This window comes from Paramisgurnus dabryanus, chromosome 17 (genome assembly GCF_030506205.2).
Source record: "Paramisgurnus dabryanus chromosome 17, PD_genome_1.1, whole genome shotgun sequence".
Classification (NCBI taxonomy): domain Eukaryota; kingdom Metazoa; phylum Chordata; class Actinopteri; order Cypriniformes; family Cobitidae; genus Paramisgurnus; species Paramisgurnus dabryanus.
Window position 1 is genome coordinate 27,643,416 of NC_133353.1, and position 260,617 is coordinate 27,904,032.

The following is a 260,617-nucleotide window of genomic DNA, read 5'->3' on the forward strand; positions in this document are numbered from 1 at the left end:
TCCTTGTACCTAACGCTACATTCACACGGAGTGTCAGCGATGCCATGAATCATAGTGGCCGCAGCACATGCTCCCCTGTTCTCCGGTCTTGCATAAACGTTATTGGCTGGTTCTGCACTAGGTTATTTGCACAAGGCAATCTGATTGGCTGATGCCTGCATTGTCTTTTGAAAAATTAAGAAATGTTCAACTTTTGCAGCGAGCGAGGCCAGTGAGGTAACCTTGTCAAAGAAAATGAGAAGCATTAACGCTGACGTCTTGTTTGAATGTACCTTAAAAGGTTCGTATAAGTACCTCTCATACCGGTACCTTAAAAGTACAAATCTGTAGACAAATGGTACATATTCAGACTTTTCTTTAAAGATACCATCCCAATGACAGGTTTGCAGGGGCTTTTATGATATTTTGACTACCAATGGGGTGAGAAAATTTTAATTGAATTAAGTGTTTAAGAAAAAAGAAATCTTATTTCAATTATCATTATTTAAGTCATTTTTTGCAGTGTTGAACAATTAACTAAAACTGTGTATTGTTATTTTTTCCAGCGTTTTCTTGACCTTACATGGGGAGAAAATTGAGTTCCCTTATCATGCACTTTTAACACTAGAACGTCCACCAGTAGTCATTTTAACCGCAACATTTAAACTTATGCATTGCAAAAAATGATTTTCAAGAAAAAAATTCTTAGTATTTTTTTCTTTTTTCAGTAAAAATATCAAAAAATTCTGTAATTAAGATGATTTTTCTTGATGAGAAAAACGACCCAAGAAAATAAGTCTAGTTTTTAGACCAAAAATATAACATTTATGGGATTTTGTGCATAAAACAAGCAAAAAAATTGCCAATGGGGTAGGCAAATTTTTCTTGAATTTTTCTTGAATTTAGTGTTTAAGAAAAATGTTCAAGATTTTTTGCAGGCAAATTGGGTAACATAATGTCGCCTCTTTCACTTCTTTTTTCTCTTTCCGTTTTTGACTTCCAGATTTTTGAGGCATTTTCACTTCCTTGTCAGTCAAGTTGATATTCTGCCGGCGCTATAAGTGAAGTCAAGCTGTGTTGCCTGGATTATACAATTTGGGCGGACTGAACCATTTCATGATAATTGATAGGGGGGCGAGGGGCCCACGGACGTTTGTGTTTCCTAAACAAATACATTTTTTGATACCAGGAAACAGCAAATAGAATAATTTAAAGTTAATAATTTGTACTATTAAATATTTTTTTAGCACCACAATTTTGGGGGCTTCTCTGGGCCCCCTCTTACTCGTGGGCCTCTTACATTGTTTACCCCCCTTTACAGCACCCCTGCAGGTTTGTACCTTTATTTCTGACAGTGTATGGCAGGGGTAGGCAACGTCGGTCCTGGACTGCCGATGTCCTGCAGAGTTAGCTCCAGCTCTAATCAAGCACACCTGAACAACTAATCAAGGTCTAAAGTGTCACCTAAAAACTACAGGTAGATGAGGTTTTATCAATGTTGGAGCTAAAATCTGCAGGATGTCGGCACTCCAGGATCGACGTAGCCTACCCCTGGTGTATGGAAAGAAAGCAAAATCATGATTAGCTGCTTACATGTCAGTCAGATGCTTCTTTAGTGGCGTGTCAGAAAGCTACTACGGAGTCCAAAACATCTGCCGTCAGTCTGAAGCTCTGGCTTTGCAAGTTCTGATTTGGTTTTGCTAGGCTGATTCACCACCACACTGTTCAGCAGGAAAACAGCTTGAAAAGTTGCTCGATCAAGCTTGTTGGTTAAGTTTGTAAAAAATGTGGAACTTCAAAAAGTCTCTGGCCAAGAAGCTCCAGTCAGACAGAAAGAGTCCATCTGGTGACATGTAAACTTCTTTGTTTTGTTATTATAAGGGCTGTCAAAGATTAATCGCAATTAATCGCATACAAAATAAAAGTTTGTGTTTGCATTATTTGTTTGTGTGTACTGTGTAAATTATTATATTTATTTATTTCAAGGCACTCTAAAATGCTTGATTCTGATTGGCCAGTCGCGACATTCCAAAGTATGTTATTCCGAGATAACAAGCGCCTGAAACTAATAACATACGGCTGCATATCATTTTGACAGGTACAGTTAATATTAAACAAAAAATATATAAAAATGTCTTTTAATAAGATAAATGACATTATATTTATTGTGTTCGTGACATTTGAGCGTCTTGTCTTATCTTAACTATTTCCCCGCCATTGACAAGTTATCTCGTTAATAAGTAAAAACATTTGCATAAATAAACCGTGTTTCTGATGAATTTTTATGTTAATCTGCAATCCCCCGATTATCCACTAGATGGCTTACTAGATCCACTTACCCATTTTATGAAAAAACTGAAGCCAAAACATTACATAATTTTAGGCTCTCTCTGTGTATGTTTTGATAATCATTCTGAATCTGATCTCTAACAAAATTCCTCCACTAAAATGCAATTATTTCTGCTTTTTGCTACATAATTTGTATTTTTAAAGAAAAATACCCATATTTAAGAGTTTATAAGCAGAAAAAATATAAATATAAAAGTTTTTTTCTGGTTTTGTTTGTTCTTTCATTTGATATATTTGTATGTTTTTATAATTTTAGGAGAAAATTTTCCTGGAAGGCATTTTGTGAAACATTTGTGAAAATCACAAAAAAAACTTTTCAAAAAAATGGCTGGAGAGGAATGAGTTAAGTAAACGGGTTTTCCTCGCAGAAGGTCTTCATTCGTTAAAAATGAGTTAATAAAATATGACAAATCAATATTTAATATTTATAGTCATTTATACCACGGGTATGTTGAATGCTGTATTCTGATTGGCTGAGAAATGTTCCGTGGGTATGCATTCATTTCTGATAACCGCACACCTAACTTTTCAAATGTCTTAAAAATAGGCACCAGAGCAATGATTGTGGTAACCGTGGTATAAGAGGAATAATTGACTCCGGTCCTTTGAATTATTTGAAAATAATGCACACCCGCTGTGTAACGGCACTCCGCTTCGAGTCGTGCCGCATTGCACCTTGGGTGTGCATTATTTTCTTATAATTCAATGGTCCGTCATCAATTATTCCTTACGTAATAAGCAGGATAATGTACAGGCAGCAGGTTGTTATCGCTGTGTGTCGGGTCCCGATCACACTGTCGAGGCTTATTTCTGCCATAAAAACAACCTGCTGCCTATACATTATCCCTTACATATATAAATACACACATGCATGCATAAATGTAAGAAAAATTGTATTTAAATATAAATATATAATATAATGGTATATAAATATGTTTATATAATATATGTTTCTTAAATATATACATGAATTATTGTGTATTTATATTTACATAATAATTAAACACAGTACACATGCATACAGTATATTATGCAAACACAAACTTTTATTTTGTATGTGATTAATCGTTTGACATCCCTAGTTTATATGTGTGTTTTCTGGCGTTGTAATTTGAAGTTGATTATTTTACATTAATAGACCAGTGTGATGAAATGAATTAAACTGGTTGCATGACAGTCACACAGTTAAACAGTCAAATATGTATTTTGAAATGTATAAGCATTAAAACATATTATATCCTGTCTACATTGTCTCTTTGACTTAATGAATGTCCCAATACTCAAAAGTGTGTCCCCAAACTCGATTGTGAATCGTACATAACCAGAGATGATTGACTGGATAAAGGCTGGTTTAACAAGAAGGCAGGCCTGTTGGAGGATGTGTATATTACCCCAGTCCCAATTTCAGCACCACTCATATATTCCAGGAGGGTAAATGAGAAGGGCTGTGTGGTTACAGAGATGGAAATACATTCATTAACTTTTCCCTTTTTGCTAATATAAGCCTTTTAACGCTGGCGCATCTCTAAAAATTTACATTTAAATTAAATTGACTGGGGGCCAGATGAGAAGGCACCCCAGCCCCCGGGGTGACTGTTATTTACTGATCTTCCTTCCACATTGGTCAGTCTCCATTGCATGTCCCCCTCCCCGTCCCTATTTCTCTCTTCCCATTCCATGATGGAAAAAAGACATTGTCTATTGCCTTTCAAAACTTCCTGTCAAAGGAGCTGAGAGGGCTAAAGCTGATAGATGTACACAATGACAGCTCGTGAAAGAAGACCTCATGTCTGGAAGTAAAGTGGATGACTGTGATGAAGGATTGTGTGTGTGTGTGCATGTGTCGAGGTGAATACGATATTGGTGGGTCATTGGGTGCAGGAGGGATCAAACAGAAAGGTCACATCTTCATTACGGTCCTCTCTCTCTCTCACACACACATACAGACAGACCAAGGTAGCTTTTCAGTCCATCCGGCTAATTCCACACGACAGAAGCGAAGGTTTACTTCAATGAGAATCGATATCCTATTTATGCTAAAGTCAGTGTAATGTGCATTTCCAGCGAATATGCCGAGTTTGTACTCAAGAACAGCTCTAGTGGGTGAAATGCACTCTGGATCCATTTTTCATCTTAGCATGTTTTGGCTTAGCATCTTTCCACAATGGTTGCTTTGTAATTGGATTTCAGATGTATTACAGCCAGTGAGACAAACAGCCATCGCTGGACATTCTCTGACCGCAAAAAAGCAAGGTTTAGGATCATCTGAATTCATTTTGGTATCGATTTACCTTGGCGGAGAAATGTAAGGGGGGGGGCAGAAGAGATGGAACCAGTGGCCGTCATGATCCTGCTGAGTAACGACATATCATTTTCATACGTGCTGCAACAACGATCATCGCAATTTTAATCAGGCCACAGCAACTCAATAGCTAAATCAGCAGATCCTCTCAAAGTAGTTCCTCATCTATTTTTAAATTATACTGAATCTATATTACAGATGCAGTACTTTAAATCATTTTTGTTGAGTAACGTTTGTTAGAAACATGAATCCATATTAGTGGTGACCAGTATGGATTTTTCTTATTGGCGACCATTAAACATTTGGTTACAGATTGTTTTATTCTGACCTTGGCTTCATACCCTTGCAGAGGTCACTGTTTCCATTTGGGTCTGTGTTGTTGACTGATCAATATAAAGACACCCTGTTCATTTATATTTTGTGTCCCTAAAGACCCGTGGACTTCAGATGCCCCCAATGAGACACCTCAATTCAATAGATATAGTAAAACTTTTTTTCAATGCTTGACAATTCTTTATAAGCAACAGCTGAATGTTTCTTTTGGCTCACCTCTACCTAGAGCGCATTCATGCAAATGCACAATTAAACCGAGCCATTACCCTTTAAGATTGCAAAACTTTTATCCTGTTATTATGACTAATTGAGGCTTTATAACATATTGTTTGGGATTTGTTTGGACAGTGACTTCTGTCACAACAGAGGGAAATAAAAATAATAGACATATCAGGGTGGATTTATAGAGTAAATGAAGGGCATGCGCGTTTATAGAAGATACTCTTAATCGCTACGTGAATATTTTATAGCCTACGCTTTATGAATATACGAGTACGTCATGAATATTGATTATGCTTGATTACGTTGCACCGTCCAAAGGCGAAGCCTTCGTTCATGAATATTAAGTAGGCTATATGTTTCGCGGGCCGGGCTTTTCGTCAAAATGAACGGTTCGTTTTTGAATTTCCCTAACGAATATTAACTTTTTTTTTTGTGGTGTAGTAACCATGTTTTTTTTTTGGCGTATTGATTAGCAAAATAGTTTTACTACACTAACCATGGTTTAACTTTGGTTTTTGCCATTGTTGTCAAAACCATGGTTATTTTGTGGTTACCATGTTTTTACTACAGTAAGGTTTTTGTTTTAACTGTATGGTTTATTTTCGTAAGGGTTAGAGTCAACAATTTCAAAACATCACAAGTTTTTATTTTTTTATTTTTTTAAGTCAGTTAATATTCTTACAAAAAAAGATTTATGCTTTTCAATGTTACAAAAAAATCGATATGATAAAGCTTGTGATGTTTTGAAAACGGTAGTTGGCGCTCATTGACTCGAAACCCTTACGGGAATTAACAATGGTTTTACTACAGTTAAAAAACATGGTATATGTATAAAATGTATATAATATACATTTTATAATATATATATAATATAAATTATATCTAAAAATATTGTTTCTGTGGTTAAACCATTACACAGCAAACCATGGTTTAAAACAGTAATAACAAATAATAATCTTTACCCGCCAAAACATCGTTTGCATTACTTTTACTATTTAAAAAAAAAAAACATGGTTTATTTTCGTAAGGGTAGTACATTTAAGCATCATTGATTGATTTGCTCTGTTCTTCTCATTAAACTGAACTTGACTTGGTGACTTGAACAATAAAATTGGCCGGTAGATGGCAGCAGCATGCCGATAAAAGGTGCTGCTGGGTTTAAAACCTTATGGATTCATACTAGTTCATATCATCTATTTGTGTAGTTTTGGCAACAATTTTGACACAAGTTTAAAAATGAAAATGATCCCATAAACTTTCGGCTGTAAAAAAAGCAACTCATGAAAGCATATGGACCAGAACCGTACAGATTAAGCCAGTGCCAAATATAAATGAGATGATAACACACATTTAGATTTAGTATGAAATTGATAGAAACCATGTTATAAATAATAAAACACCTCTGGAGCCTCAGGACGTGGATCAGGTGTTTGTCATCTCCACCTAAACCCCATGAGCTCAAGCAGGTCCATATTTGACAGCAAAAGTGTCTGGATGGGTCCCAAAGGCTTGTACGCTTTCCTGTACTCTTGTATGAAATATTTTCAGTAAATCAAGCTGGCATTAAACAGACTTGTTAGACGGTGTCATGCAATACTTGGTACTTTACACACATCTTACGGCTTTCTTATAAGTACTGCCATTTAAAGGAATATTTCCCTTTTGAAAATAAAACCCTGGTCATCATGTACCTCAAGTTTTTTTTAAGGCTTTCTTAAGTGAGTTACTTATATAGCATAATGTTTCAACTTTCTATACAGTGTATCTGAATGGTGACCACAGCCAGAGGCGGCCTTAGCTATGTGTTGGTTTCAACCGTTTCAATTGAAACGGGCCCCGCCCTAAAGGAGGGCCCCAGCCCGGCGCAAGAATGTTTGAACGTGGGGCTATGATTCCTGCACGGGGGAGCTCACATTGTCAGTGCCAGTGGATGTTAAGCAATCACATATCTTTCATTTTAAATCAATTAAGTTCTGCTCTTTATTTTCTCTCGGACGTTCATACGCGCTTTAGCCTATAGAAATCGGATTATTAATATGAAATGAATGTATTTTATAAAAAAATATAGAACTGCATTAATATTTATTATATGTCATTTAAATTATTTTTAAAAGTCAATTCTTTCATTTTTATAAATCAATGTAGAATCGTTTACAGCAGCATCACAGTGCTTCATAAAAACTCTCAGAAAACGTGCACATGTGGATAATTCTAGAGGTTTAATTCTTCTTTAGCATCGGGATCACTAGACGAGAGCTTATAATAGCCTTCTTTTTGTGAAAACCGACATTTCTTAATTGTGTTACCTGTCGTAGTTAGTCCGTGCGCATTCATTCCGACAAATTGTCACAAATGGAGAGAATATCAATTGGAAGTACTCATCGCTATATGCCCTATTTATTCCCTTCAAATATCAGAGCTGTGCAGAGAGTTGCGCAATTGTGTCTCATTGCGTGACGGTGACCGCTAAAATACACTTGGAGAATAGAGCAATGAAAACATTGTCATTTTAATTTGATCTGGAGTGAAAGTTTAAGCGGCGTTCCCTTCCCGAAGTGCCCTTCAAGGCGCAAAAACGCAGTTTTGAATTCGACCATGCTCTCTCTCTTATCAGGCTTGGCTGTGTAAGTGCGATTCTAGGTTTTTAATACGTTTTTTAGGGGCTGATTTCAATGGGTTTTTTTTAAATAATATTATTGGATTTTATACTAACCTTAATGCAGTATTTAATTGTATTAAAAAATGTGTATAACATCTGTGAGCATTTACTGACTGCCTTTAATATATTTTGTGCATGACGGCATTTTCCTCTAACGCAACATCCACACAATGTTCCATTAAATGAACATAATGACCAAGAACTTTAGATAAATGAGGGGTGATATTATTTTACTGTGGCTTGGAAATCTTCTATTTTTGTTTTGCTCCCGCATCAAAGTATGTAAACTGTTTTTATAATAGCCTATTGAACATAGATGCCGTCAGCTCTCGTTCAGATTTTAATTGAGCACGAGGCGACACAATCGCTGGACAGAGATGAACTTATCAGGGCATTTTCAGCACTCAAACACAGAAGGGTGGATTTCTAATAAGGTTTAGGTGCGCTCGCCGCCAGGTGAGCTGTCTATGGTGCTGAAAAAACGCGGAGCCCATCCTTATTTATAAGTTCGGTTCAGTGTCAGTCAGACACTTTTTCTTCTTTGCTTTTGTTAAATAATTCAAGTTGAGGGGATGTTTGAGATGTTTTTTTTAAAGTCAGCCCAGACAGCTGAAAATATACTGCGCAAATCAATTAAGCAGAGAATTTAGCGTCCATGAAAGGGCGAGGCAACTATAATTGTATAGTTTTAATTAAATAAGGTTGGATCATTTCTGTTGAGCTGCCTGTTCGTGAAGCTGAAAGTGCACGTAATAAAATAATATATCATTGATGCAAACCAACAGGAATCCTTGCTTTTTGCTCTATTATGCTTATGTTTTATGTGGGTAGGGCCTCCTATTAGTAATTGAAACGGGCCACCAGATGCTTAAGGCCGGCTCTGACCACAGCTGGCAAGCATGATTTCCAGTGCATCACAAAATACATTTTATTCCTCACACAAAGGTATCATATTCATGTAATGTGGTGTTTGTATAGGCTGCTTTTATGATGTTTTCATGGGGCTTTTTGGAGCTTGACAATTCAATTCACTTTCATTGTATAGAGGGGAGAACACTTCATTTGTGTTCCACGGATGAAAGAAATTCACGTACGTTTGAAATGACATGCAACCCCTTGTGTGAACTATCCCTTTAAATGCATACACAGGCATACGGCATCACAACAGGATGGGAAGATAGTTCTGGGGAAAGGGAAGAGGAAAAAATGGAAGGAGGAAGAGAAAACAAGAAGGTCAAATAAAGGATTCCACCAGCTTAGCAGGGAAAAGTGCTTGTCAGGCAAAGGGGGTGCTGGAGAGAAACTAAAATTGTAGTAAAGGCAGATAAGAGACCTATGTTTTGATATGTGAGCGGTGAAAACCGTCTAACCCCAACCCCCAACTAGCCAAGAGCTATTCCTCAGCTGTACATGAATTTGGTGCAATATTCTTCTGGGGCCATAAAATAAAGGTGGATTAGAAGTGAAAAAGGGTCTCATAATGCACACACGCTATAGCCAGTTAAAAACACCCTTCTCATTGTTATTATTACATTACTTAGAAAATGTGAGTGCAACCTGCTGTACTGAAGTAAGCACTGCAATTATGAACACTGTATCTCTGTGTGACTCCAATTATTCCTCAACATGTAATCTCTCTTACTCGCTCGCTGAATTTATGTGACTTTCAACAAGAAAGAGCTGAGGGGTGAGATAATGATAAAAATGGCATTATTACATTTTCTGAAGAAAAACATTTTCTGCCTGGGTAGAAGTCACTGTCATGATGCTAAGGTGTTGGTGGTTATGCGTTTTTTGTTTGCGTAGGTTGTTGCTCACTGGCTGTGTAGGCTGTGGTTTGGGTTTCTCCTTCAGAGAAAATCAATGGGACTTTTTTCACTCATGTTATTGTGCACAAGTTTGATTTATGTCCGTACCACAAACAGTATGGAATGAGTTACGGCCCAAAATGTATTACATCGGGTCGGGGGTTGTTCGGAGGTATTAACAATCTGTCTGTTTATCCATTTATCCGTCCATCTACTGCATTCATTCATCTGTCTGTCTGTCTGTCTATCTGGCCATCCATCCATCCATCCATCCATTTATCCATTCATACATCCATTCATCCATTCATTCATCTATCCATCCATCCATCCATCCATATATTCATCTATGTATCTGTCTGCCTGTCTGTCCATCAACCCATCCATCCATCCATCCATCCATCCATCCATCCATTCATCCATCCATGTATCTATTCATTTATCTATCTATCTGTCTGTCTGTCCATTTTTTTATTTATGTATCAATCTATCCATATATCCATCCATCTACTCATTCATCTGTCCGGCTGTCTGTCTATGTGGCAATCTATCTATCCATCCATCTATCTATTCATTCATCTATCAATCCATCCATATATTCATCTATGTATCTGTCTGCCTGTTTGTCAATCAATCCATCCATCCATATATTCATCTATGTATCTGTCTGCCTGTCTGCCTGTCCGTCCATCCATCCATCCATCCATCCATCCATCCATCCATCCATCCATCCATCCATCCATCCATCCATCTATCTATCTATCTATCTATCTATCTATCTATCATCTATCTATCTATCTATCTATCTATCTATCTATCTATCTATCTATCTATCTATCTATCTATCTATTCATATATCAATCCATCCATCCATATATTCATCTATGTATCTGTCTGACTGTCTGTCCATCAACACATCCATCCATCCATCCATCCAACCAACCATCCATCCATCCATCTATCTATTCATTTATCTATCTATCAATCTGTCTGTCTGTCTGTCAGTCTGTCTGTCGATTTATTTATTTACGTATCAATCTATCCATATATCCATCCATCTACTGTATTCATTCATCTGTCTGTCAATCTGTCTATGTGGCAATCTATCTATCCATCCATCTAGCTATCCATTTATCTATCAATCCATCCATATATTCATCTATGTATCTGTCTGCCTGTCTGTCCATTAACCCATCCATCCATCCATCCATTCATCCATCCATTTATCCATTCATCCATCCATTCATCCATTCATTCATCTATCCATCCATCCATCCATATATTCATCTATGTATCTGTCTGCCCATCAACCGATCCATCCATCCATCCATCACCCATCCATCCATGTATCTATTCATTTATCTATCTATCTATATATCAGTCTGTTTGTCTGTCGATTTATTTATTTACATATCAATCTATCCATATATCAATCCATCTACTGTATTCATTCATCTATCTGTCTGTCTATGTGGCAATCTATCTATCCATCCATCACCCATCCATCCATGTATCTATTCATTTATCTATCTATCAGTCTGTCTGTCTGTCTGTCCATTTATTTATTTATGTATCAATCTATCCATATATCAATCCATCTAATTTATTCATTCATCTGTCTGTCTGTCTGTCTGTCCATTTATTTATTTATGTATCAATCTATCCATATATCAATCCATCTACTGTATTCATTCATCTGTCTCTCTGTCTGTCTATGTGGCTTTCTATCTATCCATCCATCCATCCATCCATCTATTCATTCATCTATCAATCCATCCATATATTCATCTATGTATCTGTCTGCCTGTTTGTCAATCAATCCATCCATCCATCTATCCATCCATTCATCCATTCATTTATCTTTCTATCAGTCTGTCTGTCTGTCTGTCTGTCCATTTATTTATTTATGTATCAATCTATCCATCTATCCGTCCATCTATTCATTCATCTATCTATCTGTCAGTCTATCCATCTATCCATTTATTCATCAATCCATTCATCCGTATGCCTGTCTGTTTATCCATCTATTCATTCTATCTATCTATCTGTCTGTCTGTCTATTTATTTATCTATCAATGCATCCATCTATCTGCCATCTTTTCATTCATCTGTCAATCTAGCCATCCATCCATTCATCCATCCATCAGTTTACCTGTCTGTCTGTCCATCTACCTATCTGTCTGTCTATTCATTTATCTATCAAGGCATCCATCTATCTGCCATCTTTTCACTCATCTATCGATCTAGCCATCCATCCATCCTTTGTTCGCCTGTCTGTCTGTCCATCTACCTGTCTGTCTGTCAGTTTTTTTCATGTATCTATCAATCCATCCATCTGTCAATCTATTCATTCATCTATCTATCTGTCTGTCCATCTTTCTGTCTGCATCTGTCATCCATGCGTTTGTCTGTGTCGTCTATCTATCTGTCTGTCTTTCCGTTAATCTTCTCATTAATCTATCGATCCATTGATTCATTCATTGATTCATCCATCCGCCCATTTGTCTACCGATCAATTCATTAATCTACCTAATTTTCTGTCTGTCTGTCTGTCTGTCCTTTTATATATTTATCTATTAATCCATCTATATATCTGTTCATCTATTCATTCATCTGTCTATCTGTATGTCCTTCTATCTGTCTATCTATCCATCTGTCATCCATGCATCTGTCTGTGTCGCCTATCTATCTGTCTGTCTTTCCACCCATCTTTTTATTCATCTCTCGATCTAGCTATCCATCCGTTTATCCATCCATCCATTTCATCCATCTATTCATTCATCTACCTAACTGTCTATCTGTCTGTCTATTTATTCATTTATCTATCAATGCATCCATCTATCTGGCCATCTTTTCATCTATCTGTCTGTCTGTCTGTCTGTCTGTCTATATATCCGTCATCCATGCATTTGTCTGTGTTGTCCATCTGTCTGTCTGGCTTTCCGTCCACCTTTTATTCATTTATTGATATATCCATCCATCCATCCATCCATCCATCCATCTATGTCCATCACATCTTCTTTGATCTTCAGTCTTCTGCAGGTCATTTAGAACCTAAGGGGACCTTCGGTTCCTGTGTGTGTGCAGAAAAGTGGGCAATTATTCATCAAAGCTGAAAGAAATCCACCTCCACAGGGTTCCTCCTGGCTATTTTCTATTTGTGTCATGTTTGTATGTCTTTTATCACATTTCCACTATTGTTTCCCCTCAGGTATACAGAATGTGGACGCATACTCAAATGCAAAAACAATTTCTTAATAATACCATCAAACGCTAACAAGACTGCAACATACTAAAGCCTGGACGCAACACAACAGGTGCCCGAATATTGAAACAAGCCCACTAAATCCTATTTCATACTACAGTATCTTTCAGGTAAAGATTTTTTGGCAAGCTTATGTGTACATTAACTATTAAAGCTCTGACTCTCTGTGGTCAACCACAGCATAGATTTATTTTCCCCAAGTAAACAAGCCAGTATGCAAACATGTGAAAGCGAGAAGGCATCAACACGGAGAGACCATACTGTAGAGGCCAACCCATATTTATCAGTTCATCAGAGGAGACAAATGAAAAAAGACAAGCTTTATTTCACTCTCATTATTTGATACTCGCAAATGGAGCGCTTCCCTCTCATTCTGTGCCTGTCATAGTGAAACAAAAAGCTTTTTAGTTGGGAGGAATTATTTGAGATAATGTGCGTTCTCCCTGTGAGACTCACAACTGATTTAACCTGGCTGCGAGTTGCCGTGGAGATGCGCGAGAAGGGTGTGCGCCACTGCGCCGCGTCTCTCTTGGTTGCTGATGGAAATAAACTGAAGAAATGAGGAACGCTGAGATTCTAATGAGTCTGTGCTACACCTTCACGCACCTAGTGAAAATAAAAAAATATATTTGCCCTTTGTTTGACATTGTTGCGATCACATGACCAATTTAAATGCAGCATGTTTTTATGGAGATGTGGAGGTAATGGTTTATATTTAAAGCTAAAGCTTTGCATGCATATGAGTATTTAAATGCATAGTAAAGACTTCATGTCAGCATCTTTAGTTTTTGCAAGCACACACAGAATCTGATCCAATAGAATATGGCAGAATCTGGAACAGACTCAATTCACTTTAATATCCACGTATAGGCCCATATTTTTCCCAGTCATAGTATTCTTTGAAGTTTTTTGTACTTTTTAGAGATAGCGCCTTATATATTTGTGTTATAATTTCATATATATAAATAATAATAATAAAGTCACCTTCTTGTCCCTTCAGCCTAAACTCTAGTATAATAGGGAATGCAGATCCAGCAACCTTGCAGATTTGTGACAAGATTACCTACTGTATACTGAAAGTATGGAGTACACAATACACTTAAGGGCTTTTCACCCTGCTTTCACACTTGTATTTTACAGTTTTTCTCAGTCGCTTTGGAGCATTTCTCAAATCATTCTGAAAATTTGCAAAATAATGTGTGCATTTCTCAGAACAATTCGTACAAACTGCAGAACATTATGGATGTCCTGCAAAAGTCTGTAACTTTCTGATAATAAAATATAAAAAAGCTCACAGATAAGTAATTTGTAAAAAAAGACCACAATATTTAAATAAATAGATAAATAAATAAATAAATATAGTTCTTAATTTCAATTTAATTTAACCCTTGACTTTAACACCGATTCTAAACCCAGGGTTTAGAATAATGGGTAACACTTTACTTGAAGGGGTGTTAAGACATGACACCTTCATAATCATGATATGACACATGCTATAAACATGAAGGAGATTTTATGCACGTTTATGACAACTGTCATATGGTTTCATTTGAAGAGTTTCGTTGCAAAACGAGATAACTCAGTTTTTAACATTTTTGTCAAAACATGTTTATTGTTATGTTATCATGTTATTATTTTGTTTTATGCTGCTACTTAGCTGTATTTTTTAAGTTATGAAGGTTTAAATCAAAACAAATCAACTGCAGTTGAATTGATATTACAGTAATTGGAATGCACAACCAAAAAACGAGATTTCTGAAAAATTAAAAAAACGGAGTTATCTCATTTTGCAACAAAACTCTTCACTTGTTCAATTTTGTCATTTTTAATGCATTTTTAGTGTTTGAGATGTCTTTGTTATGACAACTTGACATTACCAAGACAATATAACTGACCACTTTTTACCAGTGATACAAATTTAAGGTGTAGCGGAGGATTTTTTTGAATTTTAGAAAAGAACCGCCTTCTCCACTTTTTACAGTTTTTCTCAGTGGCTTTGGTACATTTCTCGAATCATACTCACAATTTGCAAAACAGTAAGTGCATTTCTAAAACAATTTGTACAAATAGCAAAACATCATGGATAACCTGCAAAAGCCACTCTTTTACTCAAAATACTTAGTTCATCTCTCAAAATTAAATATCTGTGTCAATGAACATGTCAGTGCCATCAGAATAACAAGTCATTGTGTCATTGTGTACGGATAAGACAGTCAAATTGTTTAGTCATGTTTTCAATATAACAGTTTACTCTGGAGGAATGTTCTGATGTAAACTATGGCTAAAGTTTTGACGACAAGTATTGTAAATTGTAAGTTACACCTTACAGTTTTTCTCAGTCGCTTTGGTACAATTCTCAGATCAGAATTGAAATTCTCAAAACTACTTGTTCATTTCTCACATCGTGTCACTTGTGCACATCAAAAAAGCAGTTTCTCATTTCTTTGAACAAGTTGCAAATGCTTTGGTACATCCATGCAAATGATTATGTACAATTCTCTGCTTTTTCCTACATTATCAGTTGCTTATGTCATGTTGATCAAAATGTATTATAATGGGTCTCTGTTGAATAGTCTCACCCCCCACAATATTTAGGCATTAGTTCATAGTATAAGTCTTTACATGCAAAATGGTTGAACATGTTGTCAAAATACAGGATATGGTCAAACATATTTCTATACATTTCCATTAGACATTTTTTATAAATCTGTCCTGAATTGGTAAATTGCTCCCAGGTGAATCTTGACTTTCTCTAACAGACAGAAACGTCCCCAGCAAGCAAAAAACCGAGACGTTGAAATGACTGCTAACTATTGACCCAATATAGTCCAGCTATGAGTAACCCACTTCTACCCTAAATAACCTTGAATATGGTAACATGCCATTTTTGCCAAAATAACTTGAAGATGTATGATATTCCAACATGTAAGCAAAGTGTGTTCAAGGTGTTTGCTTTCATTTCTTTTACATGTTCTAAAAGTATATGCATCATCTATTCTTGGGCTATGGTTAGACATCTTTTAGACATCTATCATGTTCACATTTCTACTTATGTTTTTTTTTCTCTTTACGCTATGCAGTGCTTGCAGTGCTGTCTTTATCTTTCTTATGACATGGTCTTTCAACGAATTACAGTACAAACAGTAAAAGCGTAAATGTAAATTTTGTCAAGTCTCTTGCAATCAAACTCACACATAACTTAAACTAAGTGTAACTTACAATTTACAATACTTGTCGTCAAAACTTTAGCCATAGTTTACATCAGAACATCACTTCAGAGTAAACTGTTATATTGACAACATGACTAAACAATTTGACTGTCTTATCCGTACACAATGACACAATGACTTGTTATTCTGATGGCACTGACATGTTCATTGACACAGATATTTAATTTTGAGAGATGAACTAAGTATTTTGAGTAAAAGAGTGGCTTTTGCAGGTTATCCATGATGTTTTGCTATTTGTACAAATTGTTTTAGAAATGCACTTACTGTTTTGCAAATTGTGAGTATGATTCGAGAAATGTACCAAAGCGACTGAGAAAAACTGTAAAAAAATGCAATTGCGCAACACTCCTGATTGACAACTAGGAGGACCAATAGTCTTGATGATCCACCCAAAAAAAGAAAAACCTTTAAATTTGTCATTAAATGTCATTAAGTGTTAATACTCTGTCATATAGCTTTATAACAGCGTCATGAATATTTTTCTTGACCTCAACTACAGTGGTACAAATTTGTCATTAAAATATCATTAAGTGTTAAAGTTTTATAACAGAATCATAAATATTCATCATAATGTTTTTATGTTTCCTCCAGGTGTTAGAGAAATAAATTCAATCATCCAATAATAATAATAATTAAAATGGATAAAATTATATTTTATTGCATTTGGAGAATGATTCACACAAAATTAAATGAAAACAACAGTACAATAATGGGTTAAGCCATGCAGCGTTGGGGCCATATGAATGAAAACAGTTTGCAAAAAAAAGAAATAATTTCATGTAAAAACAGTTAATTACATTAAATTATTTAAATGCTTTGTTATTTTTTGTTTCTATGTCAGAACATTTCAGAACCCTGTGTGTGAGGAATTACAAGTTCTGCTAGTTGTCAGTTTTTTATGTATTATGCATATAAATTAAGTATAATCTTTTGACGTGTTTGTTGCATTTTGTTATGGTATTTAAAATTATTTGACATAGTATTAACTCTTAATGACATTTTAATGGCAAGTTCTATGTGTACCACTTTAGTTGAGGTCAAGAAAAATATTCATGATGTTGTTATAAAACTATTTGACAGAGTACTAACACTTGATATTTAAATGACAATTTAATGTAATGCTAACCCATAAAGCTAGGTAGTTTCTTAAGTTTTAAATTATTATTCTACTATGTCATGTTTATGTCAGATTTATGACAAGTTATGTTGTATTGGTTTATGTTAAGTTGTCATAACAAAGACAACTCAAACAATGTCATCTTTGCATTAAAATGAAATAATTAAACAAATAACCCTTAATAACAGTTGATATAAACATGCATAAAATCTCCTCATGTTCATGGCACGTGTCATGTCATGATTATGAACACCCCTTAAGTAAAGTGTTCCCGAATAACCTATTTCAAGTGAAAGGCCATTTACTGCACAGAATGTAGAATATTCACAATGTACACACAATAATTCACAATATATTGGGTACTGTATGTGGCTCTGGAGTGTAATAGCAGGCATTACTATTCATAAGCTGTCAATGTGCTAGGCAGAGTCCAGCATGGACTAATAAAGAGTCCAGTGTAGACTAATAAAGTGCAAAGGGTATCAGAGTGCAGAAGACTTATCGCTCGGAGGAAAAAACGTCCCATAGCTGGCTGGCGAGAGACCGTCTCTCCCACCGGAGTCTATAATGATCCTCTGGGCTTTTCTCAAATAGGTGTAGATGTGGTATTGTACATTGTATTATGTTAGTAATAAATACAATTATTTTATTGAGAAAATCATATTGTAATAAAAGTAAAATTTTTCAAAGGAAAAACAACATATCTGTGCTAAACAGAAAATAAGTCTGCAATTTTAAATGAAAATGATTTATTTTTACTACCCTCAACCTGTATACATCAACACAATGAAAGATATTTTCAAAAACGTTTGTAAAATCAAGCAGTTTTGGAGCACCATTGATGTGCATAACAGGGAGAAATACTATGGGAGTCAATGGTGCTCCAGAAATTTTTGACTTTAAATATAATGATGATGAATGGAATTGCACAGGCAGATATTCTGATGAAAAACAAACATGTAAAGTGTGGTGAGGACACACATTGCATAAATGGCGCAGTTTCAGCTCCATTAATCACATTTTACCATCTTTAAATCCTTTCCACAGAATTATGCAAATCTTTTCCTGAAAATCCATCAGTGTTTAAAATGTAAAAAAGGAGCATTGATTTCATTTGTCCCTAGTTATCTGCACTTTCCATCTTTTCTCAGGGTGTTATATGTCCTTTACCTTGTTGTTATGGATGATGGTGGATCTGATTTTTCTCTTGTGAGGTTTAACAGAAGTGAATCTATTATTCCCTTTTGCATTCTCTTGTCCCACTTTTTCTTTTCTTCAGATAGACCCACCCGTTCATCCACACACAGCCTGTTCTTACCTTTCCGTCGTCTCCACCCCTCTTTTGTTACTTTGTCACTCTCCAGTTTCCTTTAAACTTCTTCTGTACCTCCAGACACCTTTCTTTGTATCCCTTTCACCTTCCCTCGTCCCTGATTTTCTTCTCTTCACCTGTCCTTCATCTGTTCTACTTTCTCCTTTGTTTTTCTCCTTCACGTCATTCCTGCATCACTAAGATGTGGAGTTAAAGGTGGAAATAAAGTTAATGCAAAAGGAGGCAAAAGTTAAACCCATTCAGCAGAACAATTCATCACTCTGTGCGGCACGGCCTCTCATCACGATTAATCATTACATTAACATTACAGAGGGAACGCTATGTGAAATGGGCCGAGGAAATTTTTAAATATTAAATTTAAGGCATCACTCCTCATCCAATTCCAATAAGCGGCATCATTGTGACTTTTGCTACTCACAATTTAAGAGAGTATACGCAGGGATCTTCCACCCATCCCATTTTAATTTGGCACCGGAGTGTGTGTTAAATTCACTTGCTTTCTGGTTGTAAATTTGGGTATGCATGAGTATTGAGAGTACTAAGGAAAGGCATACTATACACCACAGCATGGATAATTTGCACAGTATGGACATTTCTGTATGCATGGAGCAATCTAATGACCTGGAACGTTTGACTACATGTGCATGTGCAGTATACAGCGGAGCTCACTGTGTGGAAACTGAACCACAATGCAATACACTTGACTTCCTTTTCCAGTAAAAATAATAAATACAAACACAGCAAGCAATTTTGCATTTAAAAGACGTCTAATAGTCTTCCAAAAAACTTGGGCACGTATTCTTAAAGCTTCTTAGAATCCTCTCCGAGATCTCGTAATTTAGCTTAAAAACTTCTATGTAGGATTCTTAGATTAAGAGCAATATATATTAATTAATTATATATAATTTTTTCAACATGATCTCACACGAAAAGTCATGTTATAGTCACTAAAAAATGATTCATTTATTCGTGTCAATGGCACGTGCCTCGAGCACCAATTTCTATAAATTGTTTTTGTTGTACGTGACACGACTTTCTTTTTTGTGTCATTTTATTAATTGTTTTCTTATTTTAGGATGATCTTCATGTATTGGTTTCATGGTTTTCTTCTGCTTTTAAAACTTCTTGCCTGGAGTTGGGGTTAGAGTTGGGGTTTGGGTTAGGATGTCTGAAAATGTAACAGAAAGTAATTCTAACCCCAAACCCAAACGACAATGGTAAGAAAAAACAACGAGAAAACAATACATTAAATTAAACGAAAAAGAAAGTCGTGCAACGGATACGAAAAACTATCTATAAAACCGAAAAAGACATTCATGCTCAAGGCACGAAAAAAGCTGAATTTAGTGCCATGGACACAAATAAATTAATAAAATTTTCGTGACTATAACACGACTAACCGTGAGTTTTTTCATGTATCATGCTGTTAATGTCATACATAACGTATTTGAAAGGAAATAAACAACTACACGAGGTTCTGTAAGTTTGTGTGATCACTTCGCATATAGAAGTCCAGGGTTTCCCGCAGCACTTTTCAGTTCGGGCGGCCCACCTAAGCTGGGATACCCTACCACCTTAACTAGGTCGTCCAAAAAAAAATTCCACCAAACACCACATGGCCGAAATGAGAGAAAGACATGGTCCGTCACTGTCTGGAGGATAACTAGCCTGTTGATAAAACATTTAATTCATTACTAATCTAGTATGTGTTCATTTTCTGTCTCTTCAAAATTGAGTTTTATTTGAGTGTTTTAAATAAAAAAATTTCATCATGACGTGTACGCCCCGCCACTTTTATTGCCACGCCCCCGGCCTGCCCACCTGCACAACCCTACCACCTTAACTAACAAATTTTCTGCGGGCAACCCTGAAGTCTGTAACAGACCCAAATCATTTCTGCTGCATCTGCATTTTTTCCAGTTGCCGAATCTGTTACTGTATTTAATGTAGTGATTACTTCTATTTCTGGCGCTATGGCATTTCTGCGCTGTGTCAGAGATGTAAGCAAGTCTCTAATAAGATCGGTCACAAACAGGATTCCTGCACGATCTAAAGTGTTTGTCTTATTAACTCACTGTCATGCATTGTATGCAACACTTTTTGTCTCCCTCTTCACATTTTGTCCACTTTCCCTGCTGCTAAAGAAACTTTTAAAAGTCCTCATCCATACTCCTAACAAATTTGGACCTTAAGACCTCCTTTAAAGCCCCCCAACCTAAAAAATGCACTTTTAAATGTGTTATTAGCAGAAAATGAGTCGCCTATGTGTGCAGAAACATCCTGTTATTATACAAATCTATTTCTTCTTCTTCGTGTAATCTCCTTTAAACCACAACAGTCACACAAAACTGGCTGTTGGGGATCCCCTATCAATGTGATGTCACATTGATTACGCCCCAACCATAAACGCTCACAGACTCCACCTTATGAGTGCGTAGTTCAACCTTTTGGAAGAGATTCATGTTTTAATGTAGTCCAAAGCACATGTGTAAATGCTCTACACCCTACTTTGTATACGGGGAGGGGAACAGAAGCTTTTCTTGCATTTAAAGACACACACACAAATACAGCGCAGTTGTCATTGCAGCCACAAATGTCCATGTTCAACATAGTATAATAAAAGGGCTGCGTTCCACTCCAGTTTTAGACACGCACTCGCGAACTTCCCTAAACACTTCTCCTCTGGGGAATCCCTGTCGTGTGTTCCACTTCGTCAAGTGAGCGAGGGAAGTTTATATGGACGATTTTGACCGAGCAAGGGAGTCTACTTCATATGTACACTTCAGGCAGCTCCATATACCACAATGCAACATGATTGTGACGTTACTTCAGCAGCTTCAAAATGATGGAGGGGCGGTCTCCACTTTCCATGTGATGAAGGGCTTAGGGCGATCCATTTGATCCCACTTCAAGTGTTCCAGCAGTATTTGGCACTTGTAAAACGTGAGCAATGACGTACATCGGAGTGAACGAGACTGAGGGAAGTTAGCGAGGGAAGGTCATAAAAAATGAACTGGAACGCATGGCAAATCTGTGGTGGATTTTGAGCTGAAACTTTACAGACACTTTCTGGGGATACCAGAGACTATTTTTATATTGCTGAAAACACCTAGGTTAGCGGCCCCTTTAAGGGTTAACATGCTTTCTGAATGGCTTCTTTCTTTACTAGGATCTTTTCTTTAATTTTAAGCCCACATTTCTGTGAATTTTCTTAGAACTTCAAGCCGAAAGTATAGACGGTATGCTTTGATGTCACTTTTCCACATGGAGCTTGCCCTGTTGAGTGGCAAACATTTAGCAAAATGGCTGCCTGTTCTAGCGGCGGCCGGGAAAATCTGAGTATAACTGACAATTATCAGCAAAAAGCTAATTTAGTTGGACTTGATAGTGACCCTAGCAACTTGTCAACCCACCTGTGGTCAGTGGACGTTGGCATGGACGATCCATTTACTTCTCCTTTCTGTGTTTTTTGGCAGTCTGTTAAACGATAGCTCCGAATTCTTGTTAAATCTGTTACAGTCTATCTCACAACAACTTTTTCCCATTTAAACGTGTTTTCCCCATGTTTTCGCTGATTTCACACTGTACACGAATTCTGCCGCTCTGTCTTTTTCCACTCAGTGGGTGTTACCGCAGTCATTTTCGGCAAAGGTGATGTCACGTACATACCCTCTATACGAGGAGCAAATGTCTGTGCTACATTTTTTCATGAATATGGGCCCAAATGTCTAGACTAAAACAAGGCAAAATTTTGGTCTAGCCCTAAAACAAATGAAATAAAACTAAATAACTAAAAAAAATCTTGTTGTCACTTACATGATTGAATTATTGTCTCTCTAGTTATTTTGACTAAAACAACACGTAACCCAATTCATGCTTATTTTAACTCGAAGTGGGTTAACTTTAACCAGTGGCGGCCGGCGACTTTTTTCAAGGGCGCACAATGCGAAGTTCATGAAAACATGTATTTAGCCCGTCATCTGTGTGTCTCGTCATGTCAAAGTATGTGTCTGCTGCAAACACTTCGAAGGGGTTTATGATAAAAGAGATGCTCGCGTGTGCCAGATACTCACTTAAAGATGCAGTTTGTATTATTTTCGCCGCTAGATGGCGCCAGATCAAACAATAACAATGATGTTGTTTACTGACGCTCTGAAGCAGCGTGGAATTATGGGATTTGTAGTCTTTAACTCAACCACTGATGGCCATCAATCAGACGCGAACGAGAAATCACGTAAGGTAATCAAGTCTTATAAATGTTGCGTTTGATGACATCGTTTATTTCATCATGTAAGTTTATATGTGATGTTCAAAACGAAATTGTTAGTCATATTGATATTACAGTATTAGTCCAAATTCGATGGTAAACACAGCACAGAATTAAGTTTTCAACTTAAAATCTACAATGATTTTTCACATAATGTATTGACAGTACAAATCTTATTGTGAAGTGTCTTAAAATGACCATTTATATTGCTGTACAATACCTTTGATGTGCATATCGTCCGCGGGAAGACGCGCTGATTACAATCTACACACTAATGTTGTGATCAATATAATAGCATACGTTTTTTGAAGGGTTACGAATCAAAACAACTCACCCATCGCGTAAAACACAAGCAGGATCAGAATCTCGGTCTAGTTAAATGTTGTGGTGAAGCTCCCTCCATCCAGATAATGCAAAACCAAATTGATCCTCTCTCGTTTTCTTCCAAACTCTTCTTGGGTCGTTTGGTTGGCCCGTACGCTTACAGGAGCTGACACAACCAGTGGCAGACGGTACAGAGATATCCATAAGTTCATAAGCAAGCGCGTAGCCCGACAGGCGCTATCGCATAGTTCCGCATTTGTCCACAACACTGGCTCGCTGCGTCCGAAAACTCAAGGCAGTGAGGACTTGTTGCCTCGCTGCCTCTTGAGGAAATGACTTCGGCTTCGGAGGCCTGAAGGCCGCTCAGAGAAAGGCTTTCCGACGCACTTCAAAGGCAGCGTGTTTGAAATATAAACAGAGAGCGCCTTTGTGATAACTAATCACATATTTGAAAACTACAATACTAATTTCTCGCTAGAAATGCAATTAAAATGCTTAAAAAGTGAAAATATACGTTTATTTTCACTAAATTTGTGCTCCAGCTGCTTCCTTGGCCGCCATTTTATTTTTTCGAGCTCGACCACTGTTGTCATGTGGTTTACGTCAGTAAAGGCGGTGACAAAGGGTCACATGGATATTAACGTCATTGACAGGAGACTGCACTGCCCCGTGTCAATGTTTTGAATGGCAATTTTCTCATGATTTACAAGTAGTTGAAAACATTACAGATATTGATAGTAATCAGCTGGACAAAATATATAACACTGGCCTAGTGGTTTTTGGACATTTTACTGCAAATATCTTACAAATTGCACCTTTAAAGGGACATTCCACTTTTTTTGAAAATATGCTCATTTTCCATCTCCTCTAGAGTTAAACAATTGATTCTTAACGTTTTGGAATCTATTCAGCTGATCTCCAGGTCTGGCAGTACCACTTTTAGCATAGCTTAGCACAATCCATTGAATCTGATTAGACCATTAGCATCACGCTAAAAAATAACCAAAGAGTTTGGATATTTTTCCTATTTAAAACTTGACTCTTCTGTAGTTATATCGTGTACTAAGACCGACGGAAAATTAAAAGTTGCAATTTTCTTGGCAGATATGACTAAGAACTATACCCTCAAACTGGCGTACTAATAATTAAGGACTTTGCTGATGTAACATGGCTGCAGCAGGCGTAGTGATATTACGCAGTGCCCAAAAATAGTCCCCTGCTATAGAAAGTAACCAAGAGGACTATTTTCGGGCAGTGCGTAATATCAGCCATGTTACAGCAGCAAAGATCAGCTTCCAAAACGGTAAGAATCAAATGTTTAACTCTAGGGGAGCTGGAAAATGAGCATATTTTCAAAAAAAGTGGAATGTCCCTTTAATCGTATGTGTAATCAGAATTTAGTGTTTAGTGGTTGTCTTGTGAGTATTTTGGAAACGTGAGCGTCTCTTTTATCATAAACTCTTTCTACGCATATGCAGCAGGCACGTATTTTAACATGACGCATGATGCACATAGGTTCACATGACGCACCGAACACATACTTTGAAATGACGAGCCACACACATGACACTCCAAACACATATTTTGATATCGGAAGAGGAGTCACCGGCTGCCACTGCTTATAACAGAACATATCGTGCATCTTAGACAGTGAAATGATGACTGTTGCTTGCTGGGAAGTAATACATACACCAAATCTTTTCCAAACATAGTCCAAATGTGTTGCATTTGTGTTAGATTAAGTTGGATATAATCAACGATCCGTACAAGCAAAATAACTTGATGAACTAACCAAACTGTTTATGAAAATCTAAAAATGATGGGTGATGTTTAGAGGTAAGAGAAAAAAAATATATCATTAGCTAGTAAAATCAATAAAACTCAATTGAAAGTGATAAAAATACACACATACACCTGGAATAGGATGGAAAGAGACATCTTTATCATCTGCCTACAGTGTCTCTACGGCCATATGTTCACCACCACTACCGTAGTTTACTCCAGCAGGAATAAGACACTTGGAACAGCTGCTGAAATTGACAGTTTGTGCGTGCATGCGTGCGTGTGTGTCCTCATACATATGTCAACTTGGAGGAATTATTCATCAAAGTGAGAGCTGCTGCATGCTGAGCGTCACTATTGGTTCGGTGATTGGATTCCATCTCAACTTGGCAAAGAAGTTTCCCCTGCGGAGGAGAGAGAGGCACTTTGTTTGTACTTTCTCTCGATCGGCCGGGGACGTGATGGATTGCAGTGTTTGTGTCAGCTGAGTAAACAAGTCCATTTAAGCTGCTTCATCAACATTGTGTGAGCCACGTCCAGCCCGGTTGACAACAGAATCGACACAGACATGGAGACACTAAGTAACAATGCATTTTATGTATAATTGAGCAAGCGGTCATTTAGCGGACACTTTCCAATCCAAAGCGACGTCTATTACAGGGACAATAAATAGGGGATAAAAGGAAAGTACATCCAAAAATGGAGACAGAATGCTAGTGACGGATAGATTCAGTCAACATTCACTTTCATTCTGTGGAGAAAAGCAGCAGTGTCAGCATTATTTTATATCCTCCACTTGTGTTTCATTGAAAACAGTAATGCGGGTTTTGGAGCGTAAGTTAAAAATGGATTGCGCATTGGTAAACATAAAGCAATAAATGAATATATGAATGTTTATGTGTGAAATTTATAAATATTATTAAGATATGGCACTTATACTGTACAAATATTTCAAAATACTACAAAATTGGCAGATGTAAGAAAACACAGCATATATTATTTTGAATGACTCCTACTTTAAATAAATGTATAAACACTACACCGAAAAAAATTATTAATTCAATTTACTCAATTTTTTAAAGTTGGTTGCAATCTATTTATTTAAGCTACATTTAAACAAAAGTTTTTTAATTGTATTTAAATTTACAATTTTTTTGTTTAAAGGTGACATAGAATGATTGAACACGCTATTTATCCTTGTTCTGTGATGTGACTTGTAGACAAAAATTTTTTAGTTTGGGTCTGTAATGCCTTAGAAGCTTCCTAAAAACCTCTCTCAGATAGCTCTATTAGGGTGGGGGATTTTAAACAAGTTGTTTTGCACCTATTTGGCTCCCCCTACTGGCTTAACTTGCAATCTCATTACTGATTGGCTGACTTTGCTGCCACTCAAAAAATGCCTGTGATGTCATAAGCATCAGTTTTTCAGATTGGGCCGTTTTCTGGCTGACATTTCTAAAAGAGGAATTTCTATGAGACTGAGACTTTTAGCATGTCTAGCACTTTTTGTATGTTCGTGAATGCCGGTAGACTACCATTATGCAACAAAGACAAGGTAAAAATGGTTTTTCATTCTCTGTCCCCTTTAAATGTAGCTTAAATAAATCGATTGCAACCACTTACCTTAAAAAAATTTAGTAAATTGAATGAATCATTTTTTCAGTGATGGGTCAAAAAGGGATGAGCCCAGCCTGTTGGGTTAAAAACAACTCAGGTTTTTTAAAAAAATGCTGGGATGTTTTAACCCATTTTTGGGTCAAATATAACCATTTTCTGGGTTAATTTAACCCAACGACTGGGCTTATCCATTTTTGACCCAATGCTTGGTTAAAAAAGCTTTTTTTGGAGTTAGAAAAAACTGGTCAAAAAAATCCCAAGCTGTTACTGGGGCAGTACCTTGGAGATACTAATATGCACTCTTTAGGAATGTGTTTTTAAAGGGTGCCCCAGTGACAGCTACATTAAAAAAAGAAATGCTGTTATTTTTTAGAGTGGACAATTTCGTGACCATTTTTTCTGACAGTGTAAGATTTCATAAATAAAAAATTAAAACGTTGATATTTTATAATATTTCTGGAAATATATATATATAACCTTTGCAACATGATCTTACGGAAAGTTGTGTCTGTGGCATAACTTTCTTTTTTTGTGTCATTTTATGTATTGTTTTCTCATTTTGGGGTTGGGGTTAGGATGTACTTTTACGTATTGGTTTCTTCATGTTTTTCTTCTGCTTTTAAAACTATTCTTGCCTGGAGTTGGAGTTGGGGTTTGGGTTAGGATGTCTAAAAATGTAACACAAAGTGATTCTAACCCCAACCCCATGCGACAATGGTAAGAAAATAGGAGAAAAACCTGAGGAAACAATACATAAAATGAAACAAAAAAGAAAGTCGTGCCAGGGACACGAAAAACTATTTATAGAAATTCTACTGTATATGCTCAAGTCACAAATAAAAGCTGAATTTCGTGCCATGGACATGAATAAATTAATCAGATGTTGCGACTATAACACAACTTTCAATGAGATCAGTCCGAACCTTTTCTATCTTGACTTTTAATAGTCTAAAGAATCTGTATATACTACAAAGAACCGAAAGTTTTTTCAAATGTTTGACAAAAACAAAAAAATTCTACACTCTGAAAACAAGGTACAAAAATTGTCACTGGGGTGCTACCTTTTCAAAACTACACTTTTGTACCTAAAAGGTCGCTACTGGTACCACAGAACTACACCTTAGAGGTACATTCTGGTACTTACATATAAAGAGTTTGGTTCCAAAACGCAATAAACGCCATTTTAAAAAACGAGTTACCACCAAAATCAGTATTGTATCAGGTCAGTTTTAAAAAGTAAATTCTTAATTTAACGCAAAATCTGTTATTCGCCGTGTTATTCTGTCAGGGGGAGCCTAGGGGATCTTATGAAAAAAATTCAAATAGTCAATTAAATGAATATAACATGGCAAAGATGAATGCACATTTATATATTGATTCAATAGATCTACAGCAGGAGTGGGGAACCCTGGGTCCTGGAGGGCCACTGTCCTGCAGAGTTAGAGTTACACACCTGCATTTCTTTTCCAAGTAATCCTGAAGACTTCAATTAGATTTTTCAGTTGTGTTTAATTAGGGTTGGAACTAAACTCTGCAGGACAGTGGCCCTCCAGGACCAGGGTTCCCCACCCCTGATCCACAGTATTAAAAAAATTATAATAAATCTTTGAAAATCAAATTATGTTATTATAACCTAAAGATGCTATGTGAAAGTTTGTAACAGAAAATTGTGGTTTTCATCTTGTCACTTTCTTGGTATAGAAAATACATTTTTACCCAAATTAGTCAAAATGGATTTATTGCATTTTGGAACCAAACTCTTCATATGTACTTACATTAATACTCTGATTTTTCAGTGTTTTATCTTGTTTTTATTAACGTAAAGCTGCTTTGGAACAATTTAACAATTGTAAAAAGTGCTATATAAATAAAACTGAACTGAATACTGGTACCTCAAAGGTACATATGTGTAGCAAAATGGTACATACAGTATAGGACCTTTTTAAAAGGTACCATACCAGTGACAAATTTGTATCTTTTTTCTAAAGGAGATCATCAAGGCATCATTTAGCACTTTTTTAAGAGTGTAAGGCTCAAAATATATTATAAACATGTATGCAAACACAGTGTTACAGTACCTTCTGACTAATGGGATGGGAAAAAAAATCCGTGTTGCACAAGTATGTATGGCTGCTAATTACTTTTTGGACTACACTCCAAATTCCAAAAACCGTCAGCCTCTGTCACTGCTCACAAATAGGCATGTTTTTCACTACAGGAACGTGTCACATTGACATAGTGCAGGAAAATGACTACAGAGCTACACTCCGTGGCATTAAATCTATATTTAGTTATGAGAAATCGGTGACCTTCTTTGTGCACCTTTTAACTGGATGTATTGTACAAGATCTATTGTAATCAAATGTAAGTTTACAGTCTTACAGCAGCTGTGTTAATTAGAGTTAAAACCTCTTTTTCTCTCTCTATTTGCCCAAGCACAAATGAACAGCCACAAGTCAAATGATTTTATCCTGAAAAATGAAGCTTTGTGCTTGTTGAACATCTCTGTCTAACATCGCAGTTTAATTGGAAGACACAGTGCAGAATTTCACACCAGAGAGCCAGAGCTGGACACAGAAAAAATTTGAAGGGGTCAAATCGAAAACTATTTTTAATTATTATATTGTATTTTTATCCATGATATCTGTCCTGTTAGTCAAAGCTATTTGTATGGTGCTTTACCTTTAAGACCTGTACGTATATAAGTTTTGCATGTGATAAACAGCATTTTGCTCTGTTTACAAGGTTTCAAGGTTTGGGTGGCTAGAGCCTGGAGTATAGTCAATTTTTTTACGTGTACGTTTGCGGTCGAATGCACGGCCTTGCAAATTATAGTTTATTTGACTCGTACGTGTACAAAGACAGTCAACACATGTGCATTGCGTCAAAATTTAATGCATCTCCTGCGCAACATACTACATTCTCCTGTTGCACCTGCATGACCTATGCATACAATGTATGAGGATTTAAACAAAAAATTGGCGGTGCGCGTTCAGTATGCGTGCACTCTTCTGATGACAAACATTGCGTCACGCGCAATGTAAGCAGACCCTCGCGTACACATAAAAAATGGACCATATACTTCTGCTTAAAGGGGACATTTCACAAGACTTTTTTAAGATGTTAACTAAATCTTTGGTCTCCCCATTTGTGGCGGTATTATCCCCTTCTGACATCACAAGGGGAGCCAAATTTCAACTAGCTATTTTTTCACATGCTTGCAGAGAATGGTTTACCAAAACTAAGTTACTGGGTTGATCTTTTTCACTTTTTTAGGTTGATAGAAGCACTGGGGACCAAATTATAGCACTTAAACATGAAAAAAGTCTGTTTTTTATGATATGTCCCCTTTAAGAGGGTTCAGTGAACCTCTATTAATATAATATAGTTATGAATATTATATTGCATTTCTTGCATATCCTCCTAAAAGTTAGACAATGCACCATTTAAGATCCCTGAGCTGAACACACATACACACACACACACGCACGCACGCACGCACGCACGCACGCACGCACGCACGCACGCACACACACACACACACACACACACACACACACACACACAAAAGAGTTCTGCAAGCTGAGCAACTGCCTTTGAGATGCGCGGAAATGCTTAAAGATAGATTTGGTTTTACAGTAGACCTCATTTATGCTCAAACATCAGTAAAACAGTATGCTTTTACAGAACATCAAGCACCTTAATTTCTTAAGATCTATAAAAATGTTTTTTTCCTAGACTATAAATGTGCCCAACTTCCACACAAAAGCCATACTGTGCCTGCAGTCTTTTCCCGCACTGTAATAGGGTTTCCCATTGGGGTCCGCAGGGGCCTTGGCATTGCGGAGTCAGCACATTTGATCCCATTAAAGCTGTCACCACGAGGGCAGCCCACTCCTCCTTTATAACCATTTCAAACATGGCGTCACACAGGACAGAAGACTCTGACAGCTCCGCAGCTGCGGCTCTCATTCCTTTCAGTCAGGAGCCATTACCTCTTCATGCTCAGACAGCAAGATCTGGGCACTGACCCAAAGAGCAACTTCAGGAGTTTCACCCGAGAGTGAGTTTCTGCATCCATAGCGGGCCAGGAGATTGTCAGAGCACACGCCTCATCAAATATGCATCAGAGTGAGACGTAAGTCTCTCATCTCAGTGATCAGCGGGGAAAAGAGCGAGAAGTTTGTCTTTTCACACTCAAAGTGAGCAGAAATGAAACATTTTACTCCAGGATCTTCAATCGGAGACAAGGCATCTACAGTACTGTCATAAAATGTCATTGTCCTGGTTTAAAGTCCAAAAATATTTTATCAAAATGTATAGTTTTTATTAAAGAATATCCGTCATGTTTATTGTGCACATCAAGTTTAAAAAATACAAAAGTAGTCTGTGCACCTGTATAATCAAACAGTAGCTTTATGTGAGATGCACAAACCCACTGTATAACTTTAGAGACCTTGCAATATACAGTAATGTATATTGTAAACAAACTTTAAACTTTTGTTCCACAGAGAAAAGAAGGTCAAAAGGATTGAAATGATGTAAGAGTGACGGAAATTGCATTTTTGCACGCTCTTTTTCTTCAAAGGTCGTTCAAGGAGAAACACATTTTTTTATTTTTTCCTTCTACACAATCACAAATCCACACAGGCTGCACCCACAGCATATGTCCTTAAAGCTTGTGTCAGTCTTCAGAGTAAACCGTATGGACTAAGGCTCTATGTTCCTCTAAATTATTCAGCCTGAAAGACTTCTTCAGCTTAGCTTAACTTGAAAACATCTCCACACACAGCCAACTTCTGCATGAACTCACAAGCATCTTATCATATCAATGGCCCATTTTTACAGACATTGTCGAGCTACAATATATACAGCATCACTGTAAGACTCACATGTTTCTCCTAAAATGTCTTTGAAAAACAGACAATAGAATGAGATACAAATGAGATATTAAATAAATCATTCAACAGCCCCGTGGTATAAATAAGGAATAATTGACGATGGGCATTGAATTATAAGAAAATAATGCACACCCAAGGTGGTAATGCGGCACCACGCGAAGCGGAAAGCATTCAACAGCCCTTTGGTTTAAATACAGGTGCTGGTCATATAATTAGAATATCAATAAAAAGTTGATTTATTTTACTATTTACATTCAAAAAGTGAAACGTGTATATTATTGTTATTCATTACTCACAGACTGATATATTTCAAATGCTTAGGAAAATTCCAAATTCAGTATCTCAGAAAATTTGAATATTGTGAAAAGGTTCAATATTGAAGACACCTGGTGCCACACTCTAATCAGCTAATTAACTCAAAACACCCGCAAAGGCCTTTAAATGTTCTCTCAGTCTAGTTCTGTAAGCTACATAATCAAAAGACGACCACTGACACCTTGCACAAGGAGGGCAAGACACAAAAGGACATTGCAAAACGGCTGGCTGTTCACAGAGCTCTGTGTCCAAGCATTAATAGATGATGCGAAGGGAAGGAAAAGATATGGTAGAAAAAAAGTGTACAAGCAATAGGAATAACTGCACCCTGGAGAGGATTGTGAAACAAAACGCATTAAAAAATGTGGGGGAGATTCACAAAGAGTGGACTGCAGCTGGAGTCAGTGCTTCAAGAACCACAAGAACAACAGACAGCGTCAGAAGCCTCTCGCTTCTGAACTGCTGCTGAGTGGTGCAAAGTTATGTTCTCTGATGAAAGTACATTTTGCATTTCCTTTGGAAATCAGGGTCCCAGAGTCTTGAGGAAGAGAGGAGAGGCACACAATCCATGTTACTTGAGGTCTAGTGTAAAGTTTTCACAGTCAGTGATGGTTTGGAGTGCTGGATCTGCTGGTGTTGGTCTACTGTGTTTTCTGGGGTCCAAGGTCAACGCAGCCGTATACAAGGACGTTTTAGAGCACTTCATGCTTCCTGCTGCTGACCAACTTTATGGAGATGCAGATTTCATTTTCCAACACAACTTGGCATCTGCAGTGCCAAATCTACCAGTACCTGGTTTAAGGACCATGGTGTTCCTGTTCTTAATTGGCCAGCAAACTCGCCTGACCTTAACCCCATAGAAAATTTATGGGGTATTATGAGGAGGAATATGCAATATATGCCAGACCCAACAATGCAGAAGAGCTGAAGGCCACTATCAGAGTAACATGGGCTCTTATAACACCTGAGCAGTGCCACAGATTGATCGGCAAAAGGAGCCCCAACTAAGTATTGAGTGCTGTACATGCTCATACTTTTCATGCTCATACTTTTCATGTTCATACATTTCATACTTTTCAGTTGGCCAAGATTTTAAAAATCCTTTCTTTGTATTGGTCTTAAGTAATATTTAAATTTTCTGAGATACTGAATTAGGGATTTTCATTAGTTGTCAGTTATAATCATCAAAATTAAAGGGACTAGAATATTTGAAATATATCAGTCTTGGTGTAATAAATCAATATGATATACAAGTTTCACTTTTTTAATTGCTGAAATAAATCAAAATTTTGAAGATATTCTAATTTCATGAACAGCACCTGCATGTATATATATATATTATTTGTGATACACATGGTCTTTAATTATATTTTTAGGGGGGACAACGCTCAGATAGGGGACTTAAAAAAGTCCACTGTAAAAATGATTTTTCGATTCAATTAAAAAAAGTTTTTGTGCTGCCCTAAAATTTTAAGTTAAATAAACATACAAATATTACATCTTTTAGTTAACTATAAAGTTGGTCAGCACATACATTTACTTTTTTGAATTTAACTGACAAATCTTTTTTTTACTTTTTTAAGTCCCCCATCTGAGGGTTGCCCCCGCCTAAAAATATAATTAAAGACCACGTGTATCATAAACAAAATATAGATATATATTTTAAACAATTGTGTCAGTAGTAAAACAATACGAATAAAATGTAGCAGAAAATTTTTTGAGTCCCCCTTCCCTTAACTGTCAGTGATTTGGTCTATGGGCCGGTGAGAGAGAACCAGGTTGTTCAGTAGTGTTGAAACTCCAGTCGGCCATCAAAGTTATTTAATTCACTTTGAACATCAAATGAAATGATTATTTTCTCTTTAATACCGATGATGATAACCAATGTACTTTTTTATGAGTCCGCTCTGTTAGCCATTATAATGTTAGCTAGCTAACACATTATGTTTGAAATTAAGTTCAAATTTCATTGGTGGATTGATTGTAAACAATTGAATAAACATTGCAATAAATAAATGGTTTTGAAGAAGAATATTGGGTACACATTTCCTTACAATTTTGGCTGGATTATTTGTATCCCCTTCCAAACTTGCTTCAAATCATTATGTTCATGGCAACACCAACAATTTAATCAAGACTCAAAAGAAAAAAACAACAGTAAGAAATTTGAAATTCTCAAAATCATGAAAAATTAAGAGTGGTCAACAATGATTGAGTTCAACTAGAAAGTGGTACAGTTAATTAAAGTCAGCAGCGACTCACTATTGAGTACTGCCGCCCCAGTTGCATTATAAAGGCTTCTATTGGAACATTTATCATATTTATGTGCATACAATTCTTTAATGATTTCCATTTGATTAACTGTCATGGACACAACTGATTTAATATTTAATGAAGGAGGTAAAAACAACTGAATTAAGTTGTATACTCCTCCATTGTTTCCTTTGATTTTACAAGAGAATATAAATATAAAAAACAGACGTAACATTCTCTCATTGGAGGCGAGGAAATCGGCTTGCACTAGGATTTTTCGGAAAGGGAATGGACAATGAAATGATAATAAAAGCCTCTCATTTAGCACACCTAACAGCCAGCTGCCCACCGAACCATTCACACGGGCACACACAGGAGTGTTTTTAACAGACTCATTATTCAGCTCTAACCAGGCGGCAGTCACGGCAGCTGAACCAGAGAGAACTCTGGGAAATCAAGCTTTCAAGGGACTCCATCGCTCCATCATTCTTTCACAATCTCACTTCTCCACCAAGGACTAATCTTTCACAAAGACATTTTTATATGGTACACATACACACAGGTGGAGATGTCTCCAGGTCTGGCCAGATGTGGTAGATAGCCATTGTTCAAAATGAATAGAAACTAGAGAAAGAAAGGGTACAGGGCATGTTGAGGGATTGGTATTCTTCAAAAGTGGATTTAAAGCAAAAGGTAAATTAGTTGAAATGTGCAATTTCAAATCAGTGTTCCTGTAGGAAAGGGTGGCTACCAAATGCTTAAAATAGTGAGCATCCCTGTGCCCAGTCTGAATTCACCCTTCTGTCCTTTCAAAGCAGTGCATTTACTGCACATTTATATTTAAGTATCTCAGATTGACAACTTAATTACAGCGGATGGGCCACAGTCTTGGGATCTGGCAACCCTTTTCTCTCTCTCTGGCTTTCTCACTAACTGCCGGACAGGGTCACGGCCAGTGCTCAACAGTTAATAGTGTTTGTTTATTCTTTAGTAGTGTTAATTAAAATGTCTCCTGCTCAGAGGACTAAAGCAGCATTGCTGGTACGATAAAAGAGCTCACGAGGGAGGAATATTGGCCGTACATCGATGTGCGCACTGCATGCTCTCACATGCATACACAGTCCACTTAATGACGGTCCAAATGACAGACAATTACTTCTTTTCGATGCAAAATCCACCCAAAAAGCTTTTAAAGTAACGGATTCCATCTGCTGTCTGATGCGGTTCAGCGATTTCTCATTTAAAGCGCTGACGAAGTCATTTGTCATTTCAAAGCATCCATACGACTCGGCTGAGTGAAAACGTAAGGAGCAGTTTTTGCATTTAAAAGCTTCGGGGGTCATTGGCATAATTTCTAGAAGAGTCTGTGAAACCGCTTCATATACAGAGTGGAGGTCACTTTAAGCACCCAGCTGCTTTGCATTTATTGTATTCAGACATATATGCATCACTTAAAGCCTATATGAGCTCATAAAAAATTGCTGTATAGTACTTTGAAGATTCAATTAATTGACAAATTCATGGTAATTATTGCAAGCAAAGTGACAAATTATCAGCTAACAAGTTTCATTAGAAGTAATATATTGTGGCTCATATAATTCTGCCCGCTTTATCATACAGCGCTCCGAAATGCTTGACTCTGATTGGCCAGTGACAATGTTCTGCGGTTTTATATTCCCAGATAGCAACTGTTACAACTGATAACAAAGCCTCATTCTGATACTAGTTAGTCATCTTGACAGGTGCTGTTTAATAAATTCAATATAAATATGCAGAATTAATAACATAGGAGAATTCATTTTCAAATGAATAAATCAAATACATATTCATCTTGTTTGAACTTCGTGTCTTGGCTTGCATTTAAAAAAAAAGAGCTATTAAAATAAATCAATTCAATATTTGGTGTCCATATATTTACAGGTGGCAAGAAGCCATGTCATAAACAGGATAATGTACATTCACCCTAAATCAAGTCCTGATTACCCTGTCAAGATGTATTCTGCAAAATCCAGCTGGCTATACATTATCCCTATTTTTATTGAGATTTATACATCATCTGAATGAATAAGTTTCCATTGGTGTAAAGTTATAGTATAAGTTATTTGGTCAAGATCTGGAATCAGAATCTGAGGGTGCAAAAAAATCTATATGACGCGAAAATAGGCTTTATGCCCAGCTGCACTACTTCCTGAACTTCAGCCACCTCCTTGTTTCCTATCTTCCATTATTGGACAAACTGATTAATCCAGGTGTGTCTGATTATTGTTGTTGTGACTACTGAGGTCAGGCACACCTGGATTAATCAGTTTGTCCAATAATGGCAGACAGGAAACAAGGAGCTGGCTGAAGTTCAGGAAGTAGTGCAGCTGGGCATAAAGCCTATGGGCTTTAAAATTGTTGTTGTTCAACAACTTAGCAACACACATTATATTTTACTTTTAATATTTACAGTAGGAAATTTACAATACATACATACATAGATAATTTTTTTTTTAAGTTTTAATGTCCATCCATATTTATGTGGACCCTGTATATATGAAAAATATACAGAATAAAATATTAATATTTATATTAAATATATAAAATATTCCTTTAATTTTTAATGGTCTGTCATGGACCATGTACCACGTGATACTGTTTTAAATCTTAGAATATCTACTTTCTGCAGATATGCATCACTTTGACATATATTTTACTCTAAGAAAGTTATTTACATTTGATGTACACTATCACCCCCCAAATTTGCATATTATTTAATATTCATATATTTAATCATTTTCACATATTACAAACATGGGAAAGTTTTATACCAAATGAAAGCTCTCATTCCCAGGAATAAGGTTGCATCGTTATTTTTGTTATTTTATTATCATCACATCCAACAATTGTTGAATGGATAATGAGGTAAGAAATGGTCTTTTTAAACTTACAAGTGAAACTTGAGCATGAACTGCCTCAGATAGCACATATAGCCACAAATGCTACATCATCTTTTACCTTAGGTTCTCTACAAAATTAGCCCATTTACAGTGTTTTCTTTGGTTGTGTGCATGCATAATCCCTTGCTATTTATTGTATGTGCAAAACATAACAAAGTACTTTTATGATATTCAAAAAAAAAAAAAAGTATTTTCCCACCCTTCAGGTGAATTAGAATAAATAAGAATATTTTTGAGTGATTCCTGCCATTGGCTGGTAATAATCAGAACTGTCTGCAGTCTGCTAGAGCAGTGGTTTTCAAACTGGGGGCCGGGGCCCTCAGGGGGGCCGCGAGATGGTGCCAGGGGGGCCCCAGTTTTATGACATTTTATAAAATACATTCATTTATCATGAATTCTGTGTAATTAAACATAAAAAAATAAGCCAACTAACCAACAGCACTACTAGGTATAATTTTATATGTTTTGTTTAATTCAAATATTACATTTTAAAACTGTTTTTGTCATAAATTTTCTTTCGGGGGGCCGCGAAAAAATGCACTGTACAAAAATGCACTGCCACACGCTGAAAAAGTTTGGGAACCACTGTGCTAGAGCACAGAGAGCCTGAGATATACACTTTCAAACACAGTGTTTACAACACAACTTTTTTGAGGTTGTTTATCATATGAAAAACAACATAAATCATTTAGTCACAAACAACTGCTTTTTATATAACTTCAAATAGTTTTCTCTAAAATTATATAAAGATATTCCATTTATTCCACTGTATGTGGTTATGGGGACACTTCAAATGTTTAAAGGTGGAAATTGAATACAAAAATGATATTATTCCTCCCTTCAGTTGGAATAACTTTTGCATAGATTATGATAGAGACAAATTTCCTTTTTCTTCTACAAGCTGACATTAGCTGGTATCAAACAAAGGGGCCAGAGTTATACACTTTTAAATACAGAGACTTTAGAAAAAAAATCAAAAAGTACCTATTTATTTTTGTGTTTATTAGAGGACTGACAACACATACAACTATGTTAAGCTCTTTTAATAGTGTTTTATAAAATTTGGAGGGGTTTTCTGTAAAATGACATTAAAATGTTACATTTACTCCACTGTATGTGGTTATGAGGGGCTTTTAAATTTCGGCTTGCCACATTCAGGCAGAAATAAAAAAAATGGCTCAGAGGTTAAGATACAAACAGAAAATACAGGAAACATGTACACAAAATTAAAAACAAAACAATTTTCAGAGCTAAATGCCTTCTTCAGGCATCAGTCAGTGTATTTAGTGTGATGTCTCTTGGCACGAAACACATCTTGAGCTTTTTTGAGGAGAATGAAGTCCTGAAGTTATTCGATTAGAATTAGAAATTAGGATTTAAATTCATTTAGGTTCAAGAGATCCTGCAGTTGCCTGCTATTGCTCAAGTGGAAGTGGAGTTACCATAAATACTTGACACTTCAGCTTATACTTTTATACTGCTATTTCCTGTATTTTCTGGTTGTATTCTAATAAAGAGATTGTATATGGGCACTATAACATTACAAAAACAACAAATCTAATGGTAGCATTGTGGCGTTTGCACAGTACTGGATATGTAAGGGATAATGTAGAGGCAGCCGGTAGTTATTGGGAAATAAGCCCCGACAGTGTGATCAGGACCCGACGCGAAGCGGAGGGTCTTGTATCACACTGAAGGGGCTTATTTCCCAATAACTACCGGCTGCCTCTACATTATCCCGCTTATTACACGGCTACTTGCCATATAAGAAAAAAAACTGGACATGAATATGAATTTGAAACATTTTATTGGCATATTTGTTTTAAATTAACATTTTTATCCTTCCGCGAAACTTTGCACAGATGCATAAAATTATCGTAATACCTTATTAAGATCCTCTGCTTCATACTTGTCTCCTTTTTTTCTCTTTTAGCCAGTCTTTGAGAAGTTTTAATGCCCATTCTGTATTTTTTTGTGTGTTGGCTTCGTAGCTGTCATGCTCTATTTTGTCAAGTTCAGTCTCAGTAAGCTCTCTGTGTCTTGTCGTGGTTGTCGAGTGTTTGTCACAAGATGGCGCCAAACAGACAGTAATCTTTATTGATCTTTATTGGCGCGGAGCGATTTTACTCGTGCAAGTAGTCCGGCTATGCGTTATTATTTTGGAGCGGTTATTATTTGAAAAGAACGAACCTGCAAATGTCTCAACTGACCAATCAGAATCAAGCATTCCAGAGAGCCGTGTAATAAATATAGATAGATAATCCTAATGATTTTTGCCATTTAAAGCCTATGAAGGAAGTCTCGCCTTTCATTAGAAACAACCAATAATCAATCACTAAAGACTGGCGATTCTCTGAGGGTGCGGCTCTATAGAAAGTGCTGTTTCATTGTAATCTTAGCAAGCAATTAAAAACATATCAGTATTCCCCTTATAGACTGATCTATAGAGTGAAATCTAACTTTGAAAAATTTAAATTGAGATGAAACTATAATTCTAAATAGATGAACAAATGTTTTATGTGTCACTAGTTTAAATCTATTAAATGGAAATGTAACTTTATATGAAAAATATACATTCAGACAATAGTATGAGTTACAAAACAAAAACAAAATGTCCTGGTTTAACCTGTAGTTTTCCAACTCATCATAAGTATCATTTCAATCAAACAGTAGATAACAGATTAAAGTCTACAGAGCGCATGACTGACTCTTGACGCTTTCAGGTCTAGAAAGGCTTACCTTAAGTACACCTTGACTTTCAGTAACAGAGGGGAGATTAATTTTAAAAGAATTATACTGAACCCCATTCCCTTCAAATCTCTGTTCTAAAGTTTTGCATCTAGAGCAGAAAAAGACAGATGAAGCAATGCAGATGAGAACCGGTTGAAAAAGTAAAGACATTTAACGTGTGAAGTGATAAGAGCCATGCTGCAATTTCTCGGTGTGTCATTGTGGAGACTCAAACTCTTAATTACCTGTGCTATCAGATCAACACAGCTGCTAACAGCTCTAAAAGCCCAGACACTAGAGGACCAGAAACATACAGCTGAAGCCAACATGCAAACCAATGACAATGAGAGAAAGAGAGAGAGAGAGTGAGAGAGCGAGAGAGAATAATAGAGAGAGAGAGTGATGTGGGGGTCTTTGGCAGTTAATTGAGGTTGCTGCCAGACTGAGCGGTAATCGTTTTGGAAAACTTATTTGTGAGGCAATCTTCCAATTACTAGCTGTAGTTTTTTATTGAAGCACTTAGTCTTAGTCTCCTAAAGAAGTGCAGATGTTGCACTGTCAGATAAAGAGAATTCAAATGTACCATTTCGGTTATTCAGGTATACAAAACACAATAAAATGTTGTACCTTTTGGGGTACATTACTGTACCTTTCAGACCTATTCCGTACCTGTTAAGGTACAGTTAAAGGAATATTCCATTTTCTTAAAAGAAAAATCCAGATAATTAACTCACCACCATGTCATCCAAAATGTTGATGTCTTTCTTTGTTCAGTCGAGACGAAATTATGTTTTTTGAGGAAAACATTGCAGGATTTTTCTCATTTTAATGGACTTAAATAGAGCCCAACATTTAATACTTAACTCAACACTTAACAGTTTTTTTCAACTGGGTTTCAAAGGACTCTAAATGATCTCAAACGAGGCATAAGGGTCTTATCTAGCAAAACGATTGTCATTTTTGACAATAAAAATAACAAATATACACTTTTATAGCACAACTTCTCGTTTAAATCCGGTCGTGATGCGCCAACGTGACCCCACGCAATACGTCATGATGTCAAGAGGTCACAGAGGACGAACGCGAAACTCCGCCCCAGTGTTTGCAAGTGTTGAGAACGAGGACCGTTCCTACGTTGTTGTATGTCAACTGATACTAATTAATGTCTTTGTGTCAGTTTATTGTTTACAATGGTCCGCAAATGTGCGTTTTATATATGTAACACGTGACCTCCCTACGTCACTACGCATTTACGTTAGGTCGCGCTGGACCCGATTTAGACGAGAAGTTGTGCTTTAAAAGTGTATATTTGTTATTTTTATTGTCAAAAATGACAATCGTTTTGCTAGATAAGACCCTTATGCCTCGTTTGGGATCGTTTAGAGTCCTTTGAAACTCTGTTGAAAAAAACTGTTAAGTGTTGAGTTAAAGGTGCTCTAAGCGAATTGAAGCGTTTTAGACCATAAAACATTTTTTGTTACATACCGGAAACATCTCCTCACTATCTGCTTGCTGCCTGTCTCCTGATCAAACTGTAAAAAAACGCGATCTCTGTAGACAGCCCAGGCTTCACAAACGGCAATATCAACAAATGGCCAAACCTAGCCAGCACAAAACAAAACAAAGTATTCCAGCCAATAAACGACAAGAAGGATTTGGGGGTGGGGGTTGGGCGCGTTCATGAAAGCACGGAAGGGAGGGGGAGGGGGAGGAGTTAGCTACGCTCTGTCTGTTTGAAAACAGTTCAAACATCAACAGGAAGTGACGTCGCACATTATTCGCTTAGAGCGCCTTTAAGTATTAAATGTTGGGCTCTATTAAAGTCCATTAAAATGAGAAAAATCCTGAAATGTTTTCCTCAAAAAACATAATTTCTTCTCGACTAACAAAGAAAGACATCAACATTTTGGATGACATGGTGGTGAGTAAATTATCTGGATTTTTCTTTTAAGAAAATTGACTATTCCTTTAACTGTCACTGGGGTGAAACGTTTTAAAAGAATCTCTTTGAAATTAAAGAAAAACAGCACAGTTTTTTAATATTTTACTATGTTCTTACCTCAACTTAGACAAATGAATACATACCTATCTTTTTTCAATGCATGCACTTAATCTTTGTACAGCGCGTCATGAATGTGTTAGCATGTACTGTAGCCTAGCCCCATTCATTCCTTAGGATCCAAACAGGGATGAATTTAAAAGCCACAAAACATTTTCATGTTTTCCCTATTTAAAGACGATACATGAGTAGGTACACGAGTAAGTATGGTGGCGGCGCAAAATAAAACGTGGCAATTTATTAAAAGGATAAAAATGGGAACTATATTGTATGGCGGAAGAGCACTTAGTTTGAAGCACTTTGACCTGGGGTGCAGTAATATTGATGGAAGTTTGAGTGAGAGGGGGAGTAGTCAGGAGTGATGATGTTACTGCACGCCGAGGTCGAAGTGCTGCAAACTAAGTGCTTTTCCACCATGTTTTATTTTGTGCCACCATACTTACTTGTGTAACTACTCTTGTAACAGTTTTTAAAGGCACACCGCGGAACTTTTGGCCACTAGGGGGCGCTAGACATGTATTTTTCACGCCTAGCGCCCTAGAGGCCACAAGCGCGGCATCACTGTCGCAAAGGAAAAGAACTGGCCAAACTTAAAACTTAAAACTAAACTAAAAACTAAACCTTTAAAAACTAAACGCTTAAACGATCAACATTTCCTTGCCTTTTTCGAAACAAATATTGTTGCATCATCCCTCTCTCCCTCGCCACCAGGATTTTCCGCAATGGTGCTCGTTTTTCCTCTCTTTTGTGTGAAAATTGTCGCTCCAAATCCAAGTAAACCGATGTGTTTAGGTCTGCCGCTTTGTAATACATCACGCGAGTGACAGCGGAACGCAGCAAATGAGGAAGAGAGAAACGCTCGGATCTGATTGGTGAATGAATAGGGTTTGGTTTTACACTGTGTGAGTTTGAGCAAGTTTGACTGCTATAGCATCCTGGATTGTAATGTAAATACCATAGACAGTTAAAGAAAGGTAAATACGTGAACACGTGAATGCAGCATCTGAATACAGGGAACTATATGCAAGATAATCGCCGTCATTTATAAAGAAAATCGCATTTATGTATGAATCAAGATCGTGAGTTTATATAAAAAATTGCCTTAAAGGAGAATCGAACCCGGGTCGCCCGTGACATTAACACGGTGCCACAGAGTCACACAATAGAAGTTGCTCTTTACACTCCTGAAGTAGCCTCCAGCAAATTTCACGTTAAAAAAATAGTGTGGAGGAAGTGACGTATGCCATAAAGCAGTCAAATTTTTGTAGGTTTTTTTGTGCTATCGGCACCAAGGTGATCCTATAAGTTTAAAACACAAAAGACTTGAAATGTCCTGTATGGATTTTGAGGATTTGCAAGGCTCTACATTAGTTGCACTGTAAAAAATGTCTGTAGAGATTACAGTATTACAGGGTATTACTGGCAACTAGCTGCCAGTAACTTACTGTAGATTTTACATTTATGTTATTTACTGGCAACAGTTTGTTCAAAGTTAAATAAACATGAAACATTTTCGGTCTTTATCTTCTACAGTAAGTTACTGGCAACCAGCGGCATAATTACAGCTAATTTTTGCTCACACGGTAGGTTACTTTTTTGTTCTTTTTCAGAGATGATGAACAGCCCCTGCTCAAAATAAGCTTTCATTGAAAATGCAGCATTAACATACTGCCGTGAACATTTTGATCTTTTTAGCATACTACAGAGGAAAAAAAAGTGCATTCTACAAGTCTGGAACAATACAGAGAACAAAAAACAGAAAACATCACAAGGATGTTTCGAGTGAGAATCTAATTTATCGCAACTGAAATCAGGCCATAGTCCAACACTGAGCAACCCAAGATCACCAGATAACAGATGAAATCCTCTGATAGCATTAATTCTTTTGACATTCTTCAAGTACAACATGACATTCTGCTGGGAGTTATTATTATGATTAATGAATTATTCAAAATTTCGTGCAAATATCTGCTCAAATTGTGTTATAGTTTGAGACCAGCATGTCATCTTTGTGTTCAGAATCACCTGAGAGGAATCAAACTTCATCTGGCAGCACTACTCAGGACTATTAGGCTATGACACATACGCTCACACTCACATATGATTTGTAATTAGTTGTTGACAGGACTGAACACCTCTCCGAGCTCTGCACTCTCAGAAAAAAGGTAAAAAACTGGAACGTTACCTTTTAATAAGGTCCCAGATATGTACATTTGAAGTACCTATATGCATCTTTTATAACAAATGTGTACTTTTAAGTATTATGAGGAAAACTTTACAGGATTTTTTTCAATTAAATAGACTTTATTGGACCTCAACAATTCACAGTTTCAAATTTGCAGTTTCAAATTGTAGTTTCAAAGGGCTCTAAACGATCACAAACAAGACATAAGGGTCTTATATAGGGAAACAATTGTCATTATTGGCACTTTTAAACCACAAAATTGCGTATTCACTTCGAAAGGTCACTCGCTACCCACTGAGCATGCGACGTCTGTGGACATACAGAACAGGTTGATATCACGTCGGCCCGTCCAGGCCATGATCCGAACGTCCATTGACAGCCAGAATTAGTTGATTAATGACACTGAGAAATGACGTCCAAACTGGCCACAATCTAAACGTCCACTGACAGCCAGAATAAGTAGAGAACAGACGTCCATACTGGCTGTAATCTGTACGTCCATTGACATCCATAATTAGTCGATAAATTACGTGTATAATGATGTCCAAACTGGCCACAATCTATACGTCCACTGACAGCCAGAATAAGTCGAGAAAAGACGTCCATACTGGCTCTAATCTGTACGTCCATTGACATCCATAATTAGTCGATAAATGACGTGAATAATGATGTCCAAACTGGCCACAATCTATACGTCCACTGACAGCCAGAATAAGTCGAGAAAAGACGTCCATACTGGCTCTAATCAGTACGTCCATTGACATCCATAATTAGTCGATAAATGACGTGTATAATGATGTCCAAACTGGCAACAATCTATACGTCCACTGACAGCCAGAATAAGTCGAGAAAAGACGTCCATACTGGCTCTAATCTGTACGTCCATTGACATCCATAATTAGTCGATAAATGACGTGAATAATGATGTCCAAACTGGCCACAATCTATACGTCCACTGACAGCCAGAATAAGTCGAGAAAAGACGTCCATACTGGCTCTAATCAGTACGTCCATTGACATCCATAATTAGTCGATAAATGACGTGAATAATGATGTCCAAACTGGCCACAATCTATACGTCCACTGACAGCCAGAATAAGTCGAGAAAAGACGTCCATACTGGCTCTAATCTGTACGTCCATTGACATCCATAATTAGTCGATAAATGACGTGTATAATGATGCCCAAACTGGCCACAATCTATACGTCCACTGACAGCCAGAATAAGTCGAGAAAAGACGTCCATACTGGCTCTAATCTGTACGTCCATTGACATCCATAATTAGTCGATAAATGACGTGAATAATGATGTCCAAACTGGCCACAATCTATACGTCCACTGACAGCCAGAATAAGTCGAGAAAAGACGTCCATACTGGCTCTAATCTGTACGTCCATTGACATCCATAATTAGTCGATAAATGACGTGTATAATGATGCCCAAACTGGCCACAATCTATACGTCCACTGACAGCCAGAATAAGTCGAGAAAAGACGTCCATACTGGCTCTAATCTGTACGTCCATTGACATCCATAATTAGTCGATAAATGACGTGAATAATGATGTCCAAACTGGCCACAATCTATACGTCCACTGACAGCCAGAATAAGTCGAGAAAAGACGTCCATACTGGCTCTAATCTGTAAGTCCATTGACATCCATAATTAGTCGATAAATGACGTGAATAATGATGTCCAAACTGGCCACAATCTATACGTCCACTGACAGCCAGAATAAGTCGAGAAAAGACGTCCATACTGGCTCTAATCTGTACGTCCATTGACATCCATAATTAGTCGATAAATGACGTGAATAATGATGCCCAAACTGGCCACAATCTATACGTCCACTGACAGCCAGAATAAGTCGAGAAAAGACGTCCATACTGGCTCTAATCTGTACGTCCATTGACATCCATAATTAGTCGATAAATGACGTGAATAATGATGTCCAAACTGGCCACAATCTATACGTCCACTGACAGCCAGAATAAGTCGAGAAAAGACGTCCATACTGGCTCTAATCTGTACGTCCATTGACATCCATAATTAGTCGATAAATGACGTGTATAATGATGTCCAAACTGGCCACAATCTATACGTCCACTGACAGCCAGAATAAGTCGAGAAAAGACGTCCATACTGGCTCTAATCTGTACGTCCATTGACATCCATAATTAGTCGATAAATGACGTGTATAATGATGCCCAAACTGGCCACAATCTATACGTCCACTGACAGCCAGAATAAGTCGAGAAAAGACGTCCATACTGGCTCTAATCTGTACGTCCATTGACATCCATAATTAGTCGATAAATGACGTGAATAATGATGTCCAAACTGGCCACAATCTATACGTCCACTGACAGCCAGAATAAGTCGAGAAAAGACGTCCATACTGGCTCTAATCTGTAAGTCCATTGACATCCATAATTAGTCGATAAATGACGTGAATAATGATGTCCAAACTGGCCACAATCTATACGTCCACTGACAGCCAGAATAAGTCGAGAAAAGACGTCCATACTGGCTCTAATCTGTACGTCCATTGACATCCATAATTAGTCGATAAATGACGTGAATAATGATGCCCAAACTGGCCACAATCTATACGTCCACTGACAGCCAGAATAAGTCGAGAAAAGACGTCCATACTGGCTCTAATCTGTACGTCCATTGACATCCATAATTAGTCGATAAATGACGTGAATAATGATGTCCAAACTGGCCACAATCTATACGTCCACTGACAGCCAGAATAAGTCGAGAAAAGACGTCCATACTGGCTCTAATCTGTACGTCCATTGACATCCATAATTAGTCGATAAATGACGTGTATAATGATGTCCAAACTGGCCACAATCTATACGTCCACTGACAGCCAGAATAAGTCGAGAAAAGACGTCCATACTGGCTCTAATCTGTACGTCCATTGACATCCATAATTAGTCGATAAATGACGTCCATTCTGTACGTCCGTTAACTTAACATCCAGATTTAGTCAATGACATGCTATCGATGGCTATACAACCAGTACCAAAACTCAATATTTTGGTTACAATAACGTATTTGTTTGCAATGTCTTGATGGAGCAATTCGCCAGCAAGCAGGCAGTTGTTAAAGTTTCCTTGCCAACGGCTGGCAGACACTTTGCATAAACCTCATCATCCGAAAGAGTCACAACGACTGGGTATATTAGCGGTAATGTGTTAATGTATGCATCATGGCTATAGCGGTTTTTGTATCCCTGTCAGAATCACGATTGTGTACTTCCTTCTCTTATTTAATTATTTTGTCACTTCTTGTAAACACAGTCAGCTGGGGAAGGCGATACTTTTAAGATCTCTAAAAGATACAGCGAGGATGGCACAAATAGATCTAGATGACGTAGTCCCTCAAATTAAAATGTGTGTCAATACATAGATTTTGCTTACGTGAAACTGATTTTTGGGAACTGATGGCTAGAGGACAAAGGCGGTGTCACATTAGTCCATATTGGACTATTCTAAACGTTTCTTTTAAGTTTATATATATATTAAATATATATTACATAAATATTTTTCTTCTAGTAAAAAGTGAGTCAGTCAAATGTCTGCCTTTTTGATTTTAGGTAAATTTGTCAATTTACTTTATAGCTTATACATATTGTTTGGTTTACTACCTTGTTAATTATTGTATGCTGCTTAGTAAAATGTTATTAAAAACTGAAGAATAGATGTTTTTGGGATAATAGTTGTTTTAATTTTATTATAGGCTATCTTTCGTGGAAAGGGTGTTATTTGGTACCCGTTCCTGTTTCAGATATCCCTCCCCTGTGAAAAAGTTTGATCTTAATGGTGAAAAAATAATCGGGAGTAGACGTTGTGTTGATTAATTTTTAACACTTTTATAATATGCTACAGAGATTTTTTTCTTGAACATGCGCGCCAACTGTTTATCCTGTTCTGTGGGGGAGAGATAAAGGCTGCGTCCAAATAACCACACTTGCGGTCTTTGCACTTGACCACTTGAATACTTGCATGACGTATTGCCTGTATTTTGCCCAAGTGTTATTGGGCGTGAAGATCCCAAGCGTGCATGTAAAAATTATTCACCTGATGGGACACACTTAGCAAGTGTTAAAATGTTAATCCAGGTACAGTGGCAGCAATTTGCACCAAAACGTATTCATTATTTATTTAGGCATTACGGTATATATCTTAAGTGTGTCTTTAAATAAAATGAACACAGAAACAATTTTATAAATGAACATTTACAGATTATCTACACTTATCTGGAACATTGTGAAGCAGAATTCTTTGCACCTATAACACACTTTTCATTGTGTGCATGCAGCTTTATTAAAGTTGATTGTTCATTCAGTTGTCCCTGAATAAACGACACCATTACTGTTGTTTCTAAGTATGTGATGAAAGCAGTTGCACATATTTCACAAAATACATGGCACCAATGCAATGTGCAACATGGGCAAAAGTCTCATGACTTACATCCAGAACATGATACATGATATGCTTAGCCTTGAATACCGCTTCGAAGCAGTATTCGAGAAAGTGTTTGTTTAGTGTGCGTAAAGGGCACTGCTCTTTGTCAGTTTGAAGATATGGGACAGTCTTGCGCACTTACTTCCTGTCGCGTGCACGCGCTCTCAAGTGGCCACTGCAAGTGGGGGTATGGCCGCAGCCAAAGTTATGTGCAGTCCGCATGCTCCGCAGTCCGCACCTGAATGCTGTTTCGCGTGATGATGGGCAGTCCGGCTCTTTCCATAGATTCGGCTCTTTCGGCTCGTCTCCCGTAGAAGAGCCGGCTCTTACGGTCCCACCCCTGCCTGCGTCTGAAGATTTGGCTCTCTTGCTGACGGGAGTCGGCTCTGCTCGTTCGCTATAAAGAGTCGGCTCTGCTCGTTCGCTATAAAGAGTCGGCTCTTCACGACCCATCAGTCGTGTTGCACTTGTAATCCCTATCAAGAACTTTGTAAGTAAGTATGTTGTTATATTGGTAATACTAAAAGTGAGTGATTTCCGAAATGTCATCATAAAGTTTTTACGTTAGTCCTAGTTGGTCAAGCTAACCATTCAAATGTTTTTTCCTCCAAATGTAACTTGACGTGTTTGGTAGCCAGGTATGTTAACGTGAGCTAACTAATGTTACGATACATTAGATGCTTGCAAATCGGCCCGGGGTGCGTTTCCCAAAAGCATTGTTGTTACCTGTTAGCAACTTAGTTGGTTGGCAATGGGAAATTGCATGGCAACCAACAGAGTTGCTAACTTTAGCAACGATGCTTTCGGGAAATGCACCCCAGATTGGTTCAAACGCAGAAAATTAAAGATCAGGCTATACTGTATGTTTTTACATGAAATTAAATATATGACCCATGCTAATTAATTCCCCATTCCTCTCTTTTATCTTTCTGTGGCAGGAACATTTATCAGAGCAGTTGCGTTACCAAATGCAGTGAGTATTCATCATCCTCTACCTGCTTTGTCTAAATGTTATTTCAACATAATTGATCTCCGAAGTGGTGTGTGTGTGTGCGCAAAATATTTTGTTCGACACTTTAAACTTTGTACAGATGGCATATTTAAGAATGTGGAGAAAACGTAAAGCAGACATCAATGAACTTCTGCAGTCTGACGACGACAACAACGATGTGACAATCGAAAACGCAGTGATGACAAATGCTAGGGAGGACACAACCAATGATGATGGTGGAAGCAGTACTGATGACCAGAGCACCAGTGTGACCACTGATGGTTCATGCTTTGATACCGACATTGGATTGTGTGACTCCGATGTGGAGATTTTGAATCCCGAACCAGAGGCCCAAGTTAGCAACCTAGGCAAGGACTTGCAAGAGTGGAGTACAAGACATCAAATTAGTAATAGGTCCCTAAATGAATTACTGCAGATTCTAAGAGATCATGGACATGTTCTCCCCAAAGATGCACGCACATTACTAGCCACTCCTCAAGTCATTGACAGCCATTCAAAATGCAATGGACAGTATATATACTATGGCTTGGAGGGGGGCATTTCCCGTGTACTGTGTCAAAATGATGCTTTCAGACAACAACACACTACGGTTAGTTTGGATGTCAACATTGATGGACTACCAATCTTTAAAAGTAGTAAAGTCCAGTTCTGGCCAATACTGGTGAAATTAAGCACTTTCAATCCATTTATTGTGGCACTATACTGCGGGGAAAGCAAGCCTGAGCCCCTTGAAGAGTATCTCCATGACTTTTTGAAGGAGTTAAAGAATCTCACACAGAATGGCCTGGTGATTCATGAGAAAAAGTTTGCAGTAAATATTCGTACCTTTCTTTGTGATGCACCGGCTAGAGCATATTTAAAATGCATTAAAGGTCATACTGCATATGACAGTTGTGAGAGGTGTGAAGTGAAAGGCCAGTATGTTGAAAGAAGAGTCGTCTTCAATCAGCTGACATCCACCTTGCGCACAGATGAAGCATTTAGTCAGATACAGTATTCTCACCATCAAAATGGTTGTAGCCCTTTAATAGCTGCTGGGATTCCCTGTGTCAGTGGCTTTGTGTTAGACTATATGCATATGATTTGCTTGGGTGTTGTTAGGCGGCTGTTGGTTTATCTGACTAGAGGCCCAAAACTGTGTAGGCTCTCTGTGAGACAGAAAATTGAAATTTCACAAAAACTGAACATGCTACGAGGCCAGATGCCCAGCGAGTTCGCACGACAGCCCCGTGGCCTTCAGGAGTTGGACAGGTGGAAAGCAACAGAGTTCCGTCAGTTTCTTCTTTACACAGGACCTATAGTACTCAAAAATACTGTCTCCTCACAGCTGTATGCTCATTTTGTGACATTGACCGTGGCAGTATCCATCATGCTGGACTCAGATGACCGGACAAGAGCTGCCTATTTGGAGTATGCCACTGAACTGATGAGGCACTTTGTGTCTAGCTGCCCTGCACTCTATGGAAAAACATTTACTGTGTACAATGTGCATGCCCTGTTACACATCCACGAAGATGTCTCTCATTTCAGGTGCTCTTTAAATGACATATGTTGCTTTCCATTTGAGAATTATTTGCAGCAGATCAAAAGATTGGTCAGGACTGGCCAAAATCCATTAGCGCAGGTGTCCAAACGCCTGGTCGAAATCGAACATGCCCAAGGAAATTCCAGTGCACAGCCTGAGGTGAAGCCCCAAATGTATATTTCAACAAAAAGGAGAGACAGCTGTTTCCTTCTGGAAGATGAGAGGTTTGCTTTTGTTCAAGAGAGGAGGGGAGATGGGACGGTTGTTTGCGATGTGATAAAACTGAGACACACTGTCGACCTGTTTGACAAACCATGTCTGTCAAAGCTATTGAACATTGCGTATATAGGGAATGGCCGTAGATTACAAAGACAAGAAATGAAGGAAAAAGACCTTGCAAGAAAAGTAGCCTGTCTAGCTTTCAACAATGGCTCTGTCATGATTCCTCTGCGGCATGGTATTGAACATTCATGGTGACAATTGGCCAGTCAAAAAGTAAGTTGGAAATGTAGTGTATGTGTTTATATATAAAAACAAATGTCTTTATATTAATTTTTGTTGCAGGTTATGCTTTTTGTCAGAGCCGTTTGGAATGAAAATGGGAAAGAAATGGAGGGGACCATCCCTGATGCCTGGGTTAATGTAGCTGAGAAAACCCTTCGGTGGCCAAAGAAGAGAGCAAAGTATTGTTTTGAGAACCATGTGGCCCCTAAGGAGGACTGGGAAACTTTCCCATTATTGAAAGTGAAATTTACTGCAGGTACCTTCTTATATTTTGATACAACAGTACAAAAAACTGAGATGTTGCGTGGACTATACATTAAGCTTTGATGACATGCATGCTGTCTTTTCAGAAAGTCTCCATGAGTGTGAGGAGTATGATCAAACCAGCCATGCTGAACAATGTGAAGATGAAGACGAAGAGGTTGTTGTGCAAAAGAGGAAGAAAAAAATGAACAATTCTGAAGATTTCGTTGAAGGTATGTCCCTATCATTGGTTGAGTAGTGAAAACATGCAAACTCATTTTACAATTGACCTCTTGCCGGCCCCTCCCACAAAACGGCCATTGTCCAATCACACATCATAGCAACCATTACTAGGCGCGTAGGTCCGACAAAAATTAACTCCAAGCAATATGTTGAAGCGGGGCGCCCTCTGCGTTTGTAAATAAGACACTGGAGGATTTGTGTTCTTTCCATTTCCAAACCTGAAAACACAACGTGAGCAGAGCCTACAATGGGTAAAACTATGTGGATGGGCCCACTCGCAGTTAAATGTGGAACTTTATGAAGCATAAATACTTCTGCTCTGAGGTAAGGCTAACAGCTAACTAGTTACGGTGTTGTGTAGATCTACTAAATTTATTAGTTATGTTATTAGTATTAGCTGATTTCAGAATCAGAATGTTTTATATACATTGTTGAAGATAATTCACAACTAGGAAATAGCGTTGGCTTAGTTAAAGGTGCATAACAGATAACATATTAAGAAATTGATATCTGAATGCCTTATATTTTGTTTTATCGATTTTATTATATTATTGGGCACCTTTAAGCCAAAGCAATTTCCTGTTTGTGATTTCTGTTCTTCACCAAATTCTCAAGATGGCTATTCTCAAAACAACAGAGAGATGTTATTTAGCTTTGAATGGCTTTGACGCACATGTAGGTTTAGCTACCTAACATAACCTTGTGTTTTACAAAAATAGCTACTCGCAATAGACAATAATAGACCATAACATATGTAAGAGAGCAGTACCTGAGCATGACTGGTCCACAAGGCTTTGGTTGCATTTGAGGTACAGGTCATTGGGTTCTCAGGTTTCGCTTGAGACCGGTAAGCATTAGCCTCAATAGTAGTTATGTCTCCTTCATTGCATAGTTTTATATTTTTAATATATCCCTCCACTGCATACTGTAACCCCTTTTTCCTCGATCTGATGAATATCGCGGAGGTATGGCTCCAAAAAAGGTCACTGACATGCATGGGTCCGTACGTCTTCCCGTCATGGAAATCTGTGGCGCTTGTTGTGTTTGACCATTTGTTTGATAGAAGTAGCAACAAAACCAAAGGGGGGGGGGGGGGGGATGGGTTGTTTCCGGTGAACGGCTAATTATAATGTGTTTTAATATTCAAAGGATCTGACTTGTCTGATGCGACTGCTGATGGGGAGGATAAAGAAGTGAGGAAAGGAGGTACAGAATCGTTTCTTGTGGCATTAATGGAATGTGTATTCAAATGTTGCCTGTGCACAGTACAAAATCAAGTAAAACTGTATATGATTTGTTTTATATACCCCTTATTTATCAGATGCCTGTCCTAAAATTCCAGCCTTTCCCACCCCACCAATGAAAATATCAAAGAATGGTGAGTTGTTGCTAAGATTACCATGCTCATTTTAACTGGATTCAAATTTTAAGAATGTTTTAAGAAATACTTTCTATACCGATTTGATTTGTTTAGGTTCGCCCAGGTCTGTTGGCCGTGACAGGTCAACTAGTGGTGACTTAACTTTTACTTTTTAAGAATATCAAATCAGCATGCATGTAACTAACACTTGATAATGACTGACTGAGGTTTTGCATCTGCGTTGCTTAGGTACATGTAGGTCTATGGGCCATGACAGGCCATCTAGTCGTGAGTATAGTCTTTCAATGCAAAATATTGCAGCCCAGGCAGGTCACTACTATTGTTCATGACTGACTGATGTTTCTGAATATGTGTCGCTTAGGTACATCTAGGTCTGTGGGCCGTGACAGGTCAACTAGTCGTGAGTATCTTTCATAGCAAAATATTGCAGCCAGGTCACTAGGAGTATTGTTCATGACTGACTGATGTTTCTGAATATGTGTCGCTTAGGTACATCTAGGTCTGTGGGCCGTGACAGGTCAACTAGTCGTGAGTATCTTTCATAGCAAAATATTGCAGCCAGGTCACTAGGAGTATTGTTCATGACTGACTGATGTTTCTGAATATGTGTCGCTTAGGTACATCTAGGTCTGTGGGCCGTGACAGGTCAACTAGTCGTGAGTATCTTTCATAGCAAAATATTGCAGCCAGGTCACTAGGAGTATTGTTCATGACTGACTGATGTTTCTGAATATGTGTCGCTTAGGTACATCTAGGTCTGTGGGCCGTGACAGGTCAACTAGTCGTGAGTATCTTTCATAGCAAAATATTGCAGCCCAGGGCCCCAGGCAGGTCAGTATTGTTCATGACTGACTGATGTTTCTAAATCTGCGTCGCTTAGGTACATCTAGGTCTGTGGGCCGTGACAAGTCAACTTGTGGTGAGTTTAACTTTTCAATTTTAGTTTATCAAATGAGCATGCAGTGAGCATGCAGATCTGTAGCACTATTGATCATGAAAAACTGATGTTAAAGTTTTGGGATGCACAGGTTTGTCAAGGTCCAGTTCTATGAGCCGGGACAGTTCAAGTAGTCGTAAGTATAGCCAGTCACAGTTGGCTTGTCTTATTGAATATCAAATCTGCATAGGTCAGTAGCAGCACTATTGATAATGGCTACATCTGGGTTGCACAGGTTCGTCCACGTCCGTGGGCCGGGACAGTTTAAGTAGTGAGTATTGCCAGTTACATTTGGCTTTTTTTATTGAATATAAATTTCTTAGAAAGAATACTACTGCTACTGAACTGCTTAATGTTGGTTGTTTGGGTTTCTCAGGTGTACCCAGGTCCCAGGCTGTGGAGAGCAAGTCCATAGATGGTGAATGCCATTGGTTGTATCACTCAATGAAGCACATTGTACATATGTTATAAATATATTGATCGCTTCACACTTTTTATTTTCTGCTTAGGTCTTACACATGAAAGTTCCAAATACAATAGGACTGTGCCAACCACATTCCCGATGTCAGAAGCGAGTGAGTACAAGATGATTTTCATGTGACACCCACACTACTTACTTCTGTATTATAACATTGCATTGTCTTTCTAACTGTTTGGTAAATCAGACTTCAGGTTTTCATCTGATTGCTTTGGCATTTATGACATTTAGTCTAGAACCATCTCGAAATGAAAGTTATTTAATGAAAAAGAGGGTTAAGGTTTCGCTGTTGAATATAGTGTTAAATAACTAATTGAATAGTCATTAAATGTTGGTTGGTTTCCCGGACATGGATTAGACTACTCGTAGACAAAAATAAATTTAAGAGCTGTCCAAACTGAAAACAATTTGCACGGACATATCTTAAAATGCATCAGTGCCCCTTGTTTTGCCTCAAAATGCACGCCAGTACTGTTTTTAGTAAGGCAAGTTTGTTAAAACTAGTTTTATTTCCTAATTAAACTAAGGCCTAGTCCTGGTTTAAGGTAATCCCTGTCCGGGAAACCACCCCTAAGTCTTTAGAAATCTTTATTTATATAGCGCTTTTTACAATGTCAATGTTTCAAAACAGCTTAGTGATAAACAGGAAAATAACGCAACAGATTTTGATTTGGCTGTACAGCCGCTATGGAGAAAATGGGGATGGCATCCAACCCATTTCAATTATTATATAGTGTCAAAGCGGCAGATCAGTAATGGTGGAAAATTTAGTGTTCCCAACTGAGCAAGTCAAGCTGTCTTTTACTGAAAGGCTGGAATGCTTGCTCTTATCAGAGATGATTATAGTGAGTGATTATTTTTTTCTTAATTCCGCTTTATTGGCAGAATTCCAAAAAATTGTACTCACAAAGCTGGTGACTCTGACTGATGAAGTCAAAAAACTGCAGAGGAGCATGCCTCACTCTGGAATTGAAATAACAAGGATGGACACCTTGGAAGAGTTCCAGAGGGAGGAGGCTTCTCTTCAGGAAACAACTAAATTTGAAACCTTGGTAAGACGATTTCAACCTCTAACAATTGATAGGTGATACAATGTGTGGGAAAATATGTGATATTTGAGTAAAACTAATCTTTCTTTTCTCAAGACTAGACCAGATGGATCAGGGGCGTCAGTTTGTGTTGAAAAGTGGTGGGGACAAAAGATCTGATGAAAAAACATTACAGCAGTATGGGAAAAATACTAAATAACGGCGCATCAAAAAATGGGCATAGCGTAGGCCAGTCAACAACACAAAAATACTCGGCATAAAACCCTTAACAATGTCGAATGCACATATAACAGTCCCTGCAACACCAGCTCAAACGAATAGTGCCAAAGCACCATACTGTAGAAAACAGCAGCGCATTAAGTCAATAATTACAATGAAATTCATTACATATGTAAAAGAAAACACACCATAAGCATACAACGCAACATATGTGACCCTGGACCACAAAACTAGTCGTAAGTCCCCAGGTGAAAAAGTAGTACACTTCCATAGTGTACTTAAGGTGCTTTATGTTCGCACACTAGTTTTTTACTTAATATAAAATTAATCTTTAGGGGGCGGTTTCCCGGACCAGGATTAGCTTAATCCAGGACTAGGCCTTAGTTTAATTAGGAAATATATCTAGTTTTAACAAACATGCCTTACTAAAAACATTACCTGTGTGCATTTTGAGGTAAAACAAAGGGCACTGATGTATTTTAAGATATGTCAGTGCAAGTTATTTTCAGTTGGGAAAGCTCTTAAAAGTGTTTAAGTCTAGGACTAGTCTAATCCCTGTCCGGGAAACCGCCCCTAGATGTTCTGTGCTATTTAGAGACACCATGAATATGAACTAAAATGCACTTTTAACATACTATCTCTGTATTAAAAAATGTATTTAGTTAACACTTGTATTAAACTTGAACTCAGCTTTCATACAAAGATGGGTTAAAGTTTACTAGTACAAGTGGTACCTAAATACATTTTTTAAATAAATTTTTAGCACATTTTTGTTCACATTTATGGTGCCTCAAAATAGCACAATTTAGATTATCTTAAGAACTTTTTATTATATTAAGTACAAAATTAGTGTGCGAAAATGGATTAAAGTGAAAAAAATTCTTCTGACTGATCAAATACAACTTTGTCATATCATATTATTCAGTACACATAAACGAATAATCCAGGGTCTGTTCTGTTCACACAACAGCTTACAGTCACAGCTCTAATACAGTAACGTTATGTATGAATATAAACCCTGAACGAGTAACTCGAGTTAAACTCGTGTAGAATTCGCACAGGATGTCTGTAACCACAGTGAAAGATGTAAATTGAATGACTGTACCTTTATCAACAAAATATTATGTTACAATAGAGGCAGCGCTGATGTGCTATTTTATGCGCAATGTTTCTGCTGTTTACTTTCTCCTAAGACCTAAATGGTTGTGTTTATATGAGGATACTTGGAAAGATGGGATTTTTGACGCATATTTGTATTTAAGGCCAATAAGTGGCAAAAATACTCACAACACAAGCTCAACGACAAGCGAATGCGCAACTTGCATACTCCTCTGACACAGCAGTGTTGTTTGTGTTTGAATTGCTTAAAATCACTTGTTTTTAAACTGCGGTGCTTAAATATATGTACAAATGTTACGTTTTTGTGACCACACGCAAATGGAACTGCAAGAACCGACAGGTGGATGACATCATAGTGCCGCGAGAGCATTTCGGAAGCAGTCTCCTCTTATGATTCTCGTCAATCGCTCTCACAGGATATGGATGTCATCTGCCTCTTGGTTCTTGTGGCACCACATTAAGTTTACCTACTAGTTTAACAAACCTGTTGTATCAGCCACTGGTTAGATCAGCATAGCAGTCAAAAACGGGATGCGGGTGATCACGTATGGGAGAAATCATTTACCCTCAAAATACAGGACCCCTATCATACTGTGCAAAGACACGCAAGGTACCTGCATTGGTTTTCTTATCCCGCGAACTGAAAGGCTTGCCAATCTTCATCATTTCGCCAAGCCAAGTCAATCTCCATTGGTCTTTTACGATCTTCAAAACATCGAAGCCTTCCTGCATTATAAGTTTGTCCATGCTAGCTGAAATAAAGTTTAACGTGATACAGCCACAAAACCCGGAGTGGATCTGGTACGTAGCGATTACAGAACGCTTACAGTGGAGAGAGGAACGTGATTGGGCTCCACTCCAGGCTTTGATCACATCCCACTTAATACACGTCGTCTTTATGAAAAGTGAATTTAATAATTTTGCAATTTTCTAGTGACAGAAAACTTAAATCCATGTGTACTACTTTTTCACCAGGGTCACAAAGGCATGACTTGATTTTTCAGAACATTTTAACCAAATGCTTTCAAAAAGTGGTGGGGACAAAATCAGCCATTTCAAAAAGTGGTGGGGACATGTCCCCAGTGTAAATGACGCCTATGAGATGGATGCATATAATTGTTAAAACTGGACCCCACTGGTTGAACTTTTTTCTCTGTGAAATGTTCTCACCTTTTGACACTTAATATTTTACCATGTATTTTTGTTTTAATTATAGGTTTGTCAGCTGGCAAGAGTGGGGGGTAAAGACATTAAAGACTGCACGTACAAAATGTTGGACAGGTATTTATTTACACATTTACTTAACAGACACCGGTCCCTAAGCATTTGACCAACACAGTTGATCATGTTAGTATAGCGCTGCTTTGGTTATCTTGTGTCCCAAATTTGTTTTCATTTGGTGGTTGGCAGAGTTTAGTTAAACTAAAATGCAGATGTTTACCTCCCTGTGGGTTGGATTAGGCTCCTCACCAATCAACTGATGACCCTTTTCAACATGAAGGGGAAGGGCAAAAAAGAGAAAATGCGATTTGAAGGCACAAAATTGTTTTCAGCAATAAAAGGTAAGCTTCATATTATGGTAATTTAAAGTGTGTGTGTGTGGGGGGGGGGGATTGTGGGTGGGCTGTGTGTGGAATGCTTAATATCAGGCTTGATGTAATTTTACTTGATTTGTGATGTAATAAGTCTTTCATTGAATTGATTCGCATACTCTATTTTCAACTATGTATGTCTGCTGCAAGCTAAACCACAACAGAGATGTTTGCATTTATGTACTATACATGTGGATTTTTTTTCCTTTTGATTGTAGCTGCTGTCATGAAATGGGATAAGGCAGCAACAGAGGCCCAAATAAAGTCTGCTGCAGCCGATCATCTTAAGCATGCCCCCGGGAGAGTCGGGGGTGGTGGCTATAAATGAGTTTTTTACCTTAGCAGCCACATTTAGTTAATTGTTACTTTAGTGATATGTTGTACTCCATAATTTATGTTAAAGTATTATAGTGGAAGTGTGTGAATTGATATTTTTACTTTTCTGCCTTTTTATGCTTTATTGTGTTAATTTATACTTTACTGTTCTCCCTGTTACGTTTTGGTCCAGCAGAACCACATGGTAATAAAAATATTGAGAATGTAGGTCGGTCTGTCTGTCTGCAGTTTAATGACACGAAAACCATTAACAATGTTTTTTCTCAGTGAGAACAAACTCACTGCCACGGTTTTTAAGTAAACATTTTTTAAAGCAGGATCTTTGGAAATATGCACAGTTGGGAGTTCAACTGTATTTATAAAAATAGAAATACTTAATATATCAATATATAATTTGCTTAAATTAAACATGCATTTGTGCACATTTATATATCCATAATTAACACACACACACACACACGGATGTAAACGAAAACCTTTATTGTGCTAATGATTAATCCTGATTAACGGTTATACAACCCTAGATTTTTCCCTCCGTATTATATAAACCTAAAGCAAATAAAACTATGTTCCATTATAGTGAGGTGAGATACACTGAAAAAAAAGAAATATTTACTTGGAAAAGAAAATCTAAGTTTTTTTACTCAGGTTTTTTATTTAACTTTAACACTTGCAAAACTAAGTAAAATGTACATAGAAAAGCTGAGTAAAATTAACAAAAACTATGGGGTGGTTGCCCGGACAGGGATTAGCTTAAGCCAGGACTAGGCCTCAGTTTAAGTAAGGAATAATTGACGATGGGCCGTTGAATTATAAGAAAATAATGCACACCAAGGTGGTAATGCGGCACGACGCGAAGCGGTTATCAGAAAATAATCCACACCCATAGAACATTTCTCAGCCAATCAGAATGCAGCATTCAACAGACCCGTGGTATAATTAGGAAATATAACTAGTTTTAACAAACATGCTTTACTAAAAGCATTACTTGTGTGCATTTCGAGGCAAAATAAAGGGCACTCATGTCTTTTAAGATATGTCAGTGCAAGTTGTTTTCAGTTTGGACAGCTCTTACATTTATTTTAGTCTAGGACTAGTCTAATCCCTGTCCGGGAAACCACCCCTATAAGTTTTAAGTAAAGTTAAATTGCACTTTAAACAAATATGTGATTTGTTACTTAAAAATTGTATGTATCATATTGTTACCAAAACAGTACAGGTTACTTCTTTAATGGAGTCTTTCTGATTTAATAACATAACATTTCGTCTTTATTACTATATGCCACATTATTTTGAGCAAGTAAGAAGAGAATCCGTATGTCTCAGTATTGGCATAAGCACAGTTATTGCTCATTGAGTGAATTAACACACATCATGATTTTCATTGTGTCAAAACAGAAGCTCTTCTAAATCTGTCATCTCAAAGATAATAACATGAAACACTAACAAGTCTTTATTTTTGTTAAAACACATAAAATAGTGTTTAATTTCCAAATGTACTCGCCAAATGCAGTCCCATGCAAAGCATGCTGGGAAGTACAAGTCCACTGCCTAGTTAGTGATATTTACTTGAATAATTCAAGTAATTTCAACTACGTGCCAGTTACTTTCAAGTAACATTTACTTGTCTGTTGGATGTGTAATATATGTACTAGTTTAAATTAAGTACAGATATAGATTTTACTTAGTATTATAACGTTTTAGCTTCAACGCAATTATTAGTTGTAAAATACCTAGATTTTCAAGGTCAAATAAACTCATTTTTTACAGTACATTGATTATAAATGGGTTTTAGATTGTAATATTTTTTGAACATATTTATGTAATTCATTCCACTAGATTTGTGAGCTGTGTAGCTTCTGTTACACACTTTGCAGTAGAATTATAAATAGTATGCAGAAAGTATGTTATGTGTCATGATTTCGGTCTTACTGGGGCCCGTTTCAGAAAGGTGGTTAAGGGAAAACTCTGAGTTTGTTAACCCTGAAAAGAGGGAAACTCTGAGTTTTCCATTTCAAAATGGGAGGTAGGTTGAACCTGAGACAGCAGGGTAAGTCAAGCTTGTTTCAGAAGGAGAGGTAACTTAAACTCAGAGTCTGTTTCCGGGGTAACTTACTCTATGAACCTAACCTGGTCGGGAGCAGGCTAGGTTCTGTAAACTCAGAGTTTATTGCGGTCTCCTCTCCTTTTTTAGAGGAGTAGCGGGTTTTAACTATCTTGTTAGTTCATTTAGTACATTCATTCATTGCACACATTTTTATTATGTAGCCTACACTGTAAAACATTTTTTTGCTGTCTTTAAGTTCAAATTTCCAGTGCAATTAATTTTAACTTATGTCTTTTATATATTACACTAAAACTAAAACAAAAAAATTAAACAGTACATTAAAATGACGTGTAAAGCTAATATGATATATTTAGGTGCAGAGACCGTCTAAGTGACTAAAATGTCATGTGCTTTTATAGAGGATCCTGTAGATAATGATGTTGCATTCATTTGTAGGGAGTTACATTTATGTCGCGAGAGGATTTTGAGATGCGGAATGGATTTTTCTCATCCACTTGCATGTATGTGAGCTGTATTATTTTTCTTGGCAGTCATTTAAAATATATAAATATCCTTACATGACTATATCAGCCTTTGTGGTTGTGCTCTTATATCCGAATAGTTTACATTTCTTCCAAATCCACTCATCCGAACCGCTGGTCTAGTGCTTAGTGCTGCGCGCAGTGGTCGTGGCAGACGTGCTATCGCGACCTGAGTTCGAATACCGGCTGGAGTATTTCAGTTGTATTCATGACACACATTTGTAACGTTTATAGCATTTTATACCAAAGTCTTATGCCTAATTTAATTATTAGCCGAGATGCTGTCATATTCTTTTTGTCCATGGGATTGCATTTACATGAAAATTAATATAAGATGTAATGTAGCAGTTCTCCTTAGTTTAATTACTTCTGATATGTAACCGTGATGAAAAATTAAATGTATGCATTTACTAGAGTAGCAATTTCCAACAACAACAATTTTCTTTAAAATATATGCTCGTAGTTGGTGTACACTTGTACACTTTCAGTTTTAGTAGTAAAAAGGATTTATACCTCTTTATTACGTGCTGTTGCCATAGTGAATCGTAATATCGGAGCTCCATTGATAATGGCTTTGTGCACGCGCTTTACTCAGAGTTGCTTAAATTAACTCATTTCAGCTGTTCTGAAGCCGAAAACTCAGAGTTTACAATCTCAGGGTAAATCTACTCAGAGTTTAAGTTTAAACTCAGAGTTGGTTGAACCTCCTTATTGAAACAGACCCCTGGTCTGCTGTGTATCTGCTCTGTTGTTTGTTTTGTTTTGACAGCTCCACGTGCGCGCCGTTCACAGGTGTCCTGTCTTTCGGTTGATTTCATCACCACGTCATCTCCACCTGAAGCTTGTTTTCATCCCAATCGTTATTAGTATAAATGCTCAGTTCCCCCTTTGTTTTGTGCGAGTTCGTCTTTGATGTTGTCGCCAAGTCTTGTCAGTAAACTATTATCTGTCTAGTTAATCTAAGACTGTGTTCTCTGCTGCCAATTGTAGGACCTCTGCTTCCGCTCACCTTGTTGTGGATTTCCTTCTCCCCGCTGTGGATATTTCCAGCCGGATTATTAAGACTCTGTTCTCCACCCTCAGAAGGACTGTTCCATCTGTCCCGGCTGTGAACAGCGAGGCTCCTTTGTCATCTGTGCCCGGCGGGCACTGCCGCCTCCGGGCGATTGAACTAACTCTGTTTTCTCTACCACCTATAGACTGCCAGTCTTCTCCCGTGGTTCTCTGCCAGGCGAGGTTCGGGCTCTCCATTTCCATCATCCTCCAGCGAACCGCTGCCACGGCAGAGGAGCCGTATTCCATCTCCGCAGTGCCCTGGGTAGAGAGTGCGCCCCATCCCCGTGCTTCCGTGTAGCGGCGCTCTCGGGAGTGGCCTACTGGTCTTCGCCCCGTATCGGGGCTCAGATTACCCCTGAGACCCCGGCTGGAGTTTAAGCCAGGGGTTTCCTACTCTCTCTCCGGCGGCAGACACCTCTCTTCTCTATCTTATTATTTTGTGAATAAACTTGCCTCTGCATTGGGATTCAGTCTCTGTCGTTCCTCACAGATATGAATTGAAAGAGCTTTTGCTATGTTTTTGGGGGGCCTTACCACTCTGAAGGTTATGAAGTTCTGGTGTAAACAAAGTCCAGTAAAGACGTAAATTATTAAAAACTTAATTCTGGCTCCTGTGTGGACGTCTTCTGCATGTCTAACAATTATGTCTGTTGCACGTCTTTTACTGACATCTAAACAATGTCCAGTAAAGACGTATAAAAAACTTTAAATCTGATTCCTGTGCGGACGTCTTCCTGAGGTCTAACAATTACGTCTGTAGCACGTCTTTAATTGACGTCTAAACAATGTCCATAAAAGACGTCTTAAAAACTTTAAATCTGGCTCCTGTGTGGACGTCTTCCTGAGGTCTAACAATTACGTCTGTAGCACGTCTTTAATTGACGTCTAAACAATGTCCAGTAAAGACGTCTTAAAAACTTTAAATCTGGCTCCTGTGTGGACGTCTACCTGAGGTCTAACAAATACGTCTGTAGCACGTCTGTAATTGACGTCTAAACAATGTCCTTAAAAGACGTCTTAAAAACTTTAAATCTGGCTCCTGTGTGGACGTCTTCCTGAGGTCTAACAATTACGTCTGTAGCACGTCTTTAATTGACGTCTAAACAATGTCCATAAAAGACGTCTTAAAAACTTTAAATCTGGCTCCTGTGTGGACGTCTTCCTGAGGTCTAACAATTACGTCTGTAGCACGTCTTTAATTGACGTCTAAACAATGTCCAGTAAAGACGTCTTAAAAACTTTAAATCTGGCTCCTGTGTGGACGTCTACCTGAGGTCTAACAAATACGTCTGTAGCACGTCTGTAATTGACGTCTAAACAATGTCCTTAAAAGACGTCTTAAAAACTTTAAATCTGGCTCCTGTGTGGACGTCTTCCTGAGGTCTAACAATTACGTCTGTAGCACGTCTTTAATTGACGTCTAAACAATGTCCAGTAAAGACGTCTTAAAAACTTTAAATCTGGCTCCTGTGTGGACGTCTACCTGAGGTCTAACAAATACGCCTGTAGCACGTCTTTAATTGACGTCTAAACAATGTCCAGTAAAGACGTATTAAAAACTTTAAATCTGGCTCCTGTGTGGACGTCCTCCTGAGGTCTAACAATTACGTCTGTAGCACGTCTTTTATTGACGTCTAAACAATGTCCAGTAAAGACGTATAAAAAACTATCATTCTGGCTCTTGTGAGGACGTCTTCTAGATGTCTAACAATTACGTCTGTAGCACGTCTTTTATTGACGTCTAAACAATGTCCAGTAAAGACGTATAAAAAACTATCATTCTGGCTCTTGTGAGGACGTCTTCTAGATGTCTAACAATTACGTCTGTAGCACGTCTTTTATTGACGTCTAAACAATGTCCAGAAAAGACGTATAAAAAACTTTCATTCTGGCTCCTGTGAGGACGTCTTCTAGATGTCTAACAATTACGTCTGTAGCACGTCTTTTATTGACGTCTAAACAATGTCCAGAAAAGACGTATAAAAAACTTTCATTCTGGCTCCTGTGAGGACGTCTTCTAGATGTCTAACAATTACGTCTGTAGCACGTCTTTTATTGACGTCTAAACAATGTCCAGAAAAGACGTATAAAAAACTTTCATTCTGGCTCCTGTGAGGACGTCTTCTGAATGTCTACGAATTACGTCTTTTAGACGTGTTCTAGACGACTTTTTGCTCGCTGGGTACATATGTGAAACGCACGCTTGCGGACCATTTCAAACAATAAATTGACACAAAGACATCAATTAGTATCATTCATTAGTATCACACTTGCAAACACTGAAGCGGTAGTCATGTGTGACCTTTCGATGTGATTACGTAATACCTAAGGTCATGCTGGCGCGTCACACAGCTAGTGCAAGATGAGAAACTTAAGATTGTTTCGCTAAATAAGACCTTTATGCCTCATTTGGGATCATTAAGAGCCCTTTGAAAATGCAATTTTAGCCACATTTTAAAGTCGCCATGAAACAGTAGCAGCGATCGTCTAATTTGACGTATATCTGAGGCTTCTAAAAGAAAAAAAAAACGAAACAATGTAGGCCTGGACTTGAGTTCGTTCATCGAGAACTGATTGGTTCATTTTAAGTTAGGTCATGTTGCTAATTGATAATCGCTGCAATCTGTTCCTGGACCCCGTCCACCTGCCATACCATATCACCAGGAATTAAAGAGAGATTGTTTCGAGGAGGGAAGGAGATTTGCGTTTCTGATTTAAGATTATGAGGGCACATGAATACAAAACAATGAAGCTCACAGATAAGTCATTTGTAAAAAAAAGCACAATATTCCAAAACAAATTACGAATTAGTTTTTAATTTTAATTTCATTTTGGTTTTAAGAATAGCGAACGTTAACTTCTCAGCAATGTTATGAAGTTTCTCCTACCTAATTGGGTGTTGTGGACACTGTTGCATGCGTTGCGTGTTATGTTGGCTGGTAGAGCAAAGAGACGTTAAGATGGCAGCGGCGCCCTCTAATTATGAGGCCAAGCGAAAACTTAATTATTTAACATCTTGTAAGCAGACATTTACTGTGTAAAACATGATGAAAGAAACAATGCAATGTTGTGCACAGTTTGCTGTCAGTTTCCAGGTAAAGCAGACAAGTTGGGAGCCATTTGCGTTGGAACAAGCAACAATTTTAAACAAATACAATAAAGCCGACCGGGCCAGTATAGAAAATTCTTTGCATTGAGCCCTGAAAATAATAAGCCTTTAAAATATCAATTAAGTGCTCAAGCGGCCCGACGATTTAAATAATAATATAATATATATAATTTAATATAATAATTTATAAATGCAAAGTATTACATCAGTTACAGCTTACGCCCTATTTGAACTGAATTAGTATAACCTGGTGACCTCTAGTCATTTGTTATAATTGCAGAGGTTGTCTATGATCCTAACCCTATATGCGAATAAGCCATGTCTGTAATTTGTCAAGTAAAAATTCCCCGCAAATTTCCTACCATATTTCGCTGAACAACAGGGTCATGATCATTTAAGTAGCCTACTGTGCGAATCGGCATCTCTGTAATTTGGCGGGTTTGCAACTTTGCATATAATTTTTTAAAATTCTTTACTTGCTGCTTTTGATCTCTTTTCATTTTTCTATGTTTGTGCACTGTATGATCTGAAGCTTGAGGGATTTGTTATATTTTTCAGATTTTAAACATTTAATCAGTCTCTTCTTGTCCATGTTTCATAATTAATATATTCATAATGTGCAACCTTTATTAAATAAGATCTCTGAGGCGGAGCTGTCAGCTGCAATGTTTCTAAAATAGCGTGACATTTAAACAAAATTGTGGATATGTTTGTTAAATTGAGGATATAGAGTATAAATCTAAATAAATATGCAGCAAATTTAAACAACAGAATTATCATTAAATGAAAACTGAGGTTAGAACGCAAAAATTGCCTTTAATATAAATGTTCTTTTCTTAAAAAACAAACATTTAAATACATTTTAGGATAAATAAATTAGAAACGAATGAATAAATAAATGTACTGCATCTAATAAAAACTGTAGTCAGAATGCAAACAAACTAAATATTGTCTATGCATTAGCACATAAATAAAATATCAAGAAAACAAACACTAAAATAAAAAGGGTCTTATCTAGCAAAACAATTGTCATTTTTGACAATAAAAATAACAAATATACACTTTTAACGCACAACTTCTCGTCCAGATCCGGTCCAGCGCGACCTAACGTAAATGCGTAGTGACGTAGGGAGGTCACGTGTTACATATATAAAACGCACATTTGCGGATCATTGTAAACAATAAACTGACACAAATACATTAATTAGTATCAGTTGACATACAACAACGTAGGAACGGTCCGCTTTCAACACACTTGTAAACACTGGGGCGGAGTTTCGCGTTCGTCCTCTGGGAGCTCTTGACGTCATGACGTATTGCGTGGGGTCACGCTGACGCATCACCACCGGATCTGGACGAGAAGTTGTGCTTTAAAAGTATATATTTGTTATTTTTATTGTCAAAAATGACAATCGTTTTGCTAGATAAGACCCTTATGCCTCGTTTGGGATCGTTTAGAGTCCTTTGAAACTCAGTTGAAAAAAACTGTTAAGTGTTAAGTATTAAATATTGGGCTCTATTAAAGTCCATTAAAATGAGAAAAATCCTGCAATGTTTTCCTCAAAAAACATAATTTCTTCTCGACTGAACAAAGAAAGACATCAACATTTTGGATGACATGGTGATGAGTAAATTATCTGGATTTTTCTTTTAAGAAAATTTAATATTCCTTTAAGTCAATGTGAAGATACGTTGACGCGCATACGTTGAGGTCTCGCGGCACGGATGAAGCGTTTGGCGCGGCGCAAATTGAGCGTTGTGCACTGTACGCGCAAATGGTGTTTTTTGTGCATTTTGGGGTTCATGTGAATTTGCGGCTGACGCACGAGTTGAAAATTTTTTACTTTGGCGTAATTTCGCGCCGTGTTAACCAATCAGGAGCCTGCTTGCTGCTGTGGTGGCAGCCCCGCCCGGAGTCACTCATTCAACCTGAAGGAACACTTGATATTGTCCGTAAGCAGTCACCTGGAGCTATACGACACAAGTTCTTATTTCTATAGAGAAGACAGGAATAAAAAGGACCTTGCTTGGAAGAGTGTCAGTGAGGACATTGGGCAACCTGGTAAGTTGTAATACACATTTTACTTTTAAGTCACGTGATGTTTATCGACCCGCGCCATTTATTTTCCCCCTATAGTAAGGTTACCAAATACAAACCGGTAACTCTCTCGATAAATGCACAATCAACATCATTCATCTTGCAAACAGACAATCGCATAGGACTTGCCCCTTCCACAAGAAGCGGATTTTGTCTATGACGGGCGTCAAATGCTTGCTTTTTCTGCGCGTCTACTTCGCTCTACATGCGCAAATGCATTCAAACTGTTCAAGCGGCAAACTAGGCGCGGTAGATGCAATTTTTGACATTTGAAACGCGGTTGGTGTAAACGCAGCATTAGGGGAAAAGCCCTAATAAACATCATGGATGACATCGGGGGTGAGTAAATTATCTGGATTTGTTTTTTATGAAAGAGAAATATTCCTTTAAGCATTTTAAATATCCCAAATTTATGTCAGATTAAGCAAACTTCTAGGTATATAGCTAGATAAACACGCAGTATTTAAAAACACAGGGAGAAACTTACAGTAGTAGCCGATCAAGTTTATTTGATCTGCTTACCAAAGACAATGCCCGCAAACATAAAACAATGAACAATTCCTTCATGTTTCATTCAAATTTATGACATCAAGTGTCATTGTTACCATATTTACTCTTTCTCATATCATCATCATCATTAATAATATTAGTATCATCATCTTCATATGTCATTTTTTCTTATCTTATCTGTTTTATATTTTAAAACGCGACAACATAAAATGATCTCTTTAAAAACATGATGGAGGGGTGCGTGTGGATAAGACACCTTGTGGGAAAGGCGGTGGAGTGTAAATCTGCGTGGAAAGGTTGATCCGTAAGGCTCCAGAGTCAAATCTCTTGGAATTCCTAAACAGCATTCCGTAAAAGTCAGTCGTCCGCCCTTGTAGGCACCTTTTTCCACCTCGCACATACACACGAACACATGATAAGCCTTACAATTAAAATGAAAACAGCAATAAGTCACATTTAAAAGCACAATATGGCAGTGGAAATTAATAGCTCATGGGTGTGAAGAACAGTATAGCATCAGTTGGCATAGTGATGGCGTGAAGATCGGAGAGAAACAGGTGGAGTGTGGCCAAGTACAGAATGCCATCATTGTGCACGAGGAGGTATAAGAGCATAAGAGGAAAGAGTAACCGGGTTAATAATTCCTATTTTCGTGTTCAGTTCGGGGTTGCAGAGTCACTTCCAATCATGTTCTTAAATAAATGTATCCGTTCCCTTCATTTCCCGGAGATTAATTAGAAAGTACCTACAGTACAGTGCCTTCCATTGTTTTAAAGTTCATCCACTTTGTTTTTTCAAGTTCCTGTTGTCTTCCACAACTCTAGATTTCAATTCAAAGGGACTCGTGGTCCAAGCACCAGGGTTAGAAACGTCTCCGAAACCCTGTAAACAAGCCCTAGACAATACACACACACATACATACACACACAAACACATTCATACACATTCACACAAAGTGCATTTATGTCCGTGTGGTCCAGGGTTTTCTTATTTCAGTATGCAAGTATTTATACCATCTCATCTATTGTTTCTTCAGCTGTTTGTCCGCTTCTGGGTACGTGGGATACTTCACTAACTCGATTTTCTCTTTGACTTTATAAGAGGGGTAAAGGCCGGTGCGGCCCGTTTTGCGGTTTATGCCCTTGGAATAGCCGTCCCAATGGTTGCCCGCTACCCCGATCACATCTCCAGGCTCCAGCGGGATGTCTTCGTTGTTGCGCGCCTGGTGGGGGTAGATGGCGATCTGGTTGTGGGCGTTCTGGCCGCCGAAGTAGTAGATGTCATCGAGGGAGTAGAAGTAGGAAGAGGCATCCGGGTGGAGAGTTTGCATGATCTCATAGGCCACTCGACACACCTGCACAGATAACAAAAACATAGATGCGCGTTCAAAGCGGGACCTTTTCTGTTGAAAGTGGAGATGAGAGGACATGTAGGTGTACTTGACAAAGACAAACGTACTTTACAAAGATAAGTGCTCCTCATAAAAGACTGAGGGGAAGATTAAGGACTGTTTGAACAAAGTACCCACAGGCTGTTCACTGTCTGATGCATACTACATACCGGATGCAAAAGCAATACGCATTACTCAGCCTGCCGCCATTTTGATTTCAAACCGAGGCTGTGAGGGATGGACATCCAGAGCGTGTGCTTTAAGGGGCGGTTTACATTTCGCGTTTAAAAATGCGCGGAAAACGCGACCGTCGGTTGGTTCTTGTCACATGACCTGTGGTGCGCTTGCGGCATTCTTTAAAGTTGAGATGTTTTTAACTCGATGCGCTGTGAACGCGCCTGGAAAAAACGAGCGTGTCGCACCACGTGCGCGTCACTTCCATTATGAAATAACGAAATTGAGCACGCAAAAGACGCGAAATGTGAATCGCCCCTAAACTTATTGTCTGGTCATCAGCGCGGAAAACGCGACCGTCGGTTGGTTCTTGTCACATGACCTGCGGTGCGCTTGCGGCATTCTGAAAAGTTGAGATGTTTTTAACTCGATGCGGTGCGAACGCGCCTGGAAAAAACGAGCGTGTCGCACCGCGTGCGCGTCACTTCCATTATGAAATAACGAAATTGAGCGCGCAAAAGACGCGAAATGTGAATCGCCCCTAAACTTATTGTCTGGTCATCAGCGCGGAAAACGTGACCGTCGGTTGGTTGTTGTCACATGACCTGCGGTGCGCTGGCGGCATTCTTTAAAGTTGAGATGTTTTCAACTCGATGCGGTGCGAACGCGCCTGGAAAAAACGAGCGTGTCGCACCGCGTGCGCGTCACTTCCATTATGAAATAACGAAATTGAGCGCGCAAAACACGCGAAATGTGAATCGCCCCTAAACTTATTGTCTGGTCATTCTGCCAACAAAACCCAGAAAACACATCATTTTACAAATTTCCACAGGACAAAGAACCTGAGAAATTATGGATTGTTAAAATGAGAAAGGACATATGGCCTTATATTGAGATAAGAGCAGTGCAAAGTGTACAAAAAAATAAAGTAAACATGCTTACAACATGAGAAATTAGCGATTAGCCAACAGCCCTACTGAAAAACCCAGCAAAGACCAGCATAAGCTGGTAGCAGGTTTTAGCTGGTTTAAGGTAGCAGTAGCTGATCTAAGCTGGTCCTCCCAGCTTGGTCAAGCTGGTGGGTCAGCTGGTCTTTCAGCTTATGCTGGTCTTATCTGGATTTTTCAGTAGACTAGGCTAATATCCAAAACAGATATTATATACACAATGTGCTATTCTCATCTCAAATTAGGTCACATGTCATAGGTCTAATTTTAACAATCCACGTTTTCTAAGGTTCTTTGTCCCGTGATAATTTGTAAAATGATGTATTTTCTACATTTTGATGGCTAAATGACCAGTATCCCGATACAAAACAACAGGATTAAAGAGCACGCTCTGGACGTTCATCACTCACAACTTAAATTTGAAATCATCATGGCGGCGGACTGAATAAGGCTTTTAATCTTATTGGCTTCATTCCTTTAAGTTTTTATTGGTTTGGTGTAAAACCAGACTTTCAGACGATGGTCAAAGTTTGCCTTTCATTGCCAGACCACATTTGGTATGAACTGATGGTTCATACCAAATGTAAAATTAACTCGGCATTTAGCTTACATGTATTTAAAAAAGCTAAAGCTGGTGGAGAAAAATGACCCTAAATTTTAAAGCACAGCCACAAAGAGCGAGGATATGGAACAGTCAACTCTGAACTCAACAGGAATGAACTGGGGGGTTGGGAAGTACATGCAGGGAAACCCACAATGATCACAGAGCTCTGTAAGGACAAAATGTCCACGTACAGTAGGACACCCAGAGACAAACAGAACAAAAACCATCAGAAGAAGTAGGTCAAACTGTACCTGTGAGGAAAAGGTGCACACCAGGAAGTTGGTTCTAGACAGGAAGTGGATATCCAGAATTACTCCTCGCAGTGAATTTTCCGTGTAGCGGTTGTGTAGACCGGCCGACCATGAAATTGAATTATCACTTATAAACTCATAATCAGGATACCTGCGTGCACACAAACCAAAACAAATATGTGTTAAAAGACTTCACACATTTGGCTCTGTTCCAACCCCACTGAGATGCCTACAGACAATTTTAGGCATCATAGGAACTCTCCTGATGTGAAAGCAGTTTTAGACGGCAGGTAGGAAATTGATTCGGTCTTAAAAACACCTTGTTTTTGCCAAATTACAAAGCAGTATTGCATGTTTCCTTTGTGAACTAAGCAATCACAGAATACAAAACCACCTTTCCTTATCTTGGACAAAGTCATTCATATATATATATATATATATTGTTTTTTTTAATGCGGCTTTGAAGATTATTGAAAGTTTTAATAAAATGATCTACAGTATGCAGTGGCGGCCAATTACTTATTTTCCAAGGGTGCACAATGGGAAGCTCGTAACAACATGTATTTAGCCCATCATGTGTGGTTCATCATATCAAAATATGTGTTTGGCGCGTCATGTGAAGGAACCATGTTCATCATGCGTCTTGTTAAAATACAAGCCTGCTGCAGACGCTTCAAAGGGGATTATGAGAAAAGAAACGCTCGCGTTTGCCAGATACTCGCTTAATCAGAGTTTAGTGTTAAAGGTGGGGTGCACGATTTTGAAAAAAAAAGTCGGGCCCAGTACCAAAACACACTTGTAGACAATCAGCAGTAAGGGTCTATCAAAAGAAGGTCCAGATTCTATTGGTGTAGGGACGTGTTTGTTAAGGTGATTTCAAATGTCAACATTGGCTTTCAGAGATCATGCACCCCGCCTTTAAATTAGTGTCTTTTGTAAAAAGTGAACATCTTTTTCATATTAAATCCTTTACACGTGTGTGCAGCAGGCATGTATTTTGACAACATGCATGATATACATGGTTCACATGACGCAACAAACACATAATTTGAAATGATTAGCAACACACCATACTCCGAACACATATTTTGAATTCGTTAGCCTGGCAACATGCTAAAGTCAGACCAAAGTTTCTTGGTTTTGGCTAGATGGGATACAGCTACGGCCTAAATCCTATGAAATGTTAGGTTTAGGGTTAGGTTTGGGGGTAGGATTAGGATAAAAACAGCGCTCCGGCGAGATTTCATGAGATTTTGGCCTATGCTGTATCCCTTCTAGCCACAACCCAATCACTTTAGGGAAGTCGCAAAACTAAGCACCATGTTTGCAACACCTCCATGCAGTTATTTCAATCATGTAAGGCTAAAGTCTTATCTACTTGAATGCGAAAAGACTGATTTCTCTAAAACGACGTGCTAAAATCACAATTAAACATCTTATTTCTGACCAACTAAATCTCAGTCCTTACAGTTTTTTTGTAATTGTTGCAGGCAAAAATCCTTGATCTTGCGGCACGTTTTCTTAAAAAAATGCGATGGAATATGTGGGATATTTAATCAATTTTATGCTATGAAATTACGGGAACTTGCCAAAATTGCGGGAACTTGTAAAAACTGCGAGAACTTGCAAAAACAATTTGCAGCGTCACATAATCACGTCACTTCATAACGTTCCCATGACAGCAGGGGACATGGCTACATTTGTGTGAAGTAAATGCTAAATTTTTCAACTTTCTGCGAAGATATATATGACTTTTTGCTACAAAAATGCGGGGATTATGAAATCATGCAAGCCTGCTTATTTTGCGAGCAGAATTCTGCAATTTATGCGGCGAAAGTGTGGCGTATTGAAAAAATGCAGCCCCTGCATAAATATGCAGATTTTGGCTGATCATGCAATGATTCATGCGATCTCATAATCACGTTTTTCTGGAGGGACTGAAATCTGACAACAACTGTACCATAACTTTTGTTTTGCTAAGCTCAAATTGCACTTAAAACACATTTTTTCGAGTTTGTTTCGGCTACTTTGCATGCGCACAGCTTGGCAAGCGCCTCATGTGACTATGTACAGAGCCCCGCCCACAAAGTATGATTAGTCTTTTTCGATTGATGATTGGTTGCTTTAAACAGAAAGGCGGGACTTCCGTCACCAGAACGACCTAATTGAGCATTTTATTGCCGCCTATTCTAGTAATAGGAGTGCTCAGTCTTGTTTTATCCATATTTGAACTAATCTCGCTGATCTGTATATGTTAAGAGATATGTGATGTATCGATCGCTAAATAATCTAAAAATATTATAATGAAATATACTATATCATTTCTCTTTAGAGGACATACTAACCAAATGGAGTCATTTGGATTTCTTTAATGATGGATGCATGTGCTTTTGGGAAGCACGTTGAGTATGATGATAAAATAACATGTAGACATTTTATTACAAAATGATTTGTTTCCTAGATAGCAAAAAAGCAGTGCACGAATTTGCGATAAGCCTTCAACCTTAACCTGTGCAACCTCCTTTATCTAGACGTGCAGAGTTTTTTTTATATCCAAATGATATATAGTCTGTACAGATTACATCATTAATAATCAGTCGAGCACCCATCGTTCTTTAAACGTTCAATGCAAACCCCTGCACTCACTTGGTCTTGGCCTCCTGCAGCAGAGAGGGGTCGTCTGTGGCAAGGTAAACGCGTTTCTTATCCACATGCATGCGCTGGGCCAGGCTCTTGTAATGGTCTTCTACGTGCACCATGTACTCTTCTATGGGGTGGAAGGCTGCCTCCGTCCCCACCTTATCTGTCCGCCGCACATGCACCCTGGAGAGAAGAGCAACACCTGGGTCAGACCGATTCTGCATCCATGTGAGAAAGCATTCAAGGTCAAAAAAGAACACAAAGCGGCAGAATAAAATTTCCTCTACTTTTATAAACAGATGTTTAAAGGTTTTACACTTGAGGTGCTGAATTTTCGAAAATGCCAACCATTATGTGCCTGTGTGCGGGCAGAAGGAGGGGCAGAATAAAAGGCGAATGTGTGTGAGAGAGATAGACACAGGGACATGGCTGTGAGCGGTTGGGCTCCCAGAAGACAGCAAAGTGGATGTAAGTGGAGATTGATTGTTGGAGCAATGGTGGTTTGAGTGAAAGTATCTCTAGCCCTTTCTCTCTATCCCCCGGCCTTTCCTGCAGGACCTTTGAGTGCGTGATGCACTGACATACTGCAGAATGTACTGTACATGATCTCTCTACGTGCACACACACACACACACACACATTCAAACCTGTCAATGCTTTACCCTCACGCTGTACCAAGGGGCTGAAAAGTTTCAGGAAAAAGCTTTTAGCGTTTTAAGCTTACATTACCAAAGGAATAGTTTTGACTTTTAATTCTGACTGGATGTTGGAAGCTATACAGTAAAGGCACTCCAGTAAGTGCGCATTACATATGTATGCACCAAGCTGCTGCACAGTTACACCTGCAGACATAATAAACTTTTTTCTTATATAATTATATACCATATTGGTGGCTTTAATTAGTAATCATATTATTAGTCATATATTTATCAAATGCATATACTGAACATATTGTGGCAGTTTCTTGGACAGGGTTTAGATTAACCCAGGACTATGCCTTAGTTATATTAGGACATTTAAGTCATTTTTACAAACAAATCTTACAAAAAACAATACTGGTGTGCATCTTGAAACAAGACAATGGAACTGATACTGTATATATCAAAATATGTCAAGGCAAGGGTTTATTAAATTAAGACAGCTCCAACATGCATTTTAGTCTAGGACTAAGATAAGCCCTGTCCAGGAAACCACCTCATTCATATTTAAGGTTTGAATGCTTTATCATTAGTTTGCACAATCAATAGTAACAGTGATACTTATTTCATTGCTAAAAAAACAACGTTATTTTGTGTATTTGGTATAATACAATGTGTTTGTATGGTTTATGGTTAAAAAACACATTATTTTCCACATACACTACATTTTTGATTTCACAGTCTTCCTGAAACCCACTGATTTTTTACAAAACGTATCGATTTTAAAAGCGCTGTGTCCCTGATTGGCCAGCTAATCTGTACGTTGTGATTGGCCTGGTTACCTCTGACGTCAGCCGGAATTATACTAATACACACTTACACACCAAAGGTCTGTAACTCTTTAACAACCAACACCAAAATTAAACAATAAAATAGATCCAATGTGTTTTAATGTGAATATGTGTTTAGTATTTCAGTCTTACCCTATGATAGGATGCTTGAACCCCAGCTTGGCGGTGGTCTCTTCGATTTCTTTCGTCAGCCAGTCCTGAGGGCGGATCAGGTACTTGACAAACTGAGACACCCACCACACGGACGGATCTCCATGAAGCCTCTGTAGCCGGTCTGCGAGATCCTCCGGGATGGCCAGAGGCAGGTACTGGGGGCGAGGGTGGAGGCTGTCCACGATGGGCAACTCGATGACCTGAATGTCCCGATCGTTGGCTTCACCTATAGACAAACAGACAACAATAGGAGTAATGGAGACAGGAACAAAAAGAAGAAATGAAATATTGCATCATGGACCGAATCTAAAATGCTTTTTTAATATGAGATGAATTTACAATTATTAAGTTGATAAAGCTGACGGAGGAGCTGCCTGCACGTAACAGTGTGTGGGCTGAGAACAGGGCAGCCTTTCGGAAATACTGTACGTAGACACCCTTAGGCCAGAAACATACTCTGTGCAAACCATAGATGCTAAATACATGCTTTCGCTGTACATATTTAAAGGGGCCATATCATGAAAATCGGACTTTGCATGTTTAAGTGCTATAATTGGGTCCCCAGTGCTTCATTTCAACCTAGAAAATGTGAAAAAAGAACAACCCAGTAACTTAGTTTTGGTGAACCATTTTCTGCAAGGATGTAAAAAATAGGTTATTGTAATTTGGCTCCCCTTGTGATGTCAGAAGGAGATCTTATTATAGTAATACCACCCCTTAATCTGCACTATCCAACCACGGCACTGCCATTAAGTGCAGGGATCTCATTTGGACACATAAAATGCACACTTTACATGTACAAAGTGGCAATTTTATCATGCTATAATAAATTATCTATATGGTATTTTGAGCTAGAACTTCACTAGGGATGCTAAACAATTAATCGCAATTAATCGTTAGCAGAATAAAAGTTTTTGTTTACATCACATATGTGTGTAAACTGTGTATAATAATTATGTATATATATATTAATATGAACACATTCATGTATAATTTTAAGAAAAAAAAAAGTATATATTAAGTATTTATATATAATATAAATTATATATAAATAGACAAATGTATATACACATGTAAAACATTTTCTAAAACATATACATGCATGTGTGTACATTTATTTATACAAAGTTATTATACACAGTTCACACACATATATGATGTAAACAAAAACTTTTATTCTGCTAACAATTAATCGCGATTAATCGTTAGGCATCCCTACTTCACATACGTACTCTGGGGACAGCAAAGATTTATTTTACATGTTAAAAAAGTCTTGTGAAATGTCCCCTTTAATGTGCATTCTTGCAAATTTTTTGGGGTTAAATTTACCCAGAAAAAGTTTATATTTGATCCAACAATGGGTTAAAACATCCCACATATGGGGTTGAAACAACTCAAGGGGCTGGTTTCGTCCCTTTTTGACCCAACGCTGGGTTGAAAATAGCAAATCTTCGTATGAAAAGGGGCAGAACACCTGGTATCTTTAAAATATGTCTTTACTTTGTGCTATTTCCACACACAAACACACAAACACATGCACACACATTTATATGAGGAACTTGGATGCAAAAGCCGCTAAATGCCACCTCCGTCAAAAAAAAAAATACTTCTTTAAATACTTTTGCTTCAAATCTGCTAAATGCTAAAAAATTATAATTTACAAGAAAAATTATGAACTTAGAGGGTTATGCATCTGAGCTCTTCATATGTACATGTTCAAAGAGTGTATATAATAATAATAATAATGAATTGCATTATTTTAATATTAAATATATAATTAAAGATAATATATAAATAAATAGAAAAATAATTTTTTTATTTTGCATAAGCAAATAAAAAAAAGATACATTTTATTATATTAATTATTCATTCTAATTTAATTATTCTAATTATATTAATTAGTAATATTAAGTCATGTTTTATCAACTTTTTACAGATTAAATGTTACAGATAAGACCAGTTTAAATTATTTATTTTACAGCACTGAATGTTAGAACACATTTTCTTCATATAAAGAGGAGCTCAAGTATCTCCCCAGCTGTTCTTATATAACCTTGCTGTCAGGGCTTGCATGAAGATGGGGTTTTTCCAAGCCAGCGCCCCTCGCTGCACTGATAAACAAAATAACTCTCTCTCATCCTCATTAGAGCAGCAAGAGAATCTAAATTACATCTTGTCCTTGCATCCCGATGAATAAATTGAAGAGGGGACTCCAGGGAGGAGGAATCTTTATTATTTTTAATGCATAGTGTCTCCGTCTTACACTGGCTAATTTGAATTCTGTCTATATTTGGATTATTCTGCAGGACTCTCTCTGACCTTTGACCCTGTATGTGTCAGAACCGGACACATTAAGAGGATTATGCTATATGTGCCTACTTGGGAATATTTAGCCGACCAGTTTCCCAAAACCCCTTAAAACCAGTCTGGCTGGGACAGTGCTAAGACCAACAAACCAGCTTAGGGTTGTTTAAGCTAAGTTTTATTCAGAAGGGAAAAGTGCAAGAAACTAAGAGAGATTCTGTCCTCTGTGGATATAAAGAATAAACGAAAAAGAGGGACGAAAAAAGTGCTGCTTTGTTTTGAGGTCATTTCTTTCATGTTTTAAAGGCAGTGTCTCCTTCCCCCCGGCTTTACTTTTAAGAGGCACAGCAGGCTCACACCAGCTGTGGAGAGATCCCCCTGAACGCTGGATTCAGTCTATTAGCCTGATTCAACAGCCTGTGACTCAAACAGACGTCTGGTACATACATGAATGCATCTGGCATACGCTTTAAGCTATATATTTGTATGACTACATCGGAACCCAGGTTCTTGCCGTAGCCAGTGGCAAACCCTATGAGTTTCAGTAACACAGTGCATATAAAAGAGTCCATTTGAGATCAAAATTATGTTTTTCTTTTTCTTTAAATATCTCAAATGTGACCCTATCTGTGAAATTCATGTAAAGTCTCAATCTAATTGTGAGATTAGGAGCATCAAAGAAGTCACCACCACTGTGCTTCCTATACATTCAAACATTGACATGCCCTTACACAGTCAATATTAAAGATATAAAGGTTATATAAACATAATCTAGATCTTAAAAAGGACTTAAATAGCATGTAGATGCATGCTACTTACCAGACCAGTGTCCAGTTGATGCACCAGTTCGGTCTGTACAGGTCTCACTCACGGGTTTGAAAACCGTTTCCCATCCGCCGGTGGCGTAACGCCAGTTCTGTGACTCTAGTATGAGTGTCCGCTGCGTGCCATAGGCGATCATGAAGCAGTAGACCACATGATGAAGCTGGCAACCGTAACCACAACCTTTATTGATGTTACACACCAGCTTACGCGCCTTACTGCAGTCCTGAGGGTTCTGTGGATTAGACAAGCAAAGAAAGAGAAAGAGAGAAAGAGAGAGAGAGAGAGAGAGAGAGAGAGAGAGAGAGAGAGAGAGAGAGAGAGAGAGAGAGAGAGAGAGAGAGAGAGAGAGAGAGAGAGAGAGAGAGAGAGAGAGAGAGATTTAGTTTTCTTGATCTGTCAGATGTCACAGCGCAACAATATAAATTTGCATTTGGCAAACTCAAACAGTTCAGTGTTTTTTCTGTACCTTCAGCAGTTCAAGAAATTTGTATTATAAGGCTTTAAAAGGCAGCCAGCAAGAAAAAACATGAAGAAACACAAAACAGGGTGGAGAACATGGTTCAGGGATCTCGACCTTTTCAAGCCATTATTTCCACGACATTTCACGTGACTAACAACTATACTATTTAAGCAATAACACCCAAGAGCGTGTGCAATCGTGGTTATCAGCATGACTATGCTGGGTCACCACCAGGCTTAAATTGTACAACCGCAGCGCAAATAAAATTATGTTGACACATAACTTATTTTTGCATTTGGGTCAAAGACGTTAATAATTTTGTGTCCGTTAAGGCTGTCGCGCTAAAGGAATTTCCCTTGCGGTGATTTTGCGTGGCTCACTAGCGCGCTATGCGGTTTAAATCCAGAACAACGAGGTGCACTGATGTAGAAGCAGGTAGGCTACATATCATTTCCCTTACGAGAAAAAGATTAACAAGCTATACTATTATATAAATATATTTTATGAAAAAACATCAATTTCTTAACAAGAAGTGCAAATTTACGAAAGAGAGCATAAGAGCATAAATACAGAACACAGCAGTGTCTTAAAAATAAATTAAAATTAGACCGTACCTGTAAATGTACAAAACGAATGCAATACAGAAGACAATGAATATTTATTTATGGCATTTTCAATAGTATATTAGCAGATAAATTAATGTGTATCTATTAAGTATGAAAACGAATAAATCATTTGGCTAAATTCATCTGAATAGATAATTTTTAGTCAGACTGATTTGTATTCATTTCAGATCAAGCTTAAATGCTATCTATAACAACTTACATTATATCCCGAGTGTTATTTGGTCGAAAATATGTCGAAATATAGCTTATGCGAAAACAAATTACAGAACAAAAAAGTTTAGCTCACGCGGACCGAACGAAAAGCCGTTAATTAAGCGGACTCTCTGTAAAACAGGACCTGCAGAAACAATCGAGTCAGCAGATGATCATCAAGGTTTATAATGTTTCACGCAGATACTGGTGATAAAAAACTTTCATATCTAAATGTCCAGGTAATAGTCAAGTGTTTTTACGAAAAACAAGTTACTCTCTTAACTCTTGACAATCTATTTGGCCTTTATTTAACATGTATGATGTAAAAAACAAGAAGGGCATAGCTATATATGAATTTAACGTGAAAATCGCGGTTGTTGCGGTTACTTGTCATCCATGCGGTTAAGCTTCTCAGCAGTGCGGTAATACAGGATTGCGGTTACCGCGACAGCCCTAGTGTCCGTGTGGATAAATAAAATGTAAAAGGGTTAAAATTTAAAAATAAAATTGCATACGTTCTCTTTTTTGAGGACCAAGTCTAAAATTGCTGGTTTTATTTCATTATGAAAGAATATTTGGGGGATAATTGCAAAAATGTCAATTGGTGTAACTAGTATTTTATCAAATTAAAATATATTTAAAAAACATGGAATAAAATAAAATCATCTAGTTTAGTGTAATATGATTTTTTTACATACATTTTTACATCTTTTGTCAAAGATTATTTAGAAAATAGAGCTTTTTTTAGCATATATCAGGACAAATATTACAAAAACGCATTAAAATTTACATTTAGAAACGACTGTTTTTATAATTACGCCTACATGCCATCAAGGTGGACAAAATATTTAATATTTCTCATTCTTTGGCACAATTGGCGGTTACACCATTTGACATTTTCAGGTCCATTCAGTCTTAACTTTCATAAAAATTATGCAAATGTAATTTTTTATCACATAAAATTAACATAAATACACTGTGCATTGAAATAAACCTGATGCTTGCTTTTCAAACAAGTAAAAAAAAAAAATCTCATATCTTGCAAAACCGTTTTTGTCACTGACCCATTTTCAACTGTTTATCATTTAACTGAACGTTCCTTGACTGGAAAACCACATTCCCAAATTCTAAGTTTTCCAAGACACGTTTGAAACGTTTAATCCCTGATGACTGGTTCAGGTCTCTGAAACGCCTTGAGATATGTTCCTACAGGAGAATATTTTTAGTATGTGCTAGAGGAAATGATAAATGTGGTCCTGATGGTAGAAGACAATGTCTGAATGATCTAGTCTGGATAAAAGGAGATAAAACAAACAGGGTGGAAAATAGAAAAGGGCAAGAGACAATAGGGATTTAAAGGAGAATGACTGGAACAGAAAGAGCGAGAGAGTAGGGGAGTTGTACTGTAGATAAAAGATGTATGACAGTGGTGTAGTGAGACAGACACGACTGTCATTCCTCATAAGAGACACACAGACAGGCGTCTTGGTTATTAACCTGTCTCTCTCTCTCACTTAAACAGTAAAAAACACTCCATCATTTTAATCACACTTCTGCACTCATTATTGCTCTCTCTCACTTTCTCTGATAGAGAGCATTCAAAATGAAACAGAACTGACACAAAGCTATTAACTGAAGTTAAATTAGTAACAGACATTTACAACCTTTACTAGATGGAGAGAGTAAGACTGACTATTGGGGAGAGAGACATGGAAAGATATCAGTAAAAGGATCACTCAAACCAAACACTGTCGGCTCATGTGTGCTTACTGTTAACATTTTTACACAGTTGAGTTTTGTCAAAAATTGTGACCCTGTCTGTGAAAAACTAAAATGTGAATCTAATTATGAGATAAGGAGCATCAAAGTTTGATTTCAATTATTGATTTCACTCTTTGTCAAGGCCTTACTAGATATTAAATATATTAATATGTTTATTACATTTTTAAATCTGACTAAAACTTTACATTTTATCGATAAATAATTGTTTTAGTTGACGATAATTAACATAATGACATCAAAAGTGTGGTTTTGTTTATTTATGTTAAAAGTGTGGGTACTGTTTATTTATCGTCATGATGCATCTTAACTCTTTCGCCGCCAGCGTTTTTTTAAAAAGTTGCCAGCCAGCGCCAGCATTTTTCATGATTTTCTCAAAGTTGAATGCTTTCTAGAAAATGTTCTTCTTTAAATATATAAACATACAATATACCAAATGAAATAACAGACGCTCTGCTTTCAAAAAAAAAAAAAAAAAAAACGTTTCATCCTACCTTCAGTTAGTGATGGTCTTTTTCGAAGCACTGCTTCATGAGGCTTCGAAACATTTACGAATCTTTTGTTTCGAATCAGTGGTTCGGAGCTTGTTTCAAACTGGGCCAAGTCACGTGATTTTAGCAAACGAGGCTTCATTACGTCATAACTGTTTCGAAACGTTTCGAAAATCCAATGGTTCACCACTAGGGGGAGTTGATCACATGACCAGTGTCTAATATGTTTAGGTGAACTCGAGTCAGTTTTATTATGAAAGTTCATAAAACATTTATCCTTCTGACTAATAACACTGCAATTTTGCTTACTTTTTGTGTATAGACAGATTTAATGACAAAAATGTGCATATAAAAGGGTAGTTCGTTTTAATGATTTGTTTGCCCTAAATAAAACTAAAAACACATAATGGACTTTTAACTATGTCTTAATTAAGCTAAATATTTTTTTAACATATTTTAATACAAATCTTGCTATTATTTTGTTAAAAAAAAAATTAAAATGTTTGGACATATCTACTTTTACACTATTTTGACCAGCAGGGGTCGCCAGCGTGTGTGGTGTTTCGAACTGCTTCGAAAAACTGAATCAATTTTCGAAGCAATTGGTTCAATTGATTCGAAGCTTCGAAAAGCTTCATTTCTCCCATCACTACCTTCAGTAGTTCTTTTGTAATCAGCTTTTGAATATGGGTAGGTTTCTGCAAAAACACCACATTTTGAGCAAAAAGCAGAGATAATTCCATTTTTGTTACTGACTTTTTATAGAGATCCCATTCAGAGTGATTTTTAAAACAGACACGGACATGCAGCAGCTTGCCATAGGGCAGTACTTCCGGGATTAAAAAGTTGCGGAAGGTGGATCCACCTGGTGGATAATAGCGGTATTGCGGAAAACGGAAATACTCGTCATTGGCAGGGAAGCGTTTTCTCTTGATTGACGAGATATCTTTTAACTAAGAGTTAAAGGAGTTTCAGATGGTACGCAAAAAGCGTCAAAATGGCTGCATGTCTGGCGCTTTTCTCTTATAGACGGTTTCAGCAGTAACAACATAAACAAACAGCTATCGTGGACCAAACGTAACTTCCGGTAAACTTCAGCAAAGAATCAATAACAACAGATTCCTTTAAGAGTAGTTTATTATTAAACAATAAACTGACACAAAGACATTTATTAGTATCATTCGACATACACACTCGTAAACACTGGGGCGTAGTAACGCATTCGTCATTCGTGACCTTTTGACGTGATGACGTATTACGTGGGGTCGCGCTGGCACATCACATGACCGGAGGAAGACGAGAAGTTGTGGTTTAAAAGTGCATATTTTTTATTTTTCTTGCCAAAAAAAGGCCAATCGTTTCGCTAGATAAGACCCTTATGCCTCGTTTGGGAACGTTTAGAGTCCTTTGAAACTGCAATTTTAAACTGCATTAAAACTGTTTTGTGTTGGTGTCCATTAAAATGTAAAAAATCCTGGAATGCTTTCCTCAAAAAACATAATTTCTTCTCGACTGAACAAAGAAAGACATCAACATTTTGGATGACATGGTGGTGATTAAATTATCTGAATTTTTTTTAAGAAAATGGACTAATCCTTTAAGTAATAGAGAAATTTACTGGCCGATTGAAAAGATTTATTAGCCTCTGCAATATATTGTCCTATCACTAATCAAAATACCTTATTTTGTGTTCAACAAAATAAAGAAACTCATACAGGTTTAGAACAGCATGAGGGCGTGCAAGTAATGACAAAATTTTCATATTTGGGTAAACTATCCCTTTAACATTCTTTACTAAACGTAAGATTAAATCTGTCACAAAAGTGAAGATCGTCAGGTAAAACCATCTATTATCTGGCCCACAAAATGCCTCCGACATTCCAGTCATAGCTTGATAGCAGTTTAAAGTCTTACCACGGGAGCCACGTGGATTGCGGTGTTAAACACACAATCTAGCTCAGATCTGCTGGTTAAAACTGTGTGCTTCAGTGCAGAAAAACAATATACAGTAAAAGGTAGACAATATGCTTCCGTGACCAACTGCAATATAATCACCACCTATATCCTGATATACAGCCTTTAGAGAGGAAAGCAGGAGGTGTGTTTACAGTAAGTGCAACTGTTCCGCTATAGGCTTTAGTCAAAATAGATGCCATACACATGTAAATGAGGCTGTGAAAGATGGAACCAGTGCTGTACCTAGACAGTGAGAGAAAACACTTTCAGCCATATAAAGATTAGACGTCAACTAATATGATTTTTCAACAAAACGTTGCTATATTTGGACTCTGTATATAGTTTTTGATACTTTGTTAAATCTTTGTTTGGAGGTACAATACTCTATTATTGAGTAAAGTACTGTTGTGTTTATTGAACAACAGATGGAAAACACAATTCACAGTGAAAATGCTCTATAAAATATAGGCTACAACAATGGTTGTACTGTAGTATGGATTGAAACACAAGCTTTGACCAGAATTTCCATGATTTGCCAGGCTGGCTTATGTGGATTAATGCTGGTTTGGGACCGGTGTAGCTGGTGGACCAACAAACCCATAAGGAAAAATCTGGTTAACCGGCATTCTTTTGCTTAATCTGTTTAACTTGGTGGTTTAGCTACTTAAAAAGTATGGTAGATACTCCAGCAACCCATACATAACATATTCAGGGGACCAACAATGTCTCACAAATGTGGTCAATGTGAGGTGCTTAATTAGTAGAGGTGTGTGATAAAAATGCAAAAATCATGGGTTCAATTTCCAGGGAACACATATGGGTGATTCTCACGGAATCCAGATTTCGAAGGTGTCCAGCATCAGAATTTTTAAAAAGCCCTTGAAGCCAATTTTTTTGCACATATATTTTGTCTGAATGTACTATAATCATTATTTTTAGAGGATTTCAAAAAATTTCCTATAGGATTATATCATTTTTTTTAGATTATCATTATCAAAAATGATCATTACCGCAACATGATATTACATTAGATATATGCATTTATAAACTCATGTTTCGTAAATGAGAACTAAAAAGCTGTCTAGGTACTATGACAAACAAAATTTCAACTTTTATCTTGAGTGTCACAGCCAATTATGTCCCTTCCAAATTTTTTTTTTTTTTTTTTTGAAAAAGTTAGTTCCTTGAGGGCTTAAACAATGATTGGAAATTGTTGCGGATGATGAGAAAATTGGTGTTGGACACATTTATATTCCTTATTATTGTCTCTATATTTACCAATGATCACCAAATACCACATGTTTCTTTACTGTAAATGTTTATAGTATAACATGCACTGAAGCTTTTTATTGTTTAGATTTTTTTATTATAAATATTTCCATGTCAACGAACCCAAATCCAGTCATGGACACGTTGCGGTAATGAAAATGTTCCCCTTAAGTGTGGAAAAACAACAAAATTGGTTTGTATGATGTCTATTAAAATCATGTGCAAAATAATACATGTAGAGATGTTTGTTACTGTATGCTTCTCATTTTGATTCTCTTTGCATTTACTTTTTTTTATCAAAATATTTCATAACACCTCATAAGTCTAATTTCGCGAGCATCACCCATATACTGATAAAAAAGTTATACTGTAAGTTGTTTGAATAAAAGCATCTTCCAAATGCATAAATGTATACGTACCTACAACCACCTTAATTTAAAATCAACAGATGACAATGAGAAGTGTGTGTTTGATTTACCTGTAAGTACGTGATTCTGTTCTGCACCAGGTCAGAGAGCTCCTTCGCCTCTTTTTCTCTCCAGTCTCCAGCACCATCTGCCTGGCTCAGATGATACAGGTCAGTCATGACGGACCTAAAGATCACAAACAGGTATCACCACCGAACACAGTTTACAACTTCAAACAACTGCACTAAGTTGCATCTTTTATTATTAAACCTATTGATTATGGTCAATTAAAGAGCATTTTCCAAACAAACATAATATATAAAATTAGCCTCGCAGTCACGTTTCAACCACAGCCGGGTAGAGCATGGCTAATCATCCACAATGCAATTATGATCGCTCTATTAATGACATCATTTGTTAGCGGCTGTGCGGCATTACGCGGGCAACTTTTTTCTGAAGTGCGAGCAAACGCGCTGATCTAACCGTACACACCCATTAAAGCTTGGTAATGGCATTACAAACCCATGAGATTATAGCTGTTTATAAAGAGATTAGAGAGGGAGAGAATTTTTCCCTTTAATGAAATGTAGCACATGATTATAGCGAGTGAACGTAAGCTTAAGCGTGAAAAGTGTGTGTGTTAATATATCCTACTGAAGTGCGGCATATTAAGGCTCGCACTTCTAGCTAAGCTATTCACTTCTAGCTATATGTGTCAGACTGTAATACTGTAATGCAGTCATGTCTGTACTGGTATTAGGTCAGTACTGAAAGCAAATAATGCATGACTCACTTTGTGAATAAAAGTCATTTTTTTGTAAATGTATTGTTTTTTACATAAAACCATCCTACATAATGTAAAGAACATTCTGAGAATATATACATGGACACATATTAGCCACAATTTTTTTAATTTAGTTAATTTTCAATTTTTTATCTAAATATACAAACTTATTTTCTATTTTATTTTTCAAAAGTATCATACATCTCAACCAGTAGTCAGTTTTACTACCTCACATATAAATTTTGCATGGTGTGAATGATATAGACTAGAGGACTCTGAGCAAGGGCTACCACAATGAATAAAACATTTGGAAAACATCTGGAGGGCTACTTTTTGATGTAGTCTACTCATAACTTTTCGCTTTACTTGTTGATTTTATTTTACTTGTTGATATGTTTTATCATTGTTTAAAATGGTAACATAAATAAAAAAGCCAAGATAATATAAAAATATGTAATAAATATAAATGAATTATACATTAATTTTACAGTAACGTTAGCTCAGTGTTGTAGTTGATACACTTTGGCTATGATTTGAAATAAGATCTTTTTTTTACTTTGCTTAAATGAGAAATAATCTACTCTAGAGCGACTCTTTCCCCTCCAGCATTTTAAAAAGAGTTCGAGTTAGAGTTATGTTTTTTTTTACAGAAAATGTAAATATATAAACATACAATAAATCAAATGAAAGAACAGACCCTCTGCTTTCAAACAAACAAATGTTTCATCCTATCTTCATTTGTTGTCTTTTTATTGCCTCTCAAATTTGGGTAGGTTTCTTCAAAAAGATACTAATTAAAAAATTATTGCATTTTTGTAAAGGACCTTTGTTAGAGATCAGATTCAGAATGAAGATCTAAACGTACACATCTTTTCAAAACATACACATTTTTACTGTTTTTGAATCAGTGGTTGCTTCAGTGATTTATAAGTTGGGTAAAAGCGCCACCTAGTGAATAATAGCGGAAAAACAGATTGCCATAAAAACTTGTCATTGGCAGGAAAGCGCTTTCTCTTAATTGATGAAATAACTCGTCAATGGTGGGGAAAGTCGTTTGTTTATGCTGTTGTTCCCGTCTATATTTAATTAACCCCTTCAGACCTGATTTTTCAGGTGTTTAATCAGTGGGCCTTATTTTGATAGGTTGATTAGCATTTTTATTGGTTTAAACCACAAAACATGTAATGTCCATTCCAGTGGACGCAGGGTCTGAAGGGGTTAACTAAAACTCATCAATTATAAGCTATGGCAATATATATCAGTTCTCTCTATGGATATCTCAATCCCGGTATTGGTGAACTGCTATTCTCAGCCTCAGACGTCACGCCCACAGACTGTTGGCTAAACGTCTGATGTTTATCGTACACTTTTCATAAAACCCTGTGAGCATGTCAAAGTCGTCTTTGATTGGTTGAAATAAACTGGATTTCCAGGAGACGCGAGTGTCGCGATTAGTTTCGGTCCCTGGAAAACAAAGCTCTGACATTCTATTGAGGAAGAGAACAGTCATGTTCAGGTGGATAATAATGACCAGTTATCATGATCAGCTAAACATTGGATTCTCAAAAATATGCAAAGTTCGTGGCATAGACTCTCTAAAAGACGTCCAAGAGTTTTGCTTGAGGCAGTTAGTGGAGTCAAAAAGTTTGGTTCTCCTGAATTGCCTGTAGGTGTTACAAAGTGAAGAGATATGCTTCAAACAGATGTTTAACGGGAGCGTCTCATTGGTATGGCTGTTGATGAAGTCCACAACATTGTTCTATGGTGAGTAATGTTGTTTATTTAGATGCTATTCGGTTGCGGCTGTTCTTTTCAATAACTGACTTGTTGCCAGCCGGTTCGTTATTGTTGTTATTGACGCTAGACGAAACAAACTGTGATTGGTTGTTTGACATGTCGGTGAAACAGCTCATGAGCGGCCTTTACCAGAAAAAGTAGCGAAAAACACCAGACCTTCAGTATTGAAGGTCGGGCTACTCGAGACAAGTGAACTGGTGATGTGTATGTGTATAACCTCTGTTGGTGTCCCAGGTCCTGCAGGAGAGTGTCGACATGTTTCTGTACAGCTCCAGTCTCCACCTGTCCGAGTTTCTTCACTTCGCTCCGTACGAAATACCACAGTTCCCTAACGCCGTTCTCTACTTTTCGCCTTAACTCCTCCTGGTCCTTCCCTGGGCCTATATGAAACACATTCAAACAGTCATCAGTACCGGTCACTGCTTAGGTTTGTTATAGAAAGAAATACAAGCCCAACTCTTAAACCAATAGGCCTCACCCCCTGTAATGTTGGTGTAAGTGTAAACAATGTGTGTACATTGTACTGCAGCCATGTAAATGTGTGCGGTGTACTTTAAATGAATAAGGCTATCAGTGGCTGTAAGACAATCCTGCATACGGTTGTGATCTATATAGTATTACACAAATGCTTCCTGAGAAGACAGCCACACAAAAGATCCCTGCAATACAATAAGAGCTGCCGACCCAGAAACACCCGATAGAGGGTGTGAGTGTGTGTTCGGGGTCATTATACAGGAGTAAGGACAGGTTCAAAGCTTAAACCAGGATTCCCACAGTACAGTCACATTGCATTAGATACATAATGAAATAATTGTATTACATTATGGTACAAACTATCAAACCAAGTGGCAACTGCAAACAACGTAAAAACAAGTCAGCTGTTTTGTTATTTTATTATACATTTTAAGTATTTTTGAAAGTAAAAGTTATTTTTTATGCCACCAGATGAGATTCCAAAATTAAATGGGTTACTAAACTTCTTGTCTGCTATTGGTTGGGCAAACAGTTTTGGCAGGTTACTGTAAATGTTTTGATAGCTCCAGACTCACAGACGTTTAAGGTTATCGATGGTGTACTTACAGCTGTCTTGAAAGTGTTTAAAAATTATGCATTTCCCCTTTAAGTGACCAAAACTTTTAAAGGGACACTCAACTATTTTTTCTGAAAATATGCTCATTTTCCAGTTCCCCTAGAGTTAAAAATTCGATTTTTACAGTTTTGGAATCCATTCAGCTGATCTCAGAGTCTGGCGCTAACACTTTTAGCATAGCTTAGCGTAATCCATTGAATCTGATTAGACCATTAGCATCACGCTCAAAAATTACCAACGAGTTTCAATATTTTTCCGATTTAAAACGTAACTCTACTGTAGTTCCATCATGTACTAAGACTGACGGAAAAATAAAAGTTGGGATTTTCTAGGCCGATACGGCTAGGAACTATACTCTCATTCTGGCGTAAAAATCCAGGACTTTGCTGCTGTACCATGGCTATAGCAAGCGCAATTATATTACGTAGTGCCCAAAATAGTCCCCTGCTATTGAAAGTAACCAAAGGGACTATTTTTAGGCAGTGCGTAATATCACTACGCCTGCTGCAGCCATGGTACGACAGCAAAGTCCTTGATTAATACACGATGCTAATGGTCTAATCAGAATCAATGGATTATGCTAAGCTATGCTAAAAGTGGTACCGCCAGACCCGGATATCAGCTGAATGGATTCCAAAACGGTAAAAATCAAATGTTTAACTCAAGGGGAGCTTGAAAAAATTAGCATATTTAAAAAAAAAAGTGGAGTGTCCCTCTAAAGGTCAAATGTGTGCGTGTGTGTGGTAAACGGCGTAGGTGATGCCTAGAGGACAACCTATAGTCATATGACCGTCCTTCACTGTGAGTGTGAGCCCACACACACAAACACACACGCTTTCATCTATATTAAAAGGCTCCTATTCATTTTACACATTAGTGTTGTGCCGATAGACGATAGTATCGTGTATCGACGATCGTCCGACATATCGCCAATGGCAGGCTTTCATGGCGATAGTCATGACGATAGTTGGCGAATGGTTGTTATTATCATCATCATCATAGTTTTGCATGCTTTTCCTCGCATGAGGGTTTGTGCTTCACTTTACGCGGAGAGCTTGTAGAGAGAGAGTTCCTTCTTGCACGCAGATGCACTTAATGCGCGCGTCTCGGACTCGTTCTAGCACCTAAATCCAGCGCGTGGATGAGCAGCTACGCTTCCCTCTGTCTCACATGCACGCGCTCTCAAATCTGTCCGAAGTCTAAACATAAACTGAAGTAGTAATCCTTATGTATTTGTGCGGTTTAATGCGTTTCATGCGAGCTGAGGCAAACTATTCCTTTTGTTTAAAATATAACCCGCTGCATATTGGCGCCACTCTCGCGTACGTGCAGAGAGCTGCGCTCTGTCTGAACTTGAAGTCAGATAGTAATCCTGTTTATGATATGCTTTTCAAGGAGTTTTAGCAATACATCCCTCGTGTTTAAAATATGATTGTGTTCCGCTGGACCAGTGTGTTTAAAAAGGCACCTCTGAGAGCACCACTGCTTGACACGTGTAACCTTCTGCAACAGCACTAAACAAATGCATTTAATTATTTTTATGTGCGCTGCGTGTGTCTGCGCAGGTGCATGTTTTTACAGTCATTAAGTAATCGTGTTAAAAATCAGGATTATGATTTTTCCCATAATTGAGCAGCCCTATCTCTGACATTTCCTTGCACTAGAGAGGTTGTTAGCGCGCAGAGGGTTAAAACCAGCGCGTGTCCTGTTCTCCCTCTCTGGCACGCAAAGAGCGTCTGGGCTTTAATGACGCACTCAGATTAATGGCATTAGTTTTAAGAAAGATGCATTCATGACGGTGTTGCTCTTGTTCTTTTTTCCACCAATCAAGTCTTGTCATAAATGAACAAATAAATAAATGAGTAAACTACTGCCCCGCCCCCCGATACTATCGTGTATCGCCGATCTCACAGGCTGACGATAGGACGATCTCAAAATGGGGCATATCGCCCAACACTATTACACATATCAACCAAAATTACCAGCAAGATATCAAGAGCTTTCAGTTCTTATATGTCAAAGCAGACCAATGTTATAATAAACGTACAAATCATGTAAATGTGTTTTTATGCTTTCCAAAAATGAACATAGATTTTCTGTTGGTTTTGTGAATTTTGATGATGTAAACAAATATTTAGCTAGCTGAACATATGAGTGATCACATACCATCAGCAGGGAGACTCCGGTAAGAGTTGATCTTCTCCTTAGCCCTGATCAGTTGCTCTTCTAGGTTACGTAATTTACCCACAGCTCCAGGACCACCATCTGCTTGTCCATCCGGCAACCTGAAAGACCAAGGGAGAAATGTTAGCATGCTACTCACCTGGGGTAGTATTATGATGACTAGTTTTGCGTTCACACTTGCGCCCGCATGAGTGAAAGTGGATGTGAGAGTCTGGCCTACTGGGTCAAGGTGAATTGTGGTTGGCTAATTTCCCAGGGGTCTTTGCTCTTATGCTCCTTGCTTCCAGTGCCAATTTAATGCAATGATCTGTTGCGGCAGCCACTGCGGGCAATTCATTTGGTGGCAGGAGCTATTCATCACATACATAGACACACAAACAGTTGACCTGAGCTTGCCCGGCGTAGGCTCCTATCACCCATCGCACACACACACACACACACATTTTCATCTCATAAACTTTATTAGAGACAAACATCCCAAGACCCAAACCTCCATCATTACTTGACACTCCTTCAACCTGCAGTTAATTTATGAGATGAGTAACTTTAGTAGACACACACACACACACACACACACACACACACACACACACACACACACACACACACACACACACACACACACACACACACACACACACACACACACAGAGGACGGCATCACAGAGCTCCATCCTCTTTCTCATGCGCCCACTGTGTCCTTGCTGTGGGTTTGTAGTGGAAATCTAAGCCGTATTTGAAATGCGTCTGACGTGAATGGAAATCATTGTGAAACGTTGCCACACCTGAAAGAGAGAAAGACACCGATAGAGAAAAAAAGGAGAGAGGAAAAATGAGGAGAGCAAGTCTTATCTGAGAAGAAGAAGGATGGAAATGTATTTGTGGGAAGGCGTGTGTTGAAACGGTAAAAAATGCATTTCCATTTCACCTGGATGCAAATGGTCATATGGATGTCTGTCAACAGAGATAGAGAAAAAAAAGAGAGAGAGCAAGAATGGGCGAGAGTATGAATGGTGAAGGGATGATGAAATTGGGAGAAAAATTGCTATGTCAAACATTTATATCATTCTTGGCTGGTCAAGGACAAAATGTGAGTAAGAAAGAAAATGAGAGATGTAGAGTTTGTGTGCATTAGGGGGGGTTGGTTCATGTTTGAGCGATACTGTATGTCAGAAAAACACTGAAACACACAATTTTAACTTATTTCTCAATGTTAAGGACTGAAACATATCTGCCCGAGTATATCCGTGAACGCCTGGCCAGTATGTGAGTGTGTTACCTTAATAGAGTCATATTAATAGAGATGTCAATGTTTGTGACATTCAATCCAAGAGGTCAAGGTTTGGCTGGATAGCCAGGGCTAGTTAGTCTCTGGTGACAGTGTAATAGGACCTTCTGGGCCCTGGGAAAATCATTATTTCTTTCTTCTATTGATGGTCATTTAAAAGTAAATAAAACTCAAAAACTATACATCTATACATAATATAATGAAATATATTCATACTTTTATATGAATGTCAATAAAAAACGTCTCAGTTACGGATGTAACTCTTGTTTCCTGAAGGTAGGAATCGGAGATGCCACGTCGATGACTGACAAATTGGGAACTTGCTAGAAAGACCAATCCACTTCAAATGTAACCAGAAAGAGACAATAAATATTGGCATGTAGTATTTGCATCTGCTGGCCCCGCCGGGGAGTATAAATCGATGGCAATATTTAGCTTTTCACTAAGAAGCCGAGCCAGAGAGGTCCGTTCAGCTCAGCATTGGTACAGTAACTGTGACGATGGGATGTGACATCTCCGTTCCCTACCTTCAGGGTACATCTGTAACCGAGACGTTCCTTTAAAGTCCGATTTATAGGCGTGCGTAAGTTCTATGCTGTAGCTATGGCGTAGGCTATCCGTAGCCTGTGCATAGCCTGACGTGCACCTCGCAAAATTTTTAACAGGGCGTCAGTTCTACGTGGACCGCAAGCGCTGTGATTGGTCCACCAGAACCCCTCCCGTCAGGTAAAAAAACTGCGTCATAGGTATTTCCGTTTGCAACGGTGAAAACAAAGAATGGCCAGGTTGAGGAGTGATTTAACTCAAACTGCAACAAAAGTCGCCGTTTGTTTACTTCTATCATTGCTGGTCTTCTCAAATCATACACAACCAGTTGCTGTTTCTTCTTTGTTTGTGGGCTAACTTTCCAAGCTTCTTCTTCTTTGACGGTGGCGCTGCTACTGTGTTTACACGCGTGGATACTGCCTACTAGCGCATGTGTTTGCACTTCAACGCGGACGACGACGCAAAAGTATATATGAAAACCGATGCGGAACCTACGCTGTAGGACATACGCACAACTATAACGAGCCCTTTAGTCGGTCACTTCGACTTAACAATTGGGAATCCCTACCAAAGGGCCACGGGTACTGCCCCTTCCAGTGCCCTATATATGTAAGCTTCCCAGTCTCTAGTTGGCACCACTGCAACACCTTAACACCAACACACAGAAAGACTCTATCAGTCAGACTATAAATGGCTACTTATAGTTGTGCGTAGATCCTACTGCGGAGCCTTGGCACTGGTTTTCATATATACTTTTGCATCGTTGTCCACGTCAACTTGCAATTACACATGCAGACCACTAGTAGGCAGTACTAGTAGGCACGCGTGTAACCCACAGGAGGGAAAAGAAGAAAAAAAGCAGTCAAAAAAGAAGCAGTTTCATCAGTTAACCCACAAACAAGAAGAAGCAGCTTGTTGTGTATGATTTCAGAAGACCAGCAGTGATGGAAGTAAATAGACAGCGCCTTTTGTTGCAGTTTGAGTTAAATCACTCCTTAACTTGTCCCATCTTTATTCTTACAGTCCCAATCGCAAATGCCAATCAAGAAATGCATTGCAGATATTTTTAACTGACGGGAGGGGTTCTAGTGGACCATTCACAACGTTTGTGGACGCGTTGTTAACATTTTGGCAATTTTAAATTGAAATTGATCGAAATTTAAGTCACAACTTCGAATAAAATTTTTTTATCGTCAATGCTGCCACGCCCCCATGTTTTTGGAGAATCGTGACACCCCTACTTACGCATAACCTAACCTACGCACGACTATAAATGACACTTTAGAGGCAGGAGCAGAACAGACAACCACTTTGCCCCAAAGTAAAAAGCTGAATATGCAGTGCACCTGCCGTCTATTACCCCGGTGGGGTGGGGTCGGCAAATGCAAATACTGCATGCCAATATTTATTGGTTCTTTATAGTTACACTCGAAGTAGATTGGTCTATTTAGCAAGTCGCCATTTCATCAACATAACATCGAAGTGACCGACTGAAAGGGATCATGCTTTCTGCACACATACCACCGTGGTGCAGTTATGGGATTTACCAGCAGGGGCTAATGGCACCATGCTAACAAGCAAACCTCAAGACCTTGGCTGAAATAACTTTTCTATTTGTTGAAGTACCTCGACCAATTAAATCCAAATAGTATATACTATATTCAGAAGATATTCGTTCTGCTCAACTCATCCTTACTAAATAAAGTCACACAGGTTTAGACTAATTTGAAAGTGAAAGATGACAAACTTTCCATTTTTGGTACACCTATCTCTTGTAGACAGCTGCTGTGAACAGTTTTGACACCAACGTCACTCTGAATGCCCACATTACAACCACAAACCTCTGAAGCTGCCCTCCATGCTGGGTTTGTAAGAAACAGTGGATGATCTCTATAATCCGGTTATTTCTAAGCCTGCGACAACAATAAAGGCTTTGCTATTCACTCCTCTGACCTTTCTTTCTATTTCTCCTCACATATCACCTCTCCACCGACACCTGAGCTTCATCATGTGGCGTTACATAACCAGCCATCACTAGCTAATGAGGACGCATCAGTCACAGCAGGGGCAGAGAGAAACATTTAGAAACACACAGCGCTTTGTGAAAGTGACTGTCAGGGAGGTGTGATGGAAATCCCATGAGGCCTTGTGTTTTCTGCTGATGCCGAGACGTTGTACCAGCCCACAGAGACACATGTACTGAAGTAGGACGCCCGCGCATACACACGCGTACAGATGGGACCAAAAAAATTGCGAAGATGGAAAGTAAATGCATAAAACTGTCATACGTTCTGGCAAAACAACCAACGGCTTGCTGCCGGCTACCGGTTCGGCTCTGTCTGACATATGCCAGAGTGACAGAAAAGTACACCAAGATAGACGTCCAACCTTTTCAGTTATTTGTGATGTGTTGGACAACGGTTTGTGTGATACCTGGTGTGTGTTCGGATAAAAAACACAAAATAAATGATTTCTTTTAAAATACGACTGATCGATTGGGGTCGTGTGGTGCAGCGGTTAAAATAACTTGGGGGTGGTAACCGAAAGGTTTCGGGTGTGATTCCCGCTGGGAGCCAATCACGATCCATCACTGTGTCCTTGAGCGAGGCACTTAACCTCGCGTTAATCCCGCGGGATTGTCCCTGTAATAAGTTCACATTCTACCTGGCCTAGTTGTGTGGTGATGAATAAATGAGAAGTTGACAGGGTCTACTCCATAAAAAACAGCTTCTCTAGACGAAATGTTATTGGATAAAAGTAAAATTTACTTATGATAAAACTATGAGTGTGTTTTAGACAAATATCTTAAACAAGCTGTGTCTTTGCACAGTGCCCAATGTACAATGGGGCAGAACCACAAAAGCAGAACTGACCTGTGTAACTGTAGTACCAACCCTAAACCCAACACCTATTAAGTCTATATTGTTACCAGTATTTTGTTGGGTAAGTACTGTTACTATAAAACTAAACTATAAAACAGTCCACTAACTATAAAAAAGTGTAACATATAAATACAGTGTAAAAAACCCAAGTGTGCCAATGTGTGTTTGTGGTTCTGATGAGGCTGTATATGCAAAACCTGAGGAGAGTGATTCTTAAAGATTTCATGTTTGTTAAACGCGTTTGGGATCGTAAGAAAGCATGTACAGTAAGTTTTGGTACAAGGAGTACTTTGGAGAACAGTTTTGGGAATTTTCATGATATGTGTGTGTGCGTGGGGGTGAGCAACCTACATGTCAGCTAATTAGAGTTTGATATATTTTATTACAGCTCTGGCAAACAGGACAACCAAATAAAAGGCTCAGCCTACACCCAAGTGTAATTAGTCACATTTAGGAGGCACTAATGGACTGTCACCAAATTTCACAGTTCACCGTCGCTATGGCGATACATTCGGAGGTGAGGGATCCTGCTATGTGAATGGCTCCTACCTCACATGTACATCTATATGCCCCCTGGGCTGCATTTATTGGCTGGGTGGCTGGCCAATTATAAAAATCATTGCAAAGCTCTGTGAGATCACTCATAGAAAAGAAAAATCTTCAGTGAGATTTAAAGGTGCAGTGTGTTAATATTAGCAGCATCTAGTGGTGAGGTTTCAAATTGCAACCATCGGCTTGGTCCACGGCTCAGCCCTCGCTTTTGAAACACATAGAGAAGCTACGGTAGCCACCACAGGACAAACACATTATCATCAGAGACGACTTTGTTTACCAAGTTTGTCCGTTAAGGGCTTCCGTAGAATCATGCGGCACAAAATGGCGACTTCCATGTAAGGGGACCCTCTGTGTATGTAGAAAAAAACGTCTCAATCTAAAGTTAATAAAAACAATACAGTTCATTATGTAAGGTCTTTATACACCACTGATAATATAGTTATGTATATTATATTGCATTTCTGTGAAGGGATTCTTCTAAAAGTTACACACTGCACCTTTAAAGGTGCAATGTTTAACTCTTAGAAGGATCTCTTGACAAATGCAATATAATATGCATAACTATATTATAAGTGGTGATGGGCTTGGCGGTATGACGGTATATTCCGTTACCGCGAAATAAAACATCAGGCTTTTATATTTCGTCTATACCGAATAAGTGGGCGTGGCTAACTCTGCAACTCTGCGAGAAATGTGTAAAATAATCCACCACAGTTATTTGTGTAATTTTTATAATAAGCGCCAGTGAATCCACCGCAGGTCTCTCTCTCTCTGTGCTCAATGCAGCAGCAGTCTCGCGTGAGGTCTCTCGAGGCGCATGCAAGGGGCTGCGTCGCCAAATAAAGAAAGCACTTCTTGCACATAATGCTAATAGTAGTAACGCTTTCTGAACTTTAAGCAAGTTAAGACAAAACTCGCGTGTATATCAGTGACACGTGTGCTGCTGGAGCCATGTAGTTTGACAAGCCATTTGCTTATAGTACAAACATCTTTGATCAGAAAGACGAGAAAGAGACGCAACAACGGTTAAGGTCTCAAGACCTTAAAACAGACTTCATGATCATCGCCTTATAGCACCTGTCATATTTATAATATCAATTTTGATCAGTTTCTCATATACCGGTATTTATCCTGCCTGCTAGGTTTGTGCATATATTCATACTTGTTCATTTTACATATTGCCTATTTTTAATGTCCTGTATCCATAAATACAAAATACAATGAATGCATACTATAGCTTCAATAGTCTATACAATTAATAACTCAATTAAAACCAACATTCTGTTTATCAAGACTTAATCTGTTCTTATCTTCTGGGCATTTTCACTTTACCACTAACTTTAACTTGCCTAAATTTTAAAACTGTGGTGAGCATTAAGTTAAAAGCTATAGTGAGTGGGAAATTTCTTCACATTTTTATATTCCAAAAACAATATAAACTGAAAAACATGTATACCGTGAAATATACTGTTACAGTGAAATAAAATGACTCATTCCATGAAATGGATTTTTGTTCATACCGCCCACCCCTAAGTGATGTGTAAAGATCTTAGATAATGAACTGTATTGTTTTTATTACCTTAAAATGAGCTGTTTTACTCTAAATACACTGTGTTCCTCATAGGACCTTTATTAACCCTTTGAAGTCTTGTGTAATACTTATGTGAAGGATAGATGCACCTTTTGGGTCTTTAAAGTCAGAAGTTGTTCCCTGTTTTCTGTATAAACCTTGGAAGATACAGGACATTTACTAAAATAACTCTAAATGTGTTGTCTGAAAGATGATGAACATATGTATCTCAAATTGCTTGAAGGGGAGTAAATCATGTGGTAAATTTTATATTTGGCAAAATAAAGTACTATACATAGATGTAGCCAAGATATGAAAGTAGGCAAAATCATAAAAACTCCATAATTATTTTTCTGTCAAATTCTTCCAAGACCAAACTGTTTTGCTCATCTTCTTAACTTTTAAGAATTGTTATGTAAAACATCTGAAAACCAGCCTAAAAAACAACTATTTAGTATCTTGAGCAACAGAAAAAGATTGCTAAAATTATCATCTGGCATTCAAAATAAAACCCAAGCTCATGAAAAGCTTAAAAAGTATCTTTGCTGCTTTTTGCAAATAAGATATGCTACTAATACATCATAACTGTGTCAGCAAGACATAAAATGGACTTAAATGTGAATCCTTTACACATGCTAGCACATGCCTGGATGAAAAAATCATAAAAAAATTTAAATATTTTGCTCTTATCAGGAAAGAACATCGACAGGCCAAGGTCCACTCCTTAATCTTATCTCATTTTTTACTTCTGTCTACACAAACACACACACACACACACACATACACACACTAGTGTGTTTGAGGACGTTTGCCTAACAGAATGGGTAGTAAATGGGTATTAAAACATAAACACATCCTGTGTCCTCAAACAGTTTATGGGTGTGGTTATGAAATTGAAAATTCGATACGAAATAAAACCATTACACCTATGCAATGCTCACCTAAACCAGATATGCATGTGTATTGGGTTAACATGTTCTTATTTACATTTTTCACTTTATCATTTTTAACACTATCATAAAATTACATTCAATCAACGATAATTTTACAATAATTTAATCAAATTTTATGGTGTTATTGCTGCTAAATACATTTTTATAAGTAGTAACGACAATAAAAATCTATTTCGGAGTAACAATTTTTTCTCCCAATGAACATTCCCTATACCAGTGGTTTTTAAACTGGGGGCGGGGGGCCGCAAGATGGTGCCAGGGGGGCCCCAGTTTTATGACATTTTATGAAATACATTAATTTATCAAGAATTCTGTGTAATTAAACCTAAAAAGATAAGGGTACTAACCAAAAGCACTACTTTTTTGTATAATTTAATGTTTTTTTATTAAAATGTTGAGTTTTAGAACAGTTTTTTGTAACAAATTTTCTTTGGTGGGCCGCGAAGGAATGCACCGTACACAAGGGGGGCCGCACGCTGAAAAAGTTTGGGAACCACTGCCCTATACCAGTGGTTCTCAAACTGGGGGCCGCAAGATGGTGCCAGGGGTCCCCAGTTTTATGACATTTTATAAAATACATTAATTTATTGTGAAGCTTACTAACCAACAGCATGACTTTGTATAATTTACAACATGATATCACGGCAAGTCGTGTTATAGTCAATAATTTTTTTTATTAATTTATTCGTGTCCATGGCACGAAATTCCGTTTTTTCCGTGCCTTCAACACGAATGTCGTTCCCATGTCATCCAGCACGAATTTCTATAGTTTTTTTGCGTCCATGGCACGACTTTCTTTTTCGTGTCATTTTATGTACTGTTTTCAATTTTTTTCCCTATTTTTAAAATCATTGTCGCTTGGGGTTAGATTTGGGGTTTGGATGTAAGTTTATATATTGGTTTCTTCATGTTTTTCTTTCACTTTTAAAACTATTCTTGCCTGGAGTTGGGGTTAGAGTTGGGGTTTGGGTTAGGATGTCTAAAAATGTAACAAAAAAGTGATTCTAACCCCAACCTCAAGCGACAATTGAAAGAAAATACAGGTAAGAAAAAACAAAACATAAAATGCCACGAAAAAGAAAGTCGTGCCACAGACACAAATAACTATTTATTGAAATTTGTGCGAGTGATACAAAAAAAAAACATTCGTGCTCAAGGCAAAAAAGCTGAATTTCATGCCCTGGACACAAATAAATTAAAGATTTTTTTGTGACTATAACACAACTTTCTGTGAGATCAGTCTGATTATTTTATATGTTTTGTTTAATTAAAATGTTACATTTTAGAACTGTTTTTGTTATAAAAAAAATCTGAGGGGGGGCATGAAGGAATGCACCGTACACAAGGGGGGCCGCATGCTGAAATAGTTTGAGAACCACTGCCCTATACCACCATCACAAATATATTGTGAAAATTGTACATATCACCCACTCCTAACACACAAACACATGCTTAAACGCACAAACAGGATACTGTATATCTTTCAGTCCACTGTGTCTCTGAATAGGGAATTGTCATCATTGCATTGTGATGGTCCCCTCCTACTCAACACCGCATTACAGCACATCATTTCTCTCTCTCTCTCTCTCTCTCTCTCTCTCTCTGTGTGTGTGTGTACATGTGTGTTTTTGTGTATGTGTGTGAGGGGAAAGATAATGAGTGCCTGTCAGTGCTTGACTCACAACCCTTCTTTTCCATCAAGCCGCCTGCCTCTCGATCAATCACAGCCCCATCTTTGGCCTGCCCCGTCACTCATCCACATATCTGTTGAACTCACTCGCTGTGTGTTTGTTTGTTTGTTTGCGTGCATGTGTGTGTGTCTTTCATATACACATGAGTCAATATAAAGAGAAATGAAGGCTATAGTGGGCTCTAATGGGAAATAACACTGTTTGTGTGTGTGTGTGCATCAATGTCTGATAATTCCCACAGGAAGGGCTTAATGAGAGACTGACAGTGTTGATACTGTACTGTGGTGAAGAGATAAGAGGAGAGCTCACCGCCACGATTCATTAAGACTACAGGTTTATATATCTCAAACAGTGTTGAAGGCATTGTCATCTATCATATAAACAGATTCTTTTTATATAATCTATCAAGTCTTTTTATATCCTGTGTCTATTGGGTGTAACAACAGGCTTGCACACTGGGTTTCTGGGTTAAGGGTTTATTTTAATAAGTGCCATAATTAACGTAAGGAATCATTATCGCATAAAATAACACCAGACACGGTGGTCAGGGTGTCATCCTGAAGAATTGTGCTTGCGATAACAATCGACTGACTGAACATTATCTCACTTGCCACATAAGTAAATAACCGGACGCATATTGATTTGAGATTAGATCATTTATTTGTTATCGTTTCACTGTGTTTCTCAGCAGCACTGAGATGTCCAATAGTTTTTGAGGATTGCCAGATGATGTGATTGACCAGCCAGAATTAAATCTATTCGAATAAAAACAATTTGACTTTTTTGATTGCTACCTGTCTTGGAGTGTGAATGCTGTTACCTGTTAATAGGGAAGCATGTGACATATGCATAAATGTGATGTAAATGAAATGACACATGCACACGTACACTTTCACACATAGTCTTTGGTTTGTTGCGCGGCTGTATGTACTGTATAAAAAATATCCACCGGTTGTGATATTCTTAATGGTATTACAGTATGTTCAGTTCAACTTTAAGTAGCTCGCACTTGCACGCACGCATGCACAAGCAAACGCACGTGCACACAAAATACACACACCCTTAAGCAGTCAAATATCTGCTGTATGCAGACACTTCAATCAGAATGTGTTCTCCCTGTTCAGCACTGTTTACTTTACCAGCCAGATCAGAGCTACTGTAAACACAGTACAGAGCAAACAACACTCACTGCCCATTTCTGAAAAAATAGGAAAGACGGATAGAGATGGAAAGGAAAACAGTTAAAAAAAGTTGCATAATTTTTTTTAAAAAAAGAAAAAAAAAACGTTAGTAAAATGTAACATTATGTTGTTAGTAAATGTTAGCAAAACCACTACACTATAAATAAATCCTTGTTGCACTTAAAATTTTAATCAACTTAAAGGAAAACACCACCGTATAGGGCTGGGCGATTAATCGAAATCGAACCGCAATCGCGATGTGAAATGGTGCGATTAGCAAATCGCGGAAGGATGCGATATGATGCGATTTGAAAAATATGCTTTGTGACAGTCTAACCAATTGAGCGAGCGCAAGTATGGCTGTGCTTTCTCCGTGAGAGGCACGTCAACCAAAACAGCGCTTCTCCTAAACTGACGACGTGCCTGCTTCCGCATTGCAAGACTTTGCGCGCGCGTCTTCCACAACAGACAGGGTGTTTAAACTTGACGCACGCGCGCAGCCTGTGTCTCTATGCTTATTAAATACTCACGCCTGTCTCCGCAACCCTGCATCGCAAGACTTCACGCCCGCGTCTCCCAAAACGTATGATGCGTTAAAACTTTACACACACACGCCCAACAATGCTTACAAGCCCGACTCCTTATTTAAAACAAACTAAAATACCATTTAACTGGGTTGCTAATGTCACTTGAATGAAATGACATGACATTGAACGCATTTGGATTTTATATTCATTTTAAAAATTCCAAATGTAGCTATTTAATATTTTGATAGTTATGAAGTTGAGTATTACAGTTCTTTGTTTACAAAAAAAACATTTAAATATTTTAACTTGTTGTTAAAGTTCCAGCTATAATGAACCCACTTATTTAAATACTGTTACAGTGTTAGTCCAAGCTAAATACCATTTAACATTTCATACAATAAGAAGTTTTAATTATATTCTTAATTTTTTTGTTTTTGTTTCCTTATTTAAAAAAAAAGAATGCAGTTAAATCACCAGACCCATAAGCAGTATCAGTAAGAATCAACCATCTAAAGAGGCAGATGCACATTAAATTTAATCGCAAATCAAATCGCAATCGCAATTCCTGGCAGAAAAAGCGCAATTAGATATTTTCCCTAAATCGCACAGCCCTACCACCGTATTTCAATATTTTACTATGTTCTTACCTCAACTTAGAGATGAATAAATACATACCTATCTTTTTTCAATGCGTGCACTTTTAATCGTTGTACAGCGCTTTGTGAATGTGTTAGGATTTAGCCTAGCCCCATTCATTCCTTAGGATCCAAACAAAAGTTTTATTTTGTGCCACCATACTTACTCGTGTAACTACTCATGTAACAGTCTTTAAATAAGAAAAACTTGAAAGTGTTTTGTGGCTTTTAAATTCATCCCTGTTTGGATCCTAAGGAATGAATGGGGCAAGGCTAAATGCTAACACATTCATGAAAGATTAAGTGCACGCATTGAAAAAAGAGAGGTATGTATTAATTTGTGTAAGTGATGACTAGTGAGGTATTGCTATATATGATAACATTTCTAATAAAATAAATGATAACATTTTGGTCCACATATGGCTCAGGTTCCTCCTACAATTCAAATGTCCATGGGTTTTATTGCACCCATTTTTCAGACATTACTGACACATGTATGGATTGATCTGTGTGGCATCACAAGACTTTTTTAAGATGTCAAATAAATCTTTGGTGTCCCCAGAGTACGTATGTGAAGTTTTAGCTTAAAATATTATACAGATAATTTATTATAGCATGTTAAAATTGTCACTTTGTACTCTAAAAAACAAACGGTGCTATATAGCACCAAAACAGTTGCTTTGGATCGTAACGATAGAAGAACCATTTTTAGTGCCATATAGCACCGGTGAAGAACCAGTGAAGCACCAGTGAAGCACCTGTGTAGAACCATATAGTGCTATGTAGAACCATATGTGGTGCTATATGGCCCCTATATGGTTCTACACTGGTGCTTCACTGGTGCTTCACTGGTGCTTCACTGGTGCTTCACTGGTTCTTCACCGGTGCTATATGGCACTAAATGGTTCTTCTATCGTTACGATCCAAAGCAATTGTTTTGGTGCTATATAGCACCGTTTGTTTTTTTAGAGTGTAGGTGTGAGCAAAAATCTGCCGTTTCGGGTGTGTCCTCTAACATACAAATGAGCTGATCTCTGTACTAAATGGCAGTGCCATGTTTGGATAGTGCAGATTAAAGGGTGGTATTATCCCCTTCTGACATCACCTATTTTTTCACATGCTTGCAGAGAATGTTATTATAAAACTAAGTTACTGTGTTGATCTTATTCACATTTTCTACGTTGATAGAAGCACTGGGGACCCAATTATAGCACTTAAACATGAAAAAGGTCTAAATTTAATGGTATGTCCTCTTTAATTCGGAACCTGGTGCCTTTTCTTCAGTTTGGTTAGTTTAGGCATATGTAAACTCAGCAATCGCACTCGGATCTGAACCAAAACAACCGCTCCGAGACTTCCTGAAAGAGGTGGTCTTGGCCCGATTGCAAACAAACTCTGGAGCGGTTAGGTATAAGTGTAAAACCAATCCATCCCAACGGACCAATGAACAGGCTATCTAATTGCTTTATTAACCACGAACATACTTGATAGCTCTTTGGTGATGAATTCAGGTGAGCTAATCAATGCCATTCAAAACCAAAGCGCACCTGTTCCTTATAAAATGTCTTCTTGCAATAGGTACATGGTAATAATGTTGTCCCGCCTAAGTTTTGATTCCTGCTTAAAATAATGAAAATATATACCCGCAGTTACCAAAAAAGCCACACAATAGTCCCGTAAAGCTGCTGAGTGGAATCACAGAAAATAAACAGATGCAATCTACCCAATTAAAGGAGAGCTTACTTGCACGTGACTTGTATTAACCCATTTGCGCCTGAGTTTCAGAACAAAGCAAACAATCTACATGTCTGAAAACACCTTAAAGAGCACATTATTTGTGTATTTGGTATAATACAATGTGATTGCGTGGTTTATGGTTAAAAAAAACAGATTATTGGCCAGCTAATCTGTATGTTGTGATTGGTCTGAATACCTCTGACATCAGACGGAGAAATGACACTCCTTAACATATTTGAAAGATTTGGTCACAATGCAATGCTAAGAGGAGTTAACTTACAGGCTGTGAGTCCGAAGCAGTTTTGATAATATCGGTGTTGTCTACATCACCAATCCCAGGACGTAAACTGTTGCCTACAATCTGTGTGTTTTTTGTAGTCCAATATTTTTTTTTTACATTGTTTACTTTGGGGTTTGTACCTTTTGCATTTCATTAACATGTATTAATACACTCTTACACACCAAAGGAAATGTAAAAACGTGAAATAGACCATAGGTGCCTTTAAAGTAAGGATTAAGGATCATGTTGGTTTTGCAGTAGTGTTTCAATTACTTGGTTTTGCCTTACTACACACTGCAAGCCAGTCACTAAAATCTTTAGATTTTTTTAGGTCTTTTATTACATTGCTTTCATAGCAGTTGTTTTGAACTGTGTTTAAGTGGCTAAAGCATAAAATCTTAATTTTCACAGAAACAGTGCGTTATTTGAAAGCCATCAAAACAGCTGAAAAATCATCTCCTTGAAGACGCTTTAGAAAATTGTGACATAAACACAAATGTCTATAGATGTTCTGCCAGGAAAAGCATTGAACAGATCTATTGTTTGGTTCATAAGCTTGTTTACATCCGTGCTGGAAGTAGGATGTTGCGTTTCCTCTTTTTGTTTACAGAATGCAGATTTTCATAATCTTTAGAGGAAGGGTCAAAAGTACTTATGGTGTTGGTATATACAGTATAATGACATTGATGTTTACCAAGGCTTGTTCTCAACCACAAATCATAGCTCAGTTAAGGATTTTGTATCTGCATGAAACTCTTAAGAGCAGCTGGAGATGTGTTATGATAATATGAATCAGTATGTTTAAAATACTCTCCTTTACCCTAAAATTATTTAACTACTGCTGGTTTACTTCTCAAAGGTGTGGCATATGAAAAACTGTTTACTTTCTATGCCATTAATTCTTAAACGTATACTACTTTACATTTTGCAAACAGCACGCCTAATTAATTACATTAACCCTGGGGTGTAATAAAACCAATGCCGCATGCAGAAAGGGAATAACGGTAAGATATGCGGTAACATTAAATCGCACACAGTGATTATGAATTACAGTTTGAATCTTCATCTGTGCTCATTAATTTAGTCATTCTCATTCAATGTGCATAAAAGAGATGAATTTTTTTATCATATTCAACTTATTTGAGTTAAACTTGAAAAAAAGTGAGCTCATTTCAAAGGTGTGCGCTTATTTTTTATCTGCCTTTGTGTCTTTTGCAGTAAAGCGTTCTCGGCTGTAGCTTTGTATTGTCTTCACGCATAACAGCAGCCCTGCGCACACGCAAACAGTGCTGCCGAATTAACATCACAAACGCAGCACTGGCCCAATAGGACAAGCGACAGACCCAAATCACTCTTACACTGGCCCCGGGCCAACCTTATTGTCGAGCCCTGCCATAAATCTCCAAAATAAAACAAAAGTGTGTGTTTATGCAGCACATTTTATAATGAATTGCTTCGTTATCATGTCACAATGCTATGCAGGCTTTGCAAAGTGGTTGTTTGTGAAGGATGGAGCAGCGCCAAATGTATCCCGACAGCAAACTCACAGTAAGCAGATTTTTTTATTTTATGTAAAACGATGGTCCATAAAATAGCCTTGAAGGCACAACTGCCAAAAATGGCCAGTTTAATTCAAGGGTTGTAAATGATCAAGGAAAAACGAAACTGTGACACATTTATATTTACATTTCATACATAAACATAAAAAAACAATTTAAACAAACTGCAGGAAGTTCAATTAAATAATATGAATTAAATATGATCTCATAATTAATTAAGGAATAATTGATGACGGGCCGTTTAATTATTCGAAAAATAATGCACACCCAAGGTGGTAATGCATCTGTGGTTCCACTACACTGCAAAAAATACTTTCTTAGTTAGTATTTTTGTCTTGTTTTCAGTAGAATATCCAAAAATTCTTAAATCAAGATTTATTTTCTTGATGGACAAAATGACCCAAGAAAAAGACAAAACTATACAATTTAAGTGAATTTGTGTTTAAAACAAGCAAAATTATCTGCCAATGGGGTGAGATTTTGCTTAAATTAAGTGTTTATTTTTTTGTCACCCCTACAAATTTATTTGAAATGTATATTTTGTCTATAAACTAGAATTATTTTCTTAGGTAATTTTGCTTATCAAAAAAGGACCTTAATTTAAAAATTTTTAGATATTTCTACTGAAAACAAGACAAAAATACAAATTATAGCAAGACAAAAGAAAGTCATTTTTTTGCAGTGTACAGGTATGCATTATGTAAGGAATAATTGACAGGCCATTGAATTATAAGAAAATAATGCACACCAAGGTGATAATGCAGCACGGGTGTGCATTATTTTCAAGTTACTCAAAGGACCAGAGTCAATTATTCCGCTTATACCACGGATACCTCAAATTGTGCATCTATTTTTAAGACCTTTGACAGGTCAGGTGTGCAGTTTACAGAGAAATAATCAACACCCATGGACCATTTCTCAGCCAATCAGAACACAGCATTCAACAGACCCGTGGTATAATATCAAATAATTCAAAAGACCGAAGTCAATTATTCTGCTTATACTACGGTTACTACAGACATTGCTCGTGTTTTTTTTTTAAGACATTTGACAGATCAGGTGTGGGTTTATCAAAAATAATGCATACCCATGTAACATTTCTTAACCAATCAGAATAAAGCATTCAACTGCCCCGTGGTCAAAAAAGGTAAATAAGGCGTAGCTACAGCATAGACCTTATGCACGACTATAAATTGGACTTAAGACACCACTGTTTCCATATCTCTGACATCCTGGTCACAGATTGGGTGGTGTGTGCACAGTCAAATGTCAAACTATTAAGATGCACATTTGTAGACCGAGTCACCCGGGTCTTTTTAATAATTTACTACAACACTGATAAGCAAACTTACAAAATGCATACGCAAACAGATGACAAACAACTGCTTAGTGAAATACACAGTGAGTGAGTTTGCATACTGTATGCACGCTGCAAAATCCACACCTACGTTTGTTTTTCAATTTTTAAAGAAGTTTATCGTTTAAGTGCCATTTTTCTTCCATGGTTCCTGTGACGTACGTAAAACCTGAAGCGCATGCATTCGTAGCCATTCAGAAGAAAGCTACAGTGAGTGGGCGAGCATTGAATACTGTATGCGCCTCTGTGTTTACGTATGTTCATTATGCGAGGCTTCCTCCTTGCTAATGATAATTTAACTAGCAAAGCAGCTCAAAATTAGCAGTGAAAACCTACAATGCATAACAGGAAGCCTGACCACATAAGTACAGAATTGTTTGACTGGACTGGGAAAATAATTTTTACTTATTTTATATTATCTGACATTTTTTGTCCAATTGTAGAAACCATAATTAAAGCAGTCATTTCATTACAATTGTTGAGTTCAGTCCTTTAAAGGATTGTTTTTGTCCTTTAAAGTAATGTTTTTGCCCAATATGACCTACAGTGCATCCAAGATTTGTCAGTATGTGTGTCCCTTTGGGAACAAACCCATGAGCTACAAAAACACCTAAGCAAACTTGAGAGAAGTATTCTGAAATATCTTAAAAGCTGACCAACCTGAGCGTCTCTGCCATGCGTCTCAGATCTTCATTCTGCTGTTTCAGTCTCTCCAGCTTGGCCAGGATCTTGGAGAGCTCCCTGCTTGACCGTTCCGGATGATCGTTGTCCTTCACAAGGTGACCCCCGATGTAGAAAAGCAGCGTGCCCCAGGCCAGCAGCACCAGCATGATCCAGCGCCACGAGCCCGACCACGGACGCATGGCGCCTACTGCTGCCCAGCACACACTACTTTCACAAAGCAGGATTCTGAGGCATGCTAACCACAGTAGCAATGCACCACCACAGGGCTCCTCCGCAGTGGAGTGGGACGTCAAGGGTCGCTTAAGCTCTCTTGTGTGCTGGTAGACACCTGGAGGTTATATCATAGCACCGGGCCCTCGAGAAGAAGAAGCAAAGTGTTCGAGTATGAGTGGATCTTGTTTTCCGCCTGTCTCTCTGAGATCCTCTGAGAACTTTGATGGCTCAGATTAGTTCCTCTTGCTCCAGGGCCTCTCCGAGGGTTCCTGCCTCTGTAAAAACACAACGTGTGTGATAAGTGAGATGGCAGGACATGCTTGCAGTAACAGCGAGAGATAAAGGCAAAAGTGAGGTCTGAGATTACCAGCTCCGCCTTTTCCTCCACATGGATATAAGGCTGGAATGAGCTTCACTGCTGAGAAAGCTACTCACACGGCTATTAAAGAAGATTAAAATGAGCTCAAGAAGCCAGAGTGAGATATAAGTCAGCAGAAAGTTAGCGTGAATTATGAACTCCAAAAGTGCACACTGTTAAAAGTATATTTATAGAGTTAAAAAGAGGGATTTAGAAAGAAAATCATAACTACCTGCCAAAACTATAACATTTATTAGTATTATGATTTAACCAACGATATTTCATAGCAATCCATATGTATTTTACTAGGTGGCTAATTCGTATTATTTTGTGTGACTACATTCGTACTAGGGATTCATAACGATTAATCGCGATTAATCTATAGCAGAATTAAAGTTTTAGTTTACATCATATATGTGTATGAACTTTTGTATAGATAACTTTTGTATAGATAAATGCACACACATGCATGTATATATTTAAGAAATGTTTACATGTGTATATACATTTGAATTTATGTATAATTTATATTATATATAAATACTTAATATATAAATATATTTTTTTTCTTAAAATTATACATGCATGTGTGCATATTTATATATACATAATTATTATACACAGTTTACACACATATATAATGTAAATAAAAACTTTTTTCTGCTATAGATTAATCACGATTTAATTTATGCATCCCTAATTCATACTTTTTTGTACAATATGCTTTGACTTTTGGGTTAGGGGTGTGTTTTTTATGATAATCGTACGTTTTTGCACGATTAACTTTATACGAAATTATACGAATTAGCCAGTTCCTAAAATATGTACGAATTCTCATGAGATCAGGCTGGATTTAATACATTTCTAGAAAGATTTGTTATTAAGAAAAAACATTAAGGGAATTGTATACTACAAAATAGTTATATTTGCGCAGTACGCAAAGTAGTAAAAAATCTATTCTTTGCACAGTAAGCTAATTTTATGCTTTCAATTTCATGAAAATACAACATGCAAATGTTCGTAAACAATGAAACAAGGCCGTGTGAGAACAATTTTCAGTAGCACAGAAAAGTTTGCATCGATAACCCTAATCTTAACCTAATATTTTTATCCCAGATATTAAGCTTTTAAGTATTCCTGTGCCTAAGCCAGCCAATGAATGAAGGCCTTCATTTTTCTAACCCAGGGTTTGCCAAACGGGGAATTGAAGGGGGTTTGTGGGTTGATAAAAATCAATTAATTAATTAATTACAATTAAATTATAAATGTAAATAAATAATTAAATGTGAAATATAAAAAAATCTATATAAAATACTTACTAACAAAAAGATATACAGTATTTTATTTCGTTAAAGGGACATTACACTTTTTTTGAAAATATGCCCATTTAGCATAGCTTAGCACAATCCATTGAATCTGATTAGACCATTAGCATTGCGCAAAAAAATAACCAAAGAGTTTCGATATTTTTCCTATTTTAAACTTGACTCTTCTGTAGTTACATCGTGTACTAAGACCGACGGAAAATTAAAAGTTGCGATTTTATAGGCAGATATGGCTACTTTCAAAAGCAGGGACTATTTTGGGGCAGTGCGTAATATCACTACGCCTGCTGCAGCCATGTTACATCAGCAAAGTCCTTGATTATTACACCAGAATAAGAGTATAGTTCCTAGCCATATCTGCCTAGAAAATCACAACTTTTAATTTTCCGTCGGACTTAGTACACGATGTATCTACAGAAGTGTCAAGTTAAATAGGAAAAATATCAAAAGTCTTTGGTTATTTTTTTAACGCAATGCTAATGGTCTAATCAGATTCAATGGATTACGCTATGCTAAAAGTGTTGCGCCAGACCCACAGATCAGCTAAATGGATTACAAAACGGTAAAAAATATTAGATTATTTAAAATATTTACTTTCAAGTACTTCCAAGTAAATAATTATGTCAAATTGGATCGTCTGACAAACAATTAAAAAAACCCTGCCCTAACCTAACCCCAACAATGTCGTTGCAAGCACCATGCTCTACCAGTTGAGCTACAGTAACACCACACGAAAAGCACATTGTCTGTTTACTATCAGTATTTTTGTATCATTGCATACAATTCAGACTACAAATTCACTAAAAATAATGAATTTCCCCATGGTGCTGTAGATTCAGGGTCGACGCTGAAAAGCCATTTAGGACAAGCTGTGACATGTGCACGCATACCCATTTTGTGACTTCTGCCCGACATGAGAGAGATCTTGTACGTACATTCATTGACTTAAATGAGCAATCACAGTTGAACTGCTCTTGTATCACAATCTTGAGTTAATACACACTGCACACCCACGGCATATCTTAAAAGCAAACCATTTACGGAGCTGGAATAACACGCCGCTCACTGTGCATGTAAAACGAGGCTGACGGATGGGAGTATCTGATAGATAGGGAAACGTAGGCTGTGCTTATCCTTCATTATGAATAAGGGCGGAATATAGAGACCCATTATGGATTTCTGCATGGAGCATATACAATGCATTATGGATTGCGGTGGTGTGTCAGACCCGGTAATCAAAGGCTGCAGTGCGGGATTGAATCAATAGAGTGACCTTCTGCTAGTGTCTGAGCACAGCGGACCGGCAGCTATTTATGCACATCACTACTGCAGTCAACGGGGCGTATGCACACTGGGCACTACACATAAACAATAGGCACCGCACACATAATTCTATTAGCATGAACATTATCTTCATAATCTAATGCATACACGGCTATCCTACTCATTAAATGGGGTCTATCACAGATATCAGGGCTGTCAGATTGTTTAACAAACACTATAGCTTATTCTGTAATCATGTCAGTGATGATGTTCATTAAAATATGTCCGCCCATGTTTACACATCCATACCTGTTTACCTCCCTGAAATAAATGGCAGTGCGAATTCTGAGAGTATGCACAGGTCCGTAAACATCACATAGGTCAGCTGCATGTTTTAAGGTCGCTATAGAGTTAATTATATAGAATCCACAACAATGGATGATAAAATAGCATTATGGGTACATAATATTGTTCATAGACGAGAGGAGAATGTTGGACAATGTGAAAACAGACATCAGCAAGAGCTGAACAATATTCAGAAGTCGCGCCAGAGACCATTTGGCTGTTTTATCGTTCATCAGCTGGAAAAATTATTTGAAAATGAACAGTTTGAAATTGACTATTTTTACAATGGTTTTTAAAACTTAATATGATAGTTATTAGCCCTTTAAAGATGCTGTGCCCTAACCAAGCACTCTATGTGATAAAATGACATACATGTCATAAAAATGATAACAGATCTGCATAACCAGCCATTACGGCAATAAGACTGCACCCGTTGTAAAATGTCATTGGCCCAAATCCGACCACTCAAACAAATTACTATTCCACACCTGGTGGGAATAAATTAGGAATAAGAGACAGTATGGGCTATAGCCTCGAAAAGCGGAATTTTAACCATTCAAATGCAATTATAAACAAAATGCATGCAATAAAGGTGTAGCCTTTAAGTCAAATCACTATATTGGCATTCAGCACTGATGAATTTGTAAAAAAGAGCAGCCTTTAATTTCTCTGGAAGGGCTGAAGTGTGCAATGCAGAATGACACATCTATTTACATCACTAAATAAAGTGCCTCTCCACAATGACATTGTACTTATTTAAACTTATAATTAACTCGGGGGTGAAGCCAAGGTTCCAAGTTTCCCACGTAAACACATCAGAGGCAGCGAGTGTAAGTACACACTCAACATCCTCATTATAGAAATGTCACCACTGACTGCCATTACTCTTAGTTTTAAATGGAAAATGGGGAGCGAGTCATTAAAATGCTGCATTAAATTGAACCGGACGATTTGGTGCTGAAAGAGAAATAATCTGTAAACTGCACCGTCCCGCATGAGCGCAGCCTTCGTACCCCGCTCCTAGAGCTCATGAATAATTGAGATCTGCATAGTGACACAGCAGCACGCAGACAAGGACAGCAATAAATCCATAATTAATGCCTGCATTTATGAGCTGAACAACAGCCTGGTCAGGTTAGGAACGAGTTTTGAATCTCACTATTCCTGCTTCTTACCAAGGTAGAGAGATGGTATTTAAAGGAAAACACCACCGTTTTTACTATGTTCTTACTTCAACTTAGATGAATTAATACATACTTATCTTTTTTAATGAGTGAACTTAATCTTTGTACAGTGCGTCGTGAATGTGTTAGCATTTAGCCTAGCCCCATTTATTCCTTAGGATCCAAACAGGGATGAATTTAGAAGCCACCAACACTTCCATGTTTTCCCTATTTAAAGACATTTACATGAGTAGTTACACAAGTACGTATGGTGGCACAAAATAAAACTTGGCAATTTTTTAAAGCAGATAAAAAATGAGAACTGTATTGTATGGCGGAAGAGCACTTAGTGTGCAGCACTTAACATCATCAATAATATGTTGACTACTCCCCCTCTCGCTCAAACCTCCGTCAATATTACTGCGCCCGAGGTCGAAGTGCTGCAAACTAGGTGCTCTTCCGCCATACAATATAGTTCTCATTTTTTATCCGTCTTTAAATAGGGAAAACATGGAAGTGTTTGGTGGCTTCTAAATTCATCCCTGTTTGGATCCTAAGGAATGAATGAGGCTAGGCTAAATGCTAACACATTCACAACGCGCTTTACAAAGATTAAGTGTACGCATTGAAAAAAGAAAGGTGTGTAATAATTAATCTAAGTTGAGGTAAGAACATAGTAAAATATTGAAAAACGGTGATGTTTTCCTTTAATGCATGGGTTTGCCTACTACAGTACATACAATTCATATATACTTAGTATAGTACACGTAAAAGTTAACACCTTTACTGTCAACTAGTTAGCTTGGTTTAAAGCCCTAATACGTGTTGTGAGGTTACTGCAATACCCAGAACTACTATCAAGCTGTTCTTCATTTTGAAACTATAAAACACTAAATGAAACCATAAATTTGATACAGCTGAGCAGGCATTTATACAGTCACGCAACAGTGACTTTCACCATTAAGTCTTTCATACCTCAGATCTTCAACGTACCATGAACAATTTAATTGCACTATTTAACAAATTTGAAACGCAATGCTTTTTCTAAGGGCAGCTGGAAATGACAAACTCTTAAAATGTCAAATACTAATATTTAACAATCGATATTTATCGATTCGGTTTATGGTGACAAACTATCACGTTTTGCAACAGTATTTCCTAAACGATTTGTCTGCGGTACCTCCAATGAACCATCAGTAAAGCTCACCACTTCATCGACACTAAACCTTCAGCGCTACCATTAATATTACTAAAATGACCATTATAACAATGATTCATAACAACAGACTCACCATGTCTCTCTTGCTTGGAAACAGTCATGGAGAAACTTTCAATATGAGCCAACAGCAATCTACATCTGTCATCTATATATATCTATATATATATATATATATATACACATGCATATTTGAATAAAAATGTTATGAATGTCAAAAGCTGTTTTGCATGTTTTGCTTCCTTTCCTGGACAGAAAAATCGCCAGCAGTGTATACTTCCAACCTGTGCTCCATGCAGTGATGTCCTTTAATACTAAAATACTGTATAAAGTGTCACAAGTTTTGTCTTAAAAGGTCTGATCTCTCTCTCTCTCTTTTTTGTATGAACTTGCATCATCTCTCATTCAACTGTAGATGTATGAAGCTCTACAGGAGTAACCTGAGTGACGCACCCATTGGTTTTTATAATTGAGCATTCTGAGAACCAAATACTTTAGAGTTTAAGGTATGTAATTGGTTCTCAGAATGCTCATTCACATTTGAGCCAAATAAAACAGTCATGTTTAAAAATATATACAGTGGTTAAACAAGATAATCGATTTTTAAAGTACTTTTCTTTCAAAAAAAGTAGATTCAATTCAAAAATTCATGCTTTTGGAGTTGATCCTCTGTCCCCAAGGCTATGTGTACCCTTCTTTGCTCTTATATGTTAGATTTTCTATGTTGCATGTTAAAAATTAACCTTTTTATTATGATATTTGACCTTTGGAATTAATTTTCAGAAACATTTTGTTACCTTAATGAGGGCAAATTTGTCTCACAACACACAGCATGTTGTCAATTTATGTCAATTGATTAACTTCAAAATGATCACTATGCCACCTAAACCCATAGGCATAAATAAAATACACTGACATGTTAGATGACAGATAAAAACTGACAAACTCACCACAGGATTTTTGTAAATATCCAAGACATTTCTGCCCGAAGCCAAGGTTAATGTTGTATTAAAATGTATATTGACATTCAACAAGATCCTTAACCAGATTTAAAAAAACAATCTTAATTATTTTCTCCACTTAAACATCAAAGACTCATTGATGTCTTTCCCATTGTGATGCACTACATATTAGTCGAACTTATTAAAACAATACAGGTGCATTGTGGGAGCACTTTATGTCTATAAACCACTCCCTCTTACTGTAAATAATTATTCTGCATTAACACCAGTGCAGATCTGATGTCACGTGGGAACTTTGTGCTCTCCATTCAAGTACATTTTTACATTGTTGCAGGGTATATATTTTGTCAGTTTTTGTGTTCCTAGAGGACTGTCGTGTAATATGTCAGTGTATTTTATTTATGCCTATGGGTTAAGGTGGCATAGCGAGTCCGACCATTTTGAAGTTAATAAATTGACATAAATTGACAACATGCTGTGTTATGAGACAAATCAAGGTGTCATTTTTTTTTATTCAATTAATATTTTCCTGGTTCCATATTTATTTAAGTCAGAACGTCTCTGTTGGGTCCTGCTGACAGGCGCGGTGGGAGCGTACAGCAGGTGACGCAAATGATGGGATCTCTGAAGACTATTATCCAAAAACATTGCACCAAAGCCAAGTGAAGTTATCTATAATACAACAATATAGACACGGCATGTTTTACGTCTGTATGTTATATGTGTGAGAGTTCATTATTCCATCAAGCTGTCAATCATTATCTCTCCTGCGCTCGCTTAGTGACTGAACCTAAAGTGTGTCTAATCTTTCAGATCAACTGATATGGTAAAGTGCTATTGTCCTCTGCCTGTTACTCACACTATATCGATAGTACAAAAAAGTTACTTAAAGATGTTGTGCTCCTTAATAATTTGACGCAAACTTGTGATTTTTCCAGTTGTGGTACACAAGTAATGCCCGCTTCAAACGCATGCAGCATGACAGGTTGCTGTCAAGTCTCTGTCACAAGGTTCATTAATTCATCATCAATTAATTCATAGACTGATTTTCCCTTATTATGTGAGACATAAATGTTGCACTGTGCCGCCCTGTCTTTAGCATTGTATTATTCACTTAAGTGTTTTTATTGTGAATTTTAAAATTACTCGATTTACTCAAGTACTCGTCGTTAACAAAAACATTAGATGCTCGATTATTAAAATAAACGATATTGAAAGTCCTGCACTATTTACCCTTAACAATTACGTAGAATAATAAATAAGTAAATCAATTATTACTTAAACTATTACTTTTTTAAAGGTAAGTGGTTGCAATCCATTTATTTAAGCTTACTTTAAAAAAAATTAAAAATAAAATTAATTAAAAAACTTTTGTTTAAATGTAGCTTAAATAAATTGATTGCAACCACTTACATTAAAAATTAGTTGAGTAAATTAAATGAATCATTTTTTTCAGTGTGTGCAATTTGGGAGGGCACCTTATATGTTTTAATCATCAAGAAGAGGATTAAAATAGGTTACTAATTGATGATGAAATACAAGTATGTCTTGTATTTCTTCATGTCTTGTCGCATAATTGTTAGGTTTGGCATGTATGCATGTAAACTATCAATGTGTTCAGTATCTAGCAAAGATTTCCCCATGGGGCTTAAATGGAAACGGGTTAATTAGGTCATGACACAAAAAAACATGAAAGGTGACAAAGTAGTTGCCTGGTGTACCAAGAAGCTTGCACAAGAAGCTTGAATTAAGAATCCAGTGTATTGAAATAAAAACCATGCTTTTAAATACAGGAGCTTGAGATTTCTTAAACTTGAGAAATGAGAAACTTCACAAAGTTTAGGCCCTCCTGAAGAATGAGGGGACATTTTTCTAAAAAACAAAAACAAAGCTTTCCTAACGGCTAGAACAACCTGATTTAAAGGGAGTCATTAACAAACCTTCAGTACCATTCACTTGTTATAAAACCAATAAGAGGTGAATAAAGTTACAGGGCATGAAAGAATTTGTTTTTAAACAAAACATTATCAGCTTAAGTTAATAAATACAATTATCAGGTAATTATTAGTGAAGGGATAAGTTGAAAAACTTTGTTTTTCCCAAAACAATTCAAACTGATACATCAAAAGTATAAAAAAAAATTAAATACTATCCCATCCGGTATACCACCCAATATTAAATGGTTAGTTTACAGTTGAATACAAATTCTGTCATTAATTACTTACTAGGCTTGTTGTGATAGCCAGATTTAAGCATCCTTTTAAAAAAAAGAAAAGTGCCATTTGTCCCGATGCTCAGTCCCTAAAGCTTGGGACACGCTCCGGGTCACTTCATGCACCTCAATCAAACAAGTGCATTTCCGCCTACGGCTATAAATGCATTCATAGGCAATTTAACAGAAGCACCTCATTCAAAAATTGTCTAGGTTTTCAAAGTGAAAGTAAAATGTGCACGCCCGCACGGAAATTCATACGCAATTGAAGCCCCCCACCCGGTAATACTGGTAGCACCAGGTTTGTCACATGTTGATTAAATTGTGGAAACATTTCCTCACTGTCACATCCCTATTACTCATCCTCATATCGTTCCACACCTGTACGACTTTTGTCATCTTCAGAACACAAATTAAGATTTTTTTAATGAAATCCCAAAGCTTTTTGAGCTGTATAGACAGCAAAGCAACTCATAAATTTATGCATAGGAGACTAACTTTGAGTATAAAGTATTCTTGTCGCTTCATGAAATAAAGACTGAACCACTGTAGTCACGTAGGTTATTTTATAATATCTATACTTTCTTTATAGGCCTTAAACTGTGTGAGTTGGGTTGCTGTTTATGGGGGCTCAGAAAGCATCTTTGAATTGACTTTGTAATCTACTCGTGCAAATCGTTGTATTCGCGTTTGCTGGGCATGCCCCATTATGGGTGTTAAACAACATAAAGGTGAATAAATAATGACAACATTTTCTTTCTGGTGTGAACTGACTCCTCCACTTCACATACAGCATTTTAAATCCTCCATGGATTTTGTTTTCACTATATTTTGCCTTTGGGGGCGTGCACACCAAAGCTTTTATGCCGGTGTGTATTTTCAATTGTTTCCAATGGAAGAGCACCATTTTTAAACCCCCTTACAGTGATGAACAAGTTCAGACCAAACAGCGAGGAAAAAACACACCTTATCTTTACACGCTTAGTCTTACTTAAATTGAAGAAAACATGGAGACACATGGAGAGCAAGAGCTATTGCGCTTACACAAGCTGTAGCTGAGTACGTAATTTTTTGTTTTTTAAGTTATTACAATACTAAAAAATTTGTCAAAGTTGAGAAACTAATGTAAAATACCCAATTTTATGAAGTGTTTGATGATACAAGTTTGGGTGGAATTTTTCATGATATTCTTTGCCTCTATTGATTCATAACCTCCAGCACTTAATTACCTGTAAAATATTAACCATGCCCATCAGTTTTTGCTCTTCTGCATTTTTTGTGCTCTTTGTACTCTTACATGATGAGTCAAACGTTTGCCACTGGGTAAATTCCAACTACAATGCTAAAATCGCTTTACTTTCGTTAAAGAAAGACATGCTAATCAAATACAGAAAAACGTTGGCTTAAAATACATTTGCATCTTACATTTGCTAATTTTACATATAAGCAGGGCTTCTGCAAGCATTGTTCCTGCACTGTGAGCTTTAACCATCTGCTCAGAAGGCAAAGTCAAATGTTTATGGATAAAGATAGATTACTTGAATTACAGCTAAATTTGTCCATGCGCATATCCATTGATTTTCAGTATGTAACCGAAGCTGTGACAAAACCTGATTAAATTGCCAATGAATTCATTGCATGAGAACCTCATGCTAGAACTATATGGAGATTTCATTTTCATAATGGAACTAAAACTAACACCAAGAGATGAAAGGTAGATTCCAGTGTACAGCTTTGTGGTTGCTAAGGTGTTAAAAGTGGGTTTAATGCATTGCTGTGATATGTTTCTTACTGGTGGCTTATGACCTGAGCCTCTTCCTCAATGCAAATGAGTGTGATTTTAACCCCCTTTAGAAAAACATTTCCGCCTAAAAATGTGATAGATAATCCAATAAGCAAATACACAGTTCTGCATAAAAACAAATATAAAACTTGTTTTATCTTTCTAATGAAGTTTTAAAGTGGCAGAATGGTTTCAAATAGACCAAAAAGTCCATGTTGTCCACATATTATAGGACTTCCAATCATCAGCCCTCTGGCTGTATGCCGACCCAAGTCTAAAGTCACAAGAGCAGGTGGCCAGCAGGACGGGCACAGACATGGCACCCCGCTGGCAGGGCATGATGTGGTGCACCTGATGAGTTTACTTCTACCATAAATTTAACATTAGGTCACTCCTTTGAGGACCTGTCTTCCTATGTGCAAGCATTAGGTGTCTTTAAGGTCTAGGGATGGGGAAACAGAATGAACTGAAACAAGTTAATAGCCAGTTGGCACTGTGTCTTGCCTGGCATGCCATACTGTATAGAGACCCTCCGGATATTTGTACACCTACTTGCTGCACCTTTCTACCTCTCATCTGCCTTTTATTTGTGTGCTAGAAAATCTGAGTATGTGTGCGTGGTCAAATTTCTAAAAATATACCTGCCGTCTTTTAATAACCTCCCATTCTACATTTTTAGCAAGTTCGGTCATTTACACACCCTCCTGTCACAATGCTAAAGACTGAAAAACAAAATATACATCATACTAATTCACAATGTTCTCATTCAGTAAGATGTCAACATCTGAGAACTGAATCTCTGAGTCAGCAGGAACCAAATCAGTCCATTTGTGAACAAATCACTCAGACCGGTTAAGTGATGAATCAAATGCTTGACGCAACTCAACTGAAAAATGATTCATTCATTCGACATTGAACATTTTCATGACGCCAGACAAAGGTGTAAAATAGGTGGAGGTCAAATATTTTAGTTAATAAAAATTACGTTTGGTCTGTATGGCTTCAGTGATATACTGATGTAGTATACAGCACACATAAACATCATTCACACAGCACTTTGGTCCCAGAAAAATATCCATAGAATTGGCAGACAGGCTTCCGTGTGAACACAAACACATCCCATAAATGTTCTGGGATTGCTCCTGGAAAGAGGACCTAGTAATATTGCTGAAAGATACGTTTGTGTGTGAACACGACACAGAAACAATGCTGTAAGGGGCGTGCCATAGGGATGACGCGCATGTGTCATTGTTGTCATTGCAACCATAAATTATGGTTCAGCTATTTAAAACCAAGAATTTACAAGCATCTAGTGCTGCCACTAACGACTAATTTTCTAACGACTAATCTTTCGACTTATTTTTCGAATAGTCGACTATTCTAAACGACTAATTAAAAAAACTCAAGTGTTTGTTATTTCATTGTGTTCATTTTATTTTGAACCCACCGGTGTCATAAACAATATGAATAACTTAAATGTTACCAAATAAAAAATTACAATGTAAACAATATAAATAATAATAAAAACTTCCAGTGCAAAGTAGATGCTTAACAGAAATATGAAATGTTTCACTTCTACTCTTTGATCATATATTGCATTTTAACACAACTGAATGCTATTTTACATATTATCTGTTCTGTTGTAGCCTATAAAATAGTGACTAAACATGACCCATCACCTCGTTTTTATCCAACCAGCTGTTTCTTTAACTGCTGCTAAAATCCTGATTTAGATATGCAAAAATCACCATACATTTACATTGTAGCTTTACTGCTGTTGCTCTTCTCATAATTGTTGTTGTGTTTTGAGCCATTTCTTGATTTTAAATGCGAGTGATATAGCGCAGACAATTCGGTGCAAATTGAGAAATATAAGAGAATACACTGTTGTTGTTAAATAGACTACAGAACACGGCATACAGCATCATAGGGAGGGAGAAAGCTCGCACACAGACTCACACTACTGCTAATCTTTCTTCAAGTCATGTTAACTCGATCAGTCGTCTTTGTCAGAGACATCTGTGAATGTTGACGTTTACGCAAAAAAGAAAGTACATTAAAAACACTGCCACCTTTTCACTGTCACGTAAGAGAGAGGCGCGCTCGGTCGAGGCGCTGCAAGCAACATGAGTGATATAGAGAGAGAGAGAGAGAGAGAGAGAGAGAGAGAGAGAGAGAGAGACAGAGAGAGAGAGAGAGAGAGAGAGAGAGAGAGAGAGAGAGAGAGAGAGAGAGAGAGAGAGACGCGCTGAACACTCGCAACAATGAATTGAGCCGTTTAAAATAGTAAAATAAAAATGTAAATGGGAATCATGAAAAATCTATTTGTTGCGTCCAGTGTTGATTCCGTGGCGGAATCACGAGCAAACATAGCCTTTAACATCCAAAGACAGAGTCATTGTACTTCTCAAAAGAGTTAATAAAACAGTACTGACTAGCTCGCCATTTCATTCATAATCATATAACAGTTACTTACGTTGTCCTATTCTCTGTGGGTGCAGCAATTTTCATCGTCGATTACGTCGACTATGTCGACTATTCGCAGCAGCACTACAAGCATCTTAACATTCACAACGGAAAATGTCTGCAAACTGGACTGAAGCAAAGATCAGAGCGCTCGTCACTATCCGCGCTGAAGCTGAGATCATTCAGCAGCATAAAAAACACGTCATGTGCTCATATGAGCTTAAAATAAACCAAAATGCATGCAGAAATCAATGCAACCAGAAATATCGTTCAGGAAGCTGAGATCATTCACCAGCATACTAGAATAGCGTGTCAGGCGCTCCTTTATAATATTATCATAAACTAAAATGCACGTACATGGTTTCTGGAGAGAGAAATAATCGATGATGAGCAAACTTCAGACGCTGCGGAGAAAACCTACCAAGTGCAGGACTTTAATCACGTCATGTGTCTTTACTGGATCTTAACGGCATTTGTATGAATGCGCGCACACATTCCGGAAAATCATTTGAAGTGTGAATGAACCAAAAATCGAACGATCCCGAACAAATCCCGGATGCGTTTTCTGTGTATTTTTTTTAAAAATTGCTATAGTTGGAACTTAATGGACCACTTTAACAATAACTTTTACATCGGTTTTATATTTGTTGTATTTGGTTTTGCAACAGCAAGCTTCAGGCTGTGTTTATTGTAATTGCATGGCAAACAGCAAAGGGAAAAAATTCTTCAAAATGTTTCCTTTTGTGTTCTGCAGAAGAAAGTCTTGTAGCTTTGACCGGGGGTGAGTAAATAACGAGAGTGCATTCATTTTCCGATGAACCATTTCTTTGAAAATGAAGCTATGAACAAACGTTCCCACATGCACAGTGAGACTGTTGAGGTTGTGGGTAAAAGTGTGAAGATAACAATGGTGAGAAACTTGCAAGTCTGCAAATCAGCCCCCCTAAAAGTGTAAGGTACTATGAGATGTAACGTGTTGGCCTGGTATTGTTTGTGCAAGCTTATGTTTAAATCTGCCAAGAGTGAAGTAAATATAAAAGGTGTGGCTGGAGGCTATCTCTGATCATCTGAGAAAAGGTCACACCTGCACCATGCTCTCCAAGTGTGTATGTGTGTGTGCATAAAAACAATTATGCAAAAAAGTGGGGCTGTTCGAACAGGGGGTGGGAGGGCAATTAGGAGGGGAAAGCTTTGGTTTGTCTCTTTCATCAGTTTTATATTCAATAAATGTCAAATTAGGCAGGCAACACCTGTTAAGGCAATCTGGTGTTGTCTCCCTAGTTGAGTGTGTGTATGAGCGTGTGTGTATTTGAACTGAAGTACAGTGAATACTTGAGCAACCTCGTAGCAATTTAAACTCTTATCTGCATTTGATGTGCATATCATTATAATATTGCATGAAACACCCAAATGAAAATGGAAATCAAGTCCTAGCAACCCACCCATACTCCATTGGATATTCTACTTTGAGTTAAAGCAGTCCAAACTCTCTTTAGTTCAATAAAATCTAATACTATAAAAAATTTTGATTTAGTAGTACATGCACATGCAAAACGCAATGCTTAGATGCTTGAATGTTGTGGGATGTTGCTAAGGTGGTTCTAATTTATTTTAGTAGGTTGCTATAAAGTTGCGTTGTTCTGGGTGGATGCTACAGTGATTCCCACAGTATTTGCACTGGATGACATCATGTGCTACTTAGCATAATTGTGACCTTATTGCATCGCATGTTTATATGAACTAGCTTTGGAACTTTGGATACCATAAAGCCATTCTTATGGGTGCAAACAACAAAATAAAGATAAAATATTGCCTAAACATGACACTGTAATACTCCATCCTTCCACAGTGACTTCACCTGACAAAATCACCATACATCTTCATTAAAGGTCCACTCTTTAGATTTTCAGTGGCATCTAGCAGTAAAAATTGTGAATTGCAACCAACGGCTCAGTCCACAGCTCCCCCCTCCCTTTCGAACGCATAGAGAAGCTACGGTAGCTGTCACAGGACAAACATGTCAAAGTCAACGTAGTGACAAAACGCGCTCTATTGAACAGTTTGTTCGTTTTGGTCTACTGTCGAAACATGGCCGCATGAATAGTCGACTTCCGTGTAAGGGGACACGTGGTGTATGTAGATAAAAACGGCTCATTCTAAGGTAATAAAAACAATATTACAGTATTATGTAAGGTCTGCATCCACCACAGATAATATAGTTATATATACTTTATTACATTTCTGTCAAGAGATCCTTCTAAAAGTTATACAATGCACCTTTAAAGAGATTTTCACTATATTACTTCCTTGGAAAAGTCACACTTTATGCTTGCAGGACAGTACTGGTTAAATTTTCTACAAAATAAAAGCTAAGGTCTAAAAAGTGGCTATAGTTCTTGCTATGCACTTTTCCTGAAATAGTAGTTCCAGTTGGTTTGGTGAGTGTACATATATGTACCTTAATAGTACATATCAGGACCTTTTCAAAGGGTACCGCCCCAGTGACAGATTGGGACCATTTTGTGACTATTTGTTTCTTACAGTGTAGTGGCTGCACTGACAAAAATCTCTGGTTGCACGTGATTGAATTAAGTTATCTTAAAATGATTTTTCTTAAAAAAAAAATGTTGGATCTACATAATTTCATTATGTACACCAGTTCAACATGATTGAATCAAGTTTTCTTAAAATGACATTCATTTTAATTTATGTTAATTTCATTTTAAGAAAACCTAATTTAATCATGTGCAACCGTTTTTTCATTGTGGGTATTGATCCAGGTCAAAAAAAGACCCTGTCCCCAAAGGGTTCCTGATGTTCTGTTCACTAGATACTTGTATGATTTCAGGGCTCTCCTTCAACTCTTTCCTCTCACCAGGCAAATATCCAATCATTTAGAAAAGTAATAGCACAGCCCTTTTCATTTAATTGCAACAGCACACCTGATAGACCGCCAGTAAAAGAGAGCAAGCAGAATCTTGTTAAATGAATCTGCTTCTGAATCAGTTCAGTCTTTTAAGAGTTCAAGAGCTGTAATAGACTTGATGAATCTCAGTGAGCCAAAAGTGCAGCGTGAGGTTGGGAAAATTTTGATTTAGTTTCTTATGAAATGTTGAGTAGACGTGGGTGAGTGTTTAACAGACTAGGTATAGGCGATCAAAAAGATCTATCTCCATCTTTGACAGCAGTAGATGAATGCTGGATGGATGTTTAGTAGTCTAGTGGTCTCCAACATGGTGCCCGCACAGAGTCTATGAGGTGCCCGCCAATGCAGATTCTATAGCCTTAATTTGAATAATTAACATATTTTATATAAACTTGGCTTATTTTATGTATGTTAACATTGTAAACAATGATAAAACATATAAACAAATAAAATAAAAGAAAAAGATTTGAGTATACTATATAAAAAGTAGCCCTCCAGATTGTTTTATCCATTGTGGTGGCCCTTCTTCACAAAAAGGTTGGAGACCCCTGGTCTAGGGCATTCACAATTAAAACAGTATTAAACACGATTTATTTCATTTGACATGATTTATCCTGTTCTGCGTGATTTACTTAATACTAATTGGAAAAAAAAATTGTTAGTATTGAAGCTCAACAAGTGAAATGCTGTATAATTTTTAAGCAAAACATTTTTATTAATAAAACCGTTAATGGGAACATAATGATAATACTTGATCTTATTCTTAAAATAGCTAACTAAAAATCATTAAATAATATTATAAAATTACATGGTGCAACTGAAAAAACTGTTTTTGTGTGTGTAAGAGAGAGAAAAAGTACTATAGCATAAATTTACACTTTGGTGTCTCACACACAAAAAATGATCAGTACACATACTGTAGGCATGTTAAGTTGTTTTTTTCAGAAGCGACTGCAGGCTTTTTTGGCAAATAAATATATTAATTTTACTGACAGGCTCCGTAAGAGCACATTATAGGTTAGCCCATGAAGTCAGTACAGGGTCATATTTTGTCCTAATGGAAAAGGCAATAGATGTCGAGCACCACTGCAGTGGTGCCTGGAAGGGCGTCAAATGCATTCAATGTCAAGTTAGTTGATTGCGGATGTATGATAGGACAGGCTCTGTCCTGATCTGCTCTTTTTATGATCTAATACAATCAACACAGGACCTTTGCTCCATCGTGTGTGCTAGAGATGCTTGCGAGTACATGACAGAAAGAGAATAAAGGGAAAGGCCAAAAGAAAACTGAGGTCATTCTTCCCCCGAGCTATTAGTGAAGAAACTAATAGCTCGGGTGCTTGTGCTACGAAAAAGTTATTTTGAACAAAAGGTGCACGGATTCACAGAATGAAAATGATTTCTCTTTCCCTACACAAAAATTGTCAAAAAATGGACCCAAGCTGTCACTGGGGCAATTTAGAGGACTTTTTTTGAACACATTACAAATGTTAGAAATGTATTGCTAAAACACATAACAAAAGTAAACTATGTAGTATTGAATTTCAGAGTTAGACCTAAAAGTTTTTCTCCATTCCTAAGTTCAGGAATTTCTAAAATCATGGCTCGGTGACGCACTGGAGTCACCGAGCATGGCCCCCACCCCTTACACAATCGCGAGCATCCATTCAGGTTGTAGTCGTATTTGAAAGTTGTGAGAGACGGTATCATGACAACGTCAGCTTTCCAGCAAGTGGGCTTGATTTCACATGCCAATAGAGGACACGCCCCCGGCATTTGAGAGCAGAGACTCCTGTTTCATTTAACTTATTTATAAAAAAAAAATTATCATTCAAATTTTGTTGTGTAGTTAATAACACACTTTTTCTGTGATGTAACACACAGAACACGTTTAATATCGCTTTACGTAGACTTTAATATGTACTAGGCATGGGCCGGTATAAGATTCTGGCGGTATGATAACCTTTAGCAAAAATACCACGGTTTCACGGTGTTGCGGTATTGCCATTGCAACACTAAAATGTGTTATTTTCAAATGCCAGGTACAATAAAGCCTTTAAATTATAATATGCTTTCAAAACATATATAATATTTTCGTAATATATATTAAATGTAAACATCAAATCAATCACATGACTTCATGATTTAATGAATTTTGTATAAACACAGCTCATACCTTGGAGACGGTATCACAGAACATTTTAGTGGTTTTGAAACCTTGACTGTTTTAAACCTCGGTATACCTTGAAACCGGTAATCGGCCCATGCCTAATATGTACATGTGTAATATAAGTACAGATATGTGTACATTTATGTGAACAACAGATATGTGAACAAATATGTACCTATGAGGTACTAATTTGAACCCTGTAAGTGCAAATGCGTATTTTGAAAGGGAACTGCCCCAGTGACAGTTAGGGAACAATTTTGGACCATTTTTCTGATACACTGAAAAAAATATTAATTCAATTTACAAAAAATTAGTATAATAAAATAAAAATTTTGTTTAAATATAACTTAAATAAATTGATTGCAACCACTTACCTCAAAAAATTTTTTTGAAAGTAAATTGAATGAATACATTTTTGTCAGTGTAGTGTACCAAAACTTATTTAAAGGTCACTTTATCTTATTATTATTTATTATTATTTTCCCAAAGTTTTTGAATGATAGTAAACTATAGAAAAAAACAATGAAATACACTGTAAAAAATACTTTGCTGCCTTAAAATGTTTTCTTAAATCAACTCAGATTTACAAGTCATGTCAACAGAGATGAGTTGCCACAAAATATAAGAAAAGTCAACTTAATTTAAATCAAAATCAACTTAAATTAAATCAACTTAAGTTAAAACAACTCACCTGTAGTTATAACAACTCATTTCTAGTTGAGATAAATAATAGTAAGTTAAAATGACTTGTAAATCCGAGATGATAATAAAAAAAAGTAAGGCAGCAAAGTATTTTTTACAGTGTAAGAGAGTTATGCCCCAAATCCAAAATAATTCAAAACTATGTTATATTGTCCCATCTTTAAAGTAACACTATTTCCCTTTAATGTTAAATGACGTAATGTCCCATCTGTGCTTCGTTCTTAATGGCTGATTTTCTTAATTATTTGGAAGGCATCCATTTGAAAAACTTTTTATTGTTTAATAATATTTTAATCTTGAGATTCAAGTAATATGTTGGTACAAATATACTTTTGTCTTCAAAACTAATTATACGCCTTTAGATCCAAAAGGTTTTTGAGGTCATAAGAAACAAGTGATGCTAAACTTTACACCAGTAGTGCATTTTCATAAAAATCTAACTGCACAGTCACGTCTTATATTCATTTTTCAAATACCACATACAGTACAGTGAAGTCAAAGTATAAAATCTGACGGGGGTGACAGGTGCAAGAAGCAAGGTTTCGAGAAATGTTTCGAGACTTGTGGCCGCTCAAACAAAACATCTGCCAAAGTCTTAAATAGTCGGTGACAGAACGGTATGTGTTCCCGACGTGGTGATTACATTTATTCTCCGAAAGCAAGAAACAAAAATATAAAACATTCAAAAAAGAACACAGTTTAGAAGTGAAAAATACGACTGCTCACAACTTTTCAAATCCTGGGACAAGATAATGACAGAGAAAAAGAGACCTGAAGGCCCCCGAACGAAAGATGGAGAACACAAATCAATTACCTCCACTTTCTTCAAGTATGTTCCCATCAAAGTGAAGCTGGAAGCAATTAGCCGAGCGAGCAAGTGAGATGTCCTCCCGTGTGCTTTAATGTAGTCTCTGGATAGCTCGGTGAGTAGCAAGTCCGTGCGGTTGTTTGAAATCCAGCTCAGAGCCTTTTCTCTGGTTTATTCTCCTCTATTGATCGAAACACTGCTTGGTTAATAAGGAGCCAGTCTCGGTGGAGATTGCAGGGCTAATCGGTTTGTGACCGCCTCTGAGAAATAAAAGAGCACAGGAATGGCCATGTGCGGGTGAGCGGGCGTGTTTAGTACACTGCCTATCTTCACACCCCAGGCTTTGGTGAGAGTGCTGACGCGAGAGCATTCATGCCAGCGTCCGCCCTGCTGTTTCATACTGTATGTATGCGAGTCATTTCATCACTGAAACATACTGCATGTCTCATGTGAGTTCCATCTTGCTCACTATTGTCCTGTCTATGCTGATTCTTTGCTTCAATGGAAGCCGTCGTGTTTGTCTAGACTGATCTGGCAGACCTCAACAGTTTGTATTGCCTCCTCTTATCTCTCTTTCTGCCCTTGGCTTCATCAAAGTGTCAGTCTGCCCAGTTATGAGCGCATTTGCGTTCTAAATGGGCCAGGGGCCAAACCCCCTTAGTTACGAAAACCCATAGTGTATACGTCACCCATACAAAGTCTATTTTGGTGATTTACGTTTTTTACCCAGAATCTTCCTATATAATGTTAAGAAAATTCTGTACAAATAAAACCTTGATATATTTACAATAATACTAACCATGTCAAACATTGAAATTAATGTGAAATCAGTGATTGAAATCAAACTCATTATTAGATTATGAGACTTTATCTTGAAATTCAACATCAGGGTCACATATGTGCATTGTATAGTCGATCGAATCACAAGTGGACGAGAGAGACACATCAGACCACTGGTGCTCTTTATATCCAATGTTGCCACTTTTAGGATTTCTGTGCCGACCATCTTAAAGGGATAGTTCGGCCAAAAAATGATATTAAACCCATGATTTACTCACCCCCAAGCTGTCCGAGTTGCATATGTCCATCGTTTTTCAGACAAACACTTTTTCGGATATTTTCGAAAATGTTTTAGATTTTTCAGTTGATTAAATGTAATGTTACGGTCTCCACGACCTTCAAGTCCAAAAAAGTGCGTCCATCCTTCACAAAATAAATCCATATGGCTCCAGGATGATAAACAGAGGTCTTCTGAGGGTAATCCGTGCGGTGTTGTTGTAGAAATATCCATATTTAAAACTTTATTAACGTAAATAACTACCTTACGGTAGCGCCGACACCTTAGTCGCGTCCGCATTCAGGATAAGAGCTTACGCAGCCTACGGAGGCTACTCTGCTGCTGCTCTGTGCCCCCCCCTCCGAATTTGTCATACGTCACTAAGAAAAGTGCGTACACTACGCTAATACTCTCTCCTGAGTCTAAGATGGCGGCGCTACCGGAAGGTATTTATTTTCGTTAATAAAGTTTTAAATATGGATATTTCTACAACAACACCACGCGGATTACCCTCAGAAGACCTTTGTTTATCATCCTGGAGCCGTTTGGATTTAATTTGTGAAGGATGGACGCACTTTTTTGGGCTTGAAGGTCGTGGACCCCGTAACATTACATTTAATCAACTGAAAGATCTAAAACATTTTCTAAAATATCCGAAAATGTGTTTGTCTGAAAAACGATGGACATATGCAACTCGGACAGCTTGGGGGTGAGTAAATCATGGGTTTAATATCATTTTTGGCCGAACTATCCCTTTAAAGTCACAATAGAGCCAGATCCATGGAGCTCTGTCTGGTCCTGGCACATCACCCTTTTTCTTATCGACTACAGTGGAGGCTCTCACTGCATCCAAACATTCTTGTCTAAGCAAAGCTGCCTCCCATGATGTCTTCAAACAATGGAGGGCAGTGATCTCTGACAGCGGCCCACAAGGCCATTGCCTGATTACAAGGAAACAAAAGATACGAGTGACCTTCGTCCAAGCATCTAATCTTAGAGCCACAATAAAAAGAGACGATGCTTTCTTTAAATCTCCGTTTCTCTTCAAGGCTATCAGCGATGGCTGTGAATGGCTGGTGGTGGACCTAAGATAGGGGTCTGGGCCTGCTCCCAGGTAGTGCTGTTGATAATCTGATGGGTCTTTATTATTCTATCAACAGCTTGGAAAGCAAACACACACAATGCACAAACATAAACACAGATGCACACATACACAAGTTATCTTTAATCTCCAACACACAGATCTCATAGGGTTCATCTCTTTGTAATGTTTAATGCTCATATGATATGGCCTTTCTAGGGAATAGGAGCATTGTACAGGAATGTCAACATCAGAGCATTCAATCGCTTGATGTAGGTCAACACACACCCTGTTTTCCCCGTACCCTGTACAGCTGTCAGGCAGCATATGCGGGCTGTGGTGGAAAATGTTTGCCCTAGCAGCAGCTTCAAAGCACATATACACCGTATATGTCAGGAAAGACAGTAAAGGCATGATTGCATGACTAAGCCTTTTCCTTTTTCCACTCTCTCTTACAAGTGAGATGTAAGTTTTATTATTACTGTGGGATTTTTAATTTTCAAGTTTGGGATTAAGCTTGTTTATCCAACACAAACTGTTTACAGATGTGATAATGTACAGTACAGTATATCTAAACTGTACCAGGGGTCTCCAACCTTTTTGTGAGCAAGAGCTACCACAATGGATAAAACTGGAGGGCTTCTTTTTTTGATATAGTCTACTCAAAACTTTTTTCTTTTACTTGTTGAATTTATTTAATTTTACTAGTCGATATGTTTTATCATTGTTAAAAATGTTAAGTCTATTAATAGAATGTGTTTTGGTGGGGAACTCACAGACTCCGTGCAGGCAACCTGGTGCCAGCGCACACCATGTTGGAGACCACTGATCTATACAATATGTGACCCACCTGTGAAAACCCAAGTCATTTTTTAGTGATTTCCTATCATTTTAAATAATGTACCTTTAATATTGACTGAGCAAGATAATATTAAAGTCAAATCAATGTTAAAAACTGAAGTCAAACTTTGATTATCTAAATCTCATAATAACATTTCGAGCCTTTATTTCGCAGACAGGGTCACATATAATACGACATACATGGTGCTTTTCCATTGCATAGTAGGGGCAAAAACTAAGGTGGGGTTAGTTGTAACACGGACTGTTTACATTGTTGCACAAGGTTGAGCGTTTTGTTTTTCCGGTATTTTTTCATGCTGCCAAAAGACGATCTGCCGCAAATTATTGGAAATGTATAATATTTTCAAGAGAGTTATTGATGAACGAGTGTTTTGGTGGCATGTAAGTACATTTTTTCATCATATGTTTTTTTCGGTTTTTAAGTTGGGTGTGTAAGATACCAAATCCAATGCTATGGCATATTAATCAGTGTCTTGTTGACTAAAACATAGCATCGTTTTGAAATATGTCTGCAGCTCTTAGCAACTTTTTTGGTGGGCTTGAAAATATTTTGACCCAGCGGGGTTAATTTTAACGCTGTGTTACAACTAACCCCTCAGCACTTACGATAAGAAAACGCTAACGTTAGCGTAATTCTTGCCGTTGTTTTAAATAGGCTACACACGAATGACTGCTGGCTTCCAACAAAATAAATGTGCCTGTCTTATCAAAAATTGTGTGTCAAATTTATTTTTGTTCATATCTTTAATAATGATTGAATAAGGTCACGTCAACGATTGAAATCATAATGAAATGAATGGCTAAAATCAGACTTTGATGCGCATTATCTCAGAATTTGATTTTGAAACTGTAGTGTGGTTATTACAGACTGGGTCACATATAAAAAAAATGTTTGTCATAGTTGTGCTGCTTTTTCTCACATATTTAGACATTTGTATCTATTTATAATTGAACTATTGTTAGAAAAGGGGTTTATGAATGAATACAGTGTGGATACCTGTCTATTATAGACAGATATAACTAAACAATATCCACTTCAAGTATATAGACAAAATAGGATTGAAATATTTGCCTCCAAACTTAATATTTAGCAAGTGTTACAACTAACCCCCTGCCTGTTACAATTATTGGGGTAAGTTGTAACGTTTGCACTTCTGTCACGTCCATGAATGGTAAGTACTAGAAACAAACTTCAAATGTTCATTTGTAGCAGAGATGTGTGTGTTGCTTGTGAAAAAATATAATTAATCAAACTCAAATATTTTTTGAATGATTGAGCCAAAACCAAAAAGCATTTTTGGAATGCTATACATCCTCATACATTCAATTATTTCTCAGTCCGCCACAAAATTAAAATTGACCACCACAAATAGATGTTTGCACATTGCGTTTATCACCACCTCTGTCTCACATAACAGTTTCTGTACAAACACCCGTGGCATCAGTCGACCCACTCCGCTGAGCCTCATTTAAGTAGCACTTAAGCATACATGCGGACGTGCGTGTCGAAAAAGTCTGGAAAAAACTGTTATGGTTTTCCTGATTCTCAACACACACTATATATGTCGTACACTATAATAGTAGTCAATTTGTTTCATTCTATAAATAAACATTTATTATTCAAAGCCTCGATTCTCACCTGGTCTAGAACCTTACATGCTGCTCCTCTGGGTGGAGCCTTACGTTTTTGTAGATATTGTGGTTTGTAGCATAATTTTTAATTTTTTCTTTTTTTTGTTCACGTCATGTGATTGTTTTGATGCCCCACCCTAAATGTGCCAAAGTGCGTCTAGTTTAATCAACATTTTCCATTACGTCTTTATTTATTTGCTTGCCATTGTTCTGTGTTAGATAATGTGTGTTGTAACATCACTGCTGTCATTCATTGTTTTCATGTTTCACATTCCAGTTCCTAGGCACAATGTTTTTACATTTTAAACTGATTACAAACCTGCATTTAAGATTCATTTCAACATGCAGGACCTGTTTACACCTGTTATTATGTCACCAATGATCACATGCGACTTACAGTGCATTCAAGCTATACATCATCACCAGTACTGCAATCTTCTACCACCAGTTGCGCAACATAAACATGTTGATAAAGTAATACTACTACTAATAATAATATTCAACATACAATAATAATAAAAACCAAACAATAATCTCAATGTTTTTTTTTTTACCGAAAAACTATTTTATACTGAACTTTGACGTTTGTGCTTTAATGATCTATATTTTTGCAGTTTGATGTTGGATATACTAAAGATGCTTTGTGAATATATAGTTTAAAAGTAGACATCTTAATTTAAAGCTGCATGTCCCCTTGTTTTAGCTCAGTGCTTGATTGATACTCGAAATGGCAATCATTTGCTGTTGACCAGGATACCTCAGTGAACACATCAGGTAAAATGTTTATGTACTGTGTGCAGTCGATTCGATAAGGCATATTTTCTCATATGGGTTTATCTTAGGTGCCACAGGGGTGTATTTAAGTGATAAAATGGTATCTGGTTTATGTGATTACTTTAGTATTTTCAGAAAAGTAACAGCTGAAAGTAATGCCAGACTCAATAAAATGGCCGTTCACCTCTGCCATATGGATAAGTGTATGTGAGTGTTCTCGAAAGAGATGCTGCGAGCTCGCCTTATTGGTATTTAGTGAAGGGAGATCCTATAAGCACCGTCAAGCAAAACAGCCCCTGAGCCAACATCTCCTGAAGACCACTAACAGCTGTTGCTAAGCAACTTCAGCATCTGCAGCAGGGCAAATCCTCTTAAAATATACAGACACACATGCACGCAATTTCAGTGGTTCAATTCAACATGCAAATAGACCAGACATCTCGTATACAAAAAGACTTTGGGTTTTTATCTGAAATGCAATCGGGATTTTTGCATTAGGTAAATTCACGATCATGGCAGTGGCTGGCCTGAGAAAGCTACTTTAAGCATCATTAAATGATTTTTATGTGGACATGTTGATGTATTTGATCAGCTGTTGCAAAATGTGTATCTGACAAGTTAATGTTTGTCTGGGTGACGGTAACGTAATTTTTTTTACATTTGGCATGTACAGATATGCACGTTCACTATGAATATATATTAAGACATTTTGTTTAGCTGTGCATTGTAGTTTTACAATTAATATATCTAATAAATATCCTATAAGTCAGAGAAGATGGTGTAGTGGGCAGTGCTCTGACATATGTGCAGATGCACTTTTGGTGACCCGAGGTCCTTTGCATGGTCCCTTACCCCTCTCGTCTACACCCTGTACTTTTCTTTCCTCTCCTTATTGTCTATTAAACAAAGGCAAAAATGTCCCAAAAAATAACTTAAAAATAAAAACCCATCCTATAAAAAATTGCAATATTACAGTACCATGTATTCTCAAAATGCTATACATTTAATGACTTTACAGTTTTTATTACTTATTTATCCTTAATTCTATACTTTTGTTTCCTTATGTCTCTGCTGTCTGTTTGAAAATGTATTTTCTGCAAAGCTGCTTTGCAGCGATGCAAAAATGTGAAAGGAACTATGAAAATAAATTTGAATTTTATTTGAATTTTATTTGAACTTTATGTTTGAGGCAATCTTTGCAATTGTGTGCATGCCTATCAGGCCTACACAAAATCTGCACCCACAGAATTCCACACAATGCATTTTAAAGTCAAAGCCGTCTACAAATCTTCCACCCCCTGCGCTTGTTTGTTAAATATTTTGGCAAACCTGATTAATGTTTTCTGATACAAATTAAGAGTGTGGTATTCACAGCTCCATTTAACACATTCTACCATATTTAATTCCATTATGCACACGGGGGTTTAGAAAAAAATCAGTGCAGATAATCTAAAATGAAATAAAGCCTGCTGATTCCATCTGGGCCTAGTAATGGGTGTGAAAGTCGTTTTACTCAGTAACAGAGATGAGTAAACTAAGATGATGTGTCTATGTCTGTTGCTTCATTTTTTTGAGAAGTGAAACAAGAAAGATGTGTAGCTATTTCTTGCAGTAACTGTCTGCATGGTGTTGCTTGCATTAACCACAAAACTAAAAACAAAAAAAAAACAAAAAAAGAAAGAAAACAAATAACTTAATAAAACAAATAACTTATTGAAGGTTGTCAGATGTTGCCAGGGCAGTAAACTACAGCCTTATTTCTAGCACACACACATCCTAGCTGTCTTTTAAAGGGTTAACCCCAAAATTCTGTCATCATTTACTTACCATCAAGTTATTCCTGTATAAATTTCTTTGTTCTGCTGAAAAACAAATGAAGTTTTTTTTTATAATGTTTGCATGGAAGTCAATAGTGCTCCTGCTTCCTGCTGGATTACAAATATCTTACTCCGTGTTCAGCAAAACAAAAAAAATGTATCAGCTGTAAAAAACCCAATGGCTGTTTTTTTAACCGTTAAGCTGATGAGGTCATTTTATTGGGTTAATTTCTACAATGTTGGGTTACCTAGCTCCCAAATTGTTGAATTTGTCTGGAGAAACAAGGTTTGTATCATGTTTTTAATCAATCATTTATTATTACTTGCGCAAAAGTGTGCTGAATAGGGCACATCCAAGATTGCACGGGCAGGCACCGCCTACTATTGGCTTCAAAAAAGCTCTTCACAAACCAATGGGTGACGTCACGGACACTACGAACATATTTTTTTACAGTCTCTGCTTGTACCTCAATAAACATCTGAATTTGAAAACAAAATATTTTTATTTATTTAATAATGATTGTTTCAATTATATAATAATTAAATGTAAGGAATAATTGACGATGGGATGTTGAATTATTCGAAAATAATGCACACCCGAGATGGCAATATGGCAAAGGAACAAAGTCAATAATTCCTCTTATCCCAAGGTTAACACAAACATTGCTCTGGTGCCTATTTTAAAGACATTTAAAGGCTAGGTGTGCGGTTTACAGAATAATAATCAACAATCATGGAGCATTTCTCAACCAATCAGAATAAAGCATTCAACAGGCCCGTTGTATAAAATAAAATAGCAATGAAAAAATGTAAAAAAAAATGAACTCAGCTGTTGGGCCACTTTTAACTGGACTGAGGTGAGAAAGTATCCCAAATCATTGGGTTAACAGTTTGAAAAGGTGCTGTACTATCCCATAGTTCTTATTTTTAACCCAAACTTATTAAGTGTGTACATGAACAACTTGAGAGTGAGTAAATGATGACAAAATGTTCACGTTTGTGAAACCACCTGTTGCGAAAACAACATTTCAAATGAAACAATAATCACACAGTAAAAATTTCTGTAGACATTACAGTATTACTGGCAGCTGGTTGCCAGTAACTTACTATAGAATTTACATTTATGTTATTTACTGACAACAGTTTTTCAAAGTTAAATAAACATGAAACATTTTCAGTAGTGCTGGGCAAAGATTAATCGCGATTAATCGCATACAAAATAAAAGTGATTTTTTGCATAATGTATGCTATATGTAATTATTAGGTATATTTAAATACACACACATTCATGTGTGTTTTTAAGAAACATTTACATGTGTATATATATTTATTTATATTTTTACATATTCTATTTAATATATAAAGTAAAAAATTATATATAAAGAAAACATTTCTGAAATAAATATATGTATGTGTTTGTGGTTAAATATACATAATAATTCATCATATATTATGCCAAAAATCACTTTTATTTTGTATCTGATTAATCGCGATTAATCTTTGCCCAGCACTAATTTTCAGTCTTTATCTTCTACAGTAAGTTACTGGCAACCAGCTGCATATTTACAGCAAATTTTTTACAGTGATGATGTGATTTGTCTAAGACCATGCAGCACTTGTCTTGCGATTTTACAATTCTATCAACCTTAAACTAAAAAAACATCTAAAAAAAGTTAAACCTATATAAAGAATGCAAACTAAAATATGGTAATGCCATCAAGCACGTTGGCCTGAAAGAGGAACTTCAAATAAAGGATGTACCAAATGTAGACTATTATACATTTCTCTAGGTGGAAGTTGTCATGCTGGCATGTTAAAATTTAAGGATGTACCATTTCAAGGACATTTCCCAACCATAGTTCTGCTTTCAAATGTACACTATTCCTGCAGGTGAGTTTAGTTCCCTTAAAACAATAGCATGACTGCACCTTTCTTGAAATATCTTATTAACTTGCATGGCAAAAGTCTGATCCATTTAACAGGCTCTGCCTTTCCTAGTAAATCTGCTTTGGTCTTAATGAAGACCCCAAAAGAACGTTACGGAGAAACTAAGGTGCTTTTGAATCGAAACATTATACTTTCATGATGTCTGTCATTTCTAACAGAGAGAAAATGAAATGCCACATTTGAGTGTCTGTCTTTAGGAAGGGCTTAATAATGAAACTCTTGAGCTATAAGATGTGACACATTTGCCCCCTTACTGTGGCGTCAGATGGAGAGAATGCAGAAAAAGAGAGAGCGAAAGAGAGAGGTTTTGAGGGGGTTTAAAGAGAGTAAGCCTGAGAGGCTCCTGTCATGCTCTAGTTGGCCTGCTGAAAGATGGTTGAGACATATTTAAGAGGGTGGGGTGGGGGTCTGTGCTGGGATTCTCCTTCACTGAGCAGCTTTGAGGCTGGACAGAGACGGCAGCAGTAACAGGCTCGACTCAAACTGCACTTTCATAGCCCACACGGACGAGAATGTTAATTCACGGAGAGAGGAACATAACCAAACACAGCATTGTGTTCATTGCTGCTAGACCTGTTATACACACATCACAGAGGTGTAAAGAAAGAACATATGTGTGCACGAGAAAATAACTGATGCATATTTGCATCATCCACACGTGAATGCACATAAACACATATGAGCATGCATGCTGCTGAAAATAACCTTGGCAAGGAGTATTATAATTTAACCATACTGTGATTTGTTAACTTGTCCAATGCTCTAAATGAACATTTCAAAAACAAGATCAAATTCATTTCTAAATAAGAAAATGCTAATGTTTTACATGTGTTTTAGGAAAATTTCAGAAATATAAATTTTATGGAATAACCCGGATATTTAATCACATCTTTAATGTGTCTTTGTATCCACTCAGTCTTTTACATTGCTGTTGGGTGCCTATGTCTGGAATTCAACAGACACTGGACAAAAGCTGTCGTAATACATGTCAAAATTAAGGGCAAAACTGGAGTGGTCTCATTTTTCTGCAGCTAGTGTGGTAAACAATAGTATACATTGACTCTAAAGTCTTTTATAGCCACATGTGTATTGGTTTGTGTATTGTATTCGAGGTGTTGGAGGTAATTGGCTACATCTAACACCGTACCCGATGTTTACCACAGTAAATCAAACAGCCAAAGTGTGTACGCAGATACCACTTACCAGACTATAGATTGCCTCCTATAAATGTGCTTCGTTGTGACACACGAGGATGGCTCCCTCCTCCTGTAACACAAAAAATATTTTCACATCACTGACACAAAGTAAATATTCTCTCCTTTTTAGAGTCAGCAAAAAAGAGCTCTCAGACAGGGGTAATTTGTCTTCTCCTCAAGGGTATTCATGGAAAGAACTGGAAAGAGCATCCGGGTAAGTGACAAGTTACTGCACAAAATAAAAAAAGTTTTGGGGGGAAATTGCAGTCCTGAAAACTGGAACCACTTGTTGTTCCAAACACAAACTGGTGCTGATACCTTAGAACAGCAATATAAACTATCCCCTGCTGCTATGGTAACAGAGCTTAGGATGGATGGGGGCATCAGCTGTAACAGAAATCTATAAAGCAAAGCTCACGTCTAAAGGAATGTCATACATATATGTTGTACATGCATACACCCTTGAAAAGCACTTATAATAGTAACTTACAACATTCATCTACTGAGTTCCCGTAGCTGAAATAGAAAGCATTCTTGCTAGAAATGCCAAGGTCATGGGTTCAATTCCCAGAGAGAACACAAAAATGTTAAATGTTTTGAATGTAGACCCTAAAGGCCCTTTAAGTTGCTTTGGATAATGGATCCGCTAAATGCATAAATCTAAAATAATTTCATCGCACTGGACCCTCAGTTGGGAAAGGGGAGAGTTGATGACAAATTGTAGCTAGAAGTATTAGAGCCGAGATACGAAGAGTCTTGTTATGTTTTATTAAATGCCCTTATCCAGAGCTTGTGCACCTACGAGATGCTGGTGCTTAATATTTCAGTGGCAGACATTGGAATTCTGACTGTGGTGAACGAGAGATGTGTGGCTCCTGTCTCCACAAAGTCCAATTCGAATGATTTATGAGGGGTTTGGTCATTGGTATCCCAGTCAGCTGCCAAGATGATATCCGACGCTTTGTTTGCTTATACAGTTTGGGATGACAAATTCTCTGCACAAGAAACAAAGCAAGTCTTGTCAGATCAAGTCTTTAAAGTCTTTTTAAAGTCTCATGTAATTTTTTTGTGCCTAAATTATTCATAGTGAATATGCCAATTCTTTCACACCCAATTTTTCACCTCTCTTAAAAAAGTTGTTACACTTATGCACTTGTTTATGTTGTTCAGTGACATCACCATTTCGATTTCTGGAAATAAATAAAAAAACGAACACAAAAGCGAACAGAAAACATGTTTTTTAGTGGATCACCAGTGAAAATTAAAAATGGTTTCAACTCCAATAGAGTGACACCGAATTTAGTTTTACCTTATAGTTTGTTTAACAATTATAACTTAAAGGGACACTCCACTTTTTTGAAAATAGACTAATTTTCCAGCACCCCTAGAGTTAAACATTTAAGTTTACCGTTTTGGATCCATTCAGCTGTATTTTGGGTCTGGTGGAACCACTTTTAGCATAGCTTAGCATAATCCATTGAATCTGATTAGACCATTAGCATCGCGCTTGAAAATGACCAAAGAGTTTCAATATTTTTCCTATTTAAAACTTGACTTTTCTGTAGTTACATTGTGTATACAAAGACCGTCAGAAAATGAAAAGTTATAATTTTCTAGCCCGATATGGTTAAGAACTATACTCTCATTCTGGCGTAATAATCAAGGACACTGCGTAATATCATTGCGAAAATCGCAAATCTGTCGGTCTAAGTACACGATGTAACAACAATCAAGCTTTATATAGGAAAAATTTTGAAACTCTTTGAATATTTTTTAGCGCGATGCTAATGGTCTTATCAGATTTAATGGATTATGCTAAGCTATGCTAAAAGTGGAACCGCCAGACCCGGAGATCAGCTGAATGTTAACTCTAGGGGAGCTGGAAAATTAGCATATTTAGAAAAAAGTGGAGTGTCCCTTTAACCTTATTAGCTTCTCTTCTCCTCTTCAGGCAACTCTTCTTTGCTTCGTGTTTTGCGGTTTTACAAATGACATTGTTAATACGATCCCTGTTCACACGGATCTGCAAAAAGAAGACTGCTGTATTTTTGCAATGTCACATGATGATTGAACACGTAATACACATGCGAATGACGTCAATGTTTTCACTTATTTATGTTTGTGTCATTTATATGAAGACGATAAATGATATAGTTTTTTAAAATGTTGCACTTTAAACTGTTTGCATTTTTAGGCCCCTAAAACGCCGTTTTCGTAAATGAGCGGCCAAAAAGCATTTAAAGTTTTCAAATTTTTTTTGAAAACAAGGCTGTGTACACTAAATGGCCCTCACAAAACGACTTGTAATGACACAGTAATACACTGTAAAATGTGAAGAGTTTAAAAAACTTCAATTTTACAATACTATAAGTGTTACTACCGTAATAGAAGTAATTTTTAAGTCAATCCAACTTTTCACTTTTTTCAGTGTACCACTAGGCTGCTTTTTTGTTTTGTCTACAATAAATTTGCTAACGTAACTTTTCCCCTTCATGGCTGATTTTATCATTATTAACTCTTTCCCTGCCAGCATTTTTCATTATTTTCACAAAAGTTTAATGCCTTCCAGAAAATGCTCCTTTTTAAATATATAAACATACAATATGAAATTAAAGAACAGACCCTCTGCTTTCAAACAAAAAAATCAGTTTCATCCTACCTTCATGTGTTCTGTTTTTATCACCTCTCAAATATGTGTAGGTTTCATAAAAACACAAAATTTTGAGCAAAAAGCTGAGATAATTCCATTTTTGTGGAGGACTTTTGATAGAGATCAGATGCAGAGAGATCTTTAAAACATACACAGACATACAGCTGTTTGCCCTAAGGCAATACTTCCGGTTTTTATAAGTTGCGGAAGAGCGGTATTGCAGATTGACGAGATAACTCGTCAATGGCGGGGAAAGTGTTAAATGTTGGGTCACATGATTCTCTAGAAAAGATGTTCAGCACCCAAAACAGAAAAAAGAAACTCCTAAAATCACTGTTGTATCAACACAGAACACTCTGATTTACTGAGAAGGGATTTAAAGAGATGCATTGTTGTGCTTTCACAACTTGTTGCGAACTTGCGACAAAAAAATTCAGTGTGAATAAGCCTCCAGAGACGCTTGATTTGGGTTCCATGTCTTTGAGTTTGGCAGTATTAAGTGCGATTGCGGTGCACATGCACAAAATCGAAGCAAATGTCATCAATCTCATTAGAAGCGCTGACTGCTGAGCACAGCCTTTAACTGCAGCAAGTCAGCAGTATTGGGGGGTTAAAGGTGAAAGGAAAGGTAAAGTGTCAGTGGGGTTGTGATGGGCACCACTGTAATCGGTTCCTCTTCACGCTGTGTGGCAGCTGCAGATTTGCACCTTTTCTACACTGTAAAAAATAATATGCCCCATCTACTCAATAAAATTGTGGCAACAGATTACAAGCAATATCATTAATTACATTAAACAAATCAAAATTGATTTAGATTTACTCTATAAACTCCTTAATATTTACATATTCAAAAAGCCAAACTGCAATTTGCAATTAAAATTTTTATTAAAATTTAAACAAAAATATTGGGTATACTAGACAAAGATCTAGCACTATACAATAAAAAAATTATGTGATATCTACTCAATAAAAGTGTGGCAACAGATTACAAGCAATATCATTAATTAAATTCAACAAATAAAAATTGTGTTAGAATCACTCCATAAACTCTTTAATAGTAACCCATTCAAAAAGGTAATCTGCAATTTGCAATTAGAAATTAATTTAAATTTAAACAAAATATTGGGTATACAGGACAAAGACCTAGCACTATACAATAAATTCTATTCAATTATACTATTTTAATTTAACATTATCCATTAATATTTTTATTAGTAATGAGTATTATACCTGATTTCAGAATGACAGACAAAGATGAATCAATTCTTATTTTATTGCAGTCAAAAGAACAGGAAAGCATCTCATTTTAAGGATGTATTTGTAACAGTGTAAACTTCAAAAAGTATTTTACAGTCTTTAAAGAAAACCGTCCACATTTCCCGACGAAAGGTTCCATGTTTGTGTTCTGTTACATTGATTCACACCCAGAAAATCAGACAGCAGTTTAGACTCACTGTACTGTAATCAGTTCATAAACTTTGAAGAATCCAGCTCCAAGAAAAGTTTCTGAAACACCTGAAAAGATGCCTGGGATACTGGAGATTCAATGCATAGATCCAAGGATAAAGCATGCCCTGTGAACACCTTTAAGGCCTTAATAACAATACCAGCATCCTTTGGGCTTCCACTCCTAGAAGATCCATTCTTTACAATTATAGCCATCACAAGCTGCTCAAGGCCCGCCTCTTCATCTTTATCCTGCAACATTAAACAGCAAATATGTCTTAAAACCTTTATAAATGTATACAGCTTGAATATTGAAATAATCCACACATTAAACTTGTATATTAAAATGTTTTAAAGAAAACTGGAAGATATGTGCAATGGAGATCATCTGAGTTTGTGGCTTATTAGGTATGTTTGAAATGTGCAATAATATTGAAAACTGATAAAAAAATTCTCATTGGAATCACAATAATATCAAAAAATGTTTGAAAAGATATATAATCTATATTTATAATTAGGGCAAATCTTTTCCCTACATTTTTTTCTGTCACACGACAGTCACATATTTATTTGTTAACCAAGTTACTCACATGTGTATATACACACAAATACACTATATACACAATATAATATGTACAATATATTTATTTAATAATATTCCTCACCTTTTGTTGTGAATAAAGTTCTCCCTCAGCAATGTTTCACGTTGCCTGCAGGAAGCTGCAGTACGTTACAGGCCTTCATGAACACACAATTTAGATAATAGGTCGCGAAATTAATAGTGAATGTTCAATTTACATTATGTAGAAAGCTTAAACATTTTAAAAAGACAACTTATACATTTAATATCTTACTCACCTTTTGTGGAATTAAATGAATAATGTTATATTTCCCCTCAGTGATGATACTGTACTCGCGGGAAAATTCAACACAGGGCGTCGCAATTGAGCACACAATTAATTTACAGCGAAGAATAGTTTTACATTACCAATTTATTCGAATACTTTGTGGATATAGTTAACACAAAACTAAATAAACCGAAAAAGACCGCAGTAAAGTCACATTTATTTTTATAACACGAACCAAGCGAGAGAGCGAGCAGAATTTGTCATAATAGATACATACATGATACATATCTATGAGAGTTAGTGATAAGAGAACCCACCCATTCAGAGGAACAGTATGATTGGTCAGTTTTTCTGTCACTCAAAATGAGTTGCATCTGGACCACCAATCGCAGCATGCGAATCGACGAATGCATCCTAGATATGCGACCTCCTGGGTCCTAAAGCTGAAGTTACGTCCAAACCCAGTTCATATTAATCCTTACTGTAATTAATATTTACAAATTACAAACAAATTATACAAAGAAACCCTGCTTATAGACTTATTAGACTAAAGATTGCCCGTTAAATTTACCCGAAATGAATTTTATCCACAGTTTAAACACTACATTGACGTCACAGCCAGTGGAGATTTCAGCAACACTGGCCGAGGTGAGGCGACGTTGTCCGGTATATTTACGCGCGGAGCGCCCGCTGATTATCTGGAGGTCCCATCGCCACAAAACTCGAAGGAAATGTTTAAATAGGCGATATCTTTATGAACCTACTGCAGATTCTTGTTTAAAAAACATACATTCTCGACTGAAATGCTTTCAAAACTTAGAATTTTGGCACAATAACAGAAATATTTCCTAAATCCGTCTGCTCAGCGCTCACGACCTGCAATACAACCCGGAATGGTTTTTGATTTAAAACAGCTGATTAATATTACGTTGGATTTATTCAGTATTCGCTACATGCGCAGATACACAATAAGAATAGCTAAATCCTTCACAAAAACAATAAGTTGTTTTTATTCCAGTCATTTTTAAAGAATTTTAACACAAAAAAAATAACAAACTACATGAAATTAATTTTATTAAATAAAGTTTACATATTCAATTTAATAAAATCTACAAGCCTGCAGAATGACTTTTTACAGTGTATAAGCGCGGAGGGGAAACGCAAACACTCCTGCGGCGCCTTCGCCCTGTAAATGTGTGTGGGGCTGCCAGGTATAAGCGCATGCACACGGATCTCGCCGGAGAGGTAGAAGCACAGATGGGCATTTCTGCATGAATGCATCTCCTGGAGAGGTCAAAAGCAGTGGGTGTTGTTGGCAGCCTTTTATGCTGCTACACCAGCACCTCACAAACACACTCACACAGACTTTAACAAACATGCTTTCATTTAAAGTGTATATGAAAATGAAATCTTTCTCAGATAATGCCTGCTGTGCATTTTTTTTTAAGAAGACCTAAAGCTCCAGGGTAAAGCCCATTGCAAACTGCAAAATATCAATGATATTTAAACTGCAAGTATACATTTAGCTTGACTTGGTCAACAATTGACAGCAGTGAGTTGGCAATTTAAGTCACGGGCTGGCAATCCATGTCATGTAGTGACATCGGCAGTGACAGTGACAAAAGCAAAACCTTGGAACATCTAAGCACAAAACCAATTAATCGGCCATCAGTGAGAAAGCCACACTCAGCGATCCAAGACGGACAATTTTGCTTTACAATAAAAAAAAGAAATAATTTACTGTCTGCATATTTAGAGCCAGATGGCAAAACATCGTCCAATGTGCATGCAGAACACGTTCTTTAGTGTGTTTTTGTGTGTGCTTCTGGAGGTATTCCACGGATGATCTAGTGATCCAAAGAAAAGGAAGTAGAGAGAGAGAGAAAGAAAAGTGCTGAGTGGACTGAAATGGTCTGAAACAAAACCTTGCTTGGAAAAAAAGTCAGATTTCTTCCTTTCTTCTTCCTATAGACACATTCACAAACATTAAGTTTACAATTTTTGTTTATGCAATAGTAATGCACATAAAAATCTTGAAGGAATAGTTTACTCCATAATGTTTGAAAAAGGGGAAATAATCTATAATTTATTTATTTTTGTCACCACTATCATTGTTCCAATAGAGATGTATAGATTACAGATTTAATGGTTTACCGCCAGGGCTGTCATGATTATGAAATTTGGTTGACGATTAATTATTTAATAAATTGTTAAGGTTATGACGATTAATTGCCTATTAAAGGAATAGTCTACTCATTTTCAATATTAAAATATGTTATTACCTTAACTAAGAACTGTTGAATCATCCCTCTATCATCTGTGTGTGTGCACGTAAGCGCTGGAGCGCGCTGCGACGCTACGATAGCATTTAGCTTAGCCCCATTCATTCAATGGTACCATTTAGAGATAAAGTTAGAAGTGACCAAACACATCAACGTTTTTCCTATTTAAGACGAGTAGTTATACGAGCAAGTTTGGTGGTACAAAATAAAACGTAGCGCTTTTCTAAGCGGATTTAAAAGAGGAACTATATTTTATGGCAGAATAGCACTTTTGGGAGTACATCGACTCGCCCGAAAAGTCCGCTCCCCTTCTCACTCTCATAATGGGAGAGGGAGGGTGTTACTGCGCCAAATCGAAGTACTCCCAAAAGTGCTATTACGCCATAAAATATAGTTACTCTTTTAAATCCGCTTAGAAAAGCGCTATGTTTTATTTTGTACCACCAAACTTGCTCGTATAACTACTCGTCTTAAATAGGAAAAACGTTGATGTGTTTGGTCACTTCTAACTTTATCTCTAAATGGTACCATTGAATGAATGGGGCTAAGCTAAATGCTATCGTAGCGTCGCAGCGCGCTCCAGCGCTTACGTGCACACACACAGATGATAGAGGGATGATTCAACAGTTCTTAGTTAAGGTAATAACATATTTTAATATTGAAAATGAGTAGACTATTCCTTTAATTGCTTTTAAATTCTCATACATTTTTTGTTTATAAAAAATTATTTTCACATATTGTTGTGATTATTTAAATTAAATCTTAAGGTTTATCTGGCAGTAAATATTTATACACATAATACATTTTTAAAAGTAATCTGATACTGTCTCATTTATACAGGCGCTGCAGCTCCCCCTAGTGTATTTAGAGAGATGTGCAATCATTGCGGTGATCTAAAATCATCGCGATGAGGTGAAACAATTGCGATGAGATGATTATTTAAGCATTGTGGCAGCCCTATTAACCGCAATAAAAATGTCCAATGGTTAGTATTACCGTGTCATTTTTTTATTATTACAGATTAACCGTGCCAGTGTCACGGTTTGAAAACTCTTGTCCAGCATCAACCAATTAAAGCAATAAAGTGAGACAAACACTTTCATTCACATCTGCTTACATGTGTTTGTGATGACAGTGCCTCACTGACTGAATAAAAAAATTCATATTTCGGAAAAAATCTATTGACACATGTTTACTTAATTTTTCTTTAGACAGATCCATCTTTTCTATTCATTTTTCATTCAATTATGCGAACTGATAAGTTTAAAGATCCTTTCTACTCTGTTTCTTCCGCGATTGCAGGGTCATAAAGTAGACCCGATTTCTCACACCATACGCAGATGCTGATTTGTGTTTATATGAAAATCTGATTTACTCACTTGTGTTTTATTTGAACTAGATGAACATTGTCTCACGACCCCAAATGTGTCATGATTAATGTTAATGTTATTTATTTGATGTTTATGCAAACATTAATGCACTTATATGTTAAAAAAAAATATTTACATCATTTTTTTTTATTTCTAAAAATGTTTACAAAACCTGTGTTATTATGCAACACAAAAAATATTTTATTCTGGGAACTCATTTCCACATCAAAATCCAGATCTAAATGGGATAAACCCAGTAATTTAACATATGCTTGGTTGTTTTAACCCATTGTTGGGTCAAATATATAGATTTCTTGGGTTGATTTAACCCAATAGGAGGGTTTGTCCCTTTTTGACACAAGGTTAAAGTATCAACTTTATCAATATTATTAATTTTCCACTACATAAGACTTTTTTACGGGGGTCACACATAGGACGAGAAGCGCTATGTCGTGTCATTTATCTAAAAATCCAACACATTATTTTCTATGAATGTCTGACGTCAGCTGCTGCTCAAATCCCAACCGTGACACAAAGCGCCACTCACATTGTTTAACATTAAATAACATCATATTTGTCCAAAATCATTAATGATTTTAGACTCCGTCTAAGTTCGCGGTATTGAATGTGGACATGCGGTGTGCAACAGGCTTGTCGCCTGGTATGCGACTCCCTTTAATGTGCATTAGCTCTTCTTTGAATATTTATTATAGAAGTAGAAGTGTCCAAATGTGTGAACAAAATGTTCTTTTGAGTTGCCTTCTTTAATGAATTGGTTGATCTAGTTCACAAAACTGGTCTGAATGTTTCATTTATGAACCGCATTGATTCAGCTCTCACTGACTGAATGATTCTGACGTTTGACAGCTCAGTGGAGGGGAAAATTATCAGTGAATAATGACTTGAATATCAGGCTGTTGCAAAGCAATTGTCTGACTTCAGACGACTTGAAATATAGTGCTGGAGTCACATGAACCAGGTACCCATTATAATACATTTCTTGTGTTAAATAAAGGATAAAATCTGATATGTAATAAGATGAGGGTGAGTAAATAATGACAGAATTTTCATTTTTGGGTGAACTTTTCCTCTGAGCCCTGCAAATGAATGTTTAATAGCTATGAACCAGATGCAAGTCTGCAATATTACACACAAAGCATACAGTACATTTCCAAACGCTCTCTCTAACTACAGATGGTGTAAAAGAGGTGCTGTGCTGTCTCTTAAAACCCCAGCAGGCAGTGCAGATGAGAAGTTTAAGTCATACAGCTGGGGGAATTTGTATATATAATAAGGATGTGCGAGTAATAAGTGGAAGTGCAGGTTTCAATTATAAACATTATGGTAAGAATTAAAGCATAATGCAGCTATAGCCCTAATGTAAATTACGAAGTAACATATATTCAGTAACATGACTTTGCTTAAAGGGATACTCCACTTTTTGGAAAATATGCTCATTTTCCAGCACCACTTTTAGCATAGCTTAGCATAATTCATTGAATCTGATTAGACCGTTAGCATCGTGCTCAAAAATGACCAAAGAGTTTCGATATTTATCCCCATTTAAAACCTGCTGTAGATACATTGTGTACTAAGACCGATGGAAAATTAAAAGTTGCGATTTTCTATGTCGATATGGCTAGGAACTATACTCTTGGGACTTGGGTGATGTACTATGGGTGCAGCAGGCGCAATGATATTACGCAGCACTCAAATATGGTCGCCATGGTAACTTTCAATAGCTGGGGACTATTTTCAGGCACTGCGTAATATCATTAACTCTAGGCGAGCTGGAAAAAAACTATTTTCAAAAAAGTGGAGTGTCCCTTTAATTGTCTCTGCACTTGATGCATCAAAATCAAATTGCTTCCTTTATAATCAATAAAGCTGCCTACAAATTTCCTCATACCAGTGGGACTTTAGTTAACCACTGACCTGTTCTATTGTTAACATCCTGCTAGCCATCACATGTGTTAAGTTGATTTTTATTTGACAATATTTGGTTGAGATACAATGATTTGAAAATCTGGCATCTGAGGGTGAAAAAAAGGATAAAGTCTAAATTAAGTCTTTAGCAACTGCATCTTACAAATGAAAAGGTTTACTACTTGTTTACTGCTGTAATGACCTTGTGGACTGAATGGGGATACATAAAAAACAAACTTGAATGGGAAATCCTCGAAATGCGGGAAGCAACGATAGCATGTTTGTAGGCGAGTTTTTAGCCTATTCTGCTGCATCCTGTCACAGAAATAAAGATTTGATATATTTATGGTAGAAAATTTATAAAAAATTATCTTAACATAATGATCCCCATATGATTTTGGGCATAGAAGAAAAATCTAATTTTAGACCGGAGCAATGTATTTTTTGCTTTTTCTACAAATATACCCGTGCGACTTACAACTTGTTTTGTGGTCCAGGCAGGGCTCCAGACTAACTTTTTTCACTATAGGAGCACAGTGGCCCCCAACTGAAAATTTTAGGGGCGCAACCAGAAAATTTAGGGGCACACACCCTGAATCAACATGCTTACCAAATATTCACATTTCTAATTATTTAGACTGTATTACTAATAAATACTTTGATAGATGCAGAAAGTACAATGTGCCGTTTCAAATTCAGTGTCACATAACAAAAAAAGGTAAAATTTCCCATAATCCCATGTAGTGGAAAATTCAGTGGCACACTCTCAAATTTTGGTGGCAAAATGCAACCATTTGGTGGCAGTCTGGAGCCCTGGGTCCAGGGTCACATGTTACACATTTAATAAATTAATAACCTCAAAACCAGTGCTTTCTTCATAGCAAAACTTAATTAAGTGGTAAAAATGTCTGAGGATTTACAAAAACAAAACTTAATCTGCACTTTACCCTTAGCCTTAAAGACGTAAATGTTAATAATATGGAACACAATCAGGAGAGACTTTAACTCTTTCCCCGCCATTGACGAGATATCTCGTCAATTAAGAGAAAACGCTTCCCCGCCAATGACGAGATTTTCCGTCTTTCCGCAACTTTTTAAAACCGGAAGTATTCCCTATCGCAAGCGGCTGCATGTCCGTGTCTGTTTTCAAGATTGCTCTGAATGGGATCTCTATGAAAAGTCCGTCACAAAAATGGAATTATCTCTGCTTTTTGCTCAAAATGTGGTGTTTTTGCAGAAACCTACCCATATTCAAAAGCTGATTACAAAAGAACCACTGAAGGTAGGAAGAAAGTTTTTTTTTGTTTGGAAGCAGAGGGTCTGTTCTTTCATTTGGTATATTGTATGTTTATATATTTAAAGAAGAACATTTTCTGGAAGGCATTAAACTTTTTTGAAAATCATGAAAAACGCTGGCGCTGGCTGGCAACTTTTTAAAAAAACGCTGGCGGTGAAAGAGTTAATTTTAATTATTTTATTGTTGTATTTTATTTACTATTCAAATGAAGGAATTTACCAAAAATAGCCTGTAGCATTTACTTTTCGCAAACCTTGTGAGCGTGCGATCCCAAACGCCGTGACATCGCACCAAATGTTTTTTTATTGGTTTATTAAGTACAAACAGGCGAGTTATGAAAAACTGAGTGTGAGGGGTTTGTTCACTTCACACAAAAGATCTTGGAAAGAGATGACTAACTGTAGTAGCGTTAATTCCACTGTCTATAATAGCCTAATGAGATCACTTTTTTTCCACCGACATCCGACAACTTTGACCGGTTAATGTTGTAACGGTCAACCATGGGTCAAACGATCGTCGGTTAACATCCCTAAACTGAGCGTTTGTTTTAAATTAAGGGGACAATCCAGAGGTCTTTTGTGCTGAATAAGTGCTAAACCATAAAATATATAAAACGATATATATTTCTGGTCAAACTGCCCAGCACTACAATTCACCAATTTTACTGTTTAATCCTTCAAGCCCACCTTAAGCTTACTGCTGACTGGTTTGTGTTACTGAACCTTCTAATAAGGTTGCATCTTTGACACATTCAATCAGTGTAGACAGACACGTCCGGTAAAGGTGAGGTGTTATCAAAACCTGCTAATAAAGCTGCTGACAGTATACATTTGCAGCACCAGGTAATGTCAGCGGCTGCACACATACATAGCAACAAACTCCAATGCATAGTACTGCTAGTAGGGCCTGGGAGCATTATGTCAAGCAATGTCTGTTGTGTAATTAGGGCTCTGTAGTCGGTTTTAAGAATATGCTGATGAGAGTAAGAAGCTCTTATGTTCCTAGAAAAAGCAATGCCCTGGGGACTTGAAGGCAGTTTGACAGAAGAGAGGGCGCTGGTGGGAAGTGTGCTAAAGAATAAACTCAGCTAAATGCGGTTTCTCCTCAGGCCACGTTCACCAATTTGTTCCGTATTCATCCTGTGGTAAGGCTGGTTGTTAAACAGTTTATGCTGTTGGTTTGGCATTCATACTGCTAAAGAACTCGCCAGATGACGTGAACAGCAGTTTTTCAAAAAACAAAAAAATCAATGATAGTGCTAGTCATATTCAAATAGTATATTGATTGAACGAAATACAAAAGAAAAGGAAGATTATATTCTTGTGGCTCTAAGACACTTTTAGGAATCATGTTAGAGAGCAGCAAGCATTAATACTAACTCAGCAAAGCTTACCAGAATTAGGAATTTGGTTGGGTGGTGAATAACAAATTTTTCAGTGGTGTGACAAACTCAGCACATATCATTTGACTTTACAGGGACTTTAACAAGGTGTGTTGTTATCACAAAGCATGCATGTTAATGTTTAATCTCAGTTCTGTCTTTATTGTGCTCGTACGCCAGGTGCTTATCCTCAGGTTAAACCAGTAGGACTGTCAGTATTTATTTATCATAACATACTATTTATAAGAAAAGCATCCTCAAAGCATATCGTTCAGCTGCTTGGTGTTATGGGCTTGCTGGTGACTTCTACGTACTGTATTGGAGGTCAAATCTGTATCAAATCTGCATACAGCTTACACAGAACGACTAGATCAATAGTGTCTTGTTTGACAAATGACAACAATATCGGGCCTCTGAGCACACAACCCACACACAAGTAAATGAAATGCTTGAGAAACGAGTAGGCAGAAGAAACAAGACTATCTGTTAATATAACAGAGGCGACCACAAGCTACATGCACCAGTGTAAAGGTTGGCAGAGCTCTTTACAGATCATAATTCTAATCAAAAAACTAGATATGAAAAACTGGCACCGTAATGTTATGCTTGGCCTCTGTACATTGTAGCCTGCCAAAACGGTTCATGTCTACAATATTCTACAGTAGTATCAAGTTTAACAGGGTCATTTTAATTGACATGCTGTGCTTTGCTAAAATTTTGTGGTGTGGGTAGGAAGGTGATATGGTTTTATTGAATAACTGTGTGTGATTCGGAGATATTGATCCCTTTTTAAAGTTAATTCCATTGGACTTTTTTTAGATCTGCTAGGCGCACATCGAAGATCCAACCACTCAGAAAAGTTACAGCACACGTCTTCTGGATAAGCCGAAAGATTTTAGGTATCATTCATGTGTGTAATACAAAAGCCATGGGACTACTATGCACTTTCTCAAAAAGAAGAATATCTTTACAGATTTTGCCTCGAAAGCACCACCGATTAAAAGTTGTGAATTTAACAAACAAATTACCACCTAGCTGAATCCTTTGAGAAATAGGCTTGCACAACATACACACGGGTTATCTGATAGAAGCGACATCGTTCATATAATGAGAAGTAGATAATGCAATTTGCAAAAGAAAAGATCGATGGTCTGTTTATTAAATGACAATATTGCCATGTACCCAAAAGGCTTTCAACCCACAGGTGATAAAATTTGCTTGAAAGGGAACCGTTTATATTTCATTTGATTATACAAATATAGAACATTGCTCTTAGTAAACTTTACAAACTTTCAGATTGTTTGATTCTTGACATACACTCACCTAAAGGATTATTAGGAACACCATACTAATACTGTGTTTGACCCCCTTTCGCCTTCAGAACTGCCTTAATTCTACGTGGCATTGATTCAACAAGGTGATGAAAGCATTCTTTAGAAATCTCCATCATCTTGCAGTTGATGGAGATTTGTGGGATGCACATCCAGGGAACAAATCTCCCGTTCCACCACATCCCAAAAATGCTCTATTGGGTTGAGATCTGGTGCCTGTGGGGGCCATTTTAGTACAGTAAACTCATTGTCATGTACAAGAAACCATGATTCGAGCTTTGTGACATGGTGCATTATCCTGCTGGAAGTAGGCATCAGAGGATGGTTACATGGTGGTAATAAAGGGATAGACATGGTCAGAAACCATGCTCAAGTAAGCTGTGGCATTTAACAATGCCCAAATGGCACTAAGGGGCCTAAAGTGTGCCATGAAAACATCCCCCACACCATTACACCACCACCAGCAGCCTGCACAGTGGAAACAAGGCATGATAGATCCATGTTCTCATTCTGTTTACGCCAAATTCTGACTCTACCATCTGAATGTCTCAACAGAAATTGAGACTCATCAGACCAGGCAACATTTTTCCAGTCTTCAACTGTCCAATTTTGGTGAGCTTGTGCAAATTGTAGCCTCTTTTTCCTATTTGTAGTGGAGATGAGTGGTACCCGGTGGGGTCTTCTGCTGTTGTAGCCCATCCGCCTCAAGGTTGTGCGTGTTGTGGCTTCACAAATGCTTTGCTGCATACCTCGGTTGTAATGAGTGGTTATTTCAGTCAAAGTTGCTCTTCTATCAGCTTGAATCAGTCGGCCCATTCTCCTCTGACCTCGAGCATCAACAAGGCATTTTCGCCCACAGGACTGCCACATACTGGATGTTTTTCCCTTTTCACACCATTCTTTGTAAACCCTAGAAATGGTTGTGCATGAAAATCCCAGTAACTGAGCAGATTGTGAAATACTCAGACCGGCCCGTCTGGGACAACAACAACAATGCCACGCTCAAAATTGCTTAAATCACCTTTCTATCCCATTCTGAAATTCAGTTTGGAGTTCAGGAGATTGTCTTAACCAGGACAACACCCCTAAATGAATTAAAGCAACTGCCATGTGATTGGTTGATTAGATAATTGCATTCATGAGAAATTGAACAGGTGATCCTAATAATCCTTTAGGTGAGTAAATTTTCTGGTTGTATTCTAATAAAGGTGAGAAATAATTATATATGCTCAGTATCAGGGCTGAATCAAAATATTCGATTATTCGAATATTCGTTCGGGGTTGGAATTCAATTTTCAGTTTTGATATTTGAATATTCTTTTTTACAGTATTATTAACGTTAATGCAGAACCCTCTGCCAAGCAGGAACTTGTCATGCGAGAAGTCGATAAGAGGAATGTTTCTAGACATAATAAAAATGCAAACAGCAGACACGCAGAGATTCTTGTCTTCTTTAAGAGAAAAATATGTTCAAGCTCAAAAAAGGTATTCGGACCAGCCCTACTCACTATACCATTGCAAAAATAACAAATATAACGGTGACATGGTGGCCTAAAATGTTTGCACAGTACTGCACAATACTCTGACTTGCTTATAATGCAATTAACATATATTTTCTATGTGTTACTTATGATCTCAAAACATTTGTCAGTCCTTTTTATTTTTTCATCAGGCAGTCCTAACAGATCGGAACTCTATCGGCAATTGCTCTGCAGATCCTTAATGCAAGTTTCGCCACATAAATGACAGAATAATAAAGATAAAAATACAGCAGACCTTATGCCAGACAAGACCCAGGAGAAGTTCACTCAGCGCTGGGCCTGATGGTGCTTGCACATCTTCACACTTCACTCTACACGCAAATCTTTTCATCACAGGGGTGATGAGTTTCAGGATCATTAGGCCTTACTATTCTGCACCAAATTACTGCATGTATGCAAGTGTAATTTGGCTGGTAAAGAACCGAGTCTATGCAGTGACCAAGAAGGACTGAAGCAAACCGACAATTGGTAATGCCTTAGCGACAGATTTGAGGGTGTGTTCTTGTGTGTTATAGAGAATCTGCCTGACAGATGGTTTTCAGTCGATTTTGGGCAGAAACTCAAGCTGATTTGGAGATGGTTCTATTGGTTTGAAGGCAGTTGGCGGAGGGTGGTCGTACTGAGCCGAAGGGATGAGACCAGCCACAGCGCTACCGACTGATCACTGCTGCTCTCTCACTTCATCCAGGATTATGTGATAGGCTACTCAAAATCTCTTAAAATATTTGTTAATAAAATGAGGCTTTCACAGTCTAAATCCGCACCTAATCAAACATGTGAATCAAAAGCAGGCCACAATTATTTACAAGTCAAAAAAAGACGGACCTTTTCTTTCAACCCAACATGCTGGGTTGTTTTAACCCATTGTTTGGTCAAATATAAACATTTTCACTAAACCCAACAGCTGGGTTTGTCCGTTTTTTGACCCAACACTGGGGTCAGCGTTTTTTAGAGTGCATTTTAGATTATGAAAAATATAATTTAACATAAGTTTTTTCGTTATATAAAGAAATGTAAGAAAAAAACCCTGAGGTTTCTTAAAGTGGACATTTCATAAGACTTTTTTTAAGAAGTCAAATAGATCTTTGGTGTCCCCAGAGTGATTATGTGAAGTTCTAGTTCAAATAATAGATAATTTATTATAACATGTAAAAATTGCCACATTGTAGGTATGAGCAAAAATTTGCCATTTCTGGGTGTGTCCTTTTAAATGCAAATGAGCTGATCTCTGCACTAAATGGCAGTGCTGTGGTTGGATAGAGCAGATTAAGGAGCGGTGTTATCCCATTATGACATCACAAGGGGAACTATTTTTTCACATGCTTGCAGAGAATGGTTTACTAAAACTAAGTTACTGGGTTGTTCTTTTTCACATTTTCTAGGTTGATAAAAGTACTGGGGACCCAATTATAGCACTAAAACATGGAAAAGACAGATGTTCATGTACTTCTATACAAGACTAAATTAGTAATTTAAAATAGACAATTAAGTTGGTCCATCTATGTGACTCATGGATACATGAATGAAGCAACCATAATCCTCGAACACTAACTGCCGTGTGGGCCTAAGAGAGCAACAATTTCCTAACCTAGTATTCACCTTAGAAGTGAACTTTGTTATACTGTATTTGGCAGAGGAACGGTATCAGATTAGATCACATAATATAACAGTTATGAGTTGACTTTTGTACAATACGTGGCCAAGTGTAAATAGCCGATAGCAAAGCTATCTGAATCAAGACACATGAAGGAACCCTGTGTAAATATCCTCTAGGTACCGGTATGGTAGCAGACCAGGAAACAGCAGCAGGGTTCCCACACCTTAGTTAACTTCAAATTCAAGGACCTTTTAAGGACTTTTCAGGTCCAATACTCTCAAATTCAAGGACTAAATTACTTTGCGTTACTTTTTAAGATAGATTGTTAAGGTAACTTCCCTTCCGAGGGAACTCGCGCTGCGTCACTGCAGTGGCACTTTGGGGACGCGTCCAAGGGTAAGTGTGTCTGAATGTGTACAGTATATCAAATTCAACCAATGGTGAGGCTTAACGACAAAGACAGGGTGACGCGGGAGCCAAGAAGTATGCTGCTAGCTGAAATATTGCCAAAGACGGCGTTACAGGGACGCAGAAAGTTTGGCAAGGGAGACGCAGCATCAAACAGTCAAACAGATACGTATCCCGAGACGTTTTCATGTGTCAAACACAACTATACAAAAAAGCATTTTGGTATGAATCAACATTTGCATACAGAAGATATAAGCATTTAAAGCGAACAGTTTAGCACGTGTGCTTAAAAAGTCTAGAATTTTTATGATTTTATCCTACACTACACAGGGAATAAAAAATTTTTTCCCAGAAAATGTCTTGCATAAAATAGATTCAAGCACTTTCAATGACCTGTATCTATGTATGCATATTTTCAAAAACTTCACAGGGCCTTGAATTATTTCCCCCAGATTCACAAACTTTTAAGGATTTCAAGGACCCGTGGGAACCCTGCAGCAGGTTTGCAATCCTGGAGCTGGGCTAATAAAGAAAATGTAATTGCCGGGCAATAAAATGGCTCATAAACTAAAATATTGTAAATGCAACGTTAATAATATACAACACATGACAACCATGACTTCAATTACTAATCGTTTGGCACAGCTGAAACATGTTTCCTTTAGATCTTGATACAAGATTATATCTCAATAGATCTCGATACAAGTGACCAAGTCAGTTTAATTCTGAAATTTACTATTTTCTATATAAAATCATCATAAATATAATCAGTGGCGGCTCATAACTGCTCATCCGAGGGGTGCTAATTTAAAATAAGTGCTCGGAGTATCATGCGTGTAGCTTGCCATTTTTTTTTTATATGTGTGTGTTGCGTCATGTGAACCATGTGCATCAAGTGTTTTTTTCAAAATAAGTGCCTGCTTATGATAAAAGAGATGCTCACGTTCACAAAATACACGCAAGACACTCATTTAACAGTAAACTCTGATTACGCATGAGATTATGCGAGTATCAGGCAAATGCGAGCGTCTCTTTTATCATAAACCCTTTAGATGCGTCTGCAGCAAGCACTTATTTTGACAAAACACTGATGCACAAGGGATCACTCGATGCGCAGAACACATATATTGAAAAAAGGAACCACACACATGACGGGCTACATACATGTTGGGACGAACTTTGCATCGAGCGCCCTGGAAAAAAGAATTCACAGGCCGCCACTGCATATAATGTAAAGATTATTCTGTAAAAATATCATATATCTTTAATAGTTACTGCGCAAGGTCGTGTCAAAGGCATGAAATTATGAAACTATTCAGCCAAAAATAGCAATTGCATTTTCGGTGTTCGGCCAAATAAATGAAAAGACTGAATAAAGAATTCCGAACGATAAAATTTTTAAAGATGCGATCAAATAGAAACCAGCTTAGAGTATGAGGCACACCTGCTTTATAAATGCGCAAACAGTGAAAGTGGAAGCATTGTTTTGGGCCGAATAGTTTCTGTTGCCGAACATTCGGTGCATCCCTACTTTATTAAAATAATAAAGAATCATTAAATTAAATTCTGTTAAGTGTGTTTGGAATATAAACGGCAGAGACATTAAAATCAAAAACTGTACTAAACTCAACTGACCCATCTAACCCTTCAAAAATATCCCTTCAATCTGCCTTTTTTCAGCCCCTAACATCAAGTAATCTTTCACATTGGTTTTTTTTTTGAATGCACAGCATAAACAAACCTGTCAGTTGCAATTTTATCATGTATCCACTAGTCAACATCACCCCGCTGAGTCCTTGACATCTGTATACAGAAATAAAATCTGCCTTCTCCAAACCCACAGCTTGAAAAGCTTAAAATGATGAGCTCGAAGATCACATCAAGCCTAAGGACTCTGACAACACCATACCCTGAGAATACGGTGAAAGAAGTCTCTATGCGCTACAGCATGCGTAGGAGCTTTCCCTCCAACACGCATCGCTCCAAGACAATTAATCAGAGACCAAAGACAATAGGCTTTTGTCTGCAGTGTCTTCGGCCTGAGTTGTGCTACTGTTGACACTGTGGAGAAAACTTAAAATATGCTGCAAGGGCAAACCATAAAACTATACCAGTCATCAAACTGTACACCTTTCCTAAATTCTAACCTTAACTAATCGTAAAAAAAACCATAAAACAGTCTGTCGGCTGGAACCAAAGGACTATTTCTTCAGGGCACATATGAAATGGACCACAACTCTATGTCTGGAGGAGAAACATAAAAACTGTGATGAATTGTGGAGGAGTTTGCAGTCGCAAGTAACACGGCAGACTGATCCACTGCTGAGGGCAAGAATGCGAAATGGAAAAGTTCTCATCAAGACCATAAAGGGCTTCTTTTTGGAAATAAATGGCACCCACACCTCTAACTTCTAAAAAGGAGACATAGAGATAATGAAGCGGCTGGCGGATGTTTATCGACTATTATGAATTCTATTTGATCTTGCTTCTATCGTCACTTGTTTGCCAAAACCACAAACCTCCATTGTGCTGCTGGTGCCGAGGGTGGGCAGGACAGCAGAAGCAAAATGACAAGGAAGCAAGCGGGCAACAGATGGGAAACAGAGTGGCCAATTACACAACGCTATAAAAATCGTTGGGTCTGGGGCATGAGAGGAGGATATGAGGTGATTCATTCAGACAAATGATACGTCTCTCGCTGGATGCCTCCTGCTAGAACCTGGTATATGGCATGGTAGGTTCCCCGCTAACATACAAGTTAGGACCCATACGGAAAGTACAATTGTAAGAACATTAATGCGGCACACAAACAGCACAGAAGAAGCTGTTCTGTGAATTAATAACTGTGACTGATCTCAAATAAATGCTGTAATTTCAGAAAACATAAAGTGCTTGCCGTTCGGTAGGCCAAAGGCATTTTGAAACTTCGTAAAGCATCTATGTGCTTGCCTCCCAAGGGCATCCCTGCTGCCCTGAAATTTCCCCATCTAGAAAAGCCTGTTTATGCGTGACTGTTAATGCTCACAAAAGGCGCTCTGATCGCACCAATAAACCGTGCAAATCGTTGAATTACCGAAACATCCATTTGCACCGAACTCAAGTGAGAAGCGACCGCAGTGTCCGTCACTGGGCATGCTGATTACCATGCATGTCAGTGCCTCACTAAAGTGACCGACCAGCTTACATCTCAGTCTAGACCTCTGCCATAAAACTGACTAAATATATTTCCTGTGTTTTTTTTTGTAAATTAAAGTGTAAGCCATAGGGTGTTTTCACATCTGTAGTTCGGTTCATTTGTTCCAGACCAAAACAAAAATGATACATTGTAGCTTTTTTAGCAGTTTTGGTTCCTTTTCACACCACACTGATTGCTCTGGTCCACACCAGTTGAAACAAACCAAAATTCAGTCATGTGACGTATTTCCTAAACTGCTTCTCGATTGGTCAGAATCAACGTGCGCGAAATTCCAACGGAACCCCGGAAGTAAACAAAAAGGAGGAAAATACAGCAGACACCATGGACATACGACTGCGTGCTGCAATTGTCTAGGTGGCTGTTATACATAGTTTGCACTCTAGACAAACCGTTCATTTTCAGAATGAATCGCGGATGCGGCTTGAAAACAACGTTTTAATTCACTAGAAACGGCGAAGACACCAAATTCCTGAGGCTTTAAGGAGCTGTTTTTTTTTTGTTCTACAGAGCATGTTTCATCACTACGTTGACCCAGACGACGATATGTTTGTTCTGTGGCGGCTACCATATGCGTTTTGAAATGAAGGGGTGAGCTATTGGTTGCAATTTGCAATCGCACCACTCGATGTCGCAAAAATTTACGCACACTTTTTTCAATTTACACCTTCTTTAAATTAGCTGTTCCTAATGAAAAGACACGCAGATAAGACACTACAGCTAACATTTGACAGTAAAACGACCAATCATCATTCACTTTTTAGTGTGGCAACGTGCATCAAAATTTTATTTAACCCATTCCCCGCCATTGACGAGTTAAGAGAAAACATTTGCATGAAAAACTGTAATATCACGATTTATTAAAATTTATTGAAGCAAAAACCATTTATTAATTTTACACTCCGTATATGTTTTGATAATCGTTTTGAATCTCGCAAAAATGCAATTATTTCAGATTTTTGCTAAAAATTTTGTCTTTTTTAAGAAAAATACCCTTTTTAAGAATGTATAAGCAGAAAAAATATAGATAAGATGAAAAAAATCCCGTGTTTGTTTAAAAGCAGAGGGTCTTTTCTTTCATTTGATATATTTGTATGTTTATATGAAAACTTTCCTGGAAGGCATTTTGTGAAACTTTTGTGAAAATCACAAAAAAATGCTTTTCAAAAAAAGTCTGGCAGGGAATGAGTTAGCGTGAGGTGAAAGATTCGCAGCCCAGCAATAGCTTCAGATGGGGGAGATGTGAAATAAACACAACTCAAAATATTTAACCTTACATTACAAACAACCACAAATCAGGATACTGGTAGTTTGAATTTCTATAGGCCTACGTTATGCATTAAAACGTATTTAGTTTATTTTGTACAAATTTTATGCACTTAACTCTTTCCCCGCCATTGACGAGATATCTCGTCAATTAAGAGAAAACGCTTCCCCGCCAATGACGAGATTTTCCGTCTTTCCGCAATACCGCTATTATCCACCAGGTGGCGCCCTTCCGCAACTTTTTAAAACCGGAAGTATTGCCCTATGGCAAGCTGCTGCATGTCCGTGTCTGTTTTAAAGATCGCTCTGAATATGATCTCTATGAAAAGTCCGTCATAAAAATGGAATTATCTCTGCTTTTTGCTGGTGTTTTTGCAAAAACTTACCCATATTCAAAAGCTGATTGCAAAAGAACCACTAAAGGTAGGATGAAACGGTTTTTTTTGTTTGAAAGCAGAGGGTCTGTTCTTTCATTTGGTATATTGTATGTTTATTTATGTAAAGAAGAACATTTTCTGGAAGGCATTAAACCTTGGTGAAAATCATGAAAAACGCTGGCGCTGGCTGGCAACTTTTTTTAAAAATGCTGGCGGTGAAAGAGTTAAGATAATTCGTAATCCTCTTTCCGTATTCATAAATATTGCATAAATCTTCATTTTGTTTCACCTCTTTTTGTTTGTCGGCCTCATAACAGTCACATTGCTTCCGGCCATAAAAAACCCATATCGGTCAACCACTATTTTCCTCCCAGCACTATATACTCTTGTTTATGATCACAAGACTGGTCAATAACGTACAATCCTGGATGAACAACCATTTATCTCCACACTACATTTCATGTACTATTTGTTTGAAACCTAAATAGCATTGTGCTGTTTTTGTTATTTCTCCTGCCAGTTCTGCAAACCTCTACAAAGGAAAAACAAAAGCACCTGAAATGAAATCTTAATAAACTAACCTTCGTTGTTTTTCCCTTGACAGGTCTGCAAATCTCTTGACTACCAAGGGAAGGTGAACCGGTGGTGCAAAACGAAATCAGCTATACAACAGCATATCATATATCATTGTGTACTATAACAACTAATGCAATAATGGTGTTTCTCAACATGACTGTGAAATAAGTGTCCATTAAATGTTCCAGTGTATTTCCTTTGTACAACCAATGTACTGTAGCTGGCACGAACGGCAATACAACTCTTGATCCCAATTAAGACAACCTTTGCTTGTGCTTAAATACAAAAGGGGTTTGCAACAACACTATGAGGATTAGAGAAAAATTAAGTCGACAAATCCATTGATCAGATTATCTCTCCTAGATCATCCTTGTCTTACACTTACTCTCGCTGAAACATGATGATGCTACTTTATGGTGTCTAAACTGCAGTCAATTGCCGAGATCAACCACTCAATTGTAGAATGAATGAGAAAATGACAAAAGAAGCAAACCGCAAAGAAAAAGAGATATATAACAAGTTAAATAAAGAAATTATAAGGTGGGTTAAAGAGAGGATGCTTTTGCTAAACAATACTTGCCCAACCTTTACTATCTGCCAGTTTGCACTTATTTTTTGCACTGCTCCAAAAAGATGGAAGTGAGGAATGAAAAAGAACAGAAGCCAGAATGTGACATATCTTCGCTCAGCACCCTGTCTCTCTGACATCAATGACACATTAAATAAGCATTCGACTCCTGTGCCCATGAAAACCACTGACAGATGATAAACAATTCATGATCATAGAGCTTTTGAGAAATAGGACAAACATGCACAGATTTTCAATTTCGCATGGACAAGCCAGCAGTTGTCTTAGCTTGCAATATTTTTACACATCTGGAAGATTCTTTTAGCCAAAGCATTACAAGGTATACATTTTATTAGCATGTGTTTTCTATGGGATTAAACCCTAGGGTGGCCATACGTGCCATTTTCGCAATGATGCGCCCTGGTCAAGATTTCGGCTGCATCCTCCGGAAGTTGCATTTGTCGACCGCATACGTCATTGACGTTCTCACATTTCAGTTAAATACATTATGAAATTAAAATGTATTTTTTCTAAAACATGTTTCATTCTTACCTTGAAATGTAATGGTTGCTTTTTTTAAATAAAACCGTAGATGACGTATGCAGTCGACCAATGCGACTTCCGGAGGATGCATTGACCTTTCTGTTTGCTCTACAAATCAAGCTATATGTAGAAGATAATGTTAGAAAAAACTATGGCATGTGTGTAAACTGACACACCTGAACACATATTAATGCATGCAAACTCTAGCATCAAGACCTCGGTTTTCTATGTGGCTTAAAATTTTGCTGCGGGTTTTGGTGATTTTGTTTTGAGTAGGTGGTGCAGCCCACCTCTCACATCTTTTCAGTGGGTGCAGGGCTGCTAGCCATGAGGTGGCTGAGATCTGCACACAAAACCATCAATCGAAACAACTTAGGTGTTCGATTCGGCTTATGTAAACAGCACTGGAGTGAGGCAAATATTTTACTACTTCGCTAAGTGCTAAAGTTCAAACAGGAAGAGTGAAAGGTTTGGCATGGTCTCATCAAACATTCTCTCTAAACATTTTATAGTACACATTGGTTAAAAAGAAATGGACAAATGCACAGCGGTAAATGTGGGATTGGAAAAGCAATTTTCAGAGGGCAGAAGAGACAAAAAGATGAGAAATAACAGAGTAATGTAATGCAGTCATAAAAATTGAATTAACTGTAAAAGGAGTATCAGAAAGAACTGAAAGAAATTTCAAAGAATTCAAAAATTCTGGATAAAATGATTTAAAAGAACAGGCTGCACAATAAATGAATTTCCAATCGCAATGTGGCCTATAGTGGAATTACTCTGAGGTTTAATTAAATATATACTCTGCATGTGCTGCACGTTTTAAAGAGAATAAGTAATGCTCTGTTGCGTCTGAAAAGTTTTCACCATATGAAGGCTCCAGAGGTGCTGTGAGAGTTCAGATTGTATTTCAGCATTTGGCATCATTTGGAATGGAGAGCTTTCTAAAATCATTAAACAAACAGAAACCCAAAGACCTTCACTTGAGAATTTCTGCCAAAATAAAAGATTATTTAACTGTATTTGCTAAACCGAAGAAATGAGAACGTAAATCGCACAGTAGGTAGCAGTGTTGACAACAAGAAGGTTCATGGTTTGAGTCCTATTTGTGCTAAAAGGCCTTTCGGTGTGAAGTTTGCATGCTCTCCCTGTATCAGTGTGGGTGTCTTTTGGGTACCACAGTTTCCTCCAGTCTAAAAAGATGCAAATTTAGTAAAATGCAGTCAATAATGGCGCTTTCCATTGCATAGTACCCCACGGTCAACTCACCTCACTTTGGCTTGGTTAGCTTTTCCATCGAGTTTAGTATCACTTCGGAGTGGGAAGGATTATAGGCATGTCGTTATATTTGCGCTGCCTACTGCTGTGACATCATACAAGTGAGAGCATTGTTGGAATGCTATACATCCCCATACATTCATTTATTTCTCAGTCTGCCACAAAATTTAAATTGACCACCACAAATAGATGTTTGCACATCGCATTTATCACTACGTCTGTCTCACATGACAGTTTCTGTACAAACACCTATGGCGTCAGTTGACGCGCTCCGCTGAGCCTCATTTAAGCATATACATTCGGACGTGTGCGTCGCGAATGTGCCGCCACAAACTGCAAGTCTGGAAAAAAGTGGTATAATGTTCCTGATTGTCAACCTGTGGATGTTTTTCATTGCTAAAAGGGAGTTTAGGAACTTACAGCAAAGCACAGATGACAACAGGTTTACTTGAGACAGCGCAAGCTAGCACGAAGATAAAGCTAATCTTTTGCATTATAGCGATGACACTAGTGACAATTCTCTCAGGCCAATCAGTGATCTACAGTGTTTTCGCGTCACGTTTTGGTGCCCACAACCGAGGTGGTACTAAAAAAGTATTGGGTACTACGTACTGCACCCAGTGGAGAAGCCCCCAAAAGTAAGCTGACCGAACCAAACTGTGGGGTATTATGCAATGGAAAAGCACCATAAGTGGCCATCTATCCAGGGTCTACCCTGCCCCCCATGACCCTAGAGCAGTGTTTCCCAAACCTGGTCCTCGAGGCCCCCTTCCCAGAAGGTTTTAGATGTCTCCTTATTTAACACACCTGATTAAACTCATCAGCTTGTTAGGGAGACATGTTTACCATTTTGGAAGGAGGCTGATAAGTTGAATCAGGTGTTTTAAATTAGGAGACATCCAAAACTTTCTGGGAGGGGGGCCTCGAGAACCAAGATTGGGAAGCACTGCCCTAGTGGACAAGCCAGTTTGAAAGACTCATTGTTAAAATATATAATGATTATATGGTAAAATCAAATTTTTCACTGGCCCGACTGGGCATAAATAAAATATGCCTGATTGATCATTGTCTTTATTGTTTTGACCCATGTCAATAACTCATATTTTACAACTATCACATGGCCAAGGGGATTTTTCTACAAAAGCACCCTCAATATGTTTCCTGTGGTGTGGACTTTTCGTTACGCCTTCCTTGTCACAGATCTGGAGGATGAAATATGAAGTGCAAAAAGACAGCAAGGACAGTCTAAGCCAAGGCGGCATACAGACCAAAGATAAGACAGCAGGTGCAGCTATGAGCTATGAGAAGTGTATTACATACGGTGTTCTTAGCCCCTGATATCCTGTATAAAGTACAGTCTGACAGTGTTGAAGATATCAATCAGCACAAGGTAAAATCCAATCATGGCAATCTAGATATATCTCTCTCAATCCTCTTAGTATGACAATCCTTCAAGCCTGCTATAAGGATAACAGTATGCTGACACATAGCCTAGCTCTTGAAATCGCCAACCATAGCTATGATCCAACTTGACACGTCTAAACCTAATGCCTCTTGAGGACTAACACTTTGCGGATGTTACACCCTACCCCTGCAAATCTGGTTGTTTTCAATATCCAATAGACATACAGTATGCTTTTCTGACCCTACTTCTGTTGCGCTTTACACAAAGATCCATCAATCGCTGTGAGCACCGCAGAGATTCTTAATCGTCCCACAGAAGCCGTTAGCAATCCACAAGACACCTGGGATGCTGTTGAGCATGCACCAGTTAAGCTGAGACAGCATATTATTGCTTGGTAACTGCTGAGCAATGCAGACTACAGGACTGCATGATTCAAAAAAATTTCCATGCTCCTTACCCTGGACACAGGTCCCTTGGGATTTGAGCATAATACTCTGTTTTGCAATGTGCCTCAAGTTTATTTGTGTGTCAGAGGGTGTGTTAGCGTAGGGCTGGGTGGGGTAGGGCTCAACCCAGGTGGGGCAAGGTGTGTTTGTTGGCACAAAGGTGTGGGGTTAATTATAGGGTCTAACAAAAACATTGAATATGCCGAAACATAACTTTGACAACAATAAATACATTCTAATGGAATAAATGTATTGATAGTATAGACGGCTTCAGCAGTAACAACATAAACAATAGGGCTGTGACGGTGACAGTATTTTATGGAATGTTATATAATGTGCGTATGTGTGCACGCGCATGTATGTATGTGCACACGTGCATTGATTCATATAGGCTTATATATAATGCATACATATATTTTAAAATCTAAAAATGAAAACAAGGATCAGATATGCCTTTCTTAACAAACATGGGTATTCACAGGTGCCGTTTTTTCCGCTGGTGGGTGCTCGTCACAACGTCAAGCAGTGCTTAGGTTACTTAGCAATGACAGATGCTGTGGAGGGCCCATGCACTTTAATAAGGAGGAAAGCAGGGCATTTTAGATGCAAAATGAGCATTGGCCATTTCAGTGGATGCTCGAGCCGATCCCCAGAGCACTCACGGGATTGATGCCTATGTGTGTGCTGTAGCACGTACATTCGTAAAACAACATTTGGTTCAAGTGAGAAATCTTTTTGGTTTATAATGTTTCCAGACGTGCTGAAAACACATTCTGATGATGTACTGGTAGGGGTGTCACAATTCTCCAAATCCTCGATTCGATTACGTTTACGATTCTAAGGTCACGATTCGATTCGATTTTTATAATCGGATTGATGCTTCCAATAAAAGTGTTTATAGATTGTTTTAAGCTTAACAAACCTCTTACGCTACAAAAAATGTCTTAGTTTTTGTTTTGATTTCAAGCAAAAATATCAAAAAATTCTTCAATTGAGATACTTGACCCAACTTAAGTCTTGATTGCTATGCTTAAAACAAGTAAAAACTTCTGCCAGTGGGGTAAGAAAAATAAACTTGAATCAAATTAAGTTTATTGAATTAAGTTTATTTTCATATTCCACTAGCATTTTTACCAATTTTATGCATGACCTCATTTTTTTCCCCAGAAAAAAAAACTTAATATCTCAAGTTGTTTAATCTTAATTTAAGAATCTTTATAAAAAATGCTAAATAAGACATAGCTACTATTAGCGCTTTTCATGGCGTGGCATGACTTGGCTCCTCACGATGCGGCTCGGCTCCTTTTTCCACTGCTTAAATGGGAACTTGGAAATTCGTACAACACAAAGCAGACAAGACATCACTTCAGTTTGTTCAACGGCACACAAGGACAAGCTAATCTTGCATTTACAATACAATGCGTCACTGTTAGTGACGATTCTCTCTGACCAATCAGTAATCTGCAGTGTTTACATGTCACATTTTAGTATCGGTTTGGCTGTATGTGTGATGCTTGTGGTCTATTTCCAATTACAGTCGTTTTTCTACATAGAAATAACCTTGGCCTCATTGTCATGCAGAGGACACAATCATTGTGCAAACTGTGCCTGTGCGTTCTCAACTGTACACATAAATTGTCTCTAAAGGGTCAAGGCCTTCACACTGTACAGTCAACCAACTGCTTTGCAGATGTTCATTTGGCAAAATCTTTCGTGTTCATCTGTTCACCACGGCAAGGGCACGGAGAACTTACGAGTTAAGCGGTGTCATGTGCAACAAATTTCCCCTAGTTTAACCAAAGCCCTGCAGTAGGCAATCATTGACTATTATGACTGCAAAATGTAAAGCTTCCAGGGCGAATATTCCTATTTAATCATTCAGAGCATATGTTTGTGCAAAAACATGTTATTTGTCTGCAGGGGTCACACAAGGTCTCTGCAGTCGGTGTAATCCTGCAGCAAGTTCCCCTGCAGCTGCCAGAACGCCACTCCACATTGCAGTGTGGTATTTATAGCCGATGAAACAGCTCCCTGACGTCGGCCACTGTCAAATCTGATGGGCGCAAAAGCAGTCAGCCAACAACCTACCAGCAAAATGCACACAGACGCGCAAGCGCGCACACACGTCGACTTTTACTATATCCGTAGGGCTCTGAAGAATTAGTCACGGTCTCCTCATCCTGGAAAGAAAACATGCCTGGGCTGTAACGCCACGTCACAAAACCATAATGGGAAAAGAGTGAGTGGAAATGTTCATCATGTGGAAAGCTACATTAGGATTCCTGCCAGATATTTAGTCCTTGTGATTATCCCACCCCACTGCCGGCTTCCTCATCCATCTCCCACAAACTCACGCACCTGCACGTGTACACGCCATGGCATATTTCCCGCCGCCCCATCCCGCACCTCTTTTCACTTCAATCAAAATCTATTGGAGAAGATTTTTCATCTCCTGCTCAGAGAGGCAAACTACACTATCATTAAAACTGATCAGAAGCTCTTTATCCCCGCCCACTGCCCACATCGCTATGGTAACTCAGCCAAGAGTAGTCACCTGATATTGGCAGAATAGAGAAGATGAGCATGGCGGATGGGGGAGGGAAGAAGAATCCCTCTGTTCCTATCTGATCTGTGATTTTGAGGTTTATTGCAGCCCCCATCCTGACCTTCACTTCACAGCATGAGGGGAATGTACGTTAAGAAAGTAGCAAAGCCCCGCACTCGATTACTCCGCCATTCAATCTCAATAAAATGAGCATAAACCAGAACGTCTTTTCCTGGGTTAATAATTCTTCTTCATAATTCACCCCAGGAGACAATTATCCATCGTGGCCATTATTAGATTTCTCAGTTCATTACTCAGATATGACAAATATGACAAGACAGACGTGAGTGGCGCATTTCTGCTAGACCAGGGGTTTTAAACGCCTCCTCTAGGGGGCGCCAGAGCATGTCAGGGAAGGCGCACAGATTAATATATATACATGTATACTAAAATTACATGGCAGCGGCAGCAGCATGCAATAAAATTTGAGTTTTGAATACGTTTGTGTTCACACGCACTTTGGTTATTTACTGGAAAGACAACGCATTTTATAACTAAACTCAATGTCAATGGTACTGTACTGGATAACTTGTTGGCTGTCACACATCACTCTTCAGTGTTACGGTACAGTGCATGAAGTTAAGAGCATAGTGCGTCGCAGGATTGTTTTGTAATGTTTTGCACAGCTGATTTTCTGACAACAGCTGCTCTATAATGCAATATTACTCAATGCAATGCAACGTGATTGAACAGCAACTCTCATGTAAACATCTGAGTGTTGCGTTGTTATGTGGGGCTTCAGCACTTAAGACAGATGTGCATATGAAGTCATCTAGGCCGCTGTCAGTGAATAAAATCTGACCTACTAAGTCTATGGTGAAAATAATATTGACATCAACGTGTGTTCGTCACTTTATGATTATAAGACATCAGGCACGTGCAGAGGGGGGCGGAGGGTGCCCAAGCACCTGCCCTTTTACCCCTGGATGACCACCAAAGTGCCCTTTTTGTCAAGGCTTTTTGTAATTAAATGCCCTTTTGTGAAGGCTTGCCCAATCTAACTATTAGTAAAATTAATGAAAAACAACATGATGAGCGACATGATGACCTATTGACCTTTCACTGGACAATCTCCTCTGGGGACGATCCCTAGCTCACAGCGCGCTCCAGGGGTCTGGTCTTTGTTATTTGATTTAAAACTATTCCTACTCCAAATTACTATCATAACAGTTTTTATAAAAAAAAAATGTAGAGTGCCATAAAAATGGTTTTCACATCACCGGTAAACAGGCTCATATTGATTTTATAATTTTCTGATTTATCCTTATAAATGCTGTTTATTATTATTATTTAAATATATTAAATAAATAAATTCAGAACAGGATTAGAATAGATTTATATTTTAAATACGACAAAAAAAAACACAAGCGTGTGAACCGAATAATCTTAACGTCACATATTATTATATAATATCATATAATATAAACATTCGCCAGACGTTCTACAACATCTGCTTTAGTTTGTGTTTATTAACCCTTTAGTTTCACTAATTACGCAGCTATTCCTGTTAGAGGTAAAAACATTTAATTCATTAATAATCTAGTATGTGTTTATTTTTTGTCATAGTTTCTTCAAAATGAAGTTTTATTTTTAGTGTTTTAAAAAGAAATATTTATTTATTTTATTAAAATATTTTAATTTTCATCATGACGCATACGTCCCACCCATTTGATTGCCACGCCCTCGGACCCGCCCAACCCTACCACCTTAACTAACAAATTTTCTGTGGGAAACCCTGAAAACTGCATACTGACACACACACAAAACAAATTAATTAAATTAAATTAATATCTATATCTATCTATAGAGATTTTTCTGTCTCACTAATAAAAAAATTATTAGACTTAAAATGGTATTTTCTATTCTGTTTTGCTTTATTATGTGTTTCAATTCTGTGCAAGCGTGTCAGCGAGGAATGTGCCCTTTTTGTACTTTGAGCACCTGCCCCTCCTAAAGTCTCTGCACGGCTCTGATAGACATATGTGAATAAAATACAGGTTTGACTTCTGTTGTTTGTTCATAAAAACACTATTACAGCTATAAGTGTAATCTGGTGTGTAAGCAGATCATTTCCAGATTTACACTTGTAAATAAATGCGACTGTCAATCCTAAACAGTAGATACAATGATGTTTGCATTTTAAAAATCAGCTTTGTTTACATTTCATTCACCACTTTTAAATCTCCTGATTATTCTGACTCTGATGATGAAGAGTTATTGCAATTTTCAAATAGCTATGCGCCGCTCTTTTAATATGGAACCAGCATAGTTTCGTTCTATTATTCTCCATAATTTGCATTTTAAATGTCTTGACTTCTGCACTAAATATTTGGGGGGGGGGGGGGTTCATTGTGTAGAAATGGAGGCCTGCTGTCTTAAAACCCCTGTGGTATACAAAGTGTCCTGTTATGTAATCATGTAACCACATTGACATCTGCAGCCAGTCTCCACATTAATTTAAATATCAGTCAAAATGAGAGCAAACCACTTGTATGCGCAGGTAGCTTTGAATCACGTGAAAAGACACTAATCTACACATTATGGAAATCTCGCAACTGCACATGATGTTCAAGTTAATGTTTTATGATCCTAACAATGATTGGACTGGAAAATGCTCATGTGTGAAAGAGAATGCAATGAGACTTTAGGTCAGTGGTCTCCAACATGGTGCCCACGGGCACCAGGTTGCCCACACCGAGTCTTAAGTTACCCGACAAAGCCCATTATATTAATAGCTTTACTTATTTTATACTAAACAATGATAAAACATACCAACAAGTAAAATAAAATAAAATCAACAAGTAAAACAATAAAGTCCATATATTACGAGCAGTGTACATTTAACACAAATTGGTGATTTTGCTGTGTATGTTGGCAGTTTAACGGAGGCCAGCTAGTGAGTTACCTCTGTGTTTTGTGTAGTATTGTGTTTTGTCACACATTATTAGTTGTTTGTCACACGAATAGTAGACCATTTTTTGTGGGTGGCTATGGCTATGCCTTTTCACCGGCTACCTCCACAAGTATATTTCATATCTGTGACTGGTTACATAAACTGCTTAGACTAGTCTTACAAGATAGTCATCTCAATTTTCCTTTAAGACTGGAGTCAATAACCTTTTTACGTCAATGATGTTAATTGATAGGTTGGCCTAATTTGTATCCAAAAAGCAAATCTGATAATAACTGCTATTTGGTCTGTCACACTAGAGATAGTTGACCCAAAAATGAAAATGCTGTCACCATTTACTCAACCTGTATGAGTTTCTATATTTTTTGAATACTAAAAACATTACATGCACTATTTTGATGATGAAAATTGAGTCATGCGCACTTATGCACTTATGCATACCATGGCGGTCTCAACGGGGCATTGAGGTAAATGTTGAGTCATCTCTTTGCACTAAAAAGATGTTCACATTTTAAATAACTATCTATTCAGATAACAACAAGTAGCTTGATATTACATTGTAAAAAAAAAGTACTTGAACTAATCTATAAAAATTGTGTTGGGTAAACTAATTCAGGCTAAGTGTTTATATTAAGATATCTAATCTTGCTAATTCAGTCATATTAAAAAAAGGTTTTACTACAATAAAACCAAATGAGGCACATTTAGGTCACCTGACAAAACATATTTACAGTGTGTGAGACTCGACTCTCTATTCTGTTTTCCCCCTAATTCCCTAAAACAGACACACGGCAAAATGAAAACCCCCTTAGGGAACTTACAGGCAATAGCTACAGCTCCAAGGACCATGGCAAATAAGCACAGAAGAGGAGTGTCCAATAAATTCCATCAATTTGTCTGACTATACTGTGAACACTAAAAATCTGCAGGTGTTTCCTAAAGAGTGTATTTCTACATGACCCATATAAATCAGTGCTGATTTACGCCCAATGCAATGCAAACACAATTTAAAAGACGCAGGAAGAGGTTTAATTTTTCTGATGCAGACTGTGACTTGGGAGTGAGCATTTTATTATCTCGATACCTAAAATGTGACCATTTCAATTGCATAAACATAGCTGCTAAGTTAAAAGCATTTAAACATGAAAAATCTTGGGTTCAGTTGGTTATATAGCAGAAAAAATATTAGGGAAGTCAGTGGGTACATTCAACTGTGTAATATCTTCTTTATTATTCAACAAAATATAAAAACGTATACATGCTTAGCTTGGCGAGTAAATGATGACAGTATTTAAATTTTTGGGTCAACTAATCTGACAGACCAAATAATAGCAGTTATTATCAGATTTACTTTTTGAATACAAATTGGACCAATCTACCATTTAACATAACTGACGTAAAAAGGTCAGTCTTAAAGAAAAATTAGATGACTAGTCTAAGCAGTTTAAAATATTTTTGAGGTATCAATTATCACAGTAAATGTAATTATATCCTTTAGACTACTTCACTTCAAAAAGCAATATTAAAGATGTATGAATGTTAAAAGAATGCAAGTAAGGATAGGTAGATAATAGCACACTTGAATATCATGTAGGCCTAGTCAACACTGTGATGTGTCATCACAAAATGATGTACCTATAGTCACGTAAATTTGTGTCTTTTGCATGACACTGACACGCGTTTCTGTTTACGTGTCACTGTCACTTATTTGTTACTTAACTGTTTTGTCCTAATTTCAAACAATTAATGCGTCGGTTTAGGGTTAGATTTAGTGTTTGCGTTAGGATGTCACTAAGTATTGGTTTATACTCTTTTTTCATTATTTTCTTTATATTTTATGATTTTTAAATTAATTGCCGCCTGGCATTAGAGCTGGGTTTGGGTAAGGATGTAATTTTATGTAAATTTAACCTTAAACCGAAGCGACAATGGTAAAGAAAATAGGACAAAGCAGTTGAGTAACAAATAAGTAATAGTGACACGTAAGCAGAAATGCGTGACATGTTCACGCAAAAAGACGCAAGCATCATCACAACAAAAGTTATGGTTTACATATATATCAACATTCACAACGAAAAATGTCAGCAAACTAGATTGAAGCAGTTATCAGGAAATGATAAATGAGACGCATTAACAATGACACTCGTATGCCGCCATTAACTCGTCAATTAAGAGAAAATGCTTCCCTGCCAATGACGAGAATTTCCGGCTTTCCGCAATACAGCTATTATCCACCAGGTGGCCCACAACTTATACAACCCGGAAGTAGCACCTCACATGAAAGAGAAAGAACTCTGTGTGTGTTTTAAAGACCGCTCTGCATTTGATCTCTATGAAAAGTCCTTCACAAAAATTGAATTTTCTCAGCTTTTTGATCAAAAATGGATGTTTTTGAAGCAACCTACCCACTTTGAGGGGTGATAAAAGAGAACTAATGAAGGTAGGATGAAACTTTTTTTGTTGTTGTTGTTTGAATGCAGAGGGTCTGTTCTTTCATTTGATATATTGTTTGTTTATATATTTAAAGAAGAACATTTTCTGGAAGGCATCAAACTTTTGTTAAAATCATGAAAAATGCTGGCGCTGGCTGGCAACTTTTTTTTTAAACGCTGGCGGGGAAAGAGTTAAACAGGTCATGTGTCTTTCCGGGACCTTGCAGATGCCGGCAAATTATGGCAGTGTGAATGAAAAAAATCAAACATTCCCAGAAAAATCCAGGATGCATTTTCCGTGTATTTTCCCGGAAAGTGTAAAAAGGGCTTTAGAATATGAAGACGGGCATTATGGCCAAACATCTGTAATAGACAAGATTTTTCAAGTCTCTTAAGTGAGGAAACATGTTTCCAGCATCAATGAAAATAGCAGAAGACATGACAAGAGATTAAGAAAGCAGAAAAGTGAAGTGAAATTGTTATAACATGATTATTACTGAGCCCAACCCAAAGTGGGTATGATGGGTGTAATAAGAGTGGATTAAGTGGAAGAAGTACCAGAACAATGGCTGTGTCATTCTTTAAGTCAGTTGGTAGACCATTGCATTAGCAGAGCAAAGGTTATGGGTTCCAGTGAACACACACACACACACATTCATACGCACGCACAGATAAAATGTTTAGGCTGAATGCACTGTAAGTTGCTTTGCATGAAAGCATCCGCCAAATGCATACATGTAAATGTGTTACGCCCAAATACGCTAGTCTAGTAAGCAGCTTGCTTGAGCTAATAAGATATGAAATTCCCAATGCAAAACCCTGAGACAGCTGAAAATGAAAGCAGTATGTTAAGGTAAACAGTCATTATCATAATAGTTATTTTGAATGTTTAAAAAAGACTTTCTTGACTACAATCTAAACCATGACTTTGCAGAGTTATAATCATTTTATACAGGCTTTTTCACAATGGTCTGAATGTAAACACTCTGAATTTTTGCAGGAAAGGAGGCAGCGGTTTGATGTGAACTTACCCTTTTCCTTTCTCTCACCACATAACACAGACATGCTGTACTGCTGCTGTGATTTCTGACAAACGTCTGCCCAACATATCGACTATTTAGGTTGCACCGCTTTAACAGCCCCGATCAAAACCATTACACAACGTTTCCTCTATTCGTATAGATGATTTTGGGAGGTTTGGTGCTATTCGCTTAAAGTAGGCTTTTATTTTAAAACGTACGTTATTTGACACTGGTACAGAAACGTATTACACAGCGTTCTGTGGTCGTAATGGTGCCAGAATCGCTGTCTGGGTACAGCATACTTCAGTATCACGCACAACAACACAATGCGCTCGAGCAGCGAACCTGACCGTTATCTTTCCCATACAACAATCGAGGTAGCTAGCAACAGGCCGGGGATGGAGAGAACTCGCCGGCGAGAAATACGTCGTTTTCTTTAACGTAAAAACCAACGAGACTCACCTTGATATCGCACGGGAGTTAGGTGTATCTCCAAAGCGCCTATGCTTTAGTGAAACTGATGCTTCGCGGCGATTTGTGTAGCGAGTCGTGGCGGAAACAGGAACTGGGGAGACTGACTGCTGCTGTCTGAAGTCTCGCTGCTTGGCTCTTGAGGAGGCTGCTCGGCAGTCGCCGGGCTGCACTGCGCATGCGTGTGTCAGACAGATCACTGCGATAGAAGCGCTCTTTGGTAGTGAATACAATTTCTCGGACCACATTATTCATAGTATTGTGCTTAATACGGTTGATTGTCTCAGTACACATACGGCAATAAATAAATAAGCTTTACGTTCATGCGTATAAAAAACAAACATTTAAAACCGTTCAACTTTAACAAAGTCTATAGATATTCTGTTTCTGTGAACGTCTTGTCTAAAATCAGGCTTAAAATAATTCGTTGAAGTGTGTGTGATAATCGTGGTGTTTACTTATGAGTTGGAAAAAAAGGGTAATTTACTATCAAAATAGTGGTCTCCGACTGTGACACCTGATCATAGACACCTAAACCAAAATCAAAAAAAAAAAACCTATCGACACTATTCGATTTGCTAAACGATTCAGTTTATTTATGAGGACGTATTAAAAATGGCCTTTAAAAGTAGAGCCAACATGCACACACACACGCATGCAATATTAGTGCAGAATTGGTCTCCTCAAAAGTACGTATGAAGACTGAAATAGACTGTATGTTGCTTTAGTCCCATCCAGTGGTCTGACTTTGGAATCACACTATTTTGCGTTTAATAAAACAGTGAACAGTTTTTACTTTACCAAAATGGTGGGTCTAAACCATGGCCAAGTCTTACTTTATGACTTTGATGTTTAATGTTAAAAGCATAAAGTGAGAAACTATAAACGCTACAAATAAAATTCTTGAATTTTGTAAAAGCTTGTGCAGTTAGTTATTTGTTATTTTCTGCAGAGAGAAAGGAAAACAAAAACAAAAAAAGGAATAGCAATATTTACAAACAATTTAAAAGAATATTACATTAATAATTATTATGTTTGTGGATGTTTATAAGGCTTAATTATTAATTCATTAAAGTTTTAATATATTTTATTGCATCATATTATTTGTCCTTTAATGCACTATACAGCATATTTTCCTCGCGCGATCCCGAAACTATTTAAATGAACAGTAAATAAATTTTTTGTATGAACAAAACTAGAATCCAGCATATTTTATCCCCCCCACCCCTTGCTTACATCAGAATAGGCGGATTACGTCAATGTACCGCGAGAACAATTCGAAAAATCACACGAAGTGTAATTTCGTCTCGCTCACGCGGGACTTTGACGTCATTCCCTGTTAGTTTAGTTCGCTCGAAGTCGAACAAGCCTTTTGTGTTTACGACGGGTACGCGAATAGTGGACGTCGGAAGCATTTTAAGCGCAGGCGCTTTGCGTCAGGAAGGGCAGTTCCATAGCAACCAAAAAGAACAACATGGTGAGTTTCCGTTCTTCTTTGCATTTAATACACTTTTTTTGCGGTATTACATAGCGCAAACATTAAGAACACATTACGCTAAATTAGAAAGGGAAGAATTTGATGTTTATAATACACATATGCATCATATAAGATAGAAATGCTCGTGCTCATCACTTGTGTGTATCTGTTACAGTAGATATACAGTAGCGAGTCCACGTTGCTGGCTGTTAACGTTACACATAAATTAACAATATTTTGAATGTAGCAAATTGTCGATTTATTAGGAATTAAACTTAATATTGAAATCAGGTTTGTAAGTTAGACATTGCAGGATGTGACATAATGTCAACATAATGTTGTTAAAGGGATAGTTCACCCAAAAATGAAAATTCTGTCATCATTTACTCACTCTCATGTTGTTACAAACCTGTCTAAATTTCTTTGTTCTGATGAACATGAAGGAAGATATTTTGAGGAATGTTTGTAATCAAACCGTTTATGAGCCCCATTCACTTCCATAGTATTCGTTCCACCTACTGTGGAAGTGAATGGGGCTCATGATTGGTTTGGTTACAAACATTTCTGAAAATATCTTCATTTGTGTTTATCAGAACAATGAAATCTAGACAGGTTTATTTTATTTTTGGGTGAACTATCCCTTTAAAGGAATAGTCAATTTTCTTAAAAGAAAAATCCAGATACTTTACTCACCACCATGTCATCCAAAATGTTGATGTCTTTCTTTGTTCAGTCGAGAAGAAATTATGTTTTTTGAGGAAAACATTGCAGGATTTTTCTAATTTTAATGGACTTTAATAGAGCCCAACATTTAATACTTAACTCAACACTTAACAGTTTTTTTCAACGGAGTTTCAAAGGACTATAAACGATCCCAAACGAGGCATAAGGGTCTTATCTAGCGAAACGACTGTCATTTTTGACAAGAAAAAAAAATGCACTTTTAAACCACAACTTCTCGTCCAGTCGTGATGCGCCAGCGTTACCCCACGCGATACGTCATGACGTCAAGAGGTCACAGAGGACGAACGCGAAACTCCTCCCCAGTGTTTACAAGTGTGTTGAAAGAGGACCGTTCCTACGTTGTTGTATGTCAACTGATACTAATTAATGTCTTTGTCTCAGTTTATTGTTTACAATGGTCCGCAAATGTGCATTTTATATATGTAACACTTGACCTCCCTACGTCACTACGCATTTACGTTAGGTCACGCTGAACCGGACCTAGACGAAAAGTTGTGGTTTAAAAGAGCATTTTTTTTTTTCTTGTCAAAAATGACAATCATTTCGCTAGATAAGACCCTTATGCCTCGTTTGGGATCGTTTATAGTCCTTTAAAACTCTGTTGAAACAAAACTGTTAAGTGTTGAGTTAAGTATTAAATGTTGGGCTCTATTAAAGTCCATTAAAATGAGAAAAATCCTGCAATGTTTTCCTCAAAAAACATAATTTCTTCTCGACTGAACAAAGAAAGACATCAACATTTTGGATGACATGGTGGTGAGTAAATTATCTGGATTTTTCTTTTAAGAAAATGGAATATTCCTTTAAGGACAGTGAGCTTGTTGGATGTACGTTACTAGTCTGCTACCTTACTTTTTTGAATAACATAGCGTGCTAAACTCATTGATAGTAGACATTTAAAAATTTTTCTTTTTTCAGCTGAAATCACGTTAAATATATTTCTGCAGTGCTTACCATTGTAATTCCACACAGTATCTTCAAATGTGCATTGTTATTATTGCTTATAAATGTATTTTGACATAGACACAAAATATTATGCTAACTTACCTTACTTTGAGTAACAAATAACTTGCCATGTTTGTTTTCCCTCAGGCAAAAGCAACAACTATTAAAGAGGCCTTGGTCAAATGGGTGAGAAGTTGATTGCTACTTTTTATGTTGTTGCTTAACCCAGTAGTCTCTAGTATAAATAATAAGTTTTGCTCTGACAATTTTATTATATTTAGGGCATAAACTATGTTAAATGATTGCATGGGTTTTTACCAGGAGGAGAAAGCGAAAGAAAAGGCGAGTGAGGCCACAGCAGTCAAGCTTTACAGTCAGATCCCTCCCATTGAGAAAATGGATGCATCTCTCTCCAGTCTTGTCAACTGCGAGTGAGTCTAAATATGCAACTCGTCTGTGTTGTATATTTTCCTGTCAGATATGTATCAAATATATTAACAGTTTAACACATCTTTAATGTCTAGGAGATTATCCTTATCCACAAACTGCATCGAAAAAATTGCCAACTTGAATGGCTTAAGTGAGTATTACCCTCCGATGCATACTTTAGGGCATTTATAAGAATCACTGTTATGTTAATGAAACTATTTGTTTACAATTTTCTCTCAGAGAACCTTAAAATACTGTCCTTGGGGAGGAATAACATCAAAAACCTTAATGGACTTGTAAGTGAAGTAACAGAACATCAATACTTAGGTTGAAAGAGATTTTTTTCCATGAATTTATGAGATTCCTTGGCTTCTCTCATCCCCACAGGAGGCAGTTGGTGATACATTGGAGGAGTTGTGGATCTCTTATAACCTCATAGAAAAGCTGAAAGGGATTCATGTCATGAAGAAACTTAAAGTCCTGTATATCTCCAACAACTTGGTCAAGGAGTGGGGTGAGCATGGCAGATACATTACGAAGTAATGATAGGGTTTCAAAGGGATGGAAAGTTTCTGGGGGGACTTAATCTGGGGACTTTTGGAAATATTCCTAATTGGAATATAATGGGAATTTAAGGGAATTTTTTGGGAAACTACAAACATAAATAAACATTTTGTTTGGTCATAAGCAGACATGCATGCAAGGTAATCAAAAAATGAAACAAACGCACTCCGTCCGAGGTGCAAGTCAAAAAGAATATATCCAAATATATAGCAAAAAAGTGCAGTCAATTTTTTTGCTGTATATATGCATGCAAGGTAAAACAAATTCTGAAGAATCCTGATACTTAACGCTTATCAAGCAGTGAATTTATTTGATCAGAAATCTTTCAGAAATTATTCTTATTAATGATTTCTCAAGGATTTTTGATCAAATAAATGCAGGCTAAATGAGCACAAGAGACATCTTTCAAAAACATTAAAAAGTACAGTAATTCTGTTTGATAACAGAAAACCGGCTATCGAAATGTAGTAGAACGAGCACCACAGCTTGAGATAGCTGCATGATAGCCTCATAAATGTTCAATAAAATGTTGCTAGTTTACATTACTGGATAGATGGCTAGCTAGCTAGCTAATGTATAAACACATTTTGGTATTTGCTAAATAAACTATAATACCATAGATCAAATATATATCCAAGTTTTATTATCAAAACTTACGTGACTTGATGAAGTCCTTGGGCTCAAATGCACCAAGTGTGGCTTCTGTGGTAGTTAAGGCCATGAAAATGGAGGGGAACCCCCCCTTAAGTGATATTTGGAGGATTTCTTTTTTCAGGGGGATTGTGTGTGTGTGTGGGGGGGAAGGGTCATTTTTAGACACTACTTTTTAAATTATTTAATCTAAATGTTTTCTCAATCAGTGTATGTGTCTTTACAATGGTATTATGTTGTTGCTCAATAGCTTAGACACAGCACAAGGAAATTTTAAACAAATGTATCTATTTACTTGAATTCATGCAAAGATGGACTTTTTGACATTATTTTGTGTGCACCAGGTTCAGGAAGCAATGTGCTGTGTAGGGTAGAAATTCAACAGAAATTGCATTAAATCTTGTTGTTTTAAACAAAATTATGCAGCAAGATTTTTTTTAACTACATTTAAGTTCCCTGTTATAGGCAACTCTGCAGTTTAAACTCCCAGTTTATTCCCATTAATTCCCATATATTCCTGTTAATTCCGCATTGTGAACGTGTGCAGAATCCGCATTTTATGAAGCTGTCTGTTTTTTTAGGTGAGTTCCTGAAGCTGGCAGACCTTCCATCATTGGTGGACCTCGTATTTGTGGGAAACCCATTAGAAGAAAAATATGCTGCTGATGGTAACTGGATAGAGGAGGCTACTAAAAGGCTTCCCAAGCTTAAAAAACTAGATGGTAAGAATCAGTTTGTTTAAAAAAAAAATATTTGACCTATAGGAATTCAGAAGAATTATACTGTTTACTGACATTTTAGATATAACAATAGAAAGTAAAACTGGTGCTATTTAACAAACATTCACAATTTGTCTATTCAAATTAGTGCACCGGAATGAATTGTTGTTTAACAGCAGATAGTATCACTTTGTGACAATTAATAAAACATTAATAAATGTTCATTAGCTTATGATGTGCCAAAATATGGTCCCGAAAATAATAATAGTTTTCTTTTTAGGCAACCCAGTAATCAAGCGAGAGGAAGAGGAAACCGAAGGGGAAAGTTAATGCACATTTTTTAAAATATTGAACTTGGTATATTTTTGCAGTTCAAACACCAGCATTTTAGCGATGAAAAGTTTGTGCAATATTTCAATTTTTTTTATTATTTCTTATTGTGTATTTATATAAGCTAAAGAGCTACATTGACTTTCTTAGACTTGAACACTATTGGAAGAGAAAAGCACAAATATGTTTTAGCACAAGAAGAAATTTATAATTTATGGATTGTACGGGAGGACATAATAAATGATACTAATTGAAATATTTTATAAATAATAAAGCGGTAAACTCTTTATGCAGGTCTCACTACTCTTTGTCTCTGTTATGAAGAATTAAACGTGCTGTGTCTAAAGGTTATTAATGACCACAAAAGGACTAAACTCTATCAAAATACTTTTTCTAAAAATCTAAAGTCTGATTAATAGCAATTTTTGTCATGCAGTTTACATCGTAAGTACATTGTGTGCCTATCAATTTGACACTGCATTGCATGTCTCTATAGAGTAAATTAATTTAAAAAAACTTAAGTGTTGAATACTGTGGCAGTGATGCTAAATTCAAAATTGTAATATACAAGTTAAATTTAAGTAATTGGACTTTTTCTTGTTAATTATTTTATAAGAATGATTTTTTTCAATATAACATTTTAAGCATTAAAGTCATGATATGCATAATTAATGCATGTTTATAAGGCAGTGCTTCTCAAACTTTTTCGGCATGCTGCGCCCCAGTGTACCGTGCATACCTTCGTGCCCCCCAATGAAAAGGTATGACATAAAACATTCCAAAACTTAAATTTTGAAATAAACAAAACATATTAAATTATACAATGTAGTGGTGTTGGTTAGTAGCCTTATTGTTCTGAGGTTTAATTACACAGAATTTACAACTGTTATAAGGAATTCATACGGTAAGTCGTTTTTGTGACCTCTTTAAATATGATTAATTGTTTTATCTATATTAAAAAAAAAATAAACAATGTCCTCTGCCAAAAGATTTTAAAATATTGCAATTTTATTATTACTACAGTATGTTATTTTTTTTTATGTTTTGTGTTTATGTGAATTTAACGATACTACTTTTTAACAGTAGATGGCAGTATAGTCTTTAAAATGGCATACACCATACATTTAACTACTTCATTTACCAATTTAACCCAAAATTATTTAACATAATTGTGTTTTAAGTTTCAACAACATAATTACAAACTACGAGGGAGAGCTGTATCATATTTAATGTGATACTGTGACCATGCTCAACTAACCATGCTAAAGGCAACTGTATTTTTTTTTTACAAAATAAACAAATAATAACAACCAAGAAATCTACAATCAAAATGAGAGAATTCCGAGAGATTGTCATTCTAATAACAACTAAAAAAGCAAAATATGCTGTTTAAAACACAAATAAAAAATAAGTTACATAGAAAGAATGAAGACATTTGGTACATTCAATACATTATTTTATTTTATTTTATTTTATTTTATTTTATTTTATTTTATTTTATTTTATTTTATTTTATTTTATTTTATTTTATTTTATTTTATTTTATTTTATTTTGAACGCTGCAAACGCAAATCATGCTCTGTTAAGTATGACGAAGTGGGCGGTCCAGAGTTCTTATAGGACGGCGTTCACGTCAATCACATAACGCGCCGAAACATAGCTAATCAAAACTGAAATGTATCCCAACTAGGAAGTGCCTGTTGCTTAACGACTCAGACCTCAATATTAAACAAACTACACACCAAAATGCAGCGTGAAAAGAGTGTTAAAGTCAAGGAAGTCATTGCGTCTCTTTGTAAGCTTCTTTCTGGATTGAGCGTCGAGTCGATCCCGACAGCCGATGCCTTCAGGAGAGCCAAATTCAACAGAAAAGATGCAGTAGGTTCTGTCACATGCAATGTTTCTTGTATATAACTGTATATAACTACTGATATAGGTAATATTTAGTATCATAGCTTAAAACGGCGATAAAAAAGTATGTTAGAACTATAGGACCATGTTTTCAGACATATAACGTTATCATGCGCTCTCTCTCTCTCTCTCTCTCTCTCTCTCTCTCTCTCTCTCTCTCTCTCTCTCTCTCTCTCTCTCTGATCATATTTTGCATGTTCATATTGACGTTAATTTAATGTAGGTCGGCTTAAATAGCTCAATGTGCTAAAAAACATGTTTTTATTTTTGCTTTCAGGCAGTGGACATGTGGAGTTTGTTATGCAGTCTCCTGCAGAGAGCCTTTGTTTTGGATTGTGAGTGCAAGAAGTCCAGACACCAAGATTTGGGTAAAACTTATGGCTGCTCACCATTACAGATTTATGTGTGACATGTAATTATTTGCGTAGCCCACTGTGTCTAACTATTGTGCTTACAGACACACAACTTTTGTTTGTAAAGAGTGCTTTGTGGCACTGTGGTTATGGGGCTCCGTGGGTTGTGGGGCCTCGGTCCCCTAGTACCATAGAAGAAGCGGGGAGCCGAGATCTACTTCTAGCATTCGGCTGGGTGCTGTCACATAGGAATCTGCTGGAGTTCCTGCTGGCAGAGAAAGTTCATCAGTTAGACACACTTTCATCTGCACCAAAGGTGAGAAATTCAGTTTTGATGTGACCATGATATGATTTATAAAATGTTTATGGACAGTTTCGCTCTACTGCTGTGAAATGAATGGATTTCTTAATACATTAAGGATTTTGCAAGGGAAAGATAGCTTAGTGCTATTCTGTGTATAGCCAGTGGAGAGCAGAATAGCACTTTACTGAATTTTGATGCCCATAGACACACAGAAATTTTAAACCACAAGAACAATGTTAGCTTTAGGCTTCACATCAGCTGAAAGATTACCTTGTGGCCCTGTTTGCTCGTGGCTGGCCTAATCTAATTGTCTTTCTAATAAAAATAAATCACAAACAGATCAGAATGAATAAAATCCTGTTTGCGTATGGATCAATTGTAAAGTTGTTTGACCCATTCCTGGAAATCTAATTGGTCAAGTCCTAAACCTTTAATCTAGTAGAGGCTTTCAGAATCTGCTTAGTTTTATCTATTTTATGCGGCTTGCTAAGGCAAGCATTGTGTGGCTTGGCCTGTTGAGGTCTTCTTTTACTGTCCTAAGCATTCTAACTTGTGATTTTTGTTGGATGGTGGATATCATTTTTTAAATAATTTATTATACAATATCATAAGTATTATTATTATTATTTTTTTTTTTTGAGTTGGGCTTAAGCATAAGCAACCATCCAGAGAATGTGCATCGCCTAGCAATGCCCTGACAGCTTAGCATCCTTGTATTCAGGGTTCCCACGGGTCCTTGAAATCCTTGAAAGTTTGTGAATCTGGAGGAAAAAAATCAAGGCCCTGCCTGGGCAGTTTTTGAAAATATACATACCTAGATACAGGTCATTGAAAGTGCTTGAATCTATTTTATGCAAGAAGTATTCCATGTGTAGTGTAGGATAATATCAGAAAAATTCTAGACTTTTTAAGCACGCATGCTAAACTGTTCGCTTTAAATGCTTATATCTTCTGTATGCAAATGTTGATTCATACCAAAATGCTTTTTTGCATAGTTGTGTTTGACACATGAAAACGTCTCGAGTTACGTATGTAACTGTTCCCTGAGAGGGGAACGAGACGCTGCGTCTCCCTTGCCATACTTCCTGCGTCCCTGTAACGCCATTTTTGGCAATATTTCAGATAGCGATATCTTTCCTTGCTCCCGCATAACCCTGTCTTTGTCGTTAAGCCTCACCATCGGTTGAATTTGATATACACATTCAGACGCACTTACCCCTGAGGTGTCCCCAAAGTGTCAACGCAGACACGCAGCGCGAGTTCCCTTAAATGGGATATGTAACAATATATCTTAAAAGGTAACACGATGTAACCTTGCTTTCACTTGAAATGTGTCCCCACAATTAGTCCTTGAATTTGAGGATATTGCACCTGGAAAGTGCTTGAAAAGGTCTTGAAGTTAACTAAGGTGCGGGGACCCTGTGTATTGTAACATCAGGCGTGCCACACACGTCCTGAAAAGCCAAAACACACTTTAAAAATATTTCTACAAAATAATGGTTTCTGTTACTTTGGTTATTTTTTATGATGTTGATGTACATTCAAGTGTGTTTGCTTTACTAATAAGTTAGGTTAAGGTTGTCAGCAAGATGCCAGTGTCCAATTTTTAGATATTTTGGCTTAATTTTTTTTCCAATGGAAGTCTATGTAGGCACGTCGTCCATCTTTTTTACAGTCTGTGTGGTTCTGAGCTGTGGTCTGAGTTTTACCCGTGCATATTTTCTTAAAGGGATAATTCAGCCAAAAATGAAATTTCTGTCATCACTGATTCACCCTTATTTTGATCTGGGTTTTTTTAACACAAAAGAAGATATTTTCATAAATGATGGTAACTAACTAGACAGCTCACGGTACCTATTGACTTCCATAGTATGATAAAAAAAACAAATTCTATGGAAGTCAATAGGTACCACCAACTGTGTGCTTACCATCATTTATCAAAATTAGGGCCGGGACTTTAACGCGTTAATTAAGATTAATTAATTACACAAAAAATAACGCGTTAAACATTTTGAACGCATTTTAATCGCACTTAGTTTTGCACCGCGGAACATTTCTCATTGGATGAGTTTCTGCGGACCGATTAAACTGGAGCACCAACTAGCGTTCATGACTTCAGACAACAACAAACCACAGTGAACATGAACGAAGAAGCTGATGAGATCACTTTGGTTGGCCCCGTGGATGGGAATTTTTTTTATAAAAAACGAACGGATGGAAGGGTCGATAAGAGCATGGTTAAGTAAATGTTAAAGGGGACATATCATGAAAATCTTGACTTTTTAGGTGCTATCATTGGGTCCCCAGTGCTTCTGTCAAACTAGAAACTTTGAAAAAGATCAACCCAGTAACTTAGTTTTGGTAAGCCAGTCTCTGCAAGCATGTGAAAAAATGGGTCATTAAAATGTGTCTCCTCTTGTGATGTCAGAAAGGGATCTAATTATAATAATACCACCCTTTAATCAGCACTATCCAACCGTGGCACTGCCATTTAGTGCAGAGAGAGAAAATAATTGACAGCACAATCGAGCTTCAATTTCTACAAACAACCATTATGGTGATCAGTGTTTGCATTTCATCAGCTCATTTGCATTTAAAGGACACACCCAAAACAGCACATTTTTGCTCGCACCTACACAGTGGCAATGTTAAAATGCTATAATAAATTATCTATATGATATTTTGAGCTAAAACCTCACATACGTACCTTGCAGACACCAAAGATTTATTTTACATCTTAAAAAGTCTTGTGAAATGTCCCCAGTTTTAAATATTGTTTAATAATAGTTTTAGAATAACTCTCCTGCATGTTTAGCTTCATAAACCACCATTAGGTTAGTAATGCACACACAGTCCTGTGACGATTTCTAATAATGTCGACATGTTAGGTCCTTCAGGGTGTCATGCCTGGTCTGAGGGACGTAGTACCACATGGACCAGAAGAAGAAGCCACGGAGACTACAAAGAAGGAACAGGCGCTGCAGACACTACAGTGGCATTATGGGAAATTAAGGCTCCATTGGAAGAGCTTACTCTCGGCTCAAGAGGAGAAGTCCAGGCTCATCCACAAGGCAAGTCACTTAGCTCAACCAGTATTTTTCTAAAGTAATAATAAATAAAGTGCTTTCTAAAATACATACATGTACTAAAGCTGTGGTGTGTGATTACTTCTTTAGGCTGTCTCCAGTATCAACGCTTCTGCTACTTGCCAGACTAACATAACTGGTTCCCTTCACAGCAACACAACGTTGACTGAACTCGACAAGGTGACCTGAACATGCAAGAAGATTTGAATGAAATATTGGCTTGGTTTAGGGTTTATGCAGTAGACGTTATTGGACAATTATTATGAGTTAAGCCTGTGATAAATGTCAGTACATGACGGGTAGCACTTTTACTCCTTCAGATTCTCTCAGGAGATATTTAGCATTTGTATTCCTCGGGTGTACGTCAAGAGCCACCATCCTCCGTTGGAGCATATGGTGATCAGCGCTCGATAATAACCGCCGTAAGCTAGGTAACAAGCTCATTCGGATCATGGGATGATTGCACGCAGCTGTCAATGTGTTTTTTATCCCTGGCTTTTGCTGGAGAAGGTTGTAGTGAGATAACTACCTCTGTGTATCTGACGCCCCGTGCTTGTGTGTGACAGATTGACAGGCTGGAAAATCTTTGCACGAAGAGGGCGGATCTTGATCTTTAAAGTCAAAAGGCCCACACTCTCTCATTCCCTGCATGTTTCTCCTGCTCTTTAGTGGTGTTTTATCTGAAAGAAAAAGTCTTGCTCTTGACATCTAACAAAAGGCTGGTTGTTTGTGATGTAAGGAAAGAGGGAAAAGGACAGTGTGGAAAATTATTGACAGACATCAAGAATGAATAAACAAGATACATTTTCATGGGTTTGGCTATTTAGGCCCTGTTTCCACCAAATTAGCTGTTTGTACCTGGTATTAAGATGCGTTTTGGTTGATCGGATCACAGGTTGAAGAGAGCGACACATTCACGTTTCACCTGGTATTTTAATCTGTCCACTTTCGTCCGCTTCTGTCATGTTAACTTTAAGAGGATGATCTGTGTGAGTCCCTCTGCTTTCGTTGAAACGCGAGCGGGAGAAATGACCGGTTTTAATTGACGCAAACTAATATTATGTCTTGCTGCTTGTGTTGTTAGTAGACATGCTGCATAACGTTTGCTACATGTAAATGTTAGGGGTGTGCGATATTGTTGAAAAATTCATATCTGGATAATAACTATGATTTTGATAATGATAACAAATTATATTTTGGATCCTTCAAAAATGTGTTTGTGAACGTCTTTTATGGTTCTAGCTCCCTCCTACATTTTTCTTCAGGAAAACTTCCTGTTGTCTGTGCGTGTGTGGTCAGGTGTGTGTGTTCATTCACACGCGTCCCCGCTCGTGACATACGTGAGAAAAAGCGCTGCAGGCATGTGCACGTCCTCCACTCGTGACATAGAAATTGCAAAGAGGGCGATTGGCTACAGTATTAACTATAAAAACAACGTTGATTACATACGCCACAATCAAACATGCAAATTAAATTGTGGCCACTGAAGATTGTTTTTTGAAAAGCCAATAATATATATCGATAATATGATTTTGCACATCGTTTAAAACAACCGCAACAATATTATTGTAAACGCTATATCTTGCACACCCTAGTAAAAAATGAGAACTATATTGTATGGCAGAAAAGCACTTAGTTTGCAGTACTTCGACCTCGGCGTGCAGTAATATCATCAGTCCTGTCTACTCCCCCCCTCGCTCAAACTTCCGTCAATATTACTGCGCCCGAGGTCGAAGTGCTGCAAACTAAGTGCCCTTCCGCCATACAATACAGTTCTCATTTTTTATCCACTTAAAAAATCACCACGTTTTATTTTGTGCCACCATACTTACTCGTGTAACTACTAATGTAACAGTATTTAAATTGGAAAAACATGGAAGTGTTTGGTGGCTTCTAAATTCATTCCTGTTTGGATCCTTAGGAATGAATGGGGCTAGGCTAAATGCTAACACATTCACGACGCGCTGTACAAAGATTAAGTGCATGCACTGAAAAAAGATAGGTAAGAACATAGTAAAATATACAAAAACGGTGGTGTTTTACTTTAATACCATGTGTAAACAGCCTCAAAGTGTTTAAACGTTACTGAAAACAGCAAGCAATTCTGACTGTGGGTGCTTGGCAGCGTTTTTCCTGCTAAGTGCTTTACTTGCAATGATACTTCTGTTTTGTTTATCAGTCACTGTATGATGCACCGGTTGGTTTATGGTATTTGTTCCGCCCCTCCTTCACTGTGATTGGACGACGAGCTCAGCGTTTCACCAGAAGTTGAAATTTTTTGCGCCAAGCACTCAGCTCGGACAAAAACCTCCTGCTACTGGCATTTTTTAAAAGCGCCGCACTCCTATTGGAAACTATTGAACACATTCCATAGAAAAATTTGAAAAAATGTATCCATAATAATCTAGTAAACAATTAAAAAATTTTTCAGAATGTATTCCCTAAATAAACATAACATGAATTATATTTAATCATTTCTATTTTATATGCCTCGCACATATGACTTAATGGAATAGTCTACCCTTTTGCCATATTAAACTATGTTATTACCTCAACTTAGACGAATTAATACATATCTATCTTTTTTCAGTGCGTGCACTGTACAGCCTGTCGTGAATGTGTTAGCATTTAGCCTAGCCCCATTCATTCCTATGGTACCAAACAGGGAAGCCACCAAACACTTCTGTGTTTTCCCTATTTAAAGACTTTTACATGAGGAGTTATACCAGTAAGTATGGTGCCACAAAATAAAACTTTTTTTTGGTACCATAGGAATGAATGGGGCTAGGCTAAATGCTAACACATTCACAACGCGCTGTACAGTGCACGCATTGAAAAAAGATAGGTATGTATTAATTCATCTAGGTTGAGGTAATAACATAGTTTAATATGGCAAAAGGGTAGACTATTCCTTTAATACCAATATGTAATGTTATCTAAACTAGTTTAAAGCAAACATGCCATGTGGCTGGACGTCGGTCAACATATTTAAAGTCTTATGTTGTGTTCACACCAGCCGCGGTAGAGGCGTCAAGCTCGAGTGATTTCAATGTTAAAGGTGACATAGAATGATTAAACGGGGTATTTATCCTTGTTCTGTGACGTGACATGTAGACAAAAAAATTTTGTTTGGGTCTGTAATGCCTTAGAAGCTTCATAAAAACCTCTCTCAGATAGCTCTAATAGGGTGGGGGATTTTAAACAAGTGGTTTTGCACCTATTTGCCTCCCCCTACTGTCTTAACTTGCGGTCTCATTACTGATTGGCTGACTTTGCTGCCACTCAAAAAATGTAGCCAATTATTTTAAAATGGAGGAGCAGTGAGATGCCTGTGATGTCATAAGCATCAGTTTTTCAAATTGGGCCGTTTTCTGGCTGACATTTCTAAAAGAGGAATTTCTATGAGACTGAGATGTTTAGCATGTCTAGCACTTTTTGTATGTTCGTGAATGCAGGTAGACTACCATTATTCAACAAAGACAAGGTAAAAATGGTTTTTCACTCTCTGTCCCCTTTAAGTCAATGTGAAGACGCGCTGATGCGCGTCCGGAGGTCTTGCGGTGCGAATGACGCATTTAGCGTGACGCGGTATATGCGGTTCCTTGTCTAGTTTTCACAAATTGAGCATTGCCGGGGCAGCGCGAGTTGAAAAATTTGAACTTCGGTGGAAAAACGCACCGTGTTAAGTACCAATCAAGAGCTTGCTCCAGTAGTGACGTGATTACAGGAAGCTAGCGGGAATGAATGTCTCGATGACTAGAATTTCACGCGTGAATGAAGCAAGTAAACTCAAACTGTTTAAGCAGCAAACTAGGTGCGGTAGACGCGCTTCAAACTCTGCTGGTGTGAACCCACGGTTAGAAGGGTAATTTGACAGATATGCAAAATAATATACATAACTATATTATCAGTGGTGTTTAAAGACCAAAGACCTTACATAATGAACCGCATTGTTTTTATTACCTTAGAACGAGCCGTTTTTATCTACATACACACCGCAGGTCCTGTGCGTTTTGTCTGATGATGTTGATGATGTGTTTTTTCTGTGGCGGCTACCGTAGCTTCTCTATGCGTTTCGAAAGGAAGGGGGGAGCTTTGGACTGAGTCATTGGTTGCAATTCACAATCTGACTGCTAGATGGCGCTAAAAATCTAGACAGTGGACCTTAAAGGAACATGCCCACATTTTGGGAATTTAGCTTATTCACCGTATCCCCCAGAGTTAGATAAGTCCATACATACCTTTCTCATCTCCGTGCGTGCTGTAACTCTGTCTGACGCAGCCCCCGCCAGCTTAGCTTAGCACAAAGGCTGGAAGGGAATGGCTCCAGCTAGCATACTGACAATTAAAAACTGCTACTTGATTTGCACAACTCTGACCGAACTCTCTGCTCCTCACCAGGGGGCTTCTCTGGTGCTGCGAGCAAATCACTCCGCCCAAGTAGCAGTGCTTTGCCTTCTGAGAATATAGTTCCCAGTATGTATACTGTTAAAAGTTTGCTGTGTCTCATATGACCTTGTTATTTGTACATGGTGTGACTATACAAATCACAACACATAAATAGAAAAATGTTCACGTTATTTTGTCACTTACTGGGAGCAGTATGCTAGCCGGAGCCATTCACTTCCAGTCTTTGTGCTAAGCTAAGCTAGCGGAGGCTGCGTCAGACAGAGTTACAGCACGCACGGAGATGAGAAAGGTATGTATGGACTTAGCTAACTCTGGGGATACGGTGAATAAGCTTAATTTCCAAAAATGTGGGCATGTTCGTTTAAATTGATGATGTAAGCAAACAATTTAATCAGTGTTTTGAATTGATTCACTGTAACATTTAAAAGAACTGAATCAAGAAAATGAATTAAATGATGGCGTTTCAAAGACACTACTCAAAGATCTGTCGTAAGCACTTTTCGGATGATGGTTGTTTCTCAAGGTGACATTTACAAGGGAAGATGCAGAAGTGAGCATGAGTGGTGAAGGGTGCTCTGTCAAATCTAAGTCTCTGGAGTATACAACGTGGGATGAGTCCAGATAGACGGTAATAGCTCTCTCTTCTCAGGCTCTGTGAAGGATTGTGGGCAGATCGAGAAACTTTCTCTCCCTTGCCCTTCAGCGTGTGTGGGGTACTAAGAGCAGTTATCTGCTTTAAGTCCCTAGAGCACTTTTGTCCATGAGATGTGAGGCTTTAGCCCGGGCTCCTATAAGGAAAAATTGCCCATGAGTGAAGATCAAAGCGTCTGCCAAGTGTGCACTAAACTGTACTTGCACTGTAGGGCCACTGGGGGATTTAACGTTTTCGTTCTGCTTCTGTTGTAGGATCTGGAGCGAATACAGATGCTGAACAGAATTCTGGAAGCATATCTGGATTGGAAGCTTCACGAGCCTTTATTCTGGTGCTGGATGGTATGTTTCTAATTTGTCTGCAAACTTAAAACCTACCAATGACTCTAAATCTAATATGTATATTACCCAAGCTGTTAAGAGCCAGACTGCTGCTCTGGTAATGGTAACCTCGCCCAGCTTTATGCTGTCACTCGCTGTGATACACTAGCACTCACAGGCTCTGAATCTGTCAGATACGAGCCCTACTCGTGTTGGCACCTGTTCAAGTTGAAATGAAGTTGTAAAGCAGTCTGCGGCTAGCGGGAGTGGATTCTGAGCACTTGGCAGGAGTTCGGGTTTTCACGGAGTGTGCGTATTGATGCAAAAGGAGAAGTTTTAACTGCTTTTCAGTAAGAGAGGTGATCTCATGGGGGTCTTTAAGTTGGACAAATGAAGCCGGGCCTGAGTTTTCCTTGCACATCAGAATATTGAAAGGTCTGCGTTTTTCAATCAAGTCACACAATGAAGGCAAAGTGCATTATGTTAATTATTACTGTAATAACCCCCTTCACATCGGGCATATTGAAAAAAAAAGAGTGGATTGTAGAAATACATTAAACCCTTTAAATTCAATATCCGGAGGCTTTTTGTGAAAACTTCAGACTGTGGCTTTGAAACACAGAGGCAAGTGTTCCCTTGTCCAATAAATCCGAAAAGTCACGGAATGGAAATCAAACAGAAGCTCCACCGTGTCAATGAGAAATCTATGGTGCATGATGAAAGCCAAACATTTTGGGGACAGAGTGCTATTTGGACAGGATTGTCTTGTCACTGTCCACATAAAAGGGTGATTGAAGAGCTCTTAAGCATCAGCTATTGGTGGATTAGCACAGGTTTTTTAAAGCATCGATTTACGTTCAGAGCTGCTCACAGAAACTTTGGCTTTTTGGAAGACCTAGGTCATATACTGAAAATAATTTTTCGGAGTGAAATTCAGGAAATCTTTTTATGCAATGTTACTGTTTGAACAATAAAATGTTATTAGTAGTGCCTGCCAGTCCAAGCATCACTATTATTGCCCATGCTGGAGGTGAATAGGTATGCTATTATGTTTTTGAAAGATTTTGTCTGGTAGATGATAAAACTGGTGATAAAAGCCTGTAGGGGTACGTTGTAGGAGAGATACAAGGACTTATCTGGGGACCTGGTGCCTCATGTATAAAACGTGCGTAGGATTCTTACTAAAAGTCTACGTACGCACAAAAGCCAAAAATGGCATACACCAAAAATTATGAAGACTTTTAAAACAAAGCAATATTCCCTTTATAAATCACAGATCACCTGCAAGTGTGCGTACATGAATCATCCTAAATCCCACCCTGCAAGCCCATTCTCCCATCAAGTTTGTTTTTTTATAAATCGCAACCTTTGCGTGGGATCTGGCGTATGCACGTTTCCAGCCCTGTTTTGTGCATGCGCACGCTTTATAAATGAGGCCCCAGGATATCAGACTTTATTTCTATTGACCAGTAAGCAGTCACACCCTAGCAGGTACATAGCAATATGCTTAAATTCGTTTGTGAAAACAATACCCCTCAAATGTAGAAAAAAATGGTACCAAAGCTGTGCAGGGTCTTACAAAAACTACCCCTTTGTACCTAAATCAGCCCTTCATCGTTTTTCATATCAAGGACACTTTAATGGTGGGGGAACAAGGACCCCCAGTACCCCTAATCAATTTAAAACTGGATTTACAGACTTTTTATGAAGGTAACATTTAAAAATATTAAAATATTTTTGGTAAACACCGGTCCAGTGTCAGTTTTTTTAGTGGCATCGGTAGCTGCCAGCCTGCCACAGGACATGTTATCTTCTGATACTGTAGTTTTTAACATGGTAACCTTCATTTTAATCAAGTTTTAATTTTTATTATTAGCATATTGATGGATTTTTGTTTGCCTAATTTCCTTTTAAAAAAAGTATGATAATTTTAATTTAAACAATATTTGGAGGACCCCCAGTAATACTACCATGGAACCCCAAGAGGCCCCACCCCAGACCCCATGTTAAAGACCTATGACCTAAAGAGGGCAAATTAATACCTCAAAGGTACTAATTACTACCAAATGTACACACATCTGTACCAAAAATGTATATGAAGAGTTTGGTTACAAAACACAATAAACGCCATATAAAAAAAATTGGTTACCACCAAAATCAGTATTGTATCTGGTCAGTATTAAAAAGAAAATTTTAAATTTTATGCAAAATCTGATATCCGCCGTGTTATTCTGTCATCTTTTCTCCCTTTTTTCCAAACCACGACAAACACCAGTCCTCCTTCTCTGCAGAATGCAATACATCTGCTAACCAATCACAGCACACCATTCCACGCATTATAAACAACAATGGCGGTGCTTTGAATACACACTGAATCCTAGTTTTCCTCATCTACTTTGTACTTCGTGATCAACAAACAAACAAAAACAAAAAAATACTTTTGATGGCTTTGATAAAATCAAATAATTTACGTGAGAGGAAGTCGGGCGAAGGAAAATTGCCAGGTGTTGCTTGTTCTCACACGACAGCATCAAGCTTCTGTCATGTTAACACATTGACCCCAGGGGATCTTATGAAAAACTTTCCATTATTCTACTCGATCGAAGTAAACGGAAATCGAGCAGGACTTAGACATTTTACAGCTGATCGCTGTCAAAAAAGTTTAGCGGCGACGTCCCAAGGATGACAGCAGCAATGACCATGTTCTTAATTTGACAAAGTAAGTGTTTTAATTAATGCCATTTAATGCTTTTTTTTTTAAATCAGTGTATACCACTAGTCAACTAAATGAAAATAACATGGCGAAGATGAATGCACATTTATATATTCATTCAATAGATTTATAGCATTTTGAAAAAAAACTTGTCATGGTAAATTGCATTTTGCAGAAAAAAAATATCAATTAAATGATGTCATTATGTACCTTTATAATGAGAGTGCACCAACAACAGCCAAGCATCTTGGAGACAGCTTTTGCCTGGGCAAACACCACTTCCGAAAATGTTAGCATTGTGTGAAAGTGATTGATTGCCCCTCCAAAAAACTATGAAAAAATCTAGTTTTCAAAGAATGTACATTGTAGTTTTAAATGAGCACCAGCTGCAGGTCTTCTGATTTTTAGAAAATTTAATTAGGACTTTCTTATTCTTTTAGCAAAGCACAAAATGTCCCCGTCGTAGAATTGTCGCACTCAATGCTATTGTCTTTGTGCAGGACAGCGTGATTGACAGCTCTCTCACCGATGCGTCTGAAGTGAACTCTGACAATTGGACACCAGGGGTGCGGGATGTTGCTCTTAGGTGTCCCCACGGCGACAAGGCCAAGAGGACAGTCAGACGGCTTGACAAGATGTTGCTGAGGCTACAGACAGAACTGAGGGTCAGACGAATAGAGCAGTCCACGCTCACTTCACAGGTAATGACCACTCGGTAGATAAGATTCACCTGCATGAGTGCTGACAGGAAGGCTTAAACTTATAATAAGGTCAGGATTTCACTCAAAACTTTGTTCATTTCAGTACCGAGGTTTAAGTTCTGACAGGTTTGGTATTTAAGATGCTGACAGTGTAGCTTTAAGCATCACAAAACAAAAATCTATATGAACTCACTCTTGCATTGAGGGCTCTGTTTTAAATTTTAATATGAACTATGACATTTTTTCTGTCCTTATTGCATTCTAGGATGGCCTACACCATAAAGTATACATGCAGTACTGCGTTAAATTCAGGAAATGAATCACTGCAACTTTTTTCTCAAACCCTTTTTCAAATCCTACTTTCTCTGTAGCCTTTAATTTATTAGAGGTTTGATAGATGGATAGATACACACATAGATACATACATCAGACTGTAGATAGATATATACATAGATACTATAGATAAATACTGTAGATACATACATACATAGATGATATAGATAGATACTGTAGATACATACATAGATGAGATCGATAGATGGATACTATAGATAGATACATACATACATACATACATACACACACACACATACATACATCGATAATTTCATTGTACTTGTACAATGATAAATAAAGCTTCTTCATTCATTCATTCATTCATTCATTTAATCATACTATATGTAGATACTGTAGATATAGTTAGATGAATACATACATCAATTATATAGATAGATAGATAGTTACATACAAACATAGATAGATAGATACATACGTACATATATACATGCATACATAGATACATACATACATACATACATACATACATACATACATACATACTGTAGATAAATATATACATACATACATAGATACTATAGATAGATACATACAAAGATGATATAGATAGATAGATACATACATACACACATACATACATCGATACTATAGGTAGATACTGTAGATATAGATTGATAAATACATACATAAATGAGAGATAGATAGATAGATAGATACATACATACATACATACATACATACATACATACAAACATACAAACATAGATAAATAGATAAATAGATAGATGGATAGATGGACGGATACATGGAAAGATGGACAGATACATGGAAAGATGGACAGATACATGGAAAGATGGACAGATACATGGAAAGATAGATGGATAGATGGATAGATAGATACATACATACAAACATAGATAGATAGATAGATACATACATACATACATACATACATACATACATACATACACATACATACACATACATACATACATACATACATACATACAAACATACAAACATACAAACATACAAACATACAAACATAGATAGATAGATGGATAGATGGATAGATGGATAGATGGACGGATACATGGAAAGATGGACAGATACATGGAAAGATGGACAGATACATGGAAAGATGGACAGATACATGGAAAGATGGACAGATACATGGAAAGATGGACAGATACATGGAAAGATGGACAGATACATGGAAAGATAGATGGATAGATAGATAGATAGTTACATACATACATACAAACATAGATAGATAGATAGATAGATAGATAGATAGATACATGCATACATAGATACATACATAAATAGATGATATAGATAGATACTGTAGTTACATGCATGCATACATACATACATACATACATACATGCTTGCATAACAAACAAACAAAGATACATGCATGGATGGATGGCTGGATAGATGGATGGACATACATAGATGAATAGATAGTTACATACAAACATACTGTAGATGGATGGATGGATGGATGGATGGATGGATGGATACTGTAGTTACATGCATGCATGCATACATACATACATACATACATACATACATACATGCTTGCATAACAAACAAACAAAGATACATGCATGGATGGATGGCTGGATAGATGGATGGACATACATAGATGAATAGATAGTTACATACAAACATACTGTAGATAGATACATACATAGACAGATAGATGCATACATACAAACATACATGTATACTGTAGATAGATACATGCATAGATAGATAGATAGATAGATAGATAGATAGATAGATAGATAGATAGATAGATACTATAGATATATAGATACTATGGATAGACAGACAGACAGACAGACAGACAGATAGACAGATACTATAGATAGATAGATAGATAGATACATGCATGCATGCATGCATGCATACATACATACTGTAGATAGGTACTATAGATAGATCGATACATAGATACTGTAGATAGATAAATATGATAGATGCATGCATACAGTATGATAGATAGCTACTTTAAATTTAGGAAATGAATCACTTTATCGTTTTTCTACTTTGTTTCTCAATTTCTTCATTCTAATCCTTTTTTCTCCGTAGCCTTTAATTTATTTTTAGGACAAGAAGTTTGATAGACAGACAGACAGACATCGATAGATACAGTATGATGGATGGCTGGATAGATAATTTATTCATCCCAGTGGAAAATTCACATTGTTCCGGAAGTTCCTTCATCATGTTCTATTACCTGTGTTCAAAGGGTCTTTCAACAGACTTCAGAAAGATTTTTAAATATCCTGATAATAAGAAAGGATGGAGCCTAATAAAAGTTATAAAAACCAGGTCATCTCATCATTGCATTCTTTTGTTGCCTGAATAAATTACACATTGTATTAAAAAAGCCAATTTAATGGGTCTGATGGATACTTAGGTGGTCTCTACACTGATGGATAGACTGCCACATATAGACACACTATTGATATACTCCAGATCTAACCCTTGCAGGGTTATGAATGTCTGAATGTTTTCTTCACATCAGTAAAAAAATTTTGGTCCACATTTATAGTCCAGCTTGAAATTATTATGTGGTCAAACGCAACGCCTCTTCTTTTGATTTTAGTGTCTGTTTGATCAGTATTCCAGTCTGTTGAGATCTGACTCTTTGCTCTCGTTCTCTTTAAGGGGCGACATAAGGAGGTCTCTCAGCTCTCTGAAAAGCAGAAAATAGATGAGGAGAAGAAAGTTGCCGGCTATTTGGAGGGACTCCGTCTCGTAAACACCCCCACAATCACATCAAGAGGGTTCCTGCCATGTCTCCAGGATTCGCCACCCGCAAATTTATCTCGCAGGTTACAGACGGGGGAGCCTGGCCTGACTGTGACAGCCGGGAAGCTCCAGGCATTGTTGGCTTTGAAAGAGTTGAGGGACAGAGAAGCCTTACTGCAATGGCAGCTAGAACGACTGAGGGAAAATATGAGAGTCGAAATCCATAGACTTGCCAGCACAATGGAGGGGGTGGTACTCATCCCACCAATCAAGAGGTAAAGAGTTTGTGTGTTACTTTATATAGAGGGAGACTGAACTGGACAAGCTGCAGTTCGTGTCCCTAAGAAATTGACGTATGTGGCAGCACAGGAATATTTATTTTTTTGTCTATTTATTCATGTACATATTGCAGCATGTTCAGAAAATAAACTTGCCATGTTCAAGACTGTGTACTTTGTACACCACGCATACACAAGTACAAAGGTTTAGTTTTGTTTGAATACTGAAGTACATGAAACCACAGTCTAAAAAAAACTCTTAATGACTTACTCAGACAAATAAGCTGACCTCTGTTCTCGAGTACTCTGCTTTGTGCGGGCGGAAATGAAAGACATTTTAAAAAAACGAATGCTTGCCATTTCTTGAGAGAAAAACGGCCCGCTGTTTCCAAAGTAGGTCACTTGTTGTTTTCCAATCCTTGGGGATTGAAGTTAGAGAAAAATCAAACCCCAAACTTAATAGCAACTCTATCAAGACCCAAACGTAGCCCATATTCGAAATGCAACCTGCATTTAACCAATCCCAGGGGCTGTTTACACTTGTTGTTAAATGAATGAATACAGTGTGAATACATGTCTATTATAGACAGATATATAAACAATATCCACTTCAAGTATATAGACAAAATATACTAGTCAACATTTGAAGTGGATCAAAAAAGTTTATCAAAGTTGTCCTGAGACAAGAATGGGTATTAGGAATTGGTTTTATGTCAACTTTTTTGAATGGTTTTGATCCACTTCGAATGTTGACTAGTGTAGTATTGAAATATTTGCCTGCAAACTTAATTTTTAGCAAGTGTTACAACTAACCCCCTGCCTGTTACAATTAACCCCACCTATGGGGTAAGTTGTAACGTTTGCACTTCTGTCACGTTTGGTGTAATTGTCCAAGAATGGTAAGTACTAGAAACAAACTTCAAATGTTCATTTGTAGCAGAGATGTGTGTGTTGCTTGTGTAAAGATATAATTAATCAAACTCAAATATATTTTAATGATTGAGCCAAAACCAAAAAGCGTTAGATTGTGGCCCGCTCTCCCCTACAGCGCCCAGAAAGAAATTGGGGGAAACGTGCAATGCCCAAGGGCACCAGTTGCATCCTGGCGGCCGTGAGACTCAAACAGGTGACGTTCGTGTTGCAAGCTTGACACTAGTATCATTAAGCCATGAATACACCTGTGCTCAGCATTACGCATAATACCAAGTTTTCACCTTTTAATGCTAAGTCTGTTACTACCACCCAATGGCAGTGTGGTCTCAATTACATTTTAAAAGCTGTAAACAAGCTAGGTGAGCAAGATAGCATGAGCTGTTGGCGAACTAAAGCAGCTGGCCGGGGCGACAGTATTAGCTGATTAAGAAAGTCATTTCCGACAGCGATTTTCATTAGGATTATATTCGGCAATCCTAATCTAGACGCTGTACAGAGCATGACGGCTTCTAACAGGATTTTCTCTCCATTACCTTCCTCCTTCTTATCTAGGCCAGAATTGCTGTTTACAACTGAGGGAACGCAAATGCAGACGTGGCGGATTCATTTTTTTGATGTATGATGTGTGGTCTAAATTAGCTAATGCATGTGTAACTGAAATGCTATTGTCCAAAGGGTCATCCAATGTCAGAGCCAAGTTTCTGCTTATCTGAATATTTGGATATTGTAATTAGCCTTTTTTTTTCAAACATGTACGCATAATTTATTCTTCACACAATATTTTGCTGATCATCCGATGTTTATTGGACACAAACTGGAAAGTAAATTCTCAATCTTGCAAGCTTTATTGTAATTGGCTGACTTTATGCTGAACATAAAGGAATACAGGTTTTTTATCAGCCCACCTGGAAAAGTTTATAAGGTATTGGGGGCATCACACAAGTTACATGCTACGTAGGGCTACATATTGTAACCTTATCAAAGAACCTAATAAAATATGAAAATATGTATTCCGAAATGTTTTATATAGGCTATAGGGAATTGCACGCAACATGTTTTTTAATTTTGTTTTTAATGATCCAACCCCAACACGCTCAAAAAAAAGTGTCAATTTCTTTTCCTGGCAATATCAAGACAATATTTTGGATCATTCAAAAATGTATTTGTTCTAGCTTCTCCTAAAACATATTAATATGATTAAGGTGTTGGTGTTATAAACCAAACAGAAAGGTCTTTATGATTTAAAACGGAAGCTTTCAAGTAAACTGTACTAAACAGTAGCGTACATGAAGCAAAAATAAAATTAAGTCAGAAAATGCAAACTTCCATCAAACACAGCATAGGAAGTGATGCACAGCTTTTACATAATGGCTTATTGCTTAAAAGAAGACATATCATGAAAATCTGACTTTTTCCATGCTTATGTGCTATGATTGGGTCCCCATTGCTTTGTCAACCTAGAAAATGTGATAAAAACAACCCAGGAACTTAATTTTAGCAAACCATTCTCTGCAAGCATGTGAAAAAAAGGGTAATTGAAATTGGGCCCCCCTTGTGATACCTATAGTCACGTAATTTTTTTTTATTCCTTTTTGTGATACTGTCACGAATTTCCGCATTTTTTCGTGATCGTATCACGAATTTCTGTTTATGTGTCATTGTCACGTATTGGTTACTCAACTGTTTTGTCCTATCTTCTTACCATTATGGATGTGGATCAGGGTTAGATTTACTTAAAATTACATCCTTACCTAAACCCACCGGCAGGGGACAATGGTTTAAAATTTAGAAAAAATAAATCAGAAAAAATAGTATAAATCAATACTTAAGCCCGATTTATAGTCGTGTGTAGGTTCTATGCCGTAGGCTATCCGTAGCCTGTGCGTAGCTCTGCGTAGCCTGACGCGCACCTCGCAAAAATTTTAACAGCGCATCAGATCTACGCGGACCGCAAGCACTGTGATTGGTCCACCAGAACCCCTCCCGTCAGGTATTTTCATTTGCGACGGTGAAAACGAAGATGAGCCAAGTTGAGGAGAGATTTAACTCAAACTGCAACAAAAGTCTGTTTATTAACTTCCATCATTGCTGGTCTTCTCAAATGATGCACAACAAGTTGCTGTTTCTTTTTTGTTTGTGGGTTAACTTGTCAAGCTTCTTCTTCTGTGACGGTCGCGCTGCTACTGTGGTTACACTCGTGGATACTGCCCACCAGTGGTCTGCGCGTGTGCTTGCACGTCGACGCGGACGACGACGCAAAAGTATAAATGAAAACCGACGCGGAACCTACGCCGTCGCGGCTATGCCATAGGACCTACGCACAACTATAACGAGCCCTTTATAGTGACATCCTAATGCAACAACAAATCTAACCCTAAAACAAAGCGACAATGGTTTGAAAATAGGAAAAAGCAGTTGAGTAACCCAGTGGTTCTCAAACTTTTTCCGCATGCGTCCCCCCTTGTGTACCGTGCATTCCTTCGCGGCCCCCCCCAAAGAAAATTTATGACAAAAACTGATCTAAAATTTAACATTTTAATTAAACAAAACACATTAAGTTAAACAAAGTAGTGCTGTTGGTTAGTAGCCTTATTTTTTAGGTATAATTACACAGAATTTATGATAAATGAATGTATTTTATAAAATGTCATAAAACCGGGGCCCCCCTGGCACCATCTCGCGGACCCCCTGGGGGCCCCGGACCCCAGTTTGAGAACCACTGGAGTAACCAATGCGTGACAATGACACATAAACCGAAATTTGTGATACGATCATGAAAAATTAAGTGACTATAGGTACATAATTTTGGGAGACTGGGTGGAAAAAAACTGACTATACTTGAGTCTTTAGAGTGGGGTTAAGGTTGGGGCCTGACTACTGCTTTTTTCTATGAATCATACGATTTTTGTATGATTCACATTGTACAATACAATTCATACAAATTAGCCACCTTGCAAACCTTGTCCTTTAGTCTGGCCACCAGACCTAAACATCCAGAAACAATGCTTTCAGCAGTTTTATTTTATTGCTTTTGGGCTCCATGTGCATTATTCACCATTTCAATGTAAATGTGGTCCCACTCTTTATGTAAATTAATTTTATGGTGATGAAATGCAATTTGTAATTGTTCTAAATGGCCCACTTCCCATAACCGTTTTATGATTCATAGCTATTATCAAAGAAATACAACTCAGCACAAATGCTGTCAGTATTAAAGCTCAACACTGCAGATGCTTACGCTCAATTTGTATAAAACAGGCTGTACAGCTGTGCTGTCTGCTTGTGCCTAAAATCTGTTGTACTGTAGACCGCTTTGTTGCCTCTATAGCCTTTTCAGTGGTGAGACCTTTCTCTGGAGGTTCAAAGTGAATCTTCCAATTCTGCACATCCAAACCAGTCCCAGCAATGCTTTGCCACTACTTACTCTCATTACAAAACACCAGCCTCCATCTGGGAATATACATGGTACCACAAACGAGAGCTTACCCTGCATGGAGCAGTCAGCCAGTCACTGTTTCCAAAGACACAGCACCTAATGGATGACGACAGGGTCGGTGCGGTACGACTGCACGCGCTGCTGCTTCTGATTTAGACAGAAGGCCATTAGAAAGGCATGTTGTCGCGGCGATGCCTCTGAAAGGTATTCGGCCGGAAAGGAAGGAAAACGAGAAAGCGGGAGCCATTCCTCATGGAGGTAACGCAGAGTAACTTTACCCTTGAGGACTCTGATGTACAATGAGGCCGGGCTAAGTACCCACAGACAGTTCTGCACCCGGTGTGCATTTTTATTAATTGTCTCTGTTGCGCCTTTGCCTTTTGTCCCAGTTGGGGGGCAAAGGCCGTGACTCTGAACCCCCTTTTGAGATTCTTTCCAGGCATACAAGGGACGGGAGATCCATCGGTCTAATAAATTAAGCAGGAGTCGTGATGTTTGGCACACTGGGATGGCACCTCACTTTCATCCACTTTCGAAGGGTGTAAGGGCACAGAAGCTGTCTAACCGTCAGTGCCAGATAAAGTGACAGCTAAAAAATGAAGAGTTTACTGCAGGCGGAGAGTTTGAACCTCTCATAAAACATAGAATACATCAGGCACCACAGCTCAGGGACATTATGCAGATAAAAGAGCACTTTAGGAAAGAAAAATGTTTATGAGTTCATCAAATACTGAAGCAGGTCGCATGATTTATGGAGTTGGTTGCTGTTTCTTGGTATTTTTTTTTGTGAAATCTGCTGCTTAAAATTGAATTAAACAGTGAGATAAAATTTGAAAACAAAAATATGTTCAGATATTTTAGTTTATAGTCATAACCATACAACACCCATATAACAAGTACACAAAACTACAAAGTCTATAAACCCCCTCAGCATCTGAAGGCATGGTGCATTATTGGTCCATAAATAAAAGATACAGTAAATATGCTGCTGCTTTTTGTTGCAGTTTTATTTGAAGTGGCATAAAAATGGCTTTAACTTGATGAGACTTTGTGACTTGTTTTTTAATAAAAAGTAGATTCGTATAAAACATATTTTCTATTTTTTATTGCTGATCGTTCCAATTTCAAAATGAAACCGGGATCCTAAACCCAGAAGCAGTGTAAATATTACTCACCCTCATGTTGTTTGAACCCCCAATGTCTTTGTTGTTGTTCTTCAGAAGTGGTGTTTAGGTTTTTTGGTTACTGTGGGAGTGGATGGTGACCACCCTCCCAGTCGCCATCTCCTCCCACAATAACAAAAAAATACTCCAAGCTGCAGCAAGCTTAGTGATATTACGCACTGCCCGAAAATAGGCTATTAGTCGGCTGCTGCGTAATATCATTGCGCCTCCTGCAGCCATGTTACGGCAGCAAAGTCCTTGATTATTACGCCAGAATGGGAGTATAGTTCCTAGCCATATCTGCCTAGAAAATTGCAACTTTTAATTTTCTGTCAGTCTTAGTACACGATGTAACTACAGAACAGTCAAGTTTTAAATAGGAAAAATATCCAAACTCTTTTGTTATTTTTTAGCGCGATGCTAATGGTCTAATCAGATTCAATAGATTGTGCTAAGCTATGCTAAATGTGTTACCGCCAGATCCGGAGATCGACTGAATGGATTCAAAAAAGGTAAAAATCAAATGTTTAACTCTAGGGGAGCTGGAAAATGAGCATATTTGCAAAAAAAAGTGGAGTGTCCCTTTAAAATGACCCAAAAGTATACATTTTTTTTTTATTTGCATGATATTTTTAAAGTGTTCTGAAAATGCTTGTTGTTTCTTGTTGTGTATACCCCGCCTGATCTCATGAGGATTTGTATATATTTTATGAGTTGTGAATCGCACAAAAACATACGATTTTCAAAAAAAAAACACCCACCAACTAACCCCAACATTACATGGGCGAATGCAAATCATTCAAAAATGTATGAATGTGGTTGGACGAATTCATACAAATTAGCCACCTTGCAAACCTTGTCCTTTAGTCTGGCCACCAGACCTAAACATCCAGTAACAATGCTTTCAGCAGTTTTATTTTATTGCTTTTGGGCTCCATGTGCATAATTCACCATTTCAATGTAAATGTGGTCCCACTCTTTATGTAAATTAATTTTATGGTGATGAAATGCAATTTGTAATTGTTCTAAATGGCCCACTTCCCATAACCGTTTTATGATTCATAGCTATTATCAAAGAAATACAACCTTATAAAATATGTACAAATAGCTTGTTCGCAGTCACGCGACTTAGAAGACACACGAAATTCAGGTGGAGGGCAGGACGTGAAAAGGTGCAGAAAGATGGAGAAAAGTTTGTATTGCACAGGTTTAGACACCATGCGAGAGACGGATACCAAAAAAAATCACAAACTATGTTGCCAGATATTCAATCAATTTTTTCTGTTGTTTTTTAGTCAATTCCTTACATTTCCCCCCATTATGACTAAAAACGTATACGCACACGATAAAAACGCTTTTTGGTTTCTCGGTTTGACCGATTTGAGCATAAACTGCACAAAACGGCATTAGTGATTCCTATGTACAAATATCACTTTCTGCCCTCCAACTGCAATTCGATCCACTGGCCTGAAGTCATGTGCAAACAACCTATTGCCATGAGATGGCATTGTTATATCACTGTTTCAGTTGTTACACATTATTTACAGGTAAACATCCTATAACTACCTAAACATCTGTCCAGATGCAAAGAAAATGCACAGTTTTGCACATTGTTTTATAAAAATGAAGAAAGCGATGAGGGTTTAAAGGAACAGTATGGATTGTGGCCAAAACTGGTATTGCAATCACAAAACTTGTGGCTAAAACTGGTACTGCAATCACACAACTGGTGGCCAGTACACAAAATGACAACATAAACATCAGTTGAGGGCTGCAATTGCACTTTTTAAATGACAATATCCTGGCCAGACCACTGTTGTGAGTGATATAAGTATTTGAAATGAAAATGATTTCTTAATCTCTAGTGACATATCAGGGCCATTTTATGATTAATTGATATAAATTTCTTACATACTGTTCCTTTAAATGACATGAGAGTAGACATTAAAGTGATAGTTCACCCAAAAATGAAAATAATGTTATTAATGAGTCACCCTCATGTCGTTCCAAACTCGCAAGACCTCCGTTCATCTTTGGAAACACACTTTAAGATGTTTTAGATTTAGTCCAAGAGCTTTCTGACCCTCCATTGAAAATCTATGTACGGTATAATGTCCAGAAAGCATCTTTGCAGTCTCGTGCACGCGGTTCATAACGGACCTGGAAGAAAAGACAATGCTGAATAAAGTTGTAATTTTTTATGTATTTTCAATGCTTCAACAAATTCTAACTGACCCACTGATGTCACATGGACTACTTTGATAACGTTTTATTACCTTTCTGGACATGGACAGTATACCGTACATAGATTTTCAACGGAGGGTCAGAAAGCGCCCGGACTAAATCTAAAACATCTTAAACTGTGTTTTAAAAGATGGACGGAGGTCTTATGAGTTTGGAACGACATGAGGGTGAGTCATTTTTTTTTTTTTTCATTTTTGGGTGAACTGTCCCTTTAATAAATAATGACACAATTTTCATTTTTATATGACAATCCTTTTAAAGAAGCCACTGGCAGACATTCCTTCTTTATTAATCCCGAAGGAAAAATGTACTTAAAGTAATCTCTTTTAAAGGTCAGCATTATCGCCATTAATACATTTCTGCGAGATGTTTAACTTTAAAACCGTATTACAAGTTCATGCTAAATCAGAAAGTTTATTATGCGCCATATTCTGATTCAAAACTGGGCCAAGTATTTTTCCTCATCATTTGTATCTTAAGTCCATTAAAAAGTCAGTATGTGTTTTTCTACTCTCATCATTTATTGAGTAATCAGTTTTATTTAGGACCTCTGCAAACTCTTTAATCCTTTAGAGAAAACGAATTAGCATCCATCCAAAGTAGTAACACTTTATTGAAACTCAGAATGCATTTGAAGACTTATTCTGATGATTTGAATTTCAACAACTGACAATGGACATTGGCCAGCACAGTGTTGCAGCAAATTGGACGCACATCTCAATTGACTCGTGTTTAGAGTAATTATCCAAGAGACTCTTTAGTCCATCAGTAGGGACCTCAGTAACAAAGCAATTATATAGATCAGACTAATGTGATTTTGTGTCTATAACAAAGAGAGAAACAGATAAAACAGCTAGATCTCACCCCGGGGCACGTCAATGGCACATAGGAGAGAGTACTTCTGTGATAGTGCCATGGAGCAGATCGCACGGGCTCTGAGCGCTAAATCAATAGCCATCACAATGGCTGTAGGATGGATTTACGGCTTTTTATTGATCAATCCTGTATCTTCTCGGCAATCCTCAGACCAAAGCAACTGAGCATGAAAGACTGATCACATTAAGCCCAGTATTTGGCCTGGAGGAATAAAACATACAGACCAGAGCAGCAGAGTGCTGAAGATCAACGGTACAGATCAGAATTTGAGTAAAGTCCTTTAAAAGCAAGTTAGTCGCTGGGCGGACTTTGTTTTGGCTAAATAAGCTCATCCCAAGTTTTTACTAATATAACTGTAACGCTTGTAAAAGCATGATTGTGATCTGATTTTGTGTTTTTTATTACCCTTTTCAACATGCAATAGTAATGTATACTGATGTTGCGATGTACACTCACCTAAAGGATTGTTAGGAACACCTCATTAATGCAATTATCTAATCAACCACTCTCAAGGCAGATGCTTCAATGCATTTAGTGGTGTGGTCCTGGTCAAGACAATCTCCTGAACTCCAAACTGAATGTCAGAATGAGAAAGAAAAGTGATTTGAGCATGGCATGGTTGTTGGTGCCAGAAGGGCCGGTCTGAGTATTTCACAATCTGCTCAGTTACTGGGATTTTCATGCACAACCATTTCTAGGGTTTACAAAGAATGGTGTGAAAAGGGAAAAACATCCAGTATGCGGCAGTCCTGTGGGCGAAAATGCCTTGTTGATGCTAGAGGTCAGAGGAGAATGGGCCGACTGATTCAAGCTGATAGAAGAGCAACTTTGACTGAAAAACCACTCGTTACAACCGAGGTATGCAGCAAAGCATTTGTAAAGCCAAAACACGCTCAACCTTGAGGCGGATGGGCTACAACAGCAGAAGACCCCATGGGGTACCACTCATCTCCACTACAAATGGAAAAAGGCTACAATTCGTAAGAGCTCACCAAAATTGGACAGTTGGAGACTGGAAAAATGTTTCCTGGTCTGATGAGTCTCGATTTCTGTTGAGACATTCAGATAGCAGAGTTAGAATTTGGCGTAAACAGAATCAAAACATGGATCCATCATGCCTTCTTACCACTGTGCAGGCTGGTGGTGGCGGTGTAATGGTGTGGGGGATGTTTTCTTGGCACACATTAGGCCCCTTAGTTCCAATTGGGCATCATTTAAATGCCACGGCCTACCTGAGCATTGTTTCTGACCATGTCCATCCTTTTATGACCACCATGTACCCATCCTCTGATGGCTACTTCCAGCAGGATAATGCACCATGTCACAAAGCTCGAATCATTTCAAATTGGTTTCTTGAACATGACAATGAGTTTACTGTACTAAAATGGCCCCCACAAGTTGCAAAAGTTTTTTGCCTGGTTAAATGAGGTTTATCAGGATATTGGCCTAATTTTTGAGTCTATTACTTTTATTCAGAAATATCTGTGAAAAGTGACTAGATACTACTTTTAGAAGTAGAAATGTTTGCATGTTTTTAAGGTGAAAATTTGTTAAATACCAATGAAATGACTAAAGTGACATTTGTAAAAATTGGACATTTCAATTACAGACTGAAAAACTTTTCATTGCCATTTAAGTCAACTTACTGAACATAAACATAAGATGATCATAAGATGAAAGGGGACATTTCAAAAGACTTTTTTTAGGATGTAAAATAAATCTTTGGGGTCCCCAAAGTACGTATGTGAAGTTCTAGCTCAAAATACCATATAAATAATTTAGTATAACATTAAAATTGCCACTTTGTATGTGTGAGCAAAAATGTGCGGTTTTTGAGTGTGTCCTTTTAAATGCAAATGAGCTGATCTCTGCACTAAATGGCACTGCCATGGTTGGATAGTGCAGGTTAAGGGGGGTATTATCCCCTTCTGACATCACAAGGGGAGCAAAATTTCAATTACCTATTTTTTCACATGCTTGCAGAGAATGGTTTACCAAAACTTATTACTGGGTTGATCTTAATTAATTTTTAATTAGTTACATTTATATAGCGCTTTTCCAGTGCTCAAAGCGCTTTACATATGCGAGTACTTTAAGCGTCTTTGCGTCCTTTGAAAAGCGCTATATAAGATTTATGTATTATTATTATTATTATCTTTTTCACATTTTAGGTTGAAAGAAGCACTAAGGGGACAAATTTTAGCACTTAAACATGGAAAAAGTCAGATTTTCCTGATATGTCCCAGGGTTTTGCATCTGAGCTCATCATAGTCATGAAGAGAACTTAAAAATGCGAAGTGACACCAATATGTCTCACCTGACAACTTGTGATCAAATCATAAGAAATGAATACTATACTGGGTTTAAAGAAGGCATCAATATGTCAAATAGTGAGTTAAATCTGTCAGCAACTGTAACATATTTGCTTCTTCAGCTTAGATGATGCTACAGTAAAACTTTCATTTTGGGGTTGTTCCAGAGTACACGATAAAAGATTTGTTGTTTTAACTAAAAAAATACGTAATGTTCATGATGCCTTTAAATTTAAAAGTTGAATTAATTCGAAATTTTAAGGCAGCACAAACACTTTAGGTTGAAACAACAAATCCTTTTACAGTGTATGCATATAGAGCTAAGACCACCTAATGGTTTTGCCAATGAATAGTAATGAATATTTTAAAGCAGATGCAAATCACCACATATTGTTTTTGACAACAGGTGTCACCGTCAACTAATAAATGCACACTTATTTAAATAAAACATACCATCTTGTTAAACTGCCATGATTTTTAAATGTGTTCTTTAAACACTTTTCAACATTTTAAATTGTAAAATTTTAAAACTGAACCACAATATTTCAGTATTTCACAAATATTTATGTTTCAAACTCAACTAAACACAGATCTAACAAAATATATGTGTGAATAAATCTATTTTGAGTTGTTTGTATCAGGAAAGAAGTGCCTCAGTGCGAAATATGATTATACCGTACAATCTCTGGTGTATCGCTACAGTACTCAGTCTAAAAACTGTCAGAACAGAGCCAATGATCTCCATACAGAGACGGGAAAAGTCTGCACAGACAATTCCATGTCATTATACAGACCTTTGCTGGCTCCAGGAGAGAATTGTGCTAAAGTCTCTTAGGGCTCACTTATATCATAGCTAATCCAACCAAAAACCGTGCCCGAGCGCAATTGTCCCCCCTCCCTACTCCCCCAGAAACATGCACTCACACTGTACTCTGACTGATCCGAGCCCGGGCACGCTTTTTTATGGATGCAATCGATTTGAAGAAAACAGGAAGTAAAGTGCTTTCTTGAAACCCATCTTAATATTAAGTCTGTGTTTTTTATTATGAGTCGTTAGATTGAATTGACTTGCAAAACCAAGTTGTTTTAACTTCATGCTGCTTTTTTACAGTGTTTGTCACATATCCATGGCAGCATGGTAAATTTAGTCTATGGTGGCACGGTGATAAAATTGAATTTGATTATTTATTGCGTCTAATGACAAAAGACACAGATGAAAAGAGACAATCTCATTGTTAAACCATTGGTAAAGCATTGCATTATCAGCGCAAAAGGTCATGGGTTCGAACTCAGTGAACACACATACTGATAAACTGCATGCTTTGTAATGCTCTGTAAATCGCTTTGGATTAAAATGTCTGTCAAATGTATAATAGTAATCCATATTCAGCCCTATCGATGTGCCACCACACAGGTATTTGAACATAACTTAGTGATCTGTGCTGTATGTTGCCATGGATACACAGTGTTTTGATCACTAAATAAGCACATACTTTTCTTGGTATGTTTTGTCTGTTCTTTATCACCACCTCTCACCGCATTCCCCTCAACCTTGTGAACAGACTGTTCCCTGATATACACAGCAATAAATTGCACTTGACATGATCCCTTAACCCCACCAGCCCAGTTCATTGACACTGGACTTCCTCTAACTCTTCTGCAAACAGCCACCCTTAACCATTATAGAACCAATAAATATATCAATAAAGATTGAAAGGGAAATCCAATGGAAGTCAATGGAAAAACTCCTTCCATTGGTGTTTTTCTAAACTACCTACTGTAAAGGAAGTCAATGGTGCCCCAGATCTGCTTTGTTTCCAATATCAGCAGAGAAATTTGTACAGTTTTGGAACAACTTAACGGTGAGTAAATAATGACAGATTTTTAAAGTAATCCCTTTAACCCTGATATCTTGAATGCTACCTAGGTAGGAAGCCCACACAGTTTCAGAATAGAGTAACAATGTGTTAAATCCCAAGAGGGCACAAGCGCACTTGGCTAATTCTGGATGATTTGACATGCACGCAGCTCATTCATTACACAGGACTGGGATATGATCCAAATCAATTTTCAGCTGATGGCTCACAGTGTATTTCTCTAGTAGAACAGTGGGGATAACAGCCTCATCCACTGCATATTCCAGCAGATTTTGCATAAATACAATAGCAAGATGCTTAACAAGTAAACAGGAACTGAAAAAAAGCAAAAAAAAAAACGCATTATAAAGCATCTTTAATGAATTCAAACGGTATGTAGTTAAATATAATTTTTACACATTGTATTTACTTTTATGCATTTGGCAGAAACTTTTATAATAAACACGTTTTACTGCATTCATGCTTTACATTATATAAGTATGCGTACTCCACATGTGTGATGCTCAAATATTCTTTATGTCAGTGAGTGCAGCACTTAAAGATGCAAGGGATGAAACCCAGGACCTCTTGTACTCTAACGCTTAGCAACATCCCCTATATTACAATAAAGACAAGAATTCAAGGCTGGCTTGACCTCCCTCTAGAGCTCTTGTACCGACAATAAATTGTAAATTCAATGCAGTAAGTCATTAAAGTCATAGAGAATGACACCCATGAGAGGCCATATATATTCAGTATTTTCTAAGTGGTTGATTCATGCCTGGTAAGCAGTCCATTCAAAAGCTGATGAGACGTAGTACACGTTTCAACACGTTAACCTCTGCCCCCTAACAGTCCATACCAAAATATGATCAGAGCCAAAAACATGATGGTCCAGACTGAAATGCTCAAAAAATAAATATCAATTTCATTTTTTTCTGATGAACACTAATGGGTACTTAACTGTGTGCTTGCTTACCATCATTTATCAAAATAATCTTTATCATCACAATACTTCCATAATATTTGTTTTCCTACTATGGAAGTCGGTGGTTACAGTCAGCTGTGTGCTTACCATCATTTATCAAAATTAAACTCATACAGCTTTAGAACAAGATAAGGATGAGAAAATGATGATAGAATTTTCATTTTTAGGTGAAATATCCCTTTACTGTAACTCCCTTTTTTATATCCCTCAGCCAAGTGAGAAAAGTAACGCAAAAGTAACGTAAGCATTACTTTCCTTGAAAAGTAACTTTTAGTTACTTTTTGGGGGAGTAACTTAATATTGTAATGCATTACTTTTAAAAGTAACTTTCCTCAACACTAAAGATATGTCAGTACAAGGTGTTTTAAATTAAGGCAGCTCAAAGATACATAGTCTAGGACTATCCCTGTCTAAAAAAAACAAAAATTGTGTCAAAGATGTGCTCCATACTCAAATTTGAACCTCTCTAAGAAATGTATTTAATGTTATAAATGTACTTTGCCACATTTGTAGTTATTACAAAGCGGAATCTACAAACTTTATATATTTTAAGATTTTCTTTTTTTTAGAAAACCTACAGTGGATGTCATGATGATGTGTGTTAAACAGAGCTGACAGTACTACATTGACTGACATCTAAAAAACATGTTTCCCTCTATCGCCTGCCAATCAAAAACAAGAAACAATGATACACCAGGGATGTAGAATGTGTTTTTACTCAGAAACTGCGTAAATGTTTACAGTTTAATGGGCTACCCACATTTTTCACCCATCAGCCCGACTCTTTCACAAATGCTGACGTACGGCATATTTATCAGTACGAGAATCTGCCTTGGAACTCATTTACGGCATTGCTGACATTCAGCAGTTTTTGCGTTGTGGAGGAACAAGCTGAATTTATTTGCTTTTTTCAACATACTTGTTTGATGAATACATGCCATATTTCTCCTAAAAGTCCAAAAAACTATTTAAAGAATTCGGCATTACTAATCACTCAAGAGTAAACAGGTGACTTTTTCTACAGGCTGTGGGCTGGTCGTCTCTAACCAATGTAAATGTGCAGAGCAAGTACACAAACATTAAAGGGGAGAAAATGTCCTAACATCCTCATACCTATTTAAGCCGCAGTGGTGGCATCTTGGCATGTGATATTAATAACCACACAGGGCACCACAGCAAACACAAGCAGCTCTGAGTCGTGCAATCCACCTCTACTCTTTCATGCCTCGCAGTAGTGTAATGGAATTGCGCCCACAGTAATTTCAACCTGTCAGCCTGATCTGTCTGCACAATTCTTCTCATCTGCAAGCCAAGCATTCTGTTTGATGGGTTTAATATTAATAGCACCATCAGGTCAAATACAAATTAATTAGGTACATTTATATAGCTTATATGGGGGTGGTTTCCCGGACAGGGATTAGCTTAAAACAGGACTAGCCCTTAGTTTAATTTTGAAATATGAATAGTTTTAACATACATGCCTTACTAAAAACATTACTTGTGTGCATTTTGAGGCAAAACAAAGGGCACTGTTGTATTTTAAAATATGTCAGCGCAAGTTGTTTTTAGTTTGGACAGCTCTCACATTTATTTTAGTCTAAGACTAGTCTAATCCCTGTCCGGGAAACCGCTCCATTGTGTGTGGGGGAATCTGGATGATGCATTGGTGGCCGCTGTGAGTCAGAACACCCACCACAAAGTGACATACAGTAGATAATATGAGGATGATATTAGAAGGCTGTCTATACAGCTGTCTATACTATACCAAATAAATTAATTAACATTGTTTTTAGCAATAAAATAGGTGGACGTTAAGTACTAGATACTCTAGGTAACTTAAAAATGTTAAAGGCGGGGTGCATGATCTCTGAAAGCCAATGTTGATATTTGAAATCACCTAATCAAACACGCCCCTACCCCAATAGAATCTGGACATTCTTTTGATAGACCCACCCCACACATATGCAACCCAGGCAACGATGTTGGTTAGTAGACACGCCCCTTACTGCTGATTGGCTACAAGTGTGTTTTGGTACTCAGCCTGACTCCCTTTTCCAAAGTGTTTTTCAAAAATCATGCACCCCACCTTTAAGTGTTCCATTCGGGTAGACATTACTCTTCTAAAATTAATAGATTAGACAACTGAGTGCACAGTTTAAGTTTAAAGGTAGGGTAACACATTTTGAAAAATGCTAACGGTAGCCGCCTAGCAATGAAATCCCGATCCCACCCTCAAGTCAAATCGCCATCCAAAGTCACTCCTCTTTCATAACACATGACCACGCACAGATCAGACGGTCACGTCTCATGTCTCATTCAGCAGTAAGAAAACTTTACAGTACAAAGTGAATAACACTTCCAAAATAACCAACATAAACAACTGGTTTACATCAGAATTAGTTTAAGCACACATTCGATTGTGTAGACGTAGTAACTATATCGTTATGCTAATCCGTAAACGAACACAAATTTCAAAAGCAACAAAATGTTTCATCAAAGTAGAATATCTGAATCCATCTCAAAACAAACATATCGCGTACCAACCTTACCAAAATAAACAGTGCAACGACCCTTTCAGACCCCTTGCCTCCTGCAGCTGTTTTCATCTCGTGGTAAAGCAGTTAAGTTACCGATGTTAATTTGGGTTTTTGCTCTTGCTGATCCAGGCAGTTTTTGCTGTTGTTGTTATAAAAGATGCCTTTAGTTTTGTGGCTCCTGTGCAGGTTGTCAATTCAGCAGAAAAGTTTGCTGTTCTCACTGTTTACAGACAGGAGATGAGCGCACGTGAACGCGCCGATGACGTATGGTGTCTGCATGGACTCGCTGCGCGGTGGGCATTTAAATTACACTAACGTATGAGGGACAAAAAAGGAAACGTCCGTTCGGACCGAAATCAATGATTTGTTGAACATTTTTTGGTCCTATGCCTTTCACAGATGACATAAATTTCTACAAATACATTTAAAGAACTTAACACAGGGATTGCTATCAGGATGTGAGGAGACTTTTAACCAGCATAACTAAAAATGTTTCAGGATCAAATCTGTTACCCTACCTTTAAGTATGTAATTTGGAAAACAGCTATAGACAGGACACAAGTAACCCCGCCCCAACTCTATCCGTACCCGCCTCTTCTTGAAGGTACCGCCCACTTTTGGACAGCTCCTTTCTGCAGTTATCCTTGTGGATCATTTTGACAACATTGTCGTCTCTACGTGAAAACACAACGGATTACCTTTTCCGTTTTTAGCACGTCATTGTCGAGTAAACGTTCACTAAGTAACACTCAAAATCTTTAGGTAAACACAATTTTTAAACATATGTCAAGCTTCTAAATGCCCTAAATAAGCCGATAAATCAAGTGAAATGAACCAAACTGTCTGGCTTCAAATTAATTATACTTGCAGTCTTTTCCATTAGGCAGAAAATCACTGAGGAAGGGTTGCTATCCTGTGAGCCATCCCTCTGGTTATTTCTGATTCCATGCTTGCCTTCGCTTATAAACATACTCCGTGTGGCAGACGATGCCAGCTAATGAAGCCTTGTGGAATCAAAGGGCTTGATTCATAAAATTACACCGCAGCGAAGCTCTGCAGACAACACAATACCCAACCCATGAAAAATGACACCTGTTGCTGTGCCTGATTGAAATGAGGAAGGCAATTTGAAACTTCATGCAAGCTGTGCATAATTAGCATAACTAAATGCCCATTGAAACTGCTGCAAGATGGAAGCTGGGTCTGGAACAAAAACTATAATAGTGTCGATAAAACGTATATTATAGATTATCCACAACACATTGACTTTTTTCCCTTTATATTTGTATCCTGAGTCTGTGTATGTGGCGGTTAGAAGTGACAGAAATATTAAGCACGCACTTAAGATGCACAGTCATGTTGCCAGAGCTTTCTTAGTTGAGGACATGCATGCTGGAAGGACAAGACGGGGTTTTTTTTGGCATAGTTGAATGGTCAAAGGTGGTGGTGGAAATGATTAAAAACAAATGATTCTCTCAATTCTTTTCTCTTTTAATGGGATCCACCTTTGACATTTCATACCACTAACCCAATGAAATGATTCACCAAACGCAATGTCAATGTAATTTCACCTCCCTGACCGCAATTGAACCGAAGAACTTTGAGGCTTGTTTGAAAAGCGTTCTCGTCCCATAACCTACCGAATGGATGGCCATGCATCATAAAGCATTTCTGGCCATATGAACAGAGAGTATGGCTAATTGGAAACCTGCCGGGTGCAGTTTAGTTGAAGTCTGTGAAGAACCACATTAGCCGAGCACAAACTATGAACTCAATACGAGCCTACATAATTTCGACATGGTGTAGGATCAATGCTGTGACTCTGACCTGGACCATTATTTTAATACATTATTAATTTGAAGACAGCTGCTGTAATTGTGAAAATGAGCCGTCATTGGGTTGATGAAATGTGTTTCACGGACTTTTAATTTTTTTTTACATTTTAACAGTCCTATTTACAAAGAAACAAAAACTAATTTATATTCATAACACCCAGAAGATTCCAAAGGATCCTCCATCCAATGAGGCTTAGCAGAGAGCGTCTCATAGCTCTTATACAAAAATTGGCATCAGAAAAACTAGCAGAAGTGCTGCTGAGATCTCCTGTGTCAGCTCAAGGGTGAATTCATAGGCCTCTCAAATGTTGTCTGGACCGGATCCAGAGCCTGGTGAGCTGCAGGACCACCTCTGAGCAGTGGGGCATGTGCTGAATACATCATGAAGGTCCTAATGTCTATAAAGAAATCTCTATTACCTGTGAGGAGGCTGATAATTACCAGGCACACAGGCCCTCATCATTACCTTCTTTAATACTTCATGCATCTGTTCTTCCCACTATTCACATTCTCTGAGGCTCTGCAAGCCCTGACCATATGCATTTATTCTCGCAACGTTCTGCATGATCAGCTTCCCATTTCCAAAATGTTGGTGTTTTCACACATTGGTTGTTTTGGGGTCTGAATGTCTGTTTTAGAATTTTGAACGCTATAAACAAACTTTAAAACAAAATTAACCTATTTTAGACCATTAATAGACCATCGTAAGATGTTCAGTATTTTTGTTCTTTGGTGTGGTTTGCTTGTTTTTCACATTTTTCACATGCCATTTTGGCTGTTACAGAAGAGGACCTTTTGTCCCAAAAGTGTGAGTTCAGTTATAGAATGCTGTTGTCACTCCCACAAATAACCGAACTGTGTGTGAACCGAGGGGCAACCTTTCGATCTCTTTGATGAAGCCAATACGGAAGTGACATAAACTGCAATTCATCAACTACTAGAGGCTGGCTCCAAAAGTCAATTCCTATAGACCCCCATTTTAAAATGTCCAACTTTGCAGCAAAAAAATAATGTTTACAGCCTGATACAAAAAAGTGATTTTGGTCTTTATAGAAACTTTTGCCCTTCATGACAACTGTGAGGGGGTGAATTTTTCTTACTCATCCATTTAAATTATATTAAGCCTTAAAGGAATATTCCATTTTCTTAAAAGAAAAATCCAGATAATTTACTCACCACCATGTCATCCAAAATGTTGATGTCTTTCTTTGTTCAGTCGAGAATAAATTATGTTTTTTGAGGAAAACATTGCAGGATTTTTCTCATTTTAATGGACTTTAATAGAGCCCAACATTTAATACTTAACTCAACACTTAACAGTTTTTTTCAACGGAGTTTCAAAGGACTCTAAATGATCCCAAACGAGGCATAAGGGTCTTATCTAGCAAAACGATTGTCATTTTTGACAATAAAAATAACAAATATACACTTTTAAAGCACAGCTTCGATTTGTATGATTTGCCTTTGACCCTGTGACGTTGGAGTTAGAGGCTTGGGTAGGGGTGGGGTTTTGTTATTGTTTTTTTATGATAATCATGCGTTTTTAGGCAATTGACAAATTCATATGAATAAGCCAACTTGTAAATATGTACGAATTCTTGTGAGATCTGTCTGTATTGTAAGGACTATGGTAGTGACAACTTAATTCTGGTTCTATGTGATTATGGCCTATCTCTGCTAAAGTAGAAATGAAACCATTTTGAAGGTCAGGTACAGTGTAAATGCAAAGAAGACGCTTTCCCCCCCTTACGGGTCTGAGTTTGGTTCTTTGAGGATCTAAATGATCCTTCATGCTATTAAATTATAAGAATAGTTTAAGTGATTCTTTTAGTGACTTTTTGTGAGGTTTCCCACTGGTGACCCACTGGTGCATCTTTTACCAAACAAAGGCCAACCCTCATCTTTATTGTGCAGTACTAACCCCCTGCAGAGGATAAAGGACTAATTGATGTTTGTTTTTGCAAGTTTGGAACTGAGACGAAAGGACAAACGATCTTATTATTATGTAAATTGCTCCGCTATCTCATCCCTGTAAAAGCAATGGCCTGAGCTCGTGGCAGAGATATTGCCTGCAGACATTGCCTTCTCAAGCTGCTCCGACTCAGCCAAGTCACGCATGCTAAAGGACCCTCGCTGAGAGCTCGCCACGGGGGTCCGCCTGCCTCAGCAAACACGCCGTGAGCACGCATACGCGCTTAGGCTTGCAATCCCTCTGATTCACAACAGGAGAATCGAGCGAGTCAGAAATAGTATGTGAAATAAACAGGACCATCTATAGCGTGCGCGGCGTGACGGAAATGGATTGGTAACTGTGACACTCCAATTAACAGAGGAAAGGGGCAATGGTGAGCCTGACTAGCTGAGTAGCAGGGGAAATGTGACTGTAATCAATTGCCTTATTGAAGTTAATGTGAATAATTCTCTGCTTGGAAAGCACTCCTAAGTCCCAGAAGATCAGAACATCAGTAGGCGCTCTCAGCTTAGGCCGAAGATGAAAACAAATGCAGCACTGGAGAATCCAAACGATTTACGGACATATATCAAAGACAACTAACTCGCTCGCATCGTCTCGACCCTGTTATGCTCCGGCTGCCGCTCGGGTGTTCTTAAAAGGTTGTGTGAAGCTTCTTTTGTTTTGTGAAGTCTTTTCAGTGCATTCATTGGTGGTTTGCACCTGTCCAATTAGAGCGAGTGCTGGCTCCACAGTCTGCACACAAGAAATTGGCTCCTGTTTTGTGAAGCAAAGAGGAACTATTGCAGCCAAAAGTTATTTTGTTCCTTTGATATTTTGTCTGTTGCTGATGAATCTGTGTTCTTGTGTGGATTGTCAGCTAATCTACAGAGTCTACAGATATTTCAGACAAAGTATCAAAAGAAACAAATAATTCCTCTTTGGAATCTTACCAATTTGGAATCCATTCAGCCGATCTCCAGGTCTGGCGCTAGCACTTTTAGCATAGCTTAGCACAATCCATTGAATCTGATTAGACCATTAGCATCGCGCAAAAAAAACCCAGAGTTTTGATATTTTTAAAACTTTTATAGTTGCACCGTGTACTAAGACTAAGACAGAAAATTTAAAGTTGCGATTTTCTAGGCAGATATGGCTAGGAACTATACTCTCATTCTGGTGTAATAGTCAAGGACTTTGCTGCTGTAACATGGCAGCAGCAGCAAAGTGATATTACGCAGTGCCCGAAAATAGTCCCCTGCTATTGAGAGTAACCAAGGGGACTATTTACGCGCAGTGCGTAATATCAGCCATGTTCCAGCAGCAAAGTCCTTGATTATTACGCCAGAATGAGAGTATAGTTCCTAGCCATATACGCCTAGAAAATCACAACTTTTAATTTTCCATCGGTCTTAGTACACGATGTAACTACAGAAGAGTCAAGTTTTGAACAGGAAAAAAACTCTTTGATTATTTTTTTAGCGCGATGGTAATGGTCTTATCAGATTCAATGCATTATGCTAAGCTATGCTAAAAGTGTTAGCCCCAGACCCGGAGATCAGTTTGAATGGATTCTAAAACGATTAGTATCAAATGTTTAACTCTATAGGGGAGCTGGAAAATGAGCATATTTTCAAAAAAAGTGGAATGTACCTTTAACACGGGAGCATTGGAGCATATCAATGGAATGGTGTTATTGATTTTCGGCATGTGGATGTTTTTTCCTGCTATAAGGGGTGTTTGGGAACTTGTACAACAAGGCAGAGATGACACCACTTGCTTGACTAATTGATGTATATAATTGATGTCCATGATTGAATTATGGTTAGCCAATGAGCTATTTTATAAGTGTGGTATTTGGGAGAGATGAATGTTAAATGAAGTAGAAAAAGTTCAGGTTCATATCCAGACAAGTGGTGTAGACTACCTCACTTTGTAAAATGCTGATTAAGGTTCCTGGGTCACATGATGTCAAATATCACTGAAATATGAAGCAGAGCAGTATTCTGGAGTATTAGGACTCCGAACCGACCCAAGATTGGAAAGAGTTTTATGCAAATTGCATTCAGCCCTAATTTTACAGAAAAGATTGCGCTGTTAGCTCATTTCCATAATTCACTTAGTGAATCGGGTACTAAAACCATGCATACAGAACATGCAAATAAACCGCCCTGTCAGCATTTGTTGGATTTCAAGAATGCCGGATGGGAGAACATTAATATTTATAAATGGTCAATAGTCATGATATACATATCTACCATCCACATTTCTGAAACGGTGGGCACAATTTAGTGATTACCTTGATAGGCTATTATTTATATTTAGCATTTATTTTCCTTATCTCATCAGTGGCTATGTGGCAATGTTTTCAAAGAGTAAGTATGTTGCTTTTAAAAACTTTTCAAGTGAGTGTTTAAATAAGTAGCAGAGAAAGTGTCTGCAATCATGTGCAATTACACTGGAGACGATGGGGCTGGAAACCGTAATTACTTATTTATACGCAAATGTAAACCACTAAGGAGTTTGTCAGTCATTACTGTGGTTTTCATCATTGTGTCTAAGAGTAATCTCATACTGCTCACTTCTTCTGAAGGGCACAATTATTCTACGAGTTAAATTGCTAATTAAAAACTACCATCTTTAAGTGAATTGCACCATTATCAAGAAAATCTAATTTTATATTAAAGAAATTGGCAGTCATTTTTTTACAACCACAAACAGGAATGATCATCACATAGAGCAGTGTGTTAGCACAAAATGTCATGGGTTCAAGCACACAGGGTTTAAAAAATTGTTTATTCTTGTAATACACTGTAGGTTGCTTAAGAAAACATTTGCCAAATGAGTTTGTGTAATAAGCTGTATCTCTAAAATCATATAAATATATGAAAAATGTTAAAGCGGTCCCCATTTATGTTTCTATTTTTATTAATAAAAATCTCGTTCTGTGGTAAAAATCTTTTCAAACACATTCCTTCAGGTCAAATGCTTTTAAAGTTCGCGAGAAACAATTCAGTCAAGTGATTAAATGTTTAAATGGTTGTGTATAAATGCATAGCCTATGTACAGTATATGATTAGCCAAGGGTTACCAGAACTATTTATTAAAATTATATAATATAATTAATAATAGACACCAATTCCAATGTTAGATCTAATCAAATTAAATATAAATAAAAATGCCACTTTCTGGGAATTAAAGGGATAGTTCAGCCAAAAATGATATCTTAAACTTAGTTTTACCTCTATAGAGCAGTTCTTTGATAATCTCCACCTTCGTATTAACACCAGTAAGACAAAATGTATCCTTTTTAGCCGAAAACCGGTTACTGAGACTCCACCTACAATCACCTGCATGAATGGTATGGCTCTGGAGTATGTCAAAAAATATAAATATCTAGGTATCTGGTTGGATTCATCCCTTTCATTCATTACACATATTACTAACCTTCAAACAAAAGTCAAAGCTAGATTAGCCTTTCTTTTCCGCAATAAAGCTTCCTTTACTCACGCTACCAAATGCACCCTTGTTAAGATGACAGTACTGCCAATTCTGGACTATGGCGATATTATCTACAGAATGGCACCAAACACAGCCCTAAAAAAACTTGACACAATCTATCATTCAGCCATCCGTTTTGCCACTAATGCACCCTTTCACACTCATCACTGTGACCTTTATAATCTGGTGGGCTGGCCCTCCCTTTATACCCGGCGGCTCCATCATTGGTTTCTCTTCATATACAAGACAATCCTGGGCAAGACACCTCTCTATTTGTCATCTCTTCTTCATGCCGTTCATAACACCCATCACACAAGATCAAGTAATTTAATTAAATTTAGTACCCCCCTTACTTCTACTACCTTTGGACGTAATGCCTTCCGCTTTGCAGCAGTACATGACTGGAACACACTACAAAATACCCTGAAACTTACATCTCTGATCCCAATCTCTACTTTTAAGCAAAACCTCCAAAATTACATAGTTGACTCTTGTTCGTGTTGACAATCATGAACCATATTTGTACACATATATTTAAGCACTTTATTCTTTTTCTCTTTTCTTTGTTTTCTACCTTTTTTAGTTTAATTGTTTGTTCTGTGTGACATGTGTTTTACAATGTATAGTTGTACAGTATATTCCTATTTATTCTTGTAGCCTCTTGGCCAGGTCATGTTTGTAAATGAGAAGTGGTTCTCAAACAGTTTACCTGGATAAATAAAGGTATTATTATTATATTAAACCCACGATTTACTCACCCCCAAGCTGTCCGAGATGCATATGTCCATCATTTTTCAGACAAACACATTTTCAATTATTTTAGAAAATGTTTTAGATCTTTCAGTTGATTAAATGTAATGTTACAGGGTCCACTCCTTCAAGTCCAAAAAATCTGCATCCATCCTTCACAAAATAAATCCAAACAGCTCCACGATGATAAACAAAGGACTTTTGAGGGTAATCCACACGGTGGTGTTGTAGAAATATCCAAATTAAAAACTTTATAAAAGAAAATAACTAGCTTCCGGTAACGCCGCCATCTTGGTCCTGTCCACGTTCAAGATGAGAGCGTACGCAGTTTATGGAGGGTTCTGTGCTGTCATACGTTACTAAGAAAAGTGCGTACACTATGCTGATACACTCTCTTGAATACAGAGGAGTCTAAGATGGCGGTGTTACCGGAAGCTAGTTATTTTCGTTTATAAAGTTTTAAATGTGTATATATTTTTACAACAAAACTGCGCGGATTACCCTCAGAAGACCTTTTTTATCATTGAGGAGCCGTTTGAAATTATTTTGTGAAGGATAGATGCACATTTTTTGGACTTGAAGGAGTGAACCCTGTAACTTTACATTTGATTAACTGAAAGAATCTAAAAAAATTTCTAAAATAACTGAAAATGTGTTCGTCTGAAAAACGATGGACATATGCATCTCGGACGGCTTGGGGGTCAGTAAATCATATAATTTTTGGCTGAACTATCTCTTTAAGCTTCAGATTTGGTTTTCTTCAGAGCTCCAAACATGAGCTCTTGCCTGCATACAGTACTTGAAGTGCATAACATAAATATTCAGTTGCTCTATTTTACGGGATCTGTGGGGAGAGTTTTTAGGGCTGCTAAACTTACTTTGAACACTGTGGGAGTAAAACACTAGAAATACTGTATGCTCAATGTAAAAAATGTACAAAAAAAGTTGACTTAACTTACATTTTCAAGGCAACTTGCTGCACAGCAACTTTTGGGTGATGAACTCAAGTAACTGAGTAATGTCAACGTAAACTAACAAGTTGAACCAACTTAAACTGATTAGGCAATAACCAAATTTCTCAGCTTATTCCACTAGTGACTTAAAATCTCACCATTCCAGCATCTATGCATAAAGTTAATCCACACTCAAGTTGGGTGATGGGCAATTTAGTCCAAATTAGTTAACCTGCATGTTTTTGGACTGTGAGAGTAAAGACCAATTTATAATCGTGTGTGTGAGGTCAATGCGTAGCTACGCCGTAGGTTATCCGTAGCCTCTGCAGCTCAGTGTAGACTGACGTGCACCTTGCCAAATTTTTAAAGGGGCACTCCACTTTTTTAAAAAATATGCTCATTTTCCAGCTCCCCTAGAGTTAAACATTTGATTCTTACCGTTTTGGAATCCATTCAGCTGATTTCCGAGTCTGGCACTAGCACTTTTAGCATAGCTTATCATAATCTGTTAAATCTGGTTAGAACATTAGCATTGCGCTAAAAATATCCAAAGAGTTTCAACATTTTTCCTATTTGAAACTTGACTCTTCTGTAGTTACATCTTGTACTAAGACTGTTGGAAAATTAAAGTTGCGATTTTTTTAGGCAGATATGGCTAGGAACTATACTCTCATTCTGGCGTAATAATCAAGGACTTTGCTGCTGTAACATGGCTGCAGGAGGCGCAATGATATTACGCAGTGCCCGAAAATAGTCCCCTGCTATTGAACCAAGGGGACATCTTCATGTCATGTTTACAGATAGTTACGGTACACTACTGTAGTGGAAACGGATTAGCAGCTTTAGGAAATATGCAGCTAGTATTCAGACCTTATGAATTCTCTGAGTTTACTATATTATAACAATAAACAAATTTTACTGTGTTATAAATGAAAATGTAATTTCCTTCCTTTTTATGGATATTTTAAAAACATTTCAACTTAAAATTCATTGTTTTAATTTAACTTTTCACACAAGCTTTAGCTTTTATCAAGCTTTTAGGCTGACTGTCTTGCAACATGATCTGGTATTTTTCACTATCTACACTGTAAAAAGTCATTCTGCAGGCTTGTAGATTTTATTAAATTGAATATGTAAACTTTATTTAATAAAATTAATTTCATGTAGTTTGTTATTTTTTTTGTGTTAAAATTCTTTAAAAATGACTGGAATAAAAACAACTTATTGTTTTTGTGAAGGATTTAGCTATTCTTATTGTGTATCTGCGCATGTAGCGAATACTGAATAAATCCAACGTAATATTAATCAGCTGTTTTAAATCAAAAACCATTCCGGGTTGTATTGCAGGTCGTGAGCGCTGAGCAGACGGATTTAGGAAATATTTCTGTTATTGTGCCAAAATTCTAAGTTTTGAAAGCATTTCAGTCGAGAATGTATGTTTTTTAAACAAGAATCTGCAGTAGGTTCATAAAGATATCGCCTATTTAAACATTTCCTTCGAGTTTTGTGGCGATGGGACCTCCAGATAATCAGCGGGCGCTCCGCGCGTAAATATACCGGACAACGTCGCCTCACCTCGGCCAGTGTTGCTGAAATCTCCACTGGCTGTGACGTCAATGTAGTGTTTAAACTGTGGATAAAATTCATTTCGGGTAAATTTAACGGGCAATCTTTAGTCTAATAAGTCTATAAGCAGGGTTTCTTTGTATAATTTGTTTGTAATTTGTAAATATTAATTACAGTAAGGATTAATATGAACTGGGTTTGGACGTAACTTCAGCTTTAGGACCCAGGAGGTCGCATATCTAGGATGCATTCGTCGATTCGCATGCTGCGATTGGTGGTCCAGATGCAACTCATTTTGAGTGACAGAAAAACTGACCAATCATACTGTTCCTCTGAATGGGTGGGTTCTCTTATCACTAACTCTCATAGATATGTATCATGTATGTATCTATTATGACAAATTCTGCTCGCTCTCTCGCTTGGTTCGTGTTATAAAAATAAATGTGACTTTACTGCGGTCTTTTTCGGTTTATTTAGTTTTGTGTTAACTATATCCACAAAGTATTCGAATAAATTGGTAATGTAAAACTATTCTTCGCTGTAAATTAATTGTGTGCTCAATTGCGACGCCCTGTGTTGAATTTTCCCGCGAGTACAGTATCATCACTGAGGGGAAATATAACATTATTCATTTAATTCCACAAAAGGTGAGTAAGATATTAAATGTATAAGTTGTCTTTTTAAAATGTTTAAGCTTTCTACATAATGTAAATTGAACATTCACTATTAATTTCGCGACCTATTATCTAAATTGTGTGTTCATGAAGGCCTGTAACGTACTGCAGCTTCCTGCAGGCAACGTGAAACATTGCTGAGGGAGAACTTTATTCACAACAAAAGGTGAGGAATATTATTAAATAAATATATTGTACATATTATATTGTGTATATAGTGTATTTGTGTGTATATACACATGTGAGTAACTTGGTTAACAAATAAATATGTGACTGTCGTGTGACAGAAAAAAATGTAGGGAAAAGATTTGCCCTAATTATAAATATAGATTATATATCTTTTCAAACATTTTTTGATATTATTGTGATTCCAATGAGAATTTTTTTATCAGTTTTCAATATTATTGCACATTTCAAACATACCTAATAAGCCACAAACTCAGATGATCTCCATTGCACATATCTTCCAGTTTTCTTTAAAACATTTTAATATACAAGTTTAATGTGTGGATTATTTCAATATTCAAGCTGTATACATTTATAAAGGTTTTAAGACATATTTGCTGTTTAATGTTGCAGGATAAAGATGAAGAGGCGGGCCTTGAGCAGCTTGTGATGGCTATAATTGTAAAGAATGGATCTTCTAGGAGTGGAAGCCCAAAGGATGCTGGTATTGTTATTAAGGCCTTAAAGGTGTTCACAGGGCATGCTTTATCCTTGGATCTATGCATTGAATCTCCAGTATCCCAGGCATCTTTTCAGGTGTTTCAGAAACTTTTCTTGGAGCTGGATTCTTCAAAGTTTATGAACTGATTACAGTACAGTGAGTCTAAACTGCTGTCTGATTTTCTGGGTGTGAATCAATGTAACAGAACACAAACATGGAACCTTTCGTCGGGAAATGTGGACGGTTTTCTTTAAAGACTGTAAAATACTTTTTGAAGTTTACACTGTTACAAATACATCCTTAAAATGAGATGCTTTCCTGTTCTTTTGACTGCAATAAAATAAGAATTGATTCATCTTTGTCTGTCATTCTGAAATCAGGTATAATACTCATTACTAATAAAAATATTAATGGATAATGTTAAATTAAAATAGTATAATTGAATAGAATTTATTGTATAGTGCTAGGTCTTTGTCCTGTATACCCAATATTTTGTTTAAATTTAAATTAATTTCTAATTGCAAATTGCAGATTACCTTTTTGAATGGGTTACTATTAAAGAGTTTATGGAGTGATTCTAACACAATTTTTATTTGTTGAATTTAATTAATGATATTGCTTGTAATCTGTTGCCACACTTTTATTGAGTAGATATCACATAATTTTTTTATTGTATAGTGCTAGATCTTTGTCTAGTATACCCAATATTTTTGTTTAAATTTTAATAAAAATTTTAATTGCAAATTGCAGTTTGGCTTTTTGAATATGTAAATATTAAGGAGTTTATAGAGTAAATCTAAATCAATTTTGATTTGTTTAATGTAATTAATGATATTGCTTGTAATCTGTTGCCACAATTTTATTGAGTAGATGGGGCATATTATTTTTTACAGTGTATACAGTATTTGTATTTGATTCCCTGATGATACAGAGGATTCATGTGGCCGAATGCCATAACTTCATAGCTGTTGTGTATTTTAAGGGTTTAGGCTGGTTTTGATGTGTGCAACACATCACCAAGCTCTGCTCTCAACTGACCATAAAATCATTTTTTACACTGCAGCCGGGTGGGTACATTGCTGTAAAATTCCTTTTGAGTTTAATTGCTTTGATATTTACGTTTCAGTGAGATTTATGTTTCTAAGCGGGAATTGTAATTCAGTAAAATGAGAGAATAGAATGAGAATCTGTTTTGCAGGGCCATAAACGCCTGTAGAATGCTTCATTTAAAATAGTCACATTAGTATTTACTTATTTCATCACAACATATCTGGGGTTTTGTTAGTGTAATTACAGTACATGACATGTTTGTTCACAGAGGTTAGAAAGAGCAATTAGACTCGAGTAAATGAGGCTCATTTGGGACCTGTTGCCATTTCATCTGCCTCTATATTAAACGGAACAAAAGTAGTGTGTAGACATAACAGCACGCTTTCTCTGTGGCAGTATGGGAATACTAAAATCAATAGAACTCATCTAATATTCCACTGTAAAAAGGGAAAAGTTGGGTCAACTTAAAAAAAATGACTTCATTTGCTAACACTTAAAAAAAGGTGTAAATGTGTTTAAGTGAAAAATACTTTGTGAAACATTTTAGTTGAAAAACATAATTTTAAGAGCACCTATTGTCCGATTCACGTTTTAAAATTTCCTTTGGTGTGTAAGTGTGTATTAGTACATGTTAATGATATGCAAAAGGTACAAACCCCAAAGTAAACAATGACATGAGTTATCGTCTCCAATGTAAATCTCTTTTCTTGGACTACAACAAACACACGGATTGTAGGCAACAGTGACTTCCTGGGATTGGTGATGAAGACAAGACCGACATTATCATAATTCGTCCCGCTTCGGACTCACAGCCTGTAAGGCTGTGTTTACATTTTGCATTAACATGCGATCTCGGTGATCTGTTCATCCGTATATCAGGACACGGCGCGTTTACATTTGTCCACATCAAAGTGGCTTCTGTATCCGGATGTGTGATCGGATACCGTGCGGGGAGGCACGCTGGATGAATAGCTGTCAATCAAAATGGGTACAGCAGTCTTTAGCCACATGATTTAGGGTTTTCGCGCTAACCGCAATCCCGTATTGTACAGTGCTACTGAGAAGCCAACAACAGAGAATAACTAGCAACCCCAACAACCGTGATCAGGGGCGTCGGACTGGGGGTAAAACCAGTACTGATTACCAGGGCCCCAAGGGGAGAGAGGGCCCTTGAAAGTCTGGAATATATTTTATTTTACCTGGATATTTTCATTTCTTATTTTAATTTTATAATGTCAAATGAAATGTAAAGTTAGTGTATTTGCTGAATAACTGTTTGAATATATTTTGTATAAGTAAAAATCTAAAATCTAAAGTCTCACGGTCCCACCCCTTCCTAATGCACCAAATGGTTTAGTCCATCTGCACGCGCATTTTGTTTGTAGTTGTGCGTCTGGTAGAGCGCAAACTTCTGCGTGCGGTTGAAATGTCTTTGTCAAAGAAAGCTAAATTGGGCCACCAAAACAGAAAGAAAAGACAGCAGAAGAAAAAAACAAACTTCCTACTTTACTACTTCGCTACATTTTTTAAATCATATCCGTTACTGAGTAAAGAATATTTTTAAAAATGCAAGGTAATCACGGATGAATGATGATTGATTGATGGGCGGGGAACGCGCTAAACTCACTTTAAGAACCATGGAGACGGACGAGACAGGCACGCGCTAATGCAGACCCTCAATTAATTTCTTATGAAAGAAACCTCTGGCCATATTTAAGCGACCACTTTCCTCTGACGTGAAGCGAGTGTTTCATTCCTATGTAAGGTAGGATTTATGCTTATATGAACGGAATTGTGGACCGGGGTTTTATCGCTCATTTGCACGACGCGTTTTTAATACCATGCGCATTATCTTCCGATGTCAATCAGCTTTGCATCAAGTCAACCACAACTTAAGAACGTCCTTGAGAATGCGCAGGTCATTAGACATTGGAGAGAGAGAGAGAAATAAGAATAAAGGTCTTACATCAGGTACCCAGGTCAGGGAAGTTAGATAAAAGACAATAAGGATGAAAGTATATAGCCATGCACTCATCTCATGATATGCTCATTTAAACTATATAACAATGTTCCCAGCAATACATCAATTTCAACCTTACTATAGTGATTGTATTTACTAGCTGCTGACCTCATATTATTTTTGCTTTAAAGGTGCATACTCACCTGTAAAAATCATTTAACTATTCCATAAATGTTTCTTAGTTATATAAAAGCTTTTACTTTATTAACTTTTTGCTATTGCACTTTAATTGTAAAGATATTCCTACAATTAAAAACAACTAGTTTGAAATGTATATTCCCTTGTCGTTTTTGAACTATACTAGAATTCTCCACTTCTTCTCGCTGTAAAAAAGTAACTTTTACTCTGAGTAAAGTTAAAGTGACTTACTTTTTACTTTTACTTGAGTAGATTTTTAGACCAGTAACTTTACTTTTACTACTTAAGTAAAATATTATTAAAGTAACTTTACTTTTACTTAAGTAGAATATCTTATTACTCTTTCCACCTCTGGCTAAACTGTTTGAATTTTCCTGGCTGCGATTGTTAGTGCTAAAATGAACTGAGACAACCCAATGAAAAAGCAGAATATACACTTTCAGATGATAATTTATAGACTACATGCAAATTGAGTTGAAAGGCTAAATAAATAAACTGTATACTAACAGCTGTTTGCATACAAAACAATAGCCTAATTTGAAAAAATGTTTAATTTTAAATGAATAGGCTATAGTATGCAAGCAATAGCATTTGTTTCATTTTGCCTTTTTTCCAGATAAAATGACTAGTGAGATATGTTTTGTTCGTCTTTTAATATGAATGGAGCTTTTTGTTAATGTACAAAACTAAAATGGCATATTTAAGATTTAATTTATGCCTTAAAGTAATAAAGCATAATAAAAATAAATGTTCTAAAATTTTATGTCTTGTTACTTCAGCAAAATAAAATATGTCTGAATCAAGTCTTGTTTGGTTATCATACAGTTTGTTCATGTAGTGATTAGAAAACTATATGGAAAAATGGGGGGCCCATCAGGACTGCCTATGCATAGGGCCCGGGACCTTGTGCTACGCCCCTGACCGTGATGTTCACATTTTAAGCGTTACATTTTTTAGCTTTAAAAGCCTTATCTTTAAAAGCCTTATAGCGTCCGCACCGCGGATGAATGTTCTGTTTAACTTTACCTGAACTTGACTTTAAGCAAGCTTTAAATCAACAACAAAATCCGTGTGAAACATGACCGACTCCACTGTTTTATTCTGCCTTAATAACAGGCTTTTGGCTCTGCCTGAACTTATATGTATATTTCTATTTTAACTATAAACTGTTGTTAGTTATGTTTCCTGGTAATAATATGATTTAATTAAAAGAGCTAACAATTTCCTGTTCATAGTGCGTAAGAAGTAATGTAATTTACAAACACATATAAGTAACCTTGCATAAAACCAACACTGACTAAATGTATTTGGTTAATGTTATTATGGTTTGTACGTGTTTTAATGTAACTTAAAATGTGTTAAATGAGACAGAAACAGCCGATTGACCAGAAAGAAGCGCAACATTCACGTTGATTTGTCGCCATGGAAACTCAAACATTATAACGACGATCCCGAATTCTGCCATTAAATATTAAATCTCACTATGAATAGTTGTAACATATAACATATGCCTAAATAACTTACATACAGTTAGCAGTGTTAAAATGCTTTTGTATATCGATTTATTAAGATACTTTTTTTAAGCGTAGCTAGCATTGCTCCACAAATATGAATTTATGCGTCTCTCACCTGCGCTCCATGACCTAACGTCCTTTATTTTTGACAGCTGTCAGTGAGAGGAGATGATAGTGGGCGGGGTTTTGTGTGACGTTGACCTGTAAATGCAGATACGATGGCTGGATTGCGTTTACATTACAATGAGATCCGATCACAAAGCGTCCTCGACTACCTCTGCATCAGGACACACAGATTGGATAACATTCCGATCACAGACACGTTTACACTTGTCTTTTCAATGTGTATGTGGACAACATCCGGATACAGGTCGCATGTTAATGCCAAGTGTAAACGCAGCCTAAGTTAACTCCTGTTAGCAACCAAATCCTTCAAACATGGTAAGGAGCGTCACATTTTCGGCTGATGTCAGAGGTATTCAGGCCAATCACAACGTAATCAGGGACACAGAGCTTTTCAAATCCGTGCGTTTCAGGAAGAGAGTGAAATCTGGAGCTACAAAAATGTAGGGTATGTGGAAAATAATGTGTTTTAACCATAAACCATGCAAATACACTGTATTATACCAAATACACAAAATAACGTTGTTTTTTAGCAATGAAATAGCTGTTCTTTAACACAATATTTTTTTTAAATCAACCAATATTAAATCAACTCAAAATTTAAAGGCAGGTACCTTATTTTTCTTAGTTGAACCAACAAATCCTTTTTACAGTGCAACTGTTTTCCCGCACATTAGTTTTGGTCACTAGTGTAAATGCATAATAATCAATAATCATAACGCGGGGGTAGTTGTAACATGGACTGTTAAAATTGTTGCACAAGGTTGAGCATTTTATTTTTCCGGTATTATTTTCATGCTGCCAAAAGACGATCTCCCGCAAATTATTGAAAATGTATAATGTTTTTCCAGAGAGTTATTGATGAACAAGTGTTTTGGTGGCATGTAAGTAAATTCATCATCATATGGTTTTTTTTTTTTTTCGGTTTCTAAGTTGGGTGTGTAAGATACCAAATCCAATGCTATGTCATATTAATCAGTGTCTTGTTGACTAAAACATAGCATCGTTTTGAAATATGTCTGCAGCTCTTAGCTACTTTTTTGGTTGGCTTGAGGATATTTTGACCCAGCGGGGTCCCCTCAGCACTTACAATATAAAAAACGCTAAAGTTAGCTTTATTTTGTAGCTGGCTTTCAACAAAATAAATGTGCCTGTCTTATCAAAAAAACGTATGCCAATTTTTTTTGTTCATATCTTTAATATTGATTGAATAAGGTCACGTCAAAGACTGAAATCATAATGAAATGAATGGCTAAAATCAGACTTTGATGCTCATTATCCCAGAATTTGATTTTTGAAACTGTATAGTATGGTTATTACAGACTGGGTCACATGATGACAAAAATGTTTTGTCATAATTGTGCTGCTTTTTATCACATATTTAGACATTTGTATCGATTTATAATTTAACTTAGAAAAGGGCTGGATGAATGAATACAGTGTGGATACCTGTCTATTATAGACAGATATATAAACAATATCCACTTCAAGTATATAGACAAAATAGTATTGAAATATTTGCCTGGAAACTTAATTTTTAGCAAGTGTTACAACTAACCCCCTGCCTGTTACAATGAACCCCACCTATGGGGTAAGTTGTAACGTTTGCACTTCTGTCACGTTTGGTGTAATTGTCCAAGAATGGTAAGTACTAAAAACAAACTTCAAATGTTCTTTTGTAGCAGAGATGTGTGCTTTGCTTGTGTAAAAATATAATTAATCAAACTCAAATATATTTTGAATGATTGAGCCATAACCACAAAGCGTTAGGTTGTGCCCCGCTCTCCCCTACTACTGATTGATTGACTTACTTTAAGAATTGCAATATACTGTACTGTATCTATTGTATTCAATGAATAGTAAACTAGCCTAGTACTTAATTTGAAACATTCGGCAAGATGATCCTCAGCCCACATTTTGAACCTAAAAAAAGATTCAATATGAATCTTAATTAACCCAATATGGTACATATTTCTTCATGTATAAACAAACACATAAAGAATTCACGTCAACACGAGAGTACATCATATAAAGTAGGGCTGAATAAATTGAGTGTAAGCTGGATCCAAGGCCATCTGCATCTATCCCTGCATGCCAAGAAAAACCCAAGGGATGTGTTCAGCTGCAATGACTTATATTAACATCAGACATTACTGTGCTCTACACGAGTCCTCTCCGGGCAATTCTTACTATTAGCAAAAACAACAACTCACGTCATCCTTTACTTTGGGATTTGTACCTTTGCATATTATTATCCTGTAGTAACACACACTTACACACCAAAGGATGTGTAAAATTGCAACATAAAGACATAGACCAGTACAATGACTACAAAATATTGTCTCAAAAGAGAATCAATAAATAGGTTTTGTTAATTTTGTACCATACACCTAATTTTCCCATTTTTAGGGTTTAATCTAATGTGAGGGGGGTTTTGTTGCTACAAGTATGTCATAATTTGTATCACTACACTTGTCTTTGTGTTTATGGTATTTCAGACCACGAATTGAATAGGGTAGATGTGTGGTACAAGTATCAAAATCTCACTCACCATATGTACCTCATTTGCCAACATTGCACCTATTAATAGAAATACTTTGTTTAAATACAAAAGGTACTTCATAACAATGATTACTATGACTAACTGCAAACCACGATCAATGAAGTGAAAATGAAGGAGGGCCGCCTCTGCTCTTTGTATTAAGACAACAGCACCTTCAAGGACTGATTGATCAAAACCTGCATAATGTGTGGAGCAGACAAAAGACAACAAAAAATGAGAGACAAAATGGCTACGTGACACTTTTACAAGAACTCTAACCATCAGTCAATCTCTAACCAGAGTACATAATGTGTATAATTATAATCAAGTCTAACAAGCCCACACATGAGTGAGTTTACGTGAGTTTTATTTAGCATCCTACGGTTCCTCTGGTTCTCTCTGATCTCTCAGGATTTATTAAACTGATATAAAGCTCATCACCTTTTATGAGGTACTGTATGTTCACAAGATCCCAACATACTGTAGTGCTAGAACTGTGTGCTTTATCTCATAATAGGTGTGGTGAGCAGATTTAATCCACTGAGTATTAAATTAAAGCAATATGAAGACAGTATAATTCATAATTGTCTGCAGATGGAAACTAGAGGGGAGGGGGAAACACACTTTTGTCTTTGGCTCTATCATAAAAAATATTTAAGTTAGATTAATCCTTTATTCCTACACAATCAACACACACATTTCTGCTTAACACTTAAAGGAACAGTATGTAAGAAATTTATATCAATTAATCATAAAATGGGCATGATATGTCACTAGACATTAAGAAATCATTATTATTTCAAATACTTATATCACTGACAACAGTGGTCTGGCCAGGATATTGTCATTTAAAAAGTGGAGTTGCAGCCCTCAACTGATGTTTATGTTGTCATTTTGTGTATTGGCCACCAGTTGTGTGATTGCAGTACCAGTTTTGGCCACAATCCTACATACTGTTCCTTTAAAGTTTGTTTGTGGGACCTACCGTTATTGTACAATTACACCGAAAGTGACATGAGTGCAAACGTTCATTGTAACATGCAGAGGGTAGAAAATTGTGTTTAAACACAAATAATTCAATAAAATATATAAAATAAACTATATACTAAAGGTGAATATTGTTTATATATCTGCCTATAATTGATAGATATCCACACAATCATCCATCCATGATTCTTCATCTAACCATCAATGCATATAAATAAATTTTTTTATAAGGCTGCACAATTAATGATTTTCCATTTTGATTAATAGTATTTACATTGTTTTCATTTCATTATCATTTTATACCTGAGGCTTAATTATAACACTGTGTTACAACTAACCACGCTGTGTAAAAATGTTTTAAATTCCAGCCATCAGTTACTAGGAGTTGCTGACATGTTTCAAAATGGTGTTATGTTTTAGGTCAGTGCTTCCCAACCAAGGGGTCAGGGTCCACAGAGGGGCCTTAGCAGATTTCCAAGGGGACCTCAAGATGACTTAAAATTATAAAAAATTGACAAAACAATCATTAAAAGCATTTGGCCATTTTAGTAGCAAATGTACATCTGTCTAGTCATTCCAGGTTTTTTTTATTTTATCTGGAAAAAATTGAGTAGTGGGGGGCCTTCAAATATTGTTGTGGGCAACTTAGTGGGCCTTGAAGTGAAAAAGGTTGGGAACCACTGTTTTAGGTAACAAGAGTGATTAAAATAATATATAGTTGCATTTGGCGACTTACACACGCAACTCAGAAATTGAAAAAAAACATAAGATGAAGAAATTTACTTTCATGCCTTTTTACATACAATTTACTTTCAAAACACTCTTTGTTCAATATCTCAATGAAAACACATTAAAACGTTCACAGGAAATCATCTTTGGACAGTAAGAGAAAAAGACCAAAAGCACAGATTGCAGAATACGTTAGATTAAACCATGAAATATGAGGTGTATGTTACATAATTAACAAAACGTTAAACTTGTAAGGTATTTATTGGAAAAAATATTTGGCAAAAAGGCAAGCCACAGCGTATTGAATCTGGGTGCATAGAAAACAGATAATACAATTTGATTTGTTATTAATATTTATTGATTCTCTTATCTGAAAATATTTTGTAGACTCTGTTGACTTAGACAGGATGGTCATTATCATAATTCTGCCCGCTTCTGATATTTTAACCTGTAAATAGCCTATATGTTTTCTTATTTAAAAAAATAAATTCCCTAAGAATTCCCTACATACTATTTTAACCATGACTCAAACACCAGTTTTGTGCATGGCAGAGTAGCGCTTGTTGTTTGTCGTTTATACAATTACAAACGAAGACATGGTTTTAAAGTTTTAGTAATTTTTACCTTACTAATCTGTTACGTTCTTGCACTGAGAGTAATCTTTCAAATACTGTAAGTTTGTACAAAACCAATGTGTTTCAGGGAGGCAGGGCTAATGTATATAAATAATGTGTTACGGTATAAATAACGTGTTTGAACCATAAACCACGCGAACTCTTTGGGGCCCTATCTTGCACCCAGCGCAATTGACTTTGTCAGTGACGCATGTATCATTCGTATTTTGCACCGGCGCACAACGGGTTTTTCCCTCCACAGACGCACGTCGGCAAACTAGGGAATGAACTTTCGCTCCCTGGTAGAATTCTCACCCGGGTTCGGGTCAAAAATAAAAGCAAATGAGTCGGGTCGGGTCGGACCTCGGGCTTAATCTTTTACGCTCCGTGAAAACATTTTTTAATCATCACTGCTGTTCACCGTAAATAAAGTCTGGTCTGGCTGCTGCATGCAACATGCATCACAGAGAGGGGCAGGGGATAGCAATAAGCTCCGGGTCGGATCAGCAACGGATCCTGACCGGAGCTGCCGGCTTCAGAGCGGATCCGTTGCGGATCCGCCCCGGAGCTTATTGCTATCATTGCGTGCATGCCTGTTGCCTGGAGAAGAAGAGATGGAGAAAAGTAAACTTGTCGCAGGTGAATTCACCGTTGCTTGCTACTACAGGAGGAAAAGCCGCTGGCTTGGTACATGTTTGAGTTTTTTTTATTTATTATTGTGTGATTTTTATTTAAGGCATATTTATATAGCCTATAAAGTTTATTGTTTCAGTTGTTTGTATTGTTAAAAGGCGTGAACATTAAAGCTTGATTTGAGTTCCCGTCTGCTGGTCATGATAATAGCCTACGTGTATGAGAAAAAAAAAGGCAGGGGGGGTCGGTGGGGTCGGGCCGCGGGTCGGGTTCGGACAGATAATTCACGTTGATGTGTCGGGTTACATCGGGTCCGGGCTTTAAAAGCCACGGGCCGGGTCGGGTTGTAATTTTCAGGCCCGTTGAGAACTCTACTCCCTGGGTGGTTCAGCGCAAAAAAAGGAGGCGTGTTCCAGCGCAAACCATCCCTGATGCTATTTTGCTGTTTCAAAAAACAATTGCGCCACTGACCACAAAAAAATAGTCTAAAGTCAGTGGGGCATTGCGCGTTGTTCATTATGCTATTTTAAGGGCGCATGCTTGACCATAATGTATAGCGTGCACAACGCGCACACACTTTGCTTATCTAATCAACACAGATGCAACAGTTATTTTTGCAAATCATAAATTGTAACAATAAAAAATATTAACACATGAGATAAGGGAAATCATTGTGGTGAGCATTGTGGTGAAAGTTTTAATTTATTTTGTGTGGCTGTGTTAAAAATTATCATGCAAATAACGATTAAAATATTTTCATAAGTTTGTTGTGTGGCTGTATTACGTTTATTTTATGTAAATAATAATTAAAATGTTTTCATAAGAAACCTTAATGTATGTGAACTTGATTTGTAAGTGTAATTTGGGGTTGGACTGCTTGCGTTTCTTGGCTTTCAGCGGTGGACGCAGCGATGTCCTCTGCTGGCATCAGGTCCTGTATAGAGGCAGATCCACCTCCCGTTACATGGCGTGCCCGATTTATGCTGGCAAGCTTGGGATTCCCCCGTCTCCTGACATCACTGTAGCGCTTGCGGCGCAACGTCCTGGGGATGCCAGCTGATGAGACAATTGTGGCTATTTCCTCCCACACCTGTTTAACCGACGCTGATTTGGGCGGGTTTCTCCCATCCCCATACAAAACAACTTCTCTGTCTTTGACTGCTCTTACAAGAACGTCGGTCTCCTCGGCTGTGAACCGCTCCTGGCATGCGCCTGGTAAATCCGTCATAATAATAGCAACCCGCCATGGAACTTGCGCACTTGGGTTTAAAGGGAATGTTGGATGACGTTCTGCGCCCAAGATCTGCCCACAAAGTCACTTGCGCTTTGTGCTTCGCACTTGCGTTTCAGATTGTTAAAATAGGGCCCATTGTATTGAAGCAAATACACAATATAATGTTGTTTTTAGCAATGTAATAGGTGCTCTTTAAGTAATTTTGCAATTAAATTGATTTTTTAGAAGTGAAAGTTTTTGCCAAAAATGTTTGCATTCAAACTGTCAAATTTGTTAAATACCCAAAAAAACAACTAAAGTGACATTTGTGAAAATAAGGCATGACTAATAACCTTTTCACTGGCATTAAAGTGAAATACCCAAACTTAAACATAAGAGTCTGATAAAAAATTTAATTTACTAGAAAACATGTTGGATGCACTTAGAGGGTTTTGCATCTAAACTTTTCAAATATTGATGGAGACAATTTATTTAGCTCTTCTGTTTGGAGTCAATGGGGTAAGTAGCGATACTCATCCTAGTAAGGGCAGAGATGGTTTTATGCTTGTTGAAAGTCTTTTCACATCCTGACCACAGTCCTTAAATGGTCTGAATATATTTATATAAATATATTCTGTGGAAGGCGCAGGACCATAAATTAATTTGTCCGAATGCAATGATAGGATGCACTAGCCTGTCAAACTATGATTTGCATACCTCTGCATATCCTGCGCTAGCAGACAATCTCCCTTTATTAGCAGTGTTCCCAATTGAACAACTTTTTAACTGTTGCCGCTGTTGATGTCCCTGCTGTCTGCTTTTCATGAGCTGTCAATCTTAAGGTAAGATTGTTTTATTTAAAAAGCCAAGTTTTGGTATTTAGACTAGGAAAATTGGGCTAGTTTTGACTGGCTATTGGGCTGGGTTTGTTATGCAGAACTGGCAACCCTGCATAATTTTCATTATGGCATACAGGCCAACCGAGAAACAAAGGCAAATAGCGATGAAAACCTTATGTTTCTCCTGAACTGACAAAAAGGTATAAAACAAAAACTGGTTCTAAGTCTAAAAGTCTCAGAAATGGCTCTAAAGAAAAAAAAAGGTTTGGATCAAGAAATAGCTAAAAGCAGAGTTCATGTGTGTTCAGCTTGCTTTTATATTACTATTGCATGTTTTTAATTAAAATCACAGACATGGTTTTTCTCTTTTAACTTCAAATGAAAAGATGTTTGGTTTCATTTTATTTCATTACTTAATTGCTTTCATAGTACACTGTTTATGTCTAGCCTACCGCTTGAACATTTTCTTTAAAGGCGTCATGTGAAACACGGTCAATTACAGCATTTAAGTTTGTACAAAAAAATAAACAGTATCAGGCACGTGCACAGATAGGGCTCAACCTGTGCAGAACACATGCCCTTTTTGTCCTTACACTCCCAAGTGCCCTTTTTTGGAGGTGTTTTATTATTTTTTTAAATATATAAATTAATGCTATTGTTAAACATTTACGTCTGTCTGTGTGTTTTACAAATATATTTATCAAATAAAATTATTAAAAAACTCAATATTTTTGGATCCGCTCAAACTGTCTGTCAAACCTCTTAACTCCGCCCCCTGAGTGCAGCGAGCTGAAGTTCCACAGCAGTCAGAGGCAGCTGAACGTCTTGCAACGGTAAATAAGTATCTTGTTGTTTGAGTACAATGCTGTGTCATTACGAAAGAAAAACTAGTATGTATATAACGGCGCATGTTTTATAAATTTGAGCAGAGCCGAATTATCCATAGACGGGATTGGTCGAGTGGGCAATCAGGGGGCACTAAGGGCTCCAAACTGCAGCAAGGGCTGGCGCAAAATGCGACCAAATTGAGTTTTTGACAAAGCGCGAGCAGTTTTTAAACAAGTGTTCACCCATGTGAAGGGCACCCGTGACAACAATACGGAATGCACGGTCGGGTTTTTACCGCTTTTTTTTTGCATGAGGCGTATTAATCGTTTAACTAAAGTCAACACATCTCACGCGAGAAGACGCGCCCGCGCGGGTAAATGTTTAGCCTACATTAACACCAAAAACATATCAGATTAGAAAGGTCTTAGACATCAGATGCCCAGTTGGGAAAACTGGATAGAGACGAAAAACGTGTAAAGGATACAAGTATGTACATTATATTGCCCTGTCACTCATTACAGTATGCAATCTGGATATAATTTAATTTATTGTATATGCATGTATCTTATGCCTTGAATTAGTCAAGGGAGTTGTATGATTATTTGGTTCATAACTTTTTATTCTGAAATCAACTGCATAGAGTTAAGTCTATTTAGTATTTAGTATATTTTTCAGTAATGCAGTTATTTGCACCTTCAAAAGACCAAGGTTCCTGGTCCTCAGCACCAGGTAGGCAGATACATGTTGAATATGCTTATGGTATGGCTATAGTATAGTATAATCTCCTATTTTGATCTTTAATATCCTATTTCCCCCTCTTCTCAATCGCATACATAAACATGTTAACCAAATAATACAAATTAGCTTATAAAACCAAACAGAATACCTTTTTTTCTTCAAACATATTTTTATGTAACTTTATGTATGTAAGCAGAGGAAAAAATTTAAATTAATATATTCTACAATTAAATAAGAGCGAGCACTTCACAAACACATGACTACAAATAGGCCTAATACAGACAAACACCCAGGATGTAAATTGTTAAAGCCAACTTACAAGGGCAGATATCCTTTGCACTGTATAATGCCAAGCTATCATAAAATGTCATTTTTCATTCATTAATAGTGATTTTTTTCAATCATTAATAGCGAATAAATATAAAGCTATTAAGATGATTATTAAGTGATATTTATTTGGAGGGGGTGCCCTTTTTCAGTTTCAGCACATGCCCCTCAAAAGGTCTGTGCACGGCCCTGAACAGTATACAGTATAAAGTATTTGATGGAAATTGAAATGACATGCCACTCTTAAGAAAGATCTACCATCTTGTTTAAGTACAGCAGGAGCTCTCAAACTGTTTGACTTTCATAAAATCCAACATGAGAAACATTTATAATGAACTCTTTTCTTTTCTATTCTTTTCTTTTCTCTTTTCAAAGTCTATTAATGATGTCTTACTCATTGGTTCACAAGGTTAGGTCTCGTGCTGCCAGTATGTCATTAATGCATATAAAACAGCACTTTTATTTTCCCCATGATGTATTTGACATGAATGTTAGAATGAATGAACGTGTCTTACTAAACTTCTCATTCTCTGTTCATGCTGTCAATCATTGCACAATGACTAGCACTTATCTGTTCAGACCACACACTGTACTTACAGGCTAATTTATTAGAAAGGGTTTTACTGCACGCATGAGTTTGATAGTAAAGAATTAGCTGGTTTAATAGTGACCACATCTGTCAAAAAGAACAAAAAGCATAAAAGAACTGTATGTGATTCATGGTCTATAATCAAAGTCTTTTTATTAAATTTTAATTATTTATTAAAATTATAGATAATAATAGCTGAATTGTAATTCAAAGAAATAACCTGTCTTTTTGCTATAGCTCCAGATAAGCTCTCAAATCAAATATGGCACCTGTGGTGCGGGTTTAAGATTATGATGTTTGGTCTTGAGACACAAGACCAAATGTGTCATAACCATGTTTGAGATACTGTGTGTAGTCATGACACTGCATAATTTTTTACATGACTTTACATTACACAAAGGTTTTCAAGCGATTCTATAAGTGTGATGTAAAAAACATATAATATTTATAAAAAGTCCTCTAATCGGTTTGGTTACAAACGTTCCTTTATAATATCTTCCTTCCTGTAGTTCACCTTTTAAACAATTTAGATAAGGATTAGTAGTGTTTGGATTAAAATAACAATAGTGAGGGTTTGTAAGACAAAGACTTGTCTAGTACAGTATATATATATCTGCGTACGAATGTGCCATACACGCACTGCAGGGATTTATGACTGCTGCAGATATGTGGGTTGAGAAATACACCCCTGCACAAAACCCTCCAAATGCTCACCTATGAGCAAACAATAAATTACCTCTAACAGATATAGACAACATGTCAAAGAATTTACTGCATTCATAGTCTCATTTGTCGAGACCAGGCGACCTTAACAGGATTTTGGTAACAGTTAGACCTGGGTCTGGCCTGAGCTAACCCAGGGAAAGAGTTTAGTCTAAGACCTTGTTCCAATTGGATATGCGCATTTCCAATTTGGAACCAATCACATTTAGAAAGTGTCAACGGCCAAAAACCACATGAAATCCGGTTTTTCTAATCCGGAGGTGGTTTGAAATCCGTTTCAAATCGCAATTCCTGAAATCGATTGCGGTCTGTCATGTCATGTGAACGCAACCCCGGAGCGAACTTTGGAACAGTCCATTTCTGACTAAATGATAATTGGGGAAAGTCCATGTATTGGGGAATAGTTTCTACAATGTCGGACGTCAAGGCAGATTGTGGTGCCAGCGTGACATCATTGCCAACACGGTAGAACGCTACAGGACGCAAAGATCGGATCTGAACAGTTGTGATATGTACAGTGAGTCGGATATGCACCAAAATCGGATATGCTTACAGTGTGAACAACGTATTAGTGTTTAGTATAATCTTCACACAAGTCAGACCTGTTTTAGGTCAGGTCTCTGTTCTGTTCAATTCATGTGTGAAAAGATACCCTTAAGGGGATCGCACACTGGCCGCGCAGCGCCGCGCCGTTCTAAATCAACTGAACACATTGTTTTCTATGAGCATACGTACACCGGCGCCGCCAGGTGGCGCCTGTCCGCGCCGCCCACCTGTGACTCAGGAAGTTGCTCAAATCCTTGTTGCGCCACACAGCGCCACTCACATAGTTTAACATTAAATAACATCATATTTGTCCCAAATCATTAACGATTAACATTGGCTGCTAACGTATATTTTGCATTTTAGACGCTATCTGACGAAGCTTGCGCTATTTAATGTACACTTCCGGTTTACAATACCTCCGAGTTGTCCTAGACGCAACTCGATGCGGCGCGACGCTGAGCTGCGCGGCCGGTGTGCGATCCCCTTTAGTTGTTGTCTTTGAACCTCTTTTACTAATCGGACCACCGATTAAGAGCCACGATCACAGAAATCACCCTGATTGTTTCACAATGGCAATCTTACATCTGGGACAGCCAAAAAACATACATCCTGGAATTTATGTATGCTGCAAATCAGCCAGGATTTAAAAAATCCTGTAGTGTGAGCCCAGCCTGAAGTATTTGCTTATTTAAATCCAAATGGCAACTTTTTTGGCTAGGCAGTGCAAGGGATATATGTTTCCTGCATATATAGAGGTGTTCTCAAACACAGGCTTTTTCCGAACGTGAGAGAGATGTAGATACAGTCTTGATCCGTGAACAGAATTTCGATGGCAAGTCTGGCTTGGTGGCAAGCTGTGAAACAATGTCACAATGGCAACTTGCACAGTGAGCGGAAGGACCTTCACGCTGTTCTTTTGAAATTACACAGATGTTTTCCCTGTCAAAAAAGATTATGATTCATTGCATGAAAGCTGATTAACTCACCACCGCTGCCCAGACTATTTCAGTCGTCTCTACCTCCCAATGGAGGGCTGGAGAAATTAATCGAGAATTGAATTATTGACAGTCACCGCAGTACAGATGAGTGTTGCGCGACCAGCGCTGATACACCTGTCTCTATGTATTTACAACGAAAGCCGATTGTTAGACACATACCAGGCTTTACCAGGTTTTACGGTGTATTACAAAAGTTAAGTGTATGTAGAGAAAGAGAGGGTGAACAGGAATGTAAGCAAAGCGCAGGTTTGTCAAAAAGAGATTTTTGTGAGAATTGTCTGGTTTCCTGTTTGTGCCACCTTCATATGATTTCTTTCCTTGACGTTGTTCAATAACTTTGGTGTTTCCCAGCTGCTCCCCACTGATAAAAGGCTTTTGTGTTTTTGCCTCTGTAACCGGCAGTCCATTTGTGTAGGCACGCCAAGTTCCCTTCTCTCTTTGGGGATGGGGAGTGACAGCATGATTGAATAAAAATGTCCATTCTCTAGACATCCATCACCATGGGCATCACAATCCTGTTTGGGTTCTTGGATAAGACCAATGGCTGTGGGGATCTTATGAGGCCTTTGCACTGGTGATATGTTTCAGTTGTTTCACTACAGTATATATTGCCATGTAGCTCATGGCAATAGTGAGGAAGCTGCCCTGATTTTAGAGGAAGAACTGGGACAGGAGCCTGGGGTGGCTGTCCTGAAAGGAAGTCCTGGAAGACTCAAAGAGTAGGAGGAAAAGCAAAACAAAGACAAGGTAATGGAATTTATTTAGGGTCCATAGTTTTGACTTGTAAGGCAGGTGCACACTGTGTGATTTTTTATTTTTGTGTTTAGCTTTCCGAGAGAAAATGTATTTGTTAGTTAAAGATGTCTTTTGTCAACGTCTTTTAAAAATTGTATTTACTGTCAACCGGCAAATTGCCTCACATTCTTGTTCTCATGCATAGTAAATGAATAGTTCATCAAAATATGAAAATCTCTTGTGACCCTGGACCATAAAACCAGTTGTAAGTCACCCAGGTATATTTGTAAAAAAGCCAAAAATACATTGCATGGGTCAAACTTATAGATTTTTCTTTTATGCCTAAAATCATTAGTTTATTATGTAAAGATTATTTTCTATTAAGATGTTAAGGTCTGTATCGCTTTTACTCGTACTTTTAAACTTGGGGTTTCGGGTAGTAACCCGAGCACAAAACAAAAAACAAAAAAATCTGCTTTACGGCATACATCACTTTCTCCACTTCCTCAAATTCTGACGAGAGAGCGCAACTATTTATTTTCCTGATGTTTTTGTCATGGCCGAAGCAGCAACTAAGAAAAAGAATCCCAAGGTGTCGGAGGAGACCAGAAAGAGAAAAGGGGAGAGTGACAGAATAAAAAGAAGGAAGAGGATCAATATTGGGCCATCGTTCGCTCGCTGACGTGAACTAAAGAAGGAGTAGGGGTTTCTGACCGATGCTGACTTGGCCCTCATGCTTTTGTACTAGTAAGTAATGTTATAATGCTTGCATATATAAGTCCTGTCTGGCCTGAATGCTATTTTTACGTGAATTTTACTGGGGGCTACTTGAAGAGTTTAGAGAGAGACTTATATTACGTGACATTGTGGCGCCATGGTAGCATCATGGACCTACGACATGGGCAATCTGGGTTTGATTCCCCTTTAGGGCAAATTTTTTTAATATAAACTTTAACCAAGCAACCACCGTTACAACTGGCTTGTAAACGTAAGCTACGCAGTTTTTTTGCCGTTTGATGAAAATAAAACCCATGAAATTATATTATAAGACACATGACATGCTGGAAGGCACACTTTGTGACCTAAAGAGTTGTCTTATTTTCCTTTGCGACAGGGCTGCGGCGCTTGTGGGCTCTAGGGGCGCTAGACGTGAAATACATGTCTAGCACCCCCTAGTGGCCAAAGAGTTCCATGGTGTGCCTTTAAAATGCAGGCATGTTATCCTCTTATTTGGAGGTCAATGTGGCAAAAAAGCACATCCATCCATCGTTAAAGTAATGCAACTGACATCATGGGTAAATAAATGACTTTTAAAGTGAAACGATATGTTTTTGAAAGAAAGTCATTCATATTTTGATATTTGGTGGCATGTTGATAACAATCTCATTGCACATCCCAGAACCACTGAGATTCGACATGTTGATTTTCATAAAAGAGAACAGCATTTTAATAAATCTTTTTAAAAAAAATCGTTTGTTTTTAGCCAAAGAAAGGGAAGTCATCTACACTGTAAAAAATATTTGTTGATTCAACTTGAAAGGTAAGTTTAACAGTTTGCCTTAAAATTGAAAGTTGAATTAACTCAAGATTTTAATGCAACCGGGTAACTTAAAGAGTAAACATCTCCTCACTATTTGCTAGCTGCCTGTCCTCTGAACACACTGTAAAAAAAACACGATCTCTGTAGACAGCCCAGGCTCCACAAACTGCAACAAAAACAAAGTGGTCAAACCTACCACCACGAAACATAACAAAGTTTTCCAGCCAATAAACGACAAGAAGGATTTGGGAGTGAGGGTTGGGCGCGTTCATGATTCGTTCAGAAAGCAGGGAAGGAAGGGGGAGGTACGCTCCGTTTTGTTTGACAACACTTCGAACGTCAACAAGAAGTGACGTCACACAGATTCGCTTAGAGCGCCTTTAACTTTTTTATAGTGTAGAATAAAATGAAGGTGATTAAATTATGAGAGAATTTTTATATTTTTGTGAACTATTCCTTTAAATATTGTTGAGTGAGGTCCATTTAACCATTGCTAATGCAAATTTCAAGAGATTATACGTAAAAATTACATGTTTATCTCTAAAGACCAGAAAGGCCATAATCAATGTGCACAAAAACTTGTGTACTAAAGTTGGAGGGCTTAAATAGGGATGTTTTGTGTTTTATGTTTCAAACCATTGGGACTGACAAGAAATCAGTATTGGGATGATAAGCGAGGTTAAAAGACTGTTTTGTTTAGATCAGGTTGTGCTATATCAGCAAAAAAACCAATTTGACTTGACCACTGTAGCCAAAGTAACCCAATTAAGTCTGAGGACACAAGGGAATCAGAGCGTAATGTTAAATCTTTTTCTCAAAATCTCTGCGACTAGAGCAAAAAAAAAAAAAAACTATGTAAATCAATGCAGCAAATGAAAGCCATGGGTCAACCCTGCCAATCAAACTGAAAATCTACGGGAAAAGAAATCTATTTTTTTCAAGACCCACAAGCCAGTAATATGAATGTGTGTGCGTGTGAATGCAATCTTAAATTAAAGTCTCACCTCCATAATGGAATTTTAATAGACATATCAAGCAAGGATGTCTGATTCACAGCTCAGTTAATACTATAGGACTGCCATGCATCACATTCAGCCCCATTGTCCCTCAACACGGCTGCTGATCGTGTGACCGCAGTGTGGCAAGTGATGGGCAGCACAACCCGTCTATTTGTTTGTTTGCTGTGAATTCTAATTTCCTGCATGAAATCACACCCAGGTTGCCCTTTAGTACAACAGCAGCTAATCGATCACATAAAATGCAGACAAGGGTTCCACCCATAGAACACATTTCACTTACACCGACACACACCCAGACCCGTACGGGAATGCTTGTGTATAACCACATCACCATTCACCTTTCATGGTGCTGAGGCAAGCCAGACGCACTGGAGACTCATTACCTTAATTACCCAACATGCCTCATTAATCCCCTGCACCAGTTCAAGAGATTTTGTTTGCATTTTGGGGATTTCCCACACTAACATAAAAACGTAATCACGCGGATGAGAATAAAAATGTCTGTGCCTGTCAAGTGTTATGTAAGAAAATAAAATGTCTACAAATATTAAAAAGTTGCCCACGGTCAGATGTCATGGACTGTACAGATACACTAACCTAAAAGATTATGAGGAACACCGGTTCAATTTCTCATTAATGCAATTATCTAATCAACCAATAACATGGTAGTTGCTTCAATGCATTTAGGGGTGTGGTCCTGGTCAAGACAATCTCCTGAACTCCAAACTGAATTTCAGAAAGAAAGATGATTTAAGCATTTTTGAGCGTGGCATGGTTATTGGTGCCAGACGGGCCGGTCTGAGTATTTCACAATCTGCTCAGTTACTGGGATTTTCACACACAACAATTTCTAGGGCTTACAAAGAATGGCGTGAAAAGGGAAAAACATCCAGTATGCAGCAGTCCTGTGGGCGAAAATGCCTTGTTGATGCTAGAGGTCAGAGGTGAATGGGCCGACTGATTCAAGCTGATAGAAGAGCAACTTTGACTGAAATAACCACTCGTTACAACCAAAGTATGCAGCAAAGCATTTGTGAACCCACAACACGCACAACCTTGAGGCGGATGGGCTACAACAGCAGAAGACCCCACCGGGTACCACTCATCTCCACTACAAATAGGGAAAAAGAGGCTACAATTTGCACAAGCTCACCAAAATTGGACAGTTGAAGACTGGCAAAATGTTGCCTGGTCTGATGAGTCACAATTTCTGTTGAGACATTCAGATGGCAGAGTCAGAATTTGGTGTAAACAGAATGAGAACATGGATCCATCATGCCTTGTTACCACTGTGCAGGTTGTGGTGGTGGTGTAATGGTGTGGGGGATGTTTTCTTGGCACACTTTAGGCCCCTTAGTGCCAATTGGGCATTGTTTAAATGCCACAGCCCACCTGAGCATTGTTTCTGACCATGTCCATCCCTTTATGACCACCATGAACCCATCCTCTAATGGCTTCTTCCAGCAGGATTATGCACCATGTCACAAAGCTTGAATCATTTCAAACTGGTTTCTTGAACATGACAATGAGTTCACAGTACTAAAATGGCCCCCACAGTCACCCCAATAGAGCATCTTGGAACGGGAGCTTCGTGCCATGCTTTATGTGCATCCCACAAATCTCCATCAACGGCAAGATGCTATCCTTTCAATATGGGCCAACATTTCTAAAGAATGCTTTCAGCACCTAGTTGAATCAATACCACATAGAATTAAGGCAGTTCTGAAGGCGGAAGGGGGTCAAACACAGTATTAGTATGGTGTTCCTAATAATCCTTTAGGTGAGTGTAATTGGTTCTTGTATTGGTGTGCCATTTTTTTATTTATATGTTTTGAATTGACATTTTATGCATTTGGCAAACACATTTATCCAAAATGACCATGTTGGAGACCACTGCTTTAGATGATTTGGATAGTGCATTTTCTAGCATATTTTGTGTTTCACAGAACAAGGCAAGTCTTATGGGTTTGGAACAATATCTATCCCTTTAAATGTTTCAAGTAGTAAATAAACTGCAACGCAAAATGATTTCTCGTTACACTTATTGAAAACTGTGTAATGTTATGCACGTCTCCTCACAGGAGAGCCGCATAGGTGGCTCACATAAATGTGACATGAAAAATGTCTGTTGTGTTTTGGCAGCTGGTCCCTTCAAAGCCATAGTGATCAGCCTGAGCAAATGACCCAACCATCGGGGTGTCAGGGCGATGACAGAGCGGTTTGTAGGGCAACCAATGACAGCCAGATGCACCCCAGCAAGACATGCTCGGCCCTGAGCTCATACGTTATTCTCAGGGCCTGTGATCTGACGGAAACAGAGTACAGAACAAGCTCGGTGGCTTCACCTCCCATTTCAAAGTCACACCAAGACACTAAAGGATTGCCGTACGGTACTGCAAGAGACAGGGGTAGACAATATGAAAAAGAAAGCATTCTCACTGTCTTAGTACTGCAGTACTGATATTGCATACAATGCATACTACAGAGTTATGTTTCTTGTGGCCTGTGAAACAGGCTACAGAAAAGCTTACATTGGTTATAAACTGATTTAAATAATTTGTCAGTCATAGAGTTTTTAAGATTTTAAGAATGTAGAGGCAAATTTAATAGTTTTTTTGCACATAAACCCTAGTTAAACCCCAGTTTAAGTAGGTGTTATCCATGCCAAAATGGCATATGAACATGTTAATGATGTGAATAGCACAAATGTAAAGATTAAAATTGTCATTGTTTCTCATAGACACACATTTCTATGTAAATAAGGCTCATTAGAGAATCTTCCTTATTAAATAAACTCACGAAGTTCAATTTGTGCAGTGCAATAAACAGTATTTCTACCCACAAGCCGAGGGGTAAACAGAAACCAATTTAAAAGAGATGTTTTGGTACATTCTCTATTTATCTAGGAAGCAAATGATGGAGAAGAGCATTGTAACAGTCCATTCACACAAGCAATGCACTTTTGTCATTTTAAATTCACAGAGAAGTGATGGGCCCATTCATGTTAATAATAGAAAGCAACTTTTCTCTTTCTAAAATGTCTTTATGCAGTATAATATAAAGTTTACCTGCAAAAATAAATAAATGAGCATCTAGGTCAAGTTTCCATGGCTGAGTGCTCTTTGTTAGCTGCACCTTTAGCTTTGCGATAAGTAAAGTGGTGAGCGTGCTTACTTGCAGCCTCCCTGTAATTGGATATCAGCTGTCGGATAGGTGAATGCCTAGGCTTCACTCTTACTAATTACAAAGTACTAACTGGCCCATTTTCCTCTCAACCGTGTCACAGACAAACCGCAATGTTGAACAGATAACTCGAAAGTGTGCTCGCATTTTCTCACCATTGTCCTCTTTACTGCAGTATGTTTTTACTGCCTCCTTCAGGCACGTGATGGATCTTTATTTCCACAAAAAACACATTTTAATGTAGAGTAAAATATATCAACTGACAAACAGAAGTTTAGGCGGCCAACGTGACAGTATGCGCCAGAGCTTGAACATACGTCAAAAGTGCGACCTATGTTTACATGTGACTGCTACTCTGAACGCTTCCATGATTACATTTATGTTCGTGCAAACTAGTTTCATGTGTTTGTATTTTGCAAATACAGCTGCTCCATTATGTCGAGGAGCAGAATAGGTCAGCAATTTTACGCGTATTCAACTTCATGCGGGGCTGCAAGAACCGACAGGTGGATGATGTCAACGTAATGCGAGAGCAAGTTGAGAAATCACACGTAGAGGTCTAATTTTGAATCGCTCTCACGGTACTTTGACATCATCGGACACCTACTGGAACAACTCCTCCCTCCAACACAAAGAACCAGTCTGTGTCACCACCAGCGCCGCCAGGGATTGGCTTACGTGGGCTCTTGACGGCAGATATGTACGGGTACGTGTAAATGAACACTTTTCTGAAAACTGACATGTGTGCATGATATTATTTTTGAAACTGGAGAGGTTGAAATGTCCGTTTATGAAAATAGCCACCCACGTGTAATCGTAGCCTCTGTGAGAACATGTTCGAGAAGATGTGCCTGGATTGACTGTGTATATTATGTAAGGAATAATAGACTGGGCCATTGAATTATTCGGAAAAAAATGCATACCCAAGTGCCAAACAGAGTGCCGTTACACCGCAGGTGTGCATTATTTTCAAATAATTCAAAGGACCAAAGTCAATTATTCTGCTTATACCACAGTTACCACGGACATTGCTCTGGTGGTTATTTTAAAGAGCACCTTTTGTCCGATTCACATTTTTTAAATTCCTTTGGTGTGTAAGTATGTATTAGTACATGTTAATGATATGCAGAGGTACAAATTCCAAAGTAAAAAATGACGCGAGTTATGGTCTCCAACATAAATCTCTTTTCTTGGACTACAAAAAACACACAGATTGTAGGCAATAGTTTACTTCCTGGGATTGGTGATGTAGACAAGACCAACATAATCATAATTCCTCCTGCTTTGGATTTACAGTCTGTGGGCCATATCTTGCAGCCAGCGCAATTGACTTTGTCAGTAACGCATGTATCATTCGTATTTTGCACCGGCGCACAGCGGGTTTTTCCCTCCACAGACACACGTCGGCAAACTAGGGAATGAACTTGCGCTCCCTGGGCGGTTCAACGCAAAAAAGGAGGCGTGTTCCGGCGCAAACTATCCCTGATGCTATCTTGCAGTTTCAAAAAACAATTGCGCCACTGACCAGAAAAAAAAGTTTAAAGTCAGTGGCGCGTTGCGCTTTGTTCATTATGCTATTTTAAGAGCGCATGCTTGACCATAATGTATAGCGTGCACAACGCGCACACACTTTGATTCTAATCTACACAGATGCAACAGTTATTTTTGCAAATCATAAATTGTTACACTTAAAAATATTAAAACACGAGATAAGGGGAATCATAGTGGTGAGCATTGTGGTGATAGTTTTTATTTATTGTGTCGCTGCGTTAAAAAATTCTCATGCAAATAACGATTAAAATATTTTCATAAGTTTGTTGTGTGGCTGTATTACGTTTATTTTATGTAAATAATAATTAAACTGTTTTCATAAGAAACCTTAATGTATATGAACTTGATTTGTAAGAGTACTTTGGGGTTGGACCTTGCGTTTCTTGGGTCCGATTTCAAAGCCCCCAAACCCTTTCAGCGGTGAGGGTGGACTCAGCGATGTCCTCTGCTGGCATCAGGTCCTGAGGCAGAACCACCTCCGATTTATGCTGGCAAGCTTGGGATTCCCCCGTCTCCTGACATCATTGTAGTGCTTGGCGCAACGATGGGGATGCCAGCTGATGAGACTGTGGCTATTTCCTCTCACGCCTGTTTAACCGACGCTGATTTGGGCGGGTTTCTCTCATTCCCATACAAAACAACTTCTCTGTCTTTGACTGCTCTTACAAGAACGTCGGTCTCCTCAGCTGTGAACCGCTCCTGGCGTGCGCCTGGTAAATCCGTCAGAATAATAGCAACCCGCCATGGAACTTGCGCCCTTGCGTTTAAAGGGAATGTTGGATAGCGTTCTGATTGGTTTATTTGACGTTACGCCCAAACCACACTTATGAATAATGAACCTACTTCAGACCAACCCCTTATTGATTTGCGCCTGGCGCAAGAGTTATTTCTCACGCCGAGAAAATAGCAACAGCGCCCAAGATCCGCCCACAAACTCACTTGCGCTTTGCTCTTCGTACTTGCGTTTCAGATCGTTAAAATAGGGCCCTGTAAGTTAACTTCTGTTCGAATCTTTTAAACATGAAAAGGAACGTCACATTTCCGGCTGACGTCAGAGGTATTCAAGCCAATCACAACGTACAGATTATCTGGCCAATCAGTGACACAGAGCTTTTCAAATCCGTGTGTTTCAGAAAAAAAGTTCAATCTGGAGCTACAAAAATGTACGCTATGAGGAAAATAATGTGTTTTTTTACCATAAACCATGCAAACACATTGTATTATTTCTAAATACACGAAATAACATTGTTTTTAGCAATGAAATAGGTGCTCTTTAAGACATTTGACAGGTCAGGTGTGCGTTTTTTGAAAAATAATGCATACCTTCGGAACATTTCTCAACCGCTCAAAATAAAGCATTCAACAGCCCCGTGGTATAAACATAGTTAAAAGCGAATGCCTACTGTTTGCCTGAGCAAAAATCACAATGTGTGGTGGTGTGGACAATTTACAAGGCATTGCTGTTTGGTTGCTAATGGGTTTTGAGCGGTCATTAGTATATTACTATGCAGTTGCTTGGGTTTTATGGGTGGTTGCATATATTAAGTAAAAAGAGCCCTTCCTAAATCTTTGATTTTCTGGTCGTTTTTGTCACTACTTTATTTAGAAAATTTTATCTGAAAGTAACAGTATACCTCTCCTCAAACCATAAAAAATAAAACACACAATTTTAAAACTTGGAGTTTGGGCTTTGTCTAAATCCCATGCTGTAGGTATGAAAGGAATGCAACATAATGACGCAACACAAGAGCTGAATGTCAGTATTCATATACGCCGTTAGATATGAATAAAAAGATGAACACACGTCTTTTAATTTTCGTCTGATGTGAGTTAAAGCTTTTCACAGGGAGAACTGAAGCAAGGCTCAGACTATTCATTCTGTAGGGTACATCTCCATATGTTGCACAGGCTCTCCGAAAGTGTGATCATATTTTCTATTCTTAAATCCAAGAGACTTCTCCAGGGTTTTGGAGACAACGTCTCATGTGCGGTAAATTGCAACATAATTGGGGCTGCTAAGAGCCCTGCTAAATGCATCCGAGATGAAGCCACTACAATTAATAAGCCACACAGGTCCCAATTCAGCCTACGGGAAGAAATTAAAGACTCATTGTAGCAACCCCATCTGCTCTACAATATGCACTATAATGTAGAGATTGCAGAAAAAACACAAGCGCTGTGTTCAAAGGGATGACTATAGATTCTGAGCACATCTGCATCCAGAGGCTCTATATTATAAGGAGTTACCATGGTAACTTATGATCTTTTGTTGTGAGACTCCAAAGGGACATTTCTTTGACTTCCAAACATGTATTTGTGCTGACTACAAGCCTAGGGTCAGGAAAAAGCCCTTTGAGAATACTAAAACACAACCACACTGTCGCACACAAACACAATTAAATCAGACCCTTCCTGAATGAACGAGAGGTGTAAACCACGAAAAGCAAAATGCCACCCGCCCAAACTCCACCACGCATGTAATCCATCACCTCTCTGAAAAGCAACAACCTTTTCCTCACGAATGAAAATGTCACAATATGTTTATGACTGCAGTTTGGAAAACTTACTTGGAATGCATTAAAGGTGCAGAGCCCAGAATCAATCCGCTCAGTTTTACAAGTGTAGTCTTTTTGCATAGCTTCTGTGCCAGTTCGCAATTGTATTCTGCCAGGTCATTACCACATTTAATTAACATCGAGAGCGGAGGAGGAAAAAGAATTGGAACTCTGTGGACAAAGATAATTCTTCAACATCTCTTTGCTTTATTCCGTATGCTGCACATGGTAATATAATTAAAGAGACTGGGTTCCAAAAATATGGCCCCATTTAATGAGCTTGTAGTTAACTGAATGTTAGGTTGCCTGTTAGAATCTTTCGCTCGCTCAGGTTTTCTTATTTAATCAATCTCTTCATTATAGTATTGCAGAGTGCCTAGTGGTTTGCATTGGTAGAATTTTAATTGTCAGAACCGATCCGAGACCCATTTTGTTGTCTTTCCTATGTTTAATTAAAAAGAACAGCTCACCCAAAATCATTTTGTTACCCTTGTTTTGAAAACCTGTGTCAGTTTTTTTCAGTTGAATTCAAACTAATCAGACTTTGAGGAATGTTTGTAACCAAGCCAATCAGAATCCCCATCTACTTCCCCGTAGTTTTCTTTTTCCTACAGTGGAAGTCAATGGGGCTTCGGTTTGGTTACAAACATTCCTCAAAATATCTACCTTTGTGTTCATGAGAACAAAGAAATGTATTCAGTGGGTAAATGATGACAGACATTTTTGGGTGAACTATACCGTTAAGTTTTGCTACGGCTTTAGAAACATAGACTTTATAGATTATTTTACTTTTATAGGGCATTAACACTGGGGCGTAGTTTCGCGTTCGTCCTCTGTGACCTCTTGACGTCATGACGTATTGCGTGGGATCTAGACGAGAAGTTGTGGTTTAAAAGTGCATATTTTTTATTTTTCTTGTCAAAAATGACAATCGTTTAGCTAGATAAGACCCTTATGCCTCGTTTGGGATCATTTATAGTCCGTTGAAACTCCGTTGAAAAAAACTGTTAAGTGTTGAGTTAAGTATTAAATGTTGGGCTCTATTAAAGTCTATTAAAATGAGAAAAACCCTGCAATGTTTTCCTCAAAAAACATAATTTCTTCTGGACTGAACAAAGAAAGACATCAACATTTTGGATGACATGGTGGTGAGTAAATTATCTGGATTTTTCTTTTAAGAAAATTGAATATTTCTTTAAGAATAAATGGGCACACAGCAAAATCACCAGTGTTAAAGAGGACATATCATAAAAATCTTATGATATCTTTTTTCTTGTTTAAGTGATATAATCGGGTCCCCAGTGCTTCTATCAACCTAGAAAATGTGAAAAATAACAACCCAGTGACTTAGTTTTGGTAAACCATTCTCTGCAAGCATGTGAAAAAATATAACATTGATATTTGGCTCCCCTTGTGATGCCAGAAGGGGATAATACCGCCCCCTAATCTGCACTATCCAACCACAACACTGCCATTTAGTGCAGAGTTCATCTTATTTGCATTTTAAAGGACAACTCACATCTAAAAAGTGGCAATTTTAACAGGTTATAATAAATAGAGCTAGAACTTCACATATTTACTTTGGGGACACCAAAGATTTATTTTTTACATCTTAAAGTCTTGTGAAATGTCCCCTTTAAATGCACACTGATGGTGTATATATGGGTACCACCAGGTTTGCATGAGGATGAGTAAATGGTGCCAGAATTTTTAATTTGCAATATACATGCGCTTTTTGTAAATTTGTAAAATAAATATTATTTTCTAGTATAAATTACTATCCACGGCAACCCAGACTATTAAAGTGCAAATATATAGTGGGTGTTAATAGTCATTTTTATTTTGAATACCCTTTCCCTTTAAAGCCGAATGTTTTATCCTATATTAGCACCATTGGACTTTGGTGGCCTGATATAAAATTTGCAATCTGTCTGCATACAAACAATGTAAGGTCAAATTAACTTTATATTGCTGCACTTCTATCAACTTGAGAACTACTGTGAAAGGCCAAGAGGGAGGAAGCTGGCAGCGATGATGTGCATTAAAAGCAGATACGTGACGGCCGCAGCTGTGATATCTGAAGTGTGAGCAGGACGAACCCGCAGCGGAGACATTTGCTGCCACGGCGACCCGAGTGTGCGAGATTGGTTCCTTCTTTCATTACAACTCGGAGTGACAGGTCCTCGGGAGAGACCGTGCCATGAATTTTAGTCCAATTAGATAGAAACCCTCTAAAATGACCCATTCACATTTCCTCCATCAGATTTTCTCGTTTATCAATTAGCTCTCTTTAGGGGGATGTCTTTATCTATGACTGCAGGGGTAAAAAGCCAGACTAATTCTCTCTGCGAAGACGACAGAGCCTCTCCAGATTGCACAGATTGCTTTTTGCAGTGTGTGCATATCTAGAGACATCTGTCCGGACTTTAGGCGGCTTGCTGGTGTTCTTCCATCGCTGCTGTGCTTCTGTATTTCTATCCTGCTGTCTTTACTGTAACCTCCCCCATCTCAAATTATATCTGTATGCTTTTCTGTTCGGGCAATGACAGTGAGAATCTAATGAGTGAAAGCACAAAGCCTTCGCTCTCTCTCTCTCTCTCTTTCTCAGCCCTGGCATAGCAAGCCTTAATGTGAGTCCCTTTCTGTTTCTCTCTCTCTAACTCACATTTGGTGCCTACAGCAGGGAACACCCACAGCTGAATAACAACAAGGATCAGTGATGGATTGATGACCTCAAGCCAGCAATGGAGATGGCAAACAAACAAACTCTCAGCAGATGCTTAATCTACACCCTCCATGTCCTGCATATTGTCATATAACTGAGTGGTATTCCCCCACCAACACCGCCTGCTTTTACTGTAAGGGTCGGGCCGAGAAACGACCAAGCGTGATACGTCCACCACCGAAACCGAAAGGTCAGCGGTGTTGCCGGTTCATAAATCCGTCATGGAGCTACTCTCCTTCCCTCGGGGCTGGAGAAGCTCCACCAGTGAGAGGTGTTTTCTGGTGTAGACAGTAGCTGCCTTTACCATCACTACAGTGCTGGAGTGTCATTTATCACCCACAGCCTGCACAGCTCCAACCCCAAATGGTGACAAGAGCGTGACAATGGAGTACCGTGTTGTACTGTGTGCGCTGTGTATGTACATAAATGTGTGTGTGCCTGGAGAAGCTAGGGACTTGGGTTGGTAATAGCATCTGTCTGTTTACAAATTGAGACACTGGTGAAATGTTTACCTACCTGGTGTTTTGATGTGACCTTTGAAACATCAACTTATTCAGACTTATGGTCAGAAAATCAAACCAGCAGTACACTGCATTGTTGCATGCTGACATTTTGGTCTCTACAGCTGTTTTGTTTCAAATGCAAATAATGCTATAAGAGCACTGTTGCAGAAGTAAAAGTTTCACAGAATTGTATTAACTCCTTATTATCCATTTTATTAACATTATGGCATGTGTGGACTTCATCGTCCATGGAAAACAAAAATGAACTTTGTGCAGAATGCTTACACTAGTTTAGAATAGTTTTCTGTTTTTGTTGCACGACTTTTTCGTTTGATTTTATGTATTGTTTTCTTATTGAAATACATATAATGTGTCCATCATATTTTAAGCTTTCTCAAGTCACTTTCTGTTCTCACCTTCTTTCTATAGTTTACATTAAAATACGTCTGTAATGAAGCTCCAGTAGGCTGAGGATCCATTTGCAAACTTTATTTCACTCGTTGTCGTACAGGCAGGGTCAAACACCAGCAAACACATATATGGAGGGTAAGGCAATCTCGTAGTGAGTAAACAGGCAGATGTCAAGGCAGGCAGCGGGCAAAGAATAGTCA

General features: G+C 37.6%; 3 protein-coding genes and 1 long non-coding RNA gene across 8 annotated transcripts; 3 read left to right on the forward strand and 1 right to left on the reverse strand.

The window, feature by feature from the left end:
- Positions 1–58,402: 58,402 nt before the first annotated feature.
- Positions 58,403–59,231, forward strand: LOC141280949 (uncharacterized). The gene is made up of 3 exons (XR_012335306.1): positions 58,403–58,439; positions 58,620–58,720; positions 58,969–59,231. It is a non-coding gene; the product is annotated as an uncharacterized lncRNA (long non-coding RNA).
- A 9,190-nt stretch (positions 59,232–68,421) lies between these two features.
- On the reverse strand, positions 68,422–177,308 carry fut8a (fucosyltransferase 8a (alpha (1,6) fucosyltransferase)). Of its 4 annotated transcripts, XM_065288443.2 has the most exons (11): positions 177,144–177,308; positions 139,990–140,052; positions 109,682–110,193; positions 92,243–92,361; positions 89,204–89,366; positions 86,477–86,591; positions 79,220–79,457; positions 76,076–76,322; positions 74,461–74,637; positions 71,815–71,965; positions 68,422–69,802 (listed from the first exon to the last, which is right to left on the reverse strand). In XM_065288443.2, exons 3-11 carry the CDS (start codon positions 109,882–109,884, stop codon positions 69,470–69,472), a joined length of 1,746 nt encoding a protein of 581 aa, XP_065144515.1. In that variant the 5' UTR covers positions 109,885–110,193; positions 139,990–140,052; positions 177,144–177,308; the 3' UTR covers positions 68,422–69,469. The 4 variants fall into 4 exon arrangements, with proteins under 4 accessions (XP_065144515.1, XP_065144516.1, XP_065144518.1 ...); XM_065288444.1 differs by lacking the exons at positions 139,990–140,052; positions 177,144–177,308 and adding an exon at positions 129,624–129,863; XM_065288446.2 differs by lacking the exons at positions 139,990–140,052; positions 177,144–177,308 and adding an exon at positions 118,776–118,913.
- Positions 177,309–178,544: 1,236 nt separating this feature from the next.
- On the forward strand, positions 178,545–183,305 carry dnal1 (dynein, axonemal, light chain 1). The gene is made up of 8 exons (XM_065288806.2): positions 178,545–178,629; positions 180,466–180,504; positions 180,640–180,749; positions 180,843–180,898; positions 180,988–181,043; positions 181,135–181,261; positions 182,544–182,684; positions 182,962–183,305. The coding sequence occupies exons 1-8, from the start codon at positions 178,627–178,629 to the stop codon at positions 183,009–183,011; spliced, it is 582 nt and encodes a 193-aa protein (XP_065144878.1). The 5' UTR covers positions 178,545–178,626; the 3' UTR covers positions 183,012–183,305.
- Positions 183,306–184,676: 1,371 nt separating this feature from the next.
- Positions 184,677–202,694, forward strand: tedc1 (tubulin epsilon and delta complex 1). 2 transcript variants are annotated; one of them, XM_065288441.2, is made up of 9 exons: positions 184,677–184,889; positions 185,200–185,290; positions 185,380–185,591; positions 188,468–188,650; positions 188,756–188,845; positions 193,982–194,068; positions 197,261–197,461; positions 200,441–200,799; positions 202,288–202,694. In XM_065288441.2, exons 1-9 carry the CDS (start codon positions 184,758–184,760, stop codon positions 202,355–202,357), a joined length of 1,425 nt encoding a protein of 474 aa, XP_065144513.1. In that variant the 5' UTR covers positions 184,677–184,757; the 3' UTR covers positions 202,358–202,694. The 2 variants fall into 2 exon arrangements, with proteins under 2 accessions (XP_065144513.1, XP_065144514.1); XM_065288442.2 differs by lacking the exon at positions 202,288–202,694 and having other exon boundaries at positions 200,441–201,291.
- The last annotated feature ends 57,923 nt before the right edge of the window (positions 202,695–260,617 follow it).

Coding starts and splice junctions, on each gene's coding strand:
- fut8a (XM_065288443.2), bottom strand. CDS start 109,884: ATGCGTCCGTGGTCGGGCTCGTGGCGCTGGATCATGCTGGTGCTGCTG. Junction 89,367..92,242: donor CCGGAGTCTCCCTGCTGATG/GTATGTGATCAC, acceptor TGTTTCATATAG/GCCCAGGGAAGGACCAGGAG. Junction 69,803..71,814: donor TGTGCACCTTTTCCTCACAG/GTACAGTTTGAC, acceptor TTATCTGTGCAG/GTGTGTCGAGTGGCCTATGA.
- dnal1 (XM_065288806.2), top strand. Junction 180,505..180,639: donor AAGAGGCCTTGGTCAAATGG/GTGAGAAGTTGA, acceptor GGTTTTTACCAG/GAGGAGAAAGCGAAAGAAAA. Junction 181,262..182,543: donor CAACTTGGTCAAGGAGTGGG/GTGAGCATGGCA, acceptor CTGTTTTTTTAG/GTGAGTTCCTGAAGCTGGCA.
- tedc1 (XM_065288441.2), top strand. CDS start 184,758: ATGCAGCGTGAAAAGAGTGTTAAAGTCAAGGAAGTCATTGCGTCTCTT. Junction 185,592..188,467: donor CACTTTCATCTGCACCAAAG/GTGAGAAATTCA, acceptor TCGACATGTTAG/GTCCTTCAGGGTGTCATGCC. Junction 200,800..202,287: donor CTCATCCCACCAATCAAGAG/GTAAAGAGTTTG, acceptor CTTCTTATCTAG/GCCAGAATTGCTGTTTACAA.